Source organism: Prosopis cineraria, unplaced genomic scaffold (genome assembly GCF_029017545.1).
Source record: "Prosopis cineraria cultivar Desert tree isolate PC_DT_omini unplaced genomic scaffold, ASM2901754v1 PC2, whole genome shotgun sequence".
Lineage (NCBI taxonomy): Eukaryota > Viridiplantae > Streptophyta > Magnoliopsida > Fabales > Fabaceae > Prosopis > Prosopis cineraria.
Window position 1 is genome coordinate 40,127,551 of NW_026555333.1, and position 266,919 is coordinate 40,394,469.

At 30.7% G+C, this 266,919-nt stretch overlaps 9 protein-coding genes and 3 long non-coding RNA genes across 45 annotated transcripts; 6 read left to right on the forward strand and 6 right to left on the reverse strand.

Annotated features, from left to right (window-relative positions):
- Positions 1 to 17,868: 17,868 nt before the first annotated feature.
- Positions 17,869 to 18,873, forward strand: LOC129302755 (uncharacterized). The gene is made up of 2 exons (XM_054941639.1): positions 17,869 to 18,198; positions 18,721 to 18,873. Exons 1-2 carry the CDS (start codon positions 17,869 to 17,871, stop codon positions 18,871 to 18,873), a joined length of 483 nt encoding a protein of 160 aa, XP_054797614.1.
- A 9,217-nt stretch (positions 18,874 to 28,090) lies between these two features.
- LOC129302904 (phenylacetaldehyde reductase-like) lies at positions 28,091 to 34,080 on the forward strand. The gene is made up of 6 exons (XM_054941807.1): positions 28,091 to 28,342; positions 29,250 to 29,419; positions 29,893 to 30,084; positions 30,483 to 30,645; positions 32,606 to 32,792; positions 33,757 to 34,080. Exons 1-6 carry the CDS (start codon positions 28,216 to 28,218, stop codon positions 33,899 to 33,901), a joined length of 984 nt encoding a protein of 327 aa, XP_054797782.1. The 5' UTR covers positions 28,091 to 28,215; the 3' UTR covers positions 33,902 to 34,080.
- An 11,946-nt stretch (positions 34,081 to 46,026) lies between these two features.
- Positions 46,027 to 54,648, reverse strand: LOC129302204 (uncharacterized). Of its 2 annotated transcripts, XR_008591205.1 has the most exons (3): positions 54,538 to 54,648; positions 47,425 to 50,371; positions 46,027 to 46,947 (listed from the first exon to the last, which is right to left on the reverse strand). It is a non-coding gene; the product is annotated as an uncharacterized LOC129302204 (long non-coding RNA). The 2 variants fall into 2 exon arrangements; XR_008591204.1 differs by lacking the exon at positions 54,538 to 54,648 and having other exon boundaries at positions 47,425 to 50,501.
- A 7,809-nt stretch (positions 54,649 to 62,457) lies between these two features.
- LOC129301811 (uncharacterized) lies at positions 62,458 to 64,237 on the reverse strand. The gene is made up of 3 exons (XR_008591100.1): positions 64,038 to 64,237; positions 63,839 to 63,954; positions 62,458 to 62,703 (listed from the first exon to the last, which is right to left on the reverse strand). It is a non-coding gene; the product is annotated as an uncharacterized LOC129301811 (long non-coding RNA).
- Positions 64,238 to 73,277: 9,040 nt separating this feature from the next.
- Positions 73,278 to 77,055, forward strand: LOC129299997 (uncharacterized). Its single transcript, XR_008590683.1, has 2 exons — positions 73,278 to 74,327; positions 74,706 to 77,055. It is a non-coding gene; the product is annotated as an uncharacterized LOC129299997 (long non-coding RNA).
- A 1,688-nt stretch (positions 77,056 to 78,743) lies between these two features.
- On the reverse strand, positions 78,744 to 100,540 carry LOC129299906 (uncharacterized). 21 transcript variants are annotated; one of them, XR_008590667.1, is made up of 14 exons: positions 100,266 to 100,540; positions 98,492 to 98,618; positions 91,223 to 91,258; positions 84,577 to 84,867; positions 83,079 to 83,188; positions 82,898 to 82,960; positions 82,720 to 82,800; positions 82,576 to 82,635; positions 82,366 to 82,497; positions 82,037 to 82,096; positions 81,834 to 81,953; positions 80,669 to 81,522; positions 79,856 to 79,954; positions 79,577 to 79,615 (listed from the first exon to the last, which is right to left on the reverse strand). XR_008590667.1 is itself a non-coding variant. In XM_054938407.1 (13 exons), the coding sequence occupies exons 4-13, from the start codon at positions 84,857 to 84,859 to the stop codon at positions 79,043 to 79,045; spliced, it is 1,581 nt and encodes a 526-aa protein (XP_054794382.1). In that variant the 5' UTR covers positions 84,860 to 84,867; positions 91,223 to 91,261; positions 98,492 to 98,527; positions 100,266 to 100,540; the 3' UTR covers positions 78,744 to 79,042. The 21 variants fall into 21 exon arrangements, 16 of the variants coding, with proteins under 16 accessions (XP_054794382.1, XP_054794438.1, XP_054794420.1 ...); XR_008590672.1 differs by having other exon boundaries at positions 79,578 to 79,615; positions 80,850 to 81,522; XR_008590675.1 differs by having other exon boundaries at positions 79,578 to 79,615; positions 80,618 to 81,522.
- Positions 100,541 to 118,061: 17,521 nt separating this feature from the next.
- Positions 118,062 to 122,639, reverse strand: LOC129304013 (putative disease resistance protein At5g05400). Its single transcript, XM_054943628.1, has 3 exons — positions 122,636 to 122,639; positions 122,388 to 122,424; positions 118,062 to 119,844 (listed from the first exon to the last, which is right to left on the reverse strand). The coding sequence occupies exon 3, from the start codon at positions 119,837 to 119,839 to the stop codon at positions 119,141 to 119,143; it is 699 nt and encodes a 232-aa protein (XP_054799603.1). The 5' UTR covers positions 119,840 to 119,844; positions 122,388 to 122,424; positions 122,636 to 122,639; the 3' UTR covers positions 118,062 to 119,140.
- A 5,016-nt stretch (positions 122,640 to 127,655) lies between these two features.
- LOC129302340 (SWI5-dependent HO expression protein 3-like) lies at positions 127,656 to 145,982 on the reverse strand. Of its 4 annotated transcripts, none has more exons than XM_054941147.1 (4): positions 129,497 to 129,748; positions 128,651 to 128,779; positions 128,014 to 128,517; positions 127,656 to 127,851 (listed from the first exon to the last, which is right to left on the reverse strand). In XM_054941147.1, exons 1-4 carry the CDS (start codon positions 129,572 to 129,574, stop codon positions 127,792 to 127,794), a joined length of 771 nt encoding a protein of 256 aa, XP_054797122.1. In that variant the 5' UTR covers positions 129,575 to 129,748; the 3' UTR covers positions 127,656 to 127,791. The 4 variants fall into 4 exon arrangements, with proteins under 4 accessions (XP_054797122.1, XP_054797123.1, XP_054797124.1 ...); XM_054941148.1 differs by having other exon boundaries at positions 127,808 to 127,851; positions 128,000 to 128,517; XM_054941149.1 differs by lacking the exon at positions 129,497 to 129,748 and adding an exon at positions 145,858 to 145,982 and having other exon boundaries at positions 127,808 to 128,517.
- A 13,923-nt stretch (positions 145,983 to 159,905) lies between these two features.
- Positions 159,906 to 174,402, forward strand: LOC129302756 (senescence-associated carboxylesterase 101-like). Its single transcript, XM_054941640.1, has 3 exons — positions 159,906 to 160,093; positions 165,464 to 165,794; positions 173,387 to 174,402. The coding sequence occupies exons 1-3, from the start codon at positions 159,906 to 159,908 to the stop codon at positions 174,086 to 174,088; spliced, it is 1,221 nt and encodes a 406-aa protein (XP_054797615.1). The 3' UTR covers positions 174,089 to 174,402.
- A 6,897-nt stretch (positions 174,403 to 181,299) lies between these two features.
- LOC129302757 (senescence-associated carboxylesterase 101-like) lies at positions 181,300 to 187,491 on the forward strand. Its single transcript, XM_054941641.1, has 7 exons — positions 181,300 to 181,361; positions 181,468 to 181,744; positions 181,788 to 181,801; positions 183,480 to 183,757; positions 185,537 to 186,001; positions 186,557 to 186,944; positions 186,975 to 187,491. The coding sequence occupies exons 2-7, from the start codon at positions 181,680 to 181,682 to the stop codon at positions 187,250 to 187,252; spliced, it is 1,488 nt and encodes a 495-aa protein (XP_054797616.1). The 5' UTR covers positions 181,300 to 181,361; positions 181,468 to 181,679; the 3' UTR covers positions 187,253 to 187,491.
- Positions 187,492 to 204,330: 16,839 nt separating this feature from the next.
- On the forward strand, positions 204,331 to 207,973 carry LOC129302118 (senescence-associated carboxylesterase 101-like). The gene is made up of 4 exons (XM_054940794.1): positions 204,331 to 204,635; positions 204,738 to 205,065; positions 206,334 to 206,855; positions 206,970 to 207,973. Exons 1-4 carry the CDS (start codon positions 204,613 to 204,615, stop codon positions 207,783 to 207,785), a joined length of 1,689 nt encoding a protein of 562 aa, XP_054796769.1. The 5' UTR covers positions 204,331 to 204,612; the 3' UTR covers positions 207,786 to 207,973.
- Positions 207,974 to 235,728: 27,755 nt separating this feature from the next.
- On the reverse strand, positions 235,729 to 263,729 carry LOC129304154 (uncharacterized). 10 transcript variants are annotated; one of them, XM_054943828.1, is made up of 16 exons: positions 263,601 to 263,725; positions 263,467 to 263,503; positions 261,671 to 261,711; positions 249,000 to 249,040; positions 242,157 to 245,907; positions 241,253 to 241,934; positions 240,474 to 240,652; positions 240,332 to 240,373; positions 240,121 to 240,252; positions 239,552 to 239,662; positions 239,145 to 239,249; positions 238,934 to 239,014; positions 238,294 to 238,422; positions 237,156 to 237,998; positions 236,612 to 236,665; positions 235,729 to 236,529 (listed from the first exon to the last, which is right to left on the reverse strand). In XM_054943828.1, the coding sequence occupies exons 5-14, from the start codon at positions 244,185 to 244,187 to the stop codon at positions 237,447 to 237,449; spliced, it is 4,044 nt and encodes a 1,347-aa protein (XP_054799803.1). In that variant the 5' UTR covers positions 244,188 to 245,907; positions 249,000 to 249,040; positions 261,671 to 261,711; positions 263,467 to 263,503; positions 263,601 to 263,725; the 3' UTR covers positions 235,729 to 236,529; positions 236,612 to 236,665; positions 237,156 to 237,446. The 10 variants fall into 10 exon arrangements, with proteins under 10 accessions (XP_054799803.1, XP_054799809.1, XP_054799804.1 ...); XM_054943834.1 differs by lacking the exon at positions 249,000 to 249,040 and having other exon boundaries at positions 240,474 to 240,580; positions 263,601 to 263,726; XM_054943829.1 differs by lacking the exon at positions 249,000 to 249,040 and having other exon boundaries at positions 242,157 to 245,857.
- Between the last annotated feature and the right edge of the window lie 3,190 nt (positions 263,730 to 266,919).

Here is a 266,919-nt window from a genome sequence, read left to right on the forward strand (position 1 = left end):
ACATGTTATCAATAGTGTTTTATTGTGTTGTCAATATGATATGAATAGTTATCAATACATTGTACTGTGCAGGCTAACTAATAAGAATGCAAGTACTACTGGAAAACATGTATTATGTTATGTTTTTTTTCATATAGGACATTTTATATATTATTCCCAAGCATATGGGGTAAGCTTTTTTATTGAAAAATCTCTACTATTAAACAACACTGCATCTTGTCAATAGTGGATAAATGTGTTGTCAATACACCTTGTCTAGTTGTCAATATACTATGTATGGTGCAAGTTGACCTGTGTATAAGATGGCAAGTTCTTTTAGAGAACATATATTATGTTTTTTTTTTCATATATGGGGCATTTTCAAAATGATGACCAAGGAAGTATGCAATATGTTGAGGGGAGTGTTAGAACAAGAACAATAAAGAAAGGGACAACATATGAAGAGTTGACAAGAATGATATAATCAATTATAGAGAATGAAAGCAATATAATCTAGTTAAAATTCACAGTCAATGTTGATACAAGCACACTTGTAGATCTAGTTGATGATGATGGAGTAGAACATCTGATCAAATATAACAAACAAAGTGGACATGTGTATGTAGTTGCAAATGGGAATGACACCATAGAAGCATTAACAGATTGCCCATCAAAGAACCAACATATGTAAATTGTGTAAATTTTTTTGTTAATGTAAATAATGTTGAAAAATATAATTCTAATGTTGTCATTGAATACAGAATTGATAATTTATTGAGAGTTTTATATGGATGCTTTTTGTCTCCACCAAGTATTTATCCTGAGATTGAAGACTTGGAATTGGCATGCACTATACAAATAGTACCTACACCAATACCTGAAATGAATTCTATGAAATGGAAGGATTTTTTTTAGTAGGTAAAGGGCAATTTTTTCCTAATGTTGATGCCTTTAGACAAGTATTATACAAGTATAGCATCTCCTACAAGTTTTCATGCAAGTTTAAGAAGAATAACAAAGACAAGGTCATTGCATATTGCAAGGTGTGGAGGGTTATGAATGGAACATTGCAGCATATTCAATAGGGAAAGATAATGAGATTTTTAAGGGTTACAAAATTCAATAATGATCACACCCATAATATGCAAGATAACCTAATTATGTCACACCCGGCAAGGTCAAAATTAACATCATCAATCATGATTGATGCTCTGAGGTATAATATAGACAAAAGTGCTAATGAACTTACAAGAGACTTATATAGAGTATAGTGTGCGATTGAGCTACAGTCAAGCCTATAGGCGAAGAGAAAAAGCATTGCAGGAAATACATGGTCGTGCAGAAGATTTTTATAGCATAATCCCTTGGATTTGTGATTGATTAATGAAAACTGATCCGATGACAGTTGCAAAATGGAATGCCTCAAATAGATTTGAGAGGTTATTCATTGCTTATGGATGCTCTATATTTGGTTTTTTAGGAGGTTGCTGAGCCATACTTTATGTAGACGGATGTCATCTAAGCGGCCTATACAAGGGAACAATGTTGTTAGCATGTACATATGACACAAACAATGACTTATTTTTGGTAGCATATGCCATTGTTAGTGGGGAAACATTAGAAGATTGGTCTTGGTTTCTTTAAAATATCAAAGATATAACAAGATCAATTGAGTTAACAATTGTTTCTGATCGAAATAATGTAATTATTGGTGCCATGCAAGCTATATTTGGCGGTGGTGAGAGAAATACATTTTGCTACCATCATGTGAAGGAAAATTTTAGCATAGTATTTACAAAAATCAATAGAGGTAAGAGGCTTACCTCAAGCAACATGAAAGATGATGCATTGAAATTGCTTGATGTAATTGCCTATGCAATGTATGAAGCTGAATTTAATGTTGCAATAGGTAATCTAAAAATGTTTTATCCATAGTTGGCACAAATGGTTTAAAACCCAAGGGAATGTAGATCGATGGGCTCAATGCAAGTTTGGATATAAATGATGGGATAACATCACATCTAATCTTGCAGAATGCTTTAATGCTTGGATTGTGAAAGAGAGAAAACACAATATTGATGTCTTGATACATAAGTATTGAGAGAAATTGGCAAAGAAGATGGTTGCTAGTAAAGCGACTATAGGAAATTGGAAACACGATGTTAGGCCTAATGTTGAGGCAAAAGTTATGGAGCAAGTTGTGAGAGCTAAAAATTTACATGCACAATTTTATGAAGAAAATTTGATTTTTGTGCAAACTATATCACTTAATGGACTAATACATTTGAATGTTGATCTTGCAGCACATACATGCTCTTGTTTATCATGGCAAATAAGTGGAATACCTTGTGCACATGCTTGTGTAGTAATCAAGCTAGTTTATGGCAATGTGTACAATTTTGTGGATGAATGTTACAAGTTTATTGCTCAATAAAAGATATATGCAAGCAGCGTAAAGCTGGTAGCCACACATGACTGTCCACGTCTAGAAGCATTAATGGTGACAAGTTTATTAACCCAAACCTTCTTGGAGCCACCAATAACTAGAAGGCCTTCAGGTAGGCCAAAAAATAAAAGAAGGGAATCTCAATTCCAAAACAAAAAGGTTTATCATTGTGGAAGATGCCATGAGATTGGTTATACCTTTAAGACTTGCAAGAATCCTAATCTATGCTAGAAAATATTACGAACAAGTGTATTTTTTTGTTTATGTATCTGGAATTTGTTTTTGTTTACTTTTTAGTTTATTGCACCTAATGTATTAGCACTTATCAATAGCAAATGCATAACTTGTAAATGAAGTGATACCTTGTAGTCAATGACTAATGGCAAGTAGTCAATAAATTCTTACACTTGATTGATTTTTGAAAGAAATAACAGCACCAAGTGCATCAGCACTTGTCAATGGAGAATTACTATCTTGTCAATATAGTTATGGCCACTTGTCAATAGGCAACGATAAGTAGTCGACAGGTTGTTATACCTAGTTGATTATTTAAGGGAACAATAGCACCAAGTGCGTCAGAACTTGTTAATAGAGAATAAGTAGCTTGTCAATATAATTATAACCATTTGTTAATTGCCAATGCCAAGTAGTCAACACGTTCTTGCACCTTATTGATTTTTAAAGGGAATAACATCACTTATTATCTCAGCACTTGTCAATGGCAAATTACTACCTTATTAATATAGTTATTAGTACTTGTCAATCGTTAATGCCAAGTAGTCAACAACTTCTTGCACCTTGTTGATTTTTGAAAGGAATAACAGCACCTAGTACCTCAATACTTGTTAATGGCTAATTACTACCTTATCAATAAAGTTATTACTACTTGTCAATCGACAATGCCAAGTAGTCAACAAGTTCTTTTAACTGGCTGATTTTCGAAGGGAGTGACAGCACCTAGTATCTTAGCACTTGTCAATGGTGAATTACTATGTTGTCAATATACTTATAGACACTTGTCAATAAAGTGATAACCACTTGCCGACGTTCAATTAATAAAACAAACTGTTTGCCACATTTACAAACTTGTAATCAACATTCATAAACAGTATTACCTAAGTTAACTACAAAAAATGGGCTAACTATACAAAAGGATATGATTATCAATAAAATTAGATCCAAAAGTTCTATAAAAAAATCTTCTATTTCCTCTTCCTCGTTGCTTAAGATCCTTCTAATAAGGACATGGCTTCAGGCCCTTTCACATTATTACGATGACTCAGTAGCTACCACAAGAGTTCTACCTTCTTCTTATAGAGGTCATCCTGTACTATAAGTAAGTCTTATAAGGGACAACAACAAATATGTAGTACATAAAAGAGTGAAAATGTAAAGCCAAGAATGCATACGTGGGAGTATTTTGGCATCATATACCCATTCTTGTCCGTAGTATTGCCCCATGATTGTAACCATGTCATAACGTGCACATCAAAAGTATGGCTAAAAACAAAATAAAAAGCATAATGTAAAATTTAGTTTCCACATGTAAATATAAGCTTAATGATATATAAATATAAAAAAAAACTCATGTATCAGTTTGCACATGAACTTTAGCCCATATAATGTTTGTGTTAAGGTCATCCTCAAACAATTATGGCTTGACTGCATGAAGTAGAAAGTGAAAGCAATTCCTATGCAAACTCAAGACTTGTAATGTTAGCAATGTTGATTTACAATTAAGCAACAAGACAATGACAAATATATATGTTAGTAATGTTGAGTGACATGTATAGACATACGCATCCTCTTGCCATCATTTCTTTAGGATCCAATTGTCCTTTCTTCTTCTCCTCCTCCTCCTTTCCCTTGCCCTTCTTCTTAACATTCTCTTCTTCTTCCTCTTCTTGTTGTCTTTGGAAATAGACCCTATTATTGACCAATGAATCTAACACATAGAAGTTCTTAATCTTGGTCTCGAAGACATAGCACAACTAGTGACTTTGGAAAAGAGTTGGGCTAAAAATGAAATTACAATCAGCAATGTTATATCTAACAAACTTAGGAAAGATTTTTTCCTTGTTGTCATCTACCATCCATTTCAAAGGGTTGCTGATCATTTTTAGCATGAACTCATGACCAAAAATATATCTCCAAACTTTCCCTTCATTTTTCTTTTGGTCACTTACCAAAGTTTGGGCAACCATTGACATTACCCTGTCACTAATCCATCTTTTTCCACCAAAACATTGTAGCTCTGCACGAGTCAACCCTTGTATGTAATTTATTATTTTTCTTAACATACTTTGCTACTTTACCAAATTGATTAGGAGAGCAACGCATATGAAATGGTATGGTATATCTCTTCACTATTGTCTTTGCTTTATCTTCCATCTTCCTTTATCTAGAAAATAAATAGAAAAGTTTAATTAGATATATTGAAAAGATATTTTTGCATATTAGTCATTACTAAGTTCCAACTCAGAGATTTCTGCACTAGCATTGTTTATTAATAAGAAAAAAACACAAGTCACAGAGAAAAATGGTTCACTAGTCATGACGGTTCACTAGTCAATGGAGCATACTATTGTTGTCAATGGAGTTTATGGTTGTAGTCATTAAGTAATTAGTTGTTATTCATGGAATAAATGATTTTTGTCAATACAGCATATGGTTGTTATCAACAAAGAAAGCAGTTGTCATCAATGGAGAAATTCGTACATAGTTAAAATTACATATTTTTAAGTAGAATTGAAAGTTAAACATACCAGAATAGAAATATAAAATGATGAGTAATTGAAAGTTGAAACATGCAAATAAATGCCTTAAGTAATTACAAAAATCTCACGCACAACTACACTTTTGCAATATATCAGAAATATACTTGATTTTTACCATCCCTAAAGATGGAAACTTTAGTAGTAATTTCAGAAACTATTCACATAACCTTAGTCATTATACAGTTAATCATTATCTCCTTTCTTCTTTTTGTTTACAAATAATTATACCAGTATCCTTAAGTAAGTTAACAGTAGATCTTCTTTGGGATCTCAGAATTTATTTTCCAGGCTAGACTACTTCAATCCCTAGGAAATATTTTAAAGAACACAAGTCTTTAATCTCAAATTCCTTGCTCAAGACTTTATTAAGATTAATGACCTCTTTATCATTATTTCCTATCACTATCATATCATCCATCTATATGTTTAGAACTGTAATCTTACCACCAGTAGTTATAACAAAAAAGATGTGTGATTTGTTTGGTCTTGTGTGAGCTTAGGCTTTTTAATTTCCTTGTGAATCTTATATAGAAAAAGAAAGAAACAGTATACTTCTCAAATCTTATATAGCAAAAGAATAAAAATATAGAAAATCTTAAGTGCATATTATTATTAAATAAAAATGAAGTTAACCAGACAAAATAATGTCCTAACAACTACACGTTTGAAGAACCCTATACTCTTGTTACTATATCTGTTGAAATTTCATGATCACTATACTTTTATTCTTTTCAAATGATCCCTTTCATGTAGGATTTTAGTATCATAATCAGCTTATTTCTTTCCCTATTTCTTTGTCTATCATGTATTACTCCTTTTTTAAAAAAGTTCAATCCAAACAACACTAGAGACAACATTGATCAACTACAACCTCTTCGTGTAGAGCTAATTGTGCACATGCTCTATCAATATCTTGGTATGATAAACAACACCAGAGACAATAGGATTATGATATATAGGTAGGGTAGAGTCAGTGGGTAGCTATTTAATTCTAGTGTCAATAATTATTTGACAATCTATAAATTCCCACAATTTCCTTTCATTTCTTTTAACTAATTCTCATATAATCTCCACAGAATTGATCAACTTGATTGGATTAAAAAAATTGACAATATTAGATGAGAGGATCGTATCACCTAATTTCATCTAAACCAAGGTCAAGCACTAGCAAAAATCACAATCTATGGGTACGGGATAGTCAGTAGGTACCTATTTAATTCTACATTTGATGATTACTTCACACATCAAGAAGAGGGTGAAAACAGAGATGTGCAAAAATTTATAGTGAGAATAGAGATACAAGCAAAAAAAAAAACAAAAGAACAAAGAAAGGAATAATGAGAGAAGAAAAGGGAGAATCAATGGCAATTGCACCTGTGGTGGCGAGATGATGGTAAAGACAGTCTAATAATGGCAATTAGGGAAAATATAAGTCGCTGAAGCAGGAGCGAGCTACTTTGTTTGTTTACTCTTTCAAGTTTTCAACTCTCTAATACACGATAGTCTTCTCTAATAGAATACGATTGCAAGAGCAGTGGTCAGCGATCAACTCTGAAGCACGATAGAATGAGAAAGACAGAATCGTTTTCAGTTTTGTGGGTTAGTGGGAAGCAGATTGATTTTCATGTATTTTAAATAGAGGGCACATGGGTAATTTTATTTTCAAACTTATTCACTCTTAGGTCCCTAAGGATTTGGCAACTATTTCTTGAATTCATGGGACCTCAGCATATTTTAAGTGCTTCCATGGAACTTTAGACTGATTTTCCCTTATTCTTACTTATATTTTAGTGAGTTTTTGGAACCAACTCACTTAAATTTTGATTTTATAAAAAAAATACTAGTTAAACCATTTACAACATCTTATAACAAATAATTAAAGAAGAAAAAAATTATAGAGAAGCCCTAAAACATGAAACGTAATTACTAATAGATTGATCTATAGCTCATGATAAAAAAAAAAAAGATTGTATCTATAGGAAAATGTCACAAGTAGTAGTGTTATGAGGGAAAAGAAAAAGGGTGAAGATATACTTTTGAAGAAGCATTAATTGTTTCTAGTTGTTGCTAATTTATTTTATGAGGTTTTTTTGGGGCTTGATAATTTATTAGCTTTTCAATGAGCTTGATATGCATGTTGACGATAAATTAATCATGGATACCATAATGATATAAAAATTTTCAAAAAAAAATCAACAGGAAAAATGATACAAAATTTGGCGTTATATATATATAAACTAATAATTAAATTTGCCAAAATTAATAATAAATAAATGTAGAGAAAATACAATTCTTATCCTATTTCTCTTATTTATAGGTTAATTAAGCTTTTGAACTTTGACTAGCAACACTATAAAATAATAATAATAATAATAATAAAATAATGATGACTCTAAAAAGTTGCTACTGAAAATGAACAATCTGCGATGATAATAAAAGTAGTCGCTAAAAGTTTGACATTCTATGACGACATCTAAAGTTGCCGCTAAAAGGTTGACTTTTTGCGGCAACAATATATAGTCACTGCTAATTGTTAAACTTTCAGTGACGACAAGTTCATGTTGCCATTGAAGGTCCAAAAGTTGCTGTTGAAAGTTTAACTTTTGTAGTATCGTCATAATTTTTTTATTTTTATTTGATCCAATATTTAACATTTTAAGACATTAATTTTGTTGTATTATTGTAATTTTATAACATATATATATATATAATAAGTAGTGAGTTTTCATTTAATATATTTTATGGTTAAATTATAACTTTAAAATAATGAAATTATTTTAAGATAAGGTTAAGGTATTATTTAATGCTAATGAGCCAAATTAAAGAATTAAGCCAAACCGTATTATTTTATGTCAATTTTTATTATCAAGTAATGTTCGGTTTAATACGATTCAACTATTTAGGCTAGTTCAGTTAATTGATTTTGGTCAATTAACATTGAATTTAACTAAATTGATCAATGCGTACCCCTTGTGTGAAGTGATAGATCACTCAAAAACCTAATGTTTGATACTTTAATTTGGAATGCATATAATGTGGTAATGAGTCTTTATTTTCAAATATTTTGTGATTAAATTAATATTTTAGATAATAACACTACTTGTTTATAATAATTGGACATGTAATAGTTAAATTTATTTATTCATAGACTAATATTTTATTTAATCTAATTTTTTAATTCAAATTCAACATTTAATAATGGTAACTATGAAGCTTGATGTTGGTTTAGATATTCTCAGTTTGATAGTTAACGATAAGGAAGAGGAAGATGAAAAGAAAATAAATAAGATATTCTAAAATTTTACTTTTAACTTCTTACAATATATGAAATATATCTATGTATAAGATACTGTAATAACCCCAACAAAATTTAAAATAAATAGATAAATATATAGGTTAACTTACTTAAAGTGTGTTTATATTAATTTTTGGGATAAATATAGCAAGTTAGAGACTTGGTCTAGTGGCAGCTGAGCAATCTTTCATACATGAGGTCTCAAGTTTGAATTTGGAAGAGACCAAAAGAAGAGTTAATTTTTTCTTTTTATGACTGTGTGAAATTACCAAACTGCCCTTAGTTCCATCAGATATTTTAACTCTTCCTTTTTCTTTTCTCAGGCATTCTAGAGCAAAAGGAGATCTAAGGATTGGACGGATTTTGCTCAGCCTCTCGTGGGTCACTGCTTTCCTCCCTTTCAACTGTAGCTGGCGTCACATTCGCGTAGCTCATAGTCGCTAGTGTGCTTGTGGCTGGTCCATTCGTTTCAGTTAGAGTTCTCCCCTATTTCTACATCATTCTCCCTTATACGAGCTCAGCGTCTTACTGGGTTAAGGCCGTCAGAAATGGGTGATATTGGTCTTGCGCTGAGGCGACGCTGATTCTGGTTTTTCTCTTTCTCTTGAATGGTGCTGCATTTTCCTCTGTTCCTTGCTTAGCTAAAGATTTCCATTTTCTCTTCCCTGTTTTGCTGTAGATTTTGTTTTCTTCATTGCCTCTGCTGTTATTGGTGTTTGAGGTGAGAATCTTAAGGAATTTTTCTTGATGAATCTATACGAGAGAGTTCTGATTGAGTGGTGAAACTATAAAATTTTTGGTGTGTGTTCTGTTGCTGCCATGACCGAAAGAAATATATATATATATATATATATATGTATTAGTATTGAAGAATGATGGTGGTATATATAGGTCATAATTTTAGAGTTAAATTGATTTTTTTGATTTAGTTGATGTTAAAACAATTTAGTGTGAAATTGGAAGAGACAAGCTTAGATATATTGTTGGTGCCTATGAGATGTCATTGAAGGGCTTGTATGAGGAAATAAAATTTAACTTTTAAATATTGATGGGAATTATTGGTTTAAGAATTCACCTGTAGATTTGTAAAGGAATTTAATTATGGGCTTATACGTAGTCATGTATATATTTGGAGTTCATTTGATTTTTGGTGAATGGTTGAAGGCTTAAAATTAAAGAGGTCAAAGTAATGCACCTAAGGTAAGTGGTGCAAAGATTGGGAGAAAACTCCTATTCCATGGAAATAGAATATGGCTAAAGTTTTATGGAGGAAGTTAGAGGAACAAATAATAATGCTTGAACTAACTTTAAATTATAAATTTGGTTTTGAATTTTAGATGGTGATCGATAAAGATTGTGTTATAAATTAAAAAGTTATTAAAATTGTATATGTTTATACTTTATAGGGTGTGTGGAAGAACAAGACATTGACAAGAATTAAAAGAAGAATACTTTTGGGAATTTAGAACTTTAACGTGTAAGTGAATATCATTCCCTTTAATTTATTTTTATTGGTATTTTTAGTTTTAATAAATTTTCATTGAGATATTTTATTCTTGTGAATTACATTAGTTTTGAAACTTTGTGATATCGATGCAATGTGGTTAAAGGAGGATATATGCATTTATTTCCTCAAGGAATATGTTTCAAAGATTTATGGAATTATTTAGTTTATTAAACTCTTGAAATCCTTGATTATTTAGATAACGCAAGCTCGTATATTATTTTATGAAAGACTATTTTCAATAGGTCTTAAATTGAAATTTTAAGTGATGCATGCGAGTTTGGTATTGAAAATGCAAATTGTCTTTCAGAAATAATTATTTTTCTCACATATTTGAAACACAATTTTTGAGAGGACTCTAAACAGAACACTGCTACTAACGATAGTTCCGTTAGCCCGTAGCGTGTTGTGGTTAAACACTAGCTAGTTGGTTTGTGAGTTGTATTCTCACATTTGGTATTCGTGGGCTTTGTACTCGTGTTTGATTTCGTGGCCTAAGCCGCGTTTGGTTTGTTACCTTCGTGGACTGTGTGTCCACATTTGTTTTGTAGCTTTAACTACGTTTGGTTACTTACCCTCGCAGACCGGTGTATCCATGTTTATTTTTGTGGCATAAGCCGCGTTTAGTTATTTACCCTTGTGGACTGAGTGTCCACGTTTGTGACCTGTTCTGTTGAGTTGTCAAAATTTTAAGTGTTGATTAATATGTGTTTTTGAAATTTACCTGATTTTGACTAGTAATTTGTATCACTTTGAGTTATATGAGAGCAGATGGTTTTCTTTAAGCATGATAACATAAATTGTTTTTAATTTACTCTTATTTTACAAATATGATTATGACTTACATGTTTATAAATTTTCGTGGAATTACTTTTAATTATCTAACACCATTATTAGAGATTGTCAATTTAAATTTTAAGAATTTTACCATGGGAATGCTATTCACTAAAAAAATTATTTGACCTCAGATTGGTTAGCTAACGCTGATCCCACCATCGACCTTTAAAGGGCGACTAGCTACACTGGGCGGACATTTTGATTGGTATTGTTGCTTTTAATATAAATATAGAATTTGTATGTCTTTTTGATTTGAAAGAAAGAGTAGATGCTCCACATAGGTTGTTGATAAACCTTATTTTTGATCTATATATTGGTTGCTGGCTAGAAGGAGCTAAGCTCCTGATTTATATTGTTATCTGTAAAAAGAAATTTTTGTTATAGAATTTTTGGGAGATTCTAATTACAGGGAAGGTTGTGCCAAAATTTCTACAAAAATGTCAACACTTTCTTATGGTAATAAGTTTAAAGAAGTTATTTTAATTCTCATGTGATTTGATTAAATTTTGTTCTTTTCTTTTGTAAAATGGAATAAATATTCATTTGGAGGCTTACGGGAATGTGAGAGTGATTCACACCCGTGCCGATCACCCTCTATTTTTGGGGCATGACAGTTTGGTACCAGAGCCAAGGTTTTTATATATATATATATATAAATTATGTGGAGCAAGAACTTCTCAGTGAGGTCTCAATTATCATTATGAACCCGGGCATAATTATAATTGAGGCATCATCGAGAGTTCTATAAGAAGTTTTCAAATGTTGTTTGTTTTTGTTATTGACTTTTTGTTATATAAAAAAATTGTATTTTGAGTTAAATATTTCTTTTGTTTCTTTATATAGTGAAATATGCCACCCAAACATCGAGTATCTACCAGGAGCTCCATTAGTAGTAGGGCCTCTGGTAGAATTTCTTCGACAAATGATGTGCCTTTAAGAGGTAGAGGACGGCGTTAGAGTAGGACTAGGGCTAGGGGTGGCCGAACCCTTAGAGCCCTTCAAGATATTCCTTTTGGAAGCAAACAAGTAAGTCCTCAATCTGAGGAGCAGACCGTTCCTTCAACATATGATACACCAGAGGAGAATCCCGTAGTTAAGTTATCAGAGTTTATGAAGTTAAATCCACCATCTTTTTCGAGAACCAATGCACAGGAGGACCCAATTGAGTTTCTCGAAGGAATAGAGAAGAGATGTAGGGCCTTGAGATGCCCTGATGTTTAGTATGTCGAATTTACAGTGTTTTAACTTCAGGGAGTAGCAAGTACTTAGGCAAAAATAGTCCCAGGTTTGCATATGACTAGAGTACCTTCTTTGACTTGGGAAGAATTTAAGACTACATTCCTAAATCGATATTTGCCTCAGAGTACTAGAGACATAAAAGTTGAAGAGTTTCTGACTTTAAAGTGCAATAAAGGAATGTCAATAGTAGAGTATGATTAAAAGTTTACTGAATTATCTTCTTTTGCCTCACATATCATCCTGATTGAAAGGGAACGAATTAGCAGGTTTGTGCATGGATTTCCAGTAGATATACATGACAACATAGCACCTATGTTGGGTCATGATATCACCTATGCTGAGATTGTTGATAGTGTATTGAGAATCGAGAATCGACATAAGGCAGAGGAAGCAATTTCTAAGAAATGCAAGAGGGAGCATGATGAGAAATTTCTCGGTTCTTCTTCCAAGAGTCATCAATTTTCAAATCAATCTCACTTTCATGCCTCACAATCTAAGCCTAGATCATTTAGTTCACCATCAGTGAGTACTCCCGTTATGAGACCAAATTCTGGTAATGTGAGACCTCAAGCTCAGTCAATTCCGAATCAATCGAGTTACGTTAGAGTCCCTTGTACTAGTTGTGGGAAATACCATTTGGGACTGTGCTATAGAGTGTCTGGTGCATGTTTTTAGTATGGGTAGACGGGCCATTTGAGAAGAAATTGTCCATATTTGCAGCCTATGTTGAGTCAGGGATCAATCCTACCTTTTTCTCTCCCTACTTCCTCGTCAATCCCACCTGCTAGAGCTGTTTCTACTTCAGTTAGCAGGGGTAAGTCTGGAAGGGGAAATGGTTAGGGGGGACAATCTTCCTTAGGATAAAGGCAGGCGAGAGTTTATGCCATGACAAGACAGGATGCTAAAGCCTCAAATGCTGTTGTTACAGGTATTATAACTATGTGTTCTAATCAAGCTTATGCATTATTTAATCCTGAATCAACTCATTCATATATGTCTGCTTATTTTGCTAAGAGGTTGGGTAAAAAACCTACCGAACTTGATAATTCATTTGTAGTTGGTACCCCAGTAGGGGAATCTTTAATTGTTTCTTATGTGTACAAGTCTTATGAAATGTCTCTTGAGGGTAGAGAAACCCTTATTGATTTGATGATGCTTGATATGATTGATTTTGATGTCATTTTAGGCATGGACTGGTTAGCTTCTTGTTATGCTACTATTGATTACCACTTGAAAGTAGTGAAGTTTGATATTCCAGGTGAAACTCCTTTTGTGTTATAAGGGAGTTTTATAGAAAGACCTACTAATCTCATTTCAGCTTTAAAGCCCAATGATTACTACAGAAGGGTTGTCAAGGGTTTTTAGTGGTGGTAAGGGACATTGATAAATCCACCGTTAGTTTGGATCAAATCCCTGTTGTTTGGGAATTTCCTGATGTTTTTCTAGAAGAGTTACCTAGACTGCTACTTGATCAAGAGATTGAATTTGCCATTGATTTAGTTCCGGACACTCAACCAATTTCTATTCCGCCTTACAAAATGGCACCTTTTGAGCTGAGAGAACTAAAGACTCAATTGCAAGAACTATTAGATAATGGATTGATCCAGCCTAGCACATCTCCTTGGGGAGCACTTGTACTTTTTGTGAAGAAAAAGGATGGGTCATTAAGACTTTGCATTGATTATCGGTAGCTTAATAAGGCGATGGTGAAAAACAAGCACCCATTACCTCGAATAGATGATCTTTTGATCAGTTGCAAGGAGCTCAGTGTTTTTCCAAAATAGATTTTCGTTCGGGTTATCACCAGTTAAAGATCAAGAAAGAAGACATACCTAAGACTGCATTTAGAACCTGATATGGTCATTACGAATTCCTGGTAATGTCATTTGGGTTAACTAATTGATAGAACACATTTGTTACCCACTTTTATTTGTCAATTAGGACCATTTTATTAATTATTTATCACCTTCAAGTGCACACATTGCATTAGATTTGGAACTTTGCCTAAGTTTCTAAGATCAGTGCACTAGGGGCATTTTGGTCCAAAAAATGAACTTTTGAGAAAATGTACAAGAAAAATTGACAAAGTGCATTTTATGTCCAGTTGATGAATGGTGAAATTATATTTTTAAAATTCATTTTAGTTTGGGAGTAATTAAATAAAAAAGTCAACACTTTCTTAAGTGTCTTAGTTTGTCCTAGTTTTTGGTTTGCCTTTGTGTGAAAATTTTTATATAATTTTGTGCAGCCTGAAACTTGGTTAATTTAATAAATTCCCCCTTCTAAATATGAATTTAATTCTGGACATGAATTATATTTTATTATATCATATGGTATTTAATTGAATTATGTGATTTATGTGACATAGGTGGCATGTGACTTGTGCATCAATTGGGCAATTGAGGTCAACACTCCTTGAGGTCAATGGCTGATGGTTTGCACGTGAATTATGATTATTTTGAGAGGTTAAATCAGCTAAAATGATGTGGATGACACATGGGAAATTAGGCACACATTGGAATCATCTACAAACCAATAGGAAGTTGCCACCTTGCAAGTGTGACAAGGCTCCCATTTACATTTTAATTTCTTTTTCCTTATTTTAATTAAGCTTCAGCTGATGGGAGACACCAAGGAGCACGCCATTTTAAGCCTCAAATGGGATCCAACACATATCTAATTCATCTTCCACATTCTCTCTCTCTTGTTCATAGTGTTCTTCATTTTCTCTCTTTTGTTCTTCATTTTCCAGCACCCTAACCTCCATTTTCAGCCACCAAACCTCCACAAAACTCATACCATTCTTCTCCTCTCTTCATTTTCGTTCCATCCCTTCCATTTTCACAAGGATTGAAGCTCATTTCCATCATTCAAGAGCTATGGAGTTTGGCCTTCACAAGCAATCACTAGGGTTCTTGAAGATGAAGATTGGCTGAGTTTCTTTTGTGGAATCCTAGAGAGATGAAGATGGAGGATGAGTCTTGAGCTTCAAATTGGCTAAGTTCTTTTGTTTCCTATCCTCTTCTCTTTTTACTAGATGGTTAGATTCCTTAATCTAGGGTCTAATCATCTTAGCTTATAAATTCTAATTTGAATTTGATGTTGATGTAAAGAGAGAGGATTGTTTCATTTAATTTCTTCCTTGGACAGCCATGACTGAATTTTGCCACTCTTTGTTTGGCACATAATCTTGTGTTTTTCAATTAGTGAATTTCTTGTGTTAATATTGCATAATCTTGTGGTGTTAATGCTTGTGTTGTTGAGTAGCTTGACATAATCTTGTGGTTGCTCAATTTATGTGTTTGACCATGGCTGTTGAGAGAGGATTTTGAGTGAATCACTTGGCTAATGTCTTCACCAATTGGTTAATTAAACTAGGGACTTTAATCTAAGACCTAGGGAGCTTAGCTAATTAGGTTAATTGGCTTAGGATAATTTTCTTAAGTCATGACAGCTTTAGTCAAGAGGAAAGGGAAGCTAAACTTAGCCTAATCATGAGAAGATAATGAGTCCAAAATCAACTAATCTCTAGGGTTCCATTATTGCAAAAAGGGAAGTTCATTTCACTCACTTTCACTAGCATTTTAATTACTTGCATATTAGGTAATTAGTTTAGATAATTAGCTAGATAACTAAATTCCTACAAACTTTGGTTGATTTATTTCACTAGATAACTTTCAATTAGACTTAAAACCATTCCTTGGGAGATGACCTAGGGTTGGCCCTATATTGCATTAGGGTTAGCTTTAGTATAATTTTGAGGATAAGCGACTAATTTCCTATCACTAATGCACCAGTAGCTTTTATGGATCTAATGAATCAGGTGTTTAAACCATTCCTTGATAAGTTTGTGATTGCTTTTATTGATGATATTTTGATATACTCAAAGAGCCCAGAGGAGTATGAACATCATTTAAGGATTGTTTTACAGATATTGAGGGAGCAACAACTTTATGCCAAGTTCTCTAAATGTGAATTTTGGCTTGATAAAGTTACCTTCTTTGGACATGTTGTTTCTAAAGATGGTATTCAAGTAGACCCAAGCGAAGTAGAAGCGGTGCAAAATTGGCCAAGACCGATAATTGTTATAGAAATTCACAGTTTCTTAGGTCTTACAGGATATTATCGTCGTTTTGTCAAGGATTTCTCTAAAATAGCTGCTCCACTGATAAGGTTTACTCAGAAGAATGTCAAGTTTGAATGGGGTGACAAGTGTGAAGATAATTTTTAAAATTTAAAGGAGTGTTTAACTTCGGCACCAGTTTTGAGTTCATCATCAGGTAACGGAGGGTATGCAGTTTATTGTGATGCTTTTCTTGTGGGTCTAGGCTATGTTCTAATGTAGCATGGACGAGTTATTTCTTATGCTTCAAGGAAACTTAAGAAACATGAGCAGAACTACCCAACCCCCAACCTAGAGATGACAGCAGTTGTTTTTGCGTTAAAAATTTGGCGTCACTATCTTTATGGGGAGACTTATGAAATTTACACGGATCATAAGAGTCTTAATTACATTTTTGAACAGAAGGATCTTAATCTTAGACAAAGGAGATGGATGGATTTACTTAAGGATTATGATTGTACAATTCTTTACCATCCTGATAAGGTGAATATGGTGGCTGATGCCTTAAGTAGAAGGTCAATGGGTAGCTTGGCGCATATGACCTTGACAAGGAGGCCTTTAGTGCAAGAAATTCATAAACTTGAGTAGAGTGGAGTCAAGTTTGAGATTATTGATAAGGGAGCATTTCTGGCTCATATACGAGCTCGTTCTTCTTTAATGGATCAGATTAAGAGCACTTAATTCTCAGATCCAAAATTATGCAGGTTAAAAGAAGTAGTCATAGCAGGAAGCAATATTGAGTTTGAAATTGACCAGGAAGGAATATTAAAGTGTAAGGGTAGAATTTGCGTACCATAAGAGGAAAACTTGAAGCGACTTATCATGGAAGAGGCTCATCATTCTACATATACCGTGCATCCAGGAGCAACTAAAATGTATCAAGATTTGAAACAACTGTATTGGTAGGATGGCATGAAAAAGGATATGGCAGACTTTATCTCACGCTGTTTGACATGCCAGCAAGTTAAGGCAAAACACCAAAAGCTAGCTGGGCTACACCAAAGCTTAGAAATACCAGAGTGGATATGGCAAAATATCACAATGGACTTTGTCACCGGGTTACCTTGTACTGCTAAGGCATACGATTCTATCTAGGTTATTGTCAATAGACTAACAAAATCAGCTCATTTCATTCCAGTAAAGACAACATATAGTGTTGATAAGTATGCTCACTTGTATATTGATGAGATTGTGTGACTGTATGGGATTCTAATATCCATAATTTCTGATAGAGGTCCTCAATTTACTTTTCAATTTTAGAGATCTTTCCAAAAAGCTTTGGGCACTCGATTGGATCTCAGTACTGCTTTCCACCTATAAACCGATGACCAATCTGAAAGAACCATTCAATCACTTCAAGATATGTTAAGATCTTGTATTTTGGATTTTAGTGGTAGTTGGGACCATTACTTAGCTTTAGTGGAGTTTGCTTATAATAACAGTTATCAAACTAGCATACAAATGGCTCCATATGAAGCCCTTTATGGAAGGTAGTGTAGGTCCCCTATTAGATGGTTTAATGTTGGTGATGTTAAGCTTTTGGGGCCAGATTTGGTACAGGATGCTATTGAGAAAGTGAAAATAATTAGAGAAATATTAATAACAGCTTAAAGTCGATAGCTTTTGGGGCCAGATTATGTTGATAATTGATGTCGGGAGTTAGAATTCATGGTCGAGGATAAAGTATTCCTTAAAGTATCTCCTATGAAAGGGGTGATGAGGTTCGAGAAGAAAGGTAAACTGAGCTCAAGGTATGTGGGTCCATTTGAGATCTTAGAAAGAATTGGGGCAGTTGCTTACCGTTTGGCATTACCGCCTGAATGGTTGGGTATCCATCTAGTGTTTCATGTATCAATGCTACGGAAGTATTTATATGACCCCTCTCATGTGATAGAAACACAGGGGATTCAAATAGACTCAGACTTAGCTTACGAGGAAATTCTTGTAGCTATTTTGGATAAACAAGTAAAAAAGTTGCGGTCGAAGGAAGTTGCTTTGGTAAAAGTATTATGGCATAACCATTCTTAAGAGGAAGCTACATGGGAAGTTGAAAAGGATATGCGTGTCAAGTATCCACACTTGTTTGAAGATTGAGGTAATTACACACATAAATTTGGAGGATTGAATTTTTTTTAGGGGGGAGAATGTAATAACCCTAACAAAATTGAAAATAAATAGATAAATATATAGGTTAACTTGCCTAAAGTGTGTTTATATTAGTTTTTGGGATAAATATAGCAAGTTAGAGACTTGGTCTAGTAGCCGCTGAGCAATCTTTCATATATGAGGTCTCAAGTTCGAATTTGGAAGAGACCAAAAGAAGAGTTAAATTTTTCTTTTTCTGGCTATGTGAAATTACCAAACTGCCCTTAGTTCCATCAGATATTTTAACTCTTCCTTTTTCTTTTCTCAGGCATTCTAGAGCAGAAGGAGATCTAAGGATTGGATAGATTTTGCTCAGCCTTTCGTGGGTCACTACTTTCTTCCCTTTCAACCGTAGCTGGCACCGCGTTTGCGTAGCTCATCGTCGTCGGTGCGCTGGTGGCTGGTTCGTTCGTTTCAGTTAGAGTTCTCCCCTATTTCTGCGTCATTCTCCCTTATACGAGCTCAGCATTTCACTGGTTAAGGCTGCCGAAAATGGGTGATGCTGTTCTTGAGCTGAGGCGATGCTGATTCTGGTTTTTCCCTTTCCCTTGAATGGTGCTACGTTTTCCTTTGTTCCTTGCTCGGCTGAAGATTTTTGTTTTCTCTTCCCTATTTTGCTGTAGATTCTGTCTTCTTCATTGCCTCTACTGTTATTGGTGTTTGAGGTGAGAATCTTAAGGACATTTTCTTGATGAATCTATGCGAGAGAAAGAGTTCTGATTGAGGACTGAAATTATAAAATTTTTGGTGTGTGTTCCGTTGCAGCCATGACTGAAAGAATATATATATATATATATATATATCTATGTGTGTGTACGCGCGCGCGCGCGCATTAGTATTAGAATGATGGTGGTATATATGGGTCATAATTTTAGAGTTAAATTGATTTTATTGATTTGGTTGATGTTAAAAAAATTTAGGGTGAAATTGGAAGAGACAAGCTTAGATATATTGTTGGTGCCTATAAGATGTCATTGAAGGGCTTGTATGAGGAAATAAAATTTAAATTCTAAATATTGATGGGAATTATTGGTTTAGGAATTCACCTGTAGATTTGTAAAGGAATTTAATTATGGGCTTGTACGTAATCATGTATATATTTGGAGAACAAGACACTAGCAAGAATTAAAAGAAGAATACTTTCGAGAATTTAGAACTTTAACATGTAAGTGAATAGCATTCTCTTTAATTTATTTTTATTGGTATTTTTAGTTTTAATAAATTTTCAATGAGATATTTTATTCTTGTGAATTACATTAATTTTGAAACTTTGTGATATCGATGCGATATGGTTAAAGGAGGATATATGCATTTATTTCCTCAGGGAATATGTTTCAAAGATTTATGAAATTATTTGATTTATTAAACTCTTGAAATCCTTGATTATTTAGATAACGCAAGCTCGTATATTATTTTATGAAAGACTATTTTCAACAGGTCCTAAATTGAAATTTTAAGTGATGCATGCGAATTTGGTATTGAAAACGCAAATTGTATTTTAAAATTAATTATTTTTCTTGCATGTTTGAAACATGATTTTTGATAGGACTCTAAACAGAACATTGTTGCTAACGGCAGTTCCGTTAGCTCGTAGCGCGTTGTAATTAAACATTAGCTAGTTGGTTCGTGAGTTGTATTTTCACGTTTGGTATTCGTGGGCTTTGTACCTGCATTTAATTTCATGGCTTAAGTCGCGTTTGATTAGTTACCTTCGTGGACTGTGTGTCCATATTTGTTTCGTAGCTTCGGCTACCTTTGGTTACTTACCCTCGTGGATTGGTGTGTCCACATTTGTTTTCATGGCATAAGCCAAGTTTGGTTATTTAACCTTATGGACTGAGTGTCCACATTTGTAATTTGTTCTGTTGAGTTGTCAAAATTTTAAATGGTTATTAATATGTGTTTTTGAAATTTACCTGATTTTGACTAGTAATTTGTATTACTTTGAGTTATATGAGAGCTGATTGTTTTCTTTAAGCATGACAACATAAATTATTTTTAATTTACTCTTATTTTACAAATATGATTATGACTTACATGTTTATAAATTTTGGTGGAATTACTTTTAATTATTTGACACCATTATTAAAAATTGTCAATTTAAATTTTAAGAATTTTACCATAGGAATGCTATTCACTGAAAAAATTATTTAGCCTCAGATTGGTTAGTTGATGCTGATCCCAACATCGACCTCTAAAGGGTAATTAGCTATAATGGGTGGACATTTTGATTGGTATTGTTGCTTTTAATGTAAATATAGAATTTGTATGTCTTTTTGATTTGAAAGAAAGAGTAGATGCTCTACATAAGTTGTTGATAAACCTTATTTTTGATCTGTATATTGGTTGCTGGCTGGAAGGAACTACGCTCCTGATTTATACTGTTCTCTGTAAAAAGAAATTTTTGTTGTAGAATTTTTGAGAGATCCTAGTTACAGGGGAGGTTTTGCTAAAATTTTTATAAAAACGTCGACACTTTCTTATGATAATGAGTTTAAAGAAGTTATTTTAATTCTCATGTGATTTAATTAAATTTTGTTCTTTTCTTTTGTAAAATGGAATAAATATTCATTTGGAGGCTTATGAGAATGTGAGAGTGGTTCACACTTGTGCCGGTCACCCTCTATTTTTGGGGCATGACAGATGCTATATGATTTTTTTTTGTTTGATGCTATCTTGCGATATAAATATTAAATAATTAGATAATATAGTGTATAATTTTCTTATAAAATTATAATTTAAAATTGATGAACTAATTTTAAAATTAAAATATAATGTAAAAAAAAAGCCAATTACATTACATAAGAGTTATTGTTAATTAAAAGTAAAAATAAAATTTTAAATAAAACTAGCTAGAAAAATAAAGAATTATTATCTAATGTATAATTTCTATATTTTTATTATTTATTCTTATATATTTTTATATTATAATTATAATTATGAATATTAAAATAAATAATACAATAACCTTGAGAAGTAAAAAAATTAAAATAAATAATATAAATGATATTATATTAATTATATTTTTAGTTTACTGTAGACAAAATAAATAATATAATTTATAATTTTAATAAATTAATAGAATTAAATTGAAGTGTTTAATGATAGTAATGGTATTTTAAAATAGTTAACATTTAATAGTAAGGTTCATTTTAAATTCTAAACTTTTAAAAGGTGCATTTTAAACTTTAAATAATTAAAATTGGGGCAATTTTGCCCTTACTATTAACTTTCAACAATTGTCTGTCAAATTAAGATTAATGTACAATTTTCACCAAACGTGGGTAGGAGAGAGAGGGAGAGTGAAATTTGATAAAAATCACACATGAGGTCCCAATTTGATGGACTTTTGTCGAAAGTTAATAATAGGGGTGAAGTTGCCCTATCTTTAATTATTTAGGGTTTAGATTGCACCCTTTAAAAGTTTAGGATTCAAATCACCCTTGGACCTAAAGGTATTCACAGATTTAGTTTGGTTTGGTTTTAAGGAAAAACCAGATTGAAACAAACTAATCGGTTCACTATAATTTGAGACCTATTCAATTTTTTCCTCAATCAATTTGATTCGATTTTTGAATGGTTTGGTTTAATTTGGTTTAAGTTTGGATCAAGTTTGAATTTTTTTAATGAGATATTCTTCATAATCACCAATATATATTCATATTTATTGATAATTTTTAACTATTAATTATTATTTGCAAAGAAAAATCTCTTGAGCAAAAAAAAATATTTTTTAACAATTAATTAGCATATTTAACTATTAAAAATCAATGTATTATCTTTAAACCACTTGATCATAAAATTAAAAAAATTATCTTAAACAGTTATACATAACATTTAACTAATTGTAACTTATTTTTATTAATGATTTACAAATAATCAAACTTGAAAAAGGATAAAAAACTTTGATAAATTTATAAAAATATATATAATAAATATAATAAGATTTGGTTCAGTTTGGTTTAAGTTTCCAAAGCAAAAACCTAAACCAAACCAAACCAATCGGTTTTGTCAAAATAAAAGCCAACCAAACCTCATTTATAATCAGTTCTGATCGGTTCATGTTGGCTTTGTTTGGTTTGGTTTTATGTGATCAGGTTGGATTGATTTTGATCACATTTCTGGATCTATAGTTTAGATTTTAAATTGTATATTAACTGTATTTAATGTGTGTGTGTGTGTGTGTGTGTGTGTGTGTGTGTGTTTGTTTGTTTGTTAAGTTTAATAATATATATTTAATTATGCAATAAAAAATTGCAATTTTATTTTAGTTCAGTGGCAAAATGGTGGGACACAAAAGAAGGAAGTCATGTGTTTAAACCTTAAAGAAGGCAATTTACGAAATGAAAATATAAATTGGTGACACGATAATAGGGGACATGAGGTGGGGACAACATGTGGAGGGTGACACGGCGTCACATGGGCGGTAACATGGGTGACACTTGGCACATGACGTGGCACCATGTGAGAGTGAAAGGGTGACATGGCGCCATGTGATTAGGTTAACTAGTATTACTTTTTAGTAATGATTGGTTGTTTCTGTGATGACATTTGTCGTTATTGATTTTTAACTTTTAATGGCAACTATCTTTTTGTAGTGACAAAATTTTTTTTTGTGCCCCTGCTAATTGAATATTTTTAGTGACAAATTTTATTATCACCGTAGATAGAATTTGCTACAAAAGCTCTCATGAAGACATTGTAGTGACTTTTTATCATCGCTAAAAACTGTTTGCTGTAACTTTTCAACTTTGCAATTTTCTTGTAGTGCAAGTTGCAATGGCTATCAGCCTATTTGGATTGCAAAATAAATCAATTTTTTTGGGGAGAAAACGTGGTTTGGGTGAAAAATACCCAAACACCACCATTTATTATTGAACTACGTTTTGGAATAAGCTATCTAAGGCAGCTTCTTTGACTCACTCTCTCTCTCTCTCTCTCTCTCTCGTGCCCAGATAACGTTCTTCTTCCTTTTCATTCATTTCCTTTTGCTTTCGTGTTTTCCTTTGCTACGGCGTTCTGTGTTTCAGTGACTGGATTACATGTCTTGCAAACAAAGAGATATCCTTTGCTAAATTATGATGCCATGTTATGCTTAACAGATAATGATGTTAATTTCCTGCTAATTATTTAGCGCTTTCACCTTATATTGTATTTAGTTTGGAGATATGGGAGTTAAACTTGTTATTCATTTGCTCTAAGCATATATTAATGAACACTTGATAGGTACCGTGGGAGAAAATGAAAACAAAATGCAGAGAAAGAAAAGTAAAAAGAATGAAGGTAGCCAATGGGGATTATATTGCATGAAGTTTTAAACAATTGAAACAAGAAACAATTTATTGGGACTAAAATAGTAAATTAAATTGTTAATATTAATATAATTTAAATTTATATAATTAATCAAATATATATATATATATATATATATGTTAAATGATATATTTTACTTCTTAAATAAAGTTTAACAAATTTAATAATATTATGTACAACTTTATTAATAATTTAATTTTAAAAAGTAGTGCTCTTTATGGTAACTTGTACAACTAAAATTGATTTTGACTAAATTATTTAAATATTTTCAATTATATTAAAATTAATTTTAAAAAATAATATCCAAACAGATTGCATTATAACATAATTAATTATAATTAAAATTAATTATATTAATTAATTATTTTTATAATTAATTATACTTAACTGAAATTCAAACGGATCCTATATCTTACAATATCTTAAATTGAAATAACTCTCTTCTTATAGAATTTTTACTTGGTCTAACATATCTCGATAATTCATTAACTTATTAACTTATAAGTGCACAATACAATTAATCAAAGTTTAAAAACTAATTTGATAATTAAAAAGATATCCGGACAAAAACTTACGTTGTTTCATATATGTATATAGAGCCAAAAGTATAGGCAAAGCTTATTAGGCTACTTGTTTAAGCTCACTTTTTAAGAACTTGGGTCTTAAAATTTTAAGTGTTTTTATTTAAAAAGGCCTTTAAATCTGACCTGTTTAAACCTTAAAAAATGGCTTAAGCTCAAGTTACCTCTTTTAAACTCATATTTTTTTCATATTCCTAAAAAAATATTTTAAAATTTTAGATTATATTTATACTTTTTTTTGGGTTTTAGATTAAATTTAAACTTAAGAATATGTATTTGTAATTTAAAATTTGAGTTAAAGTGCATTTTTGTCTCTACATTTTCCTTTGAGTAGTGTTTTGCACCTCATACTAATAAGTTGAGTATTTTTCCTCTCAAACCATTTTCCAAATAAAAAAAATTTCCCTTTGTTAACGGATCATTAATAAAGAGAGATTTTTACCCCTATAAAAAATGACTTAAGGAGAAAAATACTTCATTTATTAGTATTAGTGCTCTTTGAGGAAAAATACAAGAGAAAAAATACACTTTACATCTTAAAATTAAGATTTATAGGACTTATTATTTATTTTTTATCATTATAATTTATATTTTAAAAAATGAATATGAAATATTATAATATTTAAATTAAATTTTTAAAAATTAAGAAATTTAAAAGATAAAATATGTAAAAAAGGATATTCCAAACCCAGCCTAAATCCAAACAGTAATCACTAAGGATGGAGGTTGAGAAAATAATAATTTTAAAATAATCGAGTTTGGAAGGTAACCCAACCCATATAAATTAGTTTGGCGGGCTCTCGATTTATATGTTAAGAATTGGGAAATGACAACTACGAACTCTGTTAACTGTTGAGCCATTACTCAATTGCAGAAATTTCATTGGAAGACTAAGGATCCGTTTGGTTTTCCTCCATTTCACATTCAGAAAATAAAATTTTACTTTCAGAAAGTTGAAAGTTGTTTGTGTAGAATATTTTACAGGAAAACACATCCTGAAAGTACATTCAAACAGTAGTTAAAAGTGAATTTTTGAAACGTAAGGTACGTAAAACCAGACTGGTCATTGAACCGGTCATGGCACTAGGTCACGGGTTCGTGGTTCAATTAGAGTTGAACCGGGGGTTGAACCAGTGGCAAACCGGTCATGATTAAAATAATACAATTTAAATAAAAAAACATTAATTATAAAAACATTCAACCAAATTCAACCACTCAAAAGTCTAATAGTAATAAAATACAACACTTTAAATATCTATCATTACAATTACAACTCTTCAATCTCAAAAGTCTAGAGAAAAGATGGAGATAGAGCTGGAGAAGAGACGGAGATTGAGTTGGAAAAGAGAAGGAGAGTCAGAGACTAAGTTAGAGAAGAAATGGAGATAGCAGAGATAGAGATAGAGCTGGAGCCTGGAGAAGAGGCGAAGACTAAGCTAGAGAAGAGACACTAATTAGGTTAGGGTGAGAGAGGAGAGACACAGATAAAAGGCCGAACTAAATATTGTTTGAAAATCTGGATTGGACTTAGCGTGCTCTACCTCTAACTTCTCATTTTTTGAATTTAGTTTCACTTTTTTTTATTATCTTATTTCTGAACTCAGCACTCTGAAAAATCAAAAATGAAAAAAAATCTCCAAAAAAAAATAACCCAATTGACCCAGTCAACCCACCGGGTTAATCCGGTTATACCGGGTTGATCGGGTTACACCGGTTCATTCCCTCACTAGTTTAGGAGTAAAACTCAGATCGGACAAGGGACCGGGTCACCGGTTTTCAGGTTGACCTGGTCGGTCCGGTCCGAGTTTCAATACCATGCTGAAACGTAACTATTTGAAGCTTTTGAAAAGTAAATTTGAAAAGTAGGATGTTATTTGACCATACTACCCTAAGTTTAATCTCTTATTCTTTTATTTAAAAAATAGTTAATTCATTAAAAATATAATTATTATTTTAATAATAATAATTAGGTATCAATTTTTTTAGTATTATAAATTGAGTAATTAATCATGTTAATTTTTAGCATTAATGTATAATAAAAATTATAAATCTTTATTACATCTTTTAAAATTACAAATTAAAAAATACAAATAACTAGAGATTAAATTTTTATCATTATAGATCAAAATTTATGTTATTTAAAATCTTTATTATATTTTTTAAATATTTTAAATATATTATATTTGTATAATAAAAATTATAAATTATTATAAATCAATGTCCTTTTTGATAATTGTACACTCAAAAGTACATTTTACTATTACAAACCAAACAACTTTCAATGTATTAAATTGAATTTTGAAAAAATATATCCAAACACAAATTTCGTTACAACAACTTATTTTCACTAAATTGACTTTCATTAAATGAACTTTCACTAAATAAATTTTTGACAAACTGAAAACCAAATGCACACTAGAGTTCGTGATTGTCGTTTTCATGGTATTGAAACCCGAACCGGACCAGCCAGGTCAATCCGAAAACCGGTGACCCGATCCCTTGTCTGGTCTGGGTTTACTCCTAAATCGGTGAGGGAATGAACCGGTTTAACCCGGTCAACCCGAGTTCAACCCGGTATAACCCGTTTAACCCGGTGGGTTGACTGGGTCAACCGGGTTTTTTTTTGGATATTTTTTTTTTCATTTTTGATTTTTTAGAGAGCTGAGTTCAGAAATAAGATAACAAAAAAAAAGTGAAACTAAAGTCAAAAAATGAGAAGTTAGAGGTAGAGCACGTTAAGTCCAATTCAGATTTTCAAACAACATTTAGTTCGGCCTTTCATCTGTGTCTCTCCTCTCTGACCCTAACCTAATCAGCGTCTCTTCTCTAGCTTAGTCTTCGTCTCTTCTCCAGACTCCAGCTCTATCTCCGTCTCTTCTCCAGCTCTATCTCTATTTATGCTATCTCCATTTCTTTTCCAGCTTTGTCTCTGACTCTCCGTCTCTTTTCCAACTCAATCTCCGTCTCTTCTCCAGCTCTATCTCCATCTCTTCTCTAGACTTTTGAGATTGAAGTGTTGTAATTGTAATGATAGATATTTAAAGTATTGTATTTTATTACTATTAGACTTTTGAGTGGTTGGATTTGATTGAATATTTTTATAATTAATGTTTTTTTATTTAAATTGTATTATTTTAATCATGACCGGTTTGCTACCGATTCAACCCTAATTGAACCACTAACCCGTGACCCAATATCATGACCGGTTCAATGATCGGTCCGGTTTTATGTACCTTGGTCATTTTCCCTGAAAAAATTGGCGCCAGGGGACGGCATCTTTGGTCTGAGCAACTTCATCCACTTTGGGATTAAGCTCGATCGCGTTTCGAAGGAAGGAAGTAACCGTAATCAATTCTTGTGTTGAACTGTAACCGATATGAATAAAGTTCAGTTCGAACCAAAGAAATCATTTGTGATTTGTTTACTCCCAAAAGCGACAAAATGAAAGAAAATATTGGTTCATACTTTCCCAATCTTTATATATAAAATATTTTTAATTAAATTACATAAATTAATAAAAATTAATTATTTAATTAAAAATATAAAATATTTTACTTTTATTTTTAATTATTATAAATGAAAAATAATTTTTTTAAAGTAAATTAATAAAAATATTTATTTTTTAAATTCAATAAAAATATAATGATTAATTTATTAAAAAAATATTGATAATTTTTTATATTTGAAAATAATTTGTTTTAAAAGACTTTTTATGTATGGGAAAAGAGGAAGGATATGTTATCACGACTCCACGAGTCTTCGTTTGCAGGCAAATGATAATTTATTGTGGATTCAAACGTCGATCACGTGCTCGAAACCTTAAAATAATGATGGATGGTAGCTGCAAGAAAGCGCGTGATGACAAACACTGAAACCAAGAATCAGTCAGAGAATCTAAAAACGTCAAAGGATGCAGTGAAGGTCGAAGACGAAGCAGTGAAAGGGGAAATAGTGAAGAAATATTGAAGAAGGGAGAATGAGCAGCAACGCTAGAAACGGAACGGTGGTTTGTGTCACCGGTGCTTCTGGCTATATTGCTTCGTGGCTCGTCAAGTTCCTTCTTGTTCGTGGTTACACGGTCAAGGCCACTGTTCGCGATCCTAGTGAGTGCTCCTTAATTTGCTTCAATTTATCCCCATGCTTTGTTCAGATTTGCGGTTCAGTTTGGTTAGTTCGTCAGCTTCAATAAATCACCCATGTTGTTTGGTAAGAACATGCGACAAACCCACTTTAAAAGGCTACTGAGAAGGAGTTTTTTTTTTTTTTTTTTATTTTTAAAGAAGCAATCTGTAAAATTTTAAAGTTGATATACTTCATGCATATTCTTAAGGACTATAGTACAAGGTTAGTTTGGCAATGAGAAATTTAAGGAATAGTCTAACAAGAAAGGCTTGCTAGTTGGAGATGAAATTGAAAATAATGAAGGGAGAGGGAAGTGGTACATCATCAAAATTTCACTCCTTTACATTTTCAATAGCTAGATACAACACTTCTGCTTCATATTTCACTCTTTTAGACTTTGATACTGCCTTCTGCTGTGAAGGACTTGGTTCTTAATATTAAAATCCTGATCCTATCCTTGGAGTTTTCAAAATAAACACATTTTGATGATAACTAGAATTTCCTCTAAATAGTATATAGATAATAGCTAGACAATAAGTGATGGATCAAAGATGATCATAAGAACATACTATACCATGTCGAAATAAAATTTTGTATGTCAAGGTTGCATTCATTCAACATTTTGAAATTAAAGTCCATATATGTGCCCTCAAGAAGAGAAAATACTTATACAATAGGCACATTGGAACCTAGGCCTGGGGATTAATGTGGGTGTATGCGTGCAGATTTGGTGCATAGCTAGATTCCCATGTTTACATTTCATTGAGAAGAATCGGTTCTATATATTGTTGTTTCTGATACATTCTCCTATCTTCAGCCTACAGAAAAAAAAAATTAGTTTGTAAATTTTATAGTCATCAGTTTGTGATGTTTTGCAACTCCCTACAGATGATCCCAAGAGGGTAGATCATTTGCTAAACCTTGATGGAGCAAAGGAGAGGTTGCACCTGTTTAAAGCAGATCTCTTGGAAGAAGGTTCCTTTGACCATGCTGTTGAGGGATGTGAGGGTGTCTTTCACACTGCATCTCCCTGTCTCTTTGATGTCAAGGACCCTCAGGTTCATATCATTCTAAAATTGATAGATAGTTGACTGTGGTTGACCTGTAGCAAAACACTCATTCCAAACACTTTAATCTGTTTGAGCCATCTTTTTAACAATGCGGTAATCTTTTTTGTTGATTAGAGGATCAAAGAGTATGGTGAGAGACACATCGTGTTGACCCTTTAATTTGTTTGCCCTATCCCTGATCATATAACATTACCTACTTGATGTTATCATAATAGTTTGCATGGTAAATCTTGCAATTTTTAGTTTCTAATTTACAACTGGGCAAATTTGGGAGATTTGGCAAATTACAATGTAAATAGAGGACCGTGACAAAGTCTGATTTGAGTCTATGAACATAAAGGCTTTCCATGAGTTTAAATAAACACAAGTCTGTCAACCATTTAAGTTGCCGTTTTATTGTCATAATTAGAAACTACTGTCTTATTTCCTAGTCTCTAACTGCTGCTCTCCTATCATTGCAGACTGAACTTATTGATCCAGCTGTCAAGGGAACTCCTAATCTTCTTAAATCATTTGCAAAATCGTCATCTTTGAAACGAGTTGTTTTAACATCTTCCATGGCTTCAATCATATATAGTGGACAGCCTAGAACTCCCGAAGTCATTGTTGATGAGACATGGTTTTCAAAGCCAGAGTTTTGTAGGGAGGTTAAGGTATGTGCCATATTTCTTAGACTGCCACTAAAATGATGTACTGATACAAGTGGCCTCTGTGATTTCAAGTTTCCTATGTATCTTTGTAACCTCATTCTGCATAAAGACTACATATTGTTGGATTTATGATGGAAATCAAATGATTGTAAGGTTGAGTCCATGCACTTCTTATTGCGATGCAGAGATTGCACCTTAAACTAGTCAAAATTGTTTCAGCAGTCTTGATAAGTTTATATGATAATAGCTCTGCAGTTTCAACCTTGCATGCTCTGGACAACTGCTGCCAATTGCACAAATTTATTTGTTTCTACTTTCAATATATGCACATTCCATGTTTTCCATGCTTATTATTTTACAATCTTAAATTTATTGTTGTTTTAATTTTTTTGTGATCTCAGCTCTGGTACGCACTTTCGAAGACTTTGGCTGAAGATGCTGCCTGGAAATTTGTAAAAGAAAACAACATTGACATGGTTGTTATCCACCCAGGAGTCGTACTCGGATCACTCTTGCAACCATCACTTAATGACTCTTCTGCTGCAGTTTTAAAGCTATTAACTGGTAGTTTTTATGCACACAACATTCATGCTGTTTAGAAATCCAGATATGTAATTTGTCTGCATCTTGATTACTTGATCATTTTCAAATTAACCATTTTTCTGGCTTTTGATAATTGAAAGGGAAATTAGGGTCAAAATGTTAATGTCGACTTACAAGAATTTTCCGTTGGCATAAAAATTGAGGACTGCAATCATTTTAACAAGACTTAAAGTTGACTTGTGATTTTTTATATTGAAAAAAAGGGTAGTCTTGTATGTACATTGGGATCATAATGCTTGGTTAATAGCTAGAGTAGATAGCTGGTCTCCTTGATGACTTGACTAGTATGACTAAATAAAAAAGGAAAAAATCATCATTTTATTTATTTGAAAAAGATCTTCTATTTGTTTTTTTTTTTTTTTTTTTTGGGGGGGGGGGTGGTGGGTAAGATATCCTCCAATGACCAACTTAAGTGGTAGAGGCTTTCGTTACTTAAGTGAGTCATTGAGGGTTTGAATCCCAACCCTTGTATATGTAGTAAGCTTAGTTGGGAGGATTATATTTGCCCTTTACTCTCAGTGCCCAGGAGAGATGATCTCTACTATCAGCAGGGCCTATCCCTTGTACTCACCCAAAAAAAAAAAAAAAAAAGAAAAGAAACAAGATATCCTCTAATAAGAGAAACTACAAGAAATTATGGAGCCAAAGGTGCTTAATTAATGGAACCATGGGTCGAATCTCTCAGCATTTATGGGTGGACAGCATCTTATAGCAGCCATGTGCAAAAATAACTAAAGGGAAGTCATAAACACAACTTAATACTCTGGGATATACAAGGGCATAAAAATAAGTTTGTAAGGTTTGGACATTCTGTTATAAACAAACGCATTATGGAATACAAAAATATCCAAAGGGAAGTCATAAACACAACTTTATACTCTGGGATATACAAGGGCATAAAAATAAGTTTGTAAGGTTTGGACATTCTGTTATAAACAAACGCATTATGGAATCACAAAATCCACAGGCTGCATTTTTTGAAGTATAAAATCAAGAGAATGAATGTGTTTTATAAGTTAAGATCCGGTATAGGACTAGAGTCATCAAACGTGATGCGAGGTTACCTATCCATGGTATTAGTGCTGGACATTGTTTCTTCATACATAATGGATGGAAAGGACAATTGGAGAAAAGATCCGTGAGTGAGTTCCAAGAGTGGTGTCTCCATATAGAAAGAACTTTGTAAGAGGATTATGACTAGCAAGATGGCTGAATGAGTTGCCTGGTGTGGAGTTGCCATATGTGCCATCTATGTAGGGTGGGCTTATGTTATGGTAAATTGCAACCTCTAGAATCATGTTATCATGATGTGCTGTTTACAAGGATTTACGGTTCTCCAGCCTAATTAGGTAGCTTTAGGGTTCTGGTTCTCTCTACTTTTCCTTTTAGTGTGCTAATAAAGGGAGGCTTATGTTACATATCTTACGTTGTGAAGGTCATGTAGTTTCAGGATCTAGAATCAACCAACGTGGGACTTGTGCACTCCAACTAAATAAAAGATCGAAGACATATAAGCTAATACAATTTTAACAATTTCATTCTAAGAAAACAAAATATAAGGAAGACTACTTCTTGAATTCTCATTTTCTGCTTAGCACATGGAAGACATGAATGTTGGTTCAAAACTCTAGTTTCTAATGAAGCCAAGTTTTAGTCTAATCGTTATTTTCTTACTTCAATATTTTATGTCATATTTTCAATATATTTCTTTATTAACAATCTAATTATCTGATTGAGTTTTGATTTAATTTATTATTGTTTTGGAAACTCTTGGCCCTGGAATCCCTGTTGAATATTTTCTTGGTTTAATTTACTTTCTTACTCCAGTCTTTAACATCATATTGTCAAGAAATTTCTTCTTTACAAACGGTGATGCTTCTTATAAAGATATAAAGACTCTTCCCATACTATTTTGATGTAGGTACACAAACATCTCCAAATTTAACCACAGGATGGATCAATGTAAAAGATGTTGCACATGCTCATATTCAAGCATTTGAGATTTCTTCGGCTAATGGAAGATATTGTTTGGTTGAGACACTGGCACACTTCTCAGACATTGTAAAGATTTCACATGAACTATACCCAACATTACCACTTCCAGAAAAGTAAGTTAACTGCTCCCTCAATTCCAAAAATGCATATAACTTTTGACTTCGGATCTTCATTAACTGATTCCATGATTAAGATCTTACCCCAAACATACACTTGCAGAGTAAATTGCATTCACCTCATAATGAGACTACTTATAAATTTCTACCTGCTACAGAATCATGTAAAAATTGTTCTTGTTTCTTCAATCATGCTTGAGTCCAACTCTTGTGCTTGAAAAGCCAGTGCACATCTCTTCAAGCAACTGGCCTTAAGAGATGAGCAAGAACATGCCCTGGCGCTGAGTCAGTTCTGAAATTTGTAATGATTAAACCAAACTGAAGGAATCCAAAGATTAGTGCTGGCTTTTTCTTTAGTTGATTCTGAAAAGAAGTAAAGCATATTATAAGGGCTGAGCAATTCCTCACCCTAAAGGAAGAAAGAAGTAAAAACTAAGGTATAATAATTAATATCGTGAACAGATAGAAAGTAGAGTCAGAGCATTGATCTCTGAATTTCTTTACAAACAACCTGAAATTTCCTTTCTTTTTCATCTTTAGATTCATTGTCAAACAACTAACCCATTCTGTTTCTTCGTTCAAGCATGTGTATAAAATTGAGCATTTATCTTGTAATGGAATATCCACCTAGTCACAACACTAGTGTTAATGGTTGTACTTAAACCTTCATCTAATGCTTTGTTGATTCCTTTCCTTTAGCTTTTGATGGGTTTGTGTCATTTTCCATTTTTTCATCTTCTCTTTGATGAGCTGGACCTGAAAACTTAAGATTGTAAAATCGATTTTTTGATTCACAGATATATTCTATATCACTTATTTATTCCTTGGGATTGATGAAATTGGCTTTTGATTTTTAATCATGTGGTCATTTTTTTATTAACCAAATGGCTTGTACATTCACTTAGTTCTTGTTCCTGATTTTTGATGATTTATTTTCTTGGTTGTTCAATGAAATTGTTAGGTTTGTTATGGATGAGCCCCTGATGCCAAAGTTTCAAGTTTCCAAAGAAAGGGCAAAAACCTTAGGAATTGAGTTTGTTCCATTAGACATATCTCTCAAGGAGACGATCGAAAGCTTGAAAGAGAAGAAGTTTCTTGACTTTTAATCATGATATCTCTTGCTAATATTGATAATCATGACCATGTTTTTGTTCACACCTTTGGTTTTGCAGACTTCGTATCCTTTGTAAAACATGGTTGAGAGGACATAATTGTGGTACAAGGATTGTAATAAATAATGATAATTGATTTTAGTTTTATATTTCATAATGATTACCTGACAGAAGGATTGTTGATAATAACTAGCTATTAATACGAAAAGGACATGTTCACAAGAAATAAATAATACGGCTCATGTTGATGACTTAATATTGTCTTGTAGGTGAGGTAGCTAATTTTGCCATGAATGATGACTTCCCTTGCTTTGATGAATTTCAACAAGGTTAAAATGGAAAATATTAAATTTTGAAAGTTTTTTTGTCAGCTTATACCTACTGGAGACATACTAGCAACCCATCACAACCCAAATTCCTTGGTTTGTCCATTTGGATGTGAAGCACATGACTCCCTCAATCATATTTTTTATGATTGTTCTTTTATCAGAGCCATCTGGTTTGGCTCCTTGTCTATTCGCTCTTTTGACACTTCTAATTCAGGATTGGTTAATTGGATTTTGGAAACTTTAAAGAACCTTGCCCAGGCCAATAATTTCCAAGCTATAGAAGGTAATTTTCTCCTCCTTCATATGATTTGGCAAAAATAAACACTGCTTTACGTACTATGATAGACAATAATACAAGTGATTAGATAATTTTATAGTGAATTTCTTTTTCTAAAATCTGCATGTAAATGGAATTCTGGTACAAATAAGATGCAATCAAAAATCACTTATAACCAAATCGATCAAGGTCAAGCTTACAGTTGATAACATAGGTCAACTCACATGTTGCAAATTGGCCTGTAGCGGGTTGCAAGCTTGTTAGGGCAGGTTGGCATAACCTGTATCTTGGTGAGAGGTATTTCTATCAATCTACACAACTTATAGTGTGTTGCTCACTTGTTAGTAAAACAAATTTTTTTAAATTTTGAAAACTACAAATTCACCTCTCTCTTTTTTGCAGCTAAAAAAAAAATCATATTTTTCCATAAAAAAATTATCCAAATAACAATAAAAATTCTTGTAAATCATTAGAAAACACAATACAAGTTTTAAATTAAAAAACTTTGCAATCGTAGCTATCAGGGATCATCGAAACAATATGCAACAAATTTTTCTTGGAACACTTTAGCCTTTGCGCACGTCACATAATCCGTAATTTAGTTAGATATAATTTATCATGTCAATATTTATCTAATTTATAATCAAAACATGCATAATAATTTAATCCAATTTTGTGAAAAAAATTAAATTTTATATTTTTTAAACCATGAAATTAAATAATTAGACAATTTCCAATGCTCTATACATGCTTTAGTCTTTTTCATTTTTTTTACTCATAGCTTAAGTTATAAATAATTTCTACAATAAAAATATAAAAAGTATTGATAGGCTGTTATTGTCTAGTTTCATTGATTTTTGGTCAAACTGTTAATTTCATTATTTTTGTTTATACAATCTAATAATACTATTATTTAATATAACAAAAAATATAATCGACTACACCAACGCTTATAAGTAATATATGACATGACTCATTTATAAATTTACTTTCAATTCATGAGAGGTATATTTGATTCTTTGATTCACTTACTTGCTATATGCTTTGAATTTAAGATAATTCAATGAAACAAATTTTAAAATTTAATTGAGAAGTCAAGAGTGACTGTCTACTGAGCAAGTGAAAAGTTTCTCTTCTCATCTTATTTTCTGTGCTTCTTTAAAAAAAAAAAATAAATGGCCTAACCCGCTAACGGGTCCAAGTTATGCCAGGTCTGTCTAATAACAACATATCATGGTAGAATAAATATTTTTTTAGTCTTTTGAACTAGTTTAGATACTTTCACATATTATAAGAACGAACTGAATTATTATAGCAATGATTATATTTTAAAACAAAAATTCTGAACATATAATACCTTTGACTTGTAAGATATGAAAGTGGATAACTTGTTAATTTCATGAAAGTACACTTTTATGTGATTCCAATAGATTCAGGAGCTACAACTTGCAAGATGATACAACTGTACAGTGAAAAAAGCACAAAAAACTTGTAAGCAGAATTGTACCATTGCATATAAATGTATTTCATAAGTTAATATAAATGCATATCAAATAGAAGTTTAAATTAAATGTCTTATTCCTTAAAAAACTCTCATTTAGGTGGAGGAATATCGTGGTTTACATCCATGACTTAAATAAAAGTAACCAAAAAAAAAAAGATGAAAAAGAAATGAAACACATGCAACTAAGACCTTGAACCCAAATGGCACAAGTATGACACACCAATATGATTCCTTAAAACACAAGTTAAACATTTTGCATATGACAACGGAAGTGAAAGATCAAAGATGATAAAACAAAAATGTAAACTTTTTAAATTAAAAAATTAAATGCTTCAATGTAGAAGGCTAAAAGTGGTTTCTACCAGAGCAATGTTGTATAGTTGAAATTGGCTATATAAGACTGACCATTTATAATCTGCCTCAACTAATAGTTGCTGAGCTTTTCTATGATTTTCCATTATTTCAATATTTTCTTTGGTCACATTGTCAAATGCATTCTTGAGATCTATGATTTCTTCAACATAATTCTTCCTTTTGTCTTGAAGAGATGATATCTTAGCCTCACAATCTTGTTTCTCCTTCTCCAACACAGTCATATGATCCTTCAGCTTAGCTTCCTTCTCTTGAGTTTCATTCGTAAACTTGGGAAAATTGTTGATGGTAGCAAAGGCTGACTTGAAAGAACATAAAATGCTTGGAAAGTCTTGGAGCAAAGATTGTATAGTAGCTTTAAGTTCTTGACATAAAGTTCCATCTTTAAAGGAAAGGCGAGACGAGAAATTGAGAGCAATGAGAAGGCGAAGGCTGTTGGATTCTGAACTTGCTATGTCCTTAAGAGGAATTTTCAAACAAACTTCCAAGTCTGCAAAGGCCTTTGCCACGACTTCAATATCTACCTTTATTTGGTTGACCTTGATTGGCTTCTAAACAAAGAAGTATGGATGTAATTTAAAGAAGCATCATTTTTAAGTTGTAGCAACATATGCTAAGTATTAAAATAGTTTACCTGTTTTGATAGGAAAGTAAGCAATATATAGAAGTTAAATTTTTGTTTTAATTAATGAATGAGTCATCAAAATCTTCAACTCCACTTTAAAAATCTTAATGTCAACAAAGTATTAGCACTAGCTTGCATATGAAAATGCTTGAGTAAGAACTAGCCAATGAATTTTGGATTGAGCTTATTAGTTTAGAATTAGTAGATGAAGAACCTTCCTTAGCATTTTTATGTGTAGAACCATCAAAGCTTCCTTTAACATCCTGTACAACAACAAAAGGCATGTAAGTTTCAGTCACTTCACAGTTGTATAAGTTAATAGAGGTGCTACTGCATTTTTCTTTGACATATTCTCTTCAGCTCTTTGATCTTTGGGCTCTTCAATATTCTGTATAGCAAAGAAAATGAAAATAAGTTGCTTTATATGATATTTAATATATAGCAAGGTCATATGCTTAAAGCATTATTTTGATTCTCTCATTGATTTCATTATTAATCGTTTCAATTTCTGTAAGTCATTGTTCTTGGTTTATCGAAATTGATTCACTTATTGATATTTCATTCACCAACCATTTATACATATACTAATGAATATATAGTCAAAATAAGAAATGTTAGCATGAAGATGAAAGCTATTACTAAATGCTTTTACACACAAACACACAAAACAAACACAAGAGGTTATCAAAGTTACATTTTCATGTGTAAGCTACCTTAGGTAGAGGAGCCACTAAATAATTATGTGGCAATTACACATTAGTCAATTCAAAATATGTTGGTGAAGATGGATTCTTTTCCCCCCTTCTTTTTTGTCCACCACTGGGCAATGATTGGGAGAATTACATTAAAGTCCCACACAAGAAAATTAATTACTGCAAGATCCATTGACAATTAAAATAAACTGTATTGACAATCTTATAGTAATTAATTTTTCTGTGTGGGACCTGATTGTAATTCTCCCTTGCTGTTTTGAGACACTAAGCAACATTAAATCCAACAAGATTAGTTCATATTATGTCATGCATAATAGAAGAAGACAAGGTAAGGGTGCAATATGTAGATTGAAGATGCACATCATTGTGAGGTTTGATGATGCAATGGGCAACATAGATTGATTAGTTCTAACCTGTGAAGAATGATGCTCGCTCTTTGATTCAGCCATAACTTCAGTGTCTTTTTTATGATCTTTTTCATTGGTTTCTATGCTATAGTCTCCACCAGATTCACTGTTATCTTCAAATCCAGACCGCATTGCTTGATAAGCATGAAAATAAATGTTCTGTTGAAATCAACTATATAGCACTGACCACTTATAATCAGCCTCAAGCATTTGTTGTGGAGCTTTTTTTTTCATCTTCCACCATTTCAGACTTTTCTTTCCTCACAGTCTCATAAACTTTCTTGAACTCTTGGATTTCTTTAACAATTTTCTTCAGTTGCTCTTGAAGAGATGGTATCTTAGCCTCACAATCTTCTATCTCTTTCTCCAACCTAGAGATATGTTCCTTTATCTGAGCTTCCTTCTCTTGAGCTTCATTCATGAACATGGAAAATCTGTTGACAAAAACAAATGCTAGCTTGAAAGAATGAAGAATGCTTGAAACATCCTTGAGAAAAGACTGTATTATAGATTTAAGTCCATGGGATAAAGCTCCATCATCAAAGGAAAGGCGAGACAGGAAGTTGAGAGCAGTAAGAAGGCAAAGGATATTGGACTCAAATGTTGCTATGTCCTTGAGAGGCATATTCAAACATATCTCCAAGTTTTCAAGGGCCTTTGCCATAACCTGATTTCTAGTGGTAGCAGCCTTAAGCACTGGTGGTATTGATGATTGACCAGCATTATATTCAAAGTCTACACGTGGAAGAGAGGTAACTAATGAGCCTAAGAATGAACTTACTGGTACTAATTGAGTTGGTGAGGTAATTATATTAGCATTCTCTGATATAGAACCTTCAAACCTTCCTTCAATACCCTGCATAGCAACAATTTTATGTAAATTTTAGTCATTTAATTTTTAAATCAAATGATGGAAGTGCTTTTTATATTTTCCTTTGATGTTTTTCTCTCTTGGGTACTTTGATTTGTGTCTTTGTAATGCAATAGTAGAGAAAGATTAGAATATTTACTGATCTATTACATTACACACATGAATCATATGAGCTCCACAAAACATTATTAGTTGTTAGTAATATCAGTTTCTCCATAAGACATGGCAATTGATTTGTTAAAGTTGGCAACGTTGTGAGGTTTAAGGAGCAGAAACATAGATTGAGCAATACTTGTGGAAGTGCTTTGGGTAGGGAAGAAACTAAGGAGCCTTGGAGTGAGCTTGTTGGGTCCAACTGAGTTGCTGGGGTAGTTATTGTAGCTTTTTCTGATATAGAACTTCCCTCAACACCCTGAAATAACAACAAAAAGATATTTAACTTTATTAAGTCATACATGTAACACTGATTAAACCCATTGGTGAAGTGCTATTTTCCTTTTGCTTTAGTGTGTCTATCTCATGATCACTGCTTTAATCTTTGGACCCTTCAACATTTTATGTGACAGATAAAATTAAATAAGTTGTCTATGGCATCACATGGAAATGCCTTAGGTAGAGAAGTATATATTAAACTTGAGCCAGTGATGAAACATAGATTTTATTTATTTTATCTCACATGTTCCATGCATTTTAAAGATAATTTTAGATTAATTTGGGTTAATTAGATATTATTGAATTATTAGCCAATTTTGAGAAATGATATATTTGTGAATTAATTATAAGAATTTTGAGCTCAAATTGTTAATATTTTATTTTTTCTATTTTTAACATAGTTTAATTTTGCCAATGTTTAATTAAGCCTAATTTGAATTACTATCCATTATTTGAGTTTTTGGCCATTTTGTGAGAAAATTATAATTGCTGGAAAAAATTAATTTAAAAATATTTCATAAGACATGGGATTTGTTTTGAATATAACCTATACTAATAAGTTCATGTTGACTTTTCAGTTTATAAGCAGAATTAAAATTCAACAGCAAAGATTAATTCATAAGTTTCAAAAGATATCCAATAGTGAAGGCTTTGGAGGACATTTTTTAGATTCATTAAGAATATAATAAGCATTTCAAACTAAAGAAAATTAGAGAACTTTTATATTTTTTTAATCTTTTTTTCTTATTGGCAGTTTTTAAATTTAATGGTTGTAATTTTTTCAAAACTCTCTACCTACTCTTCTAGCCATTGGATCATTTTCCCCTAACCTTTCTCACATTCACACAGTGGCCACCTGCAATTTTAAGAAGTTCTCTCTAGTACTTTTTTGGCTGTACCAGCAACTTCTTTGCCCATTTTTTCCGCTTCGTCACCAACTTCACATTGATTCACCATCACAAAACCACTTTCATTCATAATCCATTTCTCTCCCAAGCTATTGCACACATCATCACTCTAATTCTCCACTTCCTCAATTCTTCATTTCAATCTTAGCACCACCTCATCCTTTGAAAATCATTTTAGTTCCATTCACAGCATCCCCACCGTCCCATCTCACTCCATTAGTCATTAAATAATATTTCATCAAATTCTCACATATGGGCTTAGATTTTGGAAGAAGAAGGAAAATTGTGAAAGCTTGAGCTAGTTTGAGAGACAACTTGGGATGAACATGAAGGAAGCTAGAGCCTATAATTTGCACCTGAAGACTATTGAGGAGTGATTTTTCATTTGTCTTTTTAATTCAAGAGCTTAGGATTATTTAGTTTTAAATGATTTTAAGTTATAATACTTGAGTACAATCTAGTTCTAGGTTGTAAATATTTTTGAATCTTGAATTGGATTGATTTTGTGTTGCATAAATTTTTGAAATTTATGTTTATTACCCTTTCTTTGCCAAATAAATTAATGATTGAATTCTCATTGTTGATCTACTTGTCATTGTGGTATTTGTTACAAATTTGGGTTGTTCTTTTTACCTCTTGATTATTCAATTAAGTTGATAATTTATCTAATTATCCAATTAGATAATTTAAACATTTTTCTAGATATATTTTTGAATTAATTGGCATCAGTTTTATTAGGTTTAATTAACCTAATTCATAATTATAGCATTTAGTTCATTATGAGTTTTCTAGTGGATTAAGTGCTAGACTTTGTGTTTATGGTTCCCTTTAGTTAGGTAATAATATAGCACAGCAACTTAATGACTTACTTGAATTTAACTATACGGTAGATCTAGGTAAATATCTTGGGGTCCCTCTCCATCATAATTGTGTGACCAAAAATACTTATCAATTTATGATGGATAAAATGAAGCAGTGACTCTCTAGTTGGAAGGCTACTTCTATCTCTTTTGCAGGACGAACAACTCTAACAAAGCCTATGTTGAGTACCGTTCCTTTATATTGTATGCAAACAACTCATCTTCCTGTGAGTACTTGTGAGGAGATTGGTAAATATTCTCGTAGTTTTCTATGGGGTTCGACTGGGGAAAGAAAAAAGATTCATGTTGTTGCTTGGGATGAAATGTGTAAACCAAAAGGAAATGGTGGCCTTAGATTAAGACATACACAACTTCAAAACAAAGCCTTTATTATGAAAGTGAGATGGGGCCTTATACATAACAAGGAGGCTTTATAGGCTAGAGTCATCAGGAGTAACAACAAATGTGGGAAGGAGTTAATATCACAAGTAAATAGGACTCACAATGGATCTTAGTTCTAGAGAGGTTTGAGAAACAATTAGGAGAAAGTCCAAGTTAGGGTAGAATTCACGACTAACTATGTGAATGAGGTGGCTGTTAGATGGAAATTAGAGGAGCATGGTATGTTTAAAATTAGATCTACTTATGAGTTCTTGATAGATTATTATGCTTGCCTTGATCATTATGGACCAAGATTTGGAAACTTTAAGCGCCTTAGCACTGTAGATCTTTCCTTTGGCTCATGAGTCATGACTATATCTTTACTAATAAGTCTCATTTTGACCGTCATTTGAGCAATTAATCGTGGTGCAGTTGTTGCCCTGGGTAGGTTGAAGACACTTTGCATGTGATGAGACAGTGTCCTAAAGCTAGGGAAGTGTGGATGCAATTGATATGGCCTTCTCAAAGACAAGCTTTCTTTACTACAGACTTGCGTGATTGGTGTAAGATGAATCTTAAGATACAAGTGGAAGTTAACAATTCCAAGTGGTGTGATATGTTTGTTGTTCTATATGTTAGGCGATATGGGAGCGTAGAAATGAGAGAGTTTTTGAGGGTTGTAGATCGACATCAGTGAGTGTCATTGTACAAACTACTACTATCCTTAATTGCATGAAAGGGGCTAACCTTCATTTACAAAATACATCTATTTCTGGCATTCGTCCTATTATGTAGGAATATATGAATATTTTGGCCCTTGATGTGCTTTTTATTTATGTTGATGAGGCTTTTGAGGTTTCTACAAATGCTAAAGATTGTGGAGGACTAGTTAAGGATACTAAAGGAAATACTATTGAAGCTTTCAAGCTCCAATTAGAGAAGGGTGATAATTAATCTAACAGCGAAACTATGGGCATGCCATATGGGACTTAAGCATGCTTGGGATATTAAAACCAAGCATGTAAGACTCCATAGTGACTGTCGTGAAACATTATCTCTGTTAAGAGCCACTAATCACAATCTTTATGAGGATTGAGAGATTATTACAGAGATTTAACAATTACTTCAAAGAGACTGGTAGGTTGATATGATTTGCATTGGAAGGGAGTTCAACACAGAAGCTGATTCCTTAGCAAAACGAGCCTCATCTCTCCCCATGGGTCTTCACATAGTGGCTGGTGATTCTATTCCTTCATTCATGGAGGACTTTTAGTTTTGTATTTGCTATTCTATTTTGTTGTTTTCATTTATATTAAAAAAATTTACCGATTATACTCTTTTATCATTTCCCTTTAAATGGAGCTAGGAAAGTTAACTTCATGTGCAGTTTTAAGTTGTTCCCTTTACCACATTTGAATCAAACTTTTCTTAATTTTTGGTTAATTAATCATCTTTGTTACTTAATTAATTTTATTGAACCAAACCTGCCCAATTATATTTTAAAACTCATGCATTGCATAATAACATTTAATTATTAGACATTAGCATTAACATCCATTTAGGTAGTTTTAGTGGCATAAATTGCAATTTTCTCATTTTCACTTTAGTGTAGAAATCTAGCATTCAGTTTTAGGTTTTTTTTTATTAGTAATTAAATACCTAAAACCAACTTAAGATAACCCCTAAATTGCTCTTTAAAAATAATAACCTAGGATTGGCCTATATTATATTAAGTCAATCTTAGTTTAATTGAATACTGACATGACTAAGGCATCATCAATGAGCTTGCTAGTTTTGAATGAGTTGATAAGGTAATTATACCTTAGTAATTTTTTTTTAGTTTCATGAGAAATAAACAAGGAACAATTTGGCAAATGCTTATCAGTAAATTTCATACATGTTAATGAAATTGGCAATGCTATAAAGGTAAATAGACTAAAATCATAGTTTGAGCAATATCTGAGGAAGTGGTTTAGGTAGAGAAGAAAAAAAAGAGCCCTGGAGTGAGATTGTTGGGTCTAGATAAGTTTCTTGTGCAATTACTGTGGCATTTTTGGGTCTAGAACTTTCTTCAATAATACCTTCTACTCTCTGTACAACGACGAAAGATATGAAACTTTTTAGTCATATACATAAAGTAACTGGATTTATTGGCAGAGCAGTGATTACCTTTTTCTCTGCTATGTTAGTGTCATCATTAGAACCCTGTTCTTTAAACTCTTTAACACTTTGTAGGAAATAGAAAATTAATTAAGTATTGTTTATAGCACCACGTGTTAAGCTTTATTTGAATATAAAGTAACTGAGCCATTAATAGAGCTATTATTCTACCAAGTTTGAGTCATCATTAGAACTTTGTTTTTCAAACTCTTCAATGCTATAAAGGAAAGATAAAATTAATAAGGTGTTTTTTATAACTGCAAGTGCTAAACTTTACTTGAGTGAAAAGCAATTGAAGCAGAGTTGCAATGACCTTTTGCTCTGTTATGTTTGTATCATCATCAGCACTATATTGTTCTTTGGGCTCTTCAACACTCTATAGGAAAGAGAAAATTAATAAGGTGTTGTTTTTATATAAAGCATCATGTAATTAAGCTTCACTCGAGTTCCCTAGAGAGTTACATTAGCTATAAATTCTCTATACTGTATACACACAAATATACTTGTGTCAAGTTTGGTGAAGCAACAGGATTTAATTCTTGCTCACTGTTCTCAACATCCATTCTCATTGTTCTCAACAACTGCCCACATTTCCACCAACCTAAACTTTCATAATCTATATGATTTATAAAGACATATTATATTAACTAACAATCGTATCAACAGCAATTCCTCCCAAATACACGCACATTATTAATTATGTAGTTTAAGTAATGAAATAATAAAAAATACAACTTAACACACGTTTCTCAAATAAAATTTTTGCGGACTGATTGAATTTAAGTAATCACATAGTTCAATTATTTTCATGTGGCTATCATCAAAACAAATTTATTTTTATTGATAATTAATGTTTGATGTGCTTTAATAATGAAAATATATTCTTACAAGCTATGATAATTAATTAGTAGTTACTAGTAATTAAAAAACCTGAATTATATGCTCTAACAATTGAGACTTCAATTTTAAATTAGGACAAAAAACCATACACAACAACGTGATGAGAAAAAAATAAGAACTTTTTAAATGTGGTCAAGTTGTAACTAGTAAAAGTGATGTGCTGTTTCCATATGCTTTTTTTTTGAATTTTTTTTTACTACTTGGATCCTTAATGCACAATAAATGATATACAAAATATTTTTCAAATAATTTTTCTTCTAAAAATTTCAGAACTTGAATTAAAAAAATTACCATATCCACAATAAAAGATACAGATATATAGACCACAACTTGTTGACAGCAAAAATTTTCTTTTTTAAAAAAATCATGATAATTGTATTAAAAAAACATTTCTTATATTCAAGTAGAAGTGAAGAGAGAAAAATATAAAAATTGGATCCAGACAAAAGCGTTTTCCCTCAACATCTTAATTTCAACCCTTCAATAAATATCCAATGTTCCATATTTTGACACATCATCCCACTTAGAAACAATTTTATTTTAAAAAATAATTCCTTTATTAAATTTAATTTTCTATTTTCAAAACTTGTTCTAAAAAATTATCCTACAAATTTTTACAAAGTGACTTGTTTAATAAAAATCTGTTTAAAAAAATCTACAAAGTAAGTCAGACTATAAGCAGGTACAATCTAACTTATTCAAACTTTGACATAATCTATTTAATGAAAATTTGTTTAAAATTTTTTAAAAGTAAGTTAGAATATAAGCAAGTATTTATCATGTATCTTATTCAAATTATGGCATAATCTATTTAATAAAAAATTATTTTAAAAAAGCTAAAGAGAAACTTTTTAGATCAAGTTGAAAGAATTATTTTTAAAATAAAATTATTTCTACATGGGATGATATGAAAAAGTATGAGACATTTGATATTTATTGAAGGGCTAAGATTGAAGTACTAAAAGATATTGAGGGAAAATGCTTCGGAGAGGATCTGGATCCATAAAAACTAAGCTAACTATTATATAAAGGACAAAAAAAAACCCCCCACTAAACTAACAACCCTATATTTCTCTACCATGAGCCTTGGAATACCCCTCATTTATGTTTATCGTAAATCGCCAAATCCTTCGTCTTATATTAGTTTTTTTTAATAAAATGACCAATATATATTTTTGAAATTAGAAAAATACATATATAAATTTAAAACATAATTAAATATATACTTTTCTTATATATGTGTGTGTGTATATACATATCACTGAAACACATTAAGATAAAAACTTGATATTGATGATGGAATGGAGGCAATAATCATAATGATAAGGGGAAAAAAAAAATATATATATATATATAACTGTCACACAAGCACAAATAATATTGAGTACCTGAATTATTTTCTAATATTTATAGTAAATTCAAAGGAGTTATGGTGGGAGTGAGAGCATTAGAGACTTGGGGACACTGATCTACAACAAGGTATCTCACACTTTGGAGATTATGAATGTTGAGGCTGTGTGCAGTGAGTTTTGGCAGTCAAAAAAGTATTGCAACCTTCAAGTTGGGAATGAGAGTTTCTTTTATAGGCATTGTCTCTGCTTCTTCATCTCCTAATACTCTCTCTAGCTCTGATACTTTAGATATCCACATTCCCCTTAGTTTGGGAAGCATACCACATGTTGGCATGGGAAATACATGTTTCAATTTTTGACAATCTTCTATGAAGATTATGGTGAGACTTGGAAAGATAGCAGGTTGTTAGGATTGAGCACATTTTGATTTTCTTTGACAATTGCCTCCAATTCCTTATAGGAATATATGGTAATGTCTTGGGAGCACATGATATGTAGAGATAGGGAATACACATTTCAACTTATCACAATTTCCAATTTCGATTGTGGTGAGATTTGGAAAGACAACAGGTTGGTGAGGATTTAACACACTTTGATTTTCTTCTTCATCATCTCCAATTATTTCTTCCAATTCCTTACATCCCTGAATACAAAGAAATCTCAACTGTGGTAGGCTTCTTATAATGCATGTAGGGAATATAACTCCCAAATTGTCACAATTTCAAATACGTAAATAATGAAGATGTTGAAGGAGTAAGAAATTTTTGGGACCCCTTGATATATCCCTCAACTTTGGTAGATATTCCAATCGAAGCCTTTGTAAGCTTGAGTTCACTTGTTGTGCATTGTTAGGAATCTCATCCGCATCGAAAATAACTTCTATTTTAGTATCATGCATATAAAGTGATTGTAATGTTTGCAGTGAGGACACAGCTACCTTCAACAAGTCCTATAAATAAAAAAAGAATATGAACCCATGAACTATATAGTAATGTTGAATAACAATCAGCATAATTAATTACATATATTCCACAACTATATAAAAGCAAGAAAGTAAGTATGCCATGTTGTCCTCTTTGCCACATGTACTTTACCAATCACTGTCTTCTTCATTTTTGATTGTGGGTGCCTTAAAATCTAATCAACATCAACATCCATAAATTAAATTCATTTCATTTAGGAGTCCGAATGGAAATTTTAATTAGAAATTAATATATTCTCCTTTATTACATGCACTATTGATGTTCTAATAGATTAAACATAGAGAACACGAATTTTTCTTCATTGAATTATAGCAAATGTTAAACTATATTCATAAACCAACAAATGTTTTACCATTTTTGAATATTTCAAATAATCATGTATAATTTTAAAAAAATAATACAATAAAATAAAATAAACAATATTATATTAAAAGACATCGTACCTCATATGCTATCTGATCATGCATTTGACTTAACCTGCATCCAACAATCCAATGATTCATGGACATGGAATTTAATTGATGGCATCTATCTAACATCATATCTTTCAAAGATGGGCATATTGGATCATAATTTTTGGACAAATGCTAATGATACTTGACAATGCTCATAGAGTTAGGTTTCTCAAAGATGAAAACTGGATGATTTGGAATTCATTTTGATTTGGATCTTCATAAATGGATGGGCCAAACATACTCTTTAATTTATGAGCATTCATTATTTATAGATCTTCCAATTTTGCAAGGCTTTGAGCACAAGAGATGGGCATTAAGTATTTTAGTTGACAGCACTTATGTATTGTTAGTCTTTTTAAATTTGGGAATGTAGATCTATAGCTCCTTTGATGTCTACTATCATATGCAACTATCTCCTCCCCTTCTTCTACTATTAAATGCTCAAGTGAATCACAATTCTCTATCTTTAGTACTTCTAATTTTGCAAAAAGGCTTAAAGGAAGATGACCACAACACAAGGAATTCAAATGTTTCATCCATTTTATAGTTAGATGAGTCAATCTGGAGATAATTCCAACTTCACCCAAATGATTTGCAAGATCTATCATGTATTCTATCTCCTCAAAGAAAAGGATTGAAAGTTTAGCCAAAGCATCCATATCTCCTCCTATTGTTTGAGACACATCAGGGAGTATATATTTACAACTTGTGATTCTTCCTATGGAGAGAACCTTTGCTCTTTGCATCACATCCTTAATTGTTGAATTTGACATACAAGTTTCAAAATCAACATGTAAACTTCTTGTAATAGGAAACTCTTGTCGTTTGAAAGTAGAGCTTCCAAATTCTATACAATAACTACCTAATTTTGGTGTAAATTTATTGAAGAAGTCACCAATATTCTTACCTTGATCTAGCCAAACTCCGTCATTTTCACAAAAATACAATTCTTCCAATTGAGAACACATTCCAATCACTTCATAAGGATTCTTTTGAATTTTACATCTCCAAATATCTAATAATCTCATGTTCTTCTGTTCTACAATGAATTTAGGCAATTCTTTAAAAGAACAATTCTCTAATGTAAGAGACTCGAGTCTATTAAGGCTTCTAATGAAAGAGATGTCTCCTAATGACCAATTTTGTAAGAATAGGCAACCAAGATTATATACCAAAGGGGCCAAATTCAAGCATTGCAAGATTTCTCGACTTTCACTCCACTACATATAACATTTACACTCAAGAATCAAAACTCGAAGCTTCTCCATGTGTTTGAGGAAAACATTTGATAGCTTCGAAGTAGGTTCTTTTCTAGTGAAAATAGAAAGAAACTCAAGTTTAGAACAATCCAACTTATAAGATAATCCCTCCATATCATCAAGCCATAAATATCTTACAATATCATCCTTCAAAATCATATCTTCTTTTAATGCTTTTTGCTTTGATTTGCTTTCTTCATTGATCAATCTAATCTCCTTCTTTGAAATTCGTAAGGCTACATCACGAACCAAATCATGCATTTTGACATGAGTGTTTTTTCCAACAACTTCTAGCAACAAACAAGAATTTATAAGCCTATTTTTGCCCCTACTGATCACTTTCTCTCTTGCTCTTTGATATGAGTCAACTTTTTCCACAAGACTAAGCCCTACTCCAAACACAGTTAATTGCTCAATTGGAATTTCATAATCTTCAGGAAATACAGAACATAACAAGAAGATTGACTTGGCTACTTCATTCTCTAGATTTTCATAGCTTAATTGAAGACATGAGTAAGGATTTCTTAATCCCTCATCATCAAAATCAAGAAAGATTGAATCTTTTAGTGTTCTCAATGCTTCCTCCCACTCATATTGAGGTTTTCCTTTCAAAGTGCTGGCTACAACAACAATAGCAACAGGTAAACCACCACATTCTTTGGTAATTTCTTGTGCCAATCTCTTCAAGGGAGTAGTAGTGTCATCATCAAATGTCCTTGAATACTTTTTAAAGAGCTCTCATGCTTCAACTTCATCTAATTCCTTCAATGGAATTGTTCTTTTGCAATTCATTTGTCTACATACTTGAAGTTTTCAAGTAGTTATAAGCACAGTGCAATAACTTTTTTCATTTTCTACAAGAGGAATCCCTATGGCCTCAAAATCAAGCTTTTTTCATACATCATCTAGAATAATCAGGAACCTTTCCCCACTCCCCAATCTCATGGATAATCGCTTGGCCCTCTCTTGTCCTTCTTTCTCTTTCAATTCAAAATTACCAAGTTGGCTTGCTATATTTTCTTGAATTTTTTTGACTTCAAAGGTATTAGACACAACAACAAAGACAACTTTTCTAAAAAACTATTCCGCTTCTTTCCCCACTTCTTTCACCAAGATCGTTTTCCCCACATCCCCCCATACCAGACAATCCAATCATGTTCACATGCTCATCTTTAAGTGCCTCCAAAAGTTCATCATATGCCCCCTGCCTACTCTTAAAGCGTACAAAACTTTCAGAAGAATAATAGCTCATGCCAACAAGTGATTCTAGTCGAGAAAATTCTGGGAATTCAATATTGCATTGCTCTTTAATTTCATTGATCTTCCCTTCAAGTTGTTTAGCTAGAGTGAAACGCTTAATCAAGTTAGGGCAATACTTAAAACAAGATGTCTTGTTTTTGTTCTTTATCTTTCTTCTACCTGCACCAGTTTTGCTACCAAAGAGTCCGCTTTACAAAGCCATTTCTCAACTTCTTTAACAACTTTCTTTGTCTGCTTCTTATCCTTCTTAGCTCGATCAAGAACATCTCTTATTTTGGATTGCAACTTTGTTTTTGCTATTTCAAGCTCTTTGACATACTTGTTGAAGCAGCAAGAATAAGAAGCTTCATGTATTGTTGCATCCACTAACTTGCTCAAAATACCATTTACAACAGTGACAATGATCTCCATGTCCTCTAAAAGTGCAATAATGTTGCTATAATTTATGAGATAATATAATCATAATTTTGAATGCTATAAAAGTAATTATTTGATATTAGATGGAGATAAAATGATAACTAAGGACTCATATTATCAATACTTAAAGAATTTGAAAATCAAATTCATCTCACGATTAAAAAAAAAAATCTTTGGTGACAATAGAAATAACTTCATTGCAAACAAAAAATAAAAAAAAAAGAAGTGAAAAAAAGGAACATTTCTAAAGTCACCTGGAGAATTTTATGTTGTAAATTAAGAGAGTATTTGATAACTTAAAAAATCAATATATAGCAATTTAGTTATATAATTTATAAAAAAAATTTAATTCTTAATCCTTTGCAGTCAGTTCTAAACTTGGGAGTCTTTAGACTTCTTCAATTATTTTTTCTGTAATTTAGCACTTTTTAATCAAAAAAGGAAATGTTAAAAAAATGCAAATAGATTAAATTCAATATTTTTTTAAAAATAATATTGAGATAAATGCTTTAAAATTTTACTCAGAATATCTTCTTAAATATTTTGTTCAAAAATATAAATAGAAAATTTAGTAAGAAAATAGATAATTCGAAGCAGGTCTGATATAATTGATAATTGAGAAAAAGGCATGTTGCTGCACACACAAGAGCACAAACTTTTCAAGCGGAGAGAAGGATAGAAGTCATAACATATTGCTGCTTCCACAACTTGCTAACAATCTAGAACCCATAATTCTCCATTAAAAGCAATTCAACCAACGATAAGAAAATAAAAGAATATTAATAAAATAAATAAATATTTTATTTTTAATTAAAAATAATATGACCTAACTTTAGATTAAAAAATTAAAAGGATTCGACCTAATTAAATATAGCAAAAAATATTTTGAAATAAAATTGATTTTGATTTATCAATGGATATTAATAAATATATTTTAATTGAAAATAAAACATGAAGATGATCGAAAATCTAAGCCATCTAAATTAACTCTAAAGTATTCAAATATAATTGAAACATCTATCGGTTCATCCTTGAAATTAATGAAGAATCTAGATTAAAAGATGATAAGACATTTTTCTTCTTTATACCAAAAAAGTATCAATGGATATTATGTGGAAATATTAGGAATGTATTATAATAAAAATATATGCAAATTACCCTGCCCATAAACTTTTAAAAAATTTCTCGGTTGAGAAAATAGTTTATTATTTTAGAAAAATAACGGATAGTTAATTGATGATGGGAAGTTGTTTGCATAAATGAAAAAAATTAAAGAATTATCAAAAAGTTCTAAAGGTAATGGAAGTTATTTGTACATATCAAACTTTTAAGGATCATGTCCATGTAAAGCAACTCAACCTGTGCATATGAGAAAATTACAATTCGTTGACCGAAGGGAGAAAAAAAAAACAGAGAGAAAATTATAATTCAAATACGGATAAAAATGAACATTTAGTATGATGAAATAAAAACAATATTGTAACTATCACTATTATAAAGAAATATTTTAATTTAAAATTAAAAATAATGAGAATTTAACATATAAACCATCTAAATTAACTCAACTATTAAAATTTATTTTAAACATCACCATATTGGTTCATCCTTGAACTTAATAAGGAATCTAGACTTAAAAGGTGAAAGCCATTTTTCTTATTTATAACAAGCAGCAAAAAAATCATCCATGCATATTAAGCAGAAAATTAGGAATGAGAGATAATAAAGAATATGCAAATGATGACACTGCCCATAAACTTTTTATCGTACAAGGAAAAAATCGATTACTTATAAAAAAAAATGTTACATGAAAATAAATGATGTAAAAATTTGAGTTTCAAACAATTATTAAACATAACATAAAAATATTAATAGCAAACAAAAAGGTTGATTCCACAAATTTTTGAGTTAATTTGGGACATTTTGAATATTTTGTGCAATTTAAGGGTGTAAGTAATAAATTTTTTAAAAAACATTTATATTTTATTTTCAATTAATTATCTAAAAAAATATACTAACCTTCTTAGTATATCTAGCCTCCTTAAAAATTATATCCTTAAGCCAAAATTATCAATAATAGGGTAAAAAAATGAAAAATTAGAAAATATCAATCAAATTAAATAATTAATCATAGTAAAATGAGAAAATATTTATCGCTAAATGAATGGTGAAAAACAAGAAGAAAAAAAAATAGAGGTAATGTTGACCCTACACATGCCATGACCATTCTATATTTAAAATCCTTCTGAGTTCAAAACATGCCAAGTATCATGTTAAAATGTTCTATTTGTGGTTCAAAATTATATATGTAATTGTATAAGAACAACTGTGAACACCAAGGGGGAAAAAAGAATAGACTTTGAACACTATTAAAGATAAAGAAACATGGATAAAAGCATATCCAACAAAAGTTGATTAAAAGGAAAAAAAAAAAAACATGTATACTAAATAAAAATAATTATAGGTTGAAGTTTATGGGATTGGAGCTAATAAAGAACATAACAACAAGATCAAAAGCTAACATGTCTTCAGCTTTCTTGTGATCCAAATTAAGCAATCTATGTGCATGGAACAACAGACAAAGAAGGCCAATTTCAGTTATGTCTTGCAATTTGAGAGATTCACAAATTGAAGTCTCTATTTCAATAAGAAAGAGTATTCAAAACATAGCATACTATGTTTTGTGCTTTAAGCTTTCTACATATAGATTCAGAATACACAACTAGTCTTATGATTTTGAACGGAAAATGTGAGGTCTTAAATTTCTAAAATGATAAGTAAATATAAAAACGATTTTTTTAAGTCACAAAAGAAATGGAGGGAATATTTTTTTATAAAAAAGAAGGCTAAAATATACAAAACCTCCATAAACTTTAAAGCAGTTGCACAAAATCCTTTCATCTTTAAAAGTTTAAAATTAATCTTCTTATCCTTTTATTTTTTATTTTTTTACCACATATTTTCCTACTATTATTTCTTAATTATCTTACTAACAAAGTTATCATGTCATCTAAAAAAAAGACACGTAGTTGCTTATGTATCCAATGTAAGTTAATAATAAAGTTCTATAAAAATTTTATCCATATTTTTCTATCATTATAACATTTAAATTTCCTTTTTAATTAATTTTCTAAACACTAGGCATTTCCTTCCAAAGAATGATCTAAAAAAACATAGCAACAACAGATCCAATTTTTGGATGAAGTACTTGAATCTAGGATTTTCAATTGAATATGCATCATGAAATAAATTATTGAAATTAAATGTGGGGAGTTTAAATTTTTAAGATAATATTTTTGCTGTAAAAAGTGTAAAGTAAAAATAATATGTTAACTATATGAACTTAAAAACTATTTTAAAAAGTTAAAAGGATAAAATCTTAAGCATCTAATAAATCAAATTTAGATAAAGCCTTAATTTTATAATTTACTCAATTGAGGAGATCCAAATAAATGGAAATAGTATTCTGACAATTAGTCATTAGTTACCACCTCTTAACAATGAAATCTATGAAATCAAGTTACCTTTTGTACCTACGTGCGTGTGAAATTAATACATATTTATTATAAACATAAAATAAATTATGGAAAATTAAATGTATGCCAACTATGCATTAACTTAAGTGTATCAATAATCTCCCTGGTTTTTAAAATTTCACAAAAAATCCTCCTATGCTACGAAAGTATATCTTTATATAATTTGACAAAACTTTAAAAATCTATAAGACTTTGGAGGGATTTATTAATTATTTACTCTCCAGACCACGAAAATAATTAATCTCTTAAATATCTGAACAAATGATACTCCTAATCTTATTAAAAAAAACAAAAGAAATAACTTTCTTGTAAAAAATATATATTTTCATAAGGTCACATGATGAATACTTTGTTGTAACTTATAATTCAACTAATTTTTTCTTTATTGAGAAAAATAAAACATTAAAAAGAAAGAAAAATAAGAAAATCTCAATCATCAATAAAAGTTTAGTCTAGTTAATAAGAATTAAGCACATAACGTGACAGGTCATGAAATCAAATCCAACTACAAATACGGATAAGAACTTCTCTAAAACTCTATGCTGCAAATTCTTAAGAAACATATTGCACGATGATGCTGAAAAGGTATCAGGAACTGAGAAACAGGACAACACCACCAAACAGAAGCTAACCTGGTACAGGTGGTCTTCTTCAAAACAAACACAAGCTTACCTTTGGTTTATGAGAAACTCGATGAATTTCTCCAATTAGGCTTTCGGCAGAGAAGCTGCAGAAGAACTTAGTAATCTCTCCCATCTTCAGAGAAAAATAGATATATCTCGGACCTTTTTTAAAGGCCAAATATATATAAATATGTATATATATCACAGACTTTAATTAGCTGTGATCATGTTTGACGTACAGTTATTGCATCCAAAGGAAAACAATATATATGGAGTATTTTAAGATGTAATTAATGAATTAAGAATAAAGAAAATAAAATTATTGTGGACTTATAAATTATACTTACTCCATTCAAAAATTATTGTAATATATATGGAGTATTTTAAGATATAATTAATGTATTAAGAATAAAGAAAATAAATCCATTATTGTTTATATTGCATGGAATTTATATTTATATTGATAATAATTTTTATACAATTATAATATTTCAAAGGCCACATGATAATTTCATGAAAACAAATATAAACGAAAATAAAGTTTGAGATTTATTAAAAACAATTCCTTTTTATGATTATTTATTCATAGGATTTCACATTCTCATCATATGAATGCATCCTATTTTTTAACTAAATATATATACATATAAGTTTAAATGAGTTGGGTTTCGACAATTTATTAAGATCATGACAGGTTATATTTTTAAATTTAAAAAACAGTTATAAAAATATTTAAAAATCACAAACCCTTAAAATTCTCATATCAGCAATACTATTTGAACTTAAGAGCTTGTAAATTATGAATTAAAATCCTTACTAATGAGATCAAATCTATACTTTATTCAAATTACATTCTTATCACATGTCATATTTTCACTTAGTAATCATTTTCCCCCCAGTTACTTTTCCAGCCTCATTTCAATAATGCAAATGGTGGGATCGGGGAAATTGCACAGTACTTTTTACTTTTCAGTCATTCATCAACTTTTTCAAAACCTTTGATAATTTTTACCTTTAAAATATTTCATAGTGCCTTTTGCTTTTCAATCATTCATCAACTTTTTCAAAAGTAATAGGGGCCTTTGATAATTTGTCGCCTTTAAAATATTTTAATAATTTCTTGAAATGCAATATTATTAGTGAACTAATCTCTCTCTCTCTATATATATATATTAACTTGTCAATAATGCATAATCAAACTATTAAAATTATAATAATCAACATTACTAGTCAACTAATCTCTCTCTTTCTCTCTCTCTCTCTATATATATATATTAATACTCTTATAAGTATCCCTAACCATCTAATGCGAAAATTTTCTGAAATAGAGCTAAAAAAAGGCAATATTGCAAATAAGTTATGAATTATTAAAACTTTGTAAATTTTGATAGCTTGTTTACAAATGTTATAAGCTCAACTATAAACAACAAATATTAACTGGAAATAGTTTGTAAATTATACTTGTTTAATAAGTCCTAAAAGCTTAATTAATTATAAAAATAAAAGACTCAATTTTTAAAGTTAGAATGTAAATTGGCTGAATTATTTAATTGTAATTAGATTAACACTTTACAACTTACTTGCAACTAATCTTTCGTCGTTTACAATTAAATTTCTAGTATTCACAACCTGTCTTTTGAAATTTACAAAATTTCTACAATTTATAACTTATTTGCAATTGAAGATTTGCAGCTGAAATATATGTCAATGTAAATCATTATGAGCTTCAAAGAAGAATAATAAAACTATATAGTTTTTTAAAAATAAATTTCACAAATCAATATAAAAAGTATATGGTATTAATCTAGCACTTAGATTATTTTTTTTTTTAAAGGACAGTACTACCAAATTTTATTCATGAATTCTCACTTGTGGTGGAGGAATACTATAGTTTCACCGGACATTTGAACCAAACTAACAAAACAAAAACACAAAATAGAGCCTAGATTCTTACGTGCCAACATATGACCACTTGTGATGATTGTTAAAGGCAAAAATTAAACAATTTGCAACATTTTAAGTTCTGCCAACTTATCACAAAAACTGAAGTTACTACGTTTAAATACTTCAATAGAAAAGAATTAAGATCCTGTTTGGCTACTAAAAAGAATAAAATGAATTAAACAAATAAAGATAAAAATAAACTAAATCACTTTTCTCTTCATGATAAGCATAATGCTCATTGATATAAACTACAAATATGAAAATCATCAAACCTTTTAATAATCTCATAAATCATGATTCCAAACTTCATGAACTAAATTACCTCCTTTTCTTATGAATATGCTCGTCTATTCCCTTTAATTGTCTTATTTTTACTTTTATATTTTTAATTCCTTCCTTTCTAACAAGAAAACAGAACTTAAAACAGATGCTTTAACAGTTATTTTTGCTGCCTCTGTTTTCTTCTGGGGTTGAAAACAGAGTTAAACAGAACATCTTTTTTTTTTTTTGTCTTCCCTATTTTCCTATGTCAATGTGTGTGTAATCTGAAGTGGTTTAATGAAGGTTCTACTTCTACGTATGATTGTATTTTAATACTCCCTCTATTTTATTTTATTTTTCATTTAAGGTTGCACACGACAACAAATAAAGAAATATAATAAATATATAAATATATGACTTACTTTAGTAAATTTAGCCCTCATTTATTATAGGATTTAATATCTTTAGATATAAAACCGTGTAAGATGTAGAATGTTGCTATAAGAATAAAAAAAATCATTAACTATTGTTTTAGAACTCTAAAATAACATGTGATATAAAACAAAAATTTTCCCCTGAATAACAAAATATAATGAAACAGTCCAACTCACCTAAATTTTTGTTTTAAAAAAGACCAAATATAGTGAAACAGTGGAGGCATTTACATTAAAATCAACAAACAAAACCATATTAGTTAGCATAGGTACATTATGTTTAGATGTTTTTTAAGGTACTAAAAATTAAAGCAATCAATAAACTGGTTAAGACAATGGTCAAGAGTTTGTAGTTCAACCCAATCATAATTAAAATAATACATTTTAATTAAATTAAAATATATAAAAATATTCTAATAAACCTTGCAAAAGGGAAAAATTTAAATGAAAAGGCATTAATATACAAGTAAATAAAAGGTGTGTGTATAAATAAAATAAAATCCAATAAAAAATTACTAAGTCCAAATACGGTGGACTGCTATTTTTTTTCTTTTTCTTTTTTAAACTCAAAACAATATCATTTGGGAAAATGATAATAAAATTCCTTCAAATTATATAAAAAATAATTTAATCTCTCAAAATATCATAATTCTATTGAAGTCCCAATGGACTTTTGTGCTGATAAATTTTAAAATAAAAAAATTATTTTACCCTTCTTGAAAATTATAACTTTTTTTCTATAAATTACAACAGTTGAACAAGAAATCACAACTTATCAAATGTAATTTTTATTATTAAAAAAAATTCTAATAACAATTTTTGCTTAAAAAACAATAACTTTTATTCTGTGAATCACAAGAGTTGACCAAGAAATCATAACTTGTTAAGTATAATTTCTGTTATTAAAAATAAGTTCTCAAAATAACAAGTTCTAATTACAACTTTTGTTTAAGTAATAATAATTTTTATTCAAATAATTGTAAAAATTAAACGAAAAATCACAATTTGTTAATAAGGGTAAAATAATTTTTTCACATTAAAATTTATTGATACAGAAGTCCCTATAACTATTAATTTTTTCACATTAAAATTTTTTAACACAGAAGTTCCTATAACTATTAATTTTTTCACTTTAAAATTTATTGACACAGAAATCAACTATGGGATTGTTCTCTGCCTTTTTTAGTATCTATAACTGGTTGGCTGATCTTTAATTTTGCCAGAACAATATAAACAAAATAGTTAGAGAGAGAAAAATTTGTCTTAAGGTGGCTCTAGACATGAAACATATTTCTTTCTTCTTCATTTGTCTTAAAGTGTTAGAAAGGATCTTATGACATTTATGTGAAGAAAGTATTAAAAATCTTACATTTGAAAGTGCTTTAGGCAGAGAATTGGGATCATATATAGAAACTCCAAAGCTTTCTTTAACATCCTAGGGAGCATCAAAACACAAATAAGTATGAATTATGTAGTATTTAAAATAATTTATAGATTTTTTCTCACAACATTCTTTAATATATTATTTCTCTCTTGAGAATTTTGTTCTTGTGGCCCAAACTATGTAACTGAGAGAAGTGAGGATAATTAAGTTGAAATTATGGCATTGTACATATGATTTGGTCAGCTTAACAAAAGATTTTGTGTCAAGAGAAGAGCTCATCAGTGTACTTGCTGTTTCATTGGAAAGTGTTTTAGGCAGAGAAATAACCAAGTGATTACTTGATGATGTTGGCATCATTTCAGCTACCTCTAAACTAGGCATGTTATTTTAGAGTTCTAAAACAATATTTAATGATTTTTTTTTATCCTTATAGCAATATTCTACTCCTTACATGGTTTTAGATCTAGAGATATTAAATCCTCTAATAAATGAGGGGTAAATTTAGTAAAGTAATTCATATATTTATATATAGGAAAAACTTAGATACCTTGCTTTATATATTTAGTTTGTTTTTATCCAATAAAATTCAAACAAGTAAATTTTAATGTGTCAATCATATTAGTAACAAAAATTTATTATAGAATAAATAATTTGTAAATGATACACATGTCTTTACTTAATTAAAAATAAGTATATTAAGTATATAAGTTTTTCCCTTTATATATTTATTATATTTTTTATTTGAAGTGTACAAGCTTAAACAGAAAATAAAATAAAATAAAACCGGGGGAGTATTAAAATAGAATCATACGTAGAAGTAGAACCTTCATTAGATTGTTTCAGATTACACACGCACATTGAAATAAGGAAAATAGGCAAAAAGAAAATGTGCTCTGTTTGACTCTGTTTTCAACCCAAAAAAAAAAAAATTTCTGAAGTATGTAATGTTTGCCAATGATGTTAGAAGCAGTTTCCTAACTAATTTCAACTCTATATGATTATTTAGTCATGAAGATAAGGTTATTGTAGGCTATGAAGACAATTGGTGCAAGCTTTGACAAAAAGTATTAAACCAATTCACAAATAAAATATTTTTTAAATAAAATACACACACACACCAAACATGCTTGTGACTATGATTCATAAAAACACTAATTAAATACTTGTCAAAATAAAGAACACAAAATAAAAACTTAAGTTATTATATTAAATACTTCATATATGGCCATTTATAATTACCTTGAAACAATTGTTGCTGACTTTCTTCCCTTGGCCAAAACGGTTCTGCAAGGAAAAGCATTTCCCAAAAATTAAAAAGTGGTTTTATTATATTAATTAAAAGGGTTAAGGTCCAATTTTATTTTTGTACTTATTTTTTTAGGAGTGTTGGGCAATCTATATTTTTAAGTAGGGTAATTTTATCCCCGAACTATTTTTTTGAGGAGCAAAAAACTATTAATTTTATCCCTTCTATTAGTCAACTGTTAATTTTTTTCACTTTTTGTTGACACGGCATGTGTGTGAAGCCCACGCATAGTAATAGATAAAACTTTGAACATGTCCTTTGATTTTAATTTGTCCCTGAACCCTTTTTCTAAGAGCAGTGAGTATTTTCAAGTTTTTTTCTAAGAATGTTGGGTACCCTAAAGTTTTGTTAAAATAAAATTTAATAAATATTATTAAAATATTAAATATTTTAATATTTAGTAATTTAAAATATTTAGGGTTAATGAGAAAAATAGACTTTGAAATATTGCATGAAAAGTGCCTTGAACTCTAAACTCTTAATGCAAAATGAACTCTAAACTTTTAAATTTACAGTGAATTTAAACCCTACCAATCAAATGTTAACATGGCAATCCCTTGCTAATATGTCATTTGTTAATTAACTTCATATACCCTAAACTATTATGTGAGTAATGTTTTAGACTCTAAATTTTGAAATTTTAACCAAATTACCCCTACTATTTATGTATAAAATGTTAACTGTTATGTAAACCAAATTAGCCCAAGCATGGTTCACTAGGTTGAATGCATCGTTAGCCATGGCAAATGACCCATAATTTAGTGAAATGATGTTTTTGCCCCTTTTTTTAATGTTTTCCCAACTATTGGTATGTCATGCTCTTGTATGCACTATAACTTTAATTTAGTTTTATTTTAAATAATTTTTATTTATATAATGGTGAAAACTTGGGATCCTATTGAAAAATAAGTTTAATTATTAGAAGATTTTAATTAACTGGTTAATTTAAGTTTTAAATTCACTGATGAAATCATTATCTTTTGTATCCATCATTTGTAAAATCCTTTGATACTTAAATTCCTTTTTAAATGAGATCTCAAGTTTTCACCATTAAATAAATAAACATTATTTTAAAATAAGACTAAGTTAGGATTATAGAATATACAGAAGCATGAGATACAAATCATTTGTAAAACATTGCATAAAAGGGGAAAAATATCATCTCACAAAATTATGAGTCGTTCGTCACAGCTAATAATGTGTTCACTGCGACAGACCATGTTGGGGCTAATTTAGTCTGTATAATAGTCAACATTCTATACATAAATGGTGGGAGTAATTTGCTTAAAATTTTAAAGTTGAGGATCCAGGACACTACTTGAGTAATAGTTTAGGGTCTATGATGTTAATTAATAAAATGATATATTAGCAAGGGATTGCCATATTAGCATTTGATTGGACCCTACGCTGAACAATATGGTGAATAGTAACAGTGTTAACAAAAAGTTAATGGTAGGATTTAATTTGTCATGAATTTAAAAGTTTAGAGTTCATTTTAAATATTTTAAGAGTTCAGATTCCAGGCATTTTTTGCATAATACTTTAGGGTCCATTTTACTCATTAACCCTAATATTTAATAATTTAAATATTATTATATTAAAACATTATGCCACCCATTTTAACATTTTTGATATTTTGCAATTTTACATTAAAAATGAAGAGAATAAACCTCCAAATTAATGAAGGAATTTTTTTCTTCCCATCTCCATTTTTTTCTTGTTAAGTAACTTTTTTTTTTGTAACACATCAACGAAATAAGAAATATCTTTTAAATAAATGCTTTTGTTCTCATATTATTTGTCACTCCCCGATATTAAAGGTGCGACAGGCATAGAATATGAGATACACTCACATTCCATAAGCCTTAATTAACTAAATATAAAAATAAAATATCAATAAATAAACCCTACTAGTCAAAAAGGCTCTTAATATATACATAATTATAAAGTTGGTGAAATTTTAAACATTCTATAAAAATTTCAACAAAATCTCCCCTATAACTACGACCTCCCAAAATTTCTATAGGAGCAAAACCTGTCAGCCAAACCAGAATGGAGCTTAACTCCACACCAATATATTTCACAACAACAAAATAAAACTAAGACCTAAATACAATATACGTGGAGCGCTAAATTTATAATTTTAATATAATATATAATTGCATCAAAATGAATTGTCAAAGATTGCTCCCACTATCCAAAAAACAATAATGCCCCTCAATGATCGACAAAAGATGTAGGGTTAGCTACAATATGAGACCAAAGAAATTTTCGGTGAGTAGCGTTTCAATCAAGTTTGTAAATTATAAATAAATAAATAAATAAAAATGTGAAAATAATAACTAATAATTTAATTTAAACAAATCAAAGAAATAATGAAACACTTGCCTTAATTAACAATAAATGATGAGTTTGCTTAATGGTATAATCGTAGAAGGACCAACAATATTAGAACTCGATAAGTTTATAAAAATTTTATAATATATATAATATTTTGAGTAATGGTGCAATTTTAAAAATGCCTTTAAAGAAATTAATATAAAATCAACAAGTTTTAAGTCCAATTTAGGAGGGCTTTATTAGAATGAATAACAGGCGTGGACATACAGTTCACGAGGGTAAGTAACATATTCGGCGTGGCAAGAAGCCACAAATAATAGGTGCAAGCATAAAGCTCATGAACAACAAGTGTGGATTACATCCACGAAACTACATTCTCCACTCCATATGTGTTGGCCAGCACACGGGGCTAACAACTCCAATGCACCCTACTAGCTAGGTGTACCATGGTACGCCAAGGGCTAACAGAATTGCTGTTAGCATCCAGCATTCTGAATTCAATCCCCCTAATTAAAAATCAAGCGTGCATGGAGCAAGAATAAAATTTTCAAAATTTTTCACTTTCAAATAAGCTGTTCAACAATCATTTTTCATTTCTTATGTTCATCTTCCTATCCTCCATGCACAAATTGTCATAATAAAAAATTTCATATCAAACATAGAATTTATTAAGTTACTTTTGAAACGTAATACCATTTGTCATATATCAACTTCAATCATTACTTGGCAATAACATAAATCATGGGCAAAATCAAGAAATCATGATTTATAAATCAATTGTTATAAAAATAAAATTTGCACGAATATTTATACCGCCTATGAAAGAATAATATTAAAATTTAAATAAAGGGATTTTATAAACATTTTGCTAGAAATTTATTCGCAATGCTACCCACTCACCTGAGATTTTTCAATAATCTTATAGTTGAACTCCTTCAATTTTACGCTTACTTCAGTGATGCCCTAAATTAACCTAGCATTTAAACCAGCAACTCTTATATCATTATGATTTTCCTTCTTAATATAAGCAAGTGAACTAATATTCAAGCTCTTCACCAATTCTTTAAATTTTTGGTTAACCCTTTAAACTCTCAATAAATCTTTCAATAAATTCCATGAAGCAATCAACAACACTTGGAAGCATTCAATCTTGATCATTAACACAGCTCTTAATCCAAGCTAAACAAAATCTTAATTATTATGGAGCCTAGCAATTTTTCTTTAGGTGCTGTAGAATTGCCATGGATAGATCAACTTCATAATTCATATGAAGACATATACTTCCTCAAGTAGCATATATAATTCCTTTAAGCTCTAGTATGAAAATTAAAAATCTTATTCCCACCAATTTCTTCTTTTAAGCATTCCTACAAGCACTATAAGAATATTTACAACTAACTAAATTATGAACCCAGCATCCAAGCTTCCAACTTCTTCAAATGTTTAATTCTACAATCAAGATTCAGCTCATCATTAAAATGAAGAAGCACCCAACATAAACCAAACACCACCTCAATTTCCTCAAAATCATGATAGCAACAATGAAGAGCAAAGACACATCTTTCGGCTAGGGGAGGAAGAGAAAATGATTTGGTGTAACTATTGAAATCAAAGAAGGAGAAGAAAGTACTGATGATTTACCTTCACCCAAAGTGCAGCAGTGACAGTTATAATCAGCACATGGTCAACACCAAGAAGGAAAGAAAAAGCTTCAATGTGCCGCACGAACAAGAGGGAAGAACATCAAAAACCATTGGCTAGCAAAAGAAAGAAATTAAGTTTATCAAACACACATAGGCATGTCCTATAACTGAAGAGGAAAGGAAATTAAAGCTCATACACACTAACGATACAACAGAGAAGATTAGGACGAAACAGGGGCGGTGGCAAGGAGAGGATTTGGTGATAGCAACACTCCCAGCGGCGGGACGTGACGGCGAGGAAGAGACATAGTTGATGGTGAGCAAAGAAAATCAACCCCAAAGAACAGAAAGGCAGTGCAACAGGGAAGAGGAGAAGGAACAAAAGAACGATGCTCTCTCTCGCTATCTCTCCACTCTGCGTCTGAATAAAGAATTAGGACGAAAAGGATAAATATAAAACTTCTTAGAAAAATTACAAGTAATGACCCCATCAGATTTTTATTGTTATTATAATATTTTATTCATTATTCTTCTTTATAACAAGGAGCAAGGACACTTTAGTAATCTCCCCATATAAAACAAAATAAAATTAACTTTTGGATTAAGTAAAATTTGAACTTTAGACCTTCAAGTAAGTATCTAGTATAGAGTCTACTAGGTTAATATTCCTATTAGTCATAAGACTAAAATAAATAAATAAAATATCAATTAGAAGAAAATTATTTAATTTAAAATTTAGGATCATTACATTATTGGTTTTGATTTGTTATGTTTTTAATTTTACTCCTAACACTACAATATATAGAGAATATTAAATTTGAGTAGTGTAATATTTTAGAGGAAGATTATTAGTTAACCAAAAAAATTACAAAAAATTACCTAAAATTTTAATGAACTAAACCAATATTAAAAATATGAGTAAGTTCTAACATGTACAAAAGATATAATAATTTAGATATTGTCTCAAATAAAAGATCAAAAATTGATATATAAAAAATAAGAAGTTATATATAATTAAATTTATAAAATACTAATTTGAGTTGTTAATATTTAAAAAGTAATTTATAAATTTTGAGTAAATATTTCTAAATAATAATATTTAAATTATTAAATTTTATTTTAAGAAGACTTTAGTGTATCCAATGCTATTGGAAAAAGATTTTAGGACACCCAACACTTTTAGAAAAAATGTTCAGAGGAAAATTGGTACTAAAGAATATAGTCAGAGTTTTACCTATCACTGTGCATGGCTCCACGCACATATCTCGTTAGCAAAAAATGATAAAAGTTAATGACCTCCTAATAGAAAGGTGTTTTTGAATCTCAAAAAAATACTTCAAAAAGAAAATTGCCCCACTTAAGAGTATAGAGTGCTTAATACTTTAAAAAAAAATGAGTACATGGACAGATTAAGACCTTAACCCTGAATATTACATTTATCAATAGTATTAGTTGTTATGTCAAAATATCCATTATTTGGAAAACTTTCATATTTAAATAATGAAAAATTACATTGTGGATTATTATATCAACCAATATACTTCAAATTATATGCCAGACATGAAAAGGGGTAAACCTATAGACATAAAAAAGTGCCTTGTTGTTATGATCATTTCTACTGCTTTGTGAAAATTGCAAAGTTGCAAGATGAAACATTTATTATGAAAACACCATGAAGTTCAAACAAGAATAATAAAAGTACTTAGTTTTATTACACATAAATTTTCAATACACACAGATACATATCAAATTGGCACTTGGATTATTTTTTTCAAAGAAAAAAAAAGAGAACAGTACCTCTAAATTTTATTAATGAACCCTCACTTCTGGCAGAGGAATACCATGGTTACATTGAAGATTTGAACCAAACCAACATAAGAAAAATACAAAAATTAAAACCTAGATTATTACATGCCAAACGTATGGACACTGGTAATGATTATTAAAAACACAAGTTAAACATTTTGTAACAATTTAAGTTCCATAACAATTCAACAAATGGAAGAGCTTAATTATTACAAAAGTAAAGTTATTAAATTAAATACAACAATGGAGAGGCACTAAAAGAGATTTCCCACCGCATTGTTGTTTAGTTGAAATTGGCTACACAAAACTGACCACCTATGATTGGCCTGAAACAATTGTTGCTGAGCTTTTTGTTGATCTTTTGTCTTTTCAAACCTTTCTTTTCTTACATTCTCAAACTCTTTATTAAGTTCAATCATTTCTATAGAATACTTCTTCATTTTCTCTTAAAGAAACGATACTTCAGCCTCACAATCTTGTATCTCTCAATCCAACACAGAGTTTTGTTCCTTCAGCTTGGCTTCCATGTCTTGAGCTTCATTCAAAAGCCTGAAAAATTTGTTCAACATAGCAAATGCTTGCTTGAAAGAATAAGTAAGGCCTGTAAAATCTCGGTGCAATGATTGTATTGCATCTTTAAGTCCATGGGATAAAACTCCATCATCAAAATAAAGGTGAAAAAAGAAGTTGAGAGCATCATCATGAGGAAATGTCTTATGATCACCAATTTGATCTTTGGACTCTTCAATATTCTATATAGAAGGGAAAATTAAATAAGTTACTGTCTTTGGCATCATCATGAGGAAATGTCTTAGGCAAAGAACCAAAGAGTGACTTTGCTGGTTTTGAATGAGTCGATGAGGTAATTATACCTTAGCATTATCTAGTGTAGAGCCTTTAGACCTCTCAACACCTTGCATAGCAAGAAAAATATGTAAATCACATGAGCTTTACACTTTTTTTATTTTCCTTTGATGAATTTCGTTCTTAGAAACTTTGATTTTTGTATCTATGACATTGTATATCATGATCTTCTCAAAACATTACTTTTATTTTATGAAGAATTTCAATATTAGTTATAAGCAAGAAATATCAGTTTTTGCAAGTGATGTTGCAGGTCGTCCCTCAAATCTTGATTCATTAGCTAATGTTTCATTCACCAACTCCTTATAAAAAATTAATTAATAGATATATAGATAGAATCAAGAAAGGATTTTGTTAAGAATATATGCATTCATTGGCCGCCAATCATATATGTAATTGAATTTAAGATTTGTTAAAGTTGGCAATGTTGCAAAGGAACAAGAATAAGGTCTAAAATCATAGTTTGAGCAATACCTTTGGACGTAGTTTGGGTAGAGAAACTAATGAGTCTTGGAGTGAGGTTGTTGGGTCTAAACAAGTTTCTGGTGCAATTATTAATGTAGCATTTTTGGGTGTAGAACTTTCTTTAATAATACCTTCAACTCTCTGTACAACAGCGAAAGATATGCAACATCAAGTCTTATACATATAGTAACCAAATCCATATTTTGCAATACTGCTATTACCTTTTGCTCTGCTATGTTTATGTTATCATCACCATTCTGTTCTTTGCACTCTTCAACATTCTATATAAATGAGAAAATTAATATGGTATTGTTTATCGCATCATGTGTTAAGCTTTACTTGAGTTCCTTGAAGAACTACATTATCTATAATTTCTCTATGCACACAGATTCACCTGTGTCAAGTTTGGTGAAGCAACTGGTGTCAATTCCTGCACATTATTCTAAGCATTGCTAGAAATATCTTCCAACCAAAATGTATACGGCCGCCAAATGTAATCCTCGTAATCTATATGGTTTACAAACACACACGCACACATTGTAAATTATATATTTTAAGTGCTAGAAAAAAGAAAGTACAACTTGACACATGATTCTCAAATCAAATTTCTATACTCTGAGATTAAATTTAAGCAATCGCAGTTTAACTATTTTCATGTGGCTGCTATCATCAAAACAAACTTATTTTTATTGATAAGAAGTTATGTTTAATGTGCTTTAATTATGAAAATAAATTCTCGCAATCTATGATAATTAATTAGTAGGAACTGGCATTTACAAAACCTTAATTATACGCTGTAACAATTTACACTTCAATTTCAGAAATCAGGAAATAAAACCATGCATAAGAACTTGTAACTAGTAAAAGTGATTTGACGTCTCTCGCCAAATTGAAGTTTTCCATATGCTGTATTGGAATTGGAATTTGCTGACCATGTGCGTCCTTAATGCACAATGAATGATGTACAAAATATATTTTATTCTAAATAAATTTTCTTTTAGAAATTTGAAAACTTGAATTTACTTAAAAAAAATTATCATGTCCACAATAAAATATGTGACTATCAATCCCAACTTGTCGATAGCAAAATTTTTCAAAAAAATCATGATAATTGTGTATATAAAAATGATAAATGATATGCGTTTCTTAATCTACAATGATTTGAAAGACATTTCTTGTATTCAAGCACACCAAGCTAATTATTTTACAAGGAAAAAAGGGGGGAAAACCCTCTAAGCTAACAGCCATATGTTTCCGTATGATGGATTGATGGGTATCATTTGTGTTTATTGTAAATCACCAAATTCTTCTCATATTTGTCGTTTTACGAAATGATCAATATACATATACATACATACATATATATATATATATATATATAAAAGTGAAAAAAAGAGTCACAACATGAATCCTTGTAATATCAGTGAACTCAAACATGTTTTATTAATATTTTATATATATATATATATTATAATCATTTACTGAAAAATATTTTTCAAAAAATCTTAATTAACATGAATTTATCATGTGAATTTAAAATATAATTAAATATTTTTATCTTATATGTGTATGTATATATATACATATCATTGAGACATGTTAAGTAAGATAAAAACTTGAAATTGATGACAGAGTGGAAGCAATAATTATAATGATAAGAAATATATGCATATATATATATATATATAACCATCACACAAGCACAAATAATATTAAGTACCTAGATCATTTTTTAATATTTGCACCAAATCCAGCAAAGCTATAGTGGGAGTGAGAGTAGTAGAGAGTTGGGGACATTGATCTACAACAAGGTATCTCACGCTTTGGAGATTATGAATGTTGAGACTATGTACAGTGAGTTTTGGTAATTGAAAAAGTATTGCAACATTCAAGTTAGGAATGAGAGTTTCTTTTATAGACATTGTCTCTACTTCTTCATCTCCCAATACTCTCTCTAGCTTTGATGCTTTAGATATCCACATTCCCCTTAGTTTGGGAAGCATACCACATGCTGGCTTAGAGAATACATGTTTCAATTTATGACAATCTTTGATGAAGATTATGGTGAGACTTGGAAAGATAGCAGGATGTCGAGGATTGAGCACATTTTGATTTTCTGGATTGAGCACATTTTGATTTTCTTTGACAATTGCCTCCAATTCCTTACAAGAATATATGAAAATATATTCCAAATGTGGGAGCACATGACATGTAGAGACAGAGAATACAAATTTCAACTTATCATAATTTCTAACTTCAATTGAAGTGAGATTTAGGAAGATAGCAGGTTGGTGAGGATTTAGCATGTTTTTATTTTCTTCTTCTTCATCATCTCCAATTATTTCTTCCAAATCCTTGCACTGCCAAATCTCAAATATTCTCAACTGTGGAAGGCTTCTCGTGATGGATGCAGGGAATATAACTCTTAAATTGTCACAATTCCAAATATGTAAATGATCAAGATGTTGAAGGAGTAAGAAATTTTTGGGACCCCTCCATATATCCCTCAACCTTGGTAGATCCCCAATTCAAGCCATTGTAAGCTTGAGTTCACTTGTTGTACATTGTTAGGAATCTCATTCGCATTGAAAATAACTTCTACTTCAATATTAGACACATCAAGTGATTGTAATGTTTGTAGTGAGGACACAGCTGCCTTCAACAGCTCCTACAAATAAAAAAGAATATGAATCCATAAGCTATATAATAATGCTGAACAACAATCAGCATAATTAATTATATATGTTTCACAACTATATAAAAGCAAGAAAGTCAGTATGCCATGTTGTGCTCTCTGCCACATATACTTTACCAATCACCCTCTTCTTCATTTTTGATTATGGGTACTTTAAAATTTAATTAACATCAACATCCATAAATTAAATTCATTTCATTTAGGAGTCCAAATGGAAACTTCAATTAGAAATTAATATGTTCTTCTTTATTACACGTACTGTTGACATTCTAATAGATTAAACATAGAGGACATGAATTTTTCTTCATTAAATTGTAGCAAACGTTAAACTATATTCATAAACCAGCAGATGTTGAAACATTTTTGAATATTTAAAATAATCATGCATAATTAAAAAATAATACAATAAATAAAATGAACAATATTATATTAGAAGACATCGTACCTCTGATGCTATCTGATCATGCATTTGACTTAATCCGCATCCAGCAATCCAATGATTCATGGACATGGAATTCAATTGATGGCAATTATTCAACCACATATATGTCAAAGATGGGCATGTTGGATGATAATTTTTCAGACAAATGCTAATGATATTTGACAAGGCTTGTAGAGTTAGGTTTCTCAAAGACAAAAAAGTGGATTATTTGGAATTCGTTTAGGTTTGGATTTTCATAAATGGATGGGCCAAACACACTCTTTAATTTAGGAGCATTCATTATTTGTAGATCTTCCAATTTTGCAAAGGCTTTGAGCACGAGAGACGGGCATTGAGTATTCTAGTTAAAGGCACTCATCTATTGTTAGTCTTTTCAAATTTGGGAATGTAGATCTATAGCTCCCTTGATGTTCACTATCACATGCAACTATATCTTCCCTTTTTTCTGCTGTTGCATGCTCAAGTGAATCGCAATTCAATATCTTTAGGACCTCTAATTTTGCAAAAAGACCCAACAGAAGCTAACCATGATACAAAGACTTCAAATGCCTCATCCTTTATATAGTTAGATAAGTCAATTTGGAGATAATTCCAACTTCACCCAAATGATTTGCAGGATTTATCATATACTCTATCTCCTTCAAGAAAAGGACTGAAAGTTCAGCCAAAGCATCTATATCCCCTCTTATTGTTTGAAACACATGAGAAAATATATATTTACAACTTGTCATTCTCCCTATGGAAAGAACCTCTGCTCTTTGCATTATATCCTTAATTGTTGCATTTAATATATAAGTTTCAAAATTATCAACATGTAAGCTTCTTGTAGTAGGAAACTTTTTTTAATTAAAACTGCCTCCAAAATTTATACAATAACTTTTTGGTGTAAATTTATTAAAGAATTCACCAATATTCTTGCATGGGTCAAGTGAAACTCCAACATTTTCACAAAAATACAAGACTACCAATTGGGAACACATTCCAATCACTTCAAAAGGATTTCTTTGAATATCACATGTCCAAATATCTAATAACCTCATGCTTTTATGTTCTACAATGCATTTAGGCAATTCGTTGAAAGAACAATCCCATAATGTAAGAGACTCGAGTCTACTAAGGCTTTCAATGAATGAGATGTCTTCTAATGACAAATTTTGAAAGAATAGGCAACAAAGATTATTTATCAAATGGGTTGACTTTGAGCATTGTAGAGTTGTTTTTTTATCCAACCAGAAGTTACATTTAAGAATCAAAACTCGTAGCTTTTCTATGTGTTTAAGAAAAACATTTGCTAGATCAATAGCACTAATTTCATTTATAGAAATAGAAAAAAGCTCAAGTTCAGAAAAATCCAAATTATAAGATAATGCCTTCATGTCATCAAGCCACAAATATCTTACAATATCATCCTTCAAAATCATATCTTCTTTTAATGTTTTTTGTCCTAATTTGTCTTCTTTAATAATCAACCTAATCTCCTTCTTTAAAATCCAGAGAGTTACATCACGAACCAAATCATGCATTTTGACGTGATCATTTTTTTCATCAACTTCTAGTAGCAAACAAGAATCTATAAGCCTATTTTTGCCTTTAATGATCACTTGGTTTCTTAGCCTTTGATATGAGTCAACTTCTTTCACAAGACCAAGTCCTACTCCTAACATGGTTAATTCTTCAATTGGAATTTCATAATCCTCAAGAAATATAGAGCACAACAAGAAGATTGACTTGGTTTGACCAAGGTTGTTTTCCTAGATCCCCTTATGCCATGTAATCCAATCAGGTGGACATGTTCATCTTTTAGTGCCTCCAAAAGTTCATTACTAGCCACCTGCCTATTGTTGAAGCATATGAAACCTTTTGAAGAAAAGTAGTTCATGTCGACAAGTGTGGTAAATTAAGAAAATTTTGGGAATTCAATTTTGCGATACTCTCTAATTTCATTGATTTTCCTTTGAATTTGTTTAGCAAGAGTGTAACGCTTGATCAAGCTTGGAAAATACTTAAAACAAGATGTCTTGTTTTTGTTCTTTATCTTTTCTTCTAGCTACACCACTTTTACCACCAAAGAGTTTGCTTCACACAACCATATCTCAACTTCTTTAACAACATTTTTTGTTTGCTTCTTATCCTCTTTAGCTCGATGAAGAACATCTCCTACTTTGGATTGCAACTTTGTTTTTTCTGCTTCAAGCTCTTTGGCATACTTGTTGAAGCAGAAAGAATAAGAAGCTTCATGTATTGTTGCATTCACTAACTTGCTCAAAATATTGTTTACAAAAGAGACAACAATGTCTATGTCCTCTAAAAGTACAGATATAATTCATGAGATAATATGATCATAATTTTGAATGCTATAAAAATAATATTTGGTATTAGATAGAGGGAAAAATAATAATTAAGGACTCATTTTCTTAATACTTAAACAAATTGAAAATCAAATTCATCTTACTCTAAAAAAAAAATCTTTGGTGACTATAGAAATAACTTCATTGCAAACAAAATAAAAAACCTAAAAAGAACAGGAAAAAAAAACATTTCTAATTCACATGGAGAAATTCATGTTGTAAATTAAGAGAGTATTTGATAACTTAAAAAAATTCAATATATAGCAATTTAGCTATATAATTTACAAAATAAATTTAATTCTTAATCCTTTATAGTCAACTTTTCAATTATTTTATTTGGTTGTTTAGCACTTTTTATGCAAAAAATAAAAAGGAAATGTTAAAAAATGCAAATAGATTAAATTTAATATTTTCAAAAAAATTAATTTTGAAATGAATGCTTTAAAGTTTTAATCAAAATATCTTTTTAAATATTTTATAATGACCCTAAATTTGTAAATAAATAATTCTCCTAATTGATATTTTTTTTAAATTAGTTTTATAGGAAAGGAAGAGCAGTGATTTATTGTAACTTATGCTTGTACCTTATTTGAAGGTCCAAAGTTCAAATTTTCTTGAGTAATAGGTTAATTTTATTTTGTTTTAATAATGGTAAAATTGCAAAAGTACTCTTGTCTTTTGTATTATAAAAGAAAAAAGTTGGGGGTCATTCCTGTAATTTTTGCAATTAGTCTTGGTTCAGATTTTTTTTTCTTCTTATGCAAAGAACAAAGCACCGTAAGCATATATTATTTTTCCTTCTCTCCATCGACAATGAGCTCCTTTGAGTCCTTCACCATTGACTTGCTCCCTCTACACCATCAGCCTACTTCTTCCTTCATCATCGTTGTTCTGCAACTAAAAGTGGCGAGGCTTGGTTTATTTTCTCCTCTCCTTCCTTGTTTTGGCTGTCGCACAAGTTCAGCGGTGTGTGTGAGAAGTTGAGTCATTGAAGATGAGAAATCCTTGCCTTTCCTCTATCCTTCGCTTTTCCTTCTCTATTCATGCTTCTACTGCAGTTGCTGCAGTTTTGGTGGTTGTGGGATGCGTCAATTTCTTTCTCTCCACTTTTTCCCTCAATCTAGCTTTGCTCATTTCTCTTTTGGGTTTTTGTTTGTTCACATGGCAATATATTGTTGGCTTGCAAAATTTTCTTTCTTCTCCCTTGTTTATGTCGCTTATCGGTGTAGGAAGGAATTTCATTTTTCTCATTCTTCCTCTATTAAGTTTAGTGTTGATTACTTTTGTGTTGTGTGTTGAAATTACAAGTTGATTATTTCTTTTTTTTTAGTTTCTGTGCGTGAGGTATGGGAGAAATTAATAAGATTAAGCAAGCTGAAATTTAAACATGGAGAACATGTTAAATGGATAATTTCACTAAATTTGTTACAATTACTTAAGGAAGACGAGAGTGGGTTGAATTTTAATCGAGCATAAATTGATTCTTGAAAGGGAATTTGATTGGGAAAGCATGATGAATTTAAGTATGAATATTTGGGGACTTGTTGGGCAAAGGGTTGAAGGTTAAAAAAGTTTAATTGAATGAATTGGAAATTAATGCACACCAGTTATTTGTTAAAAGGTCTAATAGAGAATCAAATCTCACTTAAATTATTAGTTGTGGCTAAGCATCATAGAGAAACTATGATAGAAATTATGATGTTGGGGAAATTTTGAATTATTTAAATTAATATTGGTGGTGTTAATGCTGGAAGGGAGTCTATTAAATTTGTAGAAAGCCTTTTAAAACCTCATTATTATATCTTATAGGATATTTGGAAGAACATAAATTTGAAGGATTATATCTTTGGATTTGAAGTAACGTTAGGTAAGTTAATAGCATCTTAATGGTTCGTTATCAAACTTGTTTTATTAAAAATATTGTTTGACCATATTTATATGTTACATTCTTTTTTTATATAAACCTCTAGATTCCTTAAAATTAAATGGTAAATTATTTTTAATTTAGTCTTACTTAATAGTTAATTATTTTAATTTTATTGTCGATGGTTGAATTTGGAAATGTTTTCTACATAAATGAATTTTTAGAAATATTTGAAATTATTTTCTTCAAAGGAATATCCGAAGGTAATGGCTATGTTGACCTTCATGTAAGAGAAATTATGTTGATTTTATATCCATGTATGTTTGATTTGAAATGTGAGATTTAATCAAAATGCTGGTTGCTAACGATAGTTTCCATTAGCCTTTAGCACGCCATGGTACACTCAGTTAGCAGGGTGCATTAGAGGTGCTAGCCCCGTGTGCCAGCCAACACATGTGAAGTGGAGGATGTAGTTTCATGGACATAATCCATGCCTGTTATTCGTGAGCTTTATACTTGCACCTATTTTCCTGCTTCTTACCATGCAGGATATGTTATTTATCCTCGTGGACTGTGTGTTCACGCTTGTTAATTGTTCTGATTTAGTCCTGCTAAAGAAAGAGTTTTGATGCTTATTTTCTTTATGTTTGATTTTGAAAAGTAAACGATTATTATTTTTTTACGGTATATGGATTTTGTATTGAGAAACATAAGTCCCAAGGTGTTTAGGCATATGAGGAAATGAAAGGTGGAACTTGAATTTCTAATAATTTTAATTTAATTCTTATCTTCATACTTTACGCATTTACATAGTTGTTAGTCTTGATGTTTATGAAGATGCATTTATATTATAACAACTAATTATTTTAATAAGTTTATAATTAACTTATTGATTTTACTTTCTATTATTTATTTCAACTATAAATTGGGACATTATTCACTGAAAATACTTTTGGTCCTAGATTACAGAGTTAGTGATGTACCTTCTACTGACCTCTAATAGGGCTCATTGCTGAATTAATTAAAAGATCCTTTGAGGACATCTTTTTTTTTATGTAAATGTTTAGTTATATGTTATATTTTGAAATTCATGATTAGGTGCTCTATGTTAACTGTAGATAGAATCCTGACCTGTGATATATTTATCTATTTGTTGTGGAGGAGTAGAGCTCCGCATTCTTGACTTGGACTGTATATTACTGTTGTAAAGATTTCAAGAGATCATATTTGTTAGGGAGGTTTTTCCGAAATTTTTACAAAAAAGTTTAGAAATCTTGTGTGCATATGAAAATATTATAATGACTTTGTATCCTATTTCAAATGGATTAAAATATTATATTGAAGTTTCCTTGATTAAGGCTTAAGGGATATATGTTTGTGCATATATCCTGTGCCGAACATGTCCAATTTTGAGGCGTGATAGTTTCCATGATTCAGATCTTCCCCCAAACATACACATAGAGTAAATTGCATTCACCTCGTAATGAGACTACTTGTAAATTGCTATTTGCCATAGAAACATGTATAAATTGTTCTTGTTTCTTCAATTGTGCTTGAAAAGCTAGTGCACATTGCTTCAAGGAACTAGGCCTTAAGAGATAAACAAGAACATGCCTTGGCATTGACTCAATTCTGAAATTTGGAATTGCTAAACCAAGCTAAAGGAATCAAAAGATTAATGCTAGGATTTTCTTTAGTCAAGTCTGAGCAGAAGTAAAGCAAATTATGTGGGATGGCGATTTTGCACTTTAAAGGAAGAAAGAAATAAAAATTAAGGGATAATAAGTAATGTCATGAACAGATTGAAGGGGGAGCTAGAGCATTGATCTTTGAATTTCTTTACAAGCAACCTGAAATTTCCTTTTTTTTTGGTATCTTTAGATTTATTGTCAAACAACTAAGTACTAACCCATTCTGTTTCTCCATTCAAACATGCATATAAAATTGTGCATTTAGCTTGTAATGGAATATCTACTTTGCCACAACACTAGTGTTAATAGTTGTAGTTAAACCTTCATCTGGTATTTTGTTGATTCCTTTCCTTTAGCTTTTGACAGAAGGGTTTGTGTCAGTTTCCATTATTTTCATCTTCCCTTGATGAGCTGGACTTGAAAAACTTAAGATTGTAAAATCTAGAGTTTGCTTCACAAATATATTCTATATCATGTGTGCTGACAACACCTTTCTATTTGGACTAGGGGAGAATCTAGTAGTTAAATTCACTTGATATTACTTTCATTGCTAGAGGATAAAGGAGAAATTATATATTTTAATTTTCTAATAATGGATATTTGTTCCTTAGGATTAATGAAATTGGCTTTTGATTTTTAATCATGTAATCATTTTTTTTATTAACCAAATGGCTTGTACGTTCACTTAGTTCATGTTCCTGATTTTTGCTAATTTATTTTCTTGGTTGTTCAATGAAATTGTTAGGTTTGTTATGGATGAGCCCTTGATACTAAAGTTTCAAGTTTCAAAAGAAAAGGAGTTGAGTTTACTCCGTTAGACATATCTCTCAGGGAGACGATCAAAAGCTTGAAAGACAAGAAGTTTCTTGATTTTTAATCATGATATCTCCTGCAAATATTGATAATCGTGACCATGTTTTCATCCACACCTTTGGTTTTGAAGGCTTGGCATCCTTTGTAAAACATGGTTGAAAGGACATAATTGTGATACGAGGATTGTAATAAATAATGATAATTAATTTTAATTTTACATTTCATAATGATTACCTGCCAAAAGGATTGCTAATACTAACTAGCTATTAATATGAAAAGGACATGTTCACAAGATATAAATAATACAGCTCATGTTAATGTTATCTTGTAGGTGAGGTTGCTGATTTTGCCATAAATAGTGACTTGGCTTGCTTTTATGAATTTCAGCAAGGTTAAAATGGAAAATGCTAAATTTTGAAAGTTGCTTTGTCAACTTATACCTACTGGAGATGTGCTAACAGCCCATCACAACCCAACCTCTTCGACTTATCCATTTGGATGTGAAGCACAAGAATCCCTCAACAATACTTTTTGTGATTGTCCTTTTATCAGAGCCATCTGGTTTGGCTCCTTGTCTTTTTGCTCTCTGACATTTCTAATTCATGATTGGTTAATTGGATTTTGAAAACTTTAAAGAACTTTGCCCAGGCCAATAATTTCCAAGCCATAGAAGGTATTTTTCTCCTCCTTCATATGATTTGGCAAAAAGAAACACTGCTTTACACAGTGATTTTCAATAGACTCTAATGTTAGTAATTAGATGATTTCACAGTCAATTTTTTTCCTTAATCTACATGTAAATGGAATTCTGGTATAAATAAGATGCGATCGAAAATCACTTGTAACCAAATGGGTTAATGGTATATAGAGCATCAAAGTATCATTCAGATCTTAAACATTGGTTCAAGCTACATCGACTCTAGATTATGAAATATACATCACCAAGTTCAAGAAGAGAGGACTAACAAGTTGTGTAGATATTATCGAACTAAATGATGAAGCATTGCAGTGCATATTGATCACAGAATCCAAGTAAATGGATCCAAACCAATTTGGCCTTGCATGTATGAGATTGATCCTGTTCTAGATCCAGGTAAAGAATTCCATGCAGTTACATCAATTGGTTGAACTTCACAGAAGTTTCCAAAAAGACCACTATATTCAACCGACTGAGGAAAATATAGAGAATCTCTTCCAACCAGACATCCATCTTTTGCTTTAGGATATCTATATCTTAATTCTTCTCTTTTATCTATTGACTCTTTTTTTTTTACATGTCCTTTTTCTAAAGCTACTTTTAGTTTGTAATTATTGACTTATTATTAATATAATTGTTTGACTTTTTATTAAAAAAAAAGAAAACTTAGCATTGTAGAGAGATGTTTAAGTGAATTGAGTCTCATACATTGCTTAGAGCTTGAAGTTGGAAGTCACATTTATAACTAAGTAGTGAATTTAGAAGACTATATATTGATGTGTTATAAAAAATGAGAAATTTATGCATGGACGTGATACACAATGTTATCCATGGTCTGTCGGATAAAAACATACCATGTTAGAATAATTTTTTTTTTAGTCTTTTGAACTAGTTTAGATACTTCCATATATTATAACAACAAACTAAATTACTATAACAATGATTATATTTTAAAACAAAAATTCTAAACATATAATACCCTTTGACTTGTAAGATATGAAAGTGGGTAATTTGTTAACTTCATGAAAGTACACTTTTATGTGATACACTTTTATGTGATTCCCATGCATTAGGCTATAACTTGCAAGATGATACAACTGTACAGTGAAAAAAAAACTAAAAAACTTTAAGCAGAAGTGTACTATTACATATAAATGTATTTCATAAGTTAATCTAAATGTATATCAAATAGAAGTTTAAATTAAATTTCTCATTCTTAAAAAAAGAGGACGGCACCTCCAAATTTTATTAGTAAACCCTCGCTTATGGTGGAGGAATGCCGTGGTTACATCAACAACTTAAATAAAATTAATAAAAAAAAGAGAAGAAAAAGAAATAAAACAAATACTTGCAACTAAGACCTTGGATCCACATACATAAATGGCACAACTATGACACACCAACATAATTCCTAAAAACAAAAGTTAAACATTTTGCATATAACAATAAAAGTAAAAGATCAAAGAAGATAAAATAAAATAGTAAACTTTTTAAATTAAATACTCCAATATAAAATACTAAAAGTGGTTTCTAGCAACAATTTTGTTTAGTTGAAATTGGCTACATAAGATTGACCATTTATAATCTGCCTCAAATAATTGTTGCCGAGCTTTTCTCTGATGTTCCATCATTTCATTCTTTTCCTTGGTTACATTATCAAACTCATTCTCGAGCTCTATTATTTCTGCAACACAATTCTTCTTTTTGTCTTGAAGAGATGATATCTTAACCTCACAATCTTGTTTCTCCTTCTCTAGTACTGTCATTTTCTCCTTCAGCTTAGTGAACTCCTTCTCTTGAGTTTCATTCTTGGGAAACTTGTTGATGGTAGCAAAGGCTGACTTGAAAGAACATAAAATGCTTGGAAAGTCTTGGAGCAAAGATTGAATAGTAGCTTTAAGTTCATGAGATAAAGTTCCATCTTCAAAGGAAAGGCGAGACAAGAAATTGAGAGCAATAAGAAGGTGAAGGCTGTTGGATTCTGAAGTTGCTATATCCTTAAGAGGAATTTTTAGACAAACTTTCAAGTCTGCAAAGGCCTTTACCACAACTTCAACATCTACCTCTGTTTGGTTGACCTTGATTGGCTTCTAAATAAATAAGTATCGAAGTAATTTAAAGAAGCATCAGTTTTAAGCAGTAGCAACATATGCTAAGTATTAAATAAGTCTACTTGTTTTGATAGGAAAGTAAGCAATATATAGAAGTTAAGTTTCTATTTTGATTAATGAATGAGTCGTCAAAGTCTTCAGCTCCACTTCAAAAAGGTTAATGTCAACAAAGTACTAGCATTAGCTTGCATGTGAAAATGCTTGAGTAAGAGAACTAACCAATGAACTTTGGACTAAGCTTATCTGTTCAGAATTAGTTGATGAAGAACCTTCCTTAGCATTTTCAGGTGTAGGACTGTCAAATCTCCCTTTAACATTCTACACAATAACAAAAGGCATGTGAGTTTTAGTCACTTTGCAGCTATATAAGTTAATATAGGTGCTACTACGTTTTTGTTTGATATATTCTCTTTAGCTCTCTGATCTTTAAGCTCTTCTATATTCTGTATAGAAAAGAAAATGAAAATAAGTTGCTTTCTATGATATTTAATATGTAGCAAGGCCATAAGCTTAAAGCATTATTTTGATTCTCTTATTAATTTCATTATCCATCATTTCAATTTCTATAAGTGATTCTTCTCAATTTATCAAAATTGATTCACTTACTGATATTTCATTCACCAACCATTTATACACATACTAATGAATATATATTCTAAATAAGAAGTGTTAGCACGAAGAAGAAAGAAATTGCTAAATGCTTCTACATATAAACACAAAAAACAAACACAAGAGGTTATCAAAGTTACAATTTCATGAGTAGTTGTCTTAGGTAGAGAAGCCACTAAATACTTACGTGGCAATTATGCATTAATCAATTCAAAATATGTTAGTAAAGATGGATTCTTTTTTTTTTTGGTTCTTTTTTGTCCACCACTAGGCATTGTTTCTTAAGATACTAAGCAACACCAAATCCAACAAGATTAGTTCATATTATGTCATGCATAATAGAAGACCAAGACATAGATTGAAGATACACACCATTGTGAGGTTTGATGATGCAATGGTCAATATAGATTGATTAGTTCTAACCTGTGAAGAATGATGCACACTCTTTGATTTAGCCATAACTTCAATGTCTTTTTTATGATCTTTTTCAGTGGCTTCTTTGCTGTAATCTCTACCAGTTTCACTATTATCTTCAAATCCAAACTGTATTGCTTGATGAGCACAAAAATAACTGTTCTGTTGAAATCGACTACATGGTACTAACCACTTATAATCAGCCTCAATCATTTGTTGTAGAGCTTTTTTTCATCCTCCACCATTTCAGACTGTTCCTTCCTCACAGTCTCAGAAAGTTTCTTGAACTCTTGGATTTCTTCAACACTTTTCTTCAATTGCTCTTGAAGAGATGGTATCATAGCCTTACAATCTTCTATCTCTTTCTCTAACTTAGAGATCTGTTCCTTCATCCCCACTTCCTTTTCTCGAGCTTCATTCATGAACATGGGAAATCTATTGACAAAAGCAAAGGCTGGCTTGAAAGAAAGAAGAATGCTTGGAACATCCTGGAGAAAAGATTGTATTATAGATTTAAGTCTATGGCATAAAGATCCATCATCATAGGAAAGGTGAGATAGGAAGTTGAGAGCAGTAAGAAGGCTAAGGCTATTGGGCTCAGAAGTTGCTATGTCCTTGAGAGGCATCTTCAAACATATCTCCAAGTTTTCAAGGGCCTTTGCCACAACCTCATTTCTAGTGGTAGCAGTCTTAGGTACTGATGGTATTGATGATTGACCAGCACTATCTTCAAAGTCTACATGTGGAATAGGAAGAGAAGTAACTGATGAGGCTAAGAATGAACTTGCTGGTACTAATCGAGTTAATAAGGTTATTATATTAGCATCCTCTGATATAGAACCTTCAAACCTTCCTTTAACACCCTGCATAGCAGCAATTTTATGCAAATTTTAGTCATCCAATTTTTGAATCAAATGATAAAAGTGCTTTTTATATTTTCCTTTGATGTATTTCTCTCTTGGGCTCTTTAATTTGTGTCTATGTAACACTGTATAGTAGAGAGAGATTAGAATATGTGTTGATCTGTAACATTATATATATGAATCATATGAGCGCCATAAAACATCATTAGTTGTTAATAATATTAGTTTCTCCACAAAATGTATGGCAATTGATTTGTTGAAGTTAGCAACGTTGCGAGGTTTAAGGAGTAGAAACATAAATTGAGCAATACTTGTGGAAGTGCTTTAGGTAGAGAAGAAACTAAGGAGCCTTGGAGTGAGCTTGATGGGTCCAACTGCATTGTTGGTGTAGTTATTGTAGCTTTTTCTAATATAGAACTTCCCTTAACACCCTGAAACAACAACAAAAAGATATTTTAACTTTATTAAGTCATACATGTAATAGTGATTAAACCTATTGGTAAAGTGCTATTACCTTTTGCTTTGGTATGTCTATCTCATGATCATCACTTTGATCTTTGGACTCTTTAACATTCTATATGACAGACAAAATTAAATAAACTATCTATGGCATCATGTGGAAATGCCTTAGGTAGAGAATTATATATTGAACCTAAGTGAGCTTGCTGGTTCTAAATAAGTTGACAGGGTAATTATACCTTTGTATTTTTTTTATAGTTTCATGAGAAATAAACAAGTAACAATTTAGAAAATGCTTACTAGTAAATTTTGCACTTTTTAATGAAACTGGCAATGTTGCAAAGGTAAATATGCTAAAGTCTAAAATCATGGTTTGAGCAATACCTCGCAAAGTGGTTTAGGTAGAGAAGAAACTAAAGAGCCCTGGAGTGAGATTATTGGGTCTAGATAAGATTCATGTGCAATTATTGCAGCATTTTTAGGTGTAGAACTTTCATCAACAATACTTTCTTTTCTCTGTACAATGACAAAAGATATGAAAGTTTTTAGACATATACATGAAGTAACTAAACTTATTGGCAGAGCTGCTATTACCTTTTTCTCTGCTATGTTAGTGTCATCATCAAAACTCTGTTTTTCATATTCTTCAACACTCTGTAGGAAAAAGAAAATTAATTAAGCGTTATTTAATTCATAGCATTGCATGTTAAGCTTTATTTGAGTATAAAGTAACTAAACCATTGGTAGAGTTACTGTTTCCTTTTGTTCTGCCAAGTGTAAGTCATCATCAGAACTTTGTTTTTCAAACTCTTCAATGCACTGAAGGAAAGATAAAATTAATAAGGTGTTGTTTATAACTTCAAGTGCTAAGCTTTACTACTTGAGTGAAAAGCAATTGAAGCAAAGTTGCTATTACCTTTTGCTCTGATATGTTTGCATCACCACCAGCACTACATTGTTCTTTGGGCTCTTCAACACCCTATAAGAAATAGAAAATTAATAAGGTGTTATTTTTATATAGCATCACGTGATTAAGCTTCACTTGAGTTCCCTAAAGAGTTACATCAGCTATAAATTCTCTATATACATAGATATACCTGTGTCAAATTTGGTGAAGCAATAGGGGTCAATTCTTGCTCATTGTCCTCAACATCCATTCTCATTGTTCTCAACAATGCACCCCACTGCCAATCAAAACCTTCATAATCTATGTGATTTACAAAGACATATTATATGAATTAGCAATCGTATCAACAAAAATTCCTCCCAAACACATACACATTATTATTATATAGTTCAAGTATTGGAATAATAAAAAAATACAACTTAACACATGTTTCTCAAATAAAAATTTTACGGGCTAAGATTGAATTTAAGTAATCACATAGTTCAACTATTTTCATGTGGCTATCATCAAAACAAATTTATTTTTATTGATAAGCTATGTTTGATGTGCTTTAATAATGAAAATATATTCTCACAAGCTATGATAATTAATTAGTAGTTACTAGTAATTACAAAACTTGAATTATATGCTCTAACAATTGACACTTCAATTTTAGAAATTAGGACAAAAAGCCATACACAAAAACATATTTAGGTAAACTGGATGTATTACGTCATTTGTAGCCCGTCTAATTAAAATGCTCTAAGTAATTTAAATAGAATCTTCTTTGACTTTTCTTAATTGATTTTATTTTTATAATAAAATGCAAATTTTATTTCTTATATTTTCTCTTTCTATTATTATTAATATCAAAATTAATTTATATTTAATACAAATGTCTTATTTTTATTATACAAATCATAAATAATGTAGTGCATCTATTCTACTTAAGAATTTCTCCCATACACAACAAAGTGATGATATAAGAACTTTTTAAATGTGGTCATGTTATAACTAGCAAACGTGATATGCTATTTACATATGCTTTTTTTTGGAAATGTTTTTACCGTGTACGTCTTTAATGCGCAATAGATTTTATTCTAAATAATTTTTCTTCTAAAAATTTCAGAACTTGAACTAAAAAAATTACCATGTCCACAATAAAAGATACAGATATATAGATCCCAACTTGTTGATAGCAAAAATATTCTTAAAAAAATCATGATAATTGTGCATATAAAAATAATAAATGATATGCGTTGCTTAATGCACAATGATTCAAAAAACAAAAGCATTTCTTGTATTCAAGGGACGCTATGGGAGAGGATCTAGATCCATAAAAACTAAGCTAACTATCATATAAAGGGAAAAAAGAAAACCACTAAACTAATAACCCTATATTTCTTTAATAGAGGTGTTGGAATACTCCTCATTTATTTCTATCGTAAATCGCCAAATCCTTCATCTCATACTATTATTTTTTAAATAAAATGACCAATATATATTTTTGAAATTAGAGAAATACATATATAAATTTAAAATATAATTAAATATGTATTTCACACACACAAACAGATAATTGAAACATGGAAGTAAGATAAAAAATTGATATTGACGACAGAATGGAAGCAATAATCATAATGATAAGGAAAATATATATATATATATATATATAAAATCATCACACAAGCACAAATAATATTGAGTACCTGGATCATTTTCTAATAATTGCAGCAAGTCCAGAGGAGCTATAGTGGGACTGAGAGCAGCAGAGAGTTGTGGACACTGATCTACAACAAGGTATCTCACACTTTGGAGATTATGAATGTTGAGGCTGTGTGCAGTGAGTTTTGGCAGTTGAAGAAGTATTGCAACCTTCATATTAGGAATGAGAGTTTCTTTTATAGGCATTGCCTCTGCTTCTTCATCCCCCAATACTCTCTCTAGCTCTGATGCTTTTGGTATCAACATTCCCCTTAGTTTGGGAAGCATCTCACATGCTGGCACAGGGAATACACATTTCAATTATGACAATCTTCAATGCAGATTCTGATGAGACTTGGGAAGATAGCAGGTTGTCGAGGGTTCACAACATTTTGATTTTTTTTATGATTGCCTCTAATTCCCTGCTTTCATATGGTAATATCTTCCAAATGTGGAAGCACATGGCATGTAGAGACAAGGAATACACATTTCAACTTCTCACAATAAGAAATTGTGATTGTAGTGAGATTTGGGAAGACAGCAGGTTAGTGAGGGTTCAGCACACTTTGAGTTTCTTCTTCTTCACCTCTAATTATTTCTTCCAATTCCTTACATCCCCAAATAGAAAGATTTCTTAACTGTGGTAGGCTTCTCGAGATGGATGCAGGGAATATAACTCTTAAATTGTGACAATTAGTAATATTGAACTTAGTAAGATGTTAAAGGAGTAAGGAGTTTTTAGAAACCCTCCATATATCCCTTAACTTTGGTAGAGCTTCCAATTGAAGCCATTGTAAGCTAGAGTTTACTTGTTGTGCATTGTTAGGAATCTCATCCGTATCAAAAATAACTTCTACTTCAGTATCATGCACATAAAGTAATTGTAATGTTTGTAGTGAGGACACAGCTAACTTCAATAGTTCCTATAAATACAAAAGAATATGAACCCATAAGCTGTATAATGCCATGTTGTCCTCTCTGCCACGTGTACTTTAGCAATCACCCTCTTCTTCATTTCTAATTGTAGGTACTTTAAAATCTAATCAACATCTATAAACTAAATGCATTTCATTTAGGAGTTCAAATGGAAATTTTAATTAGACATTAATATGTTCTCCTTTATTACATGCACTATTGATGTTCTAATAGATTAAACATAAAGGACACAAATTTTTGTTCATTAAACTGTAGGAAATGTTAAACTATATTCATAAACTAATAGATGTTGTACCATTTTTGAATATTTGAAATAATCACGCATAATTAAAAAATAATACCATAAAATAAAATGAACAATATTATATTAGAAGACATCATACCTCTGATGCTATCTGATCATGCATTTGACTCAATCTGTATCTAGCAATCCAATGATTCATGGACATGAAATTTAATTGATGGCAGTCCTCTAACCATATATCTTTCAAAGATGGGCATGCTAGATGATAATTTTTTGGACAAATGCTAATGATACTTGACGAGGCTCGTAGAGTCAGGTTTCTCAAAGATGAAAGCTGGATGATTTGAAATTCGTTTGGGTTTGGATCTTCATAAATGGATGGGCCAAACACACTTTGTAGTTTGGGAGCATTACTTATTTGTAAATCTTCCAATTTTGCAAGGCTTTGAGCAAAAGAGACAGGCATTAAGTATTCTAGTTGAAGGCACCCATCTATGCTTAGTCTTTTCAAATTTGGGAATATAGATCTATAGCTCTTTTGATGTTTGCTATCATATGCAACTATCTCCTCCCCTTTTTCTGCTATTGTATGCCCAAGTGAATCATAATTTTCTATTTTTAGTACCTCTAATTTTACAAAAAGGCTTAAAGGAAGCTGACCATGACACAAGGACTTCAAATGCTTCATCCCTTTTATAGTTAGATGAGTCAATTTGGAGATAATTCCAACTTCACCCAAATGACTTGTAGGGTTTATCATGTACTCCATCTCCTCCGAGAAAAGGAATGAAAGTTCAACCAAAGCATCCATATCCCCTCCCATTATTTGAAATACATCAGGGAATATATATTTACAACTTGTGATTCTCCCTATGGAAAGAACCTCTGCTCTTTGCATCATATCCTTAATTGTTTCATTTGATATGCAAGTTTCAAAATCATCAACATGTAAAATTCTTATAATGGGAAACTCTTGTTGATTGAAAGTATTTCTTCCAAAATCTATACAATAGCTATCTAATTTTGGTGTAAATTTATTGATGAAATCACTAATATTCTTACCTTGGTCCAGCCAAACCCCTTTATTTTCACAAAAATACAATACTTCCAATTGGGAGCACGTTCCACTCACTTCATAAGGATTTTTTTGAATTTTACATCTCCAAATATCTAATAATCTCATGTTCTCCTATTCTATAATGCATTTGGGAAATTCATTGAAAGAACAATTCCATAATGTAAGAGACTCAAGTCTATTGAGGCTTTCAATGAAAGAGATGTCTTCTAACAACCAATTATCTAAGAATAGGCAAATAAGATTATTTATCAAATGGACTGACTCTGAGAATTGTAGGATTTTTTTTTTTTTTTCCATGAGAGTAGTTTACATTCAAGAATCAAAACTCGAAGCTTCTCCATACATTTGAGAAAAGAATTTGTTAAATCAATATCATAGTTTTCTTTTATGCAAATACAAAGAAGCTCAAGTTTAGGGCAATCCAACTTATGAGAAAATGACACCATATCATCAAACCATAAATATCTTACAATATCATCCTTCAAAATCATATCTTGCTTCAATGCTTTTTGCCTTTTGTTTTTCCTAATAATCAATTTAACCTCCTTCTTTAAAATCCATAGGGCTACATCACGAACCAAATCATGCATTTTGACGTGACTATTTCTATCATCAACTTGTAGCAACAAACAAGAATCTATGAGCCTATTTTTGCCCATAATGGTTACTTTGTTTCTTGCCCTTTGATAAGAGTCAACTTCTTCCAATACAAGACCAAGCCCTACTCCAAATATGGTTAATTTCTCTATTGGAATTTCATAATCTTCAGGAAATACAGAGCACAACAAGAAGACTGACTTGGCTACTTCATCTTTTAGATTTTCATAACTTAACCAAAGACATGAGTAAGGATTTCTTAATCCCTCTTCAATATCAAGAAGACTTGAATCTTTTAGTGTTCTCAATGCTTCCTCCCACTCATAGTAAGGTTTTCCTTTCAAAGTACTGGCTACAGCAGCAATAGCAATAGGTAAACCACCACATTCTTTAGTAATTTCTTGTGCTAATCACTTCAAGGGACTATTAGTGTCATCACCAAATGTCCTTGAATACTTTTTAAAGAGCTCCCATGCTTCAACTTCATCTAATTCCTTCAAGGGAATTGTTCTTTTGCAATTTATCAACTCACATACTCGAACTTTTTGTGTAGTTATAAGCACAATGCAATAACTTTCTTTATTTTCTACAAGAGGAATCCCTATGTCCTCAAAATCAAGCTTCTCCCATACATCATCCAAAATAATCAGGAACCTTTCGCCACTCCCCAATCTCATGGATAATCGTCTGGCCCTCTCTGGTTCTTCTTGCTCTTCGAATTCAAAATTGCCAAGTTGGCTTGCTATATTTTCTTGAATTTTTTTTACTTCAATGGTATTAGACACAACAACAAAGATAACTTTTTTGAAAAACTGTTCTGCTTCTTTACCTACTTCTTTCACCAAGGTAGTTTTCCCACATCCACTCATGCCATACAATCCAATCATACTAACCTGATCATCCTTCAATGCTTTTATAAGTTCATCATAAGCCACCTGCCTACTCTCAAAGCGTATGAAACCTTCAGATGAAAAGTAGTTCATGCCCACAAGTATGGCAAGTCGAGAAAACTCTAGGAATTCAATTTTGTAATGCTCTATAATTTCATTGATCTTTTCTTCAAGCTGCTTTACTATACAATAGCGCCTAATCAAGTTAGGGCAGTGCTTAAAACAAGATGTATTATTTTTGTTAACTATTTTTTCTTGTAGCTCCACCACTTTTGCCATTAGACAGTCAGCTTCGTACAACCATGTCTCAACATCACTAACAACCTTCTCTACTTTCTCCTTTGCAAGTTTAGCACGATCAAGAACACCTTCTATTTTCAATTGCAAATTTTGTTTTTTTTCTCTAAGCTCTTCAACATACTTGTTGAAGCGAAAAGAATAAGAAGTTTCATGTATTGCTACATCCTTTGACTTGATCAAAATATCAGTTACAATAGAGACAACAATGTCTATTTCTCTCTGAAAGTTGAATGAAGCCCATAGTGCATGAGATAATCATAATTTTAAAATTCTATGAGAATCAAAGTTTGGTATTGACTTAATCAAACATGTTGAATTTTATAGAGAAAATTTTGTCACTAGTCATGACATGTGTTTTCAATTAAAAAAAAAAAGTCAAACTCCTCTCTTGATTATAAGAGAAATAATTATCTTTACTGAGTAGCGATATAACTTTCTTGTACAATAGAAAACTTTTTGCTTTCTGAACTCACATTGAGAACAATATTTCTTAATTTAAAAGCGTAAGTGTTTTAAAAGGCATCAATAATTCATCCATACAATTTGGAAAAAGAATTTTAATTATTAAGATCTCTAGCTAACAGTCAGGAATTATTGAGTCTTCAAATTTTTTAAAGAATTACATAAAGACTTACAATTTAATTTATATCGAAAGAGAAAATGTAAAAAAGGCACAAAAACTTTAATAATATATTTCGAAACATCAAAATCAAACATATAATAATAATTGTTGATATAATGAAGATAGTATTCTCCAATCGTGTTGCAATACTTGCATGAGTATTAGGTAAAAGAAGATATACACAACAAATTTCAAAATTTTAATATATAGATACAAAGATATAGATATATAATCAGGTATATGAAATTAGCAGATCAATTGATTAAACAAATAGAAACTAACTTTTGTACATGGAGAAAGAAATTAAAACTAATGACATACGTTATAAAATTAGAGAACTCTATTATGAAATATGATGCGCACAAAATATCATATGGTACATTATGAAAAATAAAATATATATATATATATATATATTGTAAAGTGTCAATGCAACATAGGCATTCTAACATTCACTATGAAAAATAATAGGGAACATGACAACAAAATCTATTTGAAATGTATAAATGATAGTTTAATATCTTAAAATGTCATAATTTTCTTAAAGTCCCTAGTGACTTTTTTGTTAGTAATAAATTTATATAAATTATTAAATTGTCCTTGTTAAAAATAAACGATTCATAAGTTTTGTTTAAATATTTACAACTTTTCTTCTTATATTCGCAACAATGCAATAACAAATAATGAATTAACATATGAAATTGCTATTGTATTATTGCGAATATAAGAAGAAAAGTTATAAATCATTTATTTTTAATAATGACAATTTGATAATTTATATAAATTTATTAATGAAAGAAAGGTCCCTAGGAACTTCAGGAGAATTATTGCATTTCGAAAGACTAAATTATCATTTATACATTTCAGAGAGATTTTATTGTCATTTTTCCAAAGTAATATGCTTATTGAACTCTATATTTAACCAGTAGAATGATATTCAAAATGATACACTTTCCATGTTTACCCTATGGTTAAATTATGGTATTCCATATTTAACCTATATTTAAAATAATATCATCTTTTTATATTTACCCTTGTTTAATATGGTGTTTCATTTTAAAAAAAATGAAATGATTTATTTATTAAGGAAATTTTAGAAAAAAAAATATATTAATTACAAAAACATATACTAAAATTGTGTTACATTTTTTAATATTCAACCCTTTTGAGGGAGGGAGTAATATTCTTTATTGAAGGAAATGAGTTTTAAATATATATATATATATATATAGATAATTGCAAATATGAAAACTTTATCATGAAATAACAAGAAGATAGTTTAAATGTCTTATATTCATATAAATTTTACTTGCAAATCACTAGAAGAGACATATTTATAACTCCTCTTTCAACAATTTTTTATAATCAAATTGTTATTAAATATAATTAATCTTTTGAGTTTTGAGACTTAAGTGCATTCTTACATCATTAAAAAAATCCTATAAAACAATATTTAGTCAATTAACCTATCTATATAAAGAGCCTCCTTAGATATTATAACCTTAAGCCAAAATTACCAATTATAGGGTGGAAAAAATGAAAAATATGAAGATATGAAGATATCAATCAAAATAAGAATTCATCAAAACTAAGTATTATTGATCGTTAGATGAATTATGAAAAAACAATAACAATATATATATATATAAGCGTAATGTTGACCCTCTGCCATCCTCTATATATATATATATATATATATATATTAAATCCTTTAAGTTTAAAATATGCCAAATGTCAGGTTAAAAAGTTCTTTTGATAGATGGTTCAAAATTATATATGTAATTGTATGAGAATGACTGTGAACACACAAAAAAAAAAAAAAAAGAATGACTGAAACACTATTGAAACAAGAAACATGGATAAAACACACACATACGCACATATCCAACAAAAGTTGATTAAAAGAAAAAAGCATGTATACTAAATAGAAGTAATTATAGGTTGAAGTATGGGACTGGGACTAGCTAAAAGATTAAAAGCTAACCTGGCTTGAGCTTCCTTTTGATCCAAAGCAAGCTATCTACTATCAAGCAACGATAAACAAAGAAGGCCAATTTAGTAATTTCTCAAAATTTAAAAAAATTAAAATTCTTGATTTCATTAGTTTAATACTATATATTAGTTTTTTTTTTTTGTAAAGACTTACTTTTTTTGTAAATACTATATATTAATTTTCAAACAAATAGTTGTACTCGTAATTATCTACACTAAATCTTCGATAAACTTGCTTACATTTCAAAATAAGTATTATGTTTTGTGGATTATGCTTCTACATATAGATTTAGAAATATATAATAATTAATAAGGATAAAGAAACTTCAAATTCTTCAAATTTACTTCAATTGGTCTTTAAAATTTTATTTTTATCAATCAATTTCCTAAACTTTTATAATCATACACAAGTAGTCCTTATAGTTTGAAAAGGATAATACCATAAAAAGCGTATGTGTATGATTATGAAATTTTACGGACTTAATTAATAAATATTAAAAGGCACTAATGTTAAACTTTAGTAACAATTCAAAAGGCACTAATGTTATAGAAAAAATTAATCATTTGATCGTTATACTTTTGACTCAATTATAACTCAGTCCCTCAACTTTAAATTATTATAACTTAATCCCTGAAATTTTAACTTAGTTATAAATTAGTTTTTAAACTTTGTCTCTTGCAATTTAGTCATTAAAGTTCAACCTCTTAAATATTAGTATCTATATTTTAAAAAATAAAATTATAAAGATTAAAATATTTTAAACTTATAATATTTTTTAATATTTATAAAGATTAAAAGAGTTTAATAATTTAAAATATTACTAATAAATTTTAAAATATTTTGAATATTTACAATTTTATTTTTTAAAATATAGAAACTAATATTTAAGATGTTAAAACTTCAAAGACTAAATTACAAGAAGCCAAATGCAGGAACTGATTTATAATTAATTCAAAACTTTGGAGAATGAGTTATAATAAGTCAAAATTTAAGAATTGAGTTATAATTAAATTAAAACTACAATGACTAAATAATTAATTTTTTGAATACAATTGAAAATGCAATTCATGGCTCTCCTTGTAAGTATAAAGCCACTTGAAAATGCAATTCTTTCCTTTTTGGTCTCCATTATCTATCATTTCTTGATCATAAAAAGTAGTGTGGATATTCAACGAAGGCCACGTAATTCATGGCTCTCCTTGTAAGTATAAAGCTAGTAATTTGAGATGGCCTGACTTATTTGAGTCGGGTTTAAAATACCTAAATTATTAAATATTATATTATTTTATTTTTTTGAGCCAATGTTAATTTTTATCTAAATTAATTTTTTTTCAAGCAACACAACAATACAAGACACCTTGTTTCCTGTCCTTATTAAAGTGGGACCAAATATTAAAAAGGTAAAAATGAAAGCATAAGAATTACCCTTTGGGTTATTTTTTGAAATATTTTCAAAACATATTCAAAACAAACAATTACTAGAACGTTAAAATTTCATTTGGGGGTGTAAAATGTACGAACTGAAAGTTTTGAAAAGGGCTCATGAAGGCTATGTAAAAGTTGAAATGAAGGTTAGTTTTATGTTATTAATAATAAAAAAAATTCTGGTATTCACACTGAGGTTCAAGCTTGTTTTGAATTTTTTCGAACTTATTTGAGCAACTTGAATAAGTCCGAAGTAAAAAAAAAATTAAACTCTCAAATCTTCTCTAAAATTTTTCAAACTTATTTAAAATGACTCATTTGGTTTGATCCAAATTACTGCCTCTACTTATAAAAAGTGTAGCTATTGTTGATAATATTGATAAAAGTAAAAGATATTAATAATTAATTTTTTAAGATTAAGAAAATGTTATAAGTGTGAAATGTAGTTAAATTAACATGTATAATTTAAATTTGTATTCTTTAGAGAGATAAATAATCAGATGGGATATAAAAGCTTTGAGTGTAACTTACGTAAGGGTATTTCGTTATATGATTTGAGGGTTGTGTCATTGTGTGCATAATCAAATAATTAAGGCTTACAAATAAGAAAAATTTTCATACATGACCCCAAAACACAATTAAATACTATAATATTTATTGACAACTTAGCAGTGTAAAAATTAAAAATAAAATAATGATCTTGTGGTTTTTAATTGTGGAAAAGCCTAGGAGATCTCAAAATAATTCTACCTAAAATAAATTATTAAAGAAAATAAAAAAATGCACCTAATTAACTAACATAAATATTACTTCATCCATCTTAAATTATAAAATACAGTTAAAAAAATTATAAATATCAATAAAACTCATTAAATATAATTTACAACTTTATTTTTTTCAAATGAAATGAATAAACTTCTAAAGAAGCCCTTCATTTAATATTTCATTTATGAAAGAATACTAAAGAGAGAGAATATAATGGGAAGGATAATATTCAAAAAAAAAATATCACTTATAAAACCTTATTTTTGTCAAAATATCTTTTTTTGAGAAATAAAATATTTCTAAAAAGTGTCTTATAATTTGAGATGAAGGGAGTACCATGTATATTAATACTAGAAAAAAGCAAAAGAATATCCCAATAAAATTGGGAATAAAAAAATTACTGATTATATATAATGTGAGAAAAATTAAAGAATAAAAAAAAACATGAAAGATTTTGCTATACTTGCCTTGAGTCTGAGAGGAAAATAGGTATCCTGCTAAAGGGTTGTTTGTGTCTCATTCTTTTATTTTTAAAAAATATTTTGCAATATAGTTTTTAAAATTATTTTCAAAAAAAAATAAAATAAAATGTCTTTGATTGTGTTAATTTAAAAAAAAATATTAAAAATAAAAACTGGCCAATAATGATCGTTATCAAAAACAGGTTAAGGTGGCAATTTATGATAGTGATTGGACAATATGATTGTAACTTTTAATAGTCAAATGTATAATGTATTTTAAAAATAAGAAAAATGAAAAGAAAATAGTTTTAAAATGTTTTTATTATTTTTTTAAAAAAGCTGAAAATAGTTTTGGAAACAATTAAAATCAAAATACTTATACAAATAAATTTTTTACTTTTTACTTTTTTAAAAAGACTTTGAAAAAACAGAAAATTAAACATACTCAGAAAGCCCAAACTAATATAGTAATTGGAAACAACTAGTTGGGTGCATCAAATAAGGAAAAAATAGCACTTTAGGACTAATGATTATCATGATTATTTTTTTTTAAGAAAATTAACTTATTATATTTAAAAATTGAGTGCCTAAGCCTCTCACTACATGATACACACACACACTCTATAATCTCCCTTTTATAATTTATAATTATCAAGCCGTTGTGGGATAGTCAAAGTATGGAAACTCTCATGTAAGTAACATAACTTATAAAATTGCGGGTCATAATTTTTTTTTTTTGGGAGAATAGCAATGAAAGACTGTTGTAATGATTTAAGATGTTACAAAGACTTGAACGCATTCGATGCTTGTTAAAACTATAAAAAAAAAAAAATTAAGTAGGACTTATGACTTGTAATATTACTAATTAAAGAAATAAATAAAATTTCTATCCTTGTCTAAATAAAATTAACCTTTGTTTACACGAACAAAACCTATTTAACACTTGAGAGAGGTTTATTATTTACCCTCCATGCCTCAAAAATTATTAGCCTAGCATATTGACAAAGAATACTCCTAGTCAAAAAGAAGAACAAGTAGAAACTTGTTTGTGAAAAAATTATGCTTTCTAAAATCACATCCAAAATATTTTGTGTAATTTAAAAGTGTAAGTGAAGCACTTGGCATTTCTTTTCAATCAATTATCTAAAAAATATGCTAACCTTCTTTGTGTGTGTGTGTCCTCCTTAAATATTATATTCTTAAGCCAAAATTATCAATAATAGGGTGAAAAAAATGAAAAATGAGAAAATATCAATCAAATCAAGAATTAATCAAAGTAGAATGAGAAAATATCTATCGCTAGATGAATGATTAAAAAAAAGGAAAAACATAAAAGTAATGTTGACCCCATACATGCTATGAGCATCTTGTATTTAAAATCCTTTTGAGTTCAAAACATGTCAAGTATCATGTTAAAATGTTCTATTTGCGATTTAAAATTATCTACTCCCTTCATTTAAAAATATAAGACATTTTTAATTAAATCTCACTCATCGATAAAGTAATTACCCACTTTCAAACTAATTATATCATTTTATATTTACCTCTATTAAATACTTTGTAATAAATATAAAGTCATTTATCAATAAGGATACTTTAAAAAAAAGGCAATGATTATTGTAATAACCTAAAATAATAACAATAAAAAATAAATAAATAAAATGAAGATGAAATCTAGTGGGGTCTTCTTTTGAAATTTTTCTAACAAGATTTGGTCTTGATTTGTAATTTTTGCAAGGAGATTTATATTTTATTTTCTCTTCTCCTTTGTCGGTGAAACACACAGAACAGAGTGAAGGCTCGCGTTTCTTTTTCCTCTACTCTTCTTTTCTTTCTCGTTGCGCTAGTTCATCTTTGCCATTAGCGTGTGTGTCTCCTCATCACTAGAAAGTTTCCGATCCTTTCTCCTCTGCTGTCCGTCCGTTTCTGTCAAGCGGTGAAGCTGAATCTCTTCTTTGTCCTTCGCTGTTGCATGGCTGACAGGTATGTGCGTGCGTGCATTTACAGCTTTCTCTTTTCTTCCTTTCAACAGCTGAAAGTTGTGTGTGTGTGTGTGTGTGGTTAGCTTGAATCCTTTCTTGATTTTAGTCGGTGATGTCTATTTCTTTTCCTCCTCAAAATTGCAGTTATTCTCCTTTCCTTGGGTGGTATTCGTGAGTTGAAATGTGGCTGAAGCTACAATAATTTGATTGAGGTAAGTTCCTAGTTATAGCAACACGAATCCCTCTCTTCTTCCCTCACCGAAGACGCGTCCCTGCTCCTCTTGGTGCTGTCATGATTTTTTTGAATTTGAATTGTAATTTCGGTTGAGGCTATGCATGACTTTTAGTTGATGATAAGTTGAATATTAATTTTAGAATTAATGTTGAAAGTTGATTCAATGATTGGATGATTATTGTGAGCTGAATTTGGATGCATTCAGGATGATTGAGAAAATGTTTGAAAGAAGAAATTTGTAGAAATGTTGCTAAATGGATATAAACTAGTTGGGAGAAACATATGTGTAAGAAGTGGCTCGAGCTATTGATTAAAATTTAAAGATACCAAAAATAAGAAAAAGAATTATATAGGATACTTGTATAGTTTTTTTTTTTTTAGTTCAAAGGAAGCATAAGAATGGTTGATTGAGTTTATTATGATTTATGATTGAGAATGGGCCATAAGAAAGTATGAGGATAAATTAAGATTTGTCAAATGGCTTAACTAATTTCAGTGTACTTGGAATATAATTGGTTAGAGTATTATCTATAATATTGTTTGGATTAAATTTAAATATCCATTAAGAGCTTGAAAAATTTCTTGATAAATGATTTTACACTTATGATTTACTTTTCAAGGAATTAAGAGCATCATTAGAATTAAAGTGAAAAGTTGAGAGAGGCAAACTTTAGAATTATTGAAAATTTTCAAGTAAGTGGGTAGCATTCTGAAATAATTACTTGCAAAGTATTTATAAAATTTATTTATTTAAATTTTTATAGCATTTCTTTATAAGTTGGATAAACATTCTTGTAAATTTTATTTTTATGATTTATACAGTTTTTTTTACTTACCTCACTTTTATATTAATAGGGTTATTATGAGATTTGCTTTGTCTTTATTAAAAATTATGCTATTGTTAAATAATATTTGAATCCAATATATTATTGATTGATTATTTGTTCTAAACATTTCTATTCTTTAAATTTTATAATTTATATGATAGTTGTTAGTATGGTGATTCGTGCATGGAGAATAATGAAAAGAAAATTCAATAGTTAAATATTATATTTTGAAAGAAATGATTTTCAATGAATGTTTCGACCCTATACACGCTTGATTTAATTAGAGGGACTGAGTTTAGAATGCTGGATGCTAACGGCAATTCTATTAGCCCTTGGCATGTCATGGTACACCCAACTAGCAAGGTACATTAGAGGTGCTAGCCTCATGTGTCGACCAACACACGTGGAATAGAGGGTGTAGTTTTATGGATATAATCCACACCTGTTATTCTAAGCTTTATGCTCATGTCTGTTTTCGTGGCTTCTTGCCACGTCAGATATATTACTTACCCTCGTAAACTGTGTGTTTACACTTGTTAATCGTTCTAATTAAGTTCTACTAAAGAAAGAATTTTGAAACTATTTTCTTTAAATTTGATCTTAAAAAGTGAATTGCTATTTTATTATATGAGGGTTTTATATTAAGTTATATGTATGTATATATATATATATCCTAAGAGGTTTAAGAATGTGTAGAAATTTAATAATTTGAAATTTTAATAATTTCATTTGCATTTACATATTCACGATTTATATTAAGTTTATTTGATTATTTTGTAAAAATTTATAATTGACTCAATCATTTGCTTTTCATTATTTTCCTATAACTGTAAATTGGTACGCTACTCACCAGAAAAATTTACTTTGGTCTCAGATTTAAAAATTGTTTTGGGACTGTGGAAGCATGCGTTAGTTGCTTTTAATGTAATAAATAATTTTCTTTATTATGAGGTGTTAACTTAGTGCTTCACGTATACCATAGTTAGGTCTTAGGCTTATTTTACTATTGTGAAATATGCTGGTATGGAGCTAAGCTCCTATCTGGTTTGGCTGACAGGTTTTGTCATTGTAAAAATTTTGGGTAATCCTAATTATAGAGGGAACTTTGTTGAAATTTTGACAGAATGGTTAAAACTTTATGAATTTTAAATTTAGATGTAAATTATATTGTTATTTTGAATTAATTTTTTAGTTAATTAAGGCTTATGGAATGTGAGTCTATCTTATATTTCATGCCAGTCATACCTTCAGTATCAAGGTGTGACAATTACATTTTAAAAGATTAAAAATATCTTATATTTTTTAACATTCAACTCCTAAAAAAAATCTTATATTTTTTAACGAAGAGAGTATATAATTGTGTAAGAATGATTGTGAACACCAAGGGGAAAAAAAAGAATAGACTTCGAACACTATTGAAGATCAAGAAACATGGATAAAAGCATATCCAACAAAAGTTCAATAAAAGGGGGGGAAAAACATGCATACTAAATAAAAATAATTATAGGTTGAAGTTTATGGGATTGGAGCTAATAAATAACACAACAAGAAGATCAAAAGCTAACCTGTCTTCAGCTTTCTTGTGATTCAAAGTAAGCGATCTATGTGCATGTGCAACAACAAACAACGAAGGCCAATTTCAGTTATCTCTTACAATTTGAGAGATTCACATTTGTCTTGAAATTGAAGTCTCTATTTCAACAAGAAAGAGCATTTAGAACATTGAATTCAATAATGTAATGCTATATATTAATTTTAAAATAAATAGTTATAATTATCTACTCTAATGCATACTCTCTTCGTAATCTTCAATAAACTTGCTTACAGCTTATTCAGAACCTATACTATGTCTTGTGGTTTAAGCTTTTTGCATATAGATTCAGAATATACGACTAGTCTTATGGTTTGAAGGAAAAATGTTAGGCCTTAAACTTCTAAAATGATAGGTAAATATAAAAAAAGATTTTTTTAAAAGTTGCAAAAGAAACAAAGGGAATTTTTTTTTTATAAAAAGAAGGCTATATAATATTTTCACCTTTACAAGTTTAAAATTAACCTTCTCAACCTTTTATTTTTTTATTTTTTTATCACAAATTCCCTTATTGTTATTTCTTAATTATCTTACTAATAAAAGTTATCATGTCATCTTAAGAAAAAACATGTAGTTGCTTATGTATCCAATGTAAGTTAATAATAGTTTTATAAAAATTTTATCCATATTGCTTTTTTTTTTTGGCTATTATAACATTTATACTTTCTTTTTCAATTAATTTTCCAGGCACTAGGTATTTTCTTTCAAAGAATTATCTTTAAAAAAAAAACATAGCAACAACAGATTGAATTTTTGGATGAAGTACTTGAATCTGGGATCTTCAATTGAATATGCATTATGAAATAAATTATTGAAATTCAATGTGGGGAGTTTAATTTTTTAAGATAATACTTTCGCTGTAAAAAGTGTAAAGTAAAAATAATATGTTAACTACATGAACTTCAAAACTATTTTAAAAAGTTAAAAGGATAAAATCTTAAGCATCTAATAAATCAAATTTAGATATAGCCTTAATTTTATAATTTACTCAATTGAGGAGATCCAAATAAATGGAAATAGTATTCTGTATTAGTTACCACATCTTAACAATGAAATCTATGAAATCAATTTACCTTTTGTACTTACGTGTGTGTGAAATTAATACAGATTTATTATAAATATAAATAAATTATGGAAAATTAAATGTATGCCAAGCTTGTATATGAATCGGAAACTTAACGTGAGTGTACGAAAAATCTCCCTGGTTTTTAAAATTTGACAAAAAATCCTCCTAAACCACAAAAGTATATCTTTATGTAATTTGACAAAACTTTAAAAATCTATAGGACTTTGGAGGGATTTATTAATTATTTTCTTTCCAAACGACGAAAATAATTAATCTCTTAAATATCTGAACAAATGACACTCATAATCTTATTAAATAACAAAATAAATAACTTTCTTTTAAAAAAAATATTTCATAAGGTCACATCATGAATATTTTGTTGTAATTAACTTATAACTCAGCTATTTTTTTCTTCATTGAGAAAAATAGAACAATAAAAGGAAAGAAAAATCAGAAAATCCCAATCATCAATAAAAGTTTAGCCCAATTAACAAGAATTTGATCCATAACTTAATAGGTCATGAAACCAAATTTCGAAGATCTTGGTAGACGATATGTACATAAAACATAAGTACTTCCCTAAAACTCTTCGCTGCAAGTTCTTCAAAAACACATCGCATTACAGTGCTAAAAAGTTGTCAGAAACTAAGAAAAGGGGCAACACCACCAAACAGAAGCTAACCTGAGACAAGTGGTCTTCTTCAAAACAAGCTTTGACACTACGTATGCACCGAATGAACAAAAAGCAAGATACAGAGTTTAAGAGTAATGAATGATTGAACTGAAGAAACAAAGACAAAAACCAAACACAAGTTTGCCTTTGGTTTATGAGAAAACTCGGTCAATTTCTCCAAATAGGCTTTCGGCAGAGAAGCTGCAGAAGAACTCAGTAATCTCACACTTTCAGAGAAACACAGATATATCTCGGACCTTTTTTTAAGGCCAAATATCACAGACTTTAATTAGTTGTGATAATGTTTGTCGTACAATTATTGCGTCCGAAGGAAAATAACTCGATAGAATAGCCACAGCGATGGGTCTATGCTTTGTCGGCTTCCACCATCATCCTTATCATTTTCCTGCACACTTTAGCTTTTCTACCTACTTGTTCCCTCTTTTCTTTTCTTGTTATTTTTAAAGATTTTTCTTAATGTTATCGCAGTAAGAAAATTATCACAACATAGTTTTAACTAAAAAAAAAAATTTTCACACTTACTCTCCAATAATATCTCAAACTGAGATGCTTCCAATATGTTACAATAAGAGGTTTTTTATGAGAAATAAAAAAAATATTTATGGACTTATAAATTATACTTCCTCCATTCAAAATTAATGTAATGTATATTGAGTATTTCAAGATGTACTTAATATATTTTTTTTAAAAAAATACCTCTATTAAATATTACTTTATATTTATTTTAAAGTAAAACACTCTATTAAATAAAAATAAATATAAAAAAATTGTTAGTTTGAAGATAATTAATTACTTTAATGGATGTATGATTTAGTTAAAAATGTCATACATCTGTAAATGAAGGAAGTATTAACATAACATAACCACACATTTAAGAAAATAAAATTCTTATTAAGAATAAAGGAAATAAATCCATTATTGTTTATATTACATGGAATTTATATGGATGATAATTTTTATACAATTATAATATTTCAAAGACCATATGATAATTTCATGAAAACAAATATAAACGACAAAACAAGTTTGAGATTTATTAAAAACAATTCCTTTAATGATTATTTATTCAAAGATTTTCACATTGTTATCATATCAAATTATCAATGTATCATATTTTCTAACTAAATATATATATATATATATATATAAGTTTAAATGAATTGGGTCTTGACAACTCACCAAGATCTTGATGTGTCATACTTTTAAATTCAAAAAAATGTTATAGAAATATTTATAAATCACATATAATTAAAATACTCATATTGGCAATGCTATTTGAATGAACGACCTTGTCAATTATGAATTAAAATCCTTATCAATTAGATCAAATCTATACTTTATTTAAATTACATTTTTATCACATGTCATATTTTCTCCTAGCAATCATTTTCCCCAATTATTTGTCCAGCCTCATTTCAATAACTCAAATGGAGGGACCGGGCAATTGCAAATTGCTTTTTATTTTTCAATCAATCATCAACTTTTCCAAAAGTAATAGTGCCTTTGATAATTTGTTGTTTTTAAAATATTTTTATACTTCTCAATAATGCATAATCAAACTATTAAAACAATAATAATTTCCTGAAATGCAACATTACTAGTCAACTAATCTCTCTCTCTCTCTCTCTCTCTATATATATATATATATAATACTCTTATAAGTATCCCTAACTACCTAATGCCAAATTTTCCTGGAATAGAGTTAAAAAAAAAAAAACAGAGAGGCAATATTGCAAATAAGTTATGAATTACGAAAACTCTGTAAATTTTGATAGTTTTTTTACAAATCTTATAAGCTCAACTATAAACAACAAATATTAACTGGAAATAGTTTGTAAATTATACTTGTTTAATAAGTCTCAAAAGCTTAATTAATTATAAAAATAAAAGAATCAATTTTTAAAGTTGGAATGTAAATTGGCTGAATTCTTTAATTGTAATTAGATTAACACATTACAACTTACTTGCAACTAATCTTTTGTCGTTTACAATTAAATTTCTAGTATTCACAACCTATCTTTTGAAATTTACAAAATTTCTACAATTTATAATGTATTTGTAATTGAAGATTTGCAGCTGAAATATATGTCAATGTAAATCATTATGAACTTCAAAGAAGAATAATAAAAGTATATATATTTTTTTAAAAATAAATTTCACAAATCAATATAAAAGTATATGGTATTAATCTAGCACTTAGATTAATTTTTTTTTAAAAAAAGACAGTACCTCCAAATTTTATTAATGAATCCTCTTTAAGGAATACTATAGTTTCATCAAACATTTGAACCAAACTAACAAAACAAAAACACAAAAAACTAGAACCTAGATTCTTACGTGCCAACATGTGACCACTTGTGATGACTGTTAAAGGCAAAAATTAAACAATTTGTAACATTTTAAGTTCTGCCAACTTATCACAAAACCTAAAGTTACTATATTAAATACTTTAATAGAAAAGAATTAGGATCCTATTTGATTACTAAAAAAGAATGAAATGGATTGATAAAATAAAGATAAAAATAAATTAAATTACTCTTTCCCTCATGATAACTATAATACTCATTAATATGTACTACAAATGTGAGAATCATCAAACCCTTTAATAATTTCATGAATCATGATTTCCAACTCTATGAACTAAATTATCCCTCTTTTTTATGAATATGCTCGCCTATTCTCTTTAATTGTCTTATTTTTACTTTTATATTTTTAATTCCTTCCTTTCTAATAATCAAACAGAACCTAAATCATATACTTGAATAGTTATTTTTGTTGCCTCTGTTTTCTTCTTGGTTTGAAAACAGAGTTAAGCAGAACATCTTTTTTGTTTTTTTGTTTTTTGTCTTCCCTATTTTCCTATGTCAATGTATGTGTAATCTGAAGTGGTCTAATGAAGGTTCTACTTCTACATATGATTCTATTTTAATACTCCCTCTATTTTATTTTATTTTTCATTTAAGGTTGCACATGACAAATAAAGAAATATAATAAATATATAAATATATGACTTACTTTAGTAAATTTACCCCTCATTTATTAAAGGAATTAATATATCTAGATATAAAACCATGTAAGATGTAGAATGTTGCTATAAGAATAAAAAAAATCATTAAATATTGTTTTAGAACTCTAAAATAACATGTAATATAAAACAAAAATTTTCCCCTAAAATAAAAAAATATAATGAAACAGTCCGACTCACCTAAACTTTTGTTTTAAAAAAGACCAAATATAGTGAAACAGTGGAGGCATTTACATTAAAATCAACAAACAAAACCATATTAGTTAGCATAGGTACATTATGTATGGATGTTTTTTAAGGCACTAAAAATTAAAGCAGTCATTAAATTGGTTAAGACAATGGTTCAAGAGTTTGTAATTCAACCCAATCATGATTAAAATAATAAAATTTAATTAAATTAAAATATATAAAAATATTCAAATAAACCTTGCAAAGGGTAAAATTTAAATGAAAAGGCATTAATATACAAATAAATGACAGGGTGTGTGTATAAATAAAATAAAATCCAATAAAAAATTATTAAGTCCAAATATGGTGGACTGCAATTTTTTTTTAACCCAAAACAATATCATTTGAAAAAATGATAATAAAATCCCTCCAAATTGTATAAAAGACAATTTAGTCTTTTTAAATGTCATAATTCTATTGAAGTTGCATTAGACTTTTGTGTTGATAAATTTTAAAGTAAAAAAATTATTTTACTCTTATTAAAAATTATAACTTTTTTTTCTATAAATTACAACAGTTGAACAAGAAATCACAACTTATCAAGTGTAATTTCTGTTATTAAAAACAAGTCCTAATCATAATTTTTGCTTAAGACATAACAACTTTTCCTTTATGAATCACAAGAGTTAATCAAGAAATCATAACTTGTCAAGTATAATTTCTATTATTAAAAACAAGTTCTCAAAATAAAAATTTCCAATTACAACTTTTGTTTAAGAAATAATAGCCTTTATTTAAAGAATTGCAAGGACTAAATGAAAAATTATAATTTGTTAATAAAGGTAAAATGATTCTTTTATTTTAAAATTTGTCGACACAGAAGTCTCTAGGGATTTCAGTAAAATTATGACATATGAAGGGATCAGATTGTCATTTGTATAATTTAAAATATTTTATAATCATTTTTCCATATCATTTCAAGCTCAACAAAAAAAGAAGAAATATAAAAGCTAATCTAATCAACTCATCCAAAACTTTTAATCAAACTGGTCAAAATATTGGCTAATTGGTGATAAGACTATAGAGCTTGAACATCTTTTCAAATATCTTCAAAGCATAAGGTGCACTTCCATGATCCTTATCCCACTCAATGGTGGAGGCAGGATAGGACCCATGGGTGCAAGTTAATTTAATTTAAATATTATAATTTTTAAAATAGTAATTTAATAATTAAGTATAATAATGACAGTAGGACTAAAATTGTCATAATATAAGTAGATTGATTGTTATTTTTCTTTTTGAAAAATTATATTGAACATGTTGATATAATTTTTTATATAAATATATTCTTCATATCTTATCTTAATTATTAAAATATTACATATCTAACAAACTTTTCAACCCAACCAAATATTTTTTATTTAATTTAAAGGATGCAAATATCAAGAGTAAGGGGATTCAAAATTGCAAAATTTATATATGTACTTGTATTTTTTTGTTTTTCAAATTGAGGGGTACTTTTGTACACCCTCATTCCAATGTGGCTTTGCCACTAATCCCGCCGATCAACAGTTAAAAATAACAATTCGTGTGTGTCTGTATGTGTGTGTGTACATATATATATATATATATATAAACATATACATACATTCACACATATATCATACATCCATATATATATATATATATGAATAAGATTTTAAAATTAAAAATAGAATTTTCAAATATAGAAATTAAGTTACCATATTAAGTTTCTCCATAAACTATAATTTGTCAGACAACAATATTTTTATTTATACTGATGGAAAATTCGAAAGATTCTTGTAATATAAAAAATATGCTGTAATTTCAGGGAACATGAGGAGTAATTTTACTTATTTTTAGACAAAAATTTATCAAAAACTTAACAGTTATTGATTCCTTCATTCGGGACTTAACTATCATTTACCATGTGGACATATTTTTGAAAAGGAACATGATAATTAAGTTATAAAAGATTGAAATATTGATAATTAGGTTCCTGGTAAATTTTTCAAAAAAAAAGTTGCAAATATTTATTCAAATAATTGTAAATTTAGATGTTCTAATTGAAAATAAGATATTTAAGTTTCTAATTAAGATTCCTGTTTGAAACCATCTAAATCAATTTCACTACCCATTTTTTAAGAAATTTTTACCTGAAATATAGCTATCATTAATTTCTTTTTTTTTTCTTGAGACTTTACTGTCATTAAACTTTTTAAAAATTCAGTAAATCATTTTTTTAGAAATTGAGTATCTCAGAACGGAACTAAAACTGATTATGCTCATCAATACTATTATGAGTGGACCATTAATAAAATTACAGAAGATATCACATGTGGGCTGACTAGAAGCTTATCTTGTGAAAGTTCATTGGACAAAGAATTAGGACAAGATGTAGAAGCTTCAAATCAGCTTCCTTTAACATCCTGGAGAGCAATAAAACAAAGGTAAGTACGTGTTATTTAGTATTTGAAACAGTTGATAGAGTTTTTCTCACATTTTTCTTTGATATATTTCCCTCTTGTTGAGCATTTTGATCTTGTCGCTCTTTAACGCTGTGTGTAGCAGAGAAATGTGAGAATAAGTTGCAACCATGGCATTATGTATATAACTGGGTTAGCTGTACAAAGCATCGGTTTATTTTTTTTTATTTTTCCAAGAGCTTCATTATCTATAATTTTCTTACTGCTAGGATCTCATTCAATAAAAAATTATACCTTGAAACTCTGAGCAACACCAAATAGAAAAAGAAGTGAGATTAACTAATGTCACATGCATAAAAAAAGAAATGGGTGAAAGGACTGGGACATGGAGATTGCATATATACTATTGATGGCTCTTCGATGGCGACATCAACAATAGGATTGGTCTCTGCCTTTTTCAGCATCTATAATTGGTTGGTTAATCTTGAATTTTTCCAGAACAATATAAACATAATAGTTAGAGAGAGAAAAATTTGTCTTAAGGTAGCAGCAGACATGAAACATATTTTTTTCTTCTTCATTTGTCTTAAGGTGTTAGAAAGGATCTTATGACATTTCTGTGAAGAAAAGTATTAAAAATCTTACATTTGAAAGTGCTTTAGGCAGAAAATTGGGATCATATATAGAAACTTCAAAGCTTTCTTTAACATCCTGGGGAGCATCAAAACATAAATAAGTATGAATTATGTAGTATTTAAAATAATTTATAGATTTTTTTTCCTCACATCATTCTTTAATATATTATTTTTCTCTTGAGAATTTTGTTCTTGTGGCTCTTAAGTGTTCTGTGTAACTGAAAGAAGTGAGGATAATTAAGTGGCAATTATGGCATTGTGCATATGATTTGGTCAGCTTATAATGATTATATATCAAGAAAAGAGCTTATCAGTATACTTAGTGTTTCATTGGAAGGTGTTTTAGGCAGAGAAATAATCAAGTGATTACTTGATGAAATTAATCGAATAATTTGGGTTTTAAATTCATTGATGAAATCATCGACTTTTGCATCTATCGTTTCGTAAAATCCTCTGACATTTAAACCTTTTGTTTTCAAATAGGATCCCAAGTTTTTACCGTTAAATAAATAAATATTATTTAAAATAAGATTACATTAGAGTTATTGAGAATATGCAAGTGTGAGATACCATTCATTTGTAAAACATTGCAAAGGCGGGGTGAATGTCATCTCACAATACTATGAGTCATTTGTCATGACCAATAATACATTCATCACAACGGACCACACTGAGGCTAATTTGGTTTGAATAATAGTCAACGTTCTATACATAAACAGTAGGGGTAATTTGCTTGAAATTTCAAAGTTCAAGGTCCAAAATGTTACTCGATTAATAGTTTAGAGTCTGTACTACTAATTAACAAATGCCACATCGGCAAGGGATTGCCACATCAGCATTTAACTGGGCCCCATGGTGAACAGTATGGTGAATAGTAATGGTGTTAACAAAAAGTTAAATGTAGCATTTAATTTGCTATGAATTTAAAAGTTCAAGATTCATTTTACAAATTTTAAGAGTTCAGGATCTAAGGTACTTTTCACACAATATTTTAGGGTTTATTTTGCTCATTAACTCTAATATTTAATAATTTAAATATTATTATATTAAAACATTATACCACCCAATTTAATATTTTAATATTTTTTATATTTTGTAATTTTGCATTAAAATTGAAGGGAATGAACCTCCAAATTAACAAAGAGATTTTTTCTTCTCATCTCTCCATTTTTCTCTTGTTAAGTAACTTTTTTATAGCACATTAATTAAATAAAATATATCTTTTAATTTGTCATATTGTTGGTCTTAATTTGTCATGTTTTTTATTTTACTCTTAACATTACAATGTATAGAGAGTATTAAATTTGATTAGTGCAATATTTTGGAAGAATGTCATTAGTTGACCAAAAAAATTATAGAAAATGACCTAAAAAGTTAATGAACTTAACTAATATTAAAAATATAAGTAAGTTTTGATATGCACAAAAGATGTAACGATTTGGATATTGTCTTAGTAAGAAAATAAAAAATTGATATATAAAAAATAAAAAGTCATGTATAATTAAATTTATAAAATCATAGTTTGAATTATTAACATTTAAAAAGTAATTTGAAAATTTTGAATGAATATTTATAAATAATAATATTTAAATTATTAAATTTTATTTTAAAAAGACTTCAAGGCATCCAATGCTACTAGAAAAATAATTTAAGATACCTAATACTTTTGGAAAAAGACTTTAGTATGCACATGACCATTAGCAGAAAAAGGCAAAGTTAATGGCCTTTTAACATAAGGGTGTTTTTTTACCTCAAAAAAAAAAATACTTAGGTGCAAAATTGCCTCATTTAAGAGTATAGGGTGTTCAATGTTTCTAAAAAAAAAAGTATAGGGACAAAATTTGACCTTAAACTTGAATACATTTATCAGTAATATTAGTTGGTGAGTTATGTCAATCAATATGATTTGATGAAACACGAAGGCAAAATATTCATTGTTTGGAAAACTTTCATATCTAAATAAAGAAAAATTACATTGGATTGTTATATCAACCAATATACTTCCAATTACATGCAAGACATGGAAAGGGATAAACCTATAAACCTAAAAAAATGCATTGTTATTATGATTATTTCTAGAGCTTCGTAAGAATTGCTAAGTTGCAAGATGAAACATTTATTATAAAAACACCATGAACTTTAAAAAATAATAATAAAAGTACTTATTTTATTACACATAAATTTTGAATTACACACATACATATTAAACTGTCACTTGGATTAATTTTTTTTTTTAAAAAAAGAGGATAGTACATCTAAATTTTATTAATGAACCCTGATTTGTGGTGGAGGAATACCATGGTTACACTGAAGATTTTAACCAAACCAAAATAAGAAAAACACAAAAATTAGAACATAGATTATTACATGCCAAATGTATGGACACTAGTAATGATTGTTAAAGACACAAGTTAAACAATTTGTAACAATTAAGTTCCACAACAATTCACCAAATGGAAAAGCTTAATTATTACAAAAACCAAAGTTATCAAATTAAATACATCACTGGAAGGGTATTAAAAGAGATTTCCTACCACAATGTTGTTTAGCTGAAATTGGCTACACAAAACCGACCACTTATGATTGGCCTGAAACAATTGGTGCTGAGCTTTTTATTGATCTTCTGTCATTTCGAACCTTACTTTTCTTGCATTCTCAAACTCTTTATTGAGTTCAACCATTTCTATAGAATACTTCTTCATTTTCTCTTGAAGAGATGACACTTCAGCCTCACAATCTTGTATCTCTCTCTCCAGCAGAGAATTTTGTTCCTTTAGCTTGGCTTCCTTATCTTGAGCTTCATTCAAAAGCCTGGAAAATTTGTTCAACATAGCAAATGCTTGCTTGAAAGAATAAATAATGCCTGCAAAATCTCAATGCACTGATTGTGTTGCATCTTTAAGTCCTTAGGATAAAACTCTATCATTAAAAGAAAGGTGAAACAAGAAGTTGAGAGCATTATGAAGGCAAAGACTATTGGAATCTAAAGTAACTATGTCCTTAAAAGGCATCTTCAAACAAGCATCCAGATCCACCAAGGCCTTTGCCACTAGCCGATCATCCTCAATGTCTTGAAGCTCTATTATGGGCTTTGCTTTAGTGTCATTATCAATGTCCATCTCAGTTCCTTTGAACTTGGTCTAATTCCAAAGAAAAATAGAACATTTGAAGAAGCATTACTTAATTAGTTGCAAAATATAAAAAAAAAGTACTAAAATCATAAGCTTACATGTGAAAATGCTTCAGGCAGAGAAGCAAAACCTTCAATCCTTCCTCAATCATCCTGCATAGAGCAAAAGGTATATGAGTTTAGTAATATAGAATTTGAATATATTGAAAGAGTTTTTTTCTACATTTTTCTTTAATATAGTGTCCTCTTGAACACATTAATCCGCTGGCTCTTTTACACTCTATAGCAGAGAAAAGTAAGAACATTGGTATTTATGTATACAATCAAGTTAGATACAGAAAGCATTACTTTTACTCCGTCATGAATTTTATTATTTCTAATTTGAGTTTCTCCAAGATTTTACATAGAGAAATCACTATCGATTTATATGGCAACAAATCAATAATCAATTCACAATTTGTTCATGAACATGGCATTGTTAGAGCTATTTTGAAACTAAGCATTGTTTCTTAGAGACTTTAAGTGGAAACATATTTGAAAAAGTAATATTAGAATTATGTCATTTGTAGTAGAAGAAAAACATGGCTAAAAACTAAGGTCTTCAAATTAATGATGCATACCTTTGTTAGATTTTTTAAAGCAATAGACGATACAGATTGGTTAGTTCTAACCTCTATAGAAAGATTATTGATCTCTGATGCCGCTTGGACTTCAGTTTCTCTGCTATGAATTTGTTCTACGTTTTCTCTGCAATATTCTTTTTTGGATTCACTATTATCATCCAATACTGACTACATTATTTAATGAGCATCCACAACTATGTAGTTATGTTGAAATTGGCTACACAGAACAGACCATTTATGATAAACCTCAAACAATTACTACTGAGCTTTCCTTTTATCTTTCACCATTTCAAACTTTCACTTTGTCACATTCTCACAATCTTTCATGAACGCCCCAATTTCAACTACACATTTCTCTTTTTTCTCCTGAAGAGATGAAATCTTGGCCTCATCACATTGCATCTCTTTCTCCAACCTAGAGATCTGTTCCATGAACCTTACTTCCTTCTCTTGAGTGTCATCTATAAACTTGGAAAATTTCTTAATGGTAGCTAATGCTTGCTTGAAAGAATCTAGAATTCTTGGAATTTCTTGAAGCAAAGACTGTGTTATAACTTTAAGTCTAAGAGATAAGGCTTCATCTTCAAAAGAAAGGCAAGACAAAAAGTTAAGAGCTGTAAGAAGATGAAGGCTATTGGGCTCTAAGTTTGCTATGTCTTTAAGATGCATCTTCAAACAAACTTCTAAATCTATAAGGGCATTCACTATAGATTCATCTTTGGTGGTAGAAACAACAAGTGCTAATGTTGTTGGTAATTGCTCAGCACCAAAATCTTGAAGATTTGTTACAGGACTAGACTTTATCTTTTTCTCATTTTGATTGACATTGATTTCCTCCTAAGTGAAAAAATGCATATAAAAATGCATTAGGTTTCCAAGTTACTTTTGGTTAGAAAGTAAGAAATATATAGATAATAACTTATAACATTACTTATAAAGTTATAAAAGAATTTAATTCATTTTGAAAACAAAGAAATAACTGACAAGATTGTTGATATTAATCACTTAAAATTGATATGAAAATTCTATAATCTCATATGTGGGAAATCTAAAGAATCATTATACCTAGATACTCGTTTTAGGCTGAAAAAATAATAAAACTGATTAGCTTACATGGGGTAATGATGGTTGTGAAAGAATGGATGATGTAACTATTCTAGCATTTTTTGTTATTGAACCTTCAATTCTCCCTTTAGCACCCTGCATAGGACCAAATTATATGTTTCAGTTTTATTATGTGAATCAACTTATTTTACAATGCTCCTTTGACACAAACATGGACATTCTTGTAATTCAAACACAAAAAATAAAAAGGTGATTAAATAAAGTGACAAACATGAAAAAGAACTAGGTGAAAGGCATAGATCAGTGAGATTGCATATACCTTTGTCATCTCATTCATGATAGTACCAACAATTGGATTGGTTTTAATGTCTTTTTCAATAATTGCTTCTCGTTGGTTGACCTTGGTTTTTCCAAGAACAAAATAAACAGAATAGTTAGAAAAAAAAATAATCAAAAACCTTATCTCATATAGTTATATAATCACATAAGTGAGATTGTAAGTTCTAAAAAGATGCATAGAGAAATGCTTTAGGCAAAGAAGTTATTAAGGAGCTCTGAAGTAATCTTTTTGTGTGCTTAATGAATTGATCATGCAACTATAATAACATTATGTTGTTGAACCTTCTAGCATTATTGCTATTTTCAATTATATTTATCATTCAAAATCAATTCATTGAACAACCTGTGGCATCTCGGATCAGAGAAAACTTATTTATTTTATTCATAGATGCAAGTCACATATATACAAATTACAAGATAAAATCTATACAGGGAATAAAATCAAATAAAATATTAACTCCCATGATCCCATCTAATCATATCCCTATATTTAAGGAATAAATTTCTCTAATAAAATACATTAAATATTAATTTGACTATTCTCACACACCCTTTAACATTTTTGTAGCTCTTTGTTTTGTAGATGAAAGTGAGAGTTACTAGTAATTTATGGGATACCATAAACAGATGAGCTGAATAAAGCATTAATTTAAAGAATATACGGGTATGCCTGTGGAAGTTCTTTAGCATGTGAACTTTGGAGTGATCTTGTTGGGTCCAAATGAGATTTTAATGCAAAACTCTCTTCAACACTCTGAAAGAAATTTAACTTTATTACATCATATATGTAGTAGGAATTAAATTTTGAATCTACTGGCAGAGATGGTATTACATTTTTCTTTGGTATGTTTGTCTTATGATCACCACTTTGATCTTTGGACTCTTCAATATTCTGTATAGAAGGGGAAATTAAATAAGTTACTATCATTGGCATCATCATGTGGAAATGCCTTAGACAGAGAACCATAGAGTGACTTTGCTGGCTTTAAATGAGTCAATGAGGTAATTATACCTTGGCATTATCTAGTGTAGAACCTTCAAACCTTTCAACACCTTGCATAGCAAGAAAAAAATGAAAATCCCATGAGCTTTACACTTTTTTTTATTTTCCTTTCATGAATTTCTTTCTTGGAAACTTTGATTTCTATATACATGACACTATCTCAAAGTGAAAAAGGAGAATACAAAGTGATCTATGACACTATATATCTAAATCACATGAGCTACATAAAGCATTACTTTTATTTTATAAGGAGTTTTATTATTTGTTATGAGCAATATCAGTTTTTGCGAGTGATTGTTGCATGTTATCCTACAAATCTTGAGTAATTAGCTAATATTCCATTCACCATCTCCTCATAAAAAATTAATTAATTGATATATAGATAGAATCGAAAAGGATTTTGTTAAGAATATATGCATTCATTAGCATCCGATCATATATGGAATTGAATTTAGGATTTGTTAAAGAAGTTGGCAATGTTGCAAAGGCACAAGTATAAGGTCTAAAATCATAGTTTGAGCAATACCTGTGGAAGTCATGTGGGTGGAGAAACTAATGAGCCTTGGAGTGAGGTTGTTAAGTCTAGATAAGTTTCTTGCACAATTACTGTAGCATATTTAGGTGTAGAACTTTCTTCAACAATACCTTCAATTCTCTGTACAATGAAAAAAGATGTGAAACTTTGTAGTCATATATATAAAGTAATTGAATTTATTAGCAGAGCTATTATTACCTTTTTCTCTGCTACGTTAGTGCCATCATCAGAACTCTATTCTTTGAACTCTTCAACACTCTGTAGGAAATAGAAAATTAATTAAGAGTTGTTTATAGCATCGTGTGTTAAGCTTTATTTGAGTATAAAGTAACTGAACCATTAGTAGAGCTGCCATTTCCTTTTGTTCTACCAAGTTTGAGACATCATCAGAACTTTGTTTTTCAGACTCTTCAATGCTTTAAAGGAAGGATAAAATTAATAAGGTGTTATTTATAGCTGCAAGTGCTAAGCTTTACTTGAGTGAAAAGCAATTGAAGCAGAGTTGCAATTACCTTTTGCTCTGTTATGTTTGTATCATCATCAGCACTACATTGTTCTTTGGGCTCTTCAAAACCTTGTAGGAAATAGAAAATTAATAAGGTGTTATTTTTTATTTAGCATCACGTAATTAAGCTTCACTGGAGTTCCCCAGAGAGTTACATTAGCTATAAATTCTCTACATAGACACAGATATACCTATTTCAAAGTTGGTGAAGCAACAGAGGTCAATTCTTGCTCATTGTCTTCAACATCCATTCCTAGTGTTTCCAACAATCTTTTATACCATAACGAACTAAAACCTCTATAATCTATATGATTTATAATGACATTACATGACTTAATAATCGTATCAACAATAATTCCTCCCAAACACTCACAGACATTATTAATTATATAGTTAAGTATTGGAATAATAAAAAATACGACTTACCACACGTTTCTCAAATAAAATTTTGCTGACAATCACATAGTTCAACTATTTTCATGTGGCTATCATCAAAACAATTTATTTTTATTGATAAGTTATGTTTGATGTGCTTTAATAATGAAAATATATTCTCACAAGCTATGATAATTAATTAGTAGTTATTAGTAATTACAAAACCTGAATTATATGCTTTAATAATTGACACTTCAATCTTAGAAATTCGGACAAAAAACCATGCACAACAAAGTGATGAGATAATATAAGAACTTTTTAAGTGTGGTCAAGTTGTAACTAGTAAAAGTGATATGTTGTTTCCATATGCTTTTTTTGGAAATTTTTTTTACTACTTGCATCCTTAATGCACAAGTGAAGAGAGAGAAGTATAAAACTGGATTTAGACAGAGGCGTTTTCCCTCAGCATTCCAATCTCAACCCTTCAATAAAATCCAATGTTCCATATTTTGACACATCATCCCATTTAGAAATAATTTTATTTTAAAAATAATTCTTTTATTAAAATTTTTATTTAATTTTCTATATTCAAAACTTGTTCTAAAAAATTATCTTGCAAATTTTTGCAAAGAGACTTATTTAATAAAAATCTGTTTAAAAAAATCTATAAAATAAATCAAACTACAAGTAGGTGCAGTTTGGCTTATTCAAACTCTGACCTGATCTATTTAATATGTTTAAAAAAATTTAGAACATAAGTCAGAATATAAGTAGGTACTTATCATCTGGCTAATTCAAATTCTGACATAATTTATTTAACAAAAATTTATTTTAAAATATCTAAAGAGAAACTTTTTAGGACAAGTTGAAAGAATTATTCTTACAATAAAATTATTTCTACATGGGATGATGTGAAAAAGTATGAGACATTAAATATTTATTGAAGGGCTGAGATTGAGATACTAAGAGATGTTGAGAGAAAATGCCTCTAAAAGGATCTGGATCCACAAAAATAAGCTAACTATTATATAAAGGGGGAAAAAAACACTAAACTAACAACCCTATATTTCTTTACCATGGATCTTGAAATACTCCTCATTTATGTTTATAGTAAATCGCCAAATCCTTCGTCTCCCATTAGTTTTTTTTTTAATAAAATGACCGATATATATTTTTGAAATTAAAGAAATAAATATATAAATTTAAAATATCATTAAATATATACTTTTCTTATATGAGTATGTGTATATATATACATATCATTGAAACACTTTAAGTAAGATGAAAACTTGATATTGATGACAGAGTGGAAGCAATAATCATAATGATAAGAAACACACACACACACACACACACAACCATCACACAAGCACAAATAATATTGAGTACCTGAACTATTTTCTAATATTTGTAGCAAAGCTTGAGGAGCTATAGTGGGAGTGAGAGTAGTGGAGATTTGGGGACACTGATCTATAACAAGATATCTCACACTTTGGAGATTATGAATGTCAAGGATGTGTGCAGTGAGTTTTAGCAGTTGAAGAAGTATGGCAACCTTTAAGTTGGGAATGAGAGTTTCTTTTATAGGCATTGTCTTTGCTACTTCATCTCCCAATACTCTCTCTAGCCCTGATACTTTAGCTATCATAATTACTTTTAGTTTGGGGAGCATACCACATGCTAGAATAGGGAATACACGTTTCAATTTATGACAATCATGGATGAAGATTGTGGTGAGACTTGGGAAGCCAACAGGTTGTTGAGGATTGAGTACATTTTGATTTTCTTTGACGATTGCCTCTAATTCCTTATAGGAATTTATGCTGATACTTTCCAAATATGGGAGCACATGACATGTAGACACAGGGAATACACATTTCAACTTATCACAATCTCCAATATAGATTGTGGTTAGATTTGGGAAGACAGCAGGTTGGTGAGGATTTAGCACATTTTGATTTTCTTCTTCTTCATCATCTCCAATTATTTCTTCCAAATCCTTACATTCCCAAATGCTAAGCATTCTCAATTGTGGTAGGCTTCTCGACATGGATGTGGGGAATATAACTCTCAAATTGTTACAACTCCAAATACATAAATAATCAACATGTTGAAGGAGTAAGAAATTTTGGGACCCCTCCATATATCCCTCAACTTTGGTAGATCCCTCAATTGAAGCTGTTGTAAGCTATAGTTCACTTGTTGTGCATTGTTAGGAATCCCATCCACATTAAAAATGACTTCTATTTCAATATTAGTTACATGAAGTGATTGTAATGTTTGCAGTGAGGACACTGCTACAACAACTCCTACAAGTACAAAAGAATATGAACCCATAAGTTACATAATGACATTGAACAACAATCAGCATAATTAATTACATATGTTCCACAAATATATAAAAGCAAGAAAGTAAGTATGCCATGTTGTTCTCTCTACCACGTGTACTTTACCAATCACCCTCTTCTTCATTTCTCATTGTAGATACTTTAAAATTCAATCAACATCAACATCCATAAATTAAATTCATTTCATTTAGGAGTCCAAATGGAAATTTTAATTAGAAATTAATATGTTCTCCTTTATTACATGAACTATTGACGTTCTAATAGATTAAACATAGAGGACACAAATTTTTCTTCATTAAACTGCAACAAACGTTAAACTATATTGATAAACCAATAGATGTTGAACCATTTTTGAATATTTAAAATAATCATGTATAATTAAAAAATAATACAATAAAATAAAATGAACAATATCATATTAGAAGACATCATACCTCTAATGCTATCTGATCATGCATTTGACTTAATCCGTATCCATTAATCCAATGATTCATGGACATGGAATTTAATTGATTGCAATTATCCAACCACATATCTGTCAAAGATGGGCATGTTGGATGATAATTTTTTAGACAAATGCTAATGATACTTGACAAGGCTCGTAAAGTTAGGTTTCTCAAAGACGAAAATTGGATGATTTGGAATTCATTTTGGTTTGGATCTTCATAAATGGATGGGCCAAACACACTTTTTAATTTAGGAGCATTCATTATTTGTAGATCTTCCAATTTTGCAAGGCTTTGAGCACAAGAGACGGGCATTAAGTATTCTAGTTGAGGACACCCATTTATGGCTAGTTCTTTCAAATTTGGGAATGCAGATCCATAGCTGCTTTGATTTCCACTATCATATGCAACTATCTCCCCCCTTTCTTCTTCTAATATATGATCAAGTGAATCACAATTTTTTATCTTTAGTACTTCTAATTTTGCAAAAAAGCTTAAAGGAAGCTGACCAACACACAAGGACTTCAAATGCTTCATCCCTTCTATTGTTAGATGAGTCAATTTGGAGATAATTCCAACTTCACCTAAATGATTTGTAAGGTCTATCATGTACTTTATCTCCTCCGAGAAAAGGACTGAAAGTTTAGCCAAAGCATTCATATCCCCTCCTATTGTTTCAAACACATTAGGGAATATATATTTACAACTTGTGATTCTCCTTATGAAAAGAACCTCTGCTCTTTGCATCATATCCTTAATTGTTACATTTGACACACAAGTTTCAAAATCATCAACATGTAGACTTTTTGCAATAGAAAACTTTTGTTGATAGAAAATATTGCTTCCAAAATCTATACAATAACTATCTAATTTTGGTGTAAATTTATTGAAGAAATCACCAATATTCTTACCTTGGTCTAGCCAAACTCCTTTATTTTCACAAAAATACAATACTTCCAATTGGGAACACATTCCGATCACATCATAAGTATTCTTTTGAATTTTACACTTCCAAATATCTAATAATCTCATGTTCTCTTGTTCTACAATGCATTTAGGCAATTCATTGAAAGAACAATTCCATAATGCAAGAGACTTAAGTCTGTTGAGGCTTTCAATGAAAGAGATGTCTTCTAACAACCAATTGTCCAAGAATAGGCAACTAAGATTATTTATCAAATGGACTGACTTTGAGAATTGTAGGATTTTTGTTTTTTGATTCCATGAAAATACTTTACATTCAAAAATCAAAACTCAAAGCTTCTCCTTATATTTGAGAAAAACATTTGTTAGTTCAATAGCATAGTTTTTTTTATGCATATACAAGGAAACTCAAGTTTAGGGCAATCTAACTTATGAGAAAATGACTCCATGTCATCAAACCATAAATATCTTACACTATCATCCTTCAATACTTTTTTTCTTTTATTTTCCCTATTAATCAATCTAATCTCCTTCTTTGAAATCCATAAGGCTACATCATGAACCAAATCATGCATTTTGACATGACTATTTCCATCATCAACTTTTAGCAACAAACAAGAATCTATGAGCCTATCTCTGCCTTTAATGATCACTTGGTTTCTTGTCCTTTGATAAGAGTCAACTTCTTCCAATACAAGACCAAGCCCTACTCTGAACTTGGTTAATTTCTCTATTAGAATTGCATAATCTTCAGGAAATACAGAGCACAATAAGAAGATTGACGTGGCTACTTCATCTTTTAGATTTTCATAACTGAACTGAAGACATGAGTAAGGATTTCTTAATCCCTCATCATCAAAATCAAGAAGGATTGAATCTTTTAGTGTTCTTGATGCTTCCTCCCACTCATATTAAGGTTTTCCTTTAAAGTGCTGGCTACAACAGTAATAGCAACAGGTAAACCACCATATTCTTTTGTAATTTCTTGTGCCAATCTCTTTAAGGGACTAGTAGTGTCACCATCAAATGTCCTTGAATACATTTGAAAGAGCTTCCATGCTTCAACCTCTTCTAATTCCTTTAAGGGAATTCTTGTTTTGCAATTCATCAATCTACATACTTGAACTTTTTGAGTAGTTATAAGTACAGTGCAATAACTTTTTTTTTATCTTCTACAAGAGGAATCCCTATGGCCTCAAAATCAAGCTTCTTCCATACATCATCTAGAATAATCAGGAACATTTCCCCACTCCCTAATCTCATGGATAATCGCTTGGCCCTCTCTTGTTGGCTTGCTATATTTTCTTGAATTCAAGATTAGTAAGTTGGCTTGCTATATTTTCTTGAATTCTTTTGACTTCAAAGATATTAGACACAACAACAAAGATAACTTTATTGAAAAACTTTTCTACTTCTTTCCCCACTTCTTTAACCAAGGTCGTTTTCCCACATCCCCCCATACCATACAATCCAATCAAGTTCACATGCTTATCTTTAAGTGCCTCCAAAAGTTCATCATATGCCGCCTGTCTGCTCTCAAAGGGTACAAAACTTTCAAAAGAATAATATCTCATGCCATCAAGTGGGTCAAATCGAGAAAATTCTAGTAATGCAATATTGCAATGCCCTTTAATTTCATTGATCTTCCCTTCAAGTTGTTTAGCAAGAGTGTAATGCTTGATCAGATTAGGAAAATACTTAAAACAAGATGTCTTGTTTTTGTTCTTTATCTTTATTTCTAGTTGCACCGCTTTTGCCACCAAAGAGTCCGCTTCACACAGCCATTTCTCAACTTCTTTAACAACACTCCTTGTATGCTTCTTATCCTCTTTAACTCGTTGAAGAACATCTCCTATTTTGGATTGCAACTTTGTTTTCTTTGTTTCAAGCTCTTTGACGTACTTGTTGAAGTAGCAAGAATAAGAAGCTTCATGTATTGTTGCATCCACTAACTTGCTCAAAATATCATTTACGATAGAGACAATGATGTCCATGTCCTCTACAAGTGCAATAATGTAGCTATAATTTGAGAGATAATATAATCATAATTTTGAATGCTATAAAAGTAATTATTGATATTAGACGGAGGTAAAATGATAATTAAGGACTCATATTATCAATACTTAAAGACTTTGAAAATCAAATTCATCTTACGATTTTTTTTTTTAAAACAAAAAATCCTTGGTGACAATAGAAATAACTTCCTTGCAAACAAAAAAAAAAAGACCAAAAAAGAAATGAAAAAAGAACATTTCTAAATTCACATGGACAAATTTATGTTGTAAATTAAGAAAGTATTTGATAACTTAAAAAATCAATATATATCAATTTAGCTATATAATTTATAAAAAAAAATTTAATTCTTAATCCTTTGCATTCAGTTCTAAACTTATGAGTCTTTAAAATTTTTCAATTATTTTTTTGGGTAATTTAGCACTTTTTATCAAAAAAAGGAAATGTTAAAAAACTACAAATAGATTAAATTTAATATTTTTTTAAAAAAATAATATTGAAATAAATGCTTTAAAATTTTCCTCAGAATATCTTCTTAAATATTTTGTTCAAAAACATAAATAGAAAATTTAGTAAGAAAATAGATAATTCGAAGAAGGTCAGGTATAATTGATACTTGAGAAAAAGGCATGTTGCTGCACACACAAGAACACAAACTTTTCAAGCGGAAAGAAGGACAGGAGTCATAATATATTGCTGCATCCACAACTTGCTAACAATATAGAACCCATAATTCTCCATTAAAAGCAACTCAACCAATGATAAGAAAATTAAATAATATTAATAAAAAATAAATATTTTATTTTTAATTAAAATAATATGACCTTACTTTAGATTAAAAAAATAAAAGGGTTCGACCTAATTAAATATAGAAAAAAATATTTTGAAACAAAATTGATTTTGATTTATCAATATATATTAATAAATATATTTCGATTGAAAATAAAACATGAAGATGATCGAAAATCTAAGACATCCAAATTAACTCTAAAGTATTCAAATATAATTGAAACATCTACTGGTTCATCCTTGAAATTGATAAAGAATCTAGATTAAAAGGTGCTAAGACATTTTTCTTCTTTATACCAAAAAGTATCAATGGTTATTATGTAGAAATATTAGGACTGTATTATAATAAAAATATATGCAAATTACCCTGCCCATAAACTTTTAAAAAATTTCTCAGTTGAGAAAAAAGTTGATTATTTTAGAAAAATACGGATAGTTAATTAATGATAGGAAGTTGTTTGCATAAATGAAAAAAAAATTAAAGAATATAATTATCAAAAAGTTGTAAAGGTAATGGAAGTTATTTGTACATATCAAACGTTTAAGGATCATGTCCATGTAAAGCAACTCAACCTGTGCATATGAGAAAATTACAATTCGTTGGCCAAAGGGGGAAAAAAAGAGAGAAAATTATAATTCAAATACGGGTAAAAATGAACATTTAGTATGATGAAATAAAAGCAATATTGTAACTATCACTGTTATAATAATAATAGTTTAATTTAAAATTAAAAATAATGAAAATTTAACATATAAACCATCTAAATTAACTCAACTATTAAAATTTATGTTAAACATCAATATATTGGTTCATCTCTGAACTTAATAAGAAATCTAGATTTAAAAGGCGAAAGCCATTTTTCTTGTTTATAACATGCAGCAAAAAAATCATCCATGCATATATTGCAGAAAAATTAGCAATGAGTGATAATAAAGAATATGCAAATGATGACACTGCCCATAAACTTTTAAAGAGTTTATCGCGTAAGGAAAGAGTTGATTACTTATTAAAAAAATGTTACATGAAAATAAATAATGTAAAAATTGAGTTTCAAACAATTATTAAACATAACATAAAAAAACTAATAGCAAACAAAAAGGTTGATTCCACAAACTTTTGAGTTAATTTGGAACATTTTGAATATTTTGTGCAATTTAAGGGTGTAAGTAATAAATTTTTTAAAAAACATTTATATTTTTTTTCAATTAATTATCTAAAAAATATACTAACCTTCTTAGTATATCTGGCCTCCTTAACTATTATATCCTTAAGCCAAAATTATCAATAATAGAGTGAAAAAAAAATAAAAATTGAGAAAATGAGAAAATATCAATCAAATTAAAGAATTAATCAAAGTAAAATGAGAAAGTATCTATCGCTACATGAATGATGAAAAACAACAAGAAAAGAAATATAAAAGTAATGTTGACCCTACACATGCTATGCCCATCCTATATTTAAAATCCTTCTAAGTTTAAAACATGCCAAGTGTCATGTTAAAATGTTCTATTTGTAGTTCAAAATTATATATGTAATTGTATAAGAATGACTGTGAACACCAAGGGGGAAAAAAGAATAAACCTTGAATATTGTTGAAGATCAAGAAACATGGATAAAAGCATATCCAACAAAAGTTGATTAAAAGTTAAAAAACATGTATACTAAATAAAAATAATTAAAGGTTGAAGTTTATGGGAATGGAGCTAATAAAGAACATAACAAGAAGATCAAAAGCTAACCTGTCTTCAGCTTTTTTGGAATCCAAAGTAAGCAATCTATGTGCATGCAACAACAATCAAAGAAGGCCAATTTCAGTTATATCTTGCAATTTGAGAGATTTCACATTTGGCTTGAAGTTGAAGTCTTTTTTTCAATAAGAAAGAGCATTCAGAACATTTAATTTTAAAACGAATAGTTATAATTATCTACTCTTAGTAATTTTCAATAAACTTGCTTACCGTTTATTCAGAACCTATACTATATTTTGTGGTTTAAGCTTCCTACATATAGATTCAGAATACACAGCTTGTCTTATGGTTTGAAGGGAAAATGTTAGGCCTTAAACTTGTAAATTAAAATGATAGGTAAATATAAAACGAATTTTTTAAGTCACAAAAGAAACGAAGGGAATATGTTTTTATAAAAAGAAGGCTAAAATATATAAAACTTCTATAAATTTTGAGACAATTGCAAAAAACCCTTTCACCTTTACCTTTAAAAGTTTAAAATTAACTTTTTTATCCTTTTGTTTTTTATTTTTTTTTACCACAAATTTCTCTACTGTTATTTCTTAGTTATCTTACCAACAAAAGTTACCAAGATATCTCAAGAAAAGACACGCAGTTGCTTATGTATCCAATGCAAACTAATAATATAGTTTTACAAAAATTTTATCCAAATTTTTCTCTTATTATAACATTTAAATTTCTTTTTTACTTAATTTTCTAAGCACTGGGCATTCCCTTCCAAAAAATTATCTAAAAAAACATAGAAACAACGTACAGATCCAATTTTTGGATGAAGTACTTGAATCTAGGATCTTCAATTGAATATGCATTATGAAATAAATTATTGAAATTCAATGTGGGGAGTTTGATTTTTTAAGATAATATTTTTGCTGGAAAAAGTGGAAAGTAAAAATAATATGTTCACTATATAAAATTCAAAACTATTTTAAAAAGTTAAAAGTAAAAAATATTAAGCATCTAATAAATCAAATTTAGATACAGCCTTAATTTTGTAATTTACTCAATTGAGGAGATCCAAATAAATGAAAATAGTATTCTAACAATTACTTATTAGTTATCGCCACTTAACAATGAAATCTATGAAATCAATTTACATTTGGTGCGTACGTAGCGTGTGAAATTGATACAGATTTATTATAAGTATTAAATAAATTATGGAAAATTAAATGTATGCCGATTTTGTATATGAATCGTAAGCTTAACTTGAGTGTGTGAATAATCTCCCTGGCTTTTAAAATTTGACAAAAAATCCTCCTAAACTACAAAAGTACATCTTTATGTAATTTGACAAAACTTTGTAAATCTAGAGGACTTTGGAGGGATTTATTAATTATTTACTCTCAAAAACAAAAAAAATGATTAATCTCTTAAATATCTGAATAAATAATACTCCTAATCTTATAAAAAAACAAAAGAAATAACTTTCTTGTAAAAAAAAAAATTCATAAGGTCACATGAATATTTTGTTGTAACTTATAACTCAACTAATTTTTCCTTTATGGAGAAACATAAAACATTAAAGAGAAAGAAAAAAATAAGAAAACATCAATTGTCAATAAAAGTTTAGTCTAGTTAATAAAAATTTGATTCAAAACCTAACAGGTCATAAACTCAAATCCCGTTATTAATATGAAGATCTTGTTGATAGATGATATGTATATAAGCATTTTTCTAAAACTCTATGCTACAAGTTCTTCAGAAACATATCATATTACGATGCTAAAAAGATATCAAAAACTGAGAAACAGGGCAACACCACCAAACAGAAGCTAACCTGGTTTAAGCGGTCTCCTCCAAAACAAGCTTTTTCACTACGTATGCACCTAATGAACAAAACGCAAGATACAGAGTTTAAGAGTAGTGAATGATTGAATTGAAGAAGCAAAGACAAAAACCAAACACAAGTTTGCCTTTGGTTTATAAGAAAACTTTATCAAATATGCATTTGGCATAGAAGCTGCAAAAGAACTCAGTAATCTCTCACACTTTCAGAGAAAAGCAGATATATCTCAGGCTTTATATATATATGTATATATATATATCACAGACTTTAATTAGTTGTGATAATATTTGATGTACAATTATTGTATTCAAAAGAAAATAAGGGTTGTTTGAAACTATTTTTATTTTATTATTTTAAGAACTGGTATTTTATAAAATATATTTTGAAAACACAAAAATAATAAATATATATATTTTTCTCATTATCTCTTGCTCTCCAGAATAATAATTTCAGAACACATAAAATTTTTTTTTATTTTTCTATTCTTCAAAACAATATTTTATTTTTTATTTTTTAAAAATACATTACTAAATAAATTTTTTATTCTCTTGTTTTGAATAATAAAAAAAAACTGTTTCAGAACATATTTTCAATCATGTCCTAATTCACTAGAATAGCCACAGCCTTGGGCCAATGCTTTATTGGCTTCCCGCATCATCCTTATCATTTTCCCGCGCACTTTAGCTTTTATACCCACTTCTTCCGTCTTTTCTTTCTTTCTTTTTTTTTTTAAGATTTTTCTTTCACAACACAATTTTAATTGAAAAAGGTGTTTACATTTAGTGTTTTAATTGAAAAAGGTGTTTACATTTAGTGTTTTAATAGCATCTTGAACTGAAATGCTCCCAATAATATTTATATGTGTGTGTAAACCAATTACATTATTTAAAATAACTTGCAGAAATACAAATTTAAGTGAACTCAAATCAACTAAATTTTTTTACTGAAAAAAATAAAAGAATAAAAAATAAATTGAAAATTGCAACAATAAGAAAATCTCAATCAAATTAAGAAAATCTCAAAACATATCGGGGTGGTCAGAAAAAAAATGTTCTTTTAAACTTTAGAAAGATAAGACTTACGACAGGGTGCCTCGCCCATTGAAGAGCTTTTATTTTGAAAAAAAAAAAAAAAAGCTCTAATTAAAAGATTAAGGGGGCCTGGAAGAACACTTGTATAAAACTATCTGGTAAGATAGAAGCGTGGAAGCATCTGTAAAACTATCAAGGACAATAGATCTGATATTCACTATTAATCTAAATGACTTTGAATTAACATTAATGAAGATGAAGAGTTAAAATGATAGAATCATCTATAAAACTATCCAGTAAATGGAATAAGATAGAGTAATCAACTTATTAAAGTATCAGATACTGGGTTTTAAAAAAATAAAACAGAAAAAACTCAAACACAGCACCGAACAGAGAGGCTAACCTGAGTTGAATCGTCTTCTGCAAAGCAAGCTCTTGCTTCACACTCTACGAACAGAAAGCACCAGACAAGCTCTCACACTATCTTGCAGAACTTCAAAATCAGTCTTCAAGGTCTTGGTCTCCTTATTAATTTAATGCTTTTTAAGAAATTAATTAATTAAATAAACGTGACATACAGCTGTGGTCACTTATTATTTTAATGAAATTGTTTGTATTTGATCGAAACCACTTCCTGATTTTTATTTATAATACCATTATTAATAGTTTTTATCAAAAGCGTCTCCCACATTAACAGTTGGCGTATTCGAAACTTAAAAAATGCTAATTAAGTAGAAATGGAATAGACGCGAGAGGCACCGAAAACCTAACTTGCTAGTTATCTAAAATTACTCCTCATGTTCCCTAAAATTATAGCATATTTTTTGTATTACAAAGAATCTTTGAATTTGCCATCAATATAAATAAAAATATTGCTGTCTGAAAATTTTTATTTTATGAAGAAACCTAAATGGTAACTTAATTTCTATATTTGATTTTTTTAATATAATTCATATACATGTGTTTATGTGAATGATATAATTGTATTTTAACTGTTGATCAACGAGATAAGCGGTGAAACTACATTGGGGTGAGGGTGTGCAAATGTGCCACTCACTTTGGAGAAATTTCAAGTGAGGTATATAAATTTTGCATTTGCATCCCCTACCTTCGATATTTTGCATTCTTTGGATTAACTAAAAATTATTTGGGCTCAAAAGCTTGTTAAGTATGTAATATTTTAAGGATCCAATCACATGCAGTATTTTTTGTGAAGTGAATGGGAAGTGGTGTGACCCTAATCGTCCATTCTATCTAATGGTTGGAAAGAGAGAGTAGTACAAAAAATCTTATTATCTGCAAAGTACATAAACTTTTTTCCTATAATAAAAAATTTCTTGACAATTTAAATTATAAATTATTTCATATGGATGGATTATTGTATGAAGTCCCACACATCCAACCACTGTAATTATGAAGTAAGAGTTTTATAATTTAAATTGCGAAGTAGTTTTTTATTGTACACAAGTTTATGTACTTTATAAATGAAAAAAAATTTTTGTGCACCCCTCTCTTCCCAACTATTAGATAGAATGAATGGTTAAGATTACCCCACTTCCACTTCACCAAAAATACTGCATGTGATCCAAATCCGACTTAAGTCATCTGTTCGATCTAAAGAAACCTTTCACCGTACATCAATTAATACCTTTCAAAATAATCTCACAATCCTTTTTTTTTTTTTATAGAAGCGAAACATATTATGTTTACTATTTTTATTTTCGTTTTTTTTTTCAAATATTTTTGAAACCTGCATCGTCAGCATTTTTTTAAGAAAAATTAACAGATAACAGAAAGATTATTGTTGTTATTGATGATGATGATGATGATGATATTGAAAGTCTTGGTCTCCTTAATTTAAAACATAACATAATGTCCCCAGTTATTATTAAATCAACTTGGTTGTAGTATAGAATTTGATCAAATATAGAGGTAGTTTGACTTAAGGGTTTAACAATGATAAATTGTATCAAGCGATCTGGCGTAATGGGCCGCGAGAACAAGATAATGCTGATTATTAGGGTTGGGTAGTGATGTGATTTAGTTTAATGCTAATAATTAGATGCATATTGATGCCAACTCATCTTTGCTATATATATTGCCACTTGATCATTTTATAAATTTTCTTCTTGTCCTCATTTGCTTAAGTTTTTCTTCCCCAGACAAATGTCACTTTAGTCGGCCCAAATATATTCAAGAAAACAAAATATTGTTGAAAACTCATGGATTCATAATAATAATATAATAATGAAAAGAGAAATGGATTACTTCGTCATTGATAAAAGATAAAGCATTATATGCTTTCTTTAATGAAAAGAGACCATGACTAATTGATTAAAATGAAAGGAGACAAAAGATAAATTCTATCAGAAATGAATTGATTAATTCTATTGAAGTAGTAATTTTTCCCTATAAACAGAGTTATTATTGTGTGTGCATGTTTCCTATTACAATACTACTTTGGACTATGCTTATAGCACGGCGTCAGTGGTTACACGTCAATGACTAAATAAAACTAACCCAAAAAAAGAAAAACACACATACAAGTATGACCCTGAACCCTTATACATAAATGGCAGAACTATAACACACCAACATGATTCCTAAAAACACAAGTTGAACAATTTATAACATTTTGCACCTGACAAAGAAAGGAAAGTATTAAGGATCAAAGAAGATAAAATAAAATAAAAAGTAAATTTTTAAAATAAAATACTCCAGTGGAAGAACACTAAAAGAGATTTCTAGGAGCGATATTGTTTAGTTGAAATTGGTTATATAGGACTGACCATTTGTAATCTACCTCAAACAATTGTTGCTGAGCTTTTTTCTGATGTTCCATCATTTCAGTCTTTGCTTTGGTCACGCTATCAAACTCATTCTTGAGCTTTATGATTTCTGCTCCACAATTCTTTTTTTTGTCTTGAAGAGATGATATCTTAGCCTCACAATCTTGTCTTTCGTTCTCCAACATAGTCATATGCTCCTTCAACTTAGCTTCCTTCTCTTGAGTTTCATTTATAAACTTGGGAAACTTGTTGATGGTGGCAAAGGCTGACTTGAAAGAATATAAAATGCTTGGAAAGTCTTGGAGCAAAGACTGTATAGTAGCTTTAAGTTCATGAGATAAATTTTCATCTTCAAAAGAAAGGCGAGACAAGAAGTTGAGAGAAATAAGAAAGCGAAGGCTGTTGGATTCTGAGGTTGCTATGTCCTTAAGAGGCATTTTCAGACAAGCTTGTAAGTCTGCAAGGGCCTTTGCCACAGTTTCATCATCTTCCTCTGTTTGGTTGACCATGCTTTGCTTCTAAATAAGTAAACCAATGAAATTAAGCAATATGTAGAAGTTAAGTTACTGTTTTAATTAATGAATAAGTCATCAAAGTCTTCAACTCCAATTCAAAAAGCTTAATATCAACAAAGTACTAGAATTAGCTCACATGTGAAAATGCTTGAGGAAGGGAACTAATCAATGAACTTTGGGCTGAGCTTTTTGGTTCAAAATTAGTTGATGAAGAACCTTCTTTAGCATTTCCTGATGTAGAACCATCAAAGCTTCCTTTAACATACTGCACTACAACAAAAATGCATTTAAGTTTCAGTCACTGAGCACTTGTATAAGTAAACTAAGGTGCGATTACATTTTTCTTTGATATATTCTCCTCTTCAACTCCCTAGTTTTTGGGCTCTTCAATACTCTATATAGCAAAGAAAAATGAAAATAAATTGCTATCTATGATATTTAATATATGGCAAAGCCATATGTTTAAAGCATTACTTTGATTTTCTCATGAATTTCATTATTACTCATTTCAATTTCTCTAAGATATTGTTGTTGGTTTATCAAAATTGATTCCCTTACCAACCATTTATGCACATACTAATGAATATATAGTCAAAGTAAGAAGGCTTAGCATGAAAAAAACAGCCATTGGTAAATGCTTTTACAAACATACACATAAAACAAAGACGTGAGCTTATCATAGTTATAGTTCATATATAGTTGTCTTATGTAGAAGAAGCACTAAATAATTATGTGGCAACTACTCATTAATCAATTCAGAATATGTTGGTGAAAATGGATTCGTTAAAACTAAGCATTGTTTCCTCTCTTTTTTTATATTATATTTTGTTCCTTTTTTGTCCACTACTAGGCATTGTTTCTTTGAGACAATAATAAGTAACACCAAATCCGACAAGATTAGTTCATATTATGTCATGTATAATAGGAGTATAGGACAAGACATGGCAAGGGTGCAAGACATATATAGATTGAAGATGCATACCATAATTGTGAGGTTTGATGATGAAATCGGCAACATATATAGATTTGTTAGTTCTAACCTATGAAGAAAGATGCCCATTCTTTGATTTAGCCAGAACTTCAATTTCTTTTAAATGATTTGTTTTAGTGGCTTCTTTGCTATAATCTCTACCAGTTTCACTATTATCTTCAAATCCTGATCGCATTGCTTGATGAGTTTGGAAATGGGAAAACTAGTTTAAAGTCCTATGGAAGCACTTTAAATACGCTGAGGTCCCATAAATTTAAGAAATAGCTGCCAGGTCCTTAGGGACCTAAGGGTGAATAAGTCTGAAAGTGAAATTACCCATTTGCCCTCTATTTGAAATATGAAAAATCAGTCTGCTTCCCACTAACCCACGAAACTGAAAATGACTGTGTCTTCCTCATTCTGTCGTGCTCCAGAGCTAATGGCCGAGCACTATTCTCGCGGTCGCATTCTATCGGAGAAGACCGTCACACCGTTAGAGAGTGAAAAACTCGAAGGAGTAAAGAATGAGAGTTGCTCGCTCCTGCTTCAGTGACTCATATTTACCCTAAGCGCCATTATCGGACTGTCTCTATCGTCCTCTGCCGCCATCTCGCCACCACAGGTTCAACTGCTATTGATTATACGTTTTCTTCTACCATTATTCCTTTCTTTGTTCTTTTCTTTGTTTTAGCTGGTATCTCGATTGTGACTTTAATTTTTTGCATCTCCGTTTTCGCACATAACTATAATTCTTTATCTTTGTTTTTTTGCTCGTATGTCGGTTTTCTTCTCACTATAATTCACCGTCTTTGTAATCCTCCTCAGCCTGCACCTGGCCATCCTCAGCAGAATCCCTACGTTTCTTCTTCTCCTCTTTCTTTGCAGTTTCCACCTGATCTGATTCCTTGCCAACATCAGCTTGTAGAGCAGCATCATTGTCCCCACTTCTCTCTTTCTTCTTTTTCTTCTTTTCTTTCTTTTCTTCAGCAATAGGAAGCTCTTGCATTTTCTCATCCACAGACGCACCGTGAAAAGCTTGACCAAGAGTAGAATCAAGTCTACACAAAACAGAAAACTCCAACACATAAAAAAAAAATTGTGGTGCATCCTTTCAGACATAGCAAATGAAGAAAGCCTCCAACTCCCTTCTTCCAATCTTTGTCATAGCTTTCTATCTTTGGCTTTCCTTTAGTTGAACCAACAAGTCTACCTAGTTCACTGCCTTCAAGACTCCTTAGGCGTGCTTCAAGCTGTGTGAAAGTATATATAAGAAATGGTAGCAAGTGACAACAAAAGTAAGAGAACTAACTAGAGAATAGCACAAGCACTTTGGCTTTGTTTTCTAATCCTATTGAATTATGTTGACCAAGTCCAAGAGCATCTTCCATAATCGCCAATGCTGTCTTTACAGCAAGTGATTGAGAAATTTTACCCTTAAAGTTTTGAGCAGCCTGACTAATTAATGATGCATAATAAATAAGCCCATATTTTGGGGTAGCATGCTTAGTCTTTAGGGCCCTAAAGAGAGCCTTTTCAGAACCAAGTGTCTGTACAGTACTCCCTGGCAGCTTTATAAGATTGAGGAAGTTACCACCATGGGCAATAAGGCAAGCATCAACAAGCTTCCCAATAAGAGCAGTCAAATTGGGTGCAATAGTGTTCATCCTGCTCTTAAGATAATCATATAGTTGTGCTCTGTACTCTGAAAGAGATAAAACCTGGTCACACAGTTCTCTAATGTTTATCAAGTCAAGCTTACCAAGTATATTTCTAATATGTTACAAAAGTGTAGCTATGCATGAGATTTTTGTAATTACTTAAGGCGCGTATTTGCATGTTTCAACTTTCAACTACTCCTCTTGCGTTTTATAATTTTATTGTGGTAAGTTTAACTTCCAATTCTGCTTAAAAATATGTAATTTTAAATATGGACGAATTTCTCCATTGACGACAACTGCTTTCTTTATTGACACAGCTATACGCTGTATTAACCAAAATCATTTATTCCATGAATGAAAACTAATTACTTCAATGACTACAACCATAAACTCCATTGACAAAAACAGTATGCTCCATTGACTAGTGAACTGTCATAACTAGTGAACCGTCATGCCTCTGTGACTTGTGTTTTTTTCTTATTAATAAACAATACTAGTACAGAAATCTGAGTTGGAACTTAGTAATGACTAGTATGCATATATCTCTTTTCAACACATGTAATTGAACTTTTCTATTTGTTTTCCAGATAAAGGAAGATGAAAGATAAAGCAAAGACAATAGTGAAGAGATATACTGTACCATTTCATATGCGCTGCTCTCCTAGCCAATTTGGTGAAGTGGCAAAATATGTTAAGAAAGATGAGAAATTACAAAAAAGGGTTGAGAAGCTAAGATTCCATAGGCTTCTTGATGTGTCTTGTAAAAAAATTCAAAGAGATATTTGTGGAGAGTTGATGCGTGCCTTTGACCCCCCAACTCGTGAAATATGCATAAGGGAGAAAATCAAGCAAATGAAGGCCAAGGATGTGAATGACTTGATGAGCTTACATAGTGAGGGTAAGCAGATTACTGGGGATGTCAATGTGAATGATAGAGCTTTTGAGAATTTGAGAAATACTTACTATAAAATGCCTTACAAAGAAATAGCTGAAATAATTATATCTGAAAGGAGGTAGCTAAATTTGAGTTACTTTTTGTAATGTATGCATTGGGAACCTTGCTATTACCAACCGCAAGTCTTGAGGTTAGCGACCGTATATTGAAGGTCGTTTATGAGACACAAAAGAAACCAAGCACATATGATTGGGGTACGTTCATTTTTAATGAACTTTACAAGGAGGTAGAAGACTACAAGAAACAACTGAGCAAAGGGAAGGGAAGGATGAGGAAGAACATTGGGGGATGTATCTACTTTCTAATGGTAAGTGTGTGTTCAATTTACATTAATCCAAAGTGATAGCCTTTCAAAGTTTTCCATGTAAAAGTTTTATGTTTATACTGATTTGTCAAGTTTTTAGGTATGGGGCTTCCAGAATTTTCCAGTTGGCCAAGGTTGTCCAAAAGCCATAGATGCTCTGAAATATTAGGACAATGATAAAGTGAATATAAGAATAAAGTTGGAGAAAAAGAGAAATCGAGGCATCTTGCATGAGCCAACTACTGTACATAGTAGTTCATCTACCAAGGTGTATCAAGAATCGGCATTTGTTCACCCGGTATGTATAAAATAGAGTACAATGGATAGATATATATGGTCTTATTTATGCACTGAGTCAGTAATTGTCTTGCAGGAAGTAAGGAGGCTGTATGAAAAAGTGCTGTCGTTTGTGTCTGACATTGGAGAGGAGTTAATGAGCTTACAATCAATGTTGCTTGGACAAGGCTCAAGAGAGGAAGAAGGTGAAAAATCACAAGAGGAAGAAGATAATGATAAAGGGATAGATTCTGAGGGAAAGAATGAAGATGAAAAAATAGAAGAGGAAGGACTTATTGATGAGGGGACAGCTTTAGAGGAAAAAAATGAAGAAGAAAAATTAGAAGAGGAAGAATATAACGAAGAAGGAGCTGAACAATCAAAAGAGGAAGAGAATGAAGAAGAAAAATTAGAAAAGGAAGAATACAACGAAGAAGGAGCTGAACAATCAAAAGAGGAAGATAATGAAGAAAAAAAATTAGAAGGTGAAGATAAAGAAAAAGATGATGAACAGCGAGGTTCTCCTAAAGAAAAGGGCAACAATGACGATTTAAAAGAGGAAGAGGATAAGGAGGCAGGTGTAGGAGGGAAAGATTCTGTCGAAGACGAGGAAGGGAGAGGAGAAGAACAATCAAGTAAACATCCTAGAAGATCAAAAAGATATAAAAGATCTGCTGTGAAATCTCCATGGGTTAGAACTAATGTTAGAAAGAAGAGAAAAATGGATGAGAAGGAGCAATTATTTCAACTATGCATAACACCATGTGAGGAAGATGAGGGAGACAAGTAAGTCCCTATACTATGCCTAAAAATTGACTGACTAAAATATTAGTGACAATCTATTTAATTTTTCCTTCTTCTTCAACAGGATCATTGTAGATTTGTATAGCTACTACTTGACTCGTTCAAAGCTACAATGTTTTGGTGGAAAGAGATGGATTAGTGACAGGGTGATGTCAATGGTTGCTCAAACTTTGGTAGGTGACCAAAAGGAAAATGAAGGGAAAGTCTGGAGACATATCTTTAGTTCTGAGTTGATGCTAAAAATGATCAGCAACCCTTTGAAATGGACGGTAGATGACAACAAGGGAGAAATATTTCCTGAGTTTGTTGGATATAACATTGCTGATTGTGATTTCATTTTTGGCCCAACCCTTTTCCATAGTCACTGGTTTTGTTATGTCTTTGAGACCAAGAGTAAGAACTTCTATGTGTTAGATTCATTGGTCAGTAAGAGGGAGTATTTCCAAAGACAGCAGGAAGAGGAAGAAGAAGAGAATGTTGAGAAGAAGGGTAAGGGAAAGGAGAAGAAGAAGAAGAAGAAGAAGAAGAAGAAAGGACAACTGGATCCTAAAGAAATGATGGCAAGAGGATGCGTATGTCTATACTTGTCACTCAACATTACCAACATCTATATTTGTCGTTGTCTTCTTGATTAGTTGTAAATTAACATTACTAACATTGAAAGTCTTGAATTTACAGAGGAATTGCTTTCACTCTCTACTTCGTGCAGTCAAGCCACAATTGTTTGAGGATGACATTAGCAAGGACATTATATGGGCTAAAGTTCATGTGCAAACTGATACGTGAGTTCCTTTTATGTTTATACATCATTAAGCTTATATTTACATATGAAAAATTAATTTTACGTTATGTTTTTTATTTTGTTTTTAGCCATACTTGTGGGGTGCACGTTATGACATGGTTATAATTGTGGGACAACACTGTGGATAAGAATGGGTATACGATGCCAAAATACTCTGACATATGCATTCTTTGCTTTACATTTTCCTTCTTTCATGTACTACATATTTGTTGTTGTCCCTTATAAGACTTACTTGTGGTGCAGGATAACCTCTATAAGAAGAAGGTAGAACTCTTGTGGTGGCTACTGAGTCATCATAATAATGTAAAGGAGCCCGAAGCCATGTCCTTGTTAGAAGGATCCCAAGCGACAAGGAAAAGGAAATAGAAGATTTTTTATAGAACCTTAGGATATAATTTTATTGATCATCATATCCCTTTGTATAGTTAGCTCATTTTGTGTAGTTAACTTAGATAACGCTGGTTATAAAAGCTGATTACAAGTTTGTAAATGTGGCAGATAGTTTGTTTTATTAATTGCATGTCAACAAGTTGTTATCACTTTATTGACAAGTGTCTATAAGTACATTAACAAGTTAATAATTCACCATTGACAAGTAGTAATAACTATATTGATAAGGTTATAATTCGCCATTGACAAGTGCTGAGGTAGTAAGTGCTGTCATTTCCTTAGAAAATCAGCTAGTTAAATGAACTAGTTGACTACTTATCTTCAGAGATTGGCAAGTACTATTAACTATATTGACAAGGTAGTAATTCAACATTGACAAGTGCTGAAGTAGTAAGTGCTGTTATTCTCTTTAAAATTCAACAAGGTGCAAGAACCTGTTGACTACTTAGCTTTGGAGATTGATAAGTACTATTAACTATATTGATAAGGTAGTAATTCGACATTGACAAGTGCTGAAGTAGTAAGTGCTGTTATTCCCTTTAAAATTCAACAAGGTGCAAGAACCTGTTGACTAGTTAGCTTTGGAGATTGACAAGTATTATTAACTATATTGACAAGGTAGTAATTCGACATTGACAAGTGCTGAAGTAGTAAGTGCTGTTATTCCCTTTAAAATTCAACAAGGTGCAAGAACCTGTTGACTACTTCCATTGCCTATTGACAAGTGGATATAACTATATTGACGAGGTGTTAATTCTCCATTGACAAGTGTTGACGTACTTGGTGCTGTTAATCCCTATGAAAAAAAACCAGGTGCAAGAACTTATTGACTACTTGCCATTAGTCATTGACTATAAGGTATCACTTCATTTACAATTTATGCATTTGTTATTAACAAGTACTAAGACATTATGTACAATAAACTAAAAAGTAAACAAAAACAACTTCCATATATATATAAACAAAAAAATACACTTTTCTATAATATTTTCTAGCATGGATTAGGATTCTTGCAAGTCTTGGAGGTATGACCAATCTCATGGCATCTTCCACAATGATAAACCTTTTTGTTTTGGAATTGAGATTCCCTTCTTTTACTCTTTGGCCTACCAAGAGGCCTTCTAGTCATTGGTGGCTCCAAAAAGGTTTTGGTTAATAAATTTGTCACCGTCAATGCTTCTGGACGTGGACAGTCATGTGTGGCTATCGGCTTCACGCTGGTGGCATATATCTTTTCTTGAGTAGTAAACTTGTAACATTCATCCATAAAATTGTACACATTGCCATGAAGTAGCTTGATTGCTGCACAAGCATGTGTAAAAGGTATTCCACTCATTTGCCATGCTAAACAAGAGCATGTATGTACTGCAAGTTTAACATTCAAGTGTATTAGTCCATTAACTGATATAATTTGCACAGAGATCAAATTTTCTCTATAAATTTATGCATGTAAATTTTCAACTCTCATAACTTGCTCCATAACTTTTGCCTCAACGTTAGGCCCGACATCGTGTTTCCAATTTCCCATAGCTGCTTTGCTAGCAACCATCTTCTTTGCCAATTTCTCTCTATGCTCATGAATCAAGACATTAACATTGTGTTTTCTCTCTTTCACAATCCAAGCATTAAAGGATTCTGTAAGATTAGTTGTGATATTATCCCATCGTTTATATCCAAACTTGCATTCCATCAATCTACATCCCCTTGGGTTTCAACCCATTGTGCTAATTGTGGACAAAACAATCTTAGATTCCCCATTACAATATTAAATTTAGCCTCATGCCTTGCATAGGTAATTGCATCAAGTAATTTTAATGCATCATCTTTCATGTTGCTCGAGGTGTGCCTCTTACCTCTATTGATTTTCGTAAAGGCTGTGCTAAAATTTTCCTTCACATAACGATAGCAAAATGCATGTCTCTCACCACTACCAAATATAGCTTGCATGGTACCAATAATCGCATTATTCCGATCAGAAACAATTGTTAACTCCACTTATCTTGTTATGTCTTTGACATTTTGAAGAAACAAAGACCAATCTTCTAATGTTTCCCCACTAACAATGGCATATGCTACCGGAAATAAGTCATTGTCAGCATCATATGTACATGCTGACAGCATTGTTCCCTTATATAGACCACTTAGGTGATGTCCGTCTATATAAAGTATGGCTCGACAACCTCCTAAAAAACCAGATATAGAGCATCCATAAGCAATGAATAGCCTCTCAAATCTATTATTTAAGGCATTCCATTTTGCAACTGTCATCGGATCAGTTTCCATTAATCGATCACAAATCCAAGGGATTATGTTATAAGAATCTTCTGCACGACCATGTATTTCCCGCAATGCTTTTTCTCTTCCCCTATAGGCTTGACTGTAGCTCAATCGCACACCATACTCTCTATACAAGTCTCTTGCAAGTTCATTAGCACCTTTATCTATATTAGACCTTAGAGCATCAACCATGATTGATGATGTTAATTTTGACCTTATCGGGTGTGACACAATAAGGTTGTCTTATGCATTATGGGTGTGATCATTGTCGAATTTTGTAACCCTTAAAATCTCATTATCTTTCCCTATTGAATATGCTGCAATGTTCCATTCACAACCCTTCACCTTGCAATATGCAATGATCTTCTCTTTGTTATTCTTCTTAAATTGTATGAAAACTTGTGGGAGATGCTATACTTGTATAATGCTTGTCTAAAGGCATCAACATTAGGAAAAAACTGCCCTTTACCTACTAACAAATCCTTCCATTTCATAGAACTCATTTCAGGTATTGGTGTAGGTACCATTTGTACAGCACATGCCAATTCCGAGTCTTCAATCTCAAGATAGATACTTGGTGGAGAGAAAGAGCATCCATCTGAAACTCTCAATAAATTATCAATCCTGCATTCAATGACAACATTACAATTGTACTTTTCAACATATTTGCATTAACAAAAAAATTTATACAACTTACACATGTTGGTTCTCTAATGGGCAATCCATTAATGCTTCTATGGTGTCATTCCTATTTGTAACTACATACACATGTCCATTTTGTTTGTTATATTTGATCAGATGTTCTACTCCATCATCATCAACTAGATCTACAAGTGTGCTTGCATCAACATTGACTGTGAATTTTAACTGGATTATATTACTTTCATTCCCTATAATTGATGATATCATTCTTGTCAACTCTTCATATGTTGTTCCTTCCTTTATTGTTCTAGTTCTAACACTCCCCCCAACATATTGCATACTTCCTTGATCATCATTTTGAAAATGCCCCCCTATATGGAAAAAACAAAATATATGTTCTCCTGAAGAACTTGTCATCTTATAGGTCAACCTACACCACACACAGTATATTGACAACTAGACAATGTGTATTAACAACATATTTATCCACTATTGACAAGACGTAGTATTCATTAATAGCAAAGATTTTTCAACAAAACAAGCTTACCTCATATGCTTGGGAATAATATATAAATTGTCCTATATGAAAAAAAATAACATAATACATGTTTTCTAATAGTACTTGCATTATTACTGGTTAGCCTGCACAGTACAGTGTATTGACAACTATTTATATCATATTGACAACACAATAAAACACTATTAATAACATGTAGAGATATTCATATCAGATATTTGTCAATGGAACAGTGTTGCGCCAGATTATTCCATATATCAGCTATGCAAACTGAATGATCGCAGGTTTACCCAGAAAGCATTATCCTACCCTTAGACAATAATGAAATCATTAACGTACAAGAAATCATTTACCCAGCTAATAATGGATATGCTACTGTTGATCGGTAATTTACGTGATCGTTTACGGCCAACAATCGTTTACCTAGAAAATTTATTTTCTGCCGATGAAATGCTGCTGTTGCAGAAGAAACACTCCCAACTCACTTAGATGAAGACAACGGCTGTAATCATAGACGTGAGGAAGTGAAGATGATCCTACCATGATCAACAGTCATGGATATACAGCAACCTTCACTATTGCTGATCATGGGTTTCCTCAGACATGCGCGCGCAAGCAAAATCTTATTTTCAATACTAGAGGGCAAATAGGTAATTTCACTTTTAGACTTATTCACCCTTAGGTCCCCAGGGACCTGACAGCTATTTCTTAAATTCATGAGACCTCAGCGTATTTAAAGTGCTTCCATGGGACTTCAAACTGATTTTCCCTTTGGAAATAAATGTTCTGCTGAAATTGGCTACATAGCACTAACCACTTATAATTTGCCTCAAGCATTTATTGCAGAGCCTTTTTTTCATCTTCCACTATTTTAGACTTTTCTTTCCTCATAATCTCATAAGCTTTCTTGAACTCATGTATTATGGCATCCACTAACTTGCTCAAAATGTCAGTTACAACAAAGAAAGTATTGTCCATGTCCCCTGAAAGTACATTACATATAAGATAATCATAATTTCAAAATGCCCTTAAAAATAAATTTTTAGTATTTGACTTAATTGAACTCTTAATTAAGCATATCAAATTGTATAGAGAAAAAAATATTTTAAAAAACGATAATTAGGACTTATGACTTATATTGCCACTAATTAAAGACATAAAAATAAAATTTATATCTTTGTCTAAATAAAATTAGACTCCCCATGTTGAATCTACAAAAAAAAAATATTATCTCAATTCATGGTGTCATGAATGTTATAGGGATATTCTCGCAATATGAACAAATAGTTGAGGTTTGATTTTTAACCTTTGTTTATATGAAATAAGCCTAGTTCATACTTGAGGGGGTGAGGGTCTATTATTTATCCTCCATACATAAAAAATGATTAGTCTCGCATCTTGATAAAGAATACCCCTGGTCAAAAAGAACAAGAAGAAGAAGTAACTTTCTTGGGGAAAATTATGCTTTCTAAAATCACACCAAGAATTTTCTTTTGTTTTTTTTTTCTTGGGTGAAAACACATAAAGAGTATTATTTTGTAATTTAACAATGTAAGGGATAAATAAAAAAATCTATAATTTCTTTTCAATTAATTTTCTAAGAACTTGGCATTTCTTTTAGTTCGATAAGCCATTATTTTACATGTATTTTAATACATTTTAGAGCTTAAAAGTAATTGATTATGGCCTAAAATTAGGAAGAACTAGGCATTATTATTGCCTCACTTGTCATTCTTATTTGAAAGATTAGTAAAAAGGAACTAAAACAAGAAGAAATCAGGCTCAAAATAAGACAAAGCAGAACCAAGGCACAAAATGAGCCTTAAACAGGATTATCTTTCACGAAAGAAGCTTAGAAGGTAGAGAACCATTCACGAATGATGCTTGGAAGAGAAGCTTGAAACCTCTAGACAAGTTAGTTCATGGTTGAAGATTGAAGGGATTATTACTATTTGCGAATATGGTTACCTCGAAGATACTCAGAGTCTCTGTTCAAAACAATTCACGGTTGAGGGCATGAAGAAACCTCTTTTGTTCACAAATGAAGGGGTCTAAAAGAAAAGTTGAGGCCTTTGAACGAAACCAGTCGTAGATCAAAATAATACAAAGCTCAACTAGTCGCGATTGAGAGATAAAGAATGTGCTCGTCCATTTGCAGATGAAAGACTAAGCAAGAGAGATTGTCCATGTCTCACCCATGCTTGGATGATAATTGTGAAGGCCATGACTGTTTGCAGTAAAGATTAGAAACATGTGGTAGGCATTAGTTAAAACATAGGACAAATTTTAAGGCATAATGAATGAGAAAAACACAAAATTTTTAGCAAGATTCTCTAATAAGGCTGTCAAAATAATTAACAGGGAAGCTAGGTCTCCTTATAAAGGGATCTCATCACAAACAAGTGCCAAAGATGATGGAATAGGGAGCTCGAGGGTAGGATTTCTGATTTGGGAGTTGAACTTCTCTGTATCGTTTTCTATTTGCATATCATGTTGTCTATGGATTTGGGATTTGTTGAGTTTATTATGTTTTATTATTTCTAAATCCCTAATTAAGGTAAGGAATAGCTTGGCTAGAATGAAATTTCTCTTTACTCTATTTTTTATTCATGTTGTTCTTGATTGACTCATTTATGGATTTTAATGCAACAATTTCTGTTTTTCATATTATTATTTAAGATTGTTTGGCTTGCTACCTTGCTTTTATCTGTGGGTTTGCTCGATGCACTAGTAGGAGAAGAGTGAGCCAAGACTAAGGAGAACAGAAATAAATTACTATTTTTATGAATTATGGTGGCTTGGGTCGAAATGTGATAGGTTTAATTAGAGGTTTCAAGATATAGCAAAAGCTAATTTGACTCTAATTAAATAAACATTGATCTATAGAGTAAGGCAATAGCACACTCCTTTAAATTCAAACTTTAGCACCAAGAGGAGCAAATAACTATCTGCACCATCTAGAGCTTTATAGGTGTGCCTTGTTATAAGAGAGTGGCTAGGTGGATACTTCTCTTTCTTTGAGAAGTGGGGAAAGTGGGGTGAGACTAGATCATTGTGCTTCTAAAATGCAATGTTCCACTTAATGCTTGCAGAGCTAACTAATATTAGGCTATATTTCCCTTATTCTATTTTAGGCCTTGTCATTTGCCTCCTTTCGATCAGAGAGCCAAAATCTAGCTAGTCCAAACAAGTAATTAGGATAATTAAGTAATGATCGCCACTATAGTTGCTCAAGAATCTAATTTGAATAAGAGTAGGAAAATCCCGATAGGTGGACCCTAACCCTTGACTCTTGTTGATTGATTGAATTACCATTTATTTATTGCTTCTTTTTTTAATCACTCTCTTAATTAATTCTCTCAATATAATTCCCTCTTAATTATTGTTTGGTTTGTTAACCAGCAAATATCACTATCTACATCTACATTTGACTCCTGAAATACTCCAAAATTTGTGATTACATTGATCTTGTACACGTATAGGAGTGATCACTTTTCAATTAATTTTCTAAAAGAATATAACAACTACGTATCCAACTTTTGGATTAAGTACTTGAATCTCCTCATACAAGAATATTTAATTGAATGCATTATGATACAAATTATTGAAATTTAATTTGGGGAGATTAATTTTTTAAGATACAATTTTTTCTATAAAAAGTGTAAAATAAAAATAATATGCTAACGATATGAACTTCAAAACTATTTTAAAAAGTTAAAGGAATAAAATGTTAAGCATCTAATAAATCAAGTTTAGATACAACCTTAATTCTGTAATAAGTAAAAGGATAAAAATATCTTGAAACTCTTCCTCCACAAGCACATGGTCTCTTAAACTTCTTTTAGGAGAAATACTATCTCGAAATTTTTTAACAGTGTAATTTTATCCCATCATCAATGTTGATTGGTAGTTTACTCTTAGTTTGACTTTGAGTACCAAGTTGGCAACCATGTGGCATTTTTAAAACTAAAGAAAAACAGATCCAACATGCCTGGGCTAAAGTCATCTCTTCCAATTTCTTGTTTTTTTAGGCCTGAATCTCTTCCAATTATTTCTCACACAAATATTCTAAGGCAACAACAAAATTTATGAGCTAGATTAGAGGAACCCATTTCGAAAATGCCTATTAGTGGGGAAAGAAATTGCTTAAAAAGGCAAGGGAAAGCCTTGGAGATAATCTACTTATCTACAAGAGGTCTTCCAAGAATCTTACATCTAAAAGATAAAAGGAAGACCTTTTTGTAACCAACCTAAGAATCCAAATCTAAATAATTTTGCAAACCTGTGAAAGAATTGTGAACCCAAGTCTAACAAGTAAGTAGGCAAATTCTGAACCAAGATCTAAGTTCTTTCACAAGAAAAAAAATAAGAACTTAGATAGAACAAGCAAGAGCTCGAGTTTCAGGAAGAGCCTGACTAGCAAGGAGCGAACAATGCCAATCTAATCTGATGAAAACCCCAATTTACAAGAAGAAGATTGAAGGCGTGCTGCTGATGGAGAGAAGAGCACCACTAGCCACCGTGAAGGGGAGAAGAGGCTTGACAGATCTAAAGAAGGAGTGGTAGTCCTCTGGGTTTTGATTCTCGGCAGATCAAAAGGGTTCGATTCGCGAGAGGATTGACAGATAAAAGGGGTGCTAGATGAGACCATGAACCAATGTTCATGGGTTTGCTTCTTGAGCACATTAACATCAGAGATAGAGAAATTAGAGAGGGTTTTAAAGAGGTGTTGGTTCTAAACGATGAAAGAAGATAAAGAGCCAGAGAAGCTTTGATGGGGAGGCCACCTATTTTTGGTTTTTTTTTAATATTTTTAAAATGCTAGGTGTCTCCCATGTGGCGAATTAAGTCAAAGAAATGGTCAACCATCATGACAAGATAACATTTTACCAATTTAGAGAGTTCCAAAATAACACTGCTTTAAAAAACAATTTAGGGTACCAGGTGCCTCTAGAGGAAAAGTTCCAAAGCAATTTTTTTTCATTTTGTCCTTCTATAATGTACTCAATTGATAGAAATTATAAAATTAAGGCTTGGTTAATGATAGAGTATAATGATGTCATTCAATTTATATAACTAACCCACTTAGTGAGATAAGGTTTGATGTTGTTGTTGTATATGCTCAATTAAGGAGATCCAAATAAATGGAGATAGTATTTTGACAATTACTTATAATTACTTACCACCTCTTAACTATGAAATCAATGTCCTTTTATACCTGTTGTGAAATTAATACAAGAATTCTCTATGACTTCTAAACTAAATTATTGTGATTGCATGGTTGGTTTATTCTCTATATTTTGGTGGAGTGCTAGTAGAGGAACCCTAAAGCCCTTAGGAATTTCATGATTGATATATCACCTCTCTAAAATTATTGAAAAGTTTAACTTTTGGGGGCGACTATGCTGATTTTTTTTAAAAATGATTATTTGGCCCTTTCTTACCTAGTGAAAAGTCTAACTTATATTTTTGCTTATATGGAAAGGTTTAAATAATATAGAGTTGGCTTTACTCCTCCTACCTATTAGATAGGAGGCAAGCCAACTCTAAAAGGATATTGTGCGCTTAGTGTTCTCAAAAGAATTAAAAATTTCCAGGTACAATTGACAATTAGCAATAACAATCCTTTATCTTTATTTCATTTTTGTTAGGAAGTCAACTATGAATCGTAGTTGGATAAATGATAAATGAACCAATGATGAATATGACAATTTGGGTGAAGGAGTTTTTAGACTTAGCTAAAATGAATGTCATTTATAATAGTGGGAGGTTTTATTGTCCATGCGTGAAATGTTTGAATGATAGGAGACTAAGTATTACAGAAATATGCATGCACTTGATTTGTGAGGGATTTTGCAAAAGTTATACAATATGGGTATGGCAAGGTGAAGAAATGGAAAGGTAGAGGCTGAGAACATCACAATAGTGAAAGGTTGATGATGATAATGAAGATATGGTTGACCTATTAGAAGACATGATCCGTGATGTTAAAGAAGAGGCTTTTAAGCAATCTCATGCATACATCAATATGTGCAATGATGCGAAGAGGCTTCTATATCCGAGGTGCCAAAAATACCCATTATTGTCCATAGTGCTTGCAATTGGTATGCTTGAAGGCAAGATGTGAATGGAGTGACAAGAGTTTTATATAATTAATCAAGTTACTAAAAGACTTTCTCCTAGATCAAAATGTGCTGTTAGATTGATGTTATGATGCAAAGAAAATACTATGTCCATTGGGCATGAAATTTAAGAAAAGACATGTATACCCTAATAATTGCGTACTCTAAAAAAAGAGTTTGATGAGGATATAAAGTGTTTAGTATACAAGAGACTAAGGTATAAGGAGAATAAAGCTTTCATGAAGATGTTGTGGTATCTTTTAATAGTACCAAGACTCAAAAACCATATGCAGTGGGACATACCATGGCATATGGTCCATTTTGACTAAAAATGACTATTTTGCTCCTATATTTATGTCGTATATATGGTATTTATACATTTCTAAATGCTTTCATTGCACATAAATACATATGTTTTAGTGTTTTAACATGCTTTTCAAAGATTTTTGGGATCCCAATCATTTTGAATGATTTAATGTTCTATATTTTTAATATTTGTGATTTGTGGTAATTTAGGAGTTTAAGGACTCTTAATTACCTTAGTGTGCTAAGAGTGAGTACGATTTGATAATATCAAAGTGGACATTATAATTTTCCCACTAGTTCCATGCATTCCCATCAAAGCTTCTTTCTATCTCCTCGCTTTGTCTCAAATTATATGGTTTTTGAAGTATAGGTTTTAATAAAAGCATACTCTTAGTTTTACATATTTTCTCTCTTCCAAAGGATGGGACTAGATACACCAGAAACCAACGACTAATGTGTACTTACCATATTACATGATAATATATATATATATGTAAATAGACTAGCTTATTATGCTTGTAAGCTAAGCCATATAAAATATAAGTCTTGACTATGTAACTAAATAGATTTAATCAAAGGCTTGAACCTATCATAGGCCTATTTAGTAAATAGACTATGTGAGACCTGAAGTAGGTTGTTCCATAGGTCCCTAATAGGGGCCTAGCCTATCTTCACTCCTACTCTCCATACCACAAAAATGATTAATCTCTTAATTATCTCAACAAAATTATACTCCTAGTCTTTATTTAAAAAAAACAAAAGAAATATTTCTTTGTAACTCAAATAATTTATTTCTTTGCAGAGAAAAATAAAACAATAAAAGAAAGAAAAATTACAAAAATAAGAAAATCTCAATCACAAACAAAAGTTAGTTCAATTAGTAACTTATGTGGGATCAAATCTTGTTGCCAATTCAAAGACTTTATTGGTAATATATATTCTTTTTGGCTCTTTGCTACAAAGTTCTTAAAAACATGTCACATTACCATGCTAAAAAGTGGAGGCCGGGGGAATTTAGAATATAATATAACTAAAGAAGACGGAGAATTAAATTAAGCACGGGAACTGAAAAACTCGGGAACACCACTAAGCAAAAGCCAACCTGATTCGAGTCTCCTCTTCTGCAAAACAAGATTTTTAACTCGGCACCCAATGAACAGAAAAAAAAAACACTATTTAGTTGCTTATAGAGTTTAATTAAGAGTCTTGAAATGATTGAATTGAAGAAGCACATAGGAGCATATATACACACATAAAAGTACTTAACGATTGAATTGAAGAAGCAACAAAGACACATATTAAAACCAAACAGAACATTACCATGGTTTATGATGAGAAAGCTAGATCAACTTCTCCAAATAAGTGTTCGGCAGAGAAGCTGCAGGAGAACTCGGTGTAGTAATCTCTCGCACTTCCATTGAAAAGCTAATATATCTGACTCTTGTTTTTGTTCAAATATATAACACAGACTTTAGTTGTGATGATCTTTAATGTACAATTATTGTGTCTAAAGGAAAATAATTCACTAGAACAGCCACGACAAATGGGTCCTATGCTTTGTTGGCTCCCACCATGTGATTTATTTTTTGGCGCACTTTAGCTTTTCTACCCACTTCTTTTCCCTCCTTTTTTCTTAAAAGAAGACTTTTCTCACTGTCATAGTAAGAAAATTATTGTGCACCGATACATTTTATTAATATAACATGACCGTGCATTTAAGAAAATATAATTCTTATTAAAATCAATAGAAATAAATCCTTTATTATATTTTCATATTACATGGAATTTACATTGATGATAATTTTTATATAGTTATAATATTTCAAAGACCATATGATAATTTCAAGAAGGGTAAAGGTATAAATCTAGCCACTTGTTTTTTTCGAAGCATCTAGTAGTCTAAATTATCAGATGGTGTGAAATAAACTATGAACTTTAAAAAACAGAGTATCCAGTAACTTGTCGTTAATTTCAATGGACAGACGTTATGTGAGACCCATAATAACACGTGGCACTTCACGTCAACATGTATAAAGGTATAAATTTTGGTCACGAATTATTTCTCAAGGAACATTGGGTAGCTTGTATTATAAAAATGGATCATCCAACACCTTTCTATCAATTTTGACCAAACATAATTTATTTTTAGACTTATGAGGCATACAATGCATCAATCTCTCTAATTTTCTTGCCTTCATTCTTAATTTCAACTTAAAAAGAAGAAGTTCAAACAGTTCTTATTTGAAAACATTCACAAAGACGATACCAAGAAATAATTCATGGCTAAATTAAACTAGAATCAAGCTTCTCTCATGCATAGTAAAATCAAGCTTATATTTCATTGGCATCTTTATCATGAATGCCTTCAAATGAGAGCTCTTTCAACCTCTTCTTCTTAAGTTAAGATTGAGAACAAAAGTAAAAAGATTGGAGAGATTGGCACATTAATAGTGAGTTACTAGATGCTTCATTTTTGGAAATTTATAATTTATTTCGCACCGTCTAATAGTTTAAGCTACTAGATGCTTCTGAAAAAATAGTACATGACTAAATTTGTTACTTTACCTATTTTACGAAAAATTATGAACGACAAAACATGTATTAACAATAATAATAATTCCTATTTAAGATTTATGCATGCCTTTTCACATTCTTACTATATCAAAGCATCATATATTCTTTTATATATATATATATATAAAGGTGAAACAAGAAGTTGAGAGCATTATGAAGGCGAAGACTATTGGAATGATCTGAAGTAACTATGTCCTTAAGAGGCATCTCCGGATAAGCTTCCAGATCCACAAAGGCTTTTGCCACTAGCTGATCATTCTCAATGTCTTGAGAAGGTCTATTATGGTTTTCTTTTTATCTCTTATGCAGATGGAATCCTAACCCACACAAGCTTCTTCAAATTATCTGGACAACCAGCTTTAGGAAATTTAGTATTGTTGTCATAAAACACGTTCTATTTTATTAATAGCATTTGACCTTTATTCCAAAAATCATAGAATAAATATTGCGTAGCTTGAATTTTATACACAGGAGATACATATAGAGGCTTGCCTCCAGGGACAGATCTGTCACGGTAGCAAATGACACCAGCGTGGAGACCAAGAGTGAGCATTATGAGGCTGGGTCACATGGCAATCATGAGGGACACGTGGCAATGGAAGAGAGGCCACCAGATAAGACAGAGAAGTTTGTTAGAAGAGGCTTGAGAGAGCGCAAGAAAACGTGGAAGGTGAGAGCAAATGAAGGTATATGACCAAGGGAAGGACGTCTGCAGGGGTGTGGAAAAACTAAGTGATTACTGCCTTCTGTATGAACTTTCTTCTTCCTGTACCTGGCTCTTTCTTTCGTCCTTTCGAATCTTTTCTGTTGCTTTCGCTATTTCTTGTAATTGTCAGTGCTTGTCTGCTTACTTTTAGAATCTTCCATTGTACTGAGGCTGAGAACAATACATATAAATAATATCGCACTGATTGATAACTTGTTTGTCTTGAATTTCCTTGACTATCTCGCAGTGACCGTGACAAATGTGCTTCCATTGAGAGACTTGATGGCTGATCGCTCGAAGATAGCAGAATTGGCGGCACCAATTAAGAAACTCAATGACTTAGGGGAGCATATAGATTTTGCTTATACTTACCGTATGGATAAGTTTGAGACCAGTATTGATGAGATGGCGACGGCAATGACAGCATTATCTGCGAATGTCGCCAAACTTGCTCGGAAGAGAACCATCGAGTCTTCGAACTCAGAACAGGTCACTGCTCTAAATCTGAATCATCAACTAGTGTAAGTGAAGCATGCCAAGATTGATTTTCCCTGATTTGATGGCTCCAATCCATTGAATTGGATTTTCAAGGCTGAACAGTATTTTAGTTATTATAAGATGAATGAGGCTCAACGAGTGACTTTGGCATCTGTGTATATGAAGGGTGATATGGTACCATGGTTTCAGATGATGAGGAAGACGCACCAAGTTCCAACATGGTCTGCACTGGCTAAGGTGATTGAACAGCAATTCGGCCCAAATCAGTACGAGAATCCGAGGGCCCAACTTTTTAAGTTGACTCAAACAGGATCAGCCCAAGAATATCACACAAAGTTCATGATGCTTGCAAATCGGGTTGAAGGATTAATGGGAGAAGCTCTTCTAGATTGTTTCATCAGTGGGTTGCGAGATGATTTACATCATGAAGTACTATCCAGGGAGCCTACGACATTATCCAAGGCCGCGGCTCTGGAATGACTCTTAGATGAAAAGACAGCAGTGACAACCTGTGCATTTCTGAAAGGGCGGAGCACCATTACCTCTGTGCTTGTGACGTCAAGGGGGTCGCCTACAATAACTGGTTTTAGTGGAATGACTGCAGCTAAGGTGAATTTACCTCCCTTATTATCGAAGCCCAACACAAAGCCTCTCACTCCAGTTAAGAAGTTGACACCGGCAGAGATTCAATTGAAACGTGAGAAAGGGCTTTGTTACATTTGCAATGAGAAATTTTCAGCTTCTCATCGATGCCCTAATCGTCAATTAACAATGCTGCATTATGAGGCAGAAGAAACAACTGTCAAAGTGACAGTAGAAGAACTAAAGGAAGATCAGAACCAAAGTACAAATGAGGTGGTGGAATTACACCATCTTTCTATGAACACTTTGCATGGCACCCCGAGTAAGTGCACTATCTGATTCAATGGCAATATTTTAGTAACTAATGTTTTTATTATGCTTGATGGTGGAAGCTCAAATGATTTTGTGCAACCTCGAATTGTTAAACACTTGAACTTACTTGTTGAATGTGTTACTCCATTTCGAGTAACGGTTGGAAACAATTAGTACATGCAAGGAGACAGTATTGAAGGGAATTACCTCTGATGATTCAAGGAAACAAGATAAGAGTCTCAGCATTTGTAATGCCTGCAACTAGTTATGATGTGGTTTTGGGATCATCGTGGTTAGCTACTTTGGGTCCACACATTACTAACTACATTGCCGCCTTCATCAAATACTTGACTGACAAAGGTTGGGTTACATTACAAAGGGAACAAGCTGAGTTTCCCATTGAGGTTCAACTAAATCATTTAATCCATTTTCGAGGTACTGGTTTTATAATGGAACTTTTCACTTTACAGTGGCACAACACAGAACCAGAGCAAGACATTGAGTAGTTACAATTGCCAGAGGATACCTGAGGACCTTTCCATGTTGCTACAACAACATAAGGGGGTGTTTATTGTTCCCAAAGGGCTACCTCCTCACAGAACACATGATCATGCCATCAATTTATAGCCAGGTGTTGGACTTGTCAAGGTGAGGCCCTATCGGTACCCTTTCAGCCAGAAAAGCCAAATAGAAGCCATGGTAGATGAGATGTTGTCAGTGGGAATAATACAGCCCAGCACAAGTCCTTACTCAGCTCTTGTCTTATTAGTTAAAAAAAAGATGGCTCCTGGAGGTTTTGCACTGATTATAGAACCTTGAATGTAGTGACAGTCAAGGACTCATTTCCAATACCCACAATAGATGAGTTGTTGGATGAGTTACAGGGTGCTAATTATTTTTCAAAGCTGGATTTACGCTCTGGCTACCATCAAATATTGGTTTGTAAGGATGATCAACACAAGATAGCTTTTAAAACGCACCATGGCCACTACAAATGGCTTGTGATATCTTTTGGACTCACAAGCGCTCCAGCAACTTCCAGTCCTTGATGAACGAAGTGTTTAGGCCATTCCTACGACAGTTTGTATTGGTGTTCTTTGATGATATCTTGGTGTACAGTGGTGATTGGGAGTGTCACTTACAACATCTAAAGCAGGTCTTATGTTGCTCATTCCAACATCAGCTTTTCGCTAAGCTATCCAAATGTTCCTTTAGCCAAAGGAAGGTTCAATATTTAGGACATATTGTCTCCGGTAATGGAGTAGAAGTGGATGATGAGAAAATTCAAGCTGTGCGTGACTGGAATACTCCCACGAATGTGTCTCAACTAAGAGGATTTTTGGGCTTGAAGGGATACTATAGAAAATTTATCAAAGGTTATGCCAACATAGCACAACCCTTCATGGGTTTGAATGGTTCGAAAAGGCACAAATAGGATTTGAGCAGTTGAAAAATACTGTCATATGAGCACCCACCCTTGCCTTACCTGATTTTTCCCAGACTTTTGTTGTAGAAACTGATGCATCTGGATGTGGCATTGGTGCAGTTCTTTCACAAGAGGGCCATCCCATAGCTTTCTTCTCTAAGAAATTGTCTCCATAAATGTAGGCTCAATTAACATATGTGAGGGAATTACATGCAATCACAGAGGCTGTGGCAAAATTCAGACATTATTTATTTGGCCATTTTTTTATTATTCAAATAGATCAGAAAAGTTTGAAGCACTTGGCAGAACAAACCATTCAAACTCCTAAACAGGAAGCTTGGTTGCCCAAATTGCTGGGGTATAATTATATCATTGAGTATAAGTTGGGGAAAAACAATCAAGTAGCAGATACACTATCTCGTTCTTGTTATATGGCTCTTAGTGAGGTGATACCGATTCTAACTAACATATTGGAAGCAGAATTAAAGAATTCTACTGTGGTACAAAACCTTATTTCTAAGTGGGAGGCAAATCTAGGAGTGATGCCAGAATATAGTATACGACAAGGATTGCTATATTGGAGGAATAGATTATATATACTTGCTGAATTGAAATCTATAGTCAGACAGCTGATGGAATTGTACCATGCCTCACCTGTAGGTGGACACACTAGTTTGCATCGAACCCATGCAAGGATTGCAACTCACTTCTTTTAGATGGCCATGCATAAGGACATAGCTGAAGTTATTCGCCAATGCCAGATCTGCCAAAAAGCTAAGGTATCATAAACTCATCCAAGTGGATTATTAAATCCCTTATCGATTCCTCCATAAGTTTGGGAAGACATAGCCATGGATTTCATTACTGGCTTACCTCCATCTAAGGGTTATTCAGTCATTATGGTTGTCGTTGATTGGTTATCAAAGTATGGTCATTTTGTTTCTTTAAGGAATACTTTCACTAGTCAGCAAGTAGCAGATGCTTTTATCTCTAACGTTGTCAAGTTGCATGGGCTTCCCAAGACTATAGTGTCAGATCGAGACAAGGTTTTCATTAGCCACTTTTGGCAACAATTGTTCAAGTTACAAGGTTCCCATCCGCATGAGCACGGCATATCATCCTCAAATGGATGGCCAAAGTGAAGCACCCAATCCGTGTTTGGAAATGTAGTTAAGATGCTTTGTATTCGATGAACCTAAACAGTGGATTAATTTCCTTCCTTGGGCAAAATATTGGTATAACACATCCTTTTACTTTTTCATTGGCATGATCCCTTTTAAAGTGGGAACCATCTTGGGTACTCATCACCCTGATGAGCACGGACCACATCCATATTAAAAATCTGAATGGTCCAGATTTAAAGAAATAATTTAATATTTTTATGTTATATTTTTAAAAATAAAAATTTATAAAAATTATAAAAAAGTATTAATAAATATTTTTTTGACTAATCTAGTCTATATTTAATTTAGAGTGTCTAATTTAATATTAAAAATTTTATATTTTTACATATTGACTATTCAGATGTATTCTGTACAGTTCAGATTTAAAATTTTTAACTTGTAATTTTTTTAGAAAATATTTTTTAAAAGTTATAATTAAAATGTTATATAGTTTATTTTTTAATATTGTATTCTTCAAAATAAAAAATAAAAACTTTAAATTTGGACCTTACAGATAAACACTTAATATTGAATATGGACTGTCCAGAATACATGTAAATAGTCAATTTAAAAAGTTATAATATTAAATTAGACCACCTAAATTAAATCAATACTATTCAGATTGATGATGAATCTATTTATAAAAAAATTATAAATTTTTATTTTAATAAATATAAATTATAATTATAATTATAATTAAAAAATATGGACCATTCAGATTTAATTTGAATGGCCCAGATTTATTTTTATGGATGAGCACCGAAGACGGACCCTTTTAAAGTGTTATATGGACATGAACCTCCCTCCATGCTTCCTTGTACTTTTCCTATTGACGTTCCCTATGATGGACAACAACAACTTCAAAAACGTGATGCTGTTTTAGTACTATTGAAAGCCAATATGTCACGTGCTCAAGAGAGAATGAAAAGATTTGCTAACAAAAGAAGGATTAAGGTGCACTTCGCAGTCCGTGATTATGTCTTCCTTAAACTTCAGCCTTACCGTCAATCATCTGTGCATCACAGACAACATCAAAAGCTTGCTTTGAAGTACTTTGGACCCTTCATGGTCCTTGAAAAGATTGGTGATGTAGCTTATCGTCTTCAACTTCCTGATTCTGCTAAAATTCATCCCATTTTTCACGTTTCTCTCCTTAAGAAACGTGAAGGTTCACCAGCAGATCAGTATGTGCCTCTTCCTTTGCTCTCAAATGATCATCGTTTAGTGATGTCTCCTACTGCTTAAAAATGCTAATTAATTATAATAGGTGTATGAAATGCAGTACCCCATGCAAAGGCTTACAATATTATGAAGGATAAATTAGCCCACTAGCTTAAAAAAAAAAATTTCTCGTGCCTAGAAATATAAACAAAATTTTTAAAAACTTGGAAATATGGTCAATTCATATTTACATACGAGATGTTTATCATTAATATAGAAAGAATTTATTATTGAAAATTTCAAAATTTATAAGTAGTTAATCATTGATATATAATAATATATCATTGACAAATATAATAATCAAACTATAATAGAAAATATAATAAATATTAAGTTATTTACTTAGTTTGATCTTATAACACATGCTATATTTAGAAAAGTTTCTATTATAAATGGAATAGACGCAAGAGTCATAGAAACTTAACTTACTAGTTATCTAAAATTACTCCTCATGGAAGGCCCAGCGGCATCATGAATCCTAGCCATGCCCTTGATCCAAATTTCATCTTCTCTACTTCCCAAATGTTACGATGGATGTGCGGACATACACGTAAAGATAAAATTCGAAATGAGCACATACGCGAAAAAGTGAGGGTGGCACCTATTGAGGAAAAAATGGTAGAAAATCGGTTGAGATGGTTTGGGTATGTACAAAGAAGACCAAGGGAGGCACCAGTGAGAAGAGTGGAACATATAACTTTGAGTCCGATTAAGAGAGGTAGAGGAAGGCCTAAGAGAACACTCTTGGAAGTTGTTGAACGTGATCTCTTAATTAATAATATTCCTAAAAGCTTGATAAATGATAGATCACAATGGCGTTTTGCAATCCATGTAGCCGACCCCACCTAGTGGGATAAAGGCTTGTTGTTGTTGTTGTTGTTGTTGTTGTTGTTGTTGTTTTGCTTCCCAAATGGAAATTATGAATCCTCCTGCATCCAAAGAAGAAATAGATCTGCTCAACAGGAACATTTCCAAACTAGATGATGAATTGATAGACAAAGGCTCTGATTGTCATCCTCTATCAAAAATGCAAAATCAACCATGTATTCCACAACAAGAATAGCCAATGGAAGTTCAACTAGATGAAAATCCAAAAAATCAGGCTTAGCAATTCAAATCAACAACATCAATACAAGAAGCCAAAATACCAATCTCCTACAAAGAATCACTAATAGGCTACAATGGCTACTATGGAATCCACCCAGGAAGAGAAATTAAACACAGAAATGAATCTCTTGCTAAAGAATTCGAGCAAGAATGGACACCATCTGAAAGTACTAAGAAATTGATGGACCAATATCCTGCTCTACAGATCTCTGATGGAGAATGAAAGAAAATACGCATGCCTTGGATGGATGCTATTGTTATTAACATATTGGGTTTGTAACTCAATCCTAATTCACTCAAGCCCAGGTTAGCAAAAATGTGGCAACTTAAGGATTTTGAATTGATTGATCTGGTTAACTGTTACTATATTGTTAGAACTAAAGACAATTCTGCCTATGATAAAATTCTTAATGGAGGACCCTAGACAATATTTGATCATTGCATTTTAGTTCAAAGATGGTCTCCCAGCTTCAACCCAAACTCAAATACATTAGGCAAAATTGCTCTATGGGTTAGACTAACGAATATACCCATTCAGTGCCATGACAAAGAAATCCTTTGGAGGTTAGGCAATTGCATAGGCAAAACTTTAAAGGTAGACTCGAACTCTCTATCAGAAGCAGAATCAACAGACAAGAATGGCAAAACTGAATGGGGAAAATTCGTGAGAATAAGTGTTGAGGTGGATCTGCAAATGAAACTTGTACCCAGAATCTTAATTAGAGATGAGCTTTATAACATAGAGTATGAGAGTCTAAACCTAATCTGCTTCAGATGCGGATGTTATGGGCACAATAAAAATAGTTGCCCTCAAAATCCTCAGAATTAAACATCCGAGCAACCTATAAGGAATAATGGCACAAATTCGACCAAAAGCCATGACCAAGGTACAACCACTTCAAGAATCTTTGAGAGAGAGAAAGGAAATCAGAATAAACATATGAGTGAGCCGGACATTACCAGAAACTTTCCAGAGGAGGAGTTCAAAGAGTTCATGAGATTTTAGTGAGATGCGATACATTCGAAAGGCACATAAAATCCAAGAAACCTGACTGATAGCTGCCTAACACATCACAATCGAGGACCCAAGCAACCTATATCTGGGATGCGATTCAACGTATTAGCTAATCTGGAGCAAGAAATTGACGACCATAAGAGAGAAGAAGCTAGGACAAGCAACAGTCGACTTAAGCAGATGGCGCCCACGAAAATGGTCAGACAAGTATGGAGGAAGAAAGAAATATCTGGAGTGAAAAGGGCAAGACTGATCGATCAGGAAGCTATGACAGATGAAGCTACAGTTGAAGGCTCTAAGGGGAATGAAAACACTAATGGATCAAATAAAGGTCATAAAAAATCATAAATTGGGCCTAGCATTGAAAAATCCGCCAGCAAGAACTCACGGTTTGGGCCTAACTTTTCATGGAATGGGCCAACTATTGTAAACTTAGATAAATCCGTCCAAATCGAGAATCCACCCAAGAACGTGAACCCCAAACCCACTAAAAGAATACACAATGTTGTGAAAGGAAATAAAAGAGATTTGTCTACTACAGATAGGCCCAGCACCGAAAAATGCCAAGAATGAATCTGTTAAGGGAACAGCACTTAGAAGCATATCAAATGAATTTTATACCCCTGATTTTTCTATCTGGAGTAATGGTAAGTCTCGATTATCATATCAAAATTCTCTAAATCCTTCTAACCATCATCTTGACCAAAGAAAATCTCTTGACCTCGTGCCTAGTCAAACTATTTGGCCAAAAACTCAGCTTAATGAATTTGTTGATATGGAGCAAAATAATGAAATTACAGGATTGAATCCTGGAAATTATAAAGATGAATTATTGGATGACGATTTACTAGATGAGGAGTACCAGAATCAGGTTCACAATGAAGACCTGGATGATGACAAATTCAGTGATGATGAAATTGAAGTCACAGATGTCTAGCCTCTGTTCAGGTTTATCTAACCTTTTATTTACTTATGGATATTATTTGTTAGAATTGTAAAGGTACTTGTCCTAAAAGTTTTCCTAAGCATATTAAAGAAATAACTAGAACTTATAATACTCAAATTTTGATCCTTTTGGAAACTAGAGCTAGTGGCACTAGAGTCGATAATATTGTTAAAAAACTTGGCTTTTTTGATTGGATTCGCGTTGAAGCTACAAGCTATGCTAGTGGTATTTGGATTTTATGGAATAATGATATTGTCAATATTGATTATATTTCCTCTAATGTCCAACTTCTCCACTGCAGGGGTAATATTATTGGTACTAACAACTATTATTTGCTTTCTTGTGTTTATGGTGATCCAAATCCTGTTAACCGTGATCTCCTTTAGGATTCTATTAATTCTATTGCTCTAAATACTACTGATCCTTGGCTCGTCGTTGGAGATTTTAATTCTTACCTTTCCTATGAAGACAAATCTGGTAGTGATAGTTTTAATTGGAAATATATGAAACAGTTCAGGCAGTGCATAAATTCTTCCAAACTTCTTGAATTAAATTTCCACGGAGATAGATTTACTTAGGAAAAAGGGAAAATAAAAGAACAACTGGATTGGGCTTTCTGTAATATAAATTGAAGACTCAATTTTCACCAGGCCGATTCCTATCATCTTCTCAAATATGGCTGCAACCATCGCCCAATTAGAATCTAGCTTATCAGGAAGGAATATCAGGAGCACCAGAATATTCCCTTTAGATGCCATGCTGCTTGGTCTCTTGAAGATTCTTTCCAACCTTTGGTCAAAGATTCTTGGGGCACTAATGATTAGATAGAAGGGGTTTCAAAATTCACCACTTCTGCTCCCCTCTAGAATAAGGATAAAATTGGTAATATATCCACTAATAAGAAAAGGATTTTACGTTAGCTGGAAGGAATTGATAGGAGCAGAAACCAAAGTGACAGTTACTTTCTTAAGAAATTGGAAAAATCTCTTTGGGAAGATTACAATCAAGTCTTCTTGCAAGAAGAAATAATTTGGTTTCAAAAATCTAGATGTAAATGGCTAAAATGGGGAGATCAAAACACCAAATTCTTCCATGCTACATCTATTATTAGAAGAAAAAGGAATCAAATTCTTTCTCTTAAAGCTGACGATGATACTTGGATCCAAGATCAGAATGATTTAGAAAATATGAAAGTCACCTATTTTGAAGATCTCTATAGGGATAACATTGATGATAAACCCAAGCTTTTTTCTAAAAAAAGCTTCCCTACCCTATCTTCCATTCAACTTCAATCTCTTCATAGAGATGTGACGGACGAAAAAATAAAGAATGTTACCTTTGAGATTGGACCTTTTAAAGCCCCAGGCCCTGATGGTATCAACGTTGGCTTCATCCATACTTACTGGGAAGATCTGAAGCATAATATTATTCAGCTTGTTAAAAAGGTCTTCAAGGATCCTGATTCTATTAGGATAGTTAATGACACTTTCCTCACTCTTATTCCTAAGATTGACCATCCCACCTCCATGAAAGACTTTCGTCCCATTTCTCTTTGTAATGTGAGCTATAAAATAATCACCAAAATCCTCTCTAATCATCTACGTGCCTATATGAATCATCTTATTAGTGATAACCAATACAGTTTCATACAAGGGCATCAAAGCAGTGACAACATCATTATTGCCCAAGAAGTCATCCATACCATGAGAAAGAAAACGAGTAAAAAAAGATTCATGGCACTTAAGATTGATCTTGAAAAGCCTTTGATAGATTGTCTTAGAAATTCATCGATGATACTCTCGAATCTAATGGTAAAAATAAACACTTCAGGAATTTGATTCAAGCTACCATCTCTACAACCTGCATGCGGATCCTTTAAAATAGACAACCTACTAGAGAGTTCACACCTACTTGTGGCATTCGTCAAGGGGACCCTATTTCTCCTTATCTATTTGTCCTTTGTATTGAACGTTTAAGCCATTATATTAACAGTAGTATTGAAAACAATGAATGGAGACCTATTACATTAACTACTAACAGTCCCCATATTTCTCATTTATTTTTTGCTGATGATCTTTTTCTTTTTACAAAATGTTCTCTTACTCAAGCTGTTATCATCCAACAATGCCTTTTCGATTTCTGCAGTGCCTCTGGACAAAGTATAAACTCAAAAAAAATCAAAGCTCTTTTGTTCAAAAAATGTCAATATCAACAGAGCTACACAAATTAGTGGCGAACTAGGGATTCCTCTCTCTGGCAATCTTGGAAAATATCTTGGAATTCCTATCATTTACAAAAAGGTGTCTAAAGTCACTTTTGCCCCTCTTCTTGATAAGACGAACTCTCGCTTGGCAAATTGGAGGAGTAGATATCTGAATATGGTAAGGAAATCTGTACTTATCAAATCCGTTCTTTCAGCTCTTCCCAGCTAATTGTGCAGACTATGTTCTTATCGGATACTATTTTGTTAGAACTAAAAAAAATCTCCAGAAACTTTCTTTAGGATTCGACTGATGGGAATAAAAAACCTCACCTCCTGTTTTGGGATAAAATTACTATGGATAAAAAAGAAGGAGGACTTGGCCCTAAGAAACTGAAGAATCAAAACATTGCTTTCATCATAAAGCTTTGTTGAGGCTTAATCAATAAGCCTAATTGTCTCTGGGTTTGAATTTTACGTGATAAATACAAATGTGATAAACCCAAAATTCCCATGGTTGTCAAACCAGATAATTGTTCTTATACTTGAAGTAGCATTTACAAAGTCTGGGATAAATTCATGCTCCATGTAGGTTGGAAAATTAGAAAAGGAAATCAAATATTCTTTTGGTATGACAAATGGTCTCCGCTCCCTGAGCCTCTTGTTAAGCATGCATTTCCTAATGCCGATCCTATTCTACATGCTAGGGTCTCTAATTTTTCTAAAAATATAGGAGGATGAAATTTTGATCTATTAAGCCACTATCTCCATTCTGATGTGATCAAAAGTATATCTCTTGTGCAACCTCCTAACCAACATAGTAAAGAAGATGTCCTTTTTTGGATACCTTCCTCTGATGGCAACTTCTCTATCAAATCTGCTTATAAAGCTATGGAGTCACACAATGAGCAGCACTACTCTGACTTATGGTCTAAGATTTGGAAATGGCCAATATATAAAAAAATAAAATTCTTTCTTTGGAAGGTTGTATTAAATCATCTCCAACTCAACCTAGTACATACACTTGGAAATACTGACCAACAACGTACCTGTCCTTTTGGTTGTAACTCTCCTGACTCTTCTATTCATATTCTACATGACTGTGAAGAAGCTAAACAAAAATAGAGCACAAAAGAGAGAAGAGAAATTGGAGGAAAACAAGATAGAAAGGAACTTACAGTAGGGGCACAGAAGCAACACAGAAAAAACAAAGCATAGACATTACAACAAAAGAAAACAAAAGAAAAACAAAGCATAGAGGTTGCAGCAAAAAAAACGAGAGAAAAATAAAGCATGGAGGTTGCAGTAGAAAAAAAACTCGACTGCAAAGGAAAGAGAGAGTAAAGAGAAAAAAAGAGGAAGAAGAGAGCACGAAGTAGGGAAGAGACCGAGGAAGGAGAGATTCAAACTCAAAACTGAAGAAAATAAAGGAGCAGGAAGTACAGATGCAGCACGAAGAAGAAAGGAAAAGAAAAATAAGAGACCGAGAGTAGAAGAGAGCAAAAAAGAGAAAGGGGACGAGAGAAAAATGGAAAAGGAGAACTCCTAGAGGTGAGAACAAATGAAAGAAAAGAGGTTGGAGCTGAGATAGAGCACAAATGAGAATAGATACAGAAACATGTCGAAGGAGGTGAGTGAGCAGGGCCAAACCCACCATGGCAAAGACTATGTAGATACTCTACTGGCTCCTCTCCTCGATGTGGCCAAGCTCAAGTTTTGGTCTTTCTATAAGGCCCTCATCGCCGAGTTCATCGCCACCCTTCTCTTCCTCTACGTCACCATTGCCATTGTCATCGACCACAAAAAGTAGCCCAGCTCCTGCGACAGTATGGGCCTCTTAAGCATCGCTTGGGCCTTCAGTGGCATGATATTCATCCTCATTTACTACACTGCTAGTATCTCTAGTGGCCACATCGATGTGATTACGTTCGGGTTGTTCTTGGCTAGGAAGGTGTTGCTCATTCGAGCTTTGGCATATGTGGCAACTTAGTGCTTGGGAGCTATTTGCAGTACTGGGCTAGTCAAGGCATTCATGAAGCACTCGTATAACTCTCTTGGTGGTGGCCTAGCTGTGGACATGTTGCTTTGGAAGAATTAGTGCATAGGGGTTATGGTTCTGGTTTTGTCAACGGTAATATGGATGGAAATTAGGCAATAGTATTCTATAGAAGATTTTTATGCCTTCAAATAAGTTAAAGAAGATGGAGTAAGGTGCAAGTGGATCCTTACGTCTAGCTAGAGAGTGTAGAAATGGATGTTCAAGATATCAAGTATTACAAATTTTTCTTTTGCTGGGATGTTGTTGTTTATATTCAAGGCTAGATGGTGTGTTAGTTCTTCAAAAGTAAGAGTTGGCGAGTAGCTTTGTAATAGCAAAGAGCATTGATTCTCAGCCTGATCTCCGAAGGTTGCAGTCTAAATTGATGGTAAGATTTTTCTCTTAGATCTCTTTAGTCACAAAACTTGATAGTTGTTAATTTATTCCATAAACTCTTGAGTGTATTTTACTACAGATATCAGTAATCAGTATGTTTATAAATTAGTATTTCTAAATGCCAAAGTTGCTGGTTGTTTTATTATCTTCTTTATTTACTTGCATGCTTATTATGTCACCACAGGAAAGCAGCTCCAATTTTTTTAGATGAATTTTGAATTTTGTAATTGAAATCCAATAAAAATAAGAGAGTATATATTTGTTTGTTACTTTGTGAAATTTTAAGAATTTTTGTAGGCATTTAAAGTAATCTCATACCATGTAAATCAATAAGATTTTGCAAGTATGAAGATCTGACTTGTATATTTAAGATGGGTTCTAATGGCTCACCATTAAAGTTAATTCTCTTTTTATAATTTAAATCAATAAAATATTTAAATCTCATGTGAAATTTCAAGAAGCTTCATTGAGAATTAAATTAAGTGCGTTATCATGTGGGATAATAAATCATTGCAGATGTAATGATTATCAATTTAAATAAATAAATGAATTTTTGTAAATAAAATAATAAATGTTTTTATAATATTAATTAATTAAATTAATAAATTTAAATTATAATTATACTGTCTAATTAGATCTTTTAGTCATGTGAGATTGTTGAAACTCCGTAGACCTTTAGGATAATCGTACTACCGTGTGAGTCAATAAGGTTTCGCAAGTATAACGATTAAGATTTCTATATTTAAAAATATACGTTATATAATTATGCATTAAAATATATTTAAAGTAAATATTATTTAATTCTTTTATCGTGTGAGATTTTAAATCTTTGCAGATATTTAAGATAATCTCGTATCATGTCAATCAATAAGGTTTCATAGATATGAGAGTAAAACTTATATGTTAATATGGGTTCCAAAGGCCCATCATTAAAGTTAACTCTCTTTTTATAATTCAAATTAAAAATTTATTTAAGTTCTATATGAGATCTCAAGAATCTTCATATAGACTTAATTAATCACATCATCGTGTGGGATAATAAATCCTCGCAGATATAGTGATTTTGAATTTATACGATAAATAAATGATTTTTGTAAATAATGATATAATACACAATTTAGAAAAATTAATTAATCAAATTAATGTATTTAAATTATAATCGTATTTACCGATTATATCTTTTAATCATGTGAGATTTTTGAATCTCCGTAAATTTCTAAGATAATCATATTATCATATGAGTCAATAAGATTCTACAGATATAACGATTAAGTTTTTAAAATATATATATAAATTATATATTAAATTAATTAAATTAAAAATGTACTTAAGTGTATATTATTTAATCTTTTATCGTGTAAGATTTTAGAATCTCTGCAGATATTTAGGGTGATCATATTACCTTATAAGTTAATAAGGCTTTGCAGGTATGATGAGTAATATTTTTTGAAAAAGTCTATATGTACATACATACTTAAAAAATTATTATTAATATTTGAAAATATACATAATAATATAAATAAATAAATTAAGTTGCTAAATTATTTTATCGTGTAAGATTTTGAAATCTCCACAGATATATAAAATAATTATATTACCATATGTGCCAATAAGGCTCTATAAGTATTGCGATTAAATTTTCAATCATAAAATATAAAAATAAAAATAAAAATAATTTTTAAACTCTTTTCTTTTCTTTATTCCAAAAATTTAAAAATTGAGAAAATAATTAAAATTAAATCACTTTTTTTGTAATTTAAAACACTCATATCAAATTTCAGAAAATTATTTTATTTACAAAATGGTGAATTATTTCTAATTAATTTCTCTTAAAAAAATTTTCACCCACAACTTTTAAGCCCGAATTACGTGGACTTTGATCCCCATCACAGGGTACGTAGGCCTCAAAGTCAGACTCTGAGTCAAGTCCTCCCTCATAAATAAATAAATATTCTTCATTTTATTATTATCATTTTTTAAAACACGTGAATAAGAAAGGGATAATTAAAATAACTTTAAAACTATATTAATTTAGCACAACAAACTTCAAATAGCCATTCTCACGAACGGGTATTGTGAGGTGCCTAACACCTTCCCCATACTCAATTGACTCCCAAACCTATTTTCTGATTTCGCAGACCATCCTTATCCTCCTTTAATTGGTTTCCTAAGATTTCCCTCAAAATTTTGGTAGCGACTCTGTTCCATCTGGTTCTCACCCCAAAGGCCAGAACCTCTGCTCGTGTGCTGTTCGCGTCGCATTTTCTAGGTGCAGCATGCCTACTTGAGCTTCATTGTCACTTGATACTTTGTATTATTGATACACATACTTTAAGAGACTTTTATGTGTTTATATGTAGGGGCAAATAAGGAAGAAAAGATTATTAATGGCTAAACGAAAAAAACTAAAAGACAAATGACAAAGCAAAGAAGAACCTAGAGTAACACAAATGCAATAATTGATTGAAGAAGCTTCCAATGATCAAGAGCATATGCATTTCAGCCAAAGTTCCCTTTCTTCTCTTCATATGTGGCATTTATATGTTTTGCATAGGCCTTAATCCAGTGTGGGGCAATCTACAAGAAATACATGAACCTCAAAGTGACTTTCGCTCCAAGACTACTAACTTAGCTTGAATTGTGTCCAAGTTCATTGGCATTTCCTCTCAATTGAATATGTTATTCTTTTGAGATATTTTCATGCCTTCTATCACATGAAAGCAATCTTATTATGCTCCTTTGCACGACCACAACTTGTACAAATAAGTGGTCTTGCATTTCATTTAACACACTTGACTCATCAACATAGTTTTGATTGCCTATTCCCTCTCATTTTTCTCTCAAATTCCAGATTTCTTTCTTCAGCCTTTCTCTCCACTTTATTCCATTTTCTTTCTTTTTCCCTAGCCATATCCTTCATCTCAATCAAGTATTCAAGCTATGGAAGATGAAGCCGCATCTTGAATTTTTCTAAACCTTCCCTTTTGATTTAAATTGTTGTAGCTTCTTCTCTTCTTCTTCTTTGAATTGTTAATTCATGATTAATGACTGTACTTCTCTAGGATTTAGGTTTCACATTCATGGACAAAACTTATTAAATAAGAGATGATGTGATTTTGATTCTTGAACTAGTTATGCACTTCATGTGTTTGAGTTTATGACTCAATGATTTGATGAATGAATACATGTTTTACTTTCAATCTGTTGTTGAATGCCTTGTCATTAGCCACTGTTTGGGATTTAAACTTTGGTTAGTATCATAACATTGGTTAGTTTAAGTTCTTAAACATGATCAAAGCAAGAGCTAGGATTAGTCTTAAGAATTGAATCGCATATTGACGTACCTATTAGGTAGATTTGTGTGTTGTAACTCTAAGTAGCCACTAGGGTTCTAATTACTCATCGCCTAGTCTTTATGGTCATTGAGACACTATCACACACCAATTGAAGAAGGCAATTTAATCTCAAACAAGGTAAAGAGAAACAATGATAGAAGTGGTGAATTTATATTGGGAAGCTACCTTTTTAATGTTTGGTTGAACACTCACATTTCTTGTTTGCTTACTCATATAAGACCGACATCTTAAATCTAGTTTTCCTTCTTAAACTCTTAAACTCAAATATGAATCTTAACTTGTATTGGTCATTAAATTGAATTGATTGCTTTTGCTTGCTCCTTGTGGATGTGACCTAGGATGCCTCTATTAGTACATTCTAATTTCTTTAATAAGTTTGATACGAATTCTTAAAGAAGACAATTATTCGCAAATAAAGACTAACACGAAATGGTTTTTTCTTAAATGAGACTTGTTATTAATCCTTATCTGCAAATAATTTTCTTCCTTAGTCCTTGGATGTGATTCTCCCTATATATAATGTAATGAAAGTTAATTTTATTATACTTTTATTATTGATTAATTAATAAAACTATCTATTATTACATGTTTTGTTATGTTTGATTGGTTAATTTATCAACAATGATATTTTTTTTGGCTTGGAACAAGTAAAGATAGCTAAAAGTAGTTATTTTGATAATACTTTATTATTTAAAAAATAAATAAAATTGCCATATTGTATTGCTTTAATATAGTTTAAGAGGAGGGGTGTTCTTGAGATTTTATATTTATGTTTCCTTTTCTATTACATCCTTGAAACAAGTCCAACCATTTTCTTCACCAGACATTAACAATTTATTTAGTACCCAAAAAAGGTTTTAATTTTTCCACCACCTTTTTTCTTCTTTCCTCGCTTTTTCCTTCCTCCGTTACCAAACGGCCCTACCTCATCCACCAGGAATCTCTGCCTTGTATTGCCCCTGCCAACCTTTATTGCGGACATAGACTCAATTATTCTTAGACTAGAGACACACTTACGTTATCTTATCGATTGCTTATCTATGATATTTTAAAAAAAAGAAAAAAATAGAAAAGAAAAAAAAATTCAAAGACTTTTTGAGCTGCGTGTTGACTTAGAGGCACGGGGTTCCCCAGTGAAATTTCCTTACGCAACTACCAGTTGATAATTATATATGAAACACTCCTATAGTTTATATCAGAGACCCTCTAACATCTCATCACCTCTGAGTTTCTCTGAAACAGTTTGAGGATTCAAGATAACCCAAAACCAATCAAAATTGTATGTGAATTCTCAACTTTTCATTATTCCTTTTGCCTTGAGGATAACTCTTCTGCTTCTTACTATTTCTTTTGTCTGAAATTTTTGTTGTTCTTTCAATTTTGCAGATTTAGCTGCGGATTAGAGTTGGCATCATTCGTGGCCAGCTCTGACCTTCTCACTTCTTCATGTAAGCTTATCTCAGATCTAGATGTTGAAACCCATTCAGACCAGAATCTGTTCTGCAAAAAAGTTAGCAAAGAATCAGGTTTGACAATTATAGTGTTTCGGTCAACCCAAAATCATGTTCAATCTGATTTGCTTCTTTTTTCGATCGACATGGACGACAATCTCTTCAAATTTATCTGTTCCAGAACCAACCCCAACTTCTCTCTTAATCGGTCTGTATTTTCCCTGTTCAAGAAATACCGAACCCAGGTTGGTCAACTAAAATCTGAGGTACGGATTTCTTTGTCTCTTTTTATAACCTGAGATCCAAGAGGAGTTATTATGAGTATTTTTTTAAAAAAGCAATTTGACGTGCTTTTGTTTAAGCATATTGATTTGCTTGTTAGACGATTGAACTAGAACAAAATCGTTGTTCTGATTTGTTTTGCAGTTCCTCTTATATTTCTGTTTTAAGTTTGTGTACTAGAGGGGGAAAAAAAGGAAAACATATTTGTAAGTACTTATAATTTTACTTAATTTTCAATTAAGTCTTGCAGTTTATTTTATTTTAATGAAGCCCTTATAGTTTAATTAATTAAATTTTTTAATTCTTGAAAGTTAAAATCATTACAGTTTTCTTTAAAAAAACAAAATTAAAAGCTTTTATATTTTTATTAAATGATTATATGACTTCACAATTAATTACATAATTTTTATAATTCAAAATTTATATAATTAGGTTGTCTTTTAAATACTTTTTTTATACTTACAGAATTTTCATAACAAATATAATAAAAATATAAATAGTGGATTAAATAAAATTTTCTTTTTTCTATTTTGGCTAAAAGTATTAAATTAAATTTTCTGCAAATTCTAAGAGTATTTTTGTTTTGTAAAATTTAATAATTTCATTATTAATTTTAACCTTCAAGGGTCAATATATATAATAAATGAAACTATAAAAGTCTGATTAAAATAAAATAAGATATAGGGACTTAATTTAAAATTGAGTTAAATTGTAAGGCCTGCAATTATATTTTTCCAAAAAAAAAAGGCTGAACTAAGTAACATTCATTTAGTTAGGTCACTACTAGAAAAATAAAATTTAGCGAGGGACAATGCCATTTTTCCTAGTTCAATTGCATTTTAGCAAGAAATTTTGTCCTTCACTAAATTTGTAGCTAAAAAAGGCTTGCTAAATTTAGCGAAGAATTGTATTTTCCTCACTAATTAGTGAAAAATTTAGCAAGGGACTAAATTCCTCGCTAAAATTAGCTAGAGATTGAATCTATTGCTAATCCCTCGTTAATAATATTCAAAATTTAATAACTTTAGCGAAGGATTAGTCACTTGCTAATCCCTCGCTAAATATGTCTATATTTAAAAATAATAATGCCACATCACCCGCCATGTGTACATCAACTTGCGACGTGTCAACAACAATCTCATGCCTTGTCAACCGCCATGTCACCTATCATCTCATACCCCATCACCCTCCACATGTGTGACAACTCATGACATGTCATTGTTCACCTTGCGCCATGTCGCTTGCTTCTTATTATGTCATATATTCACTATGTTGATGCCAAAACCAAGACTTAAACCATTGACCTCAATACCTTCCAAACCTTATGTTCTCCTTCTTTACCAGTTGAACTAAAAAGTATCTGTAGTCATTATATGATAAATTAAATATACATTATTTAACTATATAAATATGTCAAATAATATACTATAAGAATACACACATATATACATATTAAATTTTATTTTTAACTATTAATATGTTAAAAATATTTATATTTTATTTAAATTATTCTTTATATTATATTTTTAATGAAATATTATTTTATTAATGAAAATCAACTAAAAATAAAGAAAATATTAAATAATTTATTATGAATATTTTAATTAATTTTGAAATAAAAATAATTAAATATATAATTAAAAGTTATTGTCAAATTTTTTTTGCAATAATTAATTAGGGACAAAATCCCTCGCTAAATATCTTATTTTAGAGAGGGATTGGCAGTTCCTCGCTATTTTTTCTCTAATTATCTTATTTTAGAGAGGAATTGGCAATCCCTTACTATTTTTCTCGCTAAGTTTAAATCAAGCTATGCAATCAATATCCCTTGCAAATTTCCTCACTAATTTAGTATTTTCGAGAGGAATAGACGATCATTTGCTAAATTTTCTCACTAATTTAAATTTTTCTAATAGTTGGTGTGGGAGCAGTGGTGGAGGAGATAAGGAAAGGGGGAGCCATTCTCTAATTTTTTTTTTTTGTAAAATGAAGAAGTTATATGAATTTTACCCCTGCAATATATTTGTTTACTAACAAAATTTAACTTTCCCACCAATTTTTAAATATACAATGATATTTGAAAAGAGAATAATTTCTTTTGCCCAAGAAAAAAGATACTAAGCATACATAAGATCTACTTTAGTGAGCATGCAATTAAGCTTTTTAAATTGAACACATTTTTGGATTTAAATCATTAAATGCTAAAAACATATGCAATCCCTTTTGAGAAATTTTACTCTTCAAATTTTTTTAACCAAAAAAAAAAATGATTGTGATATAAATTATAGCATTATGAGCTTGATATGTTCAAAGACCCTAATTTTCAAAACTTGACTAATATAAGTGAATTACGTCAAATTTTTGTGGAGGTTGAAAATTTTAATTCTTATTTACTGACGATTTCTTTCCACGAAAAATAAATGAGCAAGACTTAACTAACAAAAGTGCATATTTATTTTAGTTATATATTTATTATAAAATACAATATGAATATGTTGAAATATTTATGTATTAATAATTATATATATATATATATATATATTTAACCTTCAAAGCCTTCCTTAATTTAAAAATTCTTACCCCAAGCCTGTGTGGGATTTTGTTATATAACGCAGATCGATCTCAAAAAACCTGTAATTGTTACTGGGCATGCTATTGGAGGATCAATTCCTTCTCTTTTCACTTTATTGCTGTTAGAAGATGTGAAGCCAACAGCAGACAAGCGTCCACTCTGCATCACCTTTGGTTCTCCACTTCTTGGAGACCAAAACCTTCAACGAGCTTTATCGCGAAGTTCTTATTGGAACTCTTGCTTTCTACATGTGACCACTCTCCACGAACCATTTCTCTGCTCCTCAGTTTCTCACTACAGACCCTTTGGAATATCCATCTTCTGTTCTAATCATGCCTCTGCCTGTTTTGAAAGCCCTGATTTTATTCTGAAACTAAAGGATATGGTCCAACCGAATGAACAAGGATTGCAAATTCGTGATTATGGAAATATTGTCGAGAATCTCAATCGCAATGCAATTTGCAAAGTGTCTGATGTTCCCAACATCCCTCATTCTCATGAACTCTAGGCAATCCTCAGTTCGCAATTGTGGGCTCTGGGATTTCCACAATTCCAGCAGGTAACCCAACCCTTATTTCTAATCATTCTAAGGAAATATCACCCTTCTTTTTTTTGTGTGTGCAGGTATGAGAGACTTGAGCCAATGTGAGAAATCACATATAAGATATAGTTGAGTTTAATAATTAATACTTCTTCCAGTTTAAAATATAAATATTTTCTTCCAACTAATCTTGATTAAAAAAAAAGTAACTTAATATTGGACATTATTACAAAAATAGTTTATGGGAGCGCTCATTTTGGAGCGCTTAAATAAAAAGCGCTCTAAAAAATAGGTGCAAAGTTTTTCGGAGCGCTTAATCTATAAAGTGCTCTGAAGATTGAAACCTATAGGAGTGCTTTTTTTAAAGCGCTCCAATATCAATTAAAAAATATAATAAATCTATCAGAGCGCTTTTACTTAAAGCGCTCTTGTAGGATAAATTGTGAAAACAAAAAATAAAATATGCTATATTGAAGTGCTTAAACTAAAGCGCTCTTACATGAGGATTTATGGAAGCGCTTTCATATAAGCGCTCCTATAAGGTAGAGGGCATTTTGGAGTGCTTATATGAAAGGGCTCCAATGAATTAAAAAAATAAAAAAAATTAAATTAAAAAAGACCTTTCCGAGCGGTTTCTTCAGAAAGATAGAGATAGAAGCGCTCCTGTATGCCTTACTTAAAATAAAATAAAATTATTTTATATTATCAGATCGTGAACCTCCCCATTCGGCCATTCCCGTATCAGTTTCTATTTCAAACCCTAACCTTTCAATAACTCTTCCTTGCCATCAACCAACTGACCAGAGTCTTTAGTGCCGGTGCCCCTTTGTTCAGTTCCCACCGTCGCCGTCGAAGTTCATTCGTCCAGCTCGCTGTCAAGCGTCTGTCGAGTCACCTTCTAAAGTCTGTTGTTGCAGGCATCAATTCCTTCAAGTCCCCCTGTCCGTGTCCTATCAGTTTTCACGCATCCTGTCTTCGATCTGTGCTGCTGGAAGTACAATCTGCACTGTGGAAGTCTGATTTGCATAGATTTTAACCCAGTTCATGTCTCATGCTTCAGTCTGTACCACCAATGCCTGTTGCGTTAAGTTCGCCACCTCGCTTTTTGCTGAATCTCAGCTGTCGCTTGCTTCAGGTCTGAAGCTTCCCGTCGCGTGCTCCAACCTGATCGAGTTCACCACCTAACCACTTTCAACTCTTGCCTTCCTGCCTCTGTCCGTCCCTCAAGGTACATTTAATACTTCGAACATGATTAGCTCAAAAAAAATCTACAGTGTCATTCCTTGGCTATCGAGTAGAGGAATATCCTAGGTATATATTCGTTAATTGTTTTATTTCCAGAGCTATTTAGAGCGGCCTCTATCAAATCTTCGGATAATGCCTCTTTGGGATAATTTCATGGCTTACTAAGACCATCATTTGGAATTCTCCTTGTGCTCTAGATGTTTTTGTTCAATATATTATTGCCACTCTCCTTCATTTGGGAATCCAGACGTAAGGCTTTGGGTGAAATTTTTCTTTATTATTTCTATTTATCAAGAATAAAATAGTAGTTGGTAAAAAAAACGGAGAATAAAATAGTGCAAAAGTAAATAATAATTTATTGAAATTTTAGCTGGCAATATATCTGGATCCAAATGTTGTGAAAACTACATTTCATTACACAATAAAAAAGTGAAGCTAGTTTCCCAACAGGCCAACACATTGTTCAAAGAGGAGTTAGTACCTTTATGCTATCATCTAGTCACAATCACTTGAAATTCCTGTAAAATTTTTTTAGTAACTGGATCCTCATTACTAGTTGAATGTGTGAGCATGCATATATTAAGTTTAGTGCTTACTGATAAAATATGGTTATATTGTGGTTTCTAATTTATTTTGGCTAAGTTAGTGGGCAACTTAAGGGAGCTACCAATCAGTTTTTTGAATGCCTTGATGGAATACGGAGCTACCAATCAGCTTTAGGGAGCAGTGGAATGTGGAGCTGGAAATATTCTATGTTTAGCGCTATCACTGCTGCATCTACCGTGGCTTCTGGATCTTTGCATACTACATCTAGTACTTCATTTTGTTAATGTCTATAAGAATTAGTGAGCAACTTAAACCATGCACTTTACTCTTCAATGTCTTTCACATCATGCTCTGTTATTATTATCTACTTACAGTCCTATTTCGAAGACCCATTTTAATAACACATGTGAAGAACATAATTTGATGTTCTTGATTATAAATTCAAGGAAAAATAGGACCTAGTGGATTCAGATGAAGTGGATAACACACAGGTATTGTGTCATACGTATAAGGATAGGGTTTAAATAACGGCATTAATTGTGTCTTGAGCACTCCTAAGTCCTAACATGCCTTGTGATCCTACATCTTTTATGATTACTGCTTATCTTCTGGGCCACTTTGATGCTTATTACTTTTCTGAAACCAAACAGTCTTTGCCAACTCGAACTGTTTTATCTTTTACATTTGAAGGTGTGGTTTGAAAACAAGATTGGGCACTTGAAAAATGAAGTATAGGGGAGTTAATTTAATTAGGAAAAAAATATTTGGGCTAACTGGGATGTGGTAGAGATTTGTTAGGATACCAATGAGGTTGAAAAAGGGTGAAGCTTACATGTTTTTCAGTTAGGTACAAATTCATCAGAATATTGAAGGTGATCTGCAATTTTAGTTGATTAGTTTTGTTGATCTGCATGTCATATTTTTATTGAAGTTTTAAGCCTTTAACATTATTCCATTCTCTTGAGCATGGTGAAGTGGTATAGTAGCAGTAGAAGCATAAACGAAGGGTTGAAAAGGAGAAGCAAAGCGAAAAGAGAGAATCAGAGAAGAAAGGATTATGAAGTTGATCAATTCACTACGTTACGAATGTCATGGCATGCATTTACCCTATTAGACTAGTTGTCAGTTCTTGGTCGAACCTCAAATGAGGCGGTCTAGCTCAAAACACATCGCATGATAGTATCAATGACACATCTATCTATTTACATGTTTATAAAATCTTCTGAGTGTTATGATTTAGTTGCAATACTTTTATCAACGCATAAAACTCTGACCCTTTGATTGGTTTAAGCCTTTGATTGGTAGGATACTCTTTTGTCGCTGCCCAAATTAGCCTTGATTTGAATTTTGTGGCTGGAATTGTTGGTGATGAATTTTTGAAGATATGAGGTTTGGAGGCAGACGAGAATAGCCTTGGTGTTTTTAGTGATGATTCATTTGATTTTTGTTTGAAAGCATAGCTGTTCAATCCTTGAGGAGTCTAATGGTTCAAAATCTCATTAGTTTGTCTACGTACGATTGTTATATATTAAAAAAAGTTGGAGTATTATTGCTTTTTTATTGCTACATCTTTTTAAGTTTTAAGTAGGTGAATAACTCAATTTAAAGAGAAAATCCAATTATTTGTGATCAATGGAGCATAGAGGAAGATTTCCCTCCCAGTTATTAGTTTTTTATGAGAAAAATTATGGCAACTCCTCATTGTTCCAAAGTTACAAATTTGTTTAAAATTACCATTTTTATTCATTACTTGTTTCCAAATTACCCTTGTTGTTTCCTATTTTTATTGGACTTTTGTGATGTAAACTTCTGTTTTGTTTATTTTTGCAGGTTGGCTGGCATTGTTGATGGTGGCAATTTTTTTTTAAATAATCTTTTTTTTTTAAATCTAATGTTCAAAAGATTGTGGTTCTTGAATCCACAAAAATATTGTATTTTTTAATTTTAAATGGAAATATATTTTTTATTATTTTCCTACTTTAGATTATTGTACATTAATTTATGAAGCTTGAAGCTTGTAGTAATGAAAAATGAAAATAATTTTTTAAAAAAAAAATTAATGAGGCTATGGGAGCACTTTTATTTATAATGCTCCTATAGGATGCCTATGTGAGTGCTTTTGATTATAAGCGCTCCCATAGGTATCATATAGGAGCATTTATATATAAAGTGCTCCTGTAAGAGGAGTATTAAAGAAAACATACAAGAGCGCTTTTCTGAGCAAAGCGCTCCCATAGGACACCTCTTATAGAAGCGCTCCCTTACATACAGGAGTGATGGCTATGGGGGCACTTAAAAAGCGCTCCCGTAGGTTAAAAATAAGCGCTTTGAAAAGCATTTTTTGTATTAGTGGGAGGAAAAAAAATCATATTTTATCCTTTGTATTTATTAACTTGAATTCTCGTATTTGTGAATTTAGGATCTTTTTCTCACTTCTCATAAATTGAAACTACAGATAAAAAAAGGGAAACAATATATATTTTTATGAAAATAAAAATTTTCTTGACATGTGGATTATTGTTAAAAGGTGATTATAATTTGGAGAAGAGGGAATAAAAAATAAAGGACAAGGAGTCATAAATTTAAGTAGTCTTGGATTAAGATTTGGCTCCCCATCATTCCTCAAACTGAATGAGGATTCAATCTAACCTAATTTTTGAAATTCCTGTCAGGAGAATTTGGTGAAAGAACTGCATAAACAGGAAATGCTATTGATTAAGAAGAGTCAACGGTTTAAACCGAACAAGAAGCTGAATGACATGAAAAGAAATATGGCTGAGTTGGGATGGTACAAGAAGCACACAAAGAATGAGAGAAATGGGTACTATGAAAGTTACAAGGATGGATTTTTCCCTCGTGACCAGGACGCTATCATGCTCATAAAAGTACTTAACGATTATTGGGAAGATATGGTGCAAGAGGCAGAGAAACAACCCCAGAAAGAAGGTGAGAATTTTCGCACCAAATGGCTATATGGTGGGACTAATTACAGGAGAATGGTGGAACCATTAGACATTGCTCGGTACTACAAGGAGGGAAAAAGAGACTACATAAAACAAGGAAGATCTGAGCATTATAAACAGCTAGAGAACCGGTTGGAATGTGAGCCGCGGAGACAACCTGAGTCAATAAGTGGGACAAATATAGGATCTATATTAACCTTGGATTCTTGCTTTTGGGCACGTGTGGAAAAAGTGGTTGTTTTAACTCAAAACCTTAAGGTTATAGGAGATCAATCCAGTGAGGCAGAGAAGCGAGAGGCGATGAATAGTTTGGATGAGTTTGAGAAGCATGTTTATGGGTCGCTAAAGAAGTATGCAGTTTCACCAGAGATTTTCTTGGCTGGAAGTAGCTTCGTGCGTTGGTGGGAGTAACTATAGAATCAAGGGAGCTTCACATGACTCTGAAGTTGTCAGCTTCATGAAGAATCCAGCCAATTATAAGAAGTATGAGGAGGGTGCTTACGATTTCCCGTGAGAAAATAGGCCTTCTGAATTGATCATTCTACGCAAGATTTGAGTACGTTAGGATCTCATCACTTCATTCCGCTTTCAATTTGTGTTCTATTTCTTCAAGTGGTTTTTGCTTATCTTTTCTATTTTGAATGGATGCTCATAAATTATTGTGTCTTTTAACAGAATTTAAGTATGATTTCAACTGGAACTGTGCTTTTGGGGAAAATATCATCTAAGAACCCTGGAGAGTTCTTATAAGAAAAATTAAGAAACCTTAAAAATTTAAAATTTCACTACATCCCTGTACCTATCTAATAATAAGATTTTTTGAGAAAAAAATTTAATTACCCCTAAGATTTTATGAATGCATAAGCATGTAACCTTTTAAGTTTTGACAAGTAACCACATATAATAAACAACAACTCATCCCAAAATAAACAAGTTGCAAAAACATGGCACATGTTTAATTGTACAAATGTCATTCTTACGTAAAGAAGTATTCATTCAAGTTTTTAGCAAATAATTTTATATAATTAACAATAATTCATTCAAAATTAATAAGTGACTATAACTAATAGTGTATGTTTAATTGTATAAATGTTAGTCTTGCACAAACAAGCATTTGTTCGTATTTTGACAATTAACCATACAAAATTAATAACAAGCCATTTAGGATTAACAATTAACTATATAACTAATAACATATTTAGCTCTATGAGTGTTAGTCTTATTTAGACAGGTATTCATTCTCATTTTGACAACTAATCATACAAAATTAATAGCAATCCATTACATGTTTAAATTTTATTAAAAATTAGGCATAATTGTATCTTTTCTCACAAAATTTTATTTTCAAATAGATACTAAGGGAATACAATTAAATTTCATATTTTTAAACTCATTTTTTTTATATAAAAACTCTGCAGGGTTCTTTAGATTATATTTTCCTTTTTTTAATGGATATCTTGATTTGGAGACTCTGAAAATGGATATTCTCATTGTCACCTTTATCATGCTCATAATCATATAAATCACCAATTTAAGGTACTAAAAATCAAACCGATCATTGAACCGATCGAAATTAAGAGTTAAGGGTTCAATTAAGATCGAATAAAAATCAGATTGATCATAATAAAATAATATAATATAAAATTTTTGCATAAAAATACAACTTTGTCTTACAGGAGAAAAGAAAAATATAATATATATATATATATATATATATCATAGGAAAACAAAAAAGTAGAAAGTAAAGGCACGTAGCTCCATGTCTACTCAAGTCAAGTTACTCTTCTTTCATTTTCAAAACACTGCAACACTAAAAGTTCTTTTCTCCCTCTTCTTCTGCTTTCAGGTTTAGTTTCATCTCTCCTATTTTTACATTTTCTTTTTTAGGCAAGTGAAAAGAATATGAACTCAGAAGCCATAAGGAAGGAGGAACTAAGAAGAGGAAGAAAGATGATGACAGAGGATGCGAGTGAACAAATGGACAACAGATGAGTTGAAGCTGCACGATCGAGAGTCAAGACCCATAAAGGTTGAAGCTTCAAGACGATGACTAACAAAGTAACTACTTGAAGCTTATTGCTCAAGGATGACTGAGGACAACGAGACAAGGATGACGGAAAACAAATTTATTACTCGTTGGGACTTCTACCCCTTTTTATATATTTTTTGGCCCTAAAGTGATTTTTTTTTAAAAAAATTCCAACCCCAAAATGACGTCATTTTGGGGTCAGAATTTAAAAAAAAAAATTGAACCCATCCGCCCACTTAACTTGCAGGGTTGGGCAAATTGATCCCGGATCACCTAAGTTAACCCAAGTCAATTGAGGCCATCTTGAAATAGAAAACTAGATTAGATGAATGGCCAGTCTGATCAACTGGTCTGGTCTAGTTTTAACAACAATGCACCAATCACATCCCCCAGCAAAGAAGCAATTGAATGCATGTGTGATGTAAAACATACATTAAAAAAAAGGTTCTTGCCTCTTTCTTTGATGAAAATGTTCCCTTGCAGTTGCCAAGCCCTACCGATAATAACCTTGAGCTCTTTGCATGTAATTTTCTGCTGGGCTTGTAATTCCTTCTGTTGATCCTCCATGTACTATGGCCCTAAAGAGATAACTAGCCCTTGTCAAGGAAGTCAAAAATTTGATCAAAAACTCTCCTGAATTAAATCACTACTTTCTTCCCAGATGAACTTCATGCTACAAAAATGATGATCCACCATTGTCGAGACCCAAAAAGCACACTAAGCTTTGATTTTTTGGAAGAGAAACACAAAAAGCAGTAAACTTTCCATAAAAGAACAAAGTTTAGCAAATATGAATGATAGAAGATGAAGAGGTTGAAAGACTCCCAAAAGGTTCAAACAGAGACGATCAACGCTCAAGAGTTTGAAGATAGAGAATAAAGAAACATTCCACTAACAAGCTAGCTTTTCGATTAGAATAATATATGAATGAATATTATAATATCAATTGAGATTATTCTAATGAAGTTGATTTTTTTACCAAGTGTAATTAGAAAACTATAAATTGATTTGGCTTATAAAGTAAAGTTGAAAAGCCTTAAGTCGTGTCAAGTAGCAAGTATCTTAGGTCATTCTATCCTTAAGGAGCATACATTTGTAACTAAATCAAATCAATGATCATTGACAAATTAAATTCTAGGATTGAATCAAAGAGTATAGTAGAGAAAAGTTGCTTATATTTTGGTTTTAATGCAAAACAAACAAAGAGAAAACATATAGAAATCAACCAAGTATTCAAGGTAGCTTTCCAAGGTTAGATCCCACCATTTTCATCCTTGTTCTTCCTTACCTTGATTTGAATTCAATTGTACTCTTCAATTGATGTGTGAAGATGTCTTAATTACCATTAAGATCATGTGTTAGTGATTAGAACAATATACAAACACCTTAAAAGCTACACCAATTTGTGATTTAAGTCTCAATACTAGTCCTAGCTCTTCCCTTGATCATGTTTAATTACTTTAAACCAATAAAGATCATGTTATTAACTATAGTTTAAGACCTAAACCAAGTCAATATTCACGGTCAAATATAACAAGAATTAAAGCGTAAACACAAACAGTTAGAATGCATGATTAGTATAAGAATAAAATATATATTGAAATATCTCCCTTATCTAATCACAGTTAACTCTAAAATCTAAGGTAATTAAAGGTCTAACCCCAATAAGGATTATTAAGTTTGTAATTTAAAATGATGGGATCACAGGTTTTCATAGTTTAAAAAAAAATCAAAACTATTTATTAAACTTTCTATCAGAGTAACATAATATTTTTGGGAGCATGGGATACCTCAGAAAAATAAAAAGATTAAAAACATTTTGAAAAATCTCTAAGTTTGAAAAACAAAGCAATGCGCCACGGTATGTGCACATGCGTCGCAGCGGCTCCTTCTTTGTGCCAGTGTCACAACTAGATGCCATGCACCATGGCGTGTTGCATGATATCAGACAACATATTTGCTGTCATTTGACAGCAATTTTGAACAACTTTTGACGTGCCCCATTTCTCTATCTATCGTTCAAATAAGATGATTTAGGTGTTTATGAAAAGCTCTTTTCGTAAACTAGCTAATGGCGTGAGTTTTATTTTTAAATTAAGTCACACAACAAATTTAGATACCCAAACTCATTTTCATAACTAAAGAGTGTCCAAAACCCATATATATGCCAATGGCCATTTCTAACACCTAGACCATACTCATTAAATCTACGACTACCTGAACAACACACCACACACATATATAAATCACCATATCAAATTTTTACCCTTCAACCCTTTAATGCCAAAAGTAGAAGGAGGAAGTTTTAGCATTACATTTCAACGACAGCATTTACAGTTGTAATCAAGTGAACATCCGTACACCTGTATTAATTTAGCCTTATAATACACTTGAGCAACATACAAACAATAACTCAGCACTCAAAATGCATTCTAAAAATCATAAACATCAAAAGTGCAAATGTATGATACTTGAGCTTCATTGTGCCTAATGCGTACTTGAGCTTCATTGGTCACTTGATACTTTGTATTATTGATACACATACGTTAAGAGACTTTTATGTGTTTATATATAGGGGCAAATAAGAAGAAAATATGATTAATGACCAAAAGAAACAAACTACAAGACAAATGACAAAGCAAAGAAGAACCTAGAATAACACAAGTGCAACAATTGATTGAAGAAGCTTCCAATGATCAAGAGCATATGCATTTCAGCCAAAATTCCCTTTCTTCTCTTCATGCGTGGCATTTAGATGTTTTGTATAGGCCCTAATCTAGTATAGAGCAATCTAGAATATATACATGAACCTTAAAGTGACTTTCACTCCATGACTACTAAATTAGCTTGAATTGTGTCCAAGTTCATTGGCATTTCCTCTCAACTAAATATGTTATTCTTTTGAGATATTTTCATGTCTTTTATCACATGAAACCAATCCTATTATTCTCCTTTACACCACCACAACTTGTACAAATAAGTGGTCTTGCATTTCATTTAACACACTTGACTCATTTACATAGTTTTGATCGCCTATTCCCTCTCATTTTTCTCTCAAATTTCAGATTTTGTTCTTTAGCTTTTCTCTCCACTTTCTTCCATTTTCTTTCTTTTCCCTAGCCATATCCTTCATCTCAATCAAGTATTCAAGCCATGGAAGATGAAGCCACATCTTGAATTTTTCTAAACCTGCCCTTTTGATTTAAATTGTTGTAGCTTCTTCTCTTCTTCTTCTTTGAATTCTTAATTCATGATTAATGACTGTACGTCTCTAGGATTTAGGTTTTACATTCATGGCCAAAACTCATTAAAGAAGAGATGATGTGATTTTGATTCTTGAACTAGTTATACACTTCATATGTTTGTGTTTATGACTCAATAATTTGATGAATGAATACATGTTTTATTTTCAATCCCTTGTTGAATGCCATGTCATTAGCCACAATTTAGGATTTAAATTACTTTGGTTAGTATCATAATATTGGTTGGTTTAAGGTCTTAAACATGATTACAAGAGCTAAGACTAGTCTTAAAAATTGAATCACATATTAGCGTACTTATTATGGAGATTTGTGTGTTGTAACTCTAAGTAGTCACTAGGTTTCAAATCACTCATGACCTAGTCTTTATGGTCATTGAGACACTATCACACACCAATTGAAGAAGACAATTTAATTTCAAACAAGGCAAAGAGAAACAATGATAGAAGTGGTGGATTTATATTGGGAAGCTACCTTTTTAATGCTTGGTTGAACACTCACATTTCTTGTTTGCTTACTGATATAAGGCTGACATCTTAAATTTAGTTTTCCTTCTTAAACTCTTAAACTCAAATATGAATCTTAACTTGTATTAGTCATTGAATTGAATTGGTTGCATTTGCTTGCTCCTTGTGGATATATGACTTAGAGTGCTTATATTACTACATTATAGTTTCTTTTGATAAGTTTGATGCCACTTCTCAAAGAAGACAGTTATTCACAAACAAAGACAAAAATGAAATAGTTTTTTCGTGAATGGGACTTGTTATTAGTCCTTATTTATGAATAATTTTTTTTCTTTAGTCCTTGGATTTGATTCTCCTTATATATAATGTAATGAAAGTTAATTTTATTATACTTTTTATTATTGATTAATTAATAAAACTATCAATTATTACATGGTTTATTATATTTGATTAATTTATCAACAATGATAATTTATTTTGGCTTGAAACAAATAAAGATAGCTAAAACTAGTTATTTTGATAATACTTTATTATTTAAAAAAATAAAACTGCCATATTGTATTGCTTTAATATATTTTAAAAGGAGGGGTATTCTTGAGATTTTATATTTATGTTTCCTTTTCCTTGACATCCTTGACACAAGTCCAACCATTTTTCTCCACCAGACATTTACAATTTATTTACTACCCAAAAAAGTTTTTAAATTTTTCCACCATCTCTCTACTTCTTTCCTCGTCTTTTCCTTCCTCCGTTACCAACGGCCCAACCTCATCCACCAGGAATCCCCTGCCGACCTTTAACGCGGACATAGACTCATTAGGGGTGTTCAGTCTAGATCCGTCCTGATTGGCCCGGTATCGTTCCGATCATATCGGGACGGGTCTTGTCCCAGCCCGAAAATAATCGGGACGGGATTTTACGGGACGGGACAGGAAAGGGTTTCGGGACGGGACGGGACACAGGATTACCATCGAGACGTCCCGTCCCGTCCCGAATATTATATATATTATTTTTTATTTTAAATATATTAATTATATTAATATAATTTATACTTATATTAATTATATCAATTATAATTTTAATACTTGCAATTCTTATTTAAAACTAAATTTTTTTTATATTAATAATTTTAATGGCATGGAGTAAATATGGCAATATCTTTCTTTATAATATATTAATTATATTAATATAATTTATTCTTATATCTATCTATTTAATAACCTTTATTTATAACATATTTCTTGCTTATTTTTAGAAGAGTAATTAGCTTAGTACGTCTTCATTAAAGTAGAAAAATAATGATTTGATGTTGTGTTTCACTTGCCTGTTGTTGTTAATCTTATAACATAAAGATCACTTGTATTTGTTATTATAATATGTAGTTATGATTAATATAATTCAATAATTAATTTTAAATTATTGTTATTTATGTGCTTGTGTTGTTTTGATTTTAAACTTAATAAATTATATGATTTAAAATTTTAATGAACGTTATTATCAAAATCTTTTTTTGATATTATTCTATTTATCGGGACGGCGGGACGTCCCGATCTTGTCCCGGTCCTGTCCCGACTCTTAACGGGACGGGACGACTTTCGGGACGGGACACGGGACGGGGGTGTTCCGGTTCCGTTCCGTCCCGTGAACATTCCTAAGACTCATAATTGTTCCCAGACGAGAGACGTACGGTAACGTTATCCATGATTTTAAAAAAAAATAAAAAAGAAAAAAATTCAAAGACTTTTTGAGCCGCGTGTTGACTTAGAGGCACGGGATTCCCCCAATGAATTTCCTATGTAACTACCAGTTGATAATTATATATGAAATACTCCTATAATTTATATCAGATACCCTCTAACATCTCACCACCGCTTGAGTTTCTCTTGAACACTTTGAGGATTCAAGATGACCCAGAACCAATCAAAATTGTATGTGAATTCTCAACTTTTTATTATTCCTTTTACCTTAAGGATAACTCTTCTGCTTCTTTCTATTTCTTTGTCTGAAATGCTCTGCTTGTTCTTTCGATTGCAGATTTAGTAGTGGATTAGAGTTGGCATCTTTCGTGGCCAGCTCTGACCTCCTCACTTCTTCATGTAAGCTTGTCTCAGACCTGTACGCAGAAAAACCATTCAGGCCAGAATCTCTTCCGCAAAAAAGTTAGCAAAGAATCAAGTTTGACAATTATAGCGTTTGGGACAACCCAAAATCATGTTCAATCCGATTTGCTTCCTTTATCCATCAACATGAACGACAATCCCTTCAAATTTATCTGTCCCAATTTCTCTCTCAATCGGTTTGCATTTTCCCTGTTCAATGAATACTGAACCCAGCTTGATCAACTAAAATCGCAGGTACGTACTTCTTTGTCTCTTTTATAACCTGTAGATCCAAGAGGAGTTATTATGAGTTTTTTTTTAATATAAACAATTTGACGTCCTTTTTGTTTAAGCATATTGATTTGCCTGTTAGACAATTGAACTAGAGCAAAATCGTTGCTCTGATTTATTTTGTAGTTCCTCTTATATTTTTAATTCCTTGGGCCTTTTATGTACTTTTAATAAAATTGACTTTTGTTAAAAAAAAAAAGAACTAGAGAATAAAAAAGAAACAAAACAAAACGGCTGAACCAAGTGACATTCACGTAGTTAGGTGTGGGCTCAGTGGTGGAGACAACGAAAGGGGGAGCCACTCTCTAACTTTTTTAATTGTTTTTTCCTCTGTAAAATGAAGAGGTTATATGATTTTTACCCGTAAAACTAGATTTTATACCTGTGCACGGAATATTAATCCCGAATTTGTATATTTATCCTTAGATTTTACATAAGCCCACTTCTCAGTTTTTTTAAAAAAATTGATTTCATTAAAATCTCCCATCTCTTTCATTTTTTTCAAAATAAGCATACCATAAAAACTAATTAAGTTAAATATTGAGTAAATATTAATTTGATTATTTTATCATGTATTTGTGTCAAAAAAATAGAATTGTACAAGTATATTTTTCCATATATAAGTAATTTTGTAATTTAATTATAAAGAATTATATTTTTTATGGGTTAAATGATAAAATGGCCCTTTAATTATAAATTAGGAACATTTAGGACCATGTATTTGTTTTTGGTGCAATATTATCCTTACAATCAACAAATATTAACTTTGGCTTTTAACAGACTGAAAAATTATAGAAAAAGATTAAGAAAATTTCCTTGATCTTTTTTATAAATTTTTTGAGTCTTGTTTATAATTTCTGAATCTTTTTCTATAATTTTGATTTTATTTTTTAAATATGTTATCGGTTCCTTTTTTTTTCTTTGTTTCTAATTATATTTTGATTTTGGTTGAACTATTTTCTCATCTGATTCTAATTTTAATTGATCTAACCTAATTCCTTTATTGTTACTATTTATTTTTTTTCTTTTCTTTTTCTTTTTCTTTTTATTTTTTTGTTTCTACCACTTTATTTTTAATTTTACTTCAAATTATTTATTTTTTTCTTGAAATTGTTTATGCGGCTTTCCTTTTAACATATTTTGTTTTACTTTAGAATCTTTTATAATCACACATATTAAAAATATAAATAATATATTTCATTACAAAGTCTTTCGCCTTATATGATTTTAAATCTAGTCTAAATCATTACCCTATACAGGTAATTATGGATCAAAAAATTAGTATCTGAATTTTAAATTTCGTAAATGAAAAACTGTCAACATAAAATTATAAAATTTAGAAATAAAAAAGTTAAATTTAAACCAATATAAGTTTGAAAAATTATTGTAAATCGCATTATTTATTATTTAATACGTTATAAAAATTTGATTTTTTTTTACCAACAATAATTCAAATACTATATGATATTTGATGATGACGGCACAAGGGCACACAGACCATATTGTTGTAGCCATTTATTTTAATCCAACGGTCATATGTATTTAACAATATATAAAATTTTTACTTTCTACCCTCTTCGCCTCTTCTACACCCCTTTTTTAAACTTATTATCGCCTTTGCCTCTTTCTCTCCCTTTCTCATTCTCAATGCAACAGTAGCAGGTGCAGCCTTCTCAGTCTCACAATCTCTCTTCGTTCCACCGTTCCTCGCAATCTCTCAAAATTCCCCACCTTGGATTTCTCTGCTCAAAGTTCCTTTGACCACTGATCATCTCATAAAGACTTGGGCTCCATCCGTCTCTGTTATCTCTCTTCCTCTTCTCATTCACTTTGACCGTCGCTATCTCTCCGAAGATGGCGCCTCAGATTTGCCCATTAAACTCCATCGTGCCCTCATATATGCTCTTGAACTTCCACTGCACCAGATCTGCTCTGTGACCGTTGTCATGTTTTTGTTAACAGTGAAATAGCCAATATAGTTGGTATTGGGTTATTTGCACTTCTCTTTAGATAATATTTTTTCCTCATCATCTTTTGTACACCTATAAGATTATATTGTGGAATTTTTGATTTTTGATTTTTTTTATTTGAAATGCTACAATTTTCGTTTTATATTTTCATTTGTGTAAAAATACTTCTAATCTTATTTTTGAAATCTATCATTTGTTTCTTTCTTTTTCCCGCTCTTTGTTTCTGATTGTATTTCGATGTGGGTTAATCTACTTTTCTTATTCAGGACAAAAAAAATCTATTGATTCTGATTTGATTTTTTACATTTTTCTTTCTTTTTTCTTAAATCATTTTTATTTAATTTTTGTAAAAAAAAATACTTGCTGTTGATTTTGAAATATGTTATCTATTCCCTTTTTTCTCTTTGTTTCTGATTGCATTTTGATTTTGGTTGATCTATTTTTTTTATTCGATTCTAATTTGATTGATTTTGATTTATCTAATGTAAGATTTGCTTTTATTCTTTTCTTTTACTTTCTCTTAATTTTCAATTTTTTATTTTTTGAAATTATTTGTAAAATTGCCACTTACCAAGGAAACAAGAGGAAACACATTGTTCAAAGAGGTGTTCATCTACAGTGACCTCCGATACACTTTACAATATAAGAATATAAGATCATGTTAATCCATTTTTGTTTTTTATTTTCATTCCTGATTGTTTAACGTTAATTTCTTTTGTTTTGGTTCTGATTCTTTGTGATGATTCTGAGTCGTGATGCTATATTTAATCATCGTCTATGAATTTTTTAAACTGATTCCTTCAAAAAACTATACATCTACAGTAACAGGCAATACACTTTACAATATAAGATGATCTATGTGTTTGGTAACAAAAATTTAACGTTCCCAATTATTAAATATACAATGATATTTGGAAAGAGAATAATTGTTTGCCCAAGAAAAGAGATACTAAACATACGTACGTAAGATCTATTTTAGTGCGCAAGCAACAAAGCTTTTTAAATTGAACACATTTTTGTATTTAAATCATTAAATGCTACAAACATATGCAATCCCTGCTTGAGAAATTTTATTCTTCAATTTTTTCCAACCAAGGAAAACTATGATTTTAATATAAATTATAGCAATATGAACTTGATATGTCCAAGGAACCTAATTTTTAAAAACTTGACTAATATAAGTGAATTATGTCAAATTTTTGTAGAGGCTGAAAAGTCTAATTCTTATTTATTGACGAATTTTTTCCCACAAAAAATGAATGAGCAAGATTTTACAAACAAAAATGCATATTTATCTTAGTTATATATTTATTATAAAATTCAATATGAATATGTTAAAATATTTATATATTAATAATTATATATATATATATATATATATAAACTTTCTGACAATTATCGTATACTCCCTCCGGTCCTATTTATAAGTCATTTCTACCAACCTCATCAATACCAATACAATAAAAGTACAAGGAATAAAAGTAAGTAAAATTTCAAACATGCCCCTATATAACAAATCTAAAAAGTAATGTCCTGTTACTTTTTCTCTCTCATGAAGGGTAATTTTGAAAATACCTCTCAAATATTACCTAAAAAGACGCACCGTGACTTATAAATGGGACCAAATACACCTTCTAGAATTGGACTTATAAATGGGACCGGAGGGAGTATGCTTTGCAATTGGCCTTCCTTAATTAAACATTCTTGCCCCACCCCTGTGTGGGATTTTGTTATATAACGCAGATCGATCTCAAAAAACCTGTAATTGTTACTGGGCATGCTATTGGTGGATCAATTGCTTCTCTTTTCACTTTATTGCTGTTAGAAGATGTGAGGCTAGCAGCAGACAAGCGTCCACTCTGTATCACCTTTGGTTCTCCACTTCTTGGAGACCAAAACCTTCAACAAGCTTTATCGCGAAGTTCTTATTGGAACTCTTGCTCTCTACATGTGACCACTCTCCACGACCCATTTCTCTCCTGCTCAATTTCTCACTACAGACCCTTTGGAATATTCATCTTGTGTTCTAATCATGGCTCTGCCTGTTTTGAAAGCCCTGATTCTATTCTGAAACTAAAGGATATGGTTCAACCAAATCAACAAGGATTGCAAATTCATGATTATGAAAATATTGTCGAGAATCTTAATCGCAATGCAATTTGCGAAGTGTCTAATGTTCCCAACATCTCTCATTCTAATGAACTCCAGGCAAGCCTCAATTTGCAGTTATGGGCTCTCGGATTTTCACAATTCTAGCAGGTAAGTCAACCCGTATTTCTAATCCTTCTAAATAAATATCACTTTTTTTTTTATTGTGCATGTATGAGAAACTTGAGGCAACATGAGAAGTCTCATATCAGATAAAGTTGAGTTTAATAATTAATACTCTCTCTAATCTAAAATATAAATATTTTCTTCCAACTAAGAAAAAAGCAACTTAATATTTGAAAAAAATCATATTTTATCTTTTGTATTTATTAACTTGAATTCTCATGTTTGTAAATTTAGAATCTTCTTCTCATTTATCATAAATTGAAACTAAAGATAAAAAAGGAAAAATAATATATGTTTTTATGAAAATAAGAATTTTATTAGTATGCAAATTATTGTTAAAAGGTGATTATAATTTGGACAAGATGGAATAAAAAATAAAGGACAAGGACTCATAAATTTAAGTAGTCTTGGGTCAAGATTTGGCTCCCCATCATTCTTCAAACTAAATGAGGATTCAATCTAACGTGGTTGTTGAAATTCCTGTGTCAGGAGAATTTGGTGAAAGAACTGCATAAACAAGAAATGCTATTGATTAAGAAGAAGAGTCAACAGTTTAACCCGGACAAGAAGTTGAATGATATGAAAACAAATATGGCTGGGTTGGAATGGTACAAGAAGCGCACAAAGAATGAGAGAAAGGGGTACTATGATAGTTACAAGGATGGGTTATTCCCTCGTGACCAGGACGCTATCATGCTCATAAAAGTACTTAACGATTATTGGGAAGATATGGTGCAAGGGGCGGAGAAACAACCCCAGAAAGAAGGTAAGAAATTTTGTACCAAATGGCTATATGGTGGGACTAATTACAGGAGAATGGTGGAACCATTAGACATTGCTCAGTACTACAAGGAGGGAAAAAGGGACTACATCAAACAAGGAAGATCTGAGCGTTATAAATAGCTAGAGAAGTGGTTGGAATATGATCCGCGGAGACAACCTGGGTCAATAAGTGGGACAAATATAGGATCTATATTAACGTTGGATTCTTGCTCTTGGGCACATGTGGAAGAAGCAGTTATTTTAACTCAAAATCTCAAGACTACAGGAGATCAACTTGGTGAGGCAGAGAGGCGAGAGGCAGTGAATAGTTTGGATGAGTTTGAGAACTATGTTTATGGGTCACTAAAGAAGCATGCAGTTTCATCAGAGATTTTCTTGACTGAAAGTAGCTTCATGTGTTAGTGGAGCGAGTACATCGAAATCAAGGGAGCTTCATCACATGACTCTAAACTTGCCAGCTTCATGAAGAATCAAGCCAATTATAAGAAGTGTGAGGAGGGTGCTTGTGATTTCCCTTGAGAAAATAGGCTTTTAGAATTGATCATTCAACGCAGGACTTGAGTACATTAGGATTTCATCCGCTTTCAATTTATGTTCTATTTCTTAAGGTGGTTTTTTGCACTTTAACTTCTCTATTTTGAATGGATGCTTATAAATCGTATCTTTTAGAAACATTTAAGTATGACTTCAAATAGAATTGTGTTTTTTAGGATTCACCAAAAACAAAAAACAAAAAGAAAAAGAAAGAATTGTGTTTGTCAAGAAAAATATCATCCAAGAACCATGGAGGTTTTTATATGAAAAATTAAAAGATCTTAAAAATTTGAAATTTCAATGCGTCCCTCATTACCTATTTCAAAATAAGATTTTGTGAGAAAAAACTTAATTACCCTTAAGATTTTATGAATGCATAAACATGTAACCTTTTAAGTTTTTGACAAGTAACTATACATAAAAAAACAACTCCTCATTCCAAAATGAACAAGTTACAAAAACATGGCACATGTTTAATTGGACAAGTGTCATTCCTACATAAATAAGTATTTATTCAGGTTTTAGCAAATAATTTTATATAATTAACAATAATCCATTCAAAATTAACAGATGACTACAACTAATAGTATAAGTTTAATTGTACAAGTATTAATCTTACATAAACAAGCATCTGTTCAAATTTTGACAATTAATAACAACTCATTCAAAATTACCAATTGACTATATAACTAATAACATATTTAATTCTACAAGGGTTGGTCCTATTTAAATAAATATTCATTCGGATTTTGACAATTAACTATATATAATTAACATCAATTCATTTTTTTAAAACTTTACTAAATTTTAGGGATATTTATGTCTTTTCTTAAAAAATCTTATTTTCAAATAGATATTAAGGGAGTACAATTAAATTTCATAGTTTTAAAGTCATTCTTTTATATAAAAACTCTTTGGGATTCTTTAGATTATATTTCCCTTTTTTTAATTGCTCACAGTCCTCCACTTAAAGGCAATATTGTTTGAAGTATAATTAAATATTAAATGTAAATATTTCTCTCAATAAAAATTTAAACATTTATTCGTTATGAGTTACTAACACCTTACTACACCCAACCCCTAATATTAAATAGACCATTTTTTTTTTACAACACAAGTAGGCTGTTACCTATCACTTTCCTTCAAGGCCCACCAAGTGGAACAAGCCTAACAAAGCTACCTTCTTCCCGGCAGCTTCATCTTGAAGTAAAGCACGGATTCGATGACTCTGAGGACCTCGTCTATCGACTTAGAAATTCGATGAGGCTTTCAACTGAATTACATATGAAACTATCAGCTAATTTTTTACATACGAAACCCACTAACACATCTCTCACATTTTCCGAAAGCTCTGGAACTATCTAAGGATCCAAGATGACTTAAGTACCGACCTAAATTATTGTAATTGTAAGTGAATTACAACTTTTTTATTCATTTTTCCTTTACTATAAGCACTTTTTCTTCTTATTACTATTTCCCAAGGTTTTTAAATTTGAACTAGCCATTCAAATAGATAAAGTACTGGTTCGGCTACAATCAAACTGGTTATTATTAATTTAATATATTTTCAATTTTATTTGTTTACATTTGAATTGAAATTTTATAAAATGTTGGACAAATAAAATTGAAAAGCAAGGGAGTGAGAGGTTGTCTTTTCTATAGTCTAACAAAGAAGCTCAACTTAGATTATCAAAATCATTCTAAGATTGTTTCATTTTTAAAAGCATACATTTATTATGTATTAAAAAAATAACAAAGCACAAGGCACTTTTAGAAGACTTAGTAAAATTGAATTAAAATAAAAAGTTTGAAAAAATATAGATAAATAATTTAAAGAATAAAGATTAGATAGATATGCTTTTATTGAAAATTGAAAATGATATAAGGTTTAAATAAAATTTACTCTAACAACTTCAAAACAACATTTAAATTTTGAATAAATATTTATAAATAATAATATTTAAATTATTAAATATTAAAATATTTAAATTTTAACAAGGTTTTATTTAAAAATGTAATATTTTTTAAATACTTACCAATGTTTCTAGGATTGATAATTTAATAATCACTCAGTAGTCGTTAAAGTGGTTGTTTAAAATGTTGTTTTTATATTTTATATGGATAAAAAAAATATTAGTCTATTATGATTTATTTGTGATTTAAAGGACATAATTAATATTAATTTTCTATAAGATTATTTTTTATAATTTTTTAAATTATTTTTATAATTTTTTAAGTTAATTAATAGTTAAGTCTACATATATTTAACTGTTGGTGATATCGCTTTGTTTATCAATATGTGAAGGAAAATATTACATTACTTTTGACCTGAGTGTATTTTTTTTTTTTTTATACCAAATTGACTTGAGTGTACTGAAAGCACCTAAAAAGTAGCACTTTTTAGTTTGGAAAAATTTCAAGTAGAGACCCTTCATCAAATATAATGAAAAAGAGGACCTCAAAATTTTTAAAATTTCACTGAAGGACCCATACAAAATTTCTTTTAACTTTATGACAGAAATGACAAAATTACCCTCATTTAAATGAACAACATAAACGACTTGTTTGTTCTCATACTGTATATTGTTCATTTACTTATGAAATGTTATTAATTACCTAACGTCACTTGTTTATAGCCTAGTTTTACTTAATTTCATTTGAAGTGTTGGTTTTATAATCAAAAGACTTGTTCGTTCTCATACTGTATGTTATTCATTTATTTTTAAAATGTTGTTCATTTCATTATTTCACTTGTTTATGGTTCTTGGAATGAAATTAAATGAAAATAGAATTATAAACAAGTGAAGTAAGAAAACGAAGAACATTTCGTAAATAAATGAATAACATATAGTATGAGAATCAACAAGTCATTTATGTTGCTTATTTAAATCAAGACAATTTTGTCATTTCTATCACAAACTTAAAAAAAATTCCGTAAAGGGTCCTTCAGTGAAATTTTAGATATTTTGGGGTCCTCTTTTTTATTATATTGGGTCAAGGGTCCCTTAATGAAATTTTTCCTTTTAGTTTTTAACTTGGAAAAGGACAATAAAATTTCTTTGAATTATATAAATGATATTTTAATCTCTTAAAATGTCATAATTTCTTTGAAGTCTCTAGAAATTTTTTTGTCATTAAGAAATTAATGTAAATGATTAGATTACCCTTCGTTCAGGATTTTAAATGCAAACTTATAAATTATTATTGTATTCTTACAATTTTAAAAAGAAAAATTGTGAATAGTAAAACAAAACTTGTGAATAGAATTGATATTTGCAACACTTGATAAATTAGGATTTCAAATGCGAACTTACCAATTGTTGTTGAATTCTTATGATTTTAAGAAGAAAAATTGTGAATATTAAAAGAAAACTTGTAAATGGTAATTAATATTTGAATTTAGAGCAATTTAGTCATTTATATTAATTCCTTAATGACAAAAAAATTTTTAGAGACTTTAGAAGAATTATGACATTTTGAGGAATCAAAATGTCTTTACATAATTCAAAAAAAAATTATTATCATTTTCCCTTTTAACTTAATGGACTAGTACAAATTTTGTCTTTTATAAGGGACTTTTAACATTGGTTTAAAGGCACCTGCTTTTGAAAGTGAGGCAATGGCAATTTTATAATATAGAAAGACTTTCAACATCGAGTTAAAAATAATCGCTGTAGGAAAAACTTTTAATAGTGGTATAAAGTCACCTGATGTTAAAAGCTTAAAAAAATTATAAAGACTTTCAACAGTGAGTGACAAATTTTCAACAGCAGTTGAGTTGACACCCGCTATTGAAAGTCTCATAATAAAAATAAATAAATATTTTCAACAGCGCGTGCCAACTCACCCACTATTGAAAATATGACTTTCAATAGTGGGTGAGCTGGACTCACTGTTGAAAGTCTTTTGTTAAAAAAAATAAAAAATGGTAATCAACAACAAGTGAGACAGTTACTTGCTATTGATTATATCAAATACTTAAAAAAAAACTCCCACACACTCCTTCTTCCCCATTCCTCAAATTCAATCCAATCGCCCCCTTAGCTCCTCCTTCGCCATACTCTTGGCCCCTTCTCATTTCAATTTCACCTTTGCATTTTTTCTCATTTAAAGCAAATATATTAATTCATGTTTTGTAGCATGTTTGGTGTTGGAAAGTGTACCCTAGGGCCAATTATTGTACTATACACATTGTTATTTAATGAATTTCTCTTTTGTTATCATATCAATTACATGTTCAATATGATAACTATATCCTTAGACAAACTATAATGATTGTCCTAAATGTCCTTGGTTGGTCATCTATGAGGGATCATAGATGAAACAAGACTAGTATGACTTTAATTAATTATAGAGATACAAATCAAAGTCATAGGCACTTGAAAGAATACAAGGTGCTAGACCGACCCGCTATGAGAAAGCTGCATGATACAAGTTATAAACTTATCTCATATGTAACTATATCACTAAGCACTTTGACCTGAGATCATCATAGATTCCTACATGATGACCACTAAACTTTGACCTAGTCAAAAGTCACCTTTGATCGAGTGATCATAAAGGCTATGATTGAGTTTAGTGATATTCATGCAGAGGAATATGAGTGGTCAAGATGGAATTTGTCCCTCACATTAAGTGAGAGATATTACTGGGCCCCTTGATGAGTAAGACTGAAAAAATGTATAGCCATACTACAATAGAAAGGGTTTTTCCATTATCACTATCAGTCCACTCAGAGATCGAGAAAGTAATGGTCAGGTATAGGAGAATGACAATTTCATGTCTCATAGTTGACTGAAATATCGTGTGACAAAAAAGATGTGATACGGTTGCATGATAGGTTACATCAGATCATCGATCCCTATGTGAATTGGGTAGTTGCAATGTCTTACTAGAGGCCACTTATGACTTGTGGGCTAATAGCGTAATTAGCTTACTACCAATTTCATATGAGTCTACAGGGTTGCACACAAGAATAGCCCAACTCGAGCTATGATGTCTAAGCTCATTGAATCTGAAATATGTCTAGATTCAATGAATGTAATATAAGGTGAATGAATTTTATATATATATATATATATATATATTTGATAAATATTTATATATATATATATTCATATAAAATATAAAATTTAAAATATAATTTTATATATACATATACATATATTCTCAATATATATATATATATATATATTCATATGTGTGTGTATCAGATATATATATATATATATATGATATATAAAATTAAATATACATAATATATATATATATATATATTTTTTCAAAATATATATTTATATATATATATTCGTATATATATGATATAATATGTATATGTGATATATATTATATTAATTATATTATATATTATATATTATATATTATATTATGTTAGTTTTAAATTTAATTTTATATAATAGATTAAATTTAATAACTAATATGATATGAAAGAATATCATGTTCATTTTATAATTTGAATTTATAAGATAAATTTGAATTAGATATGATATCATGGATTAAATTTATGAGATAAATTTAATTATATTTTTGTGAGCTTTTTAAGTGGAAGATGAAAACCCTTATATATATACTATATATAGATAGGAACGTCCTTCATGAAGGAACAGAGAGTTAGAAAAGTTTTAATGGCAAAAATACTTTGAGAGCCACGAAACACCCTATAAGGTTTGGGAGCGTTAGCACGTCGTTCGAGTTAGAGAGATGTTTGTGTGAAGAGATCCAAACGTCGGTAGAGGGAGCAGATCTACATTATTAGCTCTTGAAATCCAAACTCTTGAAGAGAACGTGCACCAAGTTCAAAGAATTAAAAGGTAACCCTTTTATCCATCTTGACTTAAACGAGTTCGTTTGGTCCATATTAGGATAGGGACTTTAAAATTTAATCTTCCGATGTACCTCTCTATCCAACAGTTTGCACATTCACAAATCACAATTATACATGTAAATAAACACATTTCACATTACAACACAATTAGTAAACAACTATCCAAAATAGGGTTCCCCTAATTACCTCAAACCTTTGAGAGGTTAAAGGTTTACCCCTCAATAATTAACTTTCATGCTTGCTTACCAAGCTAAATGTGGTGCTCGTATGATTAATCTACAATTAATATAGTCCAACCTCAATTAACATTACTACAAAGACACTTTTAACTCCCATTTTTCATGTTTAAAATACCCAATACCCATATTTCTCACATTAGGCCTATCCATTGGGTTTATTAACTCTTTTTAGCACCCAATAACTTCATTAAACTCTCACATTATCATTTACGGCTCCCTAACCAACTCTATGTACCATGATAAATGGCATTTTTGGCCATTAATGAACCTATAACTACCAAACATGTAAACTTATTTATCTTATATTTAAATACCTCAAATAACTCTCATTAACTCCATTTGAGTCAATGGGTCCCTATGTGAACCAAAAATCATCTCCCATTATCTAACTCTAACCTAAATCTTTAAAAAAAAATGGAAGAGGAAGAGAGGAAAGGGTTTAATAATCTTACTTTGGGTGATTTTGAGCTTTAAACCCTTTCAAATCCTTCCCAAAATTGTACCCTGATAAAGCCCTCTTCATCTTCTTTATTTCTCTCCCAATCCCTCTTTTCTTTCCTCTATTTTTTGCATCAAAATCATGACCAAATTCTATAGAAATCATACTATGTGCCATGGCTCCTGTCCTTACACACTGCGACATGTGGTACAAAGAAGGTTGTCTCATACCTCTTGGCCCTGTGCACCGTAGCATGTGGCACAGAGGTTTTTCTATTTGTTTTTCTCTACTTTTTGATGCTTAAGTGACCTAATTTGACTTTAAACCCAATCTATACCTGAAATCCCAACTAAAGACACTCATTAGTCCCCTCTAACCACACGCTATGTAGGTCCTACTTTATTATCCTTAATTAGGATTATTATTATTATTATTATTATTATTATTATTATTAGGGGGTAAATTTTGAGGATGTTACACACATCCCTCTTTCTTTGAACATGAATTTCATCCTTAAAGAAATATCTAAGACCTAGATTGAATCATTAAAAGCACAAACCAAATAATCCAAGAAGGAGATGAGAAGAATTCAAAGCAATTGGAAACAAGAAAGAAGGTTTAGAAGAACTCAAGTAGTGGCTTTATCTTCCTTAGATAGCTTGAAGAATCTAGTTTGTCATAGTGAATTTCTCCTCAAACCAAGATGAATTACTTCCAATGATGGCTTCCATAGCTTCAAATATTGATTGAGATAGCAGGTATATGGCTAGAAAGTAAGGGAAAGTGAGAGAAATGAAGATTGGCTAGGAAGAGTGAATGCTAGAATTTTTAGAATTGAGAGAGTAAGAGGGTGTGAGTTCTAAAGTAAGAATTGAAGAATGAGTGTGTAATTTTAGGCCAAACCTTATTTTCAACATGTGGTGTGTAAAATGAGTAAAATAGGATTCTAGGTGAGTAAAGCTAAGGAAAATTTGAAAACTAATTAACAAAATTAGTTAGGAAGTTCAAGAATGAATGTGGCCACCATTCAAGCTAAGTTAACTTAGATGCACTTGTAGCTCATGTAGGATGCTCCACACTTAATTAAAACTCACTAAATACTTCTAAAAAAATTATCAAAGGATGATTATGTAGTTGCTTAGTTGAAATCTTCCATGCTTAAAGTCCTTAGAAGCTTTTTAAATGAACTCACATACATGTGTCACTCTAAGTTCTTCTTACTTTGTATTTTATCTTTATAATCCAATCTTTTGGCCATTTAATCCTCTTCTAATTCCTTATTTGTGTAAGATCTTGATTTTTAAATACATATTTAATTGTAAAAATTGAGTTGTGATTGAAAAATTATATTGAATATTGATATTATTTTGAGGTTTGATTAGAGAATAAATTATATTCAAGGTTCTTTGAGGTTAATCATGAGCACATCAAAATATGACCTAAAATGGGCCTAAGTTGACATATTGAGATTAAATAGATTTTATAATAGGTATGGGTCTAAATTGGGCATGAGTTCATTGAGCTAAAGTGGGATTTTTGTGTTTGTGTGATGCGCTGTAGAACATAGTGCATTTGCCGTGATGTATTACATGAAAATTTAAATCCTCATTCTATCATTTGATAGAACAAATGGGAAGGAGTTGGTTGGTGAGGATCCTGTGAAAAAATTTAAGGGCTCTACTAGGGCATTTAATTCTTGGAGGTTAAGGGTTAATTTTAGTGCATTTAAGGCTTCAAGTAAACTTCCCAACCTCCCTTCTACCTTCTTCTCTCTATCTGTAGCTAGGTTATGTTAAGTGTAAGCTAAGGCTTTCCGTTTATGATATTGCCCAACCCTTGAGTTCAAATTGTTGGGGTGTTTTGAGGTTGAATAAGTGTAGTTTAATTTGTTTTAATATTATTTATGATGGTAGAAGGGTTAATCAAAACCCCAAGATCTTATTAGGTGATTTTAGTGAAGATTGGATATATGACAATTAAATAAAGATAAGAAAGTATAATGATGATGATTTCAAGTGTGTTTAAGAGTTTAAATATGTGTAACAAATTTGGGTTAACTAATTAATTAATATAACCCTTAAGATTAAGGTGTAATTAGTGTGTGGACACTTTAATTATAGTAGATAGCGCTTTATTAAATATGGCTAGTATGGTGTTGTATGTAGATATTGATAAAAACACCATTGATAATGAAAGTGCACTCATTCAGGAAGCTTTGTTAGTAAGGAATCAAGGTAATCACTACTAATGTGTGATTGTGTGTGCATTGTGACTTACTATGCGTGTTTTTATATGGTTTGGAAGCAAGTTATGTTTGAGAAAGAATGTTTTTATTATTTGGAAAAATAATTTCTAAGTGGGATGAATTATATATGTATATATTATGTTTGGAATTAAAATTTGTTCGAAAGCAAGAAAATGTTTGGTTGTGTTTTTTGTTTAAAAATAAGCATGATATATTAGAACTTGTCTAGAAAATATGTATTGGGAATTTTATCCGGAGTTGTATTCTACGTGGTAAGTCCTTATGGGACCCAATGAGGAACTATTAGCTTCAATCAACTCTATTTTTCATGATAGTATTTTGAAAAATAAGTTTCACTCTTTATTACTATAGTAGACTTTTTTTTAACCATGATAAGTGTAAAGTCCCTCGAAAGACCTTACTACACATACCATAATACTTAAGTAAACAATCATAATACCTAAAAAAACTATTTTAAAAATGTGAGATCCTAACTTAAGTTAAAAGTACCCAAACACAACTTCTTATGCATAACAGAAGGGTTTAAGAATGTGTAAACATCACATCTTTGAAAAAGAGAATCAAGCAATTATTTTTCCCAAAAAGAACAATGCACCATGACTTGAACTACATGTGTTGTAACATATAATACAAAACCACAAGATCACGTCATGTGACATGCATTGTGGCACATATACCAAATTTTACCATTATAACAGTTATTTTGGCATGAACGTCTAATGCTAGTTCCACGTACAACATTTGATCAGAGTAATTTAAGTTCCCACATGAAGCTCGAAAACCAAGCTAGCTAATGAAGTAAGTTTAGACATGATCCAACATTTAAACTTGTTTCTGACACTCAAGTGTAAAAAGACACTTTTCTTTTAAAATTTAGTGCCCTAAATGTTCAAATTCAATCTTTTGATTTATTAGACCACCCTAAGCCTTGAACAAAGTCCCAAAAAACTAAAAACACCCAATTAGCCCATAATATCATATAAATAGCACTACCTGCTAAACTTGACTACTTAACACCACTTTTAACATAGATGAACTTACGTGAGATTTATACCACACTATGGATAACGATGATACATTTGACCACACTTGTTTTACTCACATATACTTGACTTACACAAATGGAGCCAAGGCTTTTCATTTAGTGAAGATAAACAATATTCACACCAAAAAGGACACATATATAGTTAGCACATTAGTGGAACAAGTCACTACATATACAATTTCAAATCTTGCCTGTGCAACAAATACCTTTAGCCTTACACAAATACCTACCACTTAGGCATCACAATCTAAGAATATAACTCATTGTGTAACACAAGCATGGTTTAACAAAATTATATTTACGCATTTGCTTGTAATAGCATCTTAGCTCACCACACACATGCATATAGTGTCACAATTGGCAAAGATGCAACAAAAGTGATACAAGCAAGTCATTCAAAACAATATATGTCTATGTATGTATTCTAGTTGGCAACTTAAACACTATATACAAATATACATTCATTCAACTCAAGAGTAACATTACAAACTACTAAAGGCACAGCTACTCTTCTCACACTTCCTTTTCTAGCCTTAACAAACACTTAGAACCTATAGATATGAAGGAATAGGGTAAGACAAAAGTCCCAGTAACTAAATAAACTTAAATATCTATTAAATAGGTAAAATTATACACAAGAGACACAGTAGCATTAATTCAAGAAATTGCATGAGCAAGCATTAGATTCACAAACAAGCATCAATATGACTATATTAATGATACAAGACATAATGTAAATGCATGATCATATTGCACTAATATTTTCCTCAAACCTCTAAATGTCCTGACCGAACCCATAGGCTATACATAGGATATCTTTAGTCGGCCCAAGCTCATCATTAGTGGAAGAGATAGGGCCAATACATCTTTACCATTTTTGGACTATGAATTCTCCTTAACCAATCAACAGAGTATCGAATACTCTCCCCATCAACTACTCTTAAAGTAGCAGGGAGTAGCCCAACCATACCTATCAACTATGGTAAATAACAAGGACAGTAGGCATCATACACACGCTAGAACCACAATCTACACATCTCACAAGGTGAATTCCCACCTCTAGCCATATATGAATACTCATGCACTCTTAAGTTCTACTACTGGATCATACTCAACACTCTAGACTAGGACTTTCTAGCCTTACATAAAATAGGGCCACATGCCTTTGTCTTACACTAGCGTATCACTTTCTTATGCACAATTTTTTGTAACACTACACATGCATCCCATGAATCACTTTTCACATGCATCACATGAAAATTTTACAGTTAATGCACTAAGCTACGCCATTAGTTTTAGAAATCATTATATGAACATAACTATAAACTCATATAAACAATTTTCACAATTCACTTTTAAATAACTTTACAAGATAAAAGGTATAAAAGTTTATCCAATTACCTCATACACTTTTTGCCAAAGATTACCATTTGCATTAAAGCACTTGAGATTTATAGAATTCCATAAGTAACTTTAAATTACTCAATCTACATAGACCAATGTCCTTGATTAACTTCCAACTCAATACAAAGCATCAAATTGATTAAATCACATTGCTAAGCACTCACAACTGTCTCACTTATACTTTAAAGCTCACCTTAGCCCATTCACCACAATTACATACTCTTAGGCCATTGAAATGGCTAAATCACCTCTCAATACACTACACAAGTACTTCCACCCTTTTTAAAACTTGTCAATTTAGGTTAGATTGAGTATAAAGCTTCAAAACTTAATCACAAATCCTCAACCTAGTCACAAAACCTTAATTATACATCCAATAGCCTTTTTAAAACTAACTAGTCAAAAAATAACTACTTAAAATTCCTCGATTCAATTTTTCTATACCTCAAACCTAAAAAAAATTAGGGTAGTATAGAAGTATAGGACAGTACCAAATTTACTCAATAAGAAACAAATTGAAAACAACTCCCAACTCTTAAGTGCCAACTATGGCTTGCCCTAGTAGAGCAACATTCTCCTTTTATGATTTTCTTCCCTTTTTTCTTCAGAAAACATGAGCTAACACTTCCTTAAAAGTCAAACTCTATGCCATACGCTGTGGCACATGTAATATATGTCGTGGCACGTAGGATAGTTTGAAACTTCTCACTGTAGCTCCACGCTTTGTTCTAGACTGCTATTCTTCTACTCGATCCTAACCATCTGATAATCCAACTAGTCAAAATACCAATTTACCTTCCAAAATTTTGATTAATCAAATTAATTCATTAATTTCCTAATTTATTCCTACTTATTAGTATTAATTAGCTTTAGGATTAAAAGCTCAGGATGTTATAATAGGCGTTTAATAACTTTAGTTCCATTAAAAAAATCATAGAATTGTAAAAAATTGATGTAAAATTTTAGAGTGTTACAATTTAGACTTGTAATTATTCACACAAGAGATATCAAAACATATGTGCATAATCTCAAATGATAATTAAAGTTCAATTGCAAGATACAATATTATTTCCAATATCCTAGGTTGCAAAATGCGACAACTTAGTATTAATGTCTTTTTCTAACAATAACATGTGACTTGTGTCTTTTGATGTCTTTTTCCAATCTATAATGAATTAGAGGGCTCAAATTTGTGCCATTGTATTTAGAAAGACAAAAGATACAAATTAGGTTAATGTTCCATGTCCCAAAAATTGCCAAAATGGCCAAAATACCCCAAAGTTAAGAATAAACTCTAATTGATTCCCAAGGCCTAGAAATGCCTAATTATGCAAGAATTGAGTTTTTATGAATGCAATAATGTAAGAAAACCATCCTAAAATGTATGCAAATAATGCAATATGTCAGAGATTTATCTTGTACTTCATGCCAGTCACGCTTGACTCGATGGGTGTGACATTGTTTGTCAATTAGTTTTAATGGAAAATGATTCTTTTATACTTCTAAAAAATAAAAAGAAAGATAGCTATTAGAACTTGTAATTTTCTATTTCATTCTAGTAATTTGCCCAAGAAAATTAGTTATTTCCTAACAAAAGTTAGTAATTGATTTTTAGTTATTAGACATCATTGATAAAAAAATTTGCATAAAGCAACTTGAAATTTGCTATTCCATTCTAGTCATTTCTCCAAGAAAAATAGTCATTACTCAAAAGAAAGAGAAGTTAGATTTCCTCCTTTGCAAATTAAGGATGATATATTGCATATCTAGACTGTTAAATTGAATTTGATAATTTAGATTTACTAATTTTTAAAAGTATAGACTTAATTTGAACAGTTTAGATTTACAGTGAATGAGCAATAGAGGAAAAACATAGTGGAAAAAAGCTGACCCTAAAGAAAGAAGTAACTGATTTTTAGTAGTTAGACACCAATAAAAAAAAATTTGCATAGAAAAACATATAATTTACTATTCTAGTCATTTCCTCAAGAAAACTAGTCATTTCCTGAAAGAAAGTTGTAAATAATTTTTAGTTGTTAGACTTTAATGATAAAAAATTTTCACAAAACAACTTGTAATTTACTGTTCCGTTCTAGTCATTTCTTCAAAAAAAAAAACTAGTCATTTTTTAAAGGAAATTAGTAACTAATTTTTAATTATTGGACTTCATTGATAAAAAATTTTGCATGGAGAAACTTGTTATTTGTTATTCCTTTCTAGTTAGTTCACCAAGAAAACTAGTCATTTCTTAACAAAAAGTAATAATTAATTTTTAGTGGTTGGACTTCACATATAAATTTTTAATAGGGACAAATATGTCATTTCATAAAAAAATGTCAAGCAAGTCTCCATGGATTAGAAAATAATCATCACATTTCACAGTACCTAATTATCATTTGCATATTTTAAGGGTATTTTTATGTCATTCTCCCTTAAATTTATCTAGTTTAGTATTTATAAATTCTAGTTTCTATGCTTTTTTTTTTGCCAAAATGTGTCTCTGTTAAAATAAGCTAACTTGGGTGTAATGTATTGTAATATAATGTTGTACAGCTTTTGTTCGTGATATCGAATGGAAAACTAGATCGGACCGGCCGGTTCAACCTGTAAAGTGGTAAACCAACCTCTTTCCTAGTTTGATTTTCCATTAAAACTGATTTGGGATTGATTCGATGTAACCTGGCCAACCCAAGACAACTCGACGAACCTTATAGGTTCGCTGAGTTACATTCTTACTAGCAAAACCAAAACGACATTGCAACTTCACCTTGGTTCACTGGATTGGTTGAAAATTAAAAAAAAAACACAAAAAGAAGAAGCCAATGGTTAGAAAAAGAAATGGGAAGAGATGAAGGCAGAAGAAAAGAAAGGATACGAACAAGAAGGAAGATAGGGAAAGAAACAACAATGAAGAAGTGGAAAAAGAAGAACTAGATATAAAAAAAAATTAAAACCCTTACTCTTTTGAGATCCATCTATCTGCCATTTTTGCTACAAATCTACAATGAAAAGAAAGATGGGAGATGAAAAAACTATAGACCCAACAGAAAAAATCGAGAAAGAAGTTTTCGAGCTTGATTTTGTTTAGATTGTAGAAAATAAGAGATAACTAACTAATGCACATTTCCTATCTTACTCTCAAGTTTTTGCACATTTTATAAGATTAAGAAAAAATGTTAGATCAATTGCAAGAGAGTGAAAAGCCTAGAGCCAATAATTCGGTCAGGTCGGGCTTATTTGGTTTAGGCTCAATTCAGGCCCGGCTTAATTGAATCGGGCTTGAATTATTCTACCCTCTTAAAAAAGCACATAGAGCCAAGTCAGCCGAATCTTTTTTGATTGGGTTCGAGCTTAGCCAAAATTAACAACTCTATATACATATAAAGGCAAAAATTTCAACAGTTGGGCTTATTTAGGTCAGACTCAATTTGGACGGGCTTAAACTATCCTACCCTCTTAAAAATGCCCATATAGCCAACCTCAGCCCTAACTTTTTTCGGACGAGTTTGAGTTGACCTATCAAGCTTGGCCCGAATTATCGGCTCTAGAAAAGCCTAACAAGATATTAATAAAATATTATTGTTTAGATCAATATCTTGGAAGTTGGGAACATATTTCGGTAAGTGTGTGTCTTCTGTTTTGAATTTTTCTTCAACGAATTATTGCTGCATTTAATTTAATTAATTCGAATGCATAACATTAATATTGTTTCATTTTATTTTTTCATTGTATTATATTATCTAAATGATAAAATCTTGGTTTGTAAAAGTAAAATATTTTATTATTTAATTTTTATAATTTTTTATTTATTCAGCCCATAGCAGTAGAAAATGAGGAAGATAAATGAAATATGTTAAATTGTTCTTTTAAAAAAATACTAAATTATTAATTTTAAAAAAATAAAAAGGAAAATTGTAAATTTTTTGTATTTAAATGAATATTCTCATTTATTTAAATATTCATTTTTTATATTCAAATTCATATTTTTATGTATATAAATTAAATTAAATTATTTTAATTAAGGTCGATCTGACTCAGGTTAACTCCTGATTCAACCACTAACCCTTAATCCATTGTTTTGACTAATTCAATATTTTGTCTGATTTTCAGTACCTTAGTTTGTGAGATATATATATATATATATAATATAATGAAATATAATTACTATTATACTTTTTATTATTGTTTAATTAATAAAATTATATATTATTACCTATTTTATTAATTTATAACTAATGATAAAGTTTTTTGGTCTGGAGTCAATAAAGATAATCAAAACAATTGTTATTTCGATATATGCTTTACTATTAAAAAATAAAACACCCATATTGCACTGCTTTAATATATTTTAAGAGGAGGGGTACTCTAGAGATTTTATATTTATGTTTCCTATTCTTTGATATCTTTGATAAAAGGCAACCATTTTTCTTCACTCAGACATCTATAATTTATTGGGAAACACAAGTATTACTTCATATTGGTCCTTATAATATTTTTTTTTTCTAATGTTCCAAATCTTTCTAAATTTTCTCGTCACAACGTTAGCTGCTTTATTTTTAAATATGCTTAAAGGGATGATATTGTGACACTAATAACAATGTCAAATTTTCTAGTATATAACTAATAATGTTAATGAGGATGCTAACATATTTCAAATATAATAAGTTGGCAATTTAAATTAACAGTGGGTAAAAAATGGGATGATTGATACCTGACAAAGATTATTCTGGACTTGTAGAAAAAAAACTTGTCACTGTCAAAAAGTGATTTTTGGCCATTATGGGTTAAGTCTTTTATTTTATGCATCAAATATCTTAATTTAATGGATTTGGTTTATCTTCACTATCTTTTCTTTTCATTTCCTTTTCACCACTTGAAAATAAAATCTAAACCATCCAGATTTGGTGTAGATTAAATTTGAATAGTTTATATTTAAATTTTTATTTTTTGGCCATTATGGGTCAAGTCTTTTATTTTATACATCAAATGTCCTCATTTAATGGATTTGGCTTGTCTACACTACCTTTCCTCTCCATTTCCTCTCCACCACCCTAAAATAAAAACTGAACCATTCAGATTTGGTGTAAATTAAATCTAGATAGTTTAAATTTAATTTTTTATTTTTTATTTATATTTATAATTTATACTTATAATTTTTGAATCCTTCAAATTAAATTTGGATTGTTTTGAATGGTGATAAAGTAGACTTATTAAAAAATTTAAATTTAAATTTTAATAAATATAAAATATAAATATAAATAAAAAATAAAAATTTTAAATCTGGATCATTTAAATTTAATTTGCACTAAATCTGAATAATTTAAATTTCATCGTAGGGTAGTAGAAAAGAAATGGAGAGAAAAGGTAGTAGAGACAAGCCAAGTTATAATTTAATACCATTTATATCACATCATCATCTTTATAAGTATATTTAAAAATAAAGGAACTAATGTTATATGTCAAAAAAAATATAGGGACTTGCATTGATAAAAAAAAATGCATTAACCAATAATAAAATAGGACAAAATTATAGAAATTAATAATTATATTTTTCCTAACTAATTTATTTACTGCCCCAAACAAGTTTTTAATTCTTTTTCTCTTTTTTATGCCGTCTCCATACTTCTTTCCTCGCCTTTTCCCTCCTCCATTACCAAACGGGCCTACCTCATCCAAAAGAAATCTCTGCCATGTATTGCCTTCGCCGGCCTTAAATGGGGACAGATTCATTGTTATTAGATGATCGAGAGACGTTATCGATTGATTATCACTGATTAAAGAAAAACAAACCAAAAACAGAAAAGCGAGAAAAAATCGATGACTTTGATTTGAGACCCGCGTATTGACTTCACTCTGAGGCACGGGAGTTTCCAGTGAATTTCCTATGTAATTATATATGAATTATGAAACCCTCCTGTGTATATAACAATCAGATACCCACTAAATCTCATCATCGCTTTTGAGCTCCTCTTCAACAGTTTGAGGGTTCAATGACCCAGAATCAATCTACACTGTAAGTGAATTTTCAACTTTTTATTAATATTCCTTAAGGATAACTGTTCTGCTTCTTACTATTTCGTTGTCTGAAGTGCTCTGCTTGTTCTTTTGATTGCAGATTTAGCAGTGGATTAGAGTTGGCATCTTTCGTGGCCAGCTCTGACCTTCTCACTTCTTCATGTAAGCTCATCTCAGACCTGTACGCCGAAACCCATTCAAACCAGAATCTATTCTTCAAAATAGATAGCGAATCAGGTTTGACAGTTATAGCGTTTGGGTCAACCCAAAATCATGCTCAATCTGATTTGCTTCCTTTTTCGATCGACATGAACGACAATCCCTTCAAATTTATCTGTTCCAAAACCAACCCCAAGTTCTCTCTTAATCAGTTTGTATTTTCCCTGTTCAATGAATACCGAACCCAGCTTGGTCAACTAAAATCCGAGGTACGTACTTCTTTGTCTCTTTTGATAACCTGGAGATACAAGAGGAGTTATTATGTGTTTTTTGTTTTTTAAAGCAATTTGCCGTCTATTTGTATAAGCATATTGATTTGCTTGCTTGACGATTGAAGCAGAGCAAAATCGTTGCTCTGATTTGTTTTGTAGTTCATCTTGTATTTCCGTTTTAAGTTTGCATTTGTCTTTGGGCCCAGGGAATTTTTAATTCCTTGGTCCTTTTATGTACTTTTTTTAAAATGGACCTCTGCTAAAAAAAAAATACTAGAGAAAAAAGAAAAGGGCTGAACCAAACAATATTCATATAGTTAGGTGTGGGCTCACTGGCAGACACAGGGAAACAGGGGGAGCCACTCTCTAATTTTTAATTTTTGTTAAATGAAGGAGTTATATGTTTTTAACAAAAGAAATATATTTGTTTATATTTAGTACTAACAAAATTTAACTTTACCTTTCAGTCAAAATAAAAAAATAAAAAAAATTTAACTTTACCTACTAATTAAAGTTAGGGTGAGTGATAAAAGGCTTTCGTCATTTAAATAAATTGTTGTAGATTTAAATCTTAACCCTTGTATATATAACAATTTAAAATCTCTGTTGTTGGCAAAATCTACTCCTTATGCTATCCAAAAAAAAAAAAAAATTTAACTTTACCTAATTACTAAACATACAATGACATTTGGAAAGAGAATATTTTTTTTTCCCAACAAAATAGATACTAAACATAAGATCTACTTTAGTGAGCAAGCAACAAAGTTTTTTTAAATTGTACACACATTTGAATTTAAGAATATATTTAAATCATTCAATGCTAGGCACATATGCAATCTTGTTGAGAAATTTTATTTTTCAAATTTTTCTAACCAAGAAAAAATTTGATTGTAATATAGATTATAGCATTATAAGCTTGATATGTCCAAAAATCCTTATTTTATAACTTGACTAATAAATGAATTATGTCAAATTTTTGTAGAGGTTAAAAAGCCTAATTCTTATTTATTGATGATTTTTACTTCATGAAAAATCAATAAGCAAGATTTTAAAAACGAAAGTGCATGTTTATTTTAGTTTTATATATATGTGTGTGTGTGTGTATTATAAAATTTAATATGAATGTGTTGAGATATTAATTATATATATATATATATATATATATATGCAACTTTCCCTCAATTATCGTATATGGTTTGTAATCAGCTCCTTTTAATTAAAAATTCTGGGCCCATCCCTGTATGGGGTTTTGTTGTATAATGCAGATCGATCTCAAAAAACCAGTGATTGTTACTGGGCATGCTGTTGGAGGATCAATTGCTTCTCTTTTCACTTTATTGCTGTTAGGAGATGTGAAGCCAATAGCGGACAAGCGTCCACTATGTATCACCTTTGGGTCTCCACTTCTTGGAGACCAGAACCTTCAACATGCTTTATCTCAAAGTTCTTATTTGAACTCTTGCTTTCTACATGTGATCTCTCTCAAGGACCCATGTCTTGCCTCCCCAATTTCTGATGACTACAGATCCTTTGGAATATTCCTTTTGTGTTCTGATCATGGCTCTGCTTGTTTTGAGAACCCTGATTCTATTCTGAAGATTCAAAAGGCCACGAGTCAGCTGAATCAAAGGCTGCAAATTCATGATTATGGAAATATTGTGGGGAATCTTAATCACAAGGCAATTTGCAAAGACTATGGTGTTCCCAACAGCATCCCTAATTCTAATCAGCTCAAGGCATGCCTCAGTTTGCAGTTATGTGCTCTGGGATTTCCACAATTGCAGCAGGTACCTCAAACCCTTATTTGTTCAATCTAAAATGAATTCAACCACTGTTAAAAACTGAAACAAAATGAATGAGGATTGGATGATATAACCTGGTTTTTGAAATTGATGTGTCAGGAAATTATCCTGGAGAATTTGGTAGAAGAACTGCAGGAAGTGCAAAAGACTCTGGATAAGAGGAAACGGTTTGTCCCAAACACGAAATTGGATGACATGAAAATAAATATGGCCTGTTTGGAGTGGTACAAGAAGGAAGCGAATAGGAAGGGAATGGGGTATTACGACTGTTCTAAGATGGAATATGTTGAGTCTGACCAGGATATAATCAGGTACAGGAAGGAACTCAACCTATACTGGGAACAGATGGTGGAAGAGGTAGAGAAACAGCCCCAGAAAGAAGGTGCAGCTTTTCGTACCCGATGGCTCTTTGCTGGGACTAATTACAGGAGAATGGTGGAACCATTAGACATTGCTTGTTACTACAAGGAGGGAAAAAGAGACTACATAAAACAAGGAAGATCTGAGCATTATAAGCTGCTAGAGAAGTGGATGGAAAGTGACAAGAAGAAACCTGGTAGTAATGAGTTGGAAAATAGGCAGAACGTACGATCTATATTGACGTTGGATTCTTGCTTTTGGGCACATGTCGAAGAGGCTCTCATTTCGTCTCAAAAACTTAAGGCTGTAGCATCCAATGCAACAGAGAAGCAAGAGGCGGTGAATAGTTTGGATGAGTTTGAGAAGTATGTTTATGGGTTGCTAAAGAAGTATGCAGTTTCACCAGAGATTTTCTTGGAGAAAAGTAGCTTCATGCGTTGGTGGAAGGAGTACTATACAATCAAGGGAGCTTCCCATGATTCTGAACTTGCCAGCTTCATGAAGAATCCAGCCAATTATGATGAGTATGAGAAAGGTGCTTACGATTTTCGCTGAGAAACCAAGCTTTTTAAGTGGCAAATTGTATGCAGGAGTTCTAGGGCTTCCAAATACATTAGGATTTCAGTTTAGTTCGCTTTCAATTTATGTTCTATTTCTCTAAGTGATTTTGAAGGTTTAGTTTCTTTATATTGAATGGATGCTTGTAAATTATCGTATTTTTTAACATGATTTTTGTGGGAGAATTTCATTATAACACTATCGATGGGACATTATATCAAATGAGGATAAAAAAATTCTGAAAACTCACTACAATACCAAGAAACTAAATTGAAAATTATGTTTTATAATGAAATAATCATAATGCCCTTTATAGTTTTAACAAGTAGCATCATTGAATTAACCAATAAAATTAGAATTTTAACCAATCAGTACTCTCTCCATTTAAAAATGTAAAGCATTTTTAATTGAATTTTATCCCCCAATAGTTACCTACTTTCAAACTAACTCTATATTTTTATATTTACTCCTATTAAACACTCTATAATAAATATAAAGTCATTATTAATATGGGTACTTTAAAAAAAATAATGATTATACTTCAAAAGATTAAAAATGCCTTGTATTTTTTAACATCCAACTCTTCAAAAAATAGTTACATTTTTAAACACAGGGAGAATGGTGTTTTGATTTTTTTTAAAGGATTAATCTCACAATTGCACGTTGTAAAGATACTTTAGGTAAAAGAATAAAATAGAGGCATGGAACCACACAATAATGTGTAGGGTTGAATTGCTTTTTTTTTTTTTAATTGCAAATTCTAGCCATAGAGATTTTAATATTAAGTAATGTGTAGGGTTTTTTTTTTTTTGACCAAATAAGTAATGTGTAGGGTTGAATTACCTTTTTTTTTTAATTTCAAATTCTAGCACTAGAGATTTGAATATTAAGTCACAAAGTACTAATTGGTTCATTTTTTTCATGCGGGTAGAGCACTCTCAAGTGAAGGTGGTGCAATATTACCGTTCACATGTTAAAAAATAAAAAAATCATAACTTTAAATTCTAACACTTTATTTATATTTTATTATAGGTCCATACACTTTTTTTAATATTATAAGTCCTTACACTTCTATTTTTTTGTGTTCTAGATTCCTAAATAAACCAAGTATAGCAACCTTGAAGGAACCTAAAACACCAAAAGAAAATAGCATAGGGATCTAAAATATAAAAAAAGTGCAAGGACCAATAACAAAATGCACACAAAGTGCAGGGACTTAAAATTATATTTTTCCTAAAAAAATAAAACAATATCACCCATAGTTAAATATATGTAAACTTGATTATTACTTGACCAACACAATTACAAAAAATGACCTTTTACAAAAATTAATACAAATTATATTCATTAAATAATAAATAAATTTTAATAAACTAATATTATTTCTTACTCATAAAATATAAAAACATCATTTTAACTAGTCACTTTGACTAGCTATCAAGTGCTTATCAGATCATCAATCCTGAAAATATAGGTAAGTAATTAAAAATTATTATATTTGTTTTAATAAAATATTATTAAAATATTAAGTATTTCAAGATTAAATAATTTAAATATTATTATTTATAAATATTTATCCAAAATTTAAATGTTGTTTTGAAGTTGTTAGAGTAAATGAAGGAATAATAGAAAATTTTAATAAATGCCGCATTGTGCTTCTAAAAAGACATATAAAATTAAACATATATATATATATATATATATATTCTAAACAGCATATATTTTGAAATAAATGCAGCAGGGAAATGTTTTTTAAAATTATTGTACACAGACTAAAAAACACAATATGATATATTTTATCTTACGTTGAGGATAAAATAGAAAAAGTCTCATTGAATATTGTTTTTCTTTTTTATTTTTTAAAAAATGTAGTACTTGATCATAAAAGAAAGCCACATTGATAATTGTTTATCTCCCTCCCATCCCCTTTTACAATCGCAAATCATCCAATCCCTTCAATCTTAGCCAACCCGCTCTTTTCTGATTGGCTTCTTCATATTTTCAAGAAAATGAAAAACTAACAAACTTGGGACGTGTTTGAAATTATTTGTGTTTTATTATTTTAAAAATTAATATTTTGTAAAACATGTTTTAAGAATAAAAAAAATAATAACAATAAATATTTTTTCATTCTTCTTTGTTCTCTAAAATATTAAAATACTTAAAAAATGTTTTTATTTTTCTATTTTTCAGAATAATATTTTATTTTTTAAATATTTTTTAAAAATACGTTGTTAAATAAATTTTTTTATTTTTTTATCCTGAAAAAAAAAACTAAAATATGTTGCCAAATAAATTGGCTTTTCTTCGTTGCTATCTCCGAGGGTCATTCATCTCGAGTTTTCGAGTAGATTTCTCACTCCAACAACGAAATCCACAACCCACAAACTCTTGTAGCTTTCAGAGTAGTTCTTTATTGGATTATTTCTACATTGATTCACCCGTCAACGAACACACAAGTTTATTCATTCAAAACCATCGGAAGAATCTATCTTCCCTCACGTATTCTCAAAACTATCATCAATCATCAATTGGCGGGGACATTTATTGCTGTAACTGTTTTTTTCTCAAAAATTTTCTTCTCTATTTTATCTGCAAGTCAATTTCGTTATGATTATTTTCAGTCTTTTCCTTCACCATGTAATCTTGAAATTTGGTTAATACAATTTTCCTTTTAATCAAAAAGATAATTTTTATCTCTAATTAATTAAAGATTAAAGAAAGTAAGGAAGGTGACGAATTGAAAGACTTCGTGACCACTTTCCAGCTTCATGGCCATGGACTTAGAAAGTCGAACTTTTCCCTACATTTTTCGGGGAACTTCCTTTATACTACTCCGTTTAAAAATAAAAGATATTTTTTAAAAAATTAGATATTTAAAAATATAAGGTATTTTTAATCTTTTGATGTATTATCATTGTTTTTTTTTTCCAAAAGAGTCCTATTGATAATAACTTTATATTTATTATAGGATATTTAATAGGGATAAATATAAAAAGATATGGTTAGTTTGAAAGTAGGTAACTACTTTATTGGGGGGTGAAATTCAATTAAAAATACCTTACATTTTTTAACAGAGGGAGTAACTATTTGACAATAATTATTATTATTTTTGCAATCTTATTATCTGTCATATATTGCAGCCTTAAGTGCTAACAAGGATTTATTATTGTTAGACTTATGAGAAAAATAAAGGATACATTATCGATTGTTAATTGGGAGAATAACATATTAATCCCTCTTAAATAAAAAAAATAATTTGATCCCATGAAATATGCTAATAACAGTTAGATCCCAAATGACTTTTTTGAAATTAAATTTTTATGTGCAATTACTTTAGTGCTCTCTACAACTAATTTTATATGGTTCACATATTTGATATAAGTATTTACAAGTTTGGCTCCACCAATAACTAAGATAATTTAGGAAATCATCCTTTTTATTAGTAATTTTCTTCAATCAATAAAGTCCAACTAATTTTATATGGCTCATAAATTTAATATAAGTATTTGCATGTTTGGTTTCACTAATGATTAAAATGATTTAAAAAATCACAACTTTCTATCAACAAAGTCCAATTAATTTTATATAATTTACAAGTTTAATATAAGTATTTACAAGTTTGGTTTCACTAATGACTAAAATAATTTAAAAAATCACAATTTTCTAAATTGTAAAAAGGTACTCAAGTAATTTCACACGTAAATTTAATTTCAAAGAAGTCCTTAAAATCTTATTGTCATTATTGAATTTCATAGAACCAAATTATCATTTCTCTATTTTGGAAGAATTTATCTATCATTCTTCCTTGTTAATTTCAATTGGAAAAGAAAAAGATTCTACATTTGTGAATTAATGCAAACTACATGATCAGGGTTGGTGATATGAAGTTGAGAGTTTGACAACAATGATTAATGATTAATGGTTAAAATCATAGTCAAACTGTGATCAAATTAATCAAGATACTGAATTAATAGTTTATTGATTCAATTGAGTATATTGACCTGATTTACATGCCATGCTTATTTTGCCTTCACCAAAGAACTTTATATTTTTTACGCTATCACCCATCATTTTCAAAACATTTGTGCGGATGTGGAGGTTGTATTATTCCAAATTCTATTAGGCATGATGAAAAGCATGTGGTTAATGTATAAATTAATATTATAAATAAGGGATGACATAACAGGAGAATTTCAACTAAGGACCATGAAAGAGAGATGTTTACTAGTGGGTCCTAAAAAAATCTAAAATTTAAGTACAGGATTTCTGGAATAAATTAAAATAAAATTGATTACTGAAAAGATCGAAATGCCCTTCTACAAAATTAACAAATACTTGATTACTATCCAACTTTACTTGTTAATTGCTTACTTACACTTGTTAATTACTTAACATTACTTATTAAATAATTAACTAGTTAATTTTGTGATTCCATAATCTTAAAAATATTACTTGTTAATTTCATACTTTTACTTGTTAATTTGTCAGTATGACTTGTTAACTACTTAACTTGATTTGTGAATCATTTACAAGACTTGTTCACTCAATTTGATTGAAAAGCACCATCATTAATTGTTAATTTTCTTATTTCACTTGTTAATTTATTAACATCAATTGTAAATTACCCGACTTTGCCCGTCAATAGTCATATTAATATCAGTTATTAATTATCTAACTTTTACTTGTTAATTTATCAATATCAATTGTAAATTACATGACTTATAATCATATTAGTTCAATCATTTTGTCCTAAATGCAGAATCATTTGTTGCTAATTCTCTAACTTTACATGTTAATTTGCCAGTATCAGTTATCAATCATTTTTTTCCTTTTGCAAAAAGGCATTTTAATCTTTTCAATCATCCATTTTAATTCAATTTAGTCCAAAAATTTTATAGTAAAATTATAAATTTTTTTGGACCAACTAATAAATATCTCTCTTCTATGATCCTTAGTTAAAATTCTCCCAAATAATATTTGGGTGGACACAAAAGTCTTGCTTCATTCATATTACAACCAGAACTATAAAAAGATATGATTAGTGACTTTTACGCGCGGTGAAAAAGAACGTCACTAAAAGTCCACTTTTAATGACAATAATCAAAAGTTATCATAAAAATTGGACTCAATGTCACCACCAAAATAGGATTTTTGATGATGACTTTTGATTATCATTATTAAAAGTAGACTTTTGACAATAATTTTTAACATTTATCACCAAAAATTTAATTTTTGTCGTTGCCAAAAATATTTTATAAAAATGATTTAAAAAATAAAATAATTCATACAATTACTTTTGATTGTAATATTTCTCACTATTAAAAAATATTTTTAAAAAATTAAGGGTTAAAATACACTTTTGCTCTTGTATTTATTTCTTAGGAGCGTTGGGTACCCTATACTTTTAAGTGGGGCAAATTTATCATGAACTATTTTTTGTAGGAACAAAAACCCCTTTTCGTTAATCAATCATTAATTTTTTCATTTTTTGTTTACGTGCCATGTGTGTGGGGCTCATGCATAGTGACATGTATCACGTGACATGTCATTTGGTATTAATTTGCGCTTGAACTCTTTTTTTAGGAGCGCTAAGCACCCTAAAGTCTTTTTCTCGAAGTGTTAAACACCTTGAAATCTTGTTAAAATAAAATTAAATAAATGTTGTTAAAATATTAAGTATTTTAATATTTAATAATTTAAATATTATTATTTAAAACATTACATCATCCAATTTAATATTTTAATATTTTTGATATTTTGTAATTTTGTATTAAAAATGAAGTGAATGAACCTCCAAGTTAATGAAGAAATTTTTTCTTCTCATCTCTCCATTTTTCTCTTGTTAAGTAATTTTTTTTTGCAGCATATTAATGGAATAAGCGATATTCTTCAAATAAATATTTTTATTGTTATATTGTTGGTCCTGATTCATCATATTTATGATTTTACTATTAATACAAAAATGTATAGAGAGTATTAAATTTAGATAATGCAATATGTTGGAGGAAGATCATTTTTTAACCAAAAAATTAAGAAACTTAATCAATATTAAAAATATAAGTAAGTTCTGACACACACAAAAGACGTAATGATTTGGATACTGTATTGAAGAGAAGATTGAAGATTGATATATAAAAAATAAAAAATCATCTATAAATTTATAAAATGCTAACAAAAATAATATTTAAATATAAAAAATATTAACTTGGGTGATGTAATGTTTTAAATAATAATATTTAAATTATTAAGTATTAAAATACTTAATATTTTAACAATATTTATTCAATTTTATTTTAACAAAATTTTAGGGTGGCCAGTGCTTTGAAAAAGACTTGAGGATGCTTAACGCCTCTAAAAAAAGAGTTTAGGGGTAAATTATCAGCAAAGGACATGCCACGTGTTACATATCACTGTGTGTGGGCCCCAGGCACATGTCATGCCAGCAAGAACTGGAAAAATTGATGGTTGATTAATGGAAGAGGGTTTTTGCTCCTCCAAAAACTAGTTCAGGGTTAAATTTGCCCTACTTAAAAGTAGAGGGTACCTAGCACTCCAAAGAAATAAGTACAGCGATAAAAGTGAACTTTAAGGCAAAAATTAAATATAATTCCAAATTATATGAAGTAATTTAGAAAAGTATCATTTAAATTATTAACAAAATTTTCTTATGAATTATTTTAAAAATTTAAAATTAAATAAAATCATTCAAAAGATATTTAGGAAATTAAATTTCTAATTTCTTCTTTTTTTGTGTAGAATAGGAAATAAATGATAGGGTTAAAAGACAAAAATGTCATGAATTTTTTTTACGAGAGGTACCTTATATTCTAAACATTTTTTGAAACAATATCACCTTAAAACTTTTTTAAAAAAGTATAATATTACCCTATCATCAGAGTTAATCGTTAATTCATTTTGATTTTCAGGTGGTTGTCACATGGTATTTTTAAAAAATTAAAACAAAAAAAATCTAAGGACAATTTCACTGAGGGACCCTTAACTGAAGTTAATGAACAAGAAGGCCCTAAAGTTTTTGACGTTTCACTGCATGTTTGGGGTGTGATCTGAAATTAATCTTGAAAATGAAATGACAAAGTTTCCCTTAAGACTATTGCGAAAAAAAATTTGAAGCACATAGATGGGAGCTTCGAAGCATATTCGAATACACACACATTAACTTGGGAGCTTTGAAGCATGTAGAGGAGAGGTGCTAGGTAGTTGACATAGTTTATCAACGAAGGTCCATCACCGAAGTTATTATCTAAGAATCTGTGTTGAAGGACTAACCAATAGGTTGCTTGAGGTTATTTTGGTTAATAAGGTTTTTGTTCGTTGAGGTTTGACAAGGAAGAGGGTTCCATTGAGCATTTCATGGAAGGCGAACCATTGTGAACTACAAACGTGATAGAACCATATCAATGTAAGTTAAATTGTGTTTTATTTGGATAGTGGTTTCACAAAAATGTCTTTTTCACATTGGGAAAAATAATTCATCTGTAAATTAGGGAAGTTTGAATTTGGTAAACCTTATTGTTCATTGCATAAATAGTAGTTGTTAAGTAGGTTACTAGAGTTGCTTGTTAGCCAAATAGCAATTTGTGGGCAAGTATGGTTAGGGAGATGAACAAGCTAGGTTAAATAAATGAACATGAATTGTGAGGAAAAGAACAAGTTTTGTTGCATAAATTAACAAGTGACTGAATAATAATGAAGAATTAGGAGTTGTAAATAACCTCATCCTAATTGTTCATTGCCCTAACAATAGTGGTTAATTAGTCGGGTTGTTGATGATGTAATTTTGTGCTGATCAAAATAGTGCTATCTTGTGAAAAACTTAATTTTATTTTATCTTTTTTGTAGGGCAAAGAATAGTGAGAAAGGTATTATAGGGTGACACCTTTACATAAGGAAGTTTCATGAAAGTAGAAAAGGAAAGGGGACATTTTAACAAAATCATAAGAAGGCGGTATAAGAATGGAAGAAGTTGACCAATAAGGAGAAAGAAGTATAGAGGAACAAGTATTTGGCATCTAGGCCTAGGAGGAAGAAGCATTTGGCACCATTTAACACTCGGTGTTCACTTGTGAAGTTCACAGAGGTTGCTGAATACGTGAAAGCAGATGCTTCATTGAAGAAAAAGGTTGATGACATTGGTTTTGGGTGCTTGCTAGATATAACTTGCAAGAGAATACCACGTGGCTTGTTCAAGAAGATCATACTTGGTTTTAACCCCCTACTAGGAAGTTGACTCTAAGAGACACTCAGATGAAAGTCAAGCCTGTAGATGTGCACAACTTATTGGGATTACCCTATGAAGGAGAGCAAGTTAAGGTGCCGCATAAGAGGGAACCAAAAGAGAGCAAGTCAAGGAAGAACTTTCCTGGGAATTACAACCTAATAAAGGAGAAGATAATGTCTGGCAGTGTAGGAGAGGAATTTGAGGCTTTATTTCTACTTTATACTCTTGGTATTCTGCTTTGTCTTATTAGCAGTCCATCAATAAGCAACAAGCTGGTGGAACTGTTAGAGTTTATTAGAGAATGATGGGATAAATTTGATTAGGCATATCTTATGTTGGATGAGCTAAGTAAAGAGATAGAGAAGTACTAGCAGCTATTACAGTTAGGTGATCCTAAGGGCACAAGGAACATTGGTGGCTATGTCTACTTATTAGGGGTATGTATGAAGACTTGTTCATTCCCTAATGTGTGTTTAGTTGTGAATCTTGTGACTTCTGTTGTTTATTTAGATTCTTGTTTGAATTGTTTGTGTGCAGCTTTTTTCCTCCAAAAATTCCCTATGGTTGAAGGGGATGGATTTTCTGATGCAGAAGTAGTGAAGAAGTGGACAAACTAATAAGTTAATGATAGAGCCAACCTTAAAAAGAGAAGCTCACATGGGATTTTGCACGCCTAACCCACTTCTAAAGCAAACACTTCAAGACACCAGTCAATTTAGAATTCAGTGCAACACTTCCAGACCAGTTGAGAGAATTTAGTCAAGGTTTGAAAGGTATATTGATGGTGAGGTTTTGAAGATGAAGAAGTAAGTGACGGATAAATTAGTGATGATACAATCCATGAAAGGTGTTGTGAATGATGACCAACCATGAGAAGAAGAAGTAGAAGGGAAAGGTCTTGACATTCAAGACACAGATGAGGTAGGAGAAGATAGTGTAAAAGAGAGCGACCAAGTAAGGGAAGATGACAGTGAAGAATTGGTAGAAAAGAGTGAAGAAGATGATGACCAAGGGGTAGAGAAAAGTGAAGACAAGAAAGAGGAAGAGGAGATATTTTGTAAACAAGATGAGGATAGAAAGAGTGAAGAAGAGAAGAAGGAAGAGGAGAAAGATGATACAATAAAGGGAGAAGACAGTGAAGTGATGAATGGTGAAGAGAAGAAGGAAGAGGGGAAAGAGGATGCAGAAGAGGCATAAAATGGTGAAGAGGTGAATGAAGATAGAGAGGAGGAGGGAGAAAATAGTGAAGAGAGGAATGAAGACAGAAAAGATAAAGCAGTATATACTGTACACGAAAAGGGTCGAGGGAATGAAGAAAGATAGAGAGAAAAGAAGCAAAAGTTAAAAGATATAGTTGCTAGTTAACTGTAGAGATCTAAAAGGGGTAACAAAGCTACTATATCAGGGAAGTCTTCATTTATACAGGACACTATCACAATTAAGAATGTCAAGAAGAGGAAACCATTGGATGCTAAACATGAAGTAGTATTCAAGCTTTACACTACTGCCTGCAGCCAGCATGAGTTGAAGAGGTGAGTCTTTATTGGGGTTAAGTGTCATTGTACTGATTCTACTTATTGTAAGTCTTTCTAAATTCTGAACCGATAAGTGTTGGATGCAATAAAATCTTTGTGGATATGTACGACTACCACCTTACTTGGTCTGAGCTATGTTGTCTTGATGGAAGGAGCTACATAAATGATAAGGTGAGTGAAATTTATTATTGAACATGATTTGACTTGTTCAATGTGTAATGCCATTGATTTGACTCCCTTTTTATTATATATAGTTAGTAACAATGGTAGCCAAGACATTGTGGTGACCAAAGAGAGAATGGTGGTTGAGTATCGAGGCACATATTCAATAGCAAATTCATGGTAAAGCACTTAAAACATTATTTAATCTATGTTTGCCTTGCTAATATTGTTGAAATAGTAATAAATCCTTAGAACAACTTGTATGCTTGTAAACACAAATCGTGATGTAAAAATGAAAGTGGAATTAGGAGCAACATAAAGCACAAATTTTAGAGGATAATGTTGGGTACAACATTGGAAATTGCTAGTGGATCTTTAGCCCCACATACTTCCAAAGTCATTGATTTTCTTATGCTTTGGACACAGAGACCATGAACTTCTACATCCTCGATTCATTGGTGGATGAAAGGGCAATACAATAGAGTAAATGATAAAAAAATGCACACAAGCGTGATCGTGGAAGGAAGATATCAAAAGATATGAAAATGAAGGAAAAAATGGCTGTAATTGTATGAGATTGCTTCCATCAATTGTTGCGTGTAGTGAAACCACAACTGTTTCACAATGAGGAAGAATCTCATAACGATGTTAGATGGGCACAAGTTAATCTTCAAATAGATACGTGCATTACAAAGTTTTATGACTTTCTATTATTGACTCTTACTTCTGTTTTAAAAGCAATTTGACTATCACTATTTGTATATGTAGGACTTCTTGTAGGGTTCACGTTATTGAGTGGCTGAAATCATGGGACAACTATCCTTACAATGAACATGGATATACAAGTCCATCATAAACTGATGAGGACATCCGCAGCATTAAAGTTGAATTGTTGTGGTGGCTTGTTAGCCATGAGAAGAACTCCAATTGCGAGGCTGTGTTGAAACTCCTTGTAAGGGACAAGGCTAAGAAGAGGTGAAGCTGAAGAATCCTAAAGAAACATAATTTCTTTTATTATTCAATTACAATGCAAATGTATGAAAACACAAGTGAAGAGCGACAAGATTTTGTAAGTTAATATCATTATACAAAATAATAAAATGAACAAGTCATGCCAAGTTCAAATCTATCTTCACTCTATACCCAAGCTTTGTGTATTTTTTTAGTCTATTAGTGTTATGATATACAAGCAACATAAGGATGCAAACTTTAGTTTTTGAATAAATGAACCCCACAAAGTAAAAACAGAAACAAGTGAAGGGGAAATGACATAACATACCAGTATGTCCATTACACACTGGTATTACCTCAATACCCACTAGTATGAAACACACATACCAGAGTGAGTTAAGCTAGTGTGGAGGCCAGATTGGTACCAATATGTGTTTTTCATACTAGTATGTACATGAACTATTGATATGAAACACACATACTAGTGTTAAGGAGGCCTCCAAATGAGTCTCACTCACACCGGTATGTCTTTATCATACCTTTGTGTACATTACATACTAGTATTAAAAAACACATACAGGTATTAAAGAGTCTCGCGTGGAGGCCAAATTGGTACCGATATGTGTGTTTCATATTGATATGTACATGAACCACCAGTATAAAACACACATACCAGTATTAAGGAGGCCTCCAAACAAGCCTCACTCACACTTTTATGTCTTTATCATACCAGTATGTACATTACATACTAGTATTAAAGAGCCTTGCGTGGAGGTCGAATTAGCACCGATAAGTGTTTTTCATACCAATATGAAACACACATACCAATGTGAAGGAGGCCTTCACATTAGCCTTACTCACACTGGTATGTCTTTATAATACTGATATGTACATTACATATCAATATTAAAGACATATACCGATATTAAAGAGCCTCGTGTGGAGGCTGATTTGGTACCAATATGTCTGTATCATATCAGTGTGTCTCTTACATACCGGTATAAAACAAATACTGATACCAAATCGACCTCCACAAGAAGCTCTTTAATACTGATATGTGTGTTTAATATCAGTATGTAATGTACACACTGGTATTATAAAGACATATCAGTATGAGTGAGGCTTATGTGGAGGCCTCCTTCACACCAGTATCTGTGTTTCATACTAAGGGGTTATGTATATATCGGTATGAAACACACATATCGATACTAATTCAGCCTCCACACCAGCTTAACTCACTTTGGTATGTGTGTTTCATACTGGTTTGTATGTGACACCCCTATATTATACAAACATATCGGTGTGAAAGAGCCTCGTGTGGAAGCCTCTTTCACACCAGTATGTCTATATCATACTGATGTGTCTCTTACATACCAGTATGAAACACACATACTAGTACCAAACTGACCTACAAATGAGGCTCTTTCACACCAATATGTGTATTTTATATCAGTGTATTGGTTACATACCAGTAATATATTGACATACCGATATGTAGAAATATTTTTAGTAGCATCATCATTTAATCTCAACCGTCCATTTTAAATATACATTCCACGACTAGTATTTCATACTGGTATGTTGTAGACCTACTAGCAGGAAACTGAGGTCGTGTCAACCAAATAATTACCCTGTCTTCACCAAAACCATATTCCCCCTTGGTATCTCATAAACACTCATCTGACCTTAAACCTTAACCCTAATACCATTTGCATGCTTGAAATACCTGATTGAAGAATTTAATCCTATGTGTCACTCGTGTAGAAGATGGCTCAAGTAAAAATAATAAAGAAGTCCCTCACAAATGAAGGAATTAGTCCAGATAACTTTCATGAGGCTCGTGATCTCATTATGAAGAGAAAATGAAAGAGTAAAAGTACTTTAAAGAACAAAACCGAGGTGTTAGAGAAATCCAAACAAGTTGCCATTGCTCGAAAGAGGCAACAAGCGTTTGCCAGGAAGGTCAAGATTCAGTCAAATAAGGGTATAAATGATGATGCTACCTCTGAGAATCCCAAAGCTACTAGGTGTGATAAGTCTACCACTGAAGGTGAATCTTTGATGCCTAACAAGTCAAATTCTGCCACAAGCCCTTATGAAGCTCCTACTCATCTTATAAGCTCTAGCAATGTGAATATTGGTGAAGCTATAGTGCGTAGCCAATTGAAAAAGAAAGGAAAAATGGTGATGTATGTTTCTTCAAATTTTGCTAATTATCATTGTGATAATCTGACTAAAGGCAGGAATCAAAACTATGGGAAAGTATTTGCAAGAAAAAGTTCGGAGCATATTGGCGTGTGAATCTGAATGAGCTAGAAGACAAGGGCTATGCAATGAAGAAGATTATAGCACCTTATAAGAGTATGCTAGAAATAAATAAACCCTTCAGTGAAGAAGTGACTAGAGCTTTCTATAGATCCATGAAGGTTCTCAATAAAGAAAAGAAGCTTAAAGTCACTATCAGGAGTTAGTTCTTTTGACATCACTGAGAGTTATTTGATCCACCTATTGTGCTTACTTTCGGATGGTTCAACAGCAATGACAAATGACTTGTCATTTCAGAAGGCTAATATATACAAGACTTTAGTACTGGAGTGGAATCTGGAAGATAAGCTTGTAACTGAGCCTGCTTTAATGCCTCCTACATATAGGGTTTTACATCATATACTCACTCGTACTATGCTGTGCAAGCAGTAAGGGTTCAATAGTTTCATGAATGAAGAATATGTTTTATTGATAGCTATGTTGAAAGGTCATTAATCTTACAGATATAATTCTAAAGAAAATAGTAAAGGTGGTAAATGTAGACCTAAAAAGGCATCTAAAGTACCTCATTTATGCATCCTTGATTTTAAAAATCTTGAATGACAAGAAGATGAAGTATGTGGAAGGAAAGATTGACACGTGCTATGTCATGGGAGTCACTACACTGAGAAAGATGTAGTTGCCTATAATTGATGATGATGAAGATGATGAAAGTCAGAATGCTGCTTCCAACACTGCTGCACCATGTACATCAGCTGCCCCAAGTGTCTCCAATAGAAGAGTTGAAGTAGGAAATATGGAACTAAATTCTTTTGCTCCAATAAATGAGGATGATGTACAAATTAATCCAACTACAAGGAGGTGGCTCTACTATAAATTCAAGATTCATGAAGATCTATTCTCTCTTTAACTATAAAAACTTGAAGGGTGTAATATCCTCACTCCACTAACCACACTTAACAAATAAATTTCATGGTAATCGAGGGATGATCTCCGAAGAGTGATTACCAAGTCTTTAATTCAAAAATAAGAGATCCTAAGTTTTTTAAATAGAAATAAGATAACATCAATAAAAATCTTCCATATCGGAGTAAAAATAAGTTTCGGAAGCATGGGATACCTCAAAGGAGTGAAGGAAGTTGAAATGTTTGAAAACAAATTATATATTGAAATACAGAGCAATGCGTCACAGTGGACACACTCTGCGCGGTGGCATGTTGTACTCTACACCGCACGCCATAGCTCAGGCGCCATGCACCGTGGCGTGTTACATGAAAATCCACTGTTTCTACTGTCAATTTGACAGCAGAACTAAGGAACTTTAGACTCGCCTCGATTCTCCATCCGACGTTTGATTGACGTGATCTAGGTGTCTACGGAAAGGTCTTTTCCTGTACTAACTAATGGCATGAGTTTCACTTTAAAAACACATCACATAAGGAAGTTGGACATCCAAATAAAATTTAACCATTTTTTAACACTTTTACACAAAGTGGATGTCTAAAATATTAACATATTCTTCTTACTTAATATGCAAGATTGGATAGTCTAGAATGTAAAAGTCAAAGCAGGTAACTTAAAAGAAGAACTCCATGGCAGAGACTTTTTGCTCAAGCTTGCTGGAATATCTAGAAGAATAGATGCAAGAAGTTATATTCTGAAGATGATACTACAGACAATGACATTGCCTTCTCTAGCACCTAACAAATTAATAATGACTTAAGGCTTCTGCGCAAAACCTTCCAATTGAATAGGAATGATACTGCTAGTGAAGCTAAATGGAGCCCTCCAGAACATGATTGGGTTAGACTTGACACTGACGGCTCAGTCAATATTAATGGAGTTACAGCTTGTGGTGGCATCATCAAAGATGATAAAGGAAATTGGATTAAAGGATTCTCTAAATTCCTTAGATATCAACCTAGCACTTCAACCAAACTCATGGTAATTCTTGAAGGTCTCAACCTCTGCTGGAATATGAAATTAAAAAAAGTTAATGTCCACACAGACTCGATGGAAGCTCTATCAATCATTAACAACACATGCTCTGGAAATCACCCATTATCTAGTGTTATCAAAAAAATTAAGGAACTCACTATGAGAGACTGGATTGTTACCTTTGACTATGTCTACAGAGAAGCCAATAGATGTGTGGACCTTTTGGCCTACCGATCGACACACAATACTTTTGAAACTACCATTTTTGATGTTCCTCCGATTGAATGTACCAACATCATGGTTTTAGATATGACTAGATTATAGTCTCCTGCACGACTTTGCCGTAGCCTTGTAATAAAAAAAATACTCCTCATGTTCCCTAAAATTATTACAGCATATTGTTTATATTACAAGAATCTTTTGAATTTTCCATTAGCATAAATAAAAATATTCTTGTCTGAAAAATTATATTTTATGGAGAAACCTAAATGCTAAGTTAATTTCTATATTTGAAAATTTATTTTTAATTTTAAAATATTACCCATGTATATATGTATGATATATGTATGTGTATATATATGTTTATATATATTTAAGGGCAATCACAAAGATCATGCACCCTCTCTTGCATTTAACATTTTATCAAGATAGTCAATCTCACACACATTGCTATCAGGATCATCACATGCATCTTGTTTCTTAGAAGACCTTATGGTATACACCTTTTCATCAGATACATCATTTCTCTCTCAATGCTTTGTCTAGTATATATAACTTTGATTAATACCATAACATATTAAATGATCTAGCAATTCAGTTAGAGTGATTTGCTTTTCAAAGCACAAGCTAAGCAAGGACACAAAATTTTATTTGGATCTTACTCATGCTTAATTGCAAAAGTAATAAACTCTTTCACCCGTTCATATATTCTTTTGACAGTCAATTAGTGAATATCTACTTTTGGACCATACCCTCTTCTTATTATAGGAAAGTGTTAGGTTAATGACTTGTTGGCATTATTTCATAGTCTACTAGTAATATTATTAGTCAACTAGTGTGTCTATTATTTTTTTAAGTTATTTTTTATATCCTAAAGAAAAACTAGCAGCATAAAGATTTAAAAATGAAAGTTTTTCGAGTTTCACGCCCTCTATTCAACATTTATAATAGTAAAAAATAGCAATCAAGTCAAGTGATAGACAATCATTGATATCCAAAGCAATTAAATGAGTCATGGTAATTAAATAAATCAGAATATGGTCTGGCCAATTAGAAACATGCATCATGAAAATTGAACAAAAAAATTGAAAATAAATCTAAACAAATTAATTCAACATTATAAAAAAATCTGACATTATAACAGCTTAAAAATGATAGTTTCTTAGGTATTAAATCCTTTATTCAACACATGTAATACTTAAAAAAATTATTCAACATTTTTTATCGCATGCAAAATAATTATTTTAACTAACAACTAAACAAAACAATAATCAACAGAAATTATATAAATCAAACACATGAAACATATTAATTATACAAGAAAAATAATTTTTTCTAAAATATAAATTAAATTAAGTAATATATTCATAATAAGGAAAAAAAATACAAAGTGTACCACGAGGAGAGGAAACATGACAAAGCACAATAAAGCACAAGTATCATAGTTAAGGTAACAGAGTTAGAACCATGAGCTGAAAAAACAAGCGCATAAGCTGAAAGAAGGGACCACAAGTTAGATGAGTTTTAAGATAGAGTTGTGAGCACAATGATAGAGTGAAAAATCTAAATTTTAAAGTGTTGGTTGTATGGATGTAAACGGTAAGCTGCTTGAGTTGTGCCCGGAAGGACACCGTCCTTAAGAACTATTCCGGCACACTGGAACGACAGACTGGTAGTTCTCTAGGATTAAACGAGCACTTCCTGCACAATGTAAGGGCACAGAACAATAGCACCAATAGAAAAACTCAGATGAAGAAGAGAAGTGGGAGGAGGAGAAGAATGCCTCAAAAGCTTAAGAGGCTAGTGAGTTGTTCAATCCAAATGCTTGCCTATATATAGGCCAGATCTTGAATTCCAACATTGGGCATTCAACTACCAGAGTAAAGCTCGATTATTCACTCATAAAGCAGCATAATTCCTCAGTTACACAAACAAAAAACATGTTTAAGCATTTGTTTGGAAATGTCAGGGGAACAAATATGTTTAGGAATTTAATCATCCGTTTCAAAATCTAGTTAATGGCCAAAAAACATTCATGGTTTGATTTCAAACTCCAGACAACCAAAAAATGAGATTTTCCAGTAAGCTCATGTAAATAAATAATTATTTATTTTTATAAAATTAATCTAGTAAAAGGAACCCAGTGTCTCTTGAACTCACCTGTAGGGCGGCGAATTGGCTGATTTCAACTATGATTGCCTTGAGTTGGCCTATTTCATGTGCGCGAGCTCACTTCTCCTCCAAGCTCATTTTACTAGCTCACTTCATTCCTTAGTATTTATACACTACGAGAGTTCTTCATTTAGACAATGTGAGACTTTTGACACACACACAAAAAACAATCCCCCATATGTGTTAAAAGGATCTACTTTCATCTGAGTTATTCACACGGAAGATAATCACTTTGAATGTGGTGTTTGTCGACTTGAACCAAACAACAACAACAACAACAACAACAAGCCTTTATCCCACTAGGTGAGGTCGACTACATGGATTGCAAGATGCCATTGTGCTCTATCATTTATCAAGCTTTTAGAAATATTATTAATTAAGAGATCGCGTTCAATAACTTCCAAAAGTGTTCTCTTAGGCCTTCCTCTACCTCTCTTAATCGGATTCAAAGTTATATGTTCCACTCTTCTCACTGGTGCCTCCCTTGGTCTTCTTTGTACATGCCCAAACCATCTCAATCGATTTTCTATCATTTTTTCCTCAATAGGTGCCACCCTCATTTTTTCGCATACGTGCTCATTTTGAATTTTATCTTTACGTGTATGTCCGCACATCCATCATAACATTCTCATCTCTGCTACTCCAACTTTATGCTCTTGCTATCCTGTTAGAGCCCAGCATTCACTACTATATAACATTGCCGGTCTGATAGCAATGCAATAAAACTTTCCTTTAAGTTATTAGGCACCTTACGGTCACAAATAACTCCTTTAGCTTTTCTCTAATTAAACCACCTAGCTTGAATTCTATGTGAAATATCTCCACTGATTTCGCCATCATTTTGAATAATGGCTCCCAAATATCTAAACTTTTCCACTTGAGGTATAATTTGATCTCCCAATTTTACCTTCAAATTATTGTCGAATAGTCCTTTACCAAATTTACAATATAAATATTCTGTCTTACTTCTACTCAGACGAAAACCTTTCGACTCCAATGTCCTCCTCCATAACTCAAGTTTGCAATTAACCTTTTCTCTTGTCTCTGCTATAAGAACTATATCATCCGTGAAGAGCATACATTTCGGAATTTTCCCTTGAATATGTTCTGTCAAAACATTTAAGATCAAGTTGAATAAATAAGGACTCAGAGATGATCCCTAATGTAGTCCAATCTTTATAGAAAAATCCTTTGTTTGACCACTAGGCGTTCTTATACTAGTTTTTACCCCCTCATACATATCTTGTATGGCTTTAATATAAGCAATCTGTACTCTCTTTTTTTCTAAAGCTTTCCAAAATACTTCTCTTAGTATACGGTCATAAGCTTTTTCCAAATCAATAAAAACCATGTGTAGATCTTTATCTTTACAACGATACTTTTTCATTAATCCCCTTAGTAAATAAATCGCCTCTGTAGTTGATCTACCTGGTATAAAAGCAAACTGATTCTCAGAAATACTTGTCTTCAATCTCAACCTGTGCTCAATTACTTTCTCCCACAATTTCATTGTGTGGCTCATGAGCTTAATCCCTCTATAGTTAGTACAATTTTAAATATCTCCTTTATTTTTATAAATAGGAATTAATGTACTTCTCCTCCACTCATCAGGCATTTTCTTGTACCGTAAAATCACATTAAATAACTTAGTTAACCATCTCACCCCTTCTTCACCTAAACATTTTCACGCTTCGATAGATATACAATCAGGTCCGTTGGCTCTATCATTTGCCATTTTCTTAAGAGCTTCCTTTACCTCCTTATCACGTATTATTCGATAGAATGAAAAATTTTGTTCTCCTTCACCAATTACTAAATCCTCCAAGGTACTAGACGAACCCTCTCTATCATTGAAAAGTTTAGAAAAGTAAGTCTTCCATTTATTTTTAATTTCATCATCTGTAACTAAAGTTCTTCCCTCTTCATCCTTAATACACCTTACCTGTTCTAGATCTCTTGATTTTCTTTCCCTACTCTTAGCAATCCTATAAATATTTCGCTCTCTTTCCTTCGTCTCAAGGCTCTTATAAAATTCTTCAAAAGCTTTAGAACGAGCTTCACCCACAGCTCTTTTAGTTTCCTTCTTAGCTATACGGTACCTCTCCCAATTTTCCTCATTGTTACACAAATGTATGGCTTTAAAATAGCTCTTCTTATACTTGATTTTATCCTGTACACTATTATTCCACCACCAAGACTTCTTATCTCTCAGACCAGAACCTTTTGATTCTCCCAAAACTACTTTTGCAACCTCCCGTATCTTTTTAGCCATATCCTCCCACATGATGTTAGCACTTTCCTGAGATTCCCAAATTCCTTTATCCAAAAGATTTTGTTTGAAAATATCTTGCTTCTCACATTTTAATTGCCACCACCTAATCCTTGGTGCTACTACTTGTCGACGTTTTTGGATTTTATTCATAATACACACATCAAGGACTAGGACCCTATGTTGTGTCGTTACAGCATCTCTGGGGATCACCTTGCAATTTTTACAAAGTCTTCTATCTGTGTTCCTAACCAAAAGAAAATCAATCTGTGACCTTGAGACTCCACTTTTGTAAGTGATGAGATACTCATCTCTCTTCTTGAAACAAGTGTTGGCAATCTTAAAATCATACGCCAATGAGAAATCAAGAAGAGTTTGTCCTTTATTGTTTAGCTCTCCAAAACTAAAACCACCATGTACCCTCGCATACTGACCAGCTTCCCTCTCGACATGCCCATTAAAGTCTCCTCCAATAAAAATCTTTTCACTTTGTGGTATGTGTCGAATCAACCCCTCTAGATCCTCCCAAAATAATTCCTTAAGACTGGCTTTTGTCCCGACTTATGGCGCATAAGCGCTAATAATATTAACAGTCTTACGTCCAATTATCATTTTTAAGGAAATAATTCTATCTCCAATTCTGCTAACTTCTACAACGTTTTTCTTCTACTCCTTATCTATAATGATGCCTACTCCATTACGTGCACTTACTTTTCCTGTATACCAAAGTTTGAAACCTTTAATATCCTTAGCTTCTTCTCCATGCCATTTTGTTTCTTGCAGGCAAAGAATATTGATTTTCCTTTGAATCATAACCCCTACAACCTCTACAGATTTACAATTCAATGTCCCAACATTTCAAGTACCAAATCTAATTTTGCTCTTATGGACTAACTTCTTTAGCCGCGTGCGTCCAGAATGACACGGTAGCCCTTGCTCATTTAACACTACATCTGGGCGTTGATGCAGCGGCTCTAACTCACTTAACACTGTACTCGAGCCATGCAGTGCGTTACTTACGGGCAACGACCTAGCATTAACGTTATAACGTCTATTGTCCATGTTTATGATAGATTCAACAAAGTTTTACATTGGCTGTTGATGGCCTAACACAACCCTCCTCCTTTACCCGGGCTTGGGACCGGCTATAAACATAGGCGGAGTTATCGACTTGAACCAAATCTAGACTAATAAAACTTAGCACACAAAAAAGTCGATGCAACTTTATTATTGAACCAATAGATCTTGAGCATGTATTAGAGGTCTTATTAATCGAATTATACCCCCATAATCTCTATTAATCGGCCATGCACACGCCTGGTTTTAACAAATGCTCTAGAGATTTTGCCACGATCTCATAGGAGCGACCCCACTTCACATTTATATAGGTGTTTTCATTAAGTATATTTGTAATGAATACACCATCCATATGGACTATGAAAACATTAAGATCTTTCGCTCAACCTCCGTTTAACGCATTCTAGCACTTTCTCAAGCCATAGGAAGGGACAAAAATTTAGTGCTAGTAGAACTAACAAGTGACTTGTTCTTATCCATTGAACCTTCTTTATAGGATCTCCAATCATAAAAGTTAGGTTGCCATCACCGTTAATTTCAAACAGGCTTTAGTCCCATTCCCTTCGACATTTCAATAATAAATTTATTCCCTAGTGACTTAGTTAATGGATCTACCATATTTAACTTTAATCTTACATAATCGATTAAGATGACCCCATCTTTGAGCAGCTGCCTTATAATATTATGTCTCAATTAAATATGTCTACTTTTGCCATTAATGGTCTTATTTTTAGCCGTCGCTATTACAGACTAGCTATTACAATGTAAAAACACTAATAATGTGGGCTTTTCACCTATTAAAATACTCACTGAGAAGTTTTTCAACCACTCAGCCTCAGTTCCAACTAGCCCCATGGAAATAAATTTAGCATCCCTTGAGAATTTTGTATTGATTATCTATTTTGCAGACTTCTAAGTTATTACACCACCACCAAAAGTGAATATATAACCACTAGTGGATTTTGTCTCTTCTGAATCCAAGATCCAGTTAGCATCACTGTATCCTTCTAATATAGTAGGAAATCCACTATACAATATACCATAATTCACGGTACCTCTCAAATATCTCAAGACTCTCACTAGAGCTTTCCAATATTTATTACCTAAATAGTGGGTATATCTGCTCAATCTGCCTAGAGCATAAGCTATATCAGGTGTGATAAAATTCATAAAATGCAATAGACTCTCAATAATCAGTGCATACTCAAATTGAGCAACTGGATCACCCTTGTGCTTTTTTAATTGCACACTTGAATCATAAGGAGTATTCAGAGGAGCATCTTTAAGATGTCTAAACTTTCTGAGAATTTTCTCAATGTAATATTCTTGGGAAAGAAAAATCCCATTTTCATTCCTTATGATTTTTACATCTAATATTACCTTGACTTCGCCTATATCTTTCATATCAAACTTTAAAGAAAGAAAATTTTTGTTCCACTAACAACACATACTAAAGCCAAAGATTAGCATGTCATCTACATATAAGCATATAATCATACAATCATTATTCACAAGCTTTGTATAAACACATATTTTTACTTCAACAGTAGAAAATCTGTCATTTGTCAAAACTTGATCAAGTTTCTCATGCCATTGCTTATGTGCTTGTTTTAAGCCATACAAAGATTTGACAAGTTTACAAACTTTATTTTCTTGCCCAGGAATCACACATCCTCAGGCTATACCATGTAAATTTCTTCTTCCAAATCACCATTTAAAAATGATGTTTTAACATCTATTTAGTGAACAAAAAGTTTGTAAATTGAAGCCAAAGCAATAAGAATTCTTATAGAAGAAATTCTAATCACAGGAGAAAAGGTGTCAAAATAATCAACATTTTTTTTTTAAGTAAAACCCTTGGTTACAAGCCTTGCTTTATATTTATCAATTGAACCATTTGAAAAAAAATTTCTTAAAAATCTATTTACACCCAATAGCCTTAGCTCCTTGAAGCAAATCTGCTAAAACCCAAGTTTTATTTTTTCTTAAAGAATCAATTTCAATTTCAATTGCTTCTTTTCAAAATTTAGTGTTAGGAGAAGAAACAGCTTCATCAAAATTTTATGGTTCATCTTGCACGAAATAAATATAAGAATTATCTCCAAAACTTGTTTCTCTTCTTTGTCTTTTACTTTTCCTTAAAATCAAATCCTCATTTAAATTTTGTTCAAACTTTGAATTCTCAACAGGTTTAGAAACATGCTCAATTTTCAAGGGAAAAATATGTTTAAAAAATTCAACATCCTTAGTCTCTACAATTGTGTTTTGGTCTAAAACATCACTTTTCAAAACTAAAAAGCGATAAGTTGCACTTTGTTCAGCATACCAATAAATATACAATTAGAAGTTTTTGAACCAATTTTTTTCTTTTTAAGATCAGGTAATAAAACTTTTGCAAGACACCCCCACACTTTCAAATATTTTAAATTCGGGATAAACCCTTTCCATAACTCATAAGGTGTTTTCTTTATTTTCTTATGAGGTATCCTATTTTGTGAAAAACATGTAGATAAAATAAATTCATCCCACAAGTTATCAGGTACAAAAGAACTCACAAACAGAGCATTCATCATTTCTTTTAATGTTCTATTTTTTTTCTTTCTGTAACTCCATTAGATTCGGAGAATGAAGAGGTGTTTTCTCATGAATAATGCCTTCCTTTTTACAAAAATCATTTAAAAAAACAAATTCTCTACCTCTATCAGATCTAACCCTTTTAATATTTTTATTTAACTGATTATCAACTTCTGCTTTGTATAAAATAAATTTTTCAAAAACCTCATCTTTATTTCTTAACAAGTATACCTTAGTATATCTTGAAAAATCATCAATAAAAATGATATAATATTTTTTACCACCTCTACTCATGGTTTGTTTTAAATCACCTAAATCAGTGTGAATTAAATACAGTAATTTAGATTCTCTTTGACTAAAAAAATGAGGTTTTTTACTTTTTTTAATTTTTGCACACACTTCACATTTTCCAAAATTATTGTTTTTAATTTCAGAAAGCAGCCCAAGTTGTCATATCCTATTTATATAACCTTTACTAGTGTGACCTAGTCTAGCATGCCATAAAATAAAGGAATCAATTATATAGATAGGCATATGCTCAGAAGATGCAATCTTATTCATTTCATCAACATTCAGAATAAATAGTCCCTAATTACAATACTCTTTCCTCACATTGTATTTGTCATTACAATCTTGTTAGATTCAAATGACACTTTAACCCCAACTTTCGCTAATAGAACAACTGAAACTAAGTTTGCTCTAACTTCAGGCACATACAGAATATCGTTCAAAGCTAGAGTCTTTCCTAATGTGAGCTTTAAGATCACTTTTTCTTTTCCTTAAACTTTGGCAATTCAAGAATTAGAAAAGTAAACACGGTCTTCCCCTTCCTTTACAGGATCATAAGAGGTAAACATCTCCCAATCAGCACATATGTGCCTGGTAGCCCCAGAGTCTACCACTGATTTCTTCATATCAAAAATCAAGAACTTGTGATACCACTACAGCAATGATGTCATCATCACTGTCATCATCTCATTGCACCAAATTTACATTTGGCTTCTGAGGCTAATCACGGTTTGCTCTCTTCTTACACTGTGCTACATAGCATCCTAGTTTTACCACAGACAAAACAGTCTCCTTTTTTCTTGAAAGAGGGGTTAGAAGCATTGGGTTTGTAATCATATTTTCTGTTCTTTTTGTCTTTGGTTTTAGGGTCATACCTCTTATTGTGAGGCTTTGTCTCCACCATATTGGCTTTAGATGTCATCTCTCTGGTTCGAGCTACACGTATTGCTTTACGATTGGTGTCCTTGATGATGATGTAAGTAATTAGGTTAGTCAAGGATAACTGCTTCTATTTATGTTTCAGTTGTTATTTGTAATCATTCCACTATTCTGGCAGCTTCTCAATTAAGATTTCAGCAACAAACTTGTTTGGGAGGTTGATATTTTTAGCACAAAGCTCCTCCAGTAGCTTGTAATATTCATTGATTTTCTCCTTCATATCCTTGTTCTTAGTCATCTCCTATTTATAGTAATTTCTGACAACAAACTTTTGTTTATCGACATCCTCAATAGTGTATTTTGTCACTAGGGATCCCATATCTTGTAGGCTTCCTTATAGACATAGTAGACATCGAACAAATCATTAGACAAAGTACTAATGATCGTGTGTCGACATACCTTGTTTGTATGAGTCTAGGCAACTCTCTGGGCTTGGTCAACATCAGTAGGTGGCTCAAATTGAGTAAGAGTAGTAGCTATACCATGCATATCAAGAATGGTGAAAACTCGTTCCTGCCAATGCTTAAAGTTCTTGTCGTCAAAGACCTCTATCTTCGATATGTCTAGGATTGGCCTTGGCAGTGGGACAACAACAGCCGTAGGGATGAAGTGAACTCCACCAAAGTTACTAGGTACATCATTGAGGATGACATTCTCACCACTGTTAGATGCCATTCGGTTCGGATAGTTCTTAAGATTGTTGGTTGTATGGACATAAACAGTAAGCTGCTTGAGTTATGCCCAGAAGGACACTGTCCTTAAGAACTATTTCAGCACACCGGGACAATGGATCAACAGTTCTCTAGGATTAAACAAGTACTTCCTACACAATATAAGGGCACAGAATAGCAACACTAACAGAAAAGCTCAAATGAAGAAGAGAAGTCGGAGGAGGAGGAGAATGCCTCAAAAGCTTAATAGGCTAGCGAGTTGTTTAGTTCGAATGCATGCCTATATATAAGCCAGATCTTGGACTCGAACGTTGGGCATTCAACTACCGGAGTAAATGCTCGATTACACACTCATAAAGTAGCATAATACCTCGGTTACACAAATATAAAAACATGTTTAAGCATTTGTCTAGAAACGTTAGGGGAACAAATATATTTAGGAATTTAATCATCTGTTTTAGAATCTGGTTAATGGCCTAAAAATGTTCATGGTTTGATTTCAAACTCCTAATAACCAAAAAATGATATTTTCCTGTAAGCTCATGTAAATAAATAATTATTTATTTTTGTAAAATTAATCCAATAAAAGAAACCTAGTACCTCTTAAATTAGCACATAGGGGGCAAATCGATTAATTTTAATTGCAATTGCCCTGAATTATTTGATGATATTTTATTTTCATAAATATTAACTTAGTTAATTAGTAAATATTATATTTATAGCTATTAAAATTTTCTTAATTAATATTCCCTCTATTTTAAATTATAGAACACTTTTGAAGGAGATTTTATGTCCCAAAATATAAGACACTTTGTGTAGATTAAGGTTTTATTAAATGCAACAATTTTAATATTATTCTTTCTCTCTCTATAATTAATTTTTGTCCCTTTTTTATTCAACATAGTAAATGATAGGTATTTTTGAAATTTTATATTTTTATTTTGGAAAGATAAAGTTGTTAAATGTATTTAATGAGGTTTATTAATATGTGAGATTTTATCTAAAAGTGTCCTATAATTTAAAACGAAGGAAGTAATTCTTAATTAAATACTTATAAACTAAAAGGTGGTGTTTCCACAATCAGAAAAGGCAACCTCTCTTCTTTTAACTACTAAAAATAATATATATTACATATTAAAACTAATTAAATAATTATAATAAAATGCTAATTTAATATGATACAAAAAAATACATAATTAATAACAAAGGATAAAGAAGGATTTTACCCAAAAAAAGAAAAGGATGGAAGTGGAGTTTTCAAGCTTCGAAAATGCCACTTCTTTGCTTTATAAAATAAAAACTTAACCTGATAAAACAAAATAATTATTTAATAAAAAAAGTAGAGATGTGAAATTTCCAAACTTAAGCAATGCCACTTCTCTGCTTTTAATTATTAAATTAGAACATATATTAATTATTAATGGTAATTAAATAATTATGATAAAATAATTATTTAATTTGATTAAATGAAATACTTAATAACAAAGTAGAGATGCAGCACAAAGTAGAGATGCGGCATTTCCAAACTAAGGAAACACCATCTCTTGACTTTATGAAATAAATACTTAATCTAATAAAAAATACTTAATTAATAAAAACTAGAGAGGTGGTGTTTTTAAGCTCAGGAATTGCCACATCTGTCCTTTTAATTATTAAATAATATTATATATTAATTATTAATACTAATTAAATAATTGTATTAAAAATACTAATTTAATCTTATAAAAGAAAATACTTAATTAATAAGAAAGAAGAGAAGTGATGTTTTCTAGCTCAGGAGACACTGCCTCTCTACTTCTAATTATTAAATAATAATATATATGAATTATTAATATTTATTAGATTTTTATGATAAAATAATTATTCAATCTATAAATCAAAATACTTAATTAATAACAGAGTAGAGAGATGTTGTTTTATTACTGAAATGCCACTTAATTGTTAAATAACAAAAAGCTATGGCATTTCATGTAAAAAATGTCACATCTTGTTATTTTACTAAACTTGTAAATGAAAGAATAATTTATAAGTGGTGGTGTTTAATATAAGATACACCACCTAAGATCTATAGCTTTAATATTAATAGCATTTTAATTTTTATTGCTATAAAATGCATGCTATTAAATTTTATTTCTATAATGGTGTATCATAAAAATTAATATACATGTATCATTAGTATTAGTTACTTATGTCAATCAATATGATTGGATGAAGCATGAAGGCAAAACATTCATTACTTGGAAAACTTCCATATTTAAATAAAGAAAAATTACATAGTGGATTATTGTATCAACCAATAAGCTTAAAAATCAACACTGACATGCCAGACATGAAAGGGGGTAAACCTATAAACCTGAAAAAGTGCTTTGTTGTTATGATCATCTCTATAGCTTCATGAGAATTACTCTGTTGCAAGATGAAACGTTCATTATAAAAACACCTTCAACTTCAAACAAGAATAATAAAAGTACTTCATTTTATTACAAATAAATTTTACACATATTAAAGTGGCAATTGGATTAATTTTTGTTTAAAAAAAAAAGAGGACAATACCTCCAAATTTTATTAATGAACCCTCATTTGTGGCGGAGGAATACCATAGTTACACTGAAGATTTGAACCAAACCAGCATAAGAAAAATACAAAAACTAGAACCTATATTATTACATGACAAACATATGACCACTAGTAATGACTGTTATTGAAGATACAAGTTAAACAATCTTACCATTTTAAGTTCCGCAACAAATGGAAAAGCTTTATTATTACAAAAGACCAAAGTTATTAAATCAAATACATCAATGGAAAGGCACTAAAAGAGATTTCTAGCCGCAATGTTTAGTTGAAATTGGCTACACAAAACCGACCATCTATGATTGGCTTGAAGCAATTGTTGCTGAGCTTTTCGTTGATCTTCTGTCATTTCTGACCTTTCTTTTCTTACATTTTCAAACTTTTTATTGAGCTCAGTCATTTTTGTAGAACATTTCTTCATTTTCACTTGAAGAGACGATTGTTCTGCCTCACAATCTTCTATCTCTCTAACCAACACAGAGATTTGTTCCTTTAAATTGACTTCCTTATCTTGAGCTTCATTCAAAAGCCTGGAAAATTTATTCAATGCAACAAATGCTGGCTTGAAAGAAAGTATGATGCCTGCGAAATCTCGGTGCAATGACTGTATTGCATCTTTCAGTCCATGGGATAAAACTCCATCTTCGGAAGAAAGATGAAACAAGAAGTTAAGAGCATTATGAAGGTGAAGACTATTGGAATCTGAAGTAACTATCTCCTTAAGAGGCATCTTCAAACAAGCTTCCAGATCCACCAAGGCCTTTGCCAATAGCTGATCATCCTCAATGTCTTGAAGCTCTATTATGGGCTTTGCTTGATTGTCTTTATCAATGTCCATCTCAGTTCCTTTGAACTTGATCTGATTCTAAAGGAAAATATAACACTTGAAGAAGCAAAATGCTTATGCAATTGAAACATATAAAAAAGTAATAAAACCTTTAGCTTACATGTGAAAATGCTTCAGGCAGAGAAGTAGAACCTTCAATCCTTCCTTTATCATCCTGCACAAAGCAAAAGGCATGTGAGTTTAGTAATACAGTTTTTGAATATAGTTTGAAAGAGCTACATCTATATTTTTCTTTGATATATTATCCCCTTGAACACTTTGATATGCTTGCTCTTCGACACTTTGTAGTAGAGAAAAGTAAGAACAAGTTATTGCATATGGCATTTATGTAGATAATCAGACTAGATACATAAAGCATTACTTTTACTCTGTCATGAATTTCATTATTACTATTTTGAGTTTCTCCAAGCATTACTACTTGTAGATTTTACGTAGAGAAATCACTAAAGGAGTATTTGGCAACAAATCAACAACTAATTCAAAATTTGTTCATGAAGATGGCATTATAGCTGTTTTGAAACTAAGCATTGTTTCTTTGACACTTTAACCAGCAACATATTTGAAAAGGTAATAGAATTATGTCAATTTATAGTAGAAGAAAAACATGGGTACAAGACTAAGGTCTTCATATTAAAGATGCATACCTTTGTCAGATTTTGTGAAGCAATGGATGGCACAGATTGGTTAGTTCTAACCTCTGCAGAAAGATGATCAATTTCTGATGCTGCTTGGACTTCAGTATCTCTGCTATGAATTTATTCTATCTTTTCTCTGTAACATTCTTTTCTAGATTCACTATTATGATCTAATGCAGATTGGACTATTTGATGAGCATCCACGTCAATGTAGTTATGTTGAAATTGGCTACACAGGATAGACCATTTACGATAAACCTCAAATAATTGCTGCCGAGCTTTCCTTTGATCTTTCATCATTTAAGACTTTTGCTTTCTCATACTCTCACACTCTTTCTTGAACTCCCTGATTTCAACAACACATTTCTCTTTTTTCTCCTGAAGAGATGATGTCTTGGCCTCATCATATTGCATTTCTTTCTCCAACTTAGAGATATGTTCTTTGAACATGACTTCCTTCTCTTGAGCTTCATCTATAAACTTGGGAAATTTCTTGACAGTAGCTAATGCGACCTTGTAAGAATGTAGAATGCTTGGAAATTCTTGGAGCAAAGACTCTGTTATAGCTTTAAGTTTAAGAGATAAGGGTCCCTCTTCAAATGAAAGGCAAGATAAAAATTTAAAAGCTGTAAGAAGACGAAGGCAAATGGGCTCTGAGTTTGCTATGTCCTTGAGAGGCATCTTCAAACGGACTTCCAAATCTGCAAGAGCATTCACTACAGATTCATCTTTGGTGGTAAAAACAACAGGAACTGATGCTGTTGCTAATTGCTCAGCATGATCACCAAAGCCTTGAAGATTTATTATAGGACTGGTCTTTATCTCTTTCTCAGTTCGATTGACCTTGATTTCCTTATGAGTCAAAAAATGCATATAAATATAGATCAGTCACAAGTTGTACTGGCAAAAGTAAAGCATTAGATTTTTTCTAGTTACTTATCAGAAAAAATATGTAAAAAATAACCTGTAACAGTACTTACACCGATATAGAAGAATTTAATTCATTATGTTGAAAACAAAGTTATAAGATTGTTAATATTAATCACTTAAAATTAATGCACAAATTATATAATCTCATAAGTGGGACATCTAAAAGGTTGCTATAACTAGATACCAGTTTTAGGCAGGGGAAAAAAAAAAGGCTTACATGGGGCAATGCTTTAGGAAGAAAAGATGTCGAGGAGCCTTGGAGTGAGCTGGCCGGCTGTAAACGAATTGATGATGTAACTATGTTGGCATTTTCTATTGTTGAACCTTCCATTCTCCCATTAATACCCTGCATAGCACCAAGTTATATGTTTCAATTTTATTATTTGGATCAATTGATTGAGCTCCTTTTACAATGCTCCTTTGACACACACACACACACACACACAATATGTGCATAGGTATTATATTCATAATCCTGTGAGTAGCATATAGTTTTACTTCAATTTCTTTTTTCATCTTTGATGAAGAGAATATGAAACAAACTGATAGGTTACAAGAAAACGTTATACCTTCAGTTTGTCAGCTCAACTTTTTTTGTATCAACAAATAGTGTGGTTTATCTTTATTTGCCTCTAAATAAAATAAGAAAAAAAATTGGAAAAAAAATCATTTGTCTTCATTTATAGCATAAAAAATGAAGCAACAATATGTACTGTTGATATCATTCCAAATATCTCTAAACTAGGCATTGCTTCTTCAGACTCTTGAGAAACATCAAATTGCCAAAAGAAATAATTAAATAATGTCTCAAACATAGAGAATATGTGAAAGACATAGGCTAATGAAATTACATATACCTTTTTCAGCTCTTCCTTGGTAGTATCAACAATAGGATTGGTTTCAGTACCTATTTTTGGATTCTTATCTCGTTGGTTGACCTTGGTTTTGTCCATAACAAAGTAAACAGAATAATTAGGAGAAGAGAGAATGGCCTTAAGGTATACCTATAAATTATTACATCAATGAAACAATTCATAAGCCAAAAGGACAATTGGCATTAAGGTATACCTTTATCTGTTCATCTCTTTCGGTATCAACAATCGGAGCACATGGTGCTGGAAATCCACCGCCATCATCTTCAATATCTGTCTCAGTTTTCTTAATCCTCACGTTCTTCCAAATAAAATAAGAAGATGAATTAAAAATGAACATTAAGTTCAGTTATAGCAGCAAACATGAAGCAAAAACATCTGCTTTTCGTCTTTTGATTGGATGGTAAGTTAATTATATGTAATTTAAGTTACTTATCAATAACGACGAAGTCATAGAAGTTCAAACAAGTGTTCATAGAATAAACTCCATTGGCATAGCTGCTATATTGTAGAGGAAAAGGAGAATTCCTTTCAGAAATTTAGCAATATTAGTCATTAGAAAATGCTCCTACATATATATTAAAAGTAGCTTGGTACCCTTACAGTTTCATGAGAAATAGTAGAAGAATTAGTTGGCAAATGCTCAGCGATAAATTTGAGATTTGTTGATGTTGGTGTGAGGATCTCCATACCAGGCATTGTCTTATTCTGACTCTGCAAAATCCAAAAATAATGTCATAACTCATTAGTAGAAGAAAGACATATTGGGAACTAGAGTGTTATTTTAGGATCAAAAATATATGTTTCAATCCCAAATATATATATATATATATATATATATCTGCTTTGTCAGCTCATCATTTTTTGTATCAACAATAGGAACACATGATATTGCTAATTCAACACAACCATCTTTATCTTCAAAGTCCTGAATCATAGAAGCTGAAACAAAGACATGAAATTAACTCATATATATTCTATCTATATGATCTATATTAACAACAATACCCTCAATTTCAACTTTATGGAATGAAAACAAACAACCAGCTGGTACAAGGACTCGGAACAAGCTCCCAGTCATAGCTATATATGATATAGTATTGGAAAGAAGAGTATAATATATTTTTTTCCAAGTGTTCATAATAGATTACATATATACTTAGAAAGCTTACATGTGAAAGATCTATAGGAAGAGAAGCAACTGATGAACTTTTGAAAGAGCTTGTTGGGTCAGAATGAGTTGACGGTGCATTTATTGTCACATTTTTTGACGTAGAACTTTCATCAAAGCTACCTTCAACTCTCTGTACATTATCAGAAGATATGTAACTTTTTAAGTCAGGCATATATTCCGTATGTGTACCATGGCAGAGCTGTTATTACCTTTCTATCTATTAAGTTTGTATCTTTTGACTCTTCCAACTTCTATATGATAGAGAAATAAGTTGTTGTCATTAGCATCATGGGCATGATATGTAATAAGCAATACTTCACATGATGGATGGTTCCTCTAATATATTCATACCTCTTCTGATTTCTTCTCATTATTCTGAGCACCAAAAGCAATATGTTCACTTCTTGATGCTGATTCAACTTCACTTTCTTTGCTATCAATTTGTTCCGTCGTTTCTCCTACACAATCTTCATTGGATTGGATAATATCTCTTAAATGATCATGAAAACGCCACCTGCCTTCCCAATAATCTATATGATTCAAAAAGAATTTGTTGAAAATTCTAGCAACGGTGTGAAAACAAGATGCATCCATGTATGACCAAATTATCAAACGTTTATATATTATAAATATGGAATACTTCATATATAGATGTTCACATATCATATAAATAAGAGGAACACTTGTGTGTGTGTGTGTGAGTGAGTGAACGAGTGAGGTTAAGTATATAATTTTCTCTATATATTATGTATTAAATGCTGGAAGAATTCAAGTACACAATTAATTAACTTACCAAACAATTAATGCTAAAATGTTTTTAGGTACATATTAAATTTATGAAATCTCACCTCATCCTTCTTCATGGGGCTATCCTCAAAAACCATTTTATTTTTATATATTGCCCAAAAAACCTTAAAAAATAAAATGTAGGAAGTAGGAAAAGACAAACAAGACTTTAATTATTTTAACACTAGATTCACCTTAGCAAACAATGAAACACATTAAAAATCATAACAAATACTAATGCACACCAAAACGAGGTGAATATATTGGTGCTAGAGGAATCAAAATACAAGTTATTTCCCCTAAATAGATAAATCTTGGTGATATATACTAGTTATTGAGGTTACCTTTTTCATTATCCAATATTTGTACCAATTGCTGTAGATTAACGGTGGAAGTAAGAGGCAGTTTTGGGCATTGTTGAACAAGAAGGTATCTCACACTCTGGAAATCAATATGTTGGCCCTGATAGGGAGAGAGTGTTGGAAGTTTCCAAAGTAATACATATTCCACATTTGGAATCATATCCCAAGGCACTTGCTCTAGCTGGGATGCTTCTTCTATGAGAAGAGCCCTTAGCTTGGGGAGAACCAAACAACTAGAGAAAGGGAATACACGTTTCAACTTATGGCACTGTCTGATAATAATCATGGTCAGATTTGGGAAGACAAGTTGATAAGGATTTGACACATCGTCATTTTCTTCCATGATTCCCTCTAGTTCATTACACCTTACGATGTTCAATCTCTTCAACTTTGGTAGGCTTGTCAAGATAGATGCAGGGAGGATAACTCTCAAATTTTCACATCTTTCTATATCTAGACGGACAATATTTTGAAGGAGTAAACTATTTTTGGGACCCCTCCATATGTGCCTCAACTTTAGTAGATCCTCTAATTCTATTCTTCGTAAGCTTGTGTTCACTGGTTGTCTATTGTTCGGAAGCCTTTCTCCATCAAAAAGAATTTCCATTTCATTATTACTTCCCACATAAACTTTAGCTAAAGTTACGAGTGGAGTCAATAGGTCCTGCAAAAGCACACATGTGAGTGCAGTAAAAAATGACATAAGCGAGCGACCGGAAAAAAAATCTTGCCTTCAACAATGATTTAATTGATTTCATTTTGCAATCAAAATATAAATATTACTTTGGACACGCGCTTACCTTTATCACTCCAATGACTTCCTAATAATAAACGCATAAACAAAGAAAAAAGAAACAGAGAAAGTATCATTAGATTACAATAGTACCTCTGAAGCTGTGTGATCACCTTTTCTTAATCCATATATGCCAATCCAGCGATTGATGGACTTGATCTTTAATTGTGGAACATTTCGCACTGTCAAATCTTTCAAAGATGGCCATTTTAAATGATAATTTTCCTGACAAATGCTTACCATGTTTGGCAAGTTTTCGAGAATGAGAGTATTTAAAGCCAAAAATTGGACGTTATGAAACTTGTCTTGATCTAGTTCTTCATAAATGGATGGGCTAAACAAGCTCTTCAATTTATTAGCTTCTGCGATAGATAAACATTCCAATTGTGCAAGGCTATGAGCATAAGAGACAGGCATTAAGAATTCTAGCTGACCACAATCCAAGATCCTTAGTGTTTTTAATTTGGAAAAAGCAAATCTGACACTCCTTTGATCTCCACTACCATTTGCAACTATTTCCTTCACTTCATCTACTATTATGTGCTCGAGTAAATCACAACTATGTATCTTTAAGAACTCTAACTTTGCAAAAAGGCCTGAAGGAAGCTGGTCACGGTACAAAGTTCTCAAATTCTTCAACCCTTTAATTGTTAGTTTAGTCAAATTGGAGATGATTCCCATTTGACTCCAATGATTTGATATGTCAATCACGCATTCTATAGTGTCTGAATGAAGGATTGTAAGTTGTGTCAAAGCATCAAAATTCCCTCCTATTGTTCGAAGCGTGTGAGGAATTATATTTTTACAACTTCTATGAATTCCCCTCAAATAAAGAACCTCCGCTCTCTGCATCAAATCCTTAATTGTTGCATTTGACATGCATTTCTCAACATCTTTCACATATAAACTTTTTGTAATGGGAAACAGTGGTCGCTCAAAATCCGAACCATCATCCCCTAAATCTATACAATAGCTCTCCAATGTCGGGGTAGCTTTGATTTTCTCAAAGAATTCAGCACCATCTTTACTATGGTCCTTAGATTCTCCAACTATGTTTCCAGAAAAATAAAGAACTTCTAATTTGGAACATCTTCCCATTACTTCATAAGGATTTCTTTGAATCTCGCAACACATTATATCTAATAATCTCAAATTTTTCTGCTGTGTAATGAGTTTTGGCAATTCATCGAAGGAGCATCTCCATAATTTAAGAGACTCAAGTCTTTTTAGGCTTCCAATAAAAGAGATATCGCCTAATATCCATCCTTTTAGGGATAGATAACGGAGGTTATTGATAAGATGGAATGAAATAGGCAATTGCAGATCATGTTGTTCAAAAGTATGATTACTTAACATAAAAACTTTAAGCATCTCCATACCTTTAAAAATATCATTTGGTACATCCAAACCATGCTTGGGCTTTATTGATACATGAAGAAACTCAAGTTTAGGGCAATCCAACTTATATGGAAATTCCTCAACTTCATCAATCCATAAATATCTTAATTTGTTCTCCTTTTTTATCACATCCTCTTTTAATTGCCCCTCTACAAATTTATTCTCTTTCTTTGCTATCCACAGGCCTACATCTTGAACCAAATCATGCATTTTGACACAACCACTCACTCCATCTAATAGCAGACAAGAATCAATTAGCTTATTTTTGCCTTTAATAAGCAATTGGTTCCTTGCCCTTTGGTATGAGTGAACTTTAACAAAACCTAGCGCTACTCCAATGATTGTTAATTCATCAATTGGAATTTCATAATCTTCAGGAAATATAGAGCACAACAAGAAGAGTGATTTGGCTTCTTTATTCTCTAGCTTATCGTAGCTTAACCGAAGACAAGTGTAAGGGTTTCTCCAATCTTCTTCAATATCAACTGGACTTGAATCTCGCAAGGTTTTTAATGCTTCTTCCCACTCAACTTGAGGTTTTTCTTTCAAAGTACTAGCTATAGCCGCAATTGCAACAGGTAAACCACCACATTTTTTTGTAATTTCTTGCGCCAAACCTTTGATGGAATCTGAGTTATCATCAAATGCCCCTACATGTTTTTGAAAGAGGCCCCACGCTTCATCCTCTTTTAATCCTTGCAAGGGAATCATTCTTTTGCAATTCATTCGTCTACATACATCAAGCTTTCTTGTTGTTATAACAACGGTTCAATTCTTTTCATTTTCAACAATAGGAATCCCTATCTTCTCAAACTCAAGCGTCTTCTATACATCATCAAAAATAATTAGAAACTTTTCTCTACTAGACAACCTCATTGACAAGCGTCTAGCTCTACCCAATTCCCCCTCCTCTTCCAATTTCATATTATCAAGGTGGCTTGCTATTTCACCTTGAATTTTTCTAATGTCAATAGTGTTAGACACAACAACAAAAATGACTTTATCAAAAAACTGCTCCGCTTCTTTACCCACTTCTTTTACCATGGTGGTTTTGCCAAATCCCCCCATGCCATACAATACAATCATGTGAACTTTTTCATCTTTTATTGCCTCTATAAGTCCGTCATATGCTGCTTGTCTACTCTCAAAGCGCACAAAACCTTCAGAAGGAAAGTAGTCCATGCCTACCAGTGTAGCAAGTCGAGAAAACTGTGTGAACTTTTTAATTTTATTAATGTGTTGCATAATTTCATTGGTCTTCTCTTCAAGCCGCTTCACCAAACTGTAACGCCTAATCAAGTTAGGGCAATACTTAAAACAATATGTCTTGTTTTTGTTCATTTTTTTTTCTTGCAGCACCGCCACTTCTTGCATTAGAGAGTCTGCTTCATCCAACCATGTCTCAACTTCACGAACAACCTTCTCAGTTTTTCTCTTTGCCTCTTTAGCTAGATCAAGAACACCTCCAATTTTGGATTTCAAATCATGTTGTTTTGTTTCAAGCTCTTTGACATACTTGTTGAAGCAAAAAGAATAAGAAGCTTCACATATTGTCACATCCACTAACTTACTCAAAACATAACTCGCACTAGAGACAACAATGTCCATGTCCTCTGAAAAGTGCAGTACATATGAAATAATGATTATTTTAAAATGCCTCTAAAGATAAATTTTTAGTATTTGACTTAATTGAACATAACATAAGCATGTAGAATTGTATATAGAAAAATTTATAAGAAAATAATTAGGACTTATGTGTAATAACCCCAAAAAAATTTAAAATAAATAAATAAATATATAGGTTAACTGTGTGTTTATATTAGTTTTTGGAATAAATATAGCAAGTTAGAGACTTGGTCTAGTGGCAGTTGAGTAATCTTTCATACATGATGTCCTAAGTTCGAATTTGGAAGAGATCAAAAGAAGAGTTAAATTTTTCTTTTTTTGGCTGTGCAAAATTACCAAACTGCCCTTAGTTCCATCAAATATTTTAACTCTTCCTTCTTCTTTTCTTGGTCATTCTAGAGCAGAAGGAGATCTCAGGATTGGACGGATTTTGCTCAGCCTCTCGTAGGTCATTGCTTTCTTCCCTTTCAACCGTAGCTAGCGCCGCATTCGCATAGCTCATCATCGTCGGTGTGCTTGTGGCTGGTCTATTCATTTCAGTTAGAGTTCTCCCTTGTTTCTGCGTCATTCTCCCTTGTACAAGCTCAACATTTCACTGGGTTAAGTTCGTTGGAAATGTGTGATGCTGGTCTTGAGCTGAGGCGACGCTGATTCTGGCTTTTCCCTTTCTCTTGAATGGTGCTACGTCTTCCTCTATTCCTTGCTCAGCTGAAGATTTCTGTTTTCTCTCCCCTGTTTTGCTATAGATTCTGTCTTCTTCATTGCCTCTGCTGTTATTAGTGTTTGAGGTGAGAATCTTAAGGACTTTTTCTTGATGAATCTGTGCGAGAGAGAAAGTTCTAATTGAGGACTGAAACTATAAAAATTTTTGTGTGTGTTCTGTTGCTGCCATAACCGAAATATATATATATATATATATGTATTAGTATTGAAGAATGATGGTGGTATATATGGGTCATAATTTTGGAGTTAAATTGATTTTGTTGATTTGGTTAATGTTAAAAAAAATTGAATTTGGAAGAGACAAACTTAGATATATTGTTGGTGCCTATGAGATGTCATTGAAGGGCTTGTATGAGGAAATAAAATTTAACTTCTAAATATTGATGGGAATTATTGGTTTAGGAATTCATCTGTAGATCTGTTAAGGAATTTAATTATGGGCTTGTACGTAGTCATGTGTATATTTGGAGTTTGTTTGATTTTTAGTGAATTGTTAAAGGTTTAAAATTGAAGAGATAGAAGTAATACACCTAAAGTAAGTGGTGCAAAGATTGGGAGAAAACTCCTATTCTAAGAAACTAGAATGGCATGGCTAAAGTTTTATGAAGAAGTTAGAAGAATGAATGATCATACTTGAGCTAACTTTAAATCATAAATTTGGTTTTGAATTTTAGATGGTGATCGATAGAGATTGTGTTATAAATTAAAAAGTTATTAAAATTGTATATGTTTATACTTTATAGGGTGTGTGGAAAAATAAGACCCTGACAAGAATTAAAAGAAGAATACTTTCGGAAAGTGAATAGCATTAGAATTAAAAGTTATATAAAAGTTATTAAAATTATATATGTTTATACTTTAGAACTTCAACGTGTAAGTGAATAGCATTTCTTATAATTATTTATTAAAAATCTTTTATTGAAATATTTCATTTTTATGAATTATGTTAGTTTTAAAATGTTTGAAACAATGATGAAGGATAGTTACATTATGATTTGTGCAATTTTTTTAAGAAATATATTTCTAATGTGATGAAGGCACCTTTTGTTTATTGAATTTCAAAATTTCTTAGTTACATGATTAGTGCAAGTTTATACATTCACTATGATGTATCAATTTGGCAAGTTTCATATATTTGAAGCAATTCATGTGAGTTTGATCTTGAGAATCAAAATTTGATTTTAAAAATAATTATTTCTCTCGCATGTTTGAAATGAGATTTTCAAGAGGACTCTATACAGAACACTACTGCTAACGGCAGTTCCGTTAGCCCATAGCTCGCTGTGGTTAAACACTAGCTAGTTTGTTTCATGAGTTTTATTCTCACATTTGGTATTCGTGGGCTTTATACCCGCGTTTGATTCCGTGGCCTAAGCCGCGTTCGGTTACTTACCCTCTTGAGCTGTGTGTCCACGTTTGTTTCATGGTTTCGACTGCGTTTAGTTACATACCCTCGTGGACTGTGTGTCCACGTTTGTTTCGTAGCTTTGACTACGTTTGGTTACTTACCCTTGTAGACTGGTGTGGCCACATTTATTTTCATGACATAAGCCGCGTTTGGTTATTTACCCTCATGAACTATGTGTCCATGTTTGTAACCTGTTCTATTGAGTTCTCAAAATTTTAAATGTTCATTAATATGTATTTTCAAAATTTACCTGATTTTAACTAGTAATTTGTACCACTTTGAGTTATATGAGAGCAAATTGTTTTCTTTAAGCATGATAACATAAATTGTTTTCAATTTACTCTTATTTTACAAATATGATTATGACATACATGCTTATAAATTTTGGTGGAATTACTTTTAATTATCTGACACCATTATTAGAGATTGTCAATTTAAATTTTAAGAATTTTACTATGAGAATGCTATTCACTGAAAAAATTATTTGGCCTCAGATTGGTTAGCTGATGCCGATCCTACCAACGACCTCAAAATGGCAGAATAGCTACAGTGGGTGAAAGTTTTTGGATTGGTATTGTTTCTTTTAATGTAAATATATAGCTCGTATGTCTTTTTAATTTAAAAGAAAGATTAGATGCTCCACATAGATTGTTGATGGACTTTGTTTTGATTTGTATATTGGTTGCTAGCTGGAAGGAGCTACACTCCTGATTTATACTGTTATCTTAAAAAAATTTGTTGTAGAATTTTTGAGAGATCCTAGTTATAAGGGAGGTTCTGTCGAAATTTCTACAAAAATGTCAACACTTTCTTATGATAATGAGTTTAAAGGAATTATTTTAATTCTCATATAATTTGATTAATTTTGTTCTTTTCTTTTGTAAAATGGAATAAATGGTCATTCTAGGCTTACGAGAATGTGTGAGTGGTTCACACTTGTGCCGGTCACCCTTTATTTATGAGGCGTGACATTATGGCTTATATTATCACTAAAGAAATAAAAAATAAAATTTCTATATTTATCTAAATAAAATTAACCTATGGTTACACGAAACAAACATAGTTAAGGTTGGAGAGGGGTTAATTATTTACCCTCCGTACCTCAAAAATTATTAGTCTGGCATATTTTGATGAAGAATTATCCTAGTCAAATGGAAGAACAAGAAGTAACAGTCTTGTGGGAAAATTATGCTTTCTAAAATCGCATCAAGAATATTTTGTTGCGATGTAAGAGTGTGAGTGATAAATTAAAAAAAATATTTTCTTTTCAATTAATTGTCTAAAAAAAAACTATACTAACCTTCTTAGTATATAGAGCCTCCTTAAATATTATATCCTTAAGCCAAAATTATCAATAATAGGGTGAAAAATATGAAAAATAAGAAAATGAGAAAATATCAACAATCAAATTAAGAACTAATCAAAGTACAAGGAGAAAATTTCGATCGCTAAATGAATGATAAAAACACAAGAAAAAAAATCTAAAAGTAATGTTGACCCTATACATGCCATGGCCATCCTATATTTAAAATCCTTTTGAGTTCAAAACATGCCAAATGTCATGTTAAAATATTCCTTTTATGGTTTAAAATTATACATGTAATTGTATAAGAATGACTGTGAACAAAAAAAAAAAAAAAACGGGAAGGAGGAAGAAGAATAGACTGTGAACACTATTGAAGATCAAGAGACATGGATAAAACCATATCCAACAAAAAGTTGGTTGAAAGAAAAAAAATGTATACTAAATAAAAATAATTATAGGTTGATCAAAAGCTAACCTATCTAATCTTGAGCCTGCTTGTGATTCAAATTAAGCAATCTATGTGCATGCAACAATAAACAAAGAAGGTCAATTTCATCTATCTCTTGCAATTTGAGAGATTCACATTTGTCTTGAAATTGAAGTCACTGTTTCAACAAGAAAGAGTATTTAAAATATTGAGTTCAATAATGCAATGCTATATATTAATTTTAAAACAAATAGTTATAATTATCTGCTCTTAGTAATCTACAATAAACTTGCTTACATTTTATTTAGAACCAATACTATGTTTGGTGGTTTAACCTTTCTGCATATAGATTAAGAAATACACAACTAGTCTCATGATTTAAAAGGTAATGTTAAGCCTTAAACTTCTAAAATGATAGGTAAAAATAAAAACAATTTTTTAAAAAAAGTCACAAAAGAAACGAAGGAAATATTTTTTATAAAAAGAATGTTATAGTACACAAAACTCTCTTATCTTTAAAGTAGCTGCAAAGAAACCCCATCACATTTAAAAGTTTAAAATTAATCTTCTTGACCTTTTATTTTTTTCAACTGTAGATTTCTCTATTGTTAATTTTTAGTTATCTTATTAATTAACATAAGATGTCATGCCATATTAAGAAAAAAACACATGTAACAACTTATGTGACATCTAATGTAAGCTAATAATAGTTTTATAAAAAATTTATCCATATATTTTTATTGTTATTATAACATCTATACTTCCTTTTCAATAAATTTTCTAAGCACTTGGCATTTCCTTTCAACAAATTATCTAAAAAATATAACAACTACAGATTCAAATTTTGGATGAAATGCTTGAATCTCCTCATACGAGGATCTTCAATTGAATATGCATTAAGAAATAAATTATTGAAATTTAATTTGGGAAGTTAATTTTTTAATATAATATTTTTGCTGTAAAAAGTGTAAAATAAAAATAATACATTAACTGTTTGAACTTCAAAACTATTTTAAAAAGGTAAAAGAATAAAATCTTAAGCATCTAATAAATCAAATCTAGATACAACCTTAATTTTGTAATCTATTCAATTGAGGAGATCCAAATGAATGGAGATAGTATTCTGACACTTATCAGTTACCACCTCTTAATAATGAAATCTATGAAAATCAATTTGCTTTTGTACATGCGTGTGAAATTAATACAAATTTATTATAAATATAAACTAAATTAAGGGAAATTAAGTGCCAAGTTTGTATAAGAATCGGAAGCTTAATTTGAGTGTATGAATAATCTGTCTGGTTTTTAAAATTTGACAAAAATCCTCCTAATTAAACTACAAAAGTATATCTTTATATGTAATTCGACGAAACTTTAGAAATCTAGAGGACTTTGGAGGGATTTATTATTTACTCTCCAAACCAAGAAAATGATTAATCTCTTAATTGTCTCAACAAATGATGCTCCTAATCATCTTATAAAAAATCAAAAGAAACAACTTTCTTGTTAAAAAAAAAAATACTTTCTAAGCATGTCACATCATGAATATTTTATTCTAACTTGTAACTCAGCTAATTTTTTTTCTTTATTGAGAAAAATAGAGCAATAAAAATTAAAAAAAAAAAAAAGAAATCTCAATCAACAATGAAAGTTTAGTCTATATTAATAAGGATTTGATATATAATCTATCAGTTTTGAAAAACTGAGAAACTGGACAACAACACCAAAAAGAAGCTAACCTAACACAAGTGATCTTTTCCAAAACAAGTTCTTTTCACTACGTACGCACCCAATAAACGAAAATGCAAGATAGTGTTTAGGGGTCTGTTTGGTTTATGGTCTCATTTTTTATTTTTAAAAATTATTTTATAATATAATTTTTAAAATCATTTTAAAATAAAATAAAATAGAAATTTGTTTGGCTATATCATTTTAAAAACAGTTTTAGAATTAAAAAATGGACTGATGGTTATAGCCAATTAATGATAATGATTAATGACAAAAATTGGTTAAGGTAACTATAATTTTCAATAATTAAATGTAGTGTATTTTAAAAATAAAAAATAAAATAAAAACAATTTAAAGTTGTTTCTTTTTTTAAAATAAAAGTAGTTTTGAAAACAACAAAATAAAAAATACATATCCAAACAAATTTTTAAATTTTTCTATATTCAAAAACAAAAAATAACTTTTAAAAATAGAAAACAAACAGCCCTAAGAGTACTGAATGATTGAACTGATGAAGCAGCAAAGACAAGAACCAAACTTAAGTTCACCTTTGTTTATAAGAAAAATCGATCAAACATATATGCGTTTGATCGGCAGAGAAGTTGTAAAAGAATCAGTAATCTCTTGCAATTTCAGAGAAAAGTAGATATATCTCAGATTTTTTGTTTTGGCCATCCAAATATATATCACAGACTTTAGTTGTGATAATATTTGATGTACTCCGAAGGAAAATAATTGACTAGAATTATTATTATTTATATTACATGGAATTTGGAGAATGCTTGATTTAATTATTATTATAAAATACTTTTAACTACTTCGTTTCACTGAATAGCAGTTAATTTAACATTAAATATAAAATAAAAATTTGTTTAACTTTAATCCTATTAATAATAAAAAAGAGAGAGTTACACAGTAAACAATAAAGTATAACATTAAATTTATATTAAGAATAAAATTAAAAAATAATAATAAATAACACTCCATATATTTTATATGTATAAAAATTAAAAAATATTTTTAGAAAGTATTTTATAACGGGGAGTTGAGGGAGTAGTGGAGTATATTGATATTAATTGATGATCATTTTTAAACATTTATAATATTTAAAAGATCATAATAATTTTAAAAAAAACATATAAACGCCACAATAATTTTGAGATATACTAATAATAATTTAAGTTTTCTTCTTCAAAATTAACTTTTTTAAAAAAAAAATATAATTTTAAATCCTTACACTTTACTTAAATTTTATTAAAAAACCAGTTTCCAAATTATGATCACTAAATTAATATTTTTATTTCTCAAATCATCAAAATAACTTTAATTTTTTTACCTTAATTTTTTACGTAGAAAAACGATATATATATTTATTTATTTATAGTATTCTGTTTTTAAATATAAAAATATTATATATAATTTATATTATATATATATATTATTTTAAACCGGATGAAGTACATCGATCACGACTAAAATCTGGCCAAAAAAGACAGTGCGAGATATCTATTTTAGACATTTTTATTTCTCAAATCATCAAAATAACTGTAAGTTTTTTACCTTCATTTTTTACTTGGAAAAACGATATGTATAAATACACACACATCTAATATTCTCTATGATCCCTATTATTATAAGCTGTTTTTAATTACTTCACTTGAATTAAGAAATGATTATTAACTCATTAAATATATTTTAAAATAATTTTTTTAATTTACTCTTATTAAAAATAAAAAAAAAGATATACAATATATGATGAATCCTAAAATCAAACTTACTAAATGGATAAAATTTAAAAATATAATAAATAATTTTTCGTGTGTCTAATTTAAAGATCAAAGCTTTCCAAAATGTGTCATTTAATAATATAAACAAGAAGGAGTGCATATTGTCAGCAATCACTTTTTTGTCTTCCCTCTTTTTCTGATTTCATTCACGTACAAGTGTCAGTACGTTTATTTGCGTTTGATTTGGAACACTTTCATTGGAGAGACTGTAAATGAGTTGGTCCCACGGCACAGAACAAGTGAGTAGACCAAGACTTTTAAAAGAAGCAATAAATGAATAAAAATAATAAAAAAAACATAATTTTGTTCAAATTTTATTATATGTTTTTATATTTTTTATCAATATTTTAAAGTGTTTTACTTTTATTTGTTAACATTTTAAATTCCTATAACATCATTATAGAAAAATTTAAAATATTAAAATAATAAAAATATAAAAATTAAAATATTAAAAAAATATAAAAATTTATTTTTTAAAAAAAAAAACCTCTCTATCACAAATTTTCCTCTTTACCTCTCATCATGTAACATCTCAAATTTTTAATCATCAAACTAATAAGGATTTAGTTAAGTTTAATTATGATAATTGAGTAAATTGACATGATATGTGGCCAGGGAGGTTTAATAATTGATTTTGGTTGTGTTTCAACCCTAATTATAGGTCAGAAGTGAAGATAAGTCACCCAGGCATCAAAAAAAGCAGAAAATGTGAAGGAAGTGTGTTTATGCCATATGTCATGGTGTGAAATACGTCCACCGTAACGCATAGACAACAACTAAAGCAAGAGGGAACCTCTCTATGCCATGCTCTCACGTCGCAGCGCCATAGTGCACAACCCTATTTTTGCAAAATATTAGTCGCAAAATTGAAAAAGAAAATGAAAGAAAAAGAAGGAGGAAATAAAGGACCAGCAAAGAGCTCTACTATGGTTCATAATTTGATGGTGTTTGGAGTATTTTGAAGCTAGAAACACTTAAGGTAAGTGTAGCTAAACTCCATTTCTCCCTATCTCTTCCACATTAATGAAGTGTTTGATTAGAGTTTGATAATGTAAGATGTTTTTTGATTTATATAGAGTTGATGTGAGTTGATTTGAGTATTTAACCTTAGAAATAATGAGTTTCAATACCTTGATTGGTGGACTTCATAAATATATGAAATTAGGTACTTATGAGGGCTGTTGGATGAGTTGTAATGCCAATAATAGGAGTTTAATAGTTCATTGATATTATTGAGGATTAAAGAGAGTTAATAAACCTAATGAGTAAGCCCAAAGGTAAAAATTAAGGATGTTGGGTGTTGTAGAAGTAGAGAATGAGAGTTGAAAATGTGTGTTTGACAATGTTAATAAGTTTAGTATTGGTTAATTGTAGATTGAGCTCTTGGACACCATTTTAGCTTAGGAAAGTCAATTTTAAAAGCTTAATATTGAGAGGTAAACCTTTGCTTTCTCAAATATTTGAGGTCACTGAGGGAATTCTATTTTATATAGTTATTTATTAATTATGATTTTAATGTAAACTGTGCATGTTTACATGTATGATTAAATTATGAATGTGGAAGCATGCTTTAGACCTTGATGATTGAGTACATTGTTGTTCATGCACACTTGTTTTGTTTTGACATGTGAATGTGAAATTCAATGTGATTATCAAAACTATGAATAGATGTGTATATTAGAATGAAAAGTGTGATAAATATGTGATATGGAATGAACATGTTGTGGATTGAAAATGATAGATGTATGAAATTTATGTGAACATGAGGTGTGATGCTCACTTGGGTAGTACCATCGTGAGCCCAATATGTTGATGTTGAAAATGAGATTTGAGAATAAGAGTGACCATCATACAAGGCATAATCGGTGGGCAGGAATTTGCCTACGGAGAGGAGTAGTTAAAATCTATATGGTATTTTTGGCTACCTTCCAATGCACAAGAGTATAGCCTTGTCTCATAGTTTGTCAAGGGCTAATCTTAAACCTAACTATCTCTACCAGTTTATCGATGAGATTAGTTTTGGGTATACAATGCCCCAAAGATTCGAAAGTGTGGGAAGCCATGATTTGAGAGTAAGTCATGTAATTTTTGGCTGAGTTATACCTCACAATTGGTGAGCTTGGGTAGTCCAATCATACAAACAAAACCCTATTCAATGTTATAGCCCACAGTTTTAGTCAGAGGAAATAAGGAGGATATAAAGATGGTTTGATCATGCCTATGTAATTATCTGACATGTCACATGATTGAGTTATGGCAAGTGGTCATGGTCATATGTTTGAGTGTCTTGTGATAATATACCTTATGTTTGAATAGAAATAAATTAAATAAGATATGAAAAGTTACAAAGTATGTGCTGAAATATGTTTTAAGAAATCTATTTCATATCCATGTGTTTATTTCAATTGATATGCAACTACATAGGGTAGATTTACATTGGTTGCTGAGTAGCTAAACTTATTCCTCTCCTTTAACATTTTACAAGCTCTGGCTTTAGTGCAAATAGGGATAAACCTCAGGAGGCTTAGAAATTAGTGAATTCCTATTGTATACCTCTATGTTTAACTAATTAAATTGTGTGATAGATTAATATTACCAATTCTAGGATGCATTTTGCTTACACTTGCAATATAAAGTTGTTTAAAATGCTTGGATTGTATTTTGGGCCCCGAGTGTTTGTGCATGTTAAGTTATATATGTTAATAAGGTCAAAATACTAGTGCAAATGTAGAAATGTTCATTTAATTACATTATTGAATGCTATTTTGAAAAGCAATGTCAAAATCTCCCCTTTCTGTTTTTGGTATTAAAAGAGTTGGGGAGTGAAATTGTGATATATTGATGCAATTGTGCATGTGGTGTGTTATATAAGTAGTCCTAAGTTCAATGAATATGGTTTGGGTGTTAGAAAGGACTTTCGATACTTGTTTTGAGTTTTAGACATCCTTTTGTATGTAAAATTTGAGAAAAATGGTAAAAATGTGTTTAAGTGTCTAACTTCCTACTGTGACTATTTTTGAAAGTGAAAACCATGCCATTAGCTAGTTTATGAGAAGATTTTTTTGTAGATACCTAGATCATGTCATTCGGATATTAGATAAAAAAATAGGGTGCGTTGGAAGTTGCCTGATTTTGCTATTATTTGACAGCAAAATTATTATCGTAAGCGTGCAACACACCATGGCGCATGGCGTATGAACTACAACATGTGGCACAAAGAGCAACAAGCCGCGATGTAGAGTGTGCAAGTTGTGGTGCATTACTCTATTTTCAACAACAAGATGTTTTTGAACCGTTTTCAGTATATTTCACTCCTCAAAAGTATTTCATGCTTCTGTAACTTGATTTTATTTTGATTAAAAAGTTAATGAATGTTTTTAAACTCAAACTTGATTATGAAAACTTGAGATCCCTTTATTTTGAAATCATAACTTGATAATCTCTTTGGAAATTAATCTCTTGATTACCATAGATTTAGAGGTGTTATTTGTGTTTAGTTTCTAAGAATATTTCAACTTATCAGAGTTTTACACATCAAATGTTGGTGAAAGAAAGTACATAATTAAAGCATTTAAAAACTTACATCAATTAAAACTTAACCATGAAACTTTACAAATTTACTTTAATTTTAAAACAAAATTATATACTTTCAAAAATATCCTTCTTTTAATTTAATTTAAAATCTACAATCATTTCAATTTTTTTAACACTTGAAAAAAATATTAAAAAAGTGTCATTAATAAAATCTTATTTTTATCAAATTATCTTACGTTTAACAAAATGCCTCTAATATTATTTTATAATTTAAGATGGAGTGAGTAATAATTTTAAGAAAAAATATAAATGGCAAAATAAGCTTGAGATATATTAATACTTATTCAAGTCTTGGTTTCCTTCATTTAACATACTTTTAAAACGTGACACTAAGCTCTAGCAGCGCCTGCACTCAATTGTTAGGTATTGTGTGATCACCTCATTTATAGTCTCCCTAGTGACAATGTTCCAACTCAAATACCCCTATCATTTTTATTATAAGACATTTTTAACTATTTTGTTGGGGTCAAGAAAAAGTAGTTAGGTTATTAACTTTTTTAAAAAATAAAATAAATTTTTAATTTTATTTCTATTTAAATAAAAAAATTAAATTTGTATTACATTCTTTTTCATAATTAATGAATTTAAATATGAATTATATTAAAAAATAATAAATATCTCATTGTGTGACATATATTAAAAACAAATAAAAAATGCTTCTAAAAAGAACCATATAATAAAGATAGGAGGGAGTAAATGTGATACTTGTACATAAATAGTTGGGATAGATAGTTGAAAATTTTAAAAGGGAGAATTTTATTTAAAGACTGATGAAGAAATATATCTACAATTGAAGACCAATAAAATCTAAAAACACAATGCAATACCAAATGACTAAAATGAAAATAACTTGTGAAGCAAATTTACTAAAATAACCCTAATTAAAGAGAAGAAAAAAGGGGGAAATAGCATTTAAGGACCACTAAGGCAAATTAATATAAAATAAGAACCAGAAGATTTTGAAATATTTGAAAATAATTTTCAATGGAAAAAGGACTATAATACCACTGCTTTTCTTTTCTTTTTTTAAAACTTGTCAACTAAAAAATTTTTTTTTTATTGAATGCGAATAGATACTTGTTAGTTCACAAATTATTACTTATTAAAACATGATCTACACGTGTTACTTTCTACAACCAAATTTTTTAGATTTTTAAAATTGTCAAATAATGAATGCCTTTTTGTTAAGTATGAATGGATACTTATTAATTAATGAATAGTTACTTATTGAAATATAATATACAATTATTCCTTCTCACAACCAAACCCTTTCATATTCCTAAACTCACTCCTACAAATTTAATTAGATATGATGAGTCTTATCGGATGGTTATATGCTTAACCACCCAATAAGAAGATGCAAAGAAGAAAATTGGATCCAACTAATCGACTGATATGATGGAGCTATTTAATAGGTAAGTATATTTAGTAGCTAAGATTTTATTTGTTTTCAAAATTTTACCTCTCTAACATTTTTGTCTTCCTTATATTAAGGCTATTGTACTATATTGCATTGATGCCAATCTTTCCAACAAGAGGTTCTTCAAGAAATACAAGGATACCATTGAATGGAATGTAGTATATATATGTTTAAATTATAGCCAATTACTTAATTTTTTATTTTTTTATATCAATAACGTATGTATTTATTATTTTCTTCATGTAGTATCTTGACAAATTAACAACAGTCATGATTGTAGCTACTGTGTGATGAGGTATGCTAAAGATATCATCAATCATGGGCAATCTATAATCCTCCTCACAGTATATATCATTTAGTATAAATTAATTTTTCATATTATAATGAATCTTAATTGTCATCAACTAACTTTATTGTCATGTATATTGTGATATTATCCACACTTGCTACACCCCATTTTGAGGACACACATATTAATGAGATTATTGAAGAAGCAAATATGTATACAAAAAGTAAGTTACATCTAATATGAGGTGATAATATATATTTAGTCTAAGAATATATTAATTTAGTTGCCAATATATAATTTAGATATTTTATAAATTGTTAGTTTAGTTCAAAATAATTGATTTATATCAATAATTTTATCTATTTTTGTATTGCATAGGTTGCTTTTTCTTATTAAAAAAAAACAAACTAGCCATATAGGACGATTACAGTCATAATCATCCTATATGGCCATAACCGTCCTCTATATCAGAACAGAGAGGATGGTTAGCCATTGTAGTTTCAAATTTGGTTGAAATCTAGAATCTCGTATAGGATGATTCTACAACAATCATCCTATATTTTCTTCAATATGGGACAACCATCTTATATAGGATTTGCAATAGAGGAGGGTTGACAACCATCTTTTGAGAAAAACAATCATTCTCTATAGTTTGATCTATTGTAGTGTATCGCTTGGGTTTATTTTTTAAAATATTTTCAAAAAATGTAAAAAAAAATTACTAGAACATTAAAATTTCATTTAGGAATGTAAAATATATGAACTGAAAGTATGGGAACGGGCTTGTGAAGGCTGAGTAAAATTTGAAGTTAAGGTTAATTTTATGTTACTAATAATGAAAAAAAAAATTTGAATATTCACACTAAGCTCATTCAAATTCAAGATTGTCTTGAATTTCTTTGAGCTTATTCAAGCAAATTGAATAAGCCCAAAGTAAAGAAATTTTTTTAAATTCTCAAACCCAACTCTAAAATTTTTCATGTTTATATGAGATAGCCCTTTGAGCTTGATTTAAATTACTACCTCTACTTATAAGTAGTGTGGCTATTGTTGATAACACTGATAAAAGCAAAAGATATTAAAAATGTAATTTTTTAAGATTAAGAAAATATGTTATAACTGTAAAATGTAGTATAAATTAACACGTATAATTTAAATTTGTATCCTTTAGAAAGATAAATAATCAGATGGGATATAAAGCATTGAGTGTAAGTCATGTAAGACTATTTCATTACATGATTTGAGGGTTGTCATTGTGTGCATAATCAAATAATTAAGGCTTACAAATAGGAAAAAATTTCATACATGGTCGCCAAAACACAACTAAATACTACAATATTCATTGACAATTTAGTTGTGTAAAAATGAAAAATGAAATAATGATAATGTGATTTTTAATTGTAGTGTGGCCTGTGGGAGACGTCAAAACAATTCTCCCTAAAAATAAATTATTAAAGAAAAGAAAAAAAGTCCACCTAATTAATGATCTCACACACACCTGCCCACAAAATAATCTTAATTAACTAACCTAAATATTACTTCATCCATTATAAATTATAAAAAACTTTTAAATAAAATTATATATATTAATAAAATTCATTAAATACATCTTATAATTTTTTTTTCAAAGGAAAAGTATAAATAGAGAGAATATAATGGGAAGGATAATATTAAAGAATACTCCATTTATGAAAGCCATTCATTTAATACTCTGCTTATGAAATAATATTAAATAGAAAGAATATAATGAGAAGGATAATATTAAAAAAATTATTTATAAAACCTTATTTTTGTAAAAGTGTCCTATTTTTTGGGATGTCAAATATCTTTCAAAAATGTCTTATAATTTAAAATAGGGGGAATACCATATATATCAATACTAGAAAAAAGTAAAAGAAAATCTCAATAAAATTGGGAATAAAAGAATTGCTGATTATATATAATGTGAAAAAATTAAAGAATAAAAAAAAACATGAAAGATTTTGCAATACTTGCCTTGAGTCTGAGAGGGAAATAGGTATCTTGTTAAAGGGTTGTTTGTCTCATTCTTTTATTTTTTTAAATTTTTTTGCAATACAATTTTTAAAATTATTTTTTAAAACAAAACAAAAAGAAAATATATTTGATTGTGTTAATTTAAAAAAATTTTAAAGTTAAAAATTGACTGTAGCGATGGTTATCAACGGTTGAAGGTGGCAGCTTATGATAGTGATTGGACAATATGATTATAACTTTCAATAGTCAGATATATAATGTATTTTAAAAATACAAAAAAATGAAATGAAAATAGTTGTAAGATGTTTTCATTATTTTTGGTTTTTAAAAACAAAAGTTGAGAATAGTTTTGGAAACAATTAAAATCAAAATACTTATCCAAACAATTTTTTTATTTTTTATTTTTTTAAAAAATGTTTTTAAAAAACAGAAAATTAAACATTCTCAGTATGTCCACACTGATATAGTAATTCAAAACAACTAGTTGGGTGTATCAAATAAGGGAAAAATAGTACTTTAGGACTAATGATGATCATGCTTAGTTTTTTTTTTAAGAAAATTAACTTATTATATTAAATAATAGAGTGCCTAAGCCTCTGACTACAAGATACACACACACTTTTTATAATCTCCCTTTTATAATTTATAACTATCAAGCCCTTTTGGCATAGTCGAAGCAGGGAAGCTCTCATGTAAGTAACACTATTTATAAAATTAGTGGTCCTAAATGTTTTGGAGCATAGCAATCAAAGACTGCTAAAATGATTTAATATCTTACAAAGATTGAGACGGATTAGATACTTGTTAAAACTGTAAAAAATTAATTAGGACTTATATGACTTATAATATCACTAATTAAAGAAATAAATAAAATTTCTATCTTTGTCTAAATAAAATTAACCTTTGTTTACACAAACAAACCCAGTTAAGACTTGAGAGGGGTCTATTATTTACCTCCACACCTCAAAAATTATTAGTCTAGCACATTAATAAAGAATACTCCTAGTCAAAACGAAGAAGAAGTAACTTTTTTGTGAAAAAAAAATTATTCTTTCTAAAATCACATCAAGAATATTTTGTGTAATTTAAAAGCGTAAGTGAAGCACTTGGCATTTCTTTTCAATTAATTATCTAAAAAAATATGCTAACCTTCTTTGTGTGTATATATATATAGCCTCCTTAAAATATTATATTCTTAAGCCAAAATTATCAATAATAGGGTGAAAATAATGAAAAATGAAAAAACATCAATCAAATTAAGAATTAATCAAAGTAAAATGAGAAAATATCTATCACTAAATGAATGATGAAAAAACAAGAAAAAAATAAAAAAGTAATGTTGACCCCATACATGCCATGACCATCTTATATTTAAAATCCTTGTGAGTTCAAAACATGCCAAGTGTCATGTTAAAATGGTCTATTTATGGTTTAAAATTATCTATTCCATCCGTTCAAAAATATAAGGTATTTTTAATCGATCTCACCTCCAATAAAGTAGTTACTCACTTTCAAACTAACCCTATCTTTTCATATTTATCTTTATTAAATACCCTACAATAAATATAAAGTCATTTATCAATAGGGGCACTTTTGAAAGAAAGACAATGATTATACTTCGAAAAGCTAAAAATACCTTACATTTTTTAACATCCAACTCCTAAAAAACTGTCTTATATTTTTTAACGGAGGGAGTATGTAATTGTATAAGAATGATTGTGAACACTAAGGGGGAAAAAGAATAGACTTTGAACACTTTTGAAGATCAAGAAACATGGATAAAAGCATATCCAACAAAAGTTCATTAAAAGGGAAAAAAACATGCATACTGAATAAAAATAATTATAGATTTAAGTTTATGGGATTGGAGCTAATAAAGAATACAACAAGAAGATCAAAAGCTAACCTGACCCGTCTTCAGCTTTCTTGTGATCCAAAGTAAGAGATCTATGAGCATGCAACAACAAACAACGAAGGTCCATTTCAGTTATGTCTTGCAATTTGAGAGATTCACATTTGTCTTGAAAGTTGAAATTGAAGTTTCTTTTTCAATAAGAAAGAACATTTAAAACATTGAATTCAATAATTTAATGCTATATATTAATTTTAAAACAAATAGTTATAATTATCTACTCTTATGCATACTCTCTTAGTAATCTTCAATAAACTTGCTTACAGTTTATTCAGAACCTATACTATGTTTTGTGGTTTAAGCTTTCTGCATATAGATTCAGAATACATGACTAGTCTTATGGTTTGAAGGGAAAATGTTAGGCCTTAAACTTCTAAAATGATAGGTAAATATAAAAATGATTTTTTTAAAAGTCACAAAAGAGACGGAGGGAATATTTTTAATAAAAAGAATGCTATAAAATATACAAAACATCTATAAAGTTTGAGGTAGTTGTACGTAATTCCTTCACCTTTACAAATTTAAAAATAACCTTCTCAACCTTTTATTTTTATTTTTTTATCACAGATTTTCATATTGTTATTTTTTAGTTATCCTACTAATAAAAGTTAACATGTCATCTTAAGAAAAGACATGTAGTTGCTGATGTATCCAATGCAAGCTAATAACAGTTTTATAAAAATTTTATTCATTTTTTGTTGTTGTTGTTGCTATTATAACATTTATACTTTCTTTTTCAATTAATTTTCTAAGCACTAGGCATTTCCTTTCAAAGAATTATCAAAAAAAAAACATAGCAACAACAAATTCAATTTTTGGATGAAGTACTTGAATCTAGGATCTTCAATTGAACATGCATTATGAAATAAATTATTGAAATTCAATGTGGGGAGTTTAATTTTTTAAGATAATATTTTTGCCGTAAAAAGTGTAAAGTAAAAATGATATGTTTACTATATGAACTTCAAAACTATTTTAAAAAGTTAAAAGGATAAAATCTTAAGCATCCAATAAATCAAATTTCGATACAGCCTTAATTTTGTAATTTACTCAATTGAGGAGATTCAAATAAATGAAAATAGTATTCTGACAATTACTTATTAGTTACCACTTCTTAACAATGAAATCTATGAAATCAAGTTACCTTTTGTACCTACGTGCGTGTGAAATTAATACATATTTTTTATAAATATAAAATAAATTATGGAAAATTAAATGTATGCCAAGTTTGTATGAGTCGGAAACTTAAGTGTATCAATAATCTCCCTGGTTTTTAAAATTTCACAAAAAAAAATCCTCCTATACTACAAAAGTATATCTTTATGTAATTTGACAAAACATTAAAAATCCATAGGACTTTGGAGGGATTTATTAATTATTTACTCTCCAAACCACGAAAATAATTAATCTCTTAAATATCTGAACAAATGATACTCCTAATCTTATTAAAAAAAAAAAGAAATAACTTTCCTGTAAAAAAAAATTCATAAGGTCACAATCACATCATGAATATTTTGTTGCAACTTATAACTCAACTAATTTTTTTATTGAAAAAAATAAAACATTAAAAAGCAACAAAAAAAAATCTCAATCATCAATAAAAGTTTATCCTAGTGAATAAGAATTTGGTACATAACCTAACAGGTCATGAAATCAAATCCAACTACAAATACGAATAAGAACTTCTCTAAAACTCCATGCTGCAAATTCTTAAGAAACATATCACTTTATGATGCTGAAAAGGTATCAGAAACCGAGAAACAGGGCAACACCACCAAACAGAAGCTAACCTAGTACAAGTGGTCTTCTTCAAAACAAGCTTTTTCACTGCGTATGCACCCAATGAACAAAAAGCAAGATACAGTTTAAGAGTATTGAATGAATGAACTGAAGAAGCAAAGACAAAAACCAAACACAAGCTTACCTTTGGCTTATGAGAAAATTCGGTCAATTTCTCCAAATTGGCATTCGGCAGAGTAGCTGCAGAAGAACTCAATAATCTCTCACACTTCCAGAGAAAAACAGATATATCTCGAACCTTTTTTTAAGGTCAAATGTGTGTATATATATATATATATATATCACTGACTTTAATTGGTTGTGATAATTTTGACGTACAATTATTGTATCCAAAGGAAAATAATTCAGTAGATCCTAGCCACAGCCATGCGCCTATGCTTTGTCGGCTTCCACCGTCATCCTTATCATTTTCTTGCACACCACAGCTTTTCTACGTACTTGTTCCCTCTTTTCTTTCTTTCTTTTTAAATATTTTTCTTACTGTTATGGCAGTGAGAAAATTATCACAACATAGTTTTAACGGAAAAAAAGTTTCCACACTTACCGTCCAATAATATCTCCAATTGAAATGGTTCCAATAAGCTCATGGTATTAATAATCAGACCAAACTAGCCGAATCATTTCAAAAATCAGTGACTCAATCTCTTGTTCGGTTTGAGTTTACTCTTAATCCGATGAGAGAGTGAACCGGTGTAACCCGATATAACCCGGATAACTCGGTGGGTTGACTGGGTTAACCGGGTTATTATTTTTTCAGACTTTTACCCCCTAAAATGACGTCATTTTTTTATTTTTTTTCATTTTTAATTTTTCAGAGCTTTGAGTTCGGAAATAAGATAATAAAAAAAGTAAAATTGAAGTCAAAAAATGAAAAATTAGAAGCAGAGCATGCTAAGTCCAAAAATATAATATTTTATTATTGTTAGACTTTTAAGTGATTGGATTTGGTTGAATGTTTTTATAATTAATGTCTTTTTATATAAATTGTATTATTTTAATCATCACCAATTTGTCACTGGTTCAACCCCCGATTCAACCCTGATTGAACAACTAACCCGTTACCTAGTGCTATGACCGGTTTAATGACTGGTTCATTTTTACGTACCTTGAATAGGCTACAATAGGAGATTGTTTATGAGAAATAAAAAAAAATTATTGTGGACTTCTAAATTATACTTTTTTCATTCAAAAAATTAATGTAATGTATATTGAGTGTTTTAAGATATAATTAATATATTTTTTAAAACTAAACTTATTAAATATTATTTTATATTTATTTTAAAATAAAATACTTTATTAAATAAAATAAATATAAAAAAATTATTAACTTAAATATAACTGACTACTTTATTGAAATGTATAATTTAATTAAAAATATTTTTGTGAATAAATGAAGTATTAATATAACATAACCACACGTTTAAGAAAATAAAATTCTTATTAAGAATGAAGGAAATAAATCCACTATTATTTATATTACATGGAATTTATATTGATTGTAATTTTTATACAATTATAATATTTTAAAGACCATATAATAATTTCATGAAAACAAATATAAACGACAAAACAAGTTTGAGATTCATTTTAAAACAAATTCTTTTTACACACACATATATATTTAAATGAGTTGAGTCTCAACAATTCATTAACATCATGATATATTATACTTTTAAATTTAAAAAATACTTATAAAAATATTTATAAATCACATGCCATTAAAATCCTAACATTAGTAATGATATTTGAACTTAAAAGCCTTATAAATTATGAATTAAAATCCACACCAATGAAATCAAATCTATATTTTATTCAAATTAATGTCATATTTTCTCTTGGCAATCATGTTTCCCGTTTACTTTTCCAGCCCCATTTCAATAATGCAAATGGTGGGACCGGGAGAATTGCAAAGTGCTCTTTATTTTTCAATCATTCATACAACTTTTCCAAAACTAACGGAGGCCTTTGACTTTGTTGCCTTTAAAATGTTACACTTGTCAGTAATGTATAATCAAACTATTGAAATAATAATAATTTCCCGAAATGCAACATTACTAATCAACTAATCTCTCTCTCTCTCTCTCTCTCTCTCTCTCTCTATACATACACACACACAACTTATCCCTAACTACCCTATGCCAAAATTTTCTGGAATAAAGTTTAAAAAGAAAACAAAAAGGAAATATTACAAATAAGTTACTCCCTCAATTCAAAAATATAAGGCATTTTTAATTGAATATCACTTTAGTAAAGTAGTTATCTACTTTTTAACTAACCTTATCTTTTCATATTTATCCCTATTAAACACCCTACAATAAATATAAAATTATTATCAATAGGGATACTATTGAAAAAAAGGCAATAATTACACTTCAAAAGACTAAAAATGTTTTATATTTTTTAACATTCAACTCCTCAAAAAATGTCTTACATTTTTAAATGAAGGAAGTATGAATTATGAAAACTTTGTAAATTTTGATAGTTTGTGTACAAATGTTATAAGCTCAACTATAAACAATAGATATGAACTGGAAATAGTTTGTAAATTACACTTGTTTAATAAGTCCTAGAACCTTAATTAATTATAAAAATAAAAGACTCAATTTTTAAAGTTAGAATGTAAATTGGATAAATTCTTTAATTATAATTAGATTAACACTGTACAACTTATTTGCAACTAATCTTTTGTCATTTGCAATTAAATTTCTAGTATTTACAACCTATCTTTTCAAATTTACAAACTTTCTACAATTTATAACTTATTTGTAATTTATTTTTTGAAGTTTTGCAACTGAAATATATGTCAATACAAAATCATTATGAACTTCAAACAAGAATAATAAAAGAATATAGTTTTTTTAAAAAATAAATTTCACAAATCAATATAAAAGTATATGCATATTAATCTAGCACTTAGATTAATTTTTTTTTAAAAAAGGATAATTCCTCCAAATTGTATTAATGAATCCTCACTTGTGGTGGACAAATACTATAACTTCACTGAACATTTGAACCAAACTAACAAAAGAAAAACACAAAAACTAGAACCTTGATTCTTACATGCCAGCATATGACCACTCGTAATGATTATTAAAGGCAAAAATTAAACAATTTGTAAAATTTTAAATTCTGAAAACTTATTACAAATACAAGTAATTAAGATCCCATTTGATTATTAGAAATGAATGAAATTAATTGAAAAAATAAAGACAAAAATAAACTAAATTACTCTTCTCTCATTACAAGCATGATAAAACTTATTATATATTGCAAATATGAAAATTATCAAGCCTTCTAAAAATCTCATGAATTATGATTTATAACCTCATGAATGAAAGTTTCTCTCTTTCTCATGAATATGCTCATCACCTTAATTATCTTATTTTTATCTTTATATTTTTAATTCATTCTTTTCTAGCAAGCAAACAAAACCTAAATCATGT

What these genes read in the sequence shown, in the direction of transcription:
- LOC129302756 (XM_054941640.1), top strand. Translation starts at nt 159,906, where the DNA reads ATGTCGAAGGAGGTGAGTGAGCAGGGCCAAACCCACCATGGCAAAGAC. An exon ending in ATTGTCATCGACCACAAAAA is followed by an intron (nt 160,094 to 165,463) that starts GTAGCCCAGCTC and finishes TCAATTTTGCAG; the next exon opens with ATTTAGCTGCGGATTAGAGT. An exon ending in TTGGTCAACTAAAATCTGAG is followed by an intron (nt 165,795 to 173,386) that starts GTACGGATTTCT and finishes AATTCCTGTCAG; the next exon opens with GAGAATTTGGTGAAAGAACT.
- LOC129302118 (XM_054940794.1), top strand. Translation starts at nt 204,613, where the DNA reads ATGACCCAGAATCAATCTACACT. An exon ending in ACCCAGAATCAATCTACACT is followed by an intron (nt 204,636 to 204,737) that starts GTAAGTGAATTT and finishes TTTTGATTGCAG; the next exon opens with ATTTAGCAGTGGATTAGAGT. An exon ending in GATTTCCACAATTGCAGCAG is followed by an intron (nt 206,856 to 206,969) that starts GTACCTCAAACC and finishes TTGATGTGTCAG; the next exon opens with GAAATTATCCTGGAGAATTT.
- LOC129304154 (XM_054943830.1), bottom strand. Translation starts at nt 244,187, where the DNA reads ATGAATTGCAAAAGAATGATTCCCTTGCAAGGATTAAAAGAGGATGAA. An exon ending in TTCCTATAGATCTTTCACAT is followed by an intron (nt 239,663 to 240,120) that starts GTAAGCTTTCTA and finishes TGGATTTTGCAG; the next exon opens with AGTCAGAATAAGACAATGCC. An exon ending in CTACTATTTCTCATGAAACT is followed by an intron (nt 239,250 to 239,551) that starts GTAAGGGTACCA and finishes TTTATTTGGAAG; the next exon opens with AACGTGAGGATTAAGAAAAC.
- LOC129302904 (XM_054941807.1), top strand. Translation starts at nt 28,216, where the DNA reads ATGAGCAGCAACGCTAGAAACGGAACGGTGGTTTGTGTCACCGGTGCT. An exon ending in AGTTTTGTAGGGAGGTTAAG is followed by an intron (nt 30,085 to 30,482) that starts GTATGTGCCATA and finishes TTGTGATCTCAG; the next exon opens with CTCTGGTACGCACTTTCGAA. An exon ending in AGTTTTAAAGCTATTAACTG is followed by an intron (nt 30,646 to 32,605) that starts GTAGTTTTTATG and finishes ATTTTGATGTAG; the next exon opens with GTACACAAACATCTCCAAAT.
- LOC129302757 (XM_054941641.1), top strand. Translation starts at nt 181,680, where the DNA reads ATGAACGACAATCCCTTCAAATTTATCTGTCCCAATTTCTCTCTCAAT. An exon ending in CTCATTCTAATGAACTCCAG is followed by an intron (nt 186,002 to 186,556) that starts GCAAGCCTCAAT and finishes TTCCTGTGTCAG; the next exon opens with GAGAATTTGGTGAAAGAACT. An exon ending in AAAAAGGGACTACATCAAAC is followed by an intron (nt 186,945 to 186,974) that starts AAGGAAGATCTG and finishes ATAAATAGCTAG; the next exon opens with AGAAGTGGTTGGAATATGAT.
- LOC129304013 (XM_054943628.1), bottom strand. Translation starts at nt 119,839, where the DNA reads ATGGACATCATTGTCTCTATCGTAAATGATATTTTGAGCAAGTTAGTG.
- LOC129302755 (XM_054941639.1), top strand. Translation starts at nt 17,869, where the DNA reads ATGGTCGAGGATAAAGTATTCCTTAAAGTATCTCCTATGAAAGGGGTG. An exon ending in GGTCGAAGGAAGTTGCTTTG is followed by an intron (nt 18,199 to 18,720) that starts GTAAAAGTATTA and finishes GCGTTTGCGTAG; the next exon opens with CTCATCGTCGTCGGTGCGCT.
- LOC129299906 (XM_054938416.1), bottom strand. Translation starts at nt 84,859, where the DNA reads ATGCTTCCCAAACTAAGGGGAATGTTGATACCAAAAGCATCAGAGCTA. An exon ending in CTAACATAGCAGAGAAAAAG is followed by an intron (nt 82,498 to 82,575) that starts GTAATAGCAGCT and finishes GTCATTGTACAG; the next exon opens with AGAAAAGAAAGTATTGTTGA. An exon ending in GCTTAGTCCAAAGTTCATTG is followed by an intron (nt 79,616 to 79,855) that starts GTTAGTTCTCTT and finishes TTATTTATTTAG; the next exon opens with AAGCCAATCAAGGTCAACCA.
- LOC129302340 (XM_054941146.1), bottom strand. Translation starts at nt 129,574, where the DNA reads ATGGGCATCTTTCTTCATAGGTTAGAACTAACAAATCTATATATGTTG. An exon ending in CATCAAACCTCACAATTATG is followed by an intron (nt 128,780 to 129,496) that starts GTATGCATCTTC and finishes GTTGTAGTGCAG; the next exon opens with TATGTTAAAGGAAGCTTTGA. An exon ending in TTCCTCAAGCATTTTCACAT is followed by an intron (nt 128,518 to 128,650) that starts GTGAGCTAATTC and finishes TTACTTATTTAG; the next exon opens with AAGCAAAGCATGGTCAACCA.